General features: G+C 42.7%; 5 protein-coding genes and 1 long non-coding RNA gene across 7 annotated transcripts; 4 read left to right on the forward strand and 2 right to left on the reverse strand.

The window, feature by feature from the left end:
* Window positions 1–2,658: 2,658 nt before the first annotated feature.
* On the forward strand, window positions 2,659–147,868 carry ITPK1 (inositol-tetrakisphosphate 1-kinase). Its single transcript, XM_032113283.1, has 11 exons — window positions 2,659–2,773; window positions 3,035–3,208; window positions 34,050–34,074; window positions 75,025–75,150; window positions 82,868–82,985; window positions 125,649–125,747; window positions 127,623–127,663; window positions 131,718–131,883; window positions 134,080–134,147; window positions 135,629–135,791; window positions 141,327–147,868. Exons 2-11 carry the CDS (start codon window positions 3,114–3,116, stop codon window positions 141,647–141,649), a joined length of 1,224 nt encoding a protein of 407 aa, XP_031969174.1. The 5' UTR covers window positions 2,659–2,773; window positions 3,035–3,113; the 3' UTR covers window positions 141,650–147,868.
* A 2,034-nt stretch (window positions 147,869–149,902) lies between these two features.
* CHGA (chromogranin A) lies at window positions 149,903–163,732 on the reverse strand. Its single transcript, XM_032113281.1, has 8 exons — window positions 163,553–163,732; window positions 163,050–163,096; window positions 159,201–159,294; window positions 158,709–158,777; window positions 156,428–156,526; window positions 154,301–154,804; window positions 153,053–153,522; window positions 149,903–150,449 (listed from the first exon to the last, which is right to left on the reverse strand). Exons 1-8 carry the CDS (start codon window positions 163,596–163,598, stop codon window positions 150,366–150,368), a joined length of 1,413 nt encoding a protein of 470 aa, XP_031969172.1. The 5' UTR covers window positions 163,599–163,732; the 3' UTR covers window positions 149,903–150,365.
* A 63-nt stretch (window positions 163,733–163,795) lies between these two features.
* LOC116446065 lies at window positions 163,796–166,470 on the forward strand. Its single transcript, XR_004241022.1, has 2 exons — window positions 163,796–165,717; window positions 166,175–166,470. It is a non-coding gene; the product is annotated as an uncharacterized LOC116446065 (long non-coding RNA).
* Window positions 166,471–203,963: 37,493 nt separating this feature from the next.
* On the reverse strand, window positions 203,964–221,753 carry GOLGA5 (golgin A5). 2 transcript variants are annotated; one of them, XM_032112601.1, is made up of 13 exons: window positions 221,610–221,753; window positions 220,381–220,996; window positions 217,734–217,955; window positions 216,509–216,728; window positions 215,818–215,941; window positions 214,802–215,005; window positions 213,467–213,637; window positions 212,802–212,930; window positions 210,773–210,871; window positions 208,890–209,115; window positions 207,650–207,755; window positions 206,671–206,734; window positions 203,964–205,342 (listed from the first exon to the last, which is right to left on the reverse strand). In XM_032112601.1, exons 2-13 carry the CDS (start codon window positions 220,943–220,945, stop codon window positions 205,262–205,264), a joined length of 2,211 nt encoding a protein of 736 aa, XP_031968492.1. In that variant the 5' UTR covers window positions 220,946–220,996; window positions 221,610–221,753; the 3' UTR covers window positions 203,964–205,261. The 2 variants fall into 2 exon arrangements, with proteins under 2 accessions (XP_031968492.1, XP_031968493.1); XM_032112602.1 differs by lacking the exon at window positions 221,610–221,753 and adding an exon at window positions 221,382–221,492.
* On the forward strand, window positions 221,047–223,984 carry LOC116445256 (extensin-like). The gene is made up of 2 exons (XM_032111693.1): window positions 221,047–221,069; window positions 221,299–223,984. Exons 1-2 carry the CDS (start codon window positions 221,047–221,049, stop codon window positions 223,982–223,984), a joined length of 2,709 nt encoding a protein of 902 aa, XP_031967584.1.
* Window positions 223,985–235,468: 11,484 nt separating this feature from the next.
* On the forward strand, window positions 235,469–262,392 carry LGMN (legumain). The gene is made up of 14 exons (XM_032112470.1): window positions 235,469–235,556; window positions 241,558–241,735; window positions 249,483–249,580; window positions 250,388–250,469; window positions 251,432–251,517; window positions 254,187–254,262; window positions 254,737–254,799; window positions 255,615–255,681; window positions 257,292–257,410; window positions 258,131–258,220; window positions 258,911–259,108; window positions 259,727–259,897; window positions 260,754–260,821; window positions 261,622–262,392. The coding sequence occupies exons 2-14, from the start codon at window positions 241,598–241,600 to the stop codon at window positions 261,659–261,661; spliced, it is 1,296 nt and encodes a 431-aa protein (XP_031968361.1). The 5' UTR covers window positions 235,469–235,556; window positions 241,558–241,597; the 3' UTR covers window positions 261,662–262,392.
* The last annotated feature ends 5,476 nt before the right edge of the window (window positions 262,393–267,868 follow it).

Below are 267,868 nucleotides of genomic sequence, written 5' to 3' on the forward strand. Positions count from 1 at the left end.
TTTGACTGACTGGAGAAAGGGACCTGTTCTGATACAGAAGGCTCAGCCCACCCTCCTGCCCATCTGCAGCAGAGTAACAACTATCCTGTAATAATAAAAAATGCAAATAAAAGCAAAAACCCTAAACTGCAGGCAATGTAAATCACTTTACCACCTTCTTTTCACTCATTGCAAAAGATTCTATCATGACTTCTTCCAGCTGCTGAAAAAATAATTCAAAAAATACTGAGAAAATATACTTCGATAACTAAGTAAGTGGGGATGCCTCATATTAATCTAAAATTAATTTCCATGGAACTTTACTAACTTATGCCACATTGCAAGTATCCAGCCTTGTCAGTGCCCCTGTATTTGTTGAAAGGGTTAGAAGCCAAGGTGTGAGAGGTTCCAGCTAAACAAGGGAAACATGCTTTGGCCTGTAGCTGAAGCTAAGATGAAGAGGAAGATAGTTCTGATTGCCGGAGGGCTCAAGATCCTAATCAACCCTCACCCCTTTAATTAGCATGAAGCAGCTCATGAGCTGCAGCTTACAGAGTTGGGCCACAGAAAGTCACAGGAATAGTCAGCTTGCTCCTGATCAGGAATGGCATAAACATTACCCTGGGGCTTCCTGTGGTTGCAGGTTTGGCATTGCCTGAACAAGCTCTGCAGTGTAAACAGAGGATTGTAATTTATTTAGCAACATTGTACAGCAAGATGCAGTACAGTGGCACACCAGGTGAAATATGTTTCCCACATCTGCAGTTGTTCAAGGGTTAAGATTCAAAAACTGTAGTTTAAAATGAAGGCATTTACCAGCCTCCTCCTTCCTAAGATTGAATCTGGTCTTTGATATATTTAATCCAAGTTTTTCTATATCGGAGCAAAGCAAATTCCTCCTTTTTAGTGCCTGTGCTTCATTTCCACAGGAGCTAGGAATGCTCAACACCTCTAAAAACCTGCTCTGCTGCATCCGGAAAAACGTACATAAATATTTCTGTCTCTGCAGACTGTGTTTTAGATTGGTCTGAAACGGTGACATTTCTTAAAGAAGAAAACTTTCAGAAAGAAATATTTTAGGAAGTTGGCTTCAAGATTTTCATATTTCAATACATTCATATTCTATTCTGATACAAATATAAATTTTGAGCTTAATATACTGACTCAAATTTTAATAAAGTCTAAAAAAAGTCCAGTGAAATGATAGCTGAAATAAAGCACTGATATTGGCAAAATGAAACACTTCATAACAAGAACTGCAAGTCAATTTGTTTCAGGATTTGTATATAAATTTGATACTGTTTGATAAAGTCTTGTATTTTTGAGTTACAAATTTTTCCAAAATTACCTTACTCCCATAAAATATTTAAGTATCAGTGAAATACTCTGCAGCAGGAATCATACTATCAAAATACATTTACTAATTCTAATTACATTAATTAATTTACTGTGAAAAAATGTGTGAATATGATTAAGATAAAAAGTGTTCTGTAAAATAAAGGTTAGAACGTATGAGTGGCAAGTAAGATGAAGGAGACAAATAAAGATATTTATTCCTCAGAGCAATCACAAATAGAGAAAAAATGCTATGATACAAATTCTCAAAAACCATTGGTATGAGCTGTTTGCAGGTGTTTCCATTCCTTGCCTACTTTCCAATAAACCCTTGGGTCAGGATGACTGCACTGTTCATGTGAATAATGACAGGAATGTAAAATGTTTCCTACAAACTCCCTAAGTCAATTACCCCTTTCATATTTCTTAAGGCTTTCACCCTTCCTTCCTTCACATGGGTACTTCTACCACTGTTCCAATACTCTGCTGAAGTTATAAACCACATTTATTGTGGCACTGTGAGTCAGCAGAACTCGCTGAGCAGTTCCCACTGCACAGGGCTCCAGGGCTGGTTCACAGAGAGCACCTTCATAGAAGCATCATCTGCACCTCTGTTCAGGATTGCAGGTACGCCAACCCCTCTGTGAGGGACATCGTTATTGTCAAGGCCATGCTTTCCATTCCTGGAGAGACAGAGAAAAATGTTCAGGATGAAATGGTGATCCTTTCAGATGAAGGGGAAAAACAAAAACGGGGAAATGATACTTGTCCTTTGAGACACAGTAAATCAGACTGAAAGATTCTTCCTCTGAAATGAAGCACAGAACAGCTGCCTCAGTATTTAGGGATGCACAATCCAAAAATTAGAATGTCAGCTCATGCTTGCATTGCCTGCCTTTTGCCTCCTGCCAAAGAAAGTTAAATAAGAAATAGCTGTTATTGAAAACATTGTTTAATCCCTCCAGATACTTGCAAATGCTGGAAGAAGGAACATACTTGGTTTTGCAGTGAAGATTCATGTTTGCTTAGAATCTTTTTTCTGTGAAAGATGTACTGACCAACCGCTTTCAGTAGCTGTGTAAAACTGTTCCTCCCTAGGACCCCAAAGTCCCATGGCGCATCCACGGGCCACGCCCAGAAAGGGGCGCTGTCTCTTTAAGGCGGCGGCGCGGGCGCCCCCTGGCGGCGGCGGCGCGGAGCCCGCGGGGCGGGCGCGGCCCCTCGGTGCTGCGACGGGGCGGGAGCATCCCGGTGCCCGCCCCGCGAGGTGGGTGGGAGCGGAGCGCAGGGGACGGCCTGGAGGAGGAGGAGGAAGTGGAGGCGGCTGCGAATAGCGGGCAAATGGGGAGCTGAGCGGCTGCAGCAGCACCACCACCACCACCACCGCGGCCGCGCAGCAGCAGCAGCGGCAGCGGCAGCGACGACGGCGAGTGGGCACGGAGGCGAGCTCGGCGGCGGGGTCCGTGCGTGCGGGCGCTGCGGGCGTGCCGCGGGGCGGGCGGCGGCGGTGTGCCTGCTCGGCTGGGCGCTCCGGGGCTGGTGCGGGGAGCGGCTTCTCTCTGCCTCGGCGAGCTGCCCGCCGGTGCGGGGAAGGGCCTGTCTGGGCTGCCCGCCCGCCGGGGGCTGCGCCTGGCGCGGCTCGGCGGTTCAGCGGAGCGGGCGGGGGGCAGCGCCCGCCGCGGGGAACCGGCTGATCCTCCTTTCTCTGCTTCTCTTCCAGCCGTCGCTTGGCAGGCGCCGAGTGCGAGCGTCAGCCGCGCTGCCCCGCCGCCCTGGTCGCCTGCTCGCGGGGCGGCACCATGCAGACCTTCCTGAAGGGGAAGCGGGTGGGATACTGGCTGAGCGAGAAGAAGATCAGGAAACTGAATTTCCAGGCCTTCGCCGAGCTGTGCCGGTAAGGAGGCGGCCCTCGCCGCGGAGAGCGCCGGGGCGGACGCCGGGGCAGGCGGCGGCCCCGGGATGGGGCTGGGGCCGCTCCGTGCTCGGCCGTGGCCCGCGCCGCCCTCGGGCGTACCGCACTCGGTGCAGGGATCCGCGGAGCCGGCTCTGCCCGCCGGGACCGGGGCCGCAGGGCTCGCAGTGCCCCGGGCACCCCGCCCCGCTGCCTCCGGGCCGGGCTAAGCGCTCCTGCCTTCCGCTCACCTGGGCGCTGCCGGTCTCTCCAGGGAAGCACTATCCGGGATGGTGCAGCGTCCCCGTGGGTGTGCGAGGGCCCGGCACAGCCCCACGTTACTGCCCGCCTGGGTGCATTTCTGTCCCCTGCTTCCCGAGAGGTCTCTGGTATTCCCGCTGAAATAGTGTAATTTGGGATCTCTGCGGACCTTCTTACGAAGCCGAGTTATTATTAGAAAGAGTCAAACGTCTGGGAATAACTTTCCTTCAAGTTGTGTGAAAACATGTAAAATTAGGGTCTACAAACCCCTGAGTAAGCTTGTATTCATTTGAGATGTGAATAAGACACCTGAAGGTGGTATAACCACGTCTATTTTGTGCTGTCCCAGAGGTAAAGGTTAGTTTGATAAGCTGTAATTAGACTTTATCTGTACAGCTTAGAGGATAATTTATGCAGTATATTACACAATTTTATTATTTAATTGGGAGTTTAAACTCCTTATCGGTCCAAGGTCTTGTGACATATACATCACAGTTTCTGATACTGAATAACAGCTTTTTCTTACTTCATTCTAATAGTAAGTTTATAACAAGGATACTAAATCAATTTTGATAATTGAAAATATGCTGCAAACTTTACAGAATATATTGTATAGGATGTCAAATACACTTTATTTAAAGCATGTCATTCTAAAAACACTAGTCCCTGTGAAATTTCTGTTGACAGCCCTTGCTTCTTTCTGTAAAGATGAAGGAGGCAAAACAGAGAGCTATTTCAAGAAAGTGACAGAAGCTTTTACATCAGCTTTTGTACTTGACATTTTGTATCCCCTCCATCAAACTTCAGCAAAATTTACTAGACTTTTTTGGAAGTATAGAAAGGGCCACAAGTTCTGGTTTAATGTCTAATTTCACGTGGTTCTCTAAGCAAAATTCTTGTCGATGAATAATGCTAAGTTTTGCCCTTGTGTGAGATTTTAGGTTAGTTTTTGTGATGCTCAAAAATACACTTTTTACCTCTATTAGGCATATGAAAAATGTAATTTTTAGGGCTTTGAGGTTTGGTATAGCTGTTTTTCATGCCTGGAAACTACAGTGAATCTCAGAAAATCCATTAAAAACTTTTTCGTATTATGTACTGTACATTGTTGTATTTAGGAATCTCCAAAACTGACTTTTTGTCCTCCATTGTCCTTGTTTCTCTTTTTGACTAAGTGCTTTGCTTCATTTTTCTCTACCTCAGAAATTCCTTACACTTGTGTTACATAGCATGGATCCACAATTTCTTTTTGTACTGTATAAACCTATTAATAGTTTTGGGTCCTCATGGTGCTGTGAAAATTGACCCCAAAGAGTCTCTCTTGCTACACTTTACTAATTTCTTGGTGAAAATTAGGCTACCTCATCCTGTACAGGCTAAGCTCAATTTGAATACCAGTTACAGACACTGGATAGAGGTGGCTGTTCATACATGCTTTGGTACTTTTAAAAGCATTATTAGCATTTCTGTACAAGCAGAGTTAAATGTTTGGTTTAAGTATCAGTACAGTCATTGGAGCACATTCTGCTGATATCTTGGATGCTCTGTTTTCATTCCCAGTAACTTCAATTGACACCAAAGGGAGGCTGCATTCATTTAGGCAAAGATTTCAAGTGTTTATGGATAATATCTACTTGATAACTTGTGTGTTTGTAAACTTTTTTTTCCATAGACAAAGTTGTGCCAAACTCAACATGCATCTTACTAGAAGTCTTGTGTATGGTAAAAAACAAGACAAGCATACTCATTCCTGTACAGTGATTCATGTGTTAGAGTGGACTATGTGTCTGTCTGTCTACTCTATGTGCTTTATGGTGACTGCTACTTGGAATTTATTTGCCTGTTGCCTAGGGATATACTTTCCGGATGACTACAAAGTTCAGATTTGTTTGTATGAGTTTGTGATGGAGCAGTTATATAGTCCAGGAAAGTAAGAGGAGCCTCCTAATGAACTCCTGAAGCATGCTGGCTTTAAATCAGGGGTATTGTTAGGATAAGGAGAATCTTCATTTCTTTACAGTTTGCCAGGGCAGCCACTTCTTGTGCAAAGCACTGACATCTGAAAGAGGTCATGGACAGACATTTCAAAATCTGTTCAAAGCATTCTCTGAGAGATGGGCTCTAAGTGCTGGACTGCTTTCTTAAGCATGGCTCCAGGTTTTAGGTTAGATTGTCTGAACTGAAAGGATACATGAGCCAGTGTGAGTGGACCAGCAGTTAAGGTGCAGGTTTGGGGCATAGGCAGCCCTGCCTTGAGCTTTCTGCTCCACAGACACTGGGCAGGAACCTTAAATACTTTCCTCATGTTTGTATCCAACTTGAAACTTCCGTATGACTGACATGGGAGCTGTCCTGCCTGAACATAGTGTCTTGGGACTTTTGCCTAATCTTTTTATCCACAAGGGAATCTTCCTTTTATCAAAGGCCTTAGAGTTCACCTGCACGTTTGGTCCTCACTGAGACAGACTAGATATATCCCACCTGAGCCATATTCTTAGTAGAGCATAACTTTGTAGAGGTAAAGGTAGTGCCAGTGTTTGTATCTACCTTCACATTTATAGCCCAGACCAGTGATCCCAAATTGTGAGTTGCAGCCCAGTGCAGACCTTAGTGCTTCTACATCTCCTTGGGGTTTCTGAGCAGAGTGGTGAGAAAAAGGGCAGTGTGTTTTCACAGGTCTGTTGCAGAGAATCAGTGATCCCTGAATACTGCCTTAAGAGCTGTTGACCTGGAGGATAAAGCAGTTGGCCTGTCACCTGGGAAGCCTGGTTTCAAGCCTGCAGCTGATATCTCCCAAGGGAGACCAAACCTGAAGATAGGCCAAGTTCACTCTGATCCACTGGCTGAACCTGCCACTGTGTATAGAGAGGAATGTGACTTCCCTCCCCAGTGCCAGGTTAGTCATTCTCCCTGCTATGTCTGAAGCACCCTGGCAGGGGCATTCCTTTGGGATGAGGTGTGTCCTCTGTTCTGGTCTGTTTCCTGAGGTGGTTTTTGGTTTTGCCCAGCAGCTCTTTTCTATATAAGCTGCTTTGTAAGCTGGCATTGGAGCAAGACTTTTATGTTCTGTTCTGTGCATAGATACAGTTTCAGTGGTGAGAAAAGAGTTTCTGTCTCAGTCTTGCTGATAGGAAGGCATTCCTGTTTGAGTTGTGATACGGGGTTGAGCTCTTTTATGTGGAACAGGGCGCTTGGTACATGTTTCTTACACTGTCAGTGAATTTATTAGGCAACTTACTACTGTTGCCAAGTTGTCCTGTGCTTTTAGTAAAGCTGCTAGAACACCATGCTTTGTGTTGCACTTGGAATTATCTGCATTCCAGCATATATGCTGCAGCTGCAGTTCCCTGAGTGTAGGGTGCTTGTGGGACCGCAGCGTGCAAATGTCTGGTTTGTGCATCTCAAATAGACTTTCTTGTGAACCTTTATGTTTTGCTCCTCTGGTGCAGGTGGTACAGTCTCAGAGCTTTAGGTTGCTGTCTGTTGTCAAAACATAGAGTATCTATTGCCTACTGAAAAGTAAGCAAGGTTTCTAGGCACTCCTAACTGAGAATTTAGGAGCCTGTGATATAAGGGTGTAGTTTTGATGTTGTCATGTGTCCCTGCGGCTGCTGAAAGGAACAGTTCCTCCTTTCTCTAGCTGCTTGGTCTCATCCTCTGTCTCAAGCTGGGTTTAATGATTATGCAGTTGGCAAAGACGCTCAATCCAATCAGTTCCATGCTCATCACACTGACCTTGGAATGGCTGTCACTGTGCAGGTGCATGAGCACTAATACGAGGTTAGGGAAATGGAGGTGCCACATTCCATTATAGAGATGGGAGAGCTCTTGTGTGAATGTCAGATGGTGGTGAGGACTCTTGGATGCCCATGTTACCATTTTGTAAAATTTGTGTGCTGCTGGGCGTTGTGAATAACGTCTGTGGATGTTGTGAATAAAAAGACTCCTGTTCATGCCATATGAGGAGTGGCATATATGCATAAAACCGCCTATATATCTACTCAGTAAATGAGTTGTGTGTGTTTGGCACCAGTTAAGATTAGTGAGATGCAGCCATTTACAAATGTCTCTTTGCTCTGTAAAAGCCTCCATTTCCTTGGTAGTTGTTCTGCTTGTCAGCTGTTACTATGGTCTCTTTTGGGAGCTCTGGAGATATGAGGCAGTAAGGTCACGGCAATATGAATAAGTTATAGTGATGTGAAGTGAAGTATGCTTCATCCAAGGGGAGATAATTTAAAGTCACCTAATTCTAAAGGATAAGCTACTTCTCAGTTATTTTGGACAAAAGCATTCACATGTGCAGCTTGTAAGTTTGCATGGTAATGTGGTAGCTTTTCTGTGTAGCTATATACATAAAAAGTCAGAATTTCCTCTAAATGGCATGTAGAAAATGAATAGAAAAGCAGTTGAAGAGTTGCCTGAAGATGTAATTCATGTCATAATAAATCCCACAATTTGACTGATAGAAGAACAGTGCTTGTCCACCCTAATGGCCAGATTATTTATGGTAAGAATTTACTCTGCTGTGGGTTTTTTTGTTTTTTTATTCTGTTTTGGTTTTGGCTTTCTTTTTGTTTTGTTTTTGTTTTGGGTTTTTTGTTTTGTTTTTCATAAAATAGGGTGAGCATCTGGGAGGAAGAAGTTCTCAGGAAATGATAGAAATGCTGAGAAACTCAAATTCTGCCCACAAAAGACAATGGAAGGGGGTGACTGTGTTATGCCTTTTAGTAAAGCTCAGTTGTCTTGATTTTTAGTGACCAAGCCAAATTGACATCTTCCCTCCTTGAGAGATCATCCATGTCAAACTGATAGCATCCCCTGACATGCAGGAAGCTGAGTTATCTTGGTCCAGTTTGGATTCCTAGGTGCTATGCACTGGTGAAGACTGTTCGGAAACTCGAGGCTGTGTTCTTGAATTGCGACCTGCATCAGTTCAATAGGCCTGGGATTTAGTACAGAACTTTGGGTATGTAGCTCCAACAGAGCATCTGTCAACTGTGCTGAAGACCATTTTGTTATGACAGGTCACTGTCATAACAAAATGGTGTGTTGGTTTGTTGGTTTTTTTTCATTGAGTTATGATGAAGCTATTTTGAGGCTGATACCAGGTCGATCTGCTGAACATAGCAACCAATGATTTTTTTTTTTCCCTACCAAAATATTAGTATGCCTAATTTAAATTTCTGTAAATTTCTGAACTTGTTTGTCTTTTTTTCCTTTTCTTTAGGCTAAATTGATTCTTCAACTTCTGTCAATTTAATTTTTGTGATATAGTTAAGTATTATTTTAGCACATATGAGAAATCACACTACCTAGTAATCTACCATAAAATGGCAAGCACTGTTGTCAGTGCTGTAGATCTGTATGGTTCTCTTTTCCTGTTCTAAACTTTATTTGTGGTCCCTTGTGTGCCATGGCCTGTGCACAAGAACCTAACCATGAGTTTTAAGACAGATTTAAGAATAATGCTGGTTTGAGGGTATTAAATTAATCTGTTTCTTTATATAGCAGGCATGAAGTATATTACATATTTTTTCCAGGAAGAACTCAGGGGATTTTCTTTAACCCCAATTCCCCACAAAAAACCCTAAATACTACTTTTGTTAAGTATCTGGCTTGTGCTAGTCAGCTTTTACAGCCTTAAAAGCCATAAAAATAAAATACATGTGTGTTGATCAATAGCTCCTATTGTTGGTTGTGTTAGTCTGAAATACTATATCATGAGAAGTAACTGGGGGCCAGATGGGTGGGTAAGTTTCTTTGACATTAACTCTTAAAGACAACTGGCCTAATGGTAGAACTTATACTAAGCCATGAAAAAGTGTTGAAGGTAGTAGCAAAGAAGGATGTATTTCTTGGAGAAGAAGCTCACTCTGTTTCTGGATTCCTGCTCCTTCTTCTGGTCATGTGTAGAGACTTTACATCCCAGAAGAGCTGGATATGTGTGCATTTTCTTCATCTCTGAGAGCACCTACTGACAGGCATTCTTCTCACAAAGAAAGAGCTTGTGGTGTTATGCTTGCAGAACCATTTCATGGGAACACAGCACAGCTGCTGGACAACAGAAGTGACTGTAACAATCACCCTTTCATAGTGACTCTGTTTTGTGGTCTAGCAATCATTTACCTCAGCTTCAGGAAGTTTGTGTCTTCCTTATGGCACATCCCTTTACCACAACCTGTTGGAACTGATATGCAGCAAAGGAACAATAAGCCTGGTCATGTGGCAACTTTTCTGAGAAAGATGTGCATTCTTTTGCAGATCACAGGCAGAATACAAGTTGACAGTGTTGCCAAAAAAAAGCCCCAAAAAACCCCAAGCAAATGTCATCTTGGGGTGTGTGAGTTGGAGCAGAGCCTGCAAGGCGTGTGAAGTAGTGCCTCCATTCTGCACAGCACTGATAACACTGCTGCAGTAGCCTCACCTACTGCCTTTGGTCTGGGGCACAGCATTTCAAGGAAAAGGCATTTCAGCTGGGAAGTGCCCAGAGCAGTGAGAAGAATCGGAGATTTTGTAAATACAGTGTATTGTACTGTGCTATTCAACATAAAGAAGAGGCTGGAGATGGATCTTGTCTGTAAAAAGCTGTTGTAGGAAAGACAAAAATCCAACATGTGTTCCCCCTCCTCTGCAAAGCATATTCCCCAGTTCTGTTGTAGGTAGAAGAAAAAGTAGTGGTCTTCAACTGTGCCAAGAAGGGATGATAGGTAAGTGAAAAAGATACTGTAATTGTCTAGGCAGGCAGTGGAATTTTTTGCTTGAGAGCTGTACAACCACCTTGGACAAATATGCTGGGAATGATAAAGGCCTGTGGTGCTGTTTCAGGGCAGAGATGTTGACCTCTCCTGAGGTCAGTGCTGTTCCTGGCTTGGTTCAGTCTGTAATAGCGCAGAAGGTACCTGAGAAACCATTCTTGGTGTACATTAAGTAGCTTGAAGTCCATTTACTAATTTGGGAGTCATGACTTGGGAAGTCTAAGCACACAGTCTTAATGTGTGTAGATCTCTTGAACGTAGAGGCTCAGTGTGAGTGGGGTGTCAGAGATGACAGAAAATGTTTCCTCTGTCTTAATGTGCTGCGTCTGGGAATTGATAATATCTCCTGATATTGGCCAGATAATGTGCTATTCATCTCAGCAGTTGACACTTTTTGGTGGATGACATTCCTGAACATGTTCCAAAGAAAGAAGGAAGCAGTGCACGTGAAACACGCTAAAATAAGTGTGATAATAGATAAAATGAGCACCTGGGCTGGTCACATCTGTGCCACAGTGTTGTGCAACAAACCCTCTCTTGTCTGGTTATCTTCCGTTTTCTCATTTTTGAGTTCAGTGTTCAGTCCTTGAAACAATGGCTTGTTTTGTACTAATGGAATTTAACTCTGCTCAGAAGGAGTTATGTGGTTAATATAATCGAGGAGGAAGCTGCTGCTACTGCCATACTGTCCAAATACTACAAAAATACTAGTTAGTATTCAGAGAGGAATCCTATTTGGGACAACCACGCTCTTTTGGAATGGCTTTCAAAATAACTGAGTTTCACTGAAGGAGGTGTCCTTTATTTCCAAGCAGAATGTCCTTACTTGTAGTTCCTTCCTCCCAGCTGCAGTGCTTGGGCTAATTTGACTGGAGTGTGATTGCCACTCATGTAAAATAATTCCTGTGAACTGGGAGCCAAATCAGAAGTCTGCTTTTTCCCACAGTCAGGGTACTACCTATGCAGGCAGTAGGGTATAGGCACATTGAGAGGTTGCTCTGAGGGCTGTCGAGGCTCAGATCTGTAGAGTGGAAAAAATCATGTTTCCAGATCTAATGGCACTTTTAGGAAAGTAATTGTCAGAGCCAGGCACAGGACTTGGAAGCAGGTTCAGTTCCCATCAAGCTGTTTAATCTTCTCCCCTCCGATGCCAGTTAGTGAAGATCTGTTACATGTCTTGTCTTGTAACGTATTGCTGAGTCAAGTTTGCTTGCTTGGAAGAATTCGAAGTTGGTCCTTCCTCCTCAGAAACAGCTTTATTTTTGCTCTTCATCAGACTCCTCACAAACTTTTCTTTCTCCTTGTCAACAAGGAGTTCTTTCCCTTTGTAACACGCTGGTTCTGCATGTGCGGTCTGGGTCCTGAGGCACTGCCTCGTGAAACTGAATTCTTCATGGTGCCACTGGCAAGAAGAAAAACAAGTAAATGAGACATGTTTGTAGCAAAATACTAAATCTTGAGTTGTGAAGCCATGATGCTCCTGGCTGTCATTCTGAAGCCCCATGGTTGTCTCATCAGACTACCCCACCAAAATTCATGGATATTGGGGGTGTTGTCCCCCCCCCAAGAGCATTAATGAGCTAAAAATCAGTGTTTTAAGAGACCTTGTTTGAGTTGAATGTTTTGGCCATAAGCAACATAGATGTCTTTTTCTGAAATCTGTGTTTTAACATGCTGGTGATTCTTTGTACTTTCTGTGATTTTCTTCCTGATGTTAGGTATGGATAAATACATGCAATACTGCAATGTGTTTTGTTACAGCAGGAAGAAGTAGTTCAGAGGATTCTCTGGAAACAAGGACCTTGGCACTGTGTGTTGTAGTGCTTAGTAATGGCTCTTGCTGCCTAACCTTGATAAAGTTATCTTCATGTTGGAGTTGGGGCAACTGGTTAATAGCTGATAGAACAAGTGATGTCTGGGGTGATTAATGGTGCTGGAAGGAAATGATATCATAAAGGTTCACTTACGAAATGCCACGCCTGACCCACTGGCAGCCACAGTGCCACAGTCCTTTCTCCCTGCTGTTCTGAAATGACTTCTGTGGTTTAAAACATTGGTGGGATGACTAGGCTTATTCCTAATGCTGTCACCCTGCTCTCCCTACAGGGATGAGAAGTGTCATCATTTGTATCGGTGGGCTGTGAAACACTGCCTGCTTCAGCAGTATGGTATGTTTTAGTGAGTCCAGCAGTGACCACTTAAACCTAATTGGGTATGTGTGTTTCAAGGAGTTATTTCCTTGTAGTTAAAAAACAAACCACAGAGATGAATGTAAATACAGAACACTCTTGTTCTTTAGCTTTATCTGCGTGTCATGCAGCTGTGTGTAGATGCTGCTTTGTTCAGGAACATGCTGTTCCTTTGATTACAAAATCTCATCTCACTTTTGGGGAATTTACAGGCTGAGGATCCAGCCCCCTCTGGCTGCTGTCACTGGAGTCTGGTACCAGTGCAGATGGAATGGGCTCTCCTTGCTGCTGTTTGAAGGGTGAGGGGCTGGTGGGGGTAATGGTGAGGTTACTCCCATACAAGTTCATCAGTATGTTTTGCTTTGTAGCAGAGAATGTAATTGCTTGGAGCTGTTTGGGGTGACAGACCAGCTGAAGAGTGTGAAGACAGCCAAACAGACCTGAACCCAGCCGGCCAGGACCTGAAGGGATGGCTGTAGCAGTTGCTTAGGGAAAGTATGAGGCACAGAGCAAATGTGCTCACCTTGCCCTTGGCAGACCCTCCTTGCATTCTGTCAGTCACTTCTAGAGACTTTGGTGGCAGCAGTTGTGTCCGTGGTACCACCTGTAATAGCCATGGATGGATCTGCTCCACATAAACCTATTAATGCATTTTTGAACTGGCTTTCATTTCTGCCATCAGGGGAACATAGGGAGGCTATTGGCGTTTGTTGGCAGTTCTCTAGTTTGGCCATGAGTAAAAACATAAGCAAATACAAAGTTGCATTTGCTGTGTTGGAGGGGGGGGTTGGGTTTTGGTTTTAGCATGGTTTTTTGTTTGTTTGTGGTTTTTTAAGCCTGTAAAGGAATAGGTATTACTTATTTTTAAGTGTGTGTCTAGGTGTTCATTTTACAAAAGCACCCTGTCTCTTGGCTAATAAAAAAAAAAAAATTTGGTCCAGATGTCTTGAAAAGTTCAGAAGTCAAAAGTTCTTCCCTAAAAGAAAACACTTTCCTGCTAAAAATAAAATAGCTTCTAGACGAAGGAGGAGGAACTAAGAGTTTGGTACAGTTTAGAAGCCATCTTCTAACTTAATCTAGTGCATGGTAATCTGTGACTTGAAACCAACAGTGGAGGGGTTTGTGGAACTTAAAAGCCCCTTGTAACTGAAGAGAGAAGAGTGTACAGATCTTCATTTGTTGCCTGATGAGGTTAAGTGCTAACATAGCGGAGGGGCACTCTGAGAAAGTGAAGCACTGAATTAGTACTGCAATAGTAACAGAACCCCTGTCTTTCTAGCATTTATGCCAAATGTGCAATTAATTTTTTAATAAAATCTGCACCTGACTTTTGTCTTATATTGAGAGCATTGAGTTTTTCTGGTCTTCCTATTGATTTTTTTAGTTAACATTGCCTTTCTCAGGTCTCAAGAATGACTTTAAGTTGCTTCAAGTCTGCATTCTTTCACCCCGGTGTCTTAAATGGATTTTCTTTGCCAGTAAGTCTTTAAGCACAGATGTGCATGCACTCAGCCAGCCTCATGGTTTTAGAGTTACTGTGCTGTCTGGAACAGGTATACGCCGACAATGTGTTGAGTCATGATGTTTCCAGCATTTGTGGCTTTAACGTGTCATCTGAGATAGTCTGGGTAAACTGTGTTATCAGAGACTCCTGTACAAGGCACCCTGGCATGATAGAGCTGTGTGTGAAGCTCAGCATTCAGATACACTTGCTAGTTGGAGGGGTGGGAAGAGAAGGATACAGGGAGCTTGTTCTGAGGTTGCCTGTGGTGCTGCTCTTGTTTTGTCGACAAAGAGGGAGCTTAATTCACTGGAGCTGTCAATCTGGTAGTTTTCAGGCATTGAAAGAAAACTCCTGTAAAACCGTGTGTAAGAGGGAGGAAAGGAAAAAGAAACTAAGCAAGACTACTATTTTGATGAAAGATTGATGATATAAAAATCCCCCCACAATTGTAGTTGCTGACCTGCACACTGTATCTAGTAGAAAAGGGGAAAGCGTAAGAGTAAAAGGGAAGTATTATTGCTGGCATATTGGGTTGGAGCACTGTGTGCTGGGGGAAAAGTACGTGATGGTAGAATTGAACAGCACCCTTTGTCCCTTGGTAGAAGTTTTCTTTTTCAAAACTGCCACCTTTTAAAGCTTGTTTAGTCTGTGGAGAAAAATAGTTTGTGCTACACTGTTAGTTGTTCCTGGTTGCATGAACCGCAAGTGGGAACTGGGGCAAAAGATCTATTTGCAAGTGAACAAGCACTGGATGGGGTTATATTTTTTTGACTTTGTGGCTTGATATTTTGGTGTAACCTTTCCTTCTGTCTCAAGAAATAGATCAAAGTCCAGGGTCTTTGTCCAGCTTGAAGTGAATTTTGAAAAGAGTAGGTCTTTTTTTGACCTTTTTCCTGAACAAAAATTTTAACATGCTTTGAATAGAAAGTACAGGCTTGCTGCTAGATAGGGGATTGAAACTCTATTTTGTTTTTCTTTCTCTTTCTAATGCTATTTTAGGCCCTCAATTCTCAGCATCTGGGAGGATGTGTGCTTCAAATTTTGGTTTCTGGTTTTTTGGGGTTTTTTCTGTGATTCAGTAGAGTGAAAAATCTTTGGTCATAGGCATCCACCAGTCTAAATTGCTTTTGTTTGGGGCTAACTTAGTTTCAAGAACTCTTAGCTAGTGTCCTTTCTGATTCCTTTGTTAGTGCAATGTAACTAGCTTTAGTCTTTATGTGTGCTATAGGGCATTGATCTTCATCACTTTTATTGCTTACTAGTGATGGATAGCCCATTTTCAACTAGCATTGCTCCTCAAGGTAGAGCATTCTTGTGGATCAGAACTTGCTTTTTTCTGTAAAAATAGTGGATCTTGCTGTTGTCTGGCCTAAATGTAATTTAAAGGCTCTGTTAGATATCTTTAAGTATCTGACAAGTTATCAGTGGTTCCAGATATTGTAATCAAACCTCATGGATCTTTAGCATATAGCTCATGTCTCCCTGAGAGGGCTCTGGAGAGTAGAGAAGACTTTGCTTGATTGATGCTGGTCAGCTGCTGTTTTAATTGTGAATGTTTCTAAGAGACTGATGGGATGTAAGTGCTCATTTGAGTCAAATAGGAGTGGAGCCCACAGTGACACTGTGAGGAGTGAGAAGTGATTGAATGAGAAAGGCATGGGGTCATTGGGGAGTTTTGTCTTTTTTCTCTGAGTAAAATAAGCTCAAGTGCATAGCAGAGAATTAAGGTTGCAGCAAACTATCACTTCCAGGTATGCTGTGCTGACCACCAGCTCTTGTAGTAAAAGTCTTTCCTCATTTTTGTGCTGCTGTGTTCAGTGGTTTCCTGATCAGTGAAGGGGCTGCATCTTGGCTCACAATAGGTATCGTTTGGGTGGGGGTTGGCACAATATTTTTGTGCTGTGATTTGATCCCTAGTTTGTCTTGAATAATCTATTAAAATGTAATGCTTAATCCCTTTCCTTTTTGGCAGGTTTTCCTGTAGTATTTTGCAGTAGTAATGAAACAGTGTAGCTCTGCTTGCAAGAGAATCACTGAAGAAAAACAGTATTTTGGGATGTTTCTTTTGTGCCTTTGGCTATAGAACAGAAAGAACAGCCAGAGGCAGAGTAGGTTGGACCTCCAGTCTGACACACTGTCTGTTCATATGTTAACAAATAACTTCCCTGATTTTCCCTACTTTCTCCTGTTTGCCATTGTGAAAAAGTTCTGTAGAAACAGATATTGGGAAATTTCTTCAAACAGGGAAATATGTTTCTGAAATCACAGAACATGGTTAGAACATTTACTACAGCTAATGTGTGTTTTCAAAGTCACTTTGGTACCGGCAGACTATGGAAAAGCATGTTTCTTCCCTGCCCCCTACCCCAAATTACACTAACAGCAATTAGGAGACCTTAATTAAAATGCTTAGTTCGTAGCTTGGGCAAGACTTTGGAAACAAAGTAATTTATTCTTAGACAGCTTTTCCGAAGATTTCTTCTGGTGCAAAGCTGTTTCCTGATGTGTAAGATCAAGACCTCTAAATCTTGTTTCTTAGACAAATTAGATGGGGAACAAGTTCTTTGTACAAGTGCTTATTCCTGAAAAAGTAATCCTTGCATATGAATTAGGTTAAGATTCAGAAAAGCTCTTACTTTTTAAGGTGTTGAGTTTCTTTGACCTTGGTGGGAACTGGTCATGTTCTCAGGTTTTGGCCTACCTCAGCTCACTCTGAAGGTATTAGGAATCACTGTAGCTGGATTCCTTGGGAACTGGATATTCTGAACTGGTGTTCAGATTTTTTTTCTTTTTAAATGGAAAGCGTGAGAGACTTGGAATGGAATGGAGATTGAATTTTTTAATGTTGGCACAAGTTTGATGGCAAACCTGGATCACCACATGGATTTCTTTCACTGGCTTGTTCTTGCCTCGTTGTACCATAGCTAATGACAGCAGGCACTTAAAAGATGGCATGGCTTGATAAGAACAGCTGATGGCCAAGAATCAAAAAGGTGGTAGGTAGTAATTAAAACATGCAACCATGATGCCATTGAAAGTACACTAAATGCCTACTTGGCCCAGGGAGGTATCCAGTAGTGTAATTTGAAATTTGTTTTTGTAGGACCAAGTACAGTATTTGAGTTTCCTTTTGCTTGTTAGTGCTGTTGTCACCTTTTCTTATGTTGACTGATACGTGGGTGTGAAAGCTCCCTGGCAGAATAGACTTTTAGCACACTTGCTGCTGGTAGTGAAACCTGAACCACAAAGGGTTTGTTTCTGGAAAATGTGCATGGTCCATGTGAAATCTCCTGGTTCCCTCTCCCTTTAAATTGAAGTAGATTGCCAGTTTAGGGCTGATCCAGGCAGATTGGAGCAGCCTAGCAGTGCTGTTAATATTAAAAGGCTTGTGCTGGAGAATGTTTTTGGTTTAATATTTTTCGGTCTTTGAAACAGGTAATGTCTGTGCGGGGCTGCTTTCGGTAGCTGCTTTGGCTTTGAGAGGATCATTGTTGGAGCCTTTTATAAGAGCAGTGATGAAGGTTCTCTTTCAGTAAAACTTGACTTCCTTTTGATGAAATAAAAACTCTTAAAAGGTTAACTTTTTCTCATTCTTTGTATGTCTTCAAAAGTGAAAATTTTTTCCCTGGCTTTTTTCCTTCTCTCCAACACTTCAGGAAATTAAATTATTTGTTTAAAATGCCTGTTGGTGGTGTTGGATGCCTACAGGAACTCAGAGGTATTTCTGCAAGGCCAATCCCCAAAAAACCTGAGAGATGGATCTTTCCTGCTGTACTGTAAGTGTATAGTTTGACTATGAGTTTTTGAAGCACTCTGCCCAGACAGTTTTGAAATATGAGTCTTAGGTGTATGTAGATGAGCTGGGAACAATTGAAATGTGTTTAAATCTTGATGTCTTCCATGTATTCACTAGGACAGGGGTTTTACAGGGAGTTTCCAAATCAAGGAATACTCCCCTCACCAAGAGAGACTAAAGACCCTTGAATCAGACACAGGCCTGGCAGGCAAAATAGGGTTGGCTTTTGGCTCAGTAGTAGGCTTAGCTGTAACTTAAATTCATTAGAAAATTCACTAATTTACTTTTCTGCATGTCTGAAGTAATACAAACCTGTCAGAATGCTGTTCAGTGGCTTATCATTGTATATGTTGCTCAAAGATCATTGGATCTTGAAGAAGAGCCAGTCTGTGTATTACTTCATCTTGTTATTTGTCAGCAGCTCTTAATTTACATTTAGCTATTCCAACACATGGTTCAAAATTAAAAATTAAAGTTGTTAAAATTTGTCTCCTTCTCATTGGTGATTTCTGTAGAGGATTATCATTGGACCTAGTTGTTGAGGATGCCAAGATGTTTTAACAATTTTAGTTCACTCAACTGTTGTTCTCTTTCAGACCTATTTAGCTTATGAATGTTTTCAGTTCATATACAGAGTAAGTTACTCAGTTTTTGCCAAGCTAAGATTTCATCCTGCATTGACTTTCCTAACTTGGTAACTTTAATTTGTGGTGAAAATAAAACCATGGTTTGAAAAGCAAGCAAAGGAGAGGAGGAGTCAGGAGGCTGTGTACCAATCCAGTGTAGAAGAGAGAGTGATAGTGGTAAGGATTGTTTTCTTACTTATATTTTTTCTGTACTTCTTGTGTGGCTGCCTGAGTTCCAGGAAGGCCCTCGTAACTCTGTAGAGCAAGTAGTGCCATTTTCCAAGTGCACATGAAACCTGCTCAGGAAAATGAAAACTCTGGAATCTACAAATAAATTTGAGGTTGAACATAAACCTGCTTAGGCTAATGGGAAGGTTTACCTAAATTGGAAATTTGGAAAAAAAATCCCGCAAAGTAGAAGTATTTTACTCTTCTTATAGCAGCTTATCTATGAAGGTACTATATAACTTACTCATCTAGCTGTGAACTTAAAAAAAAAAAAAAAAAAAGAGAAATAATCACTTCTCAAGTGATTAATTTTCTTTCACATCTGTATGTTGTTTACTGGGACCAGCTCTTCAGGAAGTCTGCACTCCTCTGTGTTTATTCTAGACAGTTTTACTTGTATTAAACATCTGAAAGGCTTAAATGATTGGCTAGTTGAGGATTGTATCAGCAGTGGTAACAGCTTGGTTTTGTCATGCTTATTTAAAAACTAAAAGATCAGGTATAGTCTGCAGCCTTTTTTCTAAAAGAAGTTGCTGTTCACCATTGTACCAAGAAACTATTTTTTCCCTTCTAAATGAGGCCTGGATCTCCTAGGAGATTTGAAGACTGCATAGTTATTTTCTGAAATATAGGATGATTTGATGCATCTTCTAAAATTACGTTTGAGAAATAGCACCATACCTCTTCCCAGTGGCCAGCAAGCAGCACACAGCAGTGTTTCAGTCTTCCCTTACAGGTGAGGATGTAGCTGTGTGAACCTCTGGCCTCAGATCCCATCCTAACAGTGAAAGTGGAGCAGTGTAATCTAAACACTCCCAAGTGAAAAAAAGGGGGCAGTTAATAAGGTGAGCTCTTGTCAGTTGTCTCAGTCACAGGACTGAAAACAGTGTGTCTGCAGAACACAGTGTGTTCAGTTAATCTCTGGGTATGTGAAGGTTTCAAGGAGTGCTCTCACAGGAGAGAATAAAATGCCTAATCAGAATGAAACCTTTCTAGACTACAAAGCCCTGTGCCTCCTCTCCTGGCTGCTTTTCAGATGGACAGCTGTGAGCCGTATGTAGGAAAGAAGATGGATGTGGCGATCAGAGCGGGCTGCCTGCTGTGATGCCCTGAGCTGGTCTAAGCACCCTTCCTGATCCAACACAAGGGTCATGCATGCACTTAAGTTGGGCTGCTGTTTCCGCTTCTTCTGAAGGAAGTTCATGTTGTTGAGTTGTCCTGGTGTGATACTGTGTTCTTTTTACCATGATTTTGTGGATGACTTGTAGACTAGTACTGGCTTCTGAAACTGCATGTTTGCATCAGGGAAAGGAGATCCTTACTCTGTGTTCTTATTTTATACTCAGATTGGCAGTGTGCCATAGCTTTCCCATGCTGTTGATCTGTTGGAGAGTGCATTTCTGGTCTCTCTCCCTTGCTCTCTAAGGTATGATTTTTTTTTTTTTTTTGTCATTCGTTTGTTGGATTTTTGTGGGGTTTTGTTTGGTTTTTTTTGTTGTTTTTTTCAAGGAGGAGATTTAAATGTGGTCCTTTTCCTCTTGGCTTTGTAAATCCTTTGGAAGAATTTCTGTATGGTCCCACTTGTGTTGAAGAAATTATGTTAAGCACCCTGTGACTGGGTGTCAGGGGAGGCTTAAGTTAGGCATTAGGCAGAAATTCTTCACAGAAAGGGTGATTAGATACTGCAGTGGACTGCTCAGGGACATGGTGGAGTCATCATCCCTGGAGGTCTTTAAGGAAATGCTGGACGTGGCACTTGCTGCCATGGTTTAGTTGACATGGTGGTCTTCAGTCATAGGTTGGACTTGAACTCAGAGGACTTCTCCAACCTAATTGATGCTGGGATTCTGTGTGTGATTTGTCCGTTCTGCAGCTGTGTGGTAAGTGGTAAAGGGCTGCTAGAGTAGTTTCCATTCTGAATGGAGTACTTGGTGATGGTACTGGCCCACTGTCCAGCTAATGCAGCTGGTGTCTTGAGCATATGCACAGAAGTGATTAAATTCAAGGTCGTTGTTGCTATGCAGGTACCAGTTTACGGCAATGTCCAAAATGCTCACTGATGTTCAAAAACTTCCTGCTGGTTGCTTTGGGTATGGAAGATATGATGGTCCCTAGCAGGTGCTTTTCTCTTTCCCTCCATACTACCATGCTGTGGAGGATAGAAAAGACAGCACGACAGCTGCCACCTTGTCTTGTATCACTGGCGTGAGAGAGCAGCAGGGATGGCTGCAGTACTGCAGTGCCCTCCCAGGCAAGGGCTGGGGGGCTGGGGATTCTTTAGCCCTCTGTCTTTGGGTCCCAGAATGCACAGGTGTCACATTCAGGGTTTCTAATAACAGCAAATGAAGGCAGTGGGTACTGCAGGATGAACATGGAAGGACTCAAGAGGAGTTCCTTGCTTTTGTGTGGAGTGTAGGATAGATGGGCCTTTGGAGTAAGATGCAGATGTGGCCAGGGTAACCGTTGAGCCTGTGGGATGCAGCTAGTGGAAGCCTCGGTGTTCCAAGTGAGAGCAGTGAGGCGGGTGAGAGAGTAAAGAGCACCAGCAGTAAAAGTGAGGGACAGCATGAGAGGCAGAGTTTGCAGTTCTAGCCTCCTGTCCCTGGAATGTGTTTTGATTGAGGCACTGATGGGACTCAGTACATCCTCCTCAGAGGCTGCAGTTTTAGAACCCATTTCATGTAAAACCTTTCCACTGAAAAACTGAATTCTAACTTTAGCTCTTTAAAAATGCTTTTTTATCTGGGTTTATAGAAGAAATACAAACTTCTGCTATGTACATGAAGTGTGTAGTGGTGAGCTTCACATCCACAGCTTCTGTTGCCTCTATTTTCTGAGCATGTTCATCATCAGTGGAGGTGTTTGGTACTCGACAGCATAAGCCTGCCCTGCCTACTTACGCTACTAGAAAGGTGCAAGACCAGTGATGTTTGGCTTGGTGCCATTAAATTACAGCACAAGAACTGTATGGCTGTAGGTGAATAGAGACATCAGATCTTGAGCAAGCCGAGCGCTGAGGCAGTGGTAAACTTTCAGGAAGAAATTAAAAGAAACTTACTCTTTGGTGTTACGTTCTCTCTAGTTCTCTCTTGTGTATTAGCAGAGGCAGAAATTTAATGTCAAGTTCAGCACACAGGTTATCTTTGGAATCACCTGTAAGCAGTTTACTGTAAGATAGGATGCAAGACTTTGTGGATTAGTGCCTTAATTATAGTGGCATATTTATAGAGAATTACTTGAAAAAGAGAAATATTCCTGCTTTTAACAATATTAAAATTTTCTTTTGTTTTCACATAAGGGCTTATTCATTCTTTCTCAGTTCATAGCCTTAAATGGCCAAAAATGCGGTTTTACATTTTTTTTCTTTCATTTCCTAATTGTTTGTCTGTTGGCTTTTTCTCTCTCTAGTGGTGTGAGCAGAGACGTTAATTTTCACCAGGGAAAGTTTCTGAAAAAAGTCTAGGTGTGACTTTACTAGGATTTTTCTAAGGAGAACACCACAATGTGAAAACAGTGGAATCATAATTAAGTGATCTTTTACCTTTCCAGTGTCACTTCTGACTGAATATGCTGAAGAGAGACAGGGACATGAATGAAGATGTAGTGTACCTCTGTAAGCAGGGTCTGTGGTTTAAAAGCGCCCTGGAGCACTTGGCTGCTGTTGTAAACTCCATTGGAAATTAGTAATTGGAACTGTAGGTACTATGTCTGACCAAGATGTAGGTCAATGCTTTTGTCGGTTCAAAAAATTTGCACTTTAGTACTCTACGCTGGAACTGGTCTGAAGCCAGGCTTTGAGAGAGGGTCCTGCTGCAAAATCAAGGCTGGCTATGGTGCTGTTGGACTGCCCTGGTGGGCTGTTGTCAGCTGTGCTGGCTGGTCTGCAGCCTTCCAGGTCTGAGTGCTGTCTGTGGGACTGGGGGGATGTTTGGCTGGTGTCTGCCTTGGGGCAGTGATGTGGAGACATGCAGGCCAGGCTGGAGGAAGATTTTTTTATGCAATGTGGATATGGATGCTAGAATTCAGAGGGAGGGAAAAAGGCAGGCGTTCTAATTATTCTTGCAAAAATATAAGTAACCTGGCAATTTTTTTATTTTTATCTGGAAACTAGAGAAAATAGTTAGGGGTGACAGTGTTTTATTGAGATGTGGGGGAGGAGTCCAAATAATATGACAGTTTACAGTCTCTTAAGTGCAACTTTTGCAAGGTTTTGATTCTCATTTTATAACCATCATGACATTTTTATGGTCAACTGGGATGATTTTGAAGAGGAATGTTTTTGCTAAATTGGATTAGCTTCTGCCCTTAAGGTGATGCCTGTGTATTTGGTACCTTAGACTGACCAAGCACAAAACCCTGCCAGTCCATAATACCCACCCAGTGCAGGAGTGAAGTCAGCAAGGCTGAGCAACCACGTGCAAGGGGGTGGTTACGTAAAGCTGGGCGTGGAGCAGCCTCCATTGCTATGAAACACAGCTGACTGCAGGATCTGATGTGCAAAGAGCTGTGAAAACATGCTGCCAGGGAAAAAGACTTCTTGGGATAAGAAATCCTGCTGTTGCAGATAGATGTGCTAGTGGAGTGTAAAAGCAGACACTTGTTCAAGGATTTTCTCTTGCCCTCACAAACAAGAATTCCTGAAAATATTTGGAGCAATTTTTTTATTTACTAAGAGATTGAGAGGTAAATGTGTACATTTGCAGATTAGTAGTATATTAGTAGTATAATATGGTTCAGTCATTTTAATTTACTGTTACTTGATAAGTTAAGCAACAGCAAATGGGATGAACAAAAGTCATGTTACTTATAGTTCAAAGATCTAAGACATTCAGGATTTTTGCCATTATTTGAAGTTGTAATTTAATGCAGATTTTTTCTTATGTATAGTGATTCTTCAAGTTCTTATATATATTTTGGAATTACAGCAATGTAAAAGTTGTAACAAGTCCTTTTCCTTTATGTTGATTGTATCTCCAATTAACCTGTGATGTAATTCTGGCAATATCTTTGAGCTGGTCCTGTGTATAACACTGTTGAATGTGAAAGCCCTGAAGAGAAAACATGGGGTGCAGCAGTGTGCATCCAATAATGAGCAATGTGGAAATCAGTCTGAAACAGCAGAGGAGTCGCCAGCTTCTCCTTGCCTTGTGTTGTGTAGTCACCTATAGGCTTGAAATCCCTGTGCATGGTATAACAGCATCTCCACAGTGCTTATCTCCTGTGTCTACAAACAAAAGAAGCGAGCAAGAGAAAATGACTATGCTTGTCCGAGGGAGATTTGTTCTGTGATCATGTGTAATCAAACATGTAATAAGCTACTTGTATTTTTCCTTCTAATTAGTTGCTGCCAATTATTGGGATTGAAGAGTGAGTTTCAGGAGATGAACAGATATACCCCAGAGGAAAACAACTAGCTGCTACTGTGCTTTTGTGTGACTGCCTCTCCAGATCCCACTCTAAAGCTGGATCAGCTGTTTATATGTCCACCTCCTTAGTAATAAGGACAATGGTAATTTGGTAGATTAGAATAGAAATGTAGCTTTTCCTTTTCCTGTAAGAGGAATTTAGGTTATCTTTTAAAGTTATCAGTGTGTTGTGATCACACCAGTGTTGTAATGGAGAGGGGCAGGTGCCAGATAATCTAGATAAGTCCATAAAGGGAAGCAAATGTAAAAGATGCAGCTGAACTGTTGGCCTAAGGCTTTTTTTTCTGAGAGGAAGAAGTAGGGTATGAGTAACAGAGCTCAGGTACAATGGTAGGATTTAGCTTGTTGAGGCAGCTTCTAGAAAATCTGAGGAGGCCCAAAAAATTCTGTGTGTCTCCCAGTTATGAAGTGTAGCAGACCTCCCAGCAGATCTGCAGCTGGGCTAGAGTGGAATCTGGTTAGAAAATGGAACAGCATTTTGGGGGTTATATATCAGCTCCTGCATGCCCTGGCCAAATTTGGGAAAGTTGTCATCTCAAAACACGTGTGTTCAGTCACTGATGGAAACGATGGGTGCAACAGTTGCTGTCTAGGCTAAGTCAAGAAAAAAAACCAAGGCCAGGATGAATTAGGGGGCCCTCTGTGTTCATGTGTACCCCAGTGTCAGTGTGAGAGAGAGGAGCAGCAACGTGTGCCATGGAGGGTCAGGGCTGTGGGAGACAGCAAGGCGCGTGCTGTGGGTATTGGCTCAAGGCAGAGCTGTGAAGGGACCTCTTGGGCAAAAGTCGCACCTGCAGAAGGACTGAAGCTAATCAGAAAAAGAAGGTTTGGTTCACAGAGATGGGATGCTCGAAATTTCTTGCAAGCAAACAGGATTTGTATTGAGCTTCTGTCTTTGTCATTCACTTCACCTTTCAGACGTAAGCTGTTTTTTTAACAGCTTGGCTAAAAACCAGGCAGTATTTGTGTTTTATGATTTATCTGCTACTGCTTAAAGCAAGAACCCTATGGACTGGAAGAAATGGGGAGAATTTTAATCTTTCTCTAACAGCAAACTTCAGTGTAATGTAGAGCAGATAAAATGCCTGATAAAATAGATGTATTTGTAGCACATACATAGATGTGCTTCTCTGAAGTGGTCTAATCACCATGACAGAATTTGCACCAGCTAGGGTGGAGATTTCTTGAAGATACTGTTTTGTGCTTTTCAGGTGCAGAAACTATGATAAACAAGGGACACTTCATCTCGCTGTCTAATCTCTGGTCCAGCTTCAAGTCTGTACTTTCTGACCTTGGCTGATCCTATGCCTATCCCTGCTCAAAGCTTTTGGTGTATTTCTGTGAATCTTCATGGTCTATATTGCCTTGGTATTAAGAGGTTGGCAGCAGTACCTTGTTCCCTATGTTGGATTTCCAGCTTCTCAAACTGCAGCCCTATCCAATGGGATCAGTGGAAAACTCTGTTCTCTTACCTGAACTTTTTTGCCCAGGGTGTGTGTGTTGGGTTTTTTTAGTTTATTCTTTTTGATCCCCACCCCAATTTTCACATCAGCTATTAAAATGATTCTGTATGCTTTATAATAAAGAACATTTCTTAACTTGCCATCTCTCCATTTAGATACTTTTTCTTTTAAGGACCATACTCAAATATTGCATGTTGCAGAAATTTTACTTCATTTCCAGGATTGTGTGTAGTTTCTGTAGACCATCAAGAATATTCACTGCAGCACTGTCAAATGCTCTATCCTATTGCTTCTCAGGGAAGTTGGCCACATGTCGATAAATGGAATATTTTCAAACAGTATGATCACTTGCTGGAAGCCAAGCTTTCATTTTATTATAAACCTGTCTACTGAGGCTTCCAAATAAAATCATTTTTATTTGATCTACGGTGAAGTAAACTCGAGCAGAAGAATCAGTTGCAGTGGAGGGAAGTTCCCATTATTAGTATTGGCATCTGCATCTGTTCAAATGGAGAAAAGCAATCCAATTCACATTTCTTTAATTTGTACTATGTATTTTCTGCTGAACATCTTTTTCCTCTCAAGTAGAGTACCAGACTGCAGAAGTGCACTGCTCGTATTCTAAGTGCTAGTCTGTTTTCCACTGATGTGGTTCATACAGTGTTTGGGGAAGCTGCATAATGAAATAAAGGTGAAATCCAATTTCATACAATACTGAACTGCTTTTAACCGGCTTTTTATTTGGGGCTTAACCAGCCAGTCCTCTTTAAAATAACAGCTGTATTCATAAGTGCCCCAAAATAAAGATTGAAGCTTGAAATGCCTCTCAAAGGAACAAACAAAACAGGAACTGATTGGATGAGTTATGTGAGCCTGAACTGATACAGAGTTTGAGGGGAAGAGCTTTCTAGGAATGTCTGGGAATGCTAAACCTTTGCATGGATGTCCTTTTAACCTGATTGTTACCTGTGCCAGTGCGTTCAGCTGGCTGCAGTAACTTCCCTGCATAGGCTCCTGTTATTGGTTATGTCTGTGAATCTATGGCTGACTGCAGTTCCATAGAGGAAAATTTGTTCTGTGCATATGCAAACAGTGGTCACTTGGTGAGTGTAAAAGACAAGAAATCACAAGGGTTCTCAAAGGTGATGAAACTTAAGGGAGGCTTGGTGACTGACTTGTACAGTGCCAACACACTATCCCTTACAGAGAGGAAAAATCAGGTTTCTTCACTGAGCAGACATGGTAACTTTCTCTTGTTTGTATAATGAAGTTTTGCACAAAGAAGAAAGCCCCAGACACCTATATATCTTACTTGAAGCCTGGCTGGAGATGAATAAACTCATTTTTGCATGGCAAGTTGCTGAACTTAAATACGTCTATAATTCCTGCCAAAAAAATGCCCAATCTCTTTTAGAGATCCAAGTAGTGAAAAAAAATTTTGTGTATTGCACATTGCTCATGCATGTCTCAGTGGGTGTCTGGCCTCTATAAAAACCCCCGAAAGGTTTATTCAAGGCTGTTTGCCAAAGTCTGGGAAAGTTGCAGAGGATGTACAGCCTTTGGTTTCAGAGTTAGTAGATTAAAAGCCCTTTCTAGATGAAAGCTGGCTTGGCAGACATGCCTTTCTCTCTGTACCCCTTGGCTTTAGCAGAGTGGAGATGTGCATTTGTTTTCCGTTGTGGTGTGCAGGAGACCTGTAGAACCTGCAGCACCAGCCTGGGGCCCAGAAGAGCCTCGTCTCACTGGCCATACTGAGCTGGTGGTCTTCGTGCAGTGAGGATGAGAGCAGCTGAAGCTCCTTCTCAGAACATCAAGGCACGTCTCCAGTTTAGAGACAAAGATGTCATGTGGGACAGCATCAAATGCTTTGCACAAGTCCAGGTTGATGGCATCAGTTGCTCTTCCTTTAGCTACCAAATTTGGCAGGCACAATTTGCTACCTGTCACCAATCACCTCTGTATTGTCCAAGTGTCTTAGAATAGTTTCTAGGAGGATCTGTTCCATGATCTTGCTGGGAAGTCTCCTGTGAGAATCGGGGGTTGTGAATGTGGGGCTGTTCCTATGTGTTTATATAGGGCCTCATCTGCTTGGTCTCCCTAGTCAGGTGATCTGTGCCAGACCATCACTACAGTGTCACCTGTCCTGCCGTCCCTTTAGGCCCGACCCATAAGCTCTCAGTGTGTTCCTCATTCGTTCCCAGGCAGAGCTCCTTGCACTCTAGCTGGTCATTGACCTAGAGGGTGACATCCTGTCCTTGTCTCCCTGGCCTGTCCTTCCTGAAGAGCTGGTATCCTTCCATTCCAACTCTCCAGTCATAGGAACCATCCCACCGTGTTCATATGTTTCTAGAAACCTCTAATAGCTTCTGCAGTGAGAGTTTTTTTACATATAAAGATGAATACCATGTCTCTCCCTGGAAGGGATATTGTCTTCTGCCTCGTGATTCTGCTGCCTCTTCTCAGGTCTCTGAGTCATCACTGGTGTCTCATGACCTTAGAAAGACTTTTGAAAGGGATGGGTCATATGTTTGCTTTCTGCGTATTAAGGGTCATATTAACATTGGGGTGACTGAGGTCATGGGGAGACAAAGGGAACTGGGAGCAGAGAGGACGTGTGTGCTCTTTGCAGCGCTTAAGGAAGCAAGCAGTTTATTGAAGCCAAAGGATGATGCTAGAGCAATTTAGCCTGCAAATCTGAAGGACTCTGACCTTTAGGAAATTAATGTCTTGTAATGGAAGATACAGTTCCAAAACAGCTTGGTTTGAAGCTGGTTTTTAATAAGGCTATAAAGAGATCATGTGGTGTGGCTGTTTGCCATAGCTGGGAACTGGAACTGATAATGTCGGGTGGGGTAAGCCTATGGCTAAAGGCTGAACCCTGCCCAACTGCTTATAATTGTCATCAGGTACTAAATCTGTCTCTGTATGCCTGGTAGGATGAATAACTCATAGCCTTTAATAATTTTTCTGTGCAGCTGTTAATCATTCCTTCTTCCCACTGGTGATTTTTCAGGTTTTTTTTTTCTTTCAAAAGACTGTGGTTAAAGGTTTTCTGTCCTTGCTGGGAAAGTAGTGAGTAGAGGCTCCCAGAACCTGGGGTCACTAGCTCCAAGAAAAGAGTCTGGCAGACCTCAGCAGCACTGATCCGTCTTAAATGCCTAGTTTAAAAAGAAAATAGATTCTTTTGAGTTTGTATTTACTGGCTTTATGGTTTTTATAACTTGGGATACACAGATTTTATTTCCACTCTAACTGGGTTTTTTTAGTGCTGAAATTAGTAGCCCTGTAACATTTCATTAAACAGACAGAAACTTTGTCTTAATATTTAGTGATTAAAGGCAGTTTATTTCCTTTAGTTACTGCTTGCAGTGCCTGTTTTCTTTCTTTGATGGCTTTTTCCTCCCTTCTGTTTGAATGAAGCATTGATGTTGGATGCTTCACTTTGTCATTGCTCTTGCAGGATAAGGGGTTAGTGGGTTTCCAGCCGGATCTTTGCTATGAAGTGCTGGTGAATGTTTGTGTGTGTTGTAGTGGGAATTCATGGCACTGCAGGTGAATACCAGAGTGACGCTGCTGCTGCTCTATCAAGATCCTCTCTTATCTTCTAGTCCCTTTCAGGGCACTTTGTTCTGATACAGCACTCTTAAGAAGCATTTTTATGGCTGTAAATGGGATGATATAATGCTTTGAAGATGTGGAAAACATAAGATGGTTCTACCAAATGTCATGTGTGAATGGGGTGGTGGTGTGAAAATCACTTATGGTGTTGTAGTGTCTGATGTATGAGGGCTCCTATTGCTTGGACCATTCCCTGCTTATACAAACAAGGAAGAAATGCAAAAATGTGGCAACCTTCTGTGGGGTTTTATCCTACTTGAAAGGTCTTCCACGACAGCCCAAAATCTTGGGGGTTTTTCAGCCCACCTAGAGAGCACTTCGAGTTTGAATTGAGATGTTTTCTCCCCTGTACTACATTATCTGTACCTGCCAGACTATAAAGATGCACTCTATTTCCATTCTCCTTTGGATCTATGATGCTTGACAGACTGAGGAAATAGAGAGCTCCCTTCCCCAAATGCCAACTTTAGATTAATTTCAGACATAAAACTTTCCAGAATAAAGATTAGTGGGGAAAAGCTTGCTAAAAGGTAAGTGTAGTTGGATATAAATTGGTAAAAATAACTGATTAATTGCCTGCTGGATAATCTGTGTGCAAAAAACCAAACCACAAAAGGTCCCCCTGTTACAGCAGGGTCTTGCCATGTTTCAGATGCCCCTGGGTAACTTCCACGTGCTCTGATGGCTGTGGCTGTGAGCTGGAGCCCCTGGACAGCAAGCACCCCAATATTGGAGTTGCTGCTTGGTTGCTTCCCTGATAGACAATGAGGTGGAGTCCATCAGTGATGAAAAATAATGAAAGTAAGGATTGTCATGGATATTTAATAACACAAATGCAGAGTATTCTGCTGATGGAAAAGCTAAGGCAGTTCAGCTGAGCTTGCCTTTATGCCAGGAGGGGAAATGGGCTGTCCACAAGGTTGCGGCTGGCCAGTATTGGCTGGTTTTCGGTGTGGTGGAAAGTCTTAGTGGCTGCAGGTTTTTGCTCTGAAGCATTAATATTTATAAGCTCCCTTTGATGCCAATGTATTGCTTTTCTGTGAAAATGCTTTTTTTTTTTAATATTAAAGCAATACATTATTATTATTATTTGCCACTTCTTTACATGGGAAATTTTCAAAGTGAAACATTCTCATATCTGAGAAAATTAACTTCACTGCATGTACTAATAACTTCTTAGGCTATTAAAACAGAAAGATTGCCTTTTACTTTTGAAATTGTAAATTCCATTTAGCATTTTTCAGTCTGTCACTCAGACCATACAGCAAAAACAAGTTGCTTAATTTAACCGTGACTATGATATACAACCTGATTGTCATTTTTTCTCTTTTAACTTTCATTCACTATAATGTTCAGGTCCTAGATGCTGTGGGGAATTAGTCCAAACTGTTTACTTTGAATGTTGAAAGAAAACCCAACCCCAAAAGCCAGCTATTCTACATAGTTTAAGGCTGTGGCAAAATATCAATTTCAAGACATCGATTAATGTGCTTTTAGTAACTTGATATTGAATTCTTCTTTAAATCCATACATCATTCCAACTTAAACATGAAGTCAACTAGCATGGTAATTATTTTAATTGCTATTGCATACAGGGAGGCTTGCATTATCCAGGTTTCTGCTATAGATCTAGTAAGTTAGAACAAGGTTTTGGGTTTTACTTGGTATTGCAGGCTATTGCAGCAGTTGCTTAAATGTTTCTGGTTTTCCTTAAGTGTTGCAGTGTGTAGATGGTCTTTGGAATTAAATGTATTTAAAAATTAGTGACCTTCTGGGAATGTAGTTTAGAACTGACCATCTTTCAAATAGCTATTCAGTGAAAGTCGACAGATGCAGTCTCTCTTTGACCCAGCTGAGTTGCCTCTTTGGAGGCAGAAGGGAAATACAGCTAATAATGATCTTTCTTTTCTCCTCAGAAAAAGAGATTTCTCAGGAGGCAGCTAGGCCAGCTGGGAATGGGAGCCCTTCCCTTGGTAGGCAGTGGCTCACTTTCAAACTGCATGGGAAGCAAGAGGGTCATGGACAACACCATGAGGGACACAAGAGTAGTCGTCAGTACACCAAGTGGAGCAGTCATCCCATCCTGTCCTGTCAGTCATGCACTGCCTGTCCTCTGCTAAAGAAACAGCCCAAAAGAACATAAACCAGGGTTGTAGGATGTATTTTTCTTACTGGCTTTTTAAAGCACAATAGGAAGAAGTGGTAGCTGGTCCATGTCTCTGTCAGACTCCCAGCACAGTTCATTCAGCAGCTGTCTTGTCTCCGTTGTGTGTCCTGCACAGGCAGCCCCTTGTTGGGGAATGGAGGCCCACGGTCTGCTTCGTTCTCTCTGTTTGCTCTTTTTTTCTAAGGTCCTAGAGTTTCTTGTGCGTAGGATCAGCTTTCTTTCCGTGCCTGACCCTAAGCCCTTTCCCAGGTGACGTAGGGCAGTTTGTGTGGTTAGATGGTATTGCATGCTTGGTTGCATAAGGGATGTTTTGCTGCCCTGAGCTTGCAGCTGTGACCTGCCTGGCTGAAAAGCCTGGAGCCACTGGCTTAGGAAATCTTCTGGGTAGAGAATCAGCTAATAACAAAACTGAGGTGTGTGGTTGCTTGACATCCTGGTTGTTTGGATACTTCTTGTTTTTAAAATAACCGATTTTCAAATAAGGATTATTTTGGTAGAGGATTTTTTCCCCAATTAATTAGTCCTCAAAATATGCATGCTTTTATGGTTTCTTGTCCCCTGGGTTTAAGTAGAAAAAGTTCTCATATTTCAGGTAACAAAAAGGACATCCTGCTTCCCTCTGAAAAGGGGAAGACCAGCCTACAAGCCAGCTTTGGTAATTGCTTCCTTCTTCCTGTACCTTTTAAGCATGTGTGGTATCATACCTAAGAGCAGGCACCCCTTCTCTCCCTGCCTGTGTGCTCTTCTGGCTTCTTCCCTTCTGCTGGGACAGTGCAGTCGGTTTCAGTAAGTCCCAAAGTTCATTTTGGGGGGGGGATTACAGAAACCATTTGGACTGACTCTTCCTCAAATGGGTTTGGCACCCAGCTCACAAATATTTATCTTTCTCAAAGTAGAATAAAGCTTATTCAGTGTGTACGCAGGCATGACAAGAAATGCAGCTTTTGCCATCAGCCACTGTTCTTCCAGGGACTCGAGAGCAGTTTTGCCTGAAGCCTAGTGTATTTCCGTGGTAGTTCCAAGTCGTTCTGTTTACTCCAGGGCAGACACAGCAAAAATGTTTGATTATTTTAAGTTTTAGCTTACAATACTTGGAATTCTTCTGATAGTCTGCTGCCCTAATTTACAAAACAGCATTCCCCATCTAATTTTTCCTATTTTTCTTGCTTAGCTCTGTGAAAATCTTGGTTTCAAAAATTTGGCTATTAACTCTTTCTCTACAAGTTTCATATTTTCTTCTCACCACAGAGTTGGAATGCATCTGGCCAGCCTCAGGTGATGATCTACAGTAGTGCTTCCCACACCATAATGGCATTATATTAATCACCCACCACTTACAGCTACTGCTGTCTGCAAGAGGGCTTTGAAATTCTTTGCAAGAGGTGCTTGGTTTCATTTTCTTTTTTATTTCCTTGCTGAGCTCTCACAACAAGCTCTCTCCTGTGTCTGTGCATTGAATGCTGCTTCTAGGCCAGAGAGACTTCAGACTGGTAAAGTGGAAGAGGGGGCAATTTGTGTCATAGATGCTGATTGATCGCCTGTCCCTTTGGGCATCTTTGTAATGGCCTCCCAAAAGAAAGACCTACTGTATTGGGAGGAAAACTGGAGGAGCCATTGTATATTCAGCAGTGTGCAGCATTTGTGACTATGGACAACACCACAGACGCTCTTAGATAGAAAAGCATTGAGAGCAGAGTTAGGCGGTCCTGTTCTATGACCTCCCCAGAAAAGGGGCTTTGATTTTCACATACAGGGCTAGCAGGAACAAGGAAGAGAGATTCCTGTCTTGTGCTTGCTGAGGCTTTTAATTTTTAAGTTAAATTCCCTATGTCTTCAAAGTGAGGAGAAGATTCTAACTTACTTAAATAGCCTGCATATATTGGGAGGAGGGCATGGAGCAGGAATGGCTGGCTTTGTGCCAGGGATTCAGTTCTGTTCTCAAGACTAGTGCAGAAATGGTTTGTTTTGCTTGATAAGTTGTCAAAGGCAGTGACTGAGCATTTCTGACTGCATGTACCTGAATCTTAATTCTCGTACCAGCAGAGTAGACAACTATCTCTCCAGATCTGCCTAAATTGGCTCTACCAATTGCAGTTCTTAACATTTTGGTGTTTAATTAGTAGGCCTCTCCAGTCTCTCATCCTTGGCGATCCAGGATCACTGGAATGATTCTCCGTATGGCCAAAGGCTTGGGCCTTTCTGATAGTATTTGAGTCCCCAGTATTTGAACTGTGCTCATGAAGGAGTTGGACTGACTGCAAGTCTTTGAACTGAAGTCCAGGGTAGCATCCTGTGTACCAAGATGATGAGGGTAGAACAAAGTTGTAAGTAAGAGAATAAATGGCTGCAAGGTGCTGTGTTCTTTCTCCCTGACATTTATACATGTATCCTTGGTTCAACATAAAAGATCTGTCAAGCATGCAGAATGTGCTGTGGTGCAATTTGCACACTCTGAGGGCAGATGAGAAATGAAAAGCAAACTAGATCTAATTAAAATTGAGATGCTCTCTCCCTAATATCAGCCACTTCCTACCTGTGCTCACCTGACAGCCCTATCACTCCCAGCACTGCAGCTGCTTAGTGTTCATCTTGGGTTACTTCTGGGGCCATGATTCACAATCTGCCAAAGTGCTTCCTAGACAGGGAGTGAAACTGAACAAGTGCTTTCCTGAATTTGAATCAGGTTATTAGTGCAGATTTTTATTGTTTGCATTCTAGTATGAAGCAGTGCTTTTCCATTAGTTTTTGTTTTTACGTTTTTCCCACATTTCCAACACTAACCTTTCCTTTTTTTTTCTTCCTTTTTTTCAGGAAAAGAGGCGTAGAAGTAGTACAGGTGAGTAAAAGCTCTATTTTCTTCTAAAGAAGGCTTACTGATTTTAAATGCTATCATTTGGATGCCAATATGACCTGGGCTTAATGATTTTTCTTTCCATTCGGTTCTCAATAACAGATACTGCTTTTGGAAAGACAGGATTCCCCTTTTATGAAGCATGTGTTGAGCTCACATGCAGTCCAGCTTAATAGATGCCCTAGGGAAAATGGGGATGCAGTTAGGCTTTTCTTGTGTCTGTCAATTAATAAGATCTGATAGTTGATTAGGTGATGTTACTCTTTTAATTGCATTCACAGGCAGTCAAGCTTAACAGAAACAGGATCTGCCCTTTGAAAAAAAAGCTATGGCAGAAGGAATGCTCTTGTAATCCAGTGAGCAGTGAAATGATACTAAAGTGCCTTTGAGTTGTGGTCCATCTACAGATGAGTTCAGGTGTTGGCTACATTTGTTCCTTTCCAGGTCTGAATGGTCATATTTCACACAAGATGTTACTTAAAGGATAGTGTCGGCTTGTGGAAGGAATTATGTTACGTGTCAGCTGTAACACAGAGCACTATAAGCCCTAAAAGATGAGGGGGAAGCATGCTCTTTCTTTCTGGCTTATTTTGTGTGCTTAGAAGAACTGTATGTCATAGGTTTCAGTCTTGCTGATACTTACCTGGTGCTCATTTTGAACTCTAACGTGGTCAGTGAGTTCCTCGCTTAGTAACAGAGATGAAACTGCCTCAATAGAGAGGACAGAGGAGAGAGGAGGAAAATGGTGTGTCAGCCACTGGTAATTGTGGTTGCTCTTAAATTCATGTGAAAGGTGCTTCTCAACACCAGCAGGGAACAGGAAAAAAGCACTTAACAAAAAATAAATTGAAAAATCAGGCCATCTTATTTTAAAGAATCCACTGTCAGAAAAGACTTAAAAAAATACTCATTGCTAGTTAAAATGGAGAGTATGTCTTTCAGTTATGAATGTCTGTCTGAGAACTGCATGGTGTTAGGACAAAGGGCATATACTTTACTGGCTGCATTTAACCTTTCACCACTACAGCATCCTCTTCCTTACCTGTACCTCCTATTGCTCAGAGCTAAGCAGCAGCTTCTTTCATCAGTTGTGATAATGGCATTACCAGACTGATAAAAACAAACCAGCATTTGCAAGGCACAGCTCGATCAGGAGCACAGGGAGAAAGTTAGCCCATATTTGTGTCATTGTCTAGGAGACATTATTATTTTAATAATACCCCAGTGTATTACAGCCTGTATTTGTTATACATATACATATATATATATATATATATATATATATGCACCTGCACTGTACATTTAAGCAGCAAGGGGCTCACATGAGATGAATTCAGTGATGCATCCATTAGTTGAGCAGAAGGCAAATTCCATGTTACTTCAGGGATTAAAGTTGCTGTCCTTCCGCAGGTTGCCTCTTAGTCTGACATTTGTGTAGCTTAATGGCTAGTCATCAGATAAACACAAAATTATTGGAAAGTATTTATTTATATTAAGAGCATTTTGGAAAACATTTGGACAGAACTAGACAGGACTTTTTCCCCATAAAAATGCTTTATGGTCTCATAATTTATTGGCTCTAATTCGACAGTGTGGTTGAGATGTCAGACTAATGTATACTGGGAACTTGTGCCCCAAAGGCATACCTTGATCACTGGTGCCTGCTGCTCTGCTGGAACAGGGTGGATGGAATTGTGAGATCACCCTTTGCATATCACTTGTGTGTTGCTTCGTACATCCCGATGTGTGTGCTTCAGCCAGTAGGGAATGTATCAGAAATGGGCTCTTTCTTCATCCCTTCTTCCTAGAAACCTTTGCTTGAGGCACCTTGCATGATCTGGCTTCTAGATGAAGGATTGTCTTGGTGTCCATCTGGTGCACAAGGTTTATTTGACAGGGGGAATATTGTCTTCCTGTGTCAAGCAGCAGCATTTTTTTGTTTCACTTCCCCTTCTCCTCCTTCAAAGAACCTGTCCTGTTAGAGAGAAACCAGCTCTTAGACCTGACAGTAAGCAAGTATCTCAAAACCCAAGATACACAGGGTGTTTACCTAATTTATTCTTTACATAAATTCAGATTTTTTCTGAATGTAGACTTGCTTTCCAGTAATAAGTAATGAGTTGGAAGGTAAGGTTTAGTTACTGGCTTCTAGAGAGCAAAGCATGATGGACTGGTATGTGCTGACTTCTGTGAACAGACATCAGATTATTCTTTTCCAAAGATGTTTCACAGGAGCAGGAAAGGATTTTCTACAACTAAAGGGAAGCTTGGAAGTCCTCAGATAAGCACCTGTGTAACTTCTATTTCCTTCCTACAGGGAGGATTTAGAATAGTCCTCACTTCTTCAGCTAGACAGATTAAATTCTTCTATTTTGCTTTCTTAGAGCTAATTGTGCTGTACAGATTCAGTGAGCTGCTGCTAGACAGCAGTTAACATTTTGTGACTTGTGTTCATGTTTTGTGTTTTGTCTTCTCTCAGACTTCCACTTTCAGCAGAAAGAGTGTTTCCAGCTTTCTATTTTTATTGAATGGGGAAACATGCACATTCTCCAAAGAGAACTGAAGCAAGAATAGGACTGGCAGTGGGATGCTAAGCAGGCATTCTCCTTAGCTAGCAGTAAGACCTTAATTAAAGCGTCACATTGAAAACAAACAGAAAACCTCTCAACTTGTGTGATGATAAATAATAGGGGTTTTTTAGAAATACTGATTAAATTTTAACATAAGAATTCACTATGAACTCAAGGTACTAGAGCTGAAATGTGCAACGTTATATAGTACAACTGAGTAACATCCATCAAGCTAGCTGGCTTAGAAGATGGTACAGTAGATTAATTAAATAAAAAGCTTTCGAGGTTATGAACTTTCCAAAGACAGTTTGAGTCTGAGCCTGCACCCAAACATTTGGAAGCCTGAATAGGATTAGCTCATTAATGTTTTTCCGGTGGGCATGGCAGAACTACGAGTAGCAGCATCCTTAAAATCTGGCAGTGTTTTGGATCTAGATTTGCTTTCTTCAACTGATTTACTGGCTTTTAAAGATGGGCTCTTAACAGAATACTGTGCTGCATCTTTTACCTTGTAACAGGGCATTTGCTTTTTTTTTTCTTAAGCAGGGATCACTCCCGTATCAGGGTGCTTTTTGAATTAGGGTGCTTACTTGTTTGTACTCCATAAGGTAAGGAAGTACTCTTGTTCCAGTTTTGCAGGAGGAGGGACTGAAGGATGTGTTCCATTTCCCTCAGGGAACCTGTTGCAGTACCAACCCCAGTGCTGTTGGGATCTGTGCTGCAGGAATTACAGCTGCAGCTGTCTCGGCAGGGCTGTGGGGCCATTAGTTCATGCTGTTGTATGGGCAGGAAGGGAAGAGCAATTAAAGGTGGTCAGCAGGGCTGGGGTTGCTGGCTCTCTTCCAGTGAAAGGCAGCACCAATCAGCTGTGTTTAATCTTCAGGCTGCATTTAAAGTGCTCTGAATGTAATGCTTGTGGTTCCTGTGGCAGTTGCGTACCTTCTCCTTTCTTACCAGCTCTTCCCACCCTTCACAGCTGCCTGCTCAGCTGGCCTGGCTTGAGCTGGTGGCCAGAGAGGGGTAGAGATGCCCTGAACAGGTGACAGACATGACCAAAGCCCATCTGCCATGGCCTGCAGGCAGTTGCTAGGCAGGCAGCAGCTGGCAAGGCTGAGGCAGAGCAGCTCTTGGGCTGGCACTGGGAAGACTTGCCAGAAAATGCTTAAACTGAAGCATTTCTTAATAAATTCTTTCATCACTGTTTCAAGGGGAAAACTGCCTACAAAGCTATGCAGTGGATGGCTGATGAGGTGCTTACTATTAAAAAAAGCTATTTTCTATAATGGAATCCAGCAAATAAGGGTATTGCGTAGTGTCTTAAAAGTAAAGCTGTTCCTGATCTTGTTCAGTTTCCAGCCCTCCATCACCCAAATTAGCAGAGGGCCAAATTTAGGATTGAAAATTGTCAGTTCTTCTTTAGCTAATGAAGTAGTCAGTTTCTTATGACTTTGTAAGCTGGCAAGGGAGAGAAAGAACATCTTCATCTACCTTGTTTTTCAGGAAATATCTGTTGGCTTAGTTTGAAGAATTTAAGAGTGAAAACATGTGCAGCGAAGTGGAAATCATCACAAGTACCTCTGATAGAGACATGCATTTATTTTTGTTTCACGAGCTATGCAAAACCAGAATAATTAGCTGCAGCCCTTTGGCTTCTGACAAATTGCCAGTTTGGTTTTTGTGTGACAAAGTTTGGAGCCTTCATATTTCTCGTGACTTCAAAGTTGTTTCAAGCACTTCCACACCCAAACTTTCCTAGAGCTCTTGCTTGCATTTTTTAGTTCTAAAATAGTGGAGGTTTCTTATTTTTGCTGGGTGTTTTTGGTTCAAATGAACACTAATGCTCTTTTATCTTAGAAAGATGTTCTAGTCAGTTGGCTATAAAAGTGGGGTTAGTCATTGTATTTCAAACTGCACATGTTTTAATAGCAGTGAGATATGAAGGAGAACATGTTTTCCGATGTGGACCAGCTGATTGTAGTAGTTACAATGGTCTTGACTGCTGTCTTGTTTTTCTTTTTCCCCCCAGCTCTCTGGGAATCAAGATATTTGAAATCTTTTACTTTGGAAAAGAAAACTGTCCTTTGAGACATGGGTTTTCTTGAAGCCTGCAAAGGAGAGTTCAGGGTGCCCTTCGCGCTTTTTAATTCTTCAATCAAAGTGAAATTCTAATGACAACAGTTTCTACTATTTGTTGCCAGGGGACTGTTGTTTTCTAGAAATGAGGAGAGGTTTATTTTCACATGAAGTATTAATGGAATAAGCTTGAAATGGCAGTGTTCTAACCAAGAAAAGGAGCTTGTAAAATATATATTTGATAGCATATACAGAAAGATGTGACTGGAAAGCTTCCAAAGCAAGCAAGGTTGTTGAGATGTTGGAGAGTTGGCTCTCTAGTACTGGGAGAAGAAAGTTTATTTTTACATGCATGCCAGGCCCTCAGTAAAGTGCATGTTTTCTGGAGAATGGCAGCCTGTTTTGCCTTCAGTGCATTTTTGGAAATGATGCTACAGAGGCACTCCAACCCTTCCCAGTCTGGACTGTGTTAGGTACTTTGTGTTTGAAGGTGGGGGGCCACTGGTTAAAATCTTGGAAAGATCCCGATACTTCTTAGTGTCAGTGCTACAAAGGATGTGCTAAGATCACAAAGTAGGGTCTTCCAAAAAAGTGTATTAATCTCAGTTTCAAACACTGAAACAGCAAGAATGTGGAAGAACAAATCCCAAGCAGAATCCTCCCTCTGGTCCTTCTCAGTAGGGGTGATCCTTCTATGTGAGACCTTCATGGTAGCTGAGAAGCAGCACTGCCCAGCAGGAATGAAGCACAGGTTCCAGTGCAGGGAGAGATGATTTTGGCACGATGCTTTATATTGCATCAGCACGCTGGTCAGTTAGGTACAGCATGGGCCTTTCTGGTCCGCTGGGAAAGAAGAATAAATGCACATCTGTTGGGGCAGGGAAAGAAGACAAAACCATGGAACATTTTCACTGTGTGGTTTAAGCAGATTAAATAAACGACAAACACTTATTCTTAAAAATTAAACAGAGTAAGCCAAACAAATCAAATTGCATTTAGATTTATTTTCACTTTTGGTGAGAGAGAGAGAGAGAGAACCATGAAGAAATTTTTGTGTCTAAGAGAGTCTCTTACTGACTGGTTTGACTGCTTTCTTTTGATGGTGAATCCCAGTAGCCTCGGAGAGGTGTGGGTTCTGCAGTCAGTTGCAGACAGGACCTGTGTGAGTGAAAACTTTACTAAGATTTAGAAATCTGTAACTAATGTATAATGGATGGCTGTCAGGTTGGAGCTTGTACTGTTCTGGCCTACGGAGCCAGCTCTGCCCAGCCCCTTTGTCCTCTCCCCACTCCTTGGTATGTAGTGATGAGGCAGTGATTCCTAACAGTGCTAAAGGCTGGGAGCTGGGAAGTCCTGAGTGAAAATCCAGTCCCTGTGGGACCTCTGCCAAAGATTTTGGTGGCTGTAATGGGACTGAAATTGCAGTGGGGAGTTGCCTTGCTTTGTCACTTAACTGCAGGCACTTTGGGCAAATCCCTTAAAATTCTGCCTCTTTTTCCTAATGAAGGTAATATTCCACATAGTAGAATGCCATTTAAGTTACTTTCAGATATCTAAGTGTATAGATTTAGAGAAAAATGAGTGTGTGAAGGAAAACGGGGCTGTTAATTTCTGAAGATTGCTGTGTATAATAATGTTTTTTCTGTCATTAGCATGTATCTTCCCAGATACTTCTGTGAACCGCAAAGCATCATAAATCCCTCATTAAGAAACAGTATGGATAAAAATAAGACACTCACAGAAATGCTTGGTTGTAAAATTCTTTATTTGTCTCTTTTTGGAGCATACAGTCCCAGTCTTTGCACAAAATGACAGTTAGACTGTGCTTTTAGGAATCATGAATATTGCACTGTGCCTATTGGCCAGCAAAGACTTGGCTTTGAGTCTGCATTTAACAATAGGATTATTTGTCTCACTGGATGCAGGTGTTGTGATATGATATCAAAATAGGCGCATGGAGTGTGTTCAGAGACATGTGACTCGGGAAATGCCTTATTTTAAAACCAGCCTGTCTTATTTGCAGTTTTGCTGAAACTGCAGAGTCAGCGTTGAAGTACAAATATGCATTTAGCTCTTTTGACCTTTTCTGAAGTTTTTTCTTGGAGTAGGAAGGATGGTGAGTTAATATGATACCTTGACAAGGGTGACTGTATCTCTGACCCTGTCCTCTCCTAGATGAATGCCCCATCCCTTGTGTGTTTTGTGGGTGAAATCATGCAGTTCTCTGCTCTGTCAGAGTTGCAAGCTCATTCCTGTGACAGCAGTTGTAACCTTGTCTTCAGTCCAGGGGTTTAGTTCCACGGAGATATTTTTTAGGAGCAGTGACTCATGTATCCACCGTAGCTCAGACTTGGTTGTTTTCAACAGAAGCTTTATAGAGAGAATATCATCAGAACAGTGAAGGAGGCTATTTGTATGCCTGTCTTCCTCAGTGAGGGTGCTGGTAAGTCTGAACTGCAGATCAGTGGAGCTTAAGGAACTCTTTTCAGTGTATGTTCACTCTTCTTTCTTCAGCTTCTGCAAGACTTACTTACTCCTTTGATCTGTGACCTGCGATAATTGTATCTGGAAATATTGCATGCTTGTTTGCTCTTCTGGCACTTCACAATTAAAGGAGATAAACATATTCATGTTGCAAGATTGAATGGTTCCAATAAAACCTGGTGCTTAAAGACATTAAGCCCTAAAGTTTCTTAGGTCTTCCTGTATTTGGTCTTCAGCGTTAAGCTAGAGAAACTCCTAGTGCATGTACTTAAGCTGCCTCTATATAAAACAGAGCACAGTCAAATACAGCAAAAAACTGGAAATGTTTTCCTGAACCTCATTGCCTTCATGGAAATATAGCAGAAGACAGAAGAGGGGCTTCAACTTAATTAGAACAGCTGAACTTCTGCCTGCATCCTACCCCCATTTTTTCTCTCCAAGGGGCACTGTGTTTTAAGGATGATGTCTTTTTCTAGAATGAATATCTATTTTTCACTTTAACTCTGCATTTCTGGTGAAAGCAATACACCTGCTTTTTCTTTTAATTTCTTTTTGCAAAAGTGCAAACCTCTTTGCTGTATGTCTAAATGTAGACAGATTAGACAAAAAGGGTTTCTGCACATGTTGTAGGAGTTTTCTGTGCCTTTGGTTGTTACTTTGCAATATCTCTAGTATTGACCTTTTGATGGAAAACACTTCTGGACTTTTTGACAGTTTGTTTTTAATCACTGTCGGTTTTTTGGTAATATTTACTGCTAAGGGTAATTTTGCACTGGTACCAAAAGCAGTGCAATTAATAGTGTAGGGTGAAAATTGTTGAATCGAGGATTTCACTTTGAGGAAGACAGGAGATTACCAGGAGAATTTAGATGACTATAAGCACAGTTCCTCCAAAGCGAGGTAGAAGTGGTTTATCCAAAATGTGTTTCTTTAGCATAAGATCACAGAGTTGTAGTATGTTAATTTTTTTATTTATGTTTTTCAACCCTCTTCCCTCATATGCCTTGTCATGAAGGGGGCTGCTGGTGCACGTTTCTAGATGAGATTAGTGTGGTTCTCTATTGGCTATGCCAGGAGCAAGGGTGGGTAACCACACACAATAAATGGATTGAAATAGTCACCGGATACCTAAGGGCATTGATCTGCCCTCAGCAGTCCCTTAGCAAGTGATGGAAGTAGACCCTCCTTTTGGAAAGCTCTTTTCAAAGAGAAGGTTGAGGGCAAGAGTTAACTTTGTTCCCATAGACTGGGGGGAGCCTGGAGAGAAGCTTTCTCCAGTAGGTTCCTGTGACTCTTCCTGTTGCTCAGGTTTATACCAGGAAGAAACTTAGTTTAAAGATAGTGTGCTACTGACATAGTAATGAATTGGTATAAATCCCAAAGCCAGAGGAACCACAAAAGCCACCAGCTTTGTGCAGTTCTGTGAGGCAGCTTTATTCATGGCAGTCACAGTTTGTGCTCTGCTGCTTCTCCTCCAGCTCACCTGCCCTTAGAGCAGGGTGATTTTGTTCCCAGGAGGCTCCGTATCCAGGTGGCTTTCTGTGACTCAACTGTGATTAAAAACAAAGCAAACCCAAGCCTGACTTCAATGTGCAGATCTGTCACTGAAATGGTGATGCCGTAGTACATTTTACTTTAATGGTTCTTTTCTTATGTTAAGGTTATTTTTGTCAAAAGGAATCAAAAGAATTACTTGTTGCCCATATTATAGGTGAATAAAAGCCTATCAAGAGAACTTGTCCACTATGCTTTTAGATAAAGTTTGCTCATCAGCCTGTAGGATCCTAAGGCAATGCTGTCAGCTAACCAGTCAGTAAGGTATCTCACATTTCAGTCATGATTTAAAGAAAAAAAATCAAATTGAGAGTGGTGCTGCTTTGAAAACGGGCACAACAGAGCTTACACAGGTGGGAGAGCAGAAACTACACCTGTATACAAGCTGCAGACTGCTTCTGTCATTGCTGAGCAATGGACTTACCTTACACTGTTTTTTGGTTGCTATTTTAGGATCCATGATAGTTCAGTGTCTTACTAGAATTCACTGATCAATTTTTCAACCTGAGCTTCCTTCAGTAAATTATAGTTGCCTCATTTGATTTCCCAGTTGGTGTGCTTCCCTGAATAAATTCGTGCCTAATTTGAAGTTGTTACACATGTTAACTTATACATAGTGTCCTTGTTTGAGTGTGTGTTTTAAGGTCAGCATTGAGTAGTTAGTGAGGGCCTTTTTTACAAAAAAAGTAATCCTCATGGTACCTTGCCAAAGTGCAAGGAAGTTATTTACAGTGTTTTGACAGAATCATCCCAGGACGGGATGGAAAAGATGCCATTGGGACTGAGCTAATACTGTAAAAGACTGAAATGTAAGGAAAACAACTCTTGTAGAGGAATTTTTGGCTGACTTTGCGATCTGAGAAGCTTTTTAGCTTTGTTTTTGTCATAAATTGTTGATTGGAGCCAAGAGCTTCCTTTACTCAAAGGTCTAAGTGCATCTGAAATTGTTTTCTTGTACAAGAAGCTTCGTTGCACAGCTGCAGTGTCCTGTAACCTCAGCAGCATAACCAGTGTTAAATTGTTCATCGCCTTACTGATGGCAAGATTAGAGAACAAGCTAACTGCTTTCTGTAGAGAATTTATGTTGATTGCAGAGAGGTCATTTGTACTTCAGGTTAGCTTGGAAAATGTTCTTTCCTGTGACCTAGATGAGCTTATTTTGTAATACCCTTTCCTTTATGATAACAACCTTTAAGTGGCTGAAAAAAGAACGGTAGCTATAAAGAGGGAAACAGAATTTTTTAAGTACAAAGCAGCTTGAAACTGAGTCAAAGCAGATTACATGTTCATGAGCCTGTTGTGATGACTTACATACCATGCAAGACTTAATAGCTGGTTATCAGTGAACTAAGTGACTAAAAAGGAGGTAGAGATAGCACTTGTTCCCTGCTGGTGACAGATCCCTTCACTGGTCCCTGCTCCTCATAGTTTTTCCACTTCTGAGCCAAAAAGGGCAGGTTAGAGCTCATGATCCTCCATTGGGCAGAGGACCTTTCTCCTGCCAGTAAAGGTCCATGTCCTCACACTGCTTTCAGTTCCTATCGGGTGAGGAAACTACACCCTGGTGGTTGGTCTTGTCTCGCAGGTGTGTGGAGTGCTCCAGTTCTCTGCTGTCTTTTGATAAATGCTGTGATTGCTTTTCTTCGAGGTAGCTGCCTGCTGGGTCTCTTCTTAGCTTCTTCAGCCTGCTTGTACAATTAAATCAAGGCATTTCTGTCGTAATGCTAGATTTAGTTTAGCAAGCTGCAGCTTTCCCTGGGAGCTCAGCAGAGCTGCTTAGGGCAGTGCGACCATTTTCACCCTCCCGTAGTCGATTTCGGACGGCTCCGCACTCTTGCTCCGGTAGCTCTCAGCTCTACAGCCCAGTGACGGCGAAGGAGGCAAGAAGGGTCTCCCCATGAGAGTTTCAGAGGACTTTTAATGGTTACATCTTGTACCAGCAACCCCCAGAGGCAGAGAGACCTCGTGGTCAGGGAGCAGGGGGGTTTGCTCAGGGGCGGCACACGGGCAGAGTTGGGGTACGGGAACCGATAGGGAGAGCCCGAGGGAGTGGCCAGGGCTAGGGGCAGGGGAAAGCGGGGGGGGGGGGGGGGGGGGGGGGGGGTGGAACAAGATGGGATCAGAAAAGCAGTGGGTAAACACATCACCACACATTTCTACTTTTTCTGTGCTTCAAAAAATCCGAGTCTTTCCAAGTGAGCCTGTAGAAGTGGATGCACACAAAAGCGTGTTGGATCTCTGAGCACTGTGTGCCACATAGGTGTGATTATGCTGTGCCTTAGCAGGTACGGCACTCTAAGGGACCAGGACAGTGCTGCTGCTTGTGCTGTAGGATGTTCAGTCTATATAGTACGGTCCAGGCCTTGCAGTGCCTTTTAAAGGTCTGTTGGTGTAATGTCTTTTTACTAGTTTAGTGCAGTCAGCCCTTTGTACAGCAGCTCAGTGGATTATATTTACTTCTGTATTAGTACAGAGTAGGTTTGACTTCAAAATAGCACAAGGAAGGAAAGAGGCTAGTGAGGTACCCTGATGGTCAGTGGTAGTTGGTGTAGTGGAAGCTTAGAAGGCAAGTGAAATTGCATTTATCCAGCAGTCTCTTTAACATCTCCCATGTCAAGGTCCTTTCTTCTGAAGTGGCAAAGTGCTGACTTAGACATTAGAAAGGTTTAAATATTGCTTTCAGCAAGTCTGCTTTCACCACACTCCTGGCTTTGCTTACTGTGTCTCTGCACTGCCAAGCAGCTCATACCCTTGGGTGCAAGGAGGACCTCTCCGGGCAGGAGTGGAACAGGGAGTGCCTTACGCAGTTCTAGCCCCAGAGGAACACCAGCTGGAAGCATTAGTGTTGCAGGTGGAGAGTATCTTGCTCAGTTTGGAGGGACTGAGTTCAAACCAAAGGCAGGCATGAACAGCGCACTGTCCTTGAACCACATGGGACTTGAAAGTTGTTCTTATGTGGTTGCTAAGCCATGGTCACAACCCAGGAACTGTGGCAGTCCCGAGTCAGTGGAGATCATTGTCAGGTGTCCTGTACTTTCTTAGCAGCTGGCAAAGCGGTCTGTTGGTGTTTTCATAGCTCATGCCTCTGTGACACTTTTGATGTGTTCTTTTCAAGTCAATGAATCTGACTACTTTTGCCTTTTCCATAAATCTGAATATACCTAGTTTGGGAGGATTGTTTTTTATAACTACTGTCCAAGACTCTCCTGGAGTGGGTACAGCCTAACTCTGCTTACAGCAAAAGTGATTTTGAATTAATGTTATGCTGTCTTTTTGTTTAAGGAATCACAATGCAAATGCAGCATAATCATGCATGAAAAATAATCTGTCCATAGTAATGCTGTCTTGATGGTCTCCTTTCTTACTGCCCAGATATGTCAGTCTGTAGCCAAGTTTTGGGGCAGTAATACCATCAAGCTAATGTTTAAAAGAAGAGCTGACAGAGTTTACTTCATCTTCAGTAGAGAGAAGTACTAAGCATAGTTGTTGATGATTGGGAATTTTAATTCCTTACAAATTTTCTTAAGATTGATGTGCTGCAACTCTATTTATTGAATCCCTCAGGATTGTTTATGATTTTGTCTCAAGAACTTGGTGTGTTTGCAGAGGATCACTTAGCAACAGTCTATGGCACAGTGACACGCTCGTGCTAGTACGATGAAGCATAAAACAATGAGGAAACACCCAGAAACAGCAAGTAAATAGAAATTTAAAGCAAAACAAAGCAGCTCATTTACTGAACAGTTCCACATTGCTGTGGAGGGGCACTGCTTGTAAAATACTTTACTTACATGTTTGTAACCTTGATCTAATGATACTCTCTGCTTATGTAGATGTTCATATTCATGGGACATCTCCAGCTGTTATAATGGAGCATCTCCTGAGTATTTAAAATAGAAGCAACTATTTGATATTGAAACAACTCATACTTTAATCTGTTAAGTCTTCTTAATTAGTGCTCCACCAAATAATAGCTAAGGAATAAAAGTTCTCTGGAAGGGTCTGGAATCTAGACTGGTATTCCAACTTTACAGCTTTGTGCACACTTTGTACAGCTTGAAGACTCTTCTGCTTCTAATAATCAATATTTCTATTCCTGTGGTGGGGTTTTTTTCTTGTTTAGGTTTGTGGTTCTCTTTGGTCAAGAGGAATTACAAGTTCAAGTCTGAATGTCTGCGTATTTCAGGCCTTTGGTTATTGTATATTGATACCAGTAATGGGCTTGACTTAAATGACTTCCAAGCAGTGCCATAGAAAGGGACCTGGGGGTTGATGGCAAGTTGAGCATGAGTCAGCAGTGCCCTGGCAGCCAGGAGGGCCAAGCGTGTCCTGGGGGCATCAGGCACAGCATCGCCAGCCAGGCAAGGGAGGGGATTATCCTGCTCTGCTGTGCTCTGGCACGGCCTCACCTCGAGTGCTGAGGGCAGCTTTGCATGACACGGTATAAAAAGCCATCAGGCTGTTTGAGAGCATTCAAAGGAGGGCCATGAAGATGTGAAGGGCCTTGAGGGGAAGCCGTATATGAGGAGTAGCTGAGGTCGTTTGGTCAGTTCAGCCTGGACAAGAGGAGACTGAGTGGAGACCTCAGTGCAGTTACAACTTCCTGTGAGGGGAAGAGGAGGGGCAGGCACTGATCTCTTCAGTCTCAAGACCAGTGCCAGGACTTGAGCAAAGGTATGAAACTGAGTCAGAGGAGGTTTAGGTTGGAGCTCAGGGAAAGGTTTTTCACCCAGAGGGTGGCTGGGCACTGGAACAGGGTCCCCAGGGAGGTGGTCACAGCTCCAAGCCTGCCTGAGTTCAAGAGGTGTTTGGACAACGCTTTCAGGCACATGTTGTGACTCTTGGAGTGTCCTGCACAGGGCCAGGAGTTGGACTCAATGATTGTGATGGGTCCCTTCTGTGATTATATGATTCTGTCACTTAGCTTGCACTGGAGGTGAAAGCTGAACATGATCAGAAAAGACGTTTTTTAAAAATTGCCCTCAGGGTCTGGTGTATAGACAATAAGTAAGTGGGAAATGCCCCACATCTGTGTTTGGTACAACAGTAAATTGACAGGAACATAGATTGCACTGTGTTTATGGATCTTAGTGGCTCAAGGGGTCCATAGTAGGTGGGGGAAAAGTTAAGTATTGTAAGGAAATGCTTTACTGTAAGTATTCTTTCTGATTCTGGGATGTGCATGGAACAAATTCTACTATTTTTTTTAACTTTTCAAGAAGGAGCCGAAATGCAGTATTTGCATTTAGTGTTAACTGAGTTTTAAAGGAATTTGGATATGAATCCAAGTTTTAATGAAAAAAGGAAAAGCTGAGATTTTGGTGGAATTCAATTTGTTGTTGCTGGTATTCCTGCAGTCACTGAAAATTCTTAGTTCCCTGACCTTGGAATCTGGAGTCTCCAAGAAGGAAAAAACAGGGAATGTTATTATTTTCTTTGTAAAATATCCCACGTAAAATACATTCTTATAGTAAGGAAGGTATGAAAATACAGTGTTAAGCATGACTGGTGGTATTTTCTACTAAAATGGGGAGGCTGTCATACTTAAAGACCTCAGGTCTTAACTCAGTTGCTATCTTACTCTGCCATACAACAAACCTGTAAGCTGGAACAGCTCAACAACAAAATAGTGCTGAATTCTCTCTCTCAGTTTGCAGAACCAAAGCTGTGTCTATAATATATTTTAACACCGAGGGATGAGATCTTCTGGTGTAGCATGTTGCACTGACCTGCAGGTTGTCATGCTGTATGCTTACTTCATTCAGAACACTACAGATGTTGAAAATCGTACGTCACTGTTCACCCAGGCTGTGTTTCTCTGAGATGAGGCAGCTCGAGGAGGTAGGGCAAGGCAATTCCACACGAAGTCTGTTTTGGGCAAGGTTATCACAGTTTGTTTAAGCTGACGAGGTAGGCCAAACCAAACCCATCTTGGTTGTCTTGTTCTGTGGGCAACATAAAGAGATTATTTAAGGTTGTGCTGTCATTTCTGCAGATGCTTGCAGCAGCCAGGGATTTGAAGGACTTACATTTTATCAGAACAAGAAACCATTAATTGTGCCTGGAGCTTTGAATTAAGTGCTCCCATTGCAATTGTTTGCATGTAGACCCCATACAGTGCTTCCTAACATTTCAGTCTGGTGTTGGGAACTTTATAGCAGACTTTTCTCTCCTGTCTGTTTTCCATGCATTTCCCACTATCTGTGCATTTCCTGCTATCTATTGGAATATCCATTGCTTCATGCATTTGTCATTTCTCCTTTTTCAAAAGCACTTGGCCAAGAATAAATGGGTAAAAGAAAAAGGTCTCTACTAGCTAATTGTAAAACTGAAGACAATCAAAATAGTATTTGTAGATGTGTTTTCTTAAGGCTAGCAGTAAAACCATTAGATGCTGCTTTTCTATGTGTTGTAGTTTGGGGTTTAGATGCTCAAAAGTGAGCAATGGCATGTCTACCAAAAAGTTCAAGTCACTTAATCTCCATGTTGAAAGCATGTATTTATGTTAAGGATACATACAACTTGCTGGTCAGTGGTTTGCATTTTGTCCCTTGTTTTAGAGGCTTTTACTGACTGGCCCATTTTGTTGAGCTCTGCATCTGGAACTTCCTTTTGAGCTGGATGTTTCTGCAGTTAACATAAGCAGGTTAAACCTGAAGTACAGAGCTTTTGAAGAGCAAATTTCAGACTTCAGACCACTCTTTGCACCAGCTCTGCATCCTTCTTTGTTCCCCTTCACAAACATCTGCGCTGTGGTGTTCAGAACAGGTTGTACTGAAGGACCTGTGTTTGGAGCCCGTCCTGTGCTTGTACTTGAAGTTGTCTGGAAGCAAACCAACTCCTCATTTTAAGGTTGCAAAATTGTGCTAGCGTGGCAGATGACTGGCTTTGTTGTCCATGGGTCTTACTAGCCTCCTGAGCCCTGTGCCACATCAGTGAGTCCAGGCAGCATCCCCAGCAGAGCCAGGGTCCGTCTGCTCTGGCTGTGGAAAGAAGAGGCAAATTGTGCATGTTTCTGCCTGTATGTGACCACAGACCTACCCAAAATGTGTTAATCTGTCCAAGTACAGCATTGGAATGACTGTTTCTGTAGAGAGAGCACTGGTGATGAGAAGCCTCCTGCTTTGTGATGAGCTGTTAGGACAGTTCCTTCTAAACTGCTCGTCTGCCTTCTGCTCCTTGCTAGCTGTGTACCAGCTTACACTGCTGTGTTTGTCACACCTTGTTCCCTGCACTGGGACAGGCAGAAGCGTGCCTTGCCACCAGGGTGTGGCTGCAGCACATCCTGGGCTGTAAGCTATGGTGCTAGCTCTTAGCTGGAGGTGGCATCCTCAGTGTTTGAGCTCTTGCCGTTGTGTCCTGCTGTCAACCTCAGTGAGGAGTCCTGCCTTCTGGACCACTGCTGAATGCTGAATTACAGCTTGACTCCAGTTGTAATCTTCTGATAAACAAGTGTGGCAGAACTAAAGCTGCAAACACAAAATTTTTCATATGTTCCTTTAGATTTTGAAAGGTGATTTTTTTTTTTAATGGCATAGATGGTGTAGTGGGAACATGAAATTTGCAGTACTACAGTGGAAATGAGGTGCTCTAGTCAAGGGGAAGTAATCATTAAAATATATACTAGGTATCAAATTAGTTTCACAATTAGGAAAAATTGTTTAAAGTCATGATTTTATTATTTGCACAAAGGTAAGTATTCAGTCGGGTTGTCAGTTATGATGGAGGCCATGGTGAGGGGAAGTTCTGTGGCTTGGGCCATAGGACAAGGCAGATGAGTGACCATACTGGTCCTTCTTGTATCTGAAGTCTGAGGTAAGTTGCTAAGTAATGACCCTGCTTTTTAAAGGTGCTAAGCAGCTGTTGTTGAGGTTCATGGAAAAAACCAAATGCTCTAGCATTTCATATTTACCATGGGGTGTAAATATGAATGCAGCAGCCCACTCTGCACAGACATGTGTCTGTGAATCTTACCCCATCTGTCCACCCGTCCTCCAGAGAATCTTAGCTGAAAAATTTTTTTCTGAATGAATTCCATTATTGAATGCTGGCAGATTTTCTGACCATCTTTACTGTTAAACTGCTTGTATTTGTGTTGTTCTAGACCTCTTCTATTACTTAGTGATGCAAATGTGCATGAATGACTTGTACTTTTGGGGCACAGGAAGGCAGAGCCTCTCAGTCTGTGTACTGAACCTAATCCATTGGTGTCCTTCCCTCTGCGAACATTCATAGAAATTGCTATACTTTTTTTGCCATTTTTGAGGGATTTTTCTAAATTCAGAGCAAAATATAATACAATGCAGTAGCCTGTGTTATGCTTTACAAAACAGCCTGATTTTGCTATTTGTGTTTCTCATGGCTCTATTTAAAAATAATACTACATTGTGAATCTGCTGTAAGAATTCAACTATGATCCTTGTGTGTCCCTTCTGTTTCAGGATAGTCTGTGATATCATGATACCTACTGGCAGTGCAGTAGAAGAAAACTAAAATTACAGGCTTTCAATTTTTTATTTCCTAGAAAATAAGCTTTACAGAATGAGGAATTTCTGTTAATGTTTCAGTGATTATACTGTAATTCCTTTGCAGTTAAGGAGATACCACCGTATGCAAAGGAACATGCCTACTCCATAGGCATGCTAGGTATGTGGTAGAGAAAGAAGGCTTGTAATACTAATTTCAGGATGAAAACTTTTTTTTTTTAAATGAGAGAATTTCAGTATTCAGTGAGAGATTTTGGTTCTGTGGGAACCAGTCAAATATAGCAGACATAAATATAGAAGGCAAGTAGCACGGCAACTTGGAGAGCCTCTGCCCCTATGGAATAAAAAAAACAAACACACCAGCAGCTTATTGCTGCATTTATAGTATGCTTTTTTGAAAGAGTCTGAAGGGGTAAGAGTGTGAGAGACTGCTCTCTTCAATAGTGTAGAGTGACTTCATAAAAACCTTTTCTGTAGTCTGGTACATCATGTGGTCCAAGGAGGTGGCTCTGGGCAGGAGCTGTGGGAATGCTGCTGTGGTACAGCTGGGAAAGTGGGGTTGCAGGCGCAGCCTTTGTAGGTAGCACCTTTTCCACCTGGACTGGGTGATCTGCTAAAGAGCATGAAATATGTAGATATGTTGCTAATCTGGACCAAAGTCAATCCCAGTGTGTCCTCCTTTCCTAATTTTCCTAGGAAGATTCGTGCTAACACAAGTGTGGGCCTGTGACTCAGCCATGCCTCCCATTGCATTTTAAAATACCATATATTTTAGATAGAGCAGTCCCAGACCTGTTTTTGAGGATACCACCCATTTTCTCCAGAACTCAGGACATCCTTCGGATTCTGAAATAGCAGACTAATGTAATGAGCTTGAAATGTCTATAAAAAGGAAAAACTGCGAAAGAAAAGTTTTATTGCTGAGAAAATGAAGGTCAACCCTCCTGCAAGCACAGGATGAAGAGGAGAAACTTTATACTCCTGGTAAAAATAATACCGTTGCTGTTGCTTCCTAAAGTAAAATCCAACCAAATTAAAAAAAAAAGAATAAGTGAAATAAATTGTTGCTCTATTGCTGTCACCCTTATAGTGGGTAGTTAGCTTATGTCTAACTGCCTTGTGTCAGTCTGAGATATAAATATAAGTGATAAAATGCACTTTATTGGATGGGCTGGAAATTAATTGCTGTTAGGTCTTAGTTGTTTCTCATCATGTTTCCCATAGAAGGAGACAGCTTGAAAGGCACCCATTTTTCATGAGCTATTTTTATTACTCAAAAGTTACTTGAAGCACTTATTTGAGGCATTTATTTTCAGCAGAGAAGAAAACAGCTGAATTCTCCTGTGCATACTCTTAGTTTCTGCTGCAAGGTGAATTCTGCTGCAAAGCCCACTGCCATGGTGGTAGTACAGCTGGATTGCAGTGCCTTGCTTTCACCAGTGCCAGCTGTGTGAACCTATGTTTTGTTGGTTTTAACCATAAAACTAGTTCCTGCTGTATATTTCCAGGATATATTCAGTGGTATTTATCATGTTTCAGCTACTTTTCCATTTTATTTTCTTCTACAGGCAACAAAATACTTAAAGCTGAAATTGCCACTGTTAGCCAGAAAACCAACGTTGAGACTGCCCCCAGCATAGTACTCATTGCCAGTGCACCCTGGAGATGAGCTGGCTAGTTTTTGTGCTTTCTGGGGTCATCCTGGGTTGTAGGGTGCATAAAGGGAGGAAAGGGAAGAAAGATAGATTGCAGTGAGAAATGATGACAAGCCTTGAAGTCTTATTGTCAGTTACTCATGGCAGTAATAAATATGACATGGCATGCTTTCTGTGACTTACCTTTTTCTCTTAGAGCATCTTTACCAGATGTAGATACTCACTTGAAACACCTGACTCAGGATGTGCTATGGAAGTGCATGTTCTGTAATCCTTGCTGCCTGGCTTCTGCTGAGCCCAGGTTGCCTCTGAAAGCTCTTATCAGGCAGTAAATAAAACCAGTTTTGTTTGCAAAGGGAGTTTCCTAATTGCACTGGTAGCTTGTTTGGTGTTGAAGTGCACGTAGTGGAGAGACTATGAACTTGCCAAATACTGAAAACTGTCACTTCTTTTTCTTGGTGAAAAGAGAGGCTGTTGTCCCTTTGTCAAATGAGGTGGACTTTAAAAAATGCTGGTTGTCGATAGTCAATGCAAGGAAGTGCCTGGAACCGCAGAGCACATTGCAGCACATAGCACTTCCCAAAATACACTTACATTGGTATGTCTCTGCAAATAGCTGCAGGTCACAGCTATTAAACCTGCGGTTACTCAGCCCCGTGCTGCTCCAGGATTGTTAATGGGCTGAACTCTAGCTATGGTAGGTCTTTTTGTATTATTAGTGGTATTCAGATGTACTGCTGTCTACTGCGTTGTGAATGCCACAGAGCTGAGCTGTGTAAGAGCTTCTTAAACCTCAGAATAGATTTATTTGGAAAGCTCTAGTTAAAGCTTGAATGACACATGTCTGTAGTAAGCAATATATGAATACTCAGAACACTAACCCTGCAAGCCTCCCTTGGTTAACGACATGGCAAATGTCTGCAGTCTCTACAGAGTGGAGGAGGCCGGTCCTTTTCAAATGCAGGAGATCATTTTCTTGGCCTTAGTTTCACATTTTGCAGGCTGGCAGGATCCCAAGCTGAGAGGCAGTGCAGGGATCGAAGCTGGGCAGGCTTCTGTGGTCACAGAACTGGTGCTGCCTTACGGAAAGGGACAGGTCCAATCCCCCTGCATGGTGATGGTGTTGTGCTTTGCTGGAAGCAAAAGTGCTGTGACAAAGAAAGGATCCTGTTTAAAAAGTTCTGTGTAAAGCTTTTCTGGTTGGCTGAATTGAGGGAGGGGGGCGGGGGGCTTTGTATATGTGGAAATACCTCTGCTGTTTCCCTGAAGTGCAGGATTTCTGCTTATGTTCTGCCTGTTGTTTGGCTTAAGTTCTTTCATGAAGCTTCAATCGACTGGACTTTCACCAGTTCCCATGGGAGATTGCTCCATGGTCTAACTACGTTTGTGTGCCAGCAAGTCTTTCTGGTGATCAGCCCCTACATTTCCTTCTTGTCACCCTATCAGTCCTAGTTATCCCTTTTTGTATTGTGCTCATCTTAAGCATTCTCTCTCTTCTAGGGCAAAGTACTTTTCGGATGCTGATACTCTTTTACCTTACTACCTGTTTGTCATGGCTGAAAGTAGGGTTGCTCCGCAGCTACCTGGCTTCAGCAGTTGATGAGCTGTAAATCCACACCCTTTATCTTGTGGTAACTTGTTTGCTTGGATGTAACCTAAGAATTTCAAACTAACTGCCTAGGAAATTTAGGTACCTAAAGGTCACAGCTGTGACCTGGAAACCTGAATCCTTATGTTCTCTTGGATATCTTACCTGTGTTTTGCCTTCTTAGTGGAAATCAAGCCCTTTTGCCTGGTTTTTTTGCTGGTCACAATGTTTCTTCCAGCAGTGTGGTGCTCTTTTTCCTGTCAGCTTTGAAAGGTGCAGAAAAGAAATTGCTTCCATTCCATATATTTTACAAGGATATCATAGATTGACTTAGTGGTGTTTTGGGAAGGACTATGATTTACTTTATGTAAAGCTTGATTTCATACAGTTGGAGTTTGTTCTCGTTTTTCTCCCTCCCTCCCGTTTGCACTTGAGAAAACTCTCCCAGTTTAGCTCCCACACCCTGCAGCAGAAAGGTTTCCTGTACTGCTAGTCTGGTCCTTTCTGCATGTTTGATTATGTTACCACAAAGGTGTATTTCTGAGGCACCTACCCTTCTGCTTTCACTCAGTATATTTATATTGAGGCAGCCATGTGGGGAGTGAACTTGGGTAAGAAATGCAGTGGTGTTTGTTATGTTACAGACCATGTAGCATTGTGAAGAATCTTCTGTTTTGATTCCAGTCTTATACCTTTCCCCAAAAGGTGATTTTGATGTGGAACAGGTTTGCAGGCAGTATTATAACTTTAATTTTAAAGCATGTTTTGCCAGTAAACAAATAAATAAATAAGTACATAAATACCAACTGCTTGCTGAATTTCTGCTTACTTCCCCAGCTATTTTATGAGACTCTCAAGACATTTTCTGCCGCTCAGAAGTTTCCACTGGGCTGTGTATAACAATTCCCCAAAATCTGAGGAGTGCTTTAAAGGGTTCCCATTCACTCTTAGGAAAGTGTTCCATTTCTGCAAAATTTCCCTTGGTTCAAGATCTATCTATGCCAGGGTTTCCTGGCAGTATTTCAGGCTGATTCAGGTGAAGCCTTTTGCATGTTGATTCATTTTTATTCTCAAGTGAATTTGGCAAAACTATGTTGGCCTTTTTTTGCATAACTTCAATTTTCCTACTTCTTCTAAAGAACAGTTAGACCTTTCTGAAAAAGTTCTTGAAGAGCATTCATCTAACTTGTCATCTTTTGTTCTTATGTATTGCACTGCTCCTGGGAGCAATCCTCCAGTTGTAGCGTGGTGCTATTTATCCCCCCCCAGTGGCATCTCCAGCTGCTGCTTGCCTCTGGCAAAGAAGACAAATGTTTATTGTGTTCTGGAGCCATGCCAGGTCTTCTGTGTCTCACTTGGTCAGTATTGTTGTGTTTTATTTAGGAACTAGCAGTGTTTGAATAACACTGGTTTATTTTGAGCCTTTCCTTCTCCATCTCCCCACACTTCCCTCCCCCTCATTAATTTTTTGTTTAGACACCTGGGCTTAGTAAAGGGAGACAGCCCAGCCTGATGAGCTCCTTAGTAACCTGAGAAAATACACTTTGAGCTTGAGGTTTTATAATAATGATGAATAGAATATTTAGTTTTTTGTGCAAATTTTTGAGATGATTGTGTGTTTTTAAATTGTCTGGCTCAGAAGAGAAATGTTACCAATTTTGAGTAAATTGTTACACTCAAATTTCACTGTGAACAATGTGAACAAGCAACTCAGCCAGACTTTTATGTATGCCTTCAATATTTGTTTCAGAGTAAACACACCCTCATCAAAATCAAATGCCTTCTCTGTTTTTGTCTACCCTTAACTTGTGTCTGCAATGCTCATTTTCTTTGATGATTCAAACAAAATTTCAGCCATGATCCCTCTGTTACTGCTCTGAATAGCAGGTGACTTTACAAGACTGCTCCCCTTGCTGCTGACGATTAGTTATCCCACACACATACTTGTATAACCTCCTTCCTTGGAAAGTCTGAAGGGCTTCATAGTCATAGAGTGGTTTGGTTGGAAGGGACCTTGAAGATCATCTTGTTCCAACCCCCCTGCCACAGGCAGGGACACCTTCTACTAGACCAGGCTGCTCAAAGCTCCATCCGGTCTGGCCTTGAACACTTCCAGGGATGAGGCATCCATAACCTCACTGGGCAACCTCATCCAGTGCCTCACCACCCTCACAGTGAAAAATTTCTTCCTAACATCTAATCTAAACCTGCCCTCTTTCAGTTTGAAGCCATTCCCCTTTGTCCTGTCACTCCATGCCCATGTAAGAAATCCCTGCCCATCTCTCTTGTAGCCCCCCTTTATGTTCTGGAAGGCTTCATGAGTAGCTCTCACTTAAGGTGAGCATGTTCCTATCTTCTCTTCAGCCAGGCCTTATTTAGCAGTCATAGCCATAAGTTAATGACATGGCCTAGCTAAGTGTGATTAGCAGATAGTCCACTAATTTTCTCAGGGAATTGGGAATGTATTTTGGTCATCTTCTTAGCTGTACATTAGGGAAATTGTTTCTGTGCCAGTGTTGAAAAGGGCATGTTCTGTCAGCGTATTTTAAATAATTCTTGAAGGATGTGAAAAGCTTGGAACAGCTGAAATAAATAAAGGGAAAAAAATGGAACGAGGGGAAAAATGTAATGTCAAAACCCAAGATCCACTGATAGTGAAATGACTTTCCTTCTTTTAAATTGCACAACTGAAAAGGTCACATTGCATTAATATGTTAAATGTAACTACAACTTTTCTCTCTCCATGTCTTCATCTTACAAGGATATCTGCTTATGTGTGTGTAGAGATGGGAAAGGGATTTTTAAAAAGACCTTGGACATTCACCTGAACAACAGAAATGCCTGGTCTATGCCTGCCAGATGTTATAAAATGTATTATTCACTTCTAATTTTAACCCTATCACATGATTTTAAATCTGAGTTTAGCAACAGCTTGAGCTCAGATTTCGAAGATACTTTGTAAACCAGTGTGGTGGGTTGATCCCAGCTGGCAGCTAAGATCCCAGCCAGTTCCTGGTCACTCAGATGGGCTCAGGTCTCCCAGCTGTGTCCCCTCCCAGCCTCTTGCCCACCTCTGTCTGTGGGCTGCAGGGGCAGCTTCAGAGGCAGAGGTGGCCTGAGCAGTGTGCAAGCCCTGTTCAACAATAACTGCAGCATGGGTGTGTTATCAACACTGGTTTTGTCACCAGTTGAAAACACAGTGCCGTACAGGCTGCTGCTGTGAAGAAAATTAACTCTCTCCCTGCCAAACCCAGTACAACCAGTGACTGTCCTAAAGAGCCTCGTTCAGAGACTGGTTCTTGCTCTCTTGCGGAAGAAGGAATATTAGGTAGCTCTAGGAACTTTGGCGAACTTTGTCACAGAGAAGCAGCTCCAGAGCCTTCAGCATACCTTGGGAGCTGGTCAAAGCTTACAGTATTGCCCTGAAGTTGGGAAGTAGTAACAGACTCTGCTCCTGGCTAGTTGCAAAAGTGGAATAAAGCAGCTGAGTGAAAGACACCACTGTGTCAAGCTGCAGGATCCTCAACTTTGGCTGATGTTCCAGAGACCTGAAAAGCTCAATGAATTAAAATATAATAGAAGAATGTGGGAGTCAGTTCTGTTCTTGTAAGGCTCACAGCTGCTGTAGCTTCATAAGCATGTCTCTGATGTCCTGATCCAGATTTTAAAGACAGAGTAAAATGGGCTAATGGTAAAAATGCACGGTGGAGGAAATAACTTGAAAGGGCTTAAATGACCTCCTGGATGGTGAACTTCCAGGTGTGAGAGCGCAGTAGGCGCTCCAGCTTAGAGGAAGTCAGTCTGCTAAAGCTTTTTAAGGTAATGCTGGTAGTAAAGGGACAGAAACTAGGCCTTCTCAAGACAAGTCTGATGCCTTGGAGGATAGTGTATTGTGTTTTAGTTAAAACATTGCAGTTCCAGCTATAATCCTTGTATTTTTCTTCTGAAAAACTGCTGTGAAGAATTAAAAATCCTTGAAGGTCAGTGCTGATGGGCACTCCCCAGGGCCTACATCCAGCACCAAACCAGCCCTACAGATGTGGGTCAGTAGGAAGCTGGTATGGAAGATGCCTCTGTTGGTTTTCAATCTCAGTGTTTTTCTGAGGTCTTGGCTTAGAGTTCAGCACTTCAGGGCATGCATGCAGGCCTTGCAATGACTCCTGTTTGCCAGCAGTTATGCTTTCAGTGTGTAACTTTCTTGTATGTATTAGACATTGCATATGGCTGCAGTTGTGACAAGGCACCAGGAAGGTTTATCTCTGGTTTTACATAAAGCTCTCTGCCTTTTCCTACATCACCTCCTCTACACCCTGCCTCTTGTTTCCATGAATAGGAAGAAAGAGGGAGAAATAATGGTAAGGTGCCATTTACTACACAGTTCTAGATAAGATGTCCTTTTTAATGCAACCTATGACAGAAGTTTCCTGACACAAGCGGCTTTCTGATTCATAGTTCTCCAATATCCTGTGCTCCAGCTCGGACAAGTTGATTATTTCCTCCTACCAGCAGATGTAAATAGAACAGTTGGAGGTGTAATAACTTTGTCTTTTGTAGGGGCCAGCTGGGTCACACACCTTTTCTTTCCTGTCTGTAAACAGCAGTGAGAGATGGCCCTGTGGGCTGCTGGCCCGGAGTGGTGGCCTCACTGAGCTGACAGGAACTGACTGGAGAGGAGGGAGATGCCGGTTTGGCAGTCATCCTCAGCTGCCAGTGATGGAGGGAAATAAGGGAGGCTTATAGAGAGATGCAAAGTGGAGAGGGAAGTCATGGTCAGAAACACTTTTTAATGTCTCTAGTAAGGTGACAACTGGGAATTGGACAGCTCTGGATCACCTGCCTTCTGTTGGGGGTCCACTGATATGGACCCCAACAGGCATCTGTACTCACATTGCAATGCAGCTTAAAGGAACCAGCCTTTGGAAATTGCCTTACCAGCTCCTGCTGGGAAATAATTTTTTCACTCTGCTGTGATGTGCAGGGTGAACTTAATCTGCAGGAACTCTTTTTGCCAGTTGTCTGAGGTTTTAAAGTCAGCTTTTCAGTTCCAGTGGGTTGAGCAAGTACAATAAGTCAAGTGATACAAAGGGGGAAAAATCTGCTCTATTTTTCAGCATGGTCTATTAAAATCCTCGTTAACTAGAAGTTTTCCTGGAAGTTACATGAAGATGATTCTTATGTGACTGATGCCATAAATTAAAATGGAAAGTTTGTTCACATCTTTTGTTTTCAATAAGGAAAGGGGATTTCATTTGGAAATACAGATTTATCCTGAAAGTTTCAAGTGTGCTTGTGCCCAAAAGGTTTAAAGCTATTTTGCTTAGCCTAGCAGTGAAGACCAAATGGTCAGGAAGCATGTGGAAGGGGTTTTGTCAGCAAAAAGGCCCATTTTGCCAATTGTATGTTAAAACTTCTGGGTATAAAAGCCGTGCCAGCAATGATATGTGATTTCAGTTTTTCCTGCTCAGAGAGCTTGAAGCTGACTGGTTATGGTGAGGTGCTTGGCTCCCAAGTGGAACAGGCAAGGGAAAGAGTTTGTGTTCATGTCATAGTTTTAAGGGCTAATGTCAGAGAGTACTTCTAATTATCAAGTGATGTCGCTGAAATGCAATGTAGTAGTTTCAAGCCCCCTTTTCTCCCTGAAATGTAGGCTTTTAAATACTCCAGTGGTGACAAATGACTACAGGGAAATGTGCAGAAGCTCAGCATAAGTTCTTGGTTTCAGAAGATGGCTCAGAGTGGCAATGTGGTGGTTTCTTCTCTGCCATGTCCTAAGTGAAAGTTAACTAGTTAGAAGCAAAGGGGAGGAAGAACGTGTATTTATATCTTCTCCAACAAGGGCTCTTGGAAAGGTAGGAATATATACGTAAAAGAAAATATATAAATGTGTTTGCCATATATAAATGTGTATGTTATACTTACCTTTTTTTTTGGGAACAACTTTCTTAGTGGTCAAGGCTGTAAGTTCAGCTGAGATGCCTCTGTGCTCTGCTGGTCTCTGTGCTTGTTATTCTGCCCTTAGTAGTTCAGTGTGTCCTTGCTAAAAGCTGTGTAGCCATATTTAGGTGAAGTGTCACACCCATACTCTTGCTTCTCTAAATCTAGGTGTGGTCAAGCTGGTGGATGGAGTCAAATAGACCTTCGGAGAAAAGGCAGGAGATTTCTGAGCATTTGGCTGTTTTAGAAGTGACTCTATGTCACTCCAGCAGAGCAGGAATTGGAAAAAGGGATGCGAAGTCCAGCAGTGACAGAGCTGTGTATATGTTTATGGCAAGCTTTTCTGAAGTGGAAGCAGCAGGATGCAAGAAAATGCTAAGGTGCTGGTTGTATCTTTGAAGTGGGCTGTGGAAGTTGGCTTTGCGGGTGGATGAGAGGTGGGAGAGAATAAGCTCAAGAATTTTGAAGATGAACAGGGGAGGGCTTCCCTCTGATCCAAAAGAAGGGTGATGTGGTGAGATACAAGGAATCTGAAAGGTCTGGATTTCAAGAAGGAGAGAGTTTGAGAGAATTGATGATGACTTCTAAATAGCAGGCCCAGTAGTTTGGTGTTCGTGTTCACTGAGACTGACGTAAGAGGGGAGCTCAAAGAGCTTGCTGGGGCAGGAGCAAGAGCAGAGGTTGAGGTAAGAGCTAGAGGTAGAAAAGTAGAAACCAGAATTATTAACTGGAGGTCCGGTTACAATGAAAAACAGCTGAGGGGAGGAAGACCAAAGTGTCAGACTGAGGCTGCTGGGAATTTCTGCTGGAGCAGGGGCCTGGGGGCATATGGGAGCTGGGACCAGCCTTCCCTGGCAGTTGACAGAGTGGGTCTTGACCGGGTGAAAGCAGTGAGGAAGTGATGCCATGGAGAAATTTGGAAAGAGTTTGGAACTACCCCCATGCAAAAGATTGGAGAAGAAAAGAGAGAGCAAATGAAGCATCATCTGTGCTGACGGATGAGGAGCAACGGAGGGCGTCTTCACAGATAGCTGAGTGACAGTCAAGACAAATGCCTTGAAATCAGAGCTCAGGGAGAGAATGTGTGCAAACACAGTTTGAAAACTAGGTTATAGCATAAGACCTTCTAGGAGTGTGTCTGGCACTCTCTGTCCTGTGGTTATAAGCTACACAGACAGGCTTTTCACACTCTAGCTGTGTCCTTGTGTTTTAACTATTTTACCACCTTCTCATCTTTGTCTGTTAAAATGAGTATGAATACTGAAGATGGGATTTGGTGTCTGTGGAAGGCATACCAACAATTTATAGACTCCATTTTCTTAGGATGTTTTACCTGCTGCTGTGACAGGAAAGCTTGAGATTCCTGTAAACAAGAGTTGAGTGAGGAACAAGAACAGCAATTTTAGCTGTTCTTTTTCTAGCTCATTTAATTACCCCAGCATTCACCATCTTCCCTGAATAGGAAGTCATTTTTCTGTTCAAACAGTAAAAAGGAAAAGAAAATGAGTAGTAAGGGGTGGGTTATGTCATTTTAAAGTCCCAACAGTCAGATGGCAGGCTTGTGAGACAAAACCTGAAACTATTATTAACCAATTAAAATGAAGTTTTGACCTACTTTGTGTCACTGATATTCCTGTAAACCAGCACAGCCATCTCAGTGAGACAAGGTATCTGCAGGATCCATGCAGAAGTCCAGCATGGCCTGGCTGCTTTGCCGAGGACAGAGCTACAGGTTCCTTCTCCGTCTGGTGAGGGTGGCTTGTCAGTCAAGTGCCTGAGGGAAGACACCAGAACTAGGGAGTGTGCCAGACTTGATTTACAGGTCAATGACAAAGTGCTGCTTTGCCTGCTTCTTCCTGAGTGATGTTTCTGAAGGTCTTTTTTTCATCTTGCCTCTGTTCAGCTGACTTAGCTCTCTGTTTATGAAGTGGAATGCAAATTTGAATAATCTGAAACCTGGGATTCTTCCCTTGACCTCCTAGTTCTTTTGTTCCTCTGAGAATATTTAGGGAACTCCAGGAACATATGTGTTCCTGGGTAGCAGATTTCAGTTTGTGCTGCACACCCCAGAATGCCCATTTATAGCATCAAATCAGTCAATATTCCAGTGCAGCAACAGTATGATTAAGGTAAGCTATTTCTTGCCAGAAAGTGGTTAACACTCTAAGAATCTGCATTAGGCCAAATGTTCCTATTCATAGTTTATAAGGATCCGTGACCATGGAATGTGTGGAAAGGATTTTCTAGGTTCTTGAGCCTATAACTTAAAAAGTTTAGTTGAATTCTTAAGCCTTTTTTTTAAATTTTGGTTTTCTGTTTCTAGTCATGGATGCCCTAACTGGGTGAAGCTGTCCCACAGGGCTCTCAGTAGTGCCTTTTTCACTAGTTTAACTCTTAAAAACCTCAGGCAAAATACCCTGATCCTGGTGAAACTGAGTTTATTTTTGTCATAGCTGTACTTCAGCTACCATACCAGCATACTTCTCTGAACATAGAGAAGTATGCATAATTTTCATTTTGTATTTAGTCAATGTTGTTCTATTTCTGATTCTCCCTCGTGCATGATACTTCTAAGTGGTGGAGCCAGTTAGACTGTGTAGATACTAAGGTCTATCAGTAATCTACTTACTGTGCTAAGACTACTAATGAAGTTATTAAATAAAATGGGCACAAAACCAGTGCCTGAGGAATGACACTAGCACAGCCTCTCTGGTTTGCCACTGCTGCTTTCAGCATGCAAGCCATTGTCAGCTTCTCTTTTATTTAACTCTTCATTCACCTTCTGTGCTTCTGTGGGTCCTTGTATTTCTCCAGTTCCACCTGCCTGCATGCTTTACTGAGAAAGAAAAAAAAAGAAAGAAAAAAAAAAGAAAATAGCTTTGCTGCATTTTCTCTGTCTAGAGAATCAGTGGTCATACAGCCAATTAGATAGGTTTGGTCTGTCTTTTTGAGAGTTGCGTCATGTTTTACTACATTTTTTACTTATGTCTGAATATCTGATTATTTTTTGGCATCTTCAGATGTACTGAAATGCTTTTATACTGCTAGGTCAGGTGAACAGTAAGTAGCTGTCATCTTTCCCTCATATAGTTGCCCTTTTTTTTAATTCTTTGGAAGCACTGTATAAAGGATACAGTTATTCAGAACCCTTGTATCACCATCCTCCAATCTCCTATGTAATGTTTTGTTTAATTGAATTTTGTTTTCTAGAGATGGGGGGGAGGGGTGCTTTTTGGGATTTTTTAAAAAATTATCCAGTTACGGGAGAGAGACTGTTTCCCTTCACCTCAGCACTGTAAACTCTGAAGAGTCATCTGACATCTGTGTATCTATACTCATCTCTGTTCACCAGCTTGCCTTGCCCCTATGACTGGCCTCTTTATTCTTGTTGAAAGCTGAAGCCAAACATTTGTGTAGAATTTGTGGCTATTCCTATATTATCTTTAATATTAAGCCTACGCTTGCTACACAGAGATCCCAATTTTTCTTCTTTTTTTAAGTGTTTCCAAAATACGTTTCACTGTTTGGCATGCTGGCAAAAAATGCTGAGCGTCCTTTATTATCAAATCCTGGAGCTTTTCACAACTCAGCAGTCTTTACTAATTACTTCCTTTATACATTTGTCATCCTGAAGTCATAAATCTGCTTGAATTGTACACCATTCTATCCTGTAATTTAAACTAACACAGCTTGATGTAGTATTCTTTGTATTATTAAATTTTATGTTAGTTTTCCTGCTTCAGAATAGCTTGGCTATAACCTCCGAAGGATTGTCAGATGATCTCAGCACAGCAAAAGCAAGACGTTTTACATTCTCGTTTAAAAGGAATTTTGCTTAAAACGTTCTGCCTGGGCCACTGGTCTCCATATATGTCGGGTAGGTGCTGCATTGGAAGACTGTTCACCTGGGTGGGAAAAAATGTCTGATGTGTGGCTGAGCCATGGACCACTTGTGAAGACTTTATCAGACATGGCAGAAAGTAAAAAGCAAATCTGTTTTGCAGTTGTTGCAAAACAAACTGTTGGCCATTAACTATTGATCACTACCTCTGTGCCAGGATACTTGCTGATGCAGTGAGTCAGACCCACTGAGACTCCAGTTAGAGCCTTGCCTGTGTCCCAGCCACTTTCTCCTGACTTCACTTTCTGCTCCTTTCTCCGATACCTTCTAGCCATGCAGCACCAGTGAGGGATGATTGTAATCTCTGCCTGTGCCCTTCTTCCTCTGTTTGAGAAATGATGAGCTGTTTCACCTTTGCAGCTGTGTTCATTTCAGACTATTTCAAATGCCTTTACATTCACCCTTGGAAGGGACGGTTTAATCATTTTGTCTTACTGGGAGCAGTGGCTTCAAGCTGAAGTAATGCTTTCTAATTGAAAGGCAACTTCATTCTTCCATAAATAATACTTGCTGGAACAGAATGGAAGGGAATGCCACAGTCTCTTCAATCTCTTCATGATCTCTCTTCTGATTTCTGCTCATGCAGCATAGGGATATGATAGAGATCAGCCTAAGCATGGCCTTCTCTATGTTTAAGAGCAACCTTATCCTTTTTTATTTTCCCTTTAGGCAAAGTCTTCGAAAGCTTTTGTGTTTCTTCCCTGTCTTATTCCAGTGCACTTCTCCCTCCTCCTCCTCCTCTATCCTTTGCAGTTGCACAAGCATTACTAGCTATCCAGTGTTCATGAGCAGCACCGTAAAAATGCATTTGGATGAAGGAGGTTTGGTTTTTTTTTGAGAGAAGTATGTTTCAGTTTTGGTTTGTTTTTCAGAAGGGCAGGGGGTGAATAAAGAGCATAAAACTTTCTACTCGGACAGCTATTGCTCCCTCCACATGTATTTAAATTTCCTAGTATGCAATAAAGAGTACATAAATTCAGCAAAGTGATGAGCAGACTGGTTTTGGGTGCTACCTACATTTGCTTACAACTTGGTGTCATCCAGAGTCTCTTGAGTAAGGGAAGTGCACCTAGAAATACAGCTCTCTGGGGGCTTGTAGCTAACAGAAGCAAAGAGGGTTCTGGCAGCCTGGCTGTGCCAGATGGGAAGCTTTGTTGAAGGGAGAATTACAGCAGACACATTGGCAATTTCATGAGAAGTACAGCTGCACACGCAGGAGCTCTGACTCCTCTTGATGTTTGACAGGTGCTGCTGAAGAATTATCCAAAAGCTGAGCCTGAGCTGTGTGGTATAAGTCCAGAGCTGAGCTTTGTCAGCCCTTAGGATAAGGGGTAGTAGCCAGGCTTTCTGGGGCATGTTTCTTATGTATCAGCTTTTCTACTTATCTAATCCCATGATCAAAAGGAAGGAAGTTAGGCAGTCTATGTTTGTGTTTCTTCAAGAGAAACTTTCAGGATATGCTTCCTTCATCTTAACTTTCTCTGTATCCAGTAGATATTAAAAAACCAAAAGTATTTGTAGCACTGTAAGGTCTTGATATTTTGATTCCATATACGGTGATATAATTAAGTGTTGAAAACTTAGCGAGTGAAGTTCACCACTCTTGTGCCCCTCCCTCTGCTTACCTGGGCTGTACTGGCTGTAGTGCTGCAATATTTCTGTATTCTGGATTAGCTAGAGTGTTCTCCATGGATGGTTTCTCCATTCCACTCCTCCTCTGCTGTCTGCTCTCCTACAGGGTTGATTGAGCTGTCAGTTCAATAACTAGGCTACAGCTGACCCAGCTCGCTCAAAAAACATTAAAATTCTGCCGTGTAAAGTCTAAAAAAATATAAGGCTTTCTGGGTCCGATTTGTCCATTCCAGAAATGAGACAGAGGTTTTGTGAACCACTTAGTAGTTTTCCCATACCTTCCACTACTGAGATTTCCTCTATAGGCTTTTAATCTGGTGCACTGAACATTGCCTTTTTGACAGTTCCAGGAAGTAAAGCAAGGCAGGTTATGCTGAATGCTCATTCTCCTGTGTTCTTGTTTTTCTATAACTTGCTTTCATTCTTTGGGGCACTAATCCTCCCATGTCACACAATTTCTGTTCAACTTTTCTCCTCTGCTAATCTCTGGATTTGTTCTGCTGCCCTTCTTAATCCACAGGAGCCTTGGTGACCTCAGGAGACACCCTTGGCAAGAGGCTTTTCTGGATTTGGATAACATTGATTATTTCTCCTGCATTGCTGAAAATCAGCAATTGCCTTTCAAATCATCCCTGAATAAGACTGAGCTGCTTAACCATTTGCCTACCAAAACCTGCTCATTGCAGTCCACTCAATGGGACATGACCTCTCAGTTTAATATCATGCTCAGAAATAGCCATTCTTCAACATCTTGGCAGGTTCTGGAAAGAACTTTCTGCAACTGCCAAAGTATTGTACAGGAGATAAACCAAGCTGTTAAACTTTAATTGCTAGAATTTATTTGTGTGTGTGTGTTGGGCTGTAAGTCTAAAACAAAGTTCCAGTAACAGTGTTCCAGTAAAGAAAATTGTTTCTGTGAAGAACTTCAGCCATAGCCCAAACATGGGATTGCTTGTCTTGCTTTTACAGAAGTGAAGGGGCAAAACTTAGTGCTAGCAGGAGGATGGTGCTCAGTGGAAATATGTATACCGGGGTCAGAGGAGTAAGGAGGGAAGTGAGGGGAGCAGCGGGAGAGGTTTGAGTAACTGGGATGCAGTAACTTATGCCAGTGTTACCGCACAGGCGAGAGCAGTGCTGGCTCACTCTTTGCTTTTGTGGGAGGGGGCAGAGCAGGCTGTGGGGAGGTGATGCTCACCAAGGCCCTGGGGGATTGCGTTACTTGGGGACAAGCCTCGAGTGTACAAGGACTAGTCAGTTTGTGTAGTGGTTGGGGAAGTGATCCATAAATGGTGTCTGTGTATGTTAGCATATGTAGTGTAAAAAAGCCCTGTGAGATCCCTTTTCCTTAATTTTATCTAGAATACAGCTAGAAATGAGAATTTCCCAGATGTTTCAGACATTATACCAAGCTTCCAGGGGAACGGATGTGTGCAACTCCTGAAAATGTGAAAAGTGTTCACACATACTCTCTGGCAACTTGTGCCCAGCAGAATGCAAAGTAAACACAAGAATGCAAGAAAACACAAAGAAACCATCTGTTAAACCCAGAATCTTTCCTCTGGTGTTAAAGTTTCATTATCTGGGAAAATGGGAACCCAGCACAGCTTCATCGGCTGTGTTGTGCTGCTCCTCACCTTTAGGCATGTCGTGATGCCTGGGATGTCACTGATACTTGCCTGAGATTCTGCATGACATATCACAGTGTGGGACTTGCTTTCCTTCTCTTTTGGTGGTTCTGTTAAACTAAGCTGGGCAGAACAACAGCAGATAACCTCTAGTGTAGAAAGGTAAGCTCTTTGGTCGGTCTTTAACTTCCGTGATTTCAAAAAGCCCATGAAGAAGGCAGGGTATTGTCCAGGTGTTTCCTTCCTGCTTGGGAAGGAGTTCCCATGTGAGGTGGCGGCTGTGAGCGATGCCGCTGCGATGCCCTCTCCTCTCGTCAGCGGTGGGGGGGGAGCTCCTCACCACAGCGCGTTTCCTTTCTCAGATTGCCGATGCTGCGACAGGATGTGCAGGTTAATGCAGTGCTGGGGAAGGGGGCGTGGAGAGACAAACCAGCACCTCTTGGTGTACTTTTTGCTCTTTCTTTACACCCTTTGATGGTCAGGTCCCTGTTTGCCCTTTGCAATGTGTTTGTTGCCTAGGGAAGTTCATGTTATCCTTTGGTATCCTTTGGCCCCGTTAGCAGCAGCAAATGCTGAACACTTGCACTATCTGGGTGTGATGAAAACCCAGATAACTTTCTCAGACAGAGAGATGAGAAATTGAAATATCTTAAATAGCTTAAATATCTTAAATCACTTAAATTTCTAAAGTTTTTCTTAGTTACAATACATGGGTATTTTAGGAGCTATGGAGAGCCTGTATACAACTGAAAATGCCAGGTAGCATAATGTCTTTCCTCATGAGGAAATATTTAGTAATACATACTTTATTACCTTCCATTGGGTTTGGCAGGGAATCATTTGTGTCAGTTTTGTACTTGCACAGACCTGACAGCTGCTTTTGTGAGTGTATAGTCCTAGTGGAGAGACGAGACAGGAGTGGACTGCTCCTCAAGGATTTAATTTGTGAAAGAAGCATGTGCTGGTCTTACTTGGTCATATGGATTTCCCTTGGTTTGTCCCAAGAGCAGTCAGGCTTCTGTGCCATTCTGTTCTGTCACTGCCACTGTGCACAGGTAGGTCTTACATGAATGGATGGATATGCACAACTGTTTCCCTGATTTCTTTCAGGAAATTTCCCCACTTTCTTTCAAAAGCTAGCACATTCTCTCCTGTAATTAGAATGTTACCTGTATTTTTGTTTATTTTTTACAGTAAGGTAAGCTTTTTAGAGTGAACTTGACAGTATTGATTTTTGTTGCTTCCCTTCCCTCTCCGAAGTGCTTAAGATATTTTTAGATGCTTTCTTTGAGCTTTTTGGGAGAGAACAGTGTCCACCAATAGATCAGTTGCAGGGTTCAGCTTTCTGAAGACTTGGCTTTCTGATCTAGAGCTTGTGACTTGTGACTTTTGACTTTTTTTATTATGAATTCCTCAGCATTGATGCACAGCACATGTAAACACTGGGGATGGGGTTGGGAGAAGAATTTGAGAAGCTTTATTTTACAAGTCTTTTGGTATAAATGTATGTGATGAAAATATAGGGTAGAAAATAGCCCCAGGAGTGGAAGATGAGGGCTAAAATCCTGAAGGTTTCGTGCCGTGGAGTTTAAGAAGCTGAATTAAGATTGAAATAAACACCAGATGTCTTGGGATCAATACAGCTTTAACTGAGTGTCTGAATAGCAGGATACAATAGATTTGTGTAGAAAATTCTGTATACAGTCTCAGGAGTCAAGGAGAAGAGAAGTCAGGTCAGGCTGAAGTTGTATGTCCAGTTCACAGGGAGGAGAGTGGTTAAATTACCACAGAGGGATTTTTGGACCGTGATTCTGTGAAATGTGTAGCAGAGCATTGACAGGTCCCTACTGGAAAGCTGAATGGATTCTTTCCCTTTGGTGGCATTTTATTAAATTTTCTAGCACTTGAGCTAATGTCTGATGATTTGATGCTATCTTCCTGGTGAGAAGGCTTAGAATTCTGATTTGCCTTCTGCCTTCATTTACCTCCTTTGGCTGAAAGTTTCATGAACATTTTCCACCTGCAGCATGACAGACTGCTGTGAAGGGACATGCACTCCTGTTCTGCTGTTCAGACGTGCACTCCTGTTCTGCAGCAAATCAAATGAAAACATAGCAAGAGACATAGCAAAAACTTAGAGCAGCATCCTGGTGAGTGGAGTTTGTTAGCAGACTGGAGAATGGGAGCAAAATGTTTGAAGAATAGCTGTATGAGTCTTTTTGTTTTTAATGAAAATATAATAAGAGAAAAGTGAGGATAAATAGAAATGTAGAGATCGACTCTACATTCCTCAGGGATAAAGCAGTGGACATAGCTCTCTTTGGTTCAGATAAAATAACAGGTTGGTATTAAAACTTCATTTCATGTGAATGATAATCCAAAAACTATTTCGGAAGAAGAGCTTTACAAAAAAAATCAGAATCATAAATCCTGATCAGGCAGATTCTGAAATATAGCTGATTATACCATGGACTGGAAACACTGAATAAAACAAAAAATACATAACTATTTTTAATCATTATTATAAATGATATTTCTTTTTCCTAAATCCAGCATTTGTAATTGTTTGGCTTGGTTTTTTTTTCCCTGAGTGAACAAATCCAGATTTTCTCCACTTGGACATAGCTTTATTTTTAAACACGGCTTCCAGAAATGCATTTGTGTGGGCTTGCAGTTGGGACCAGTGGAGAGCCATGGCATTCTGGCAGGCACTCGCCCTGTCCCTGCAATACAGATGGATTGCCAGGGTTCTGGAGAAAAACAACCCCAAAACTTTAAACAAATTATACTTAATGGAAATAAACATTTTTTGCCCTTCTCTGTAATGATTTGGATAATGTGCTGGCTGTGTGTTTCTGGAGGACAGAGGAAGGGGGAAGGGGAGAGGAGGGCAGAGACAGAGCTCTGCGTGCCTGTAACTTGCTCTCCAGCGGATTCTCTGGAAAGCCTGTGGGAGAGACTGTCGTTTCTAAGCTTGGAGCGTTTTGTAACTTTCAGCCCATCCTTCTATTAAAAGGTGGGCAGGCTGGCTGCAGCCAGCTATGATAAGAGCATTTATCTACTGGTTGGTTTCTTCCATATATGGATTTGAAAGACCAGGAAAGGCATGAAAACCATATAGTCATTTAGTTTGGAAAAGACCCTTAAAATTAAGTCCAGCTGTTAACCTAGCACTGCCAAGGCCATCAATAAACCACGTGCCCAAGTGCCACATCTACACATCTTTTAAATACCTCCAGGGATGGTGACTCCACCACTTCCCTGGGCTACCTATTCTAATGATTGACTTCTTTCAGTGAAGAAATTTTTCTTAATATGCAATCTAAATCTCCCCTGTTGCAATTTTAGGACATTACTCTTGTCTTATCACTTGTTACTTGGGAGAAGAGACCAACTCCCACCTGGCTACAGCCTCCTTTCAGGTGGTTGTAGAGAGCGATATGATCCCCTCAGCCTCCTTTTCTCCAGGCTAAACACCCCCAGCTCCCTCAGCCACTCCTCATCAGAACCATATTCCAGACCCTTCCCCAGCTCCGTTGCCCTTCTCTGGAAATGTTCCAAAGCCTCAATGTCTTTCTTGTCATGAGGGGCCCAGAACTGAACACAGGATTTGAGGTGTGGCAACACCAGTGCCAAGTACAGGGGGACAGTTCCTGCCGTGGTCCTGCTGGCCACACTATTGCTGGCCCAGGCCAGGATGGCACTGGCCTTCTTGGCCACCTGGGCACAGCTGGCTCATGTTCAGCTGCTGTCAAATGGCACCCCCAGGTCCTTTTCTATCAGGCAACTTTTCAGCCACTCTGCCCCCATCCTGTCGTGTTCTGCAGGGTTGTTGTGACCCCAGTGCAGGACCTGGCCCTTGGCTTTGTTGACCTCATACAGTTGGTCTCAGCCCATGGATGCAGCCTGTCCAGATCACCCTGCAGAGCCTTCCTGCCCTTCAGGAGATCAACACTCCTGCCCAGCTTGGTTTGAACTGCAAACTGACTGAGGGTTCACTCGATGCCCTTGTCCAGATCTTTGATAAAGACATTGAACAGCACTGGCCCCAGTATTGAGCCGTGGTAAACACCAGGTATGAGCAGTTGCCCACTGGATTTAACTCCATTCACCACCACTCTGTGGTCCTGGCCATCCCGACAGCTTTTACGCAGAGACAGTGCACCCGTCCATGTCACATCCACGCTGTGTACATTTACTGTGTACGGCTTTGACGCTCTCTTGCGTGTCATGCACCTGACTTTTGCTGGGTTTTGGTGGTAAGTGACAATGCCATGAAACCAATACCATGAAACCATGAAAACAATTGATCATGTCAAATGCAGAGATCATTTGGAGAGAGAGATGCTGAAAGGGAAGGGAAGTAGGAGGGCTCAAATTCCAGCTGTTGACAAACAGTGAATCAGTGTTTGTCTCAGCAGAGGGCCATCAGAAATTTTGTACTTTGCTTTCACCGACTTCTTTTTGGGTCTGATACTCCACTTGAAAAGGCTTCTTTTTACCTTCTCAAATCTTTTTTTTCCTCCTGCTTTTACTTTTTTTTTTTTTTTTTTTCTGAGTGCATAAAAGGAAGGTGAATCTCTTCCAAATTCCACATAGCCCCGGAATATTTGCTTTCTGCAGCATGGCTCTAAACATAGAGAACGTATTTTTTTGCAAATTGTTTGATCCTCCAATCCACGGAATACTGGATGAAATTTTGAAGGTTTTTGTGGCTGAAATGTACCTACTGTCCTTGTTGAGGCAATTGAAGTGGTCACTGAACTTCCTTCCAGACAAGCTGCTTTATCATGCTGTCGTTTCTCACATTGCTTTACCGGTGAAGGGGAAGGAAAACACTGTTAATGGGGAGCCTTTTTAATGCTTTCCAGTGTGCAAAGTAGGTGCATTTGGTTTCATTCTCAAAATATGCCCGTTGTGTTTAGCTTGTATAACTGTTGTGAAGAAGTTATCTTGCCCAGATATGTTATGCTTCTGGAAAACACTGTGCTGGAAATGCCTGGATATGCCTTGAAAGCTTACTTCTATTCTTGGGTCAAGGCTGAAAGGGAGGACTGTTTTCTTGTTTTCTGAATGTTTCTGTGCAGATTGAGCTGAAAGTTTGGGAAGAATGTAGAGGGGTAACCAATTTCAAGTACTTATTTGCTTCTTACCATTTTTCAAACTGCAAGTCCTGAAAATGGATTAATTCAGAATTTTGTACCTTGGCAACTGGGAACTTTCTGACCTAGTTAAATGGACCCTTTGTTTTGCTATTTCTTTCCAGATGTGATAGGCAGATGGAAAAAAATCAGAAGAAGCAGTGTGGTCATCTGAGATTTCTTTTAAGGATATTAACTGATTTTTCTGGAACTTGGTTACAGAAGTTAATTATCTCCTTCCGTGTCCTTTACCCAAGCTGCAGTTCAATTCATTTTGCAGACCCTTAGGCTGTCCCTTAGCTTTTGTGCTGCACTACTTGTGAGAGTGAAAACATGTCAGTACAGCCAAACCTTCTGTGGACTGCCTCACCTGGCCACAGCTTACCTGTCCCTGAGCATCCATGCCAAGTCTGTCCTGTTGGCCTCTACCACGGCTTGTCAGGAGTGGCTGCCCACCTGTGAGCGGTGCCTCTGTTCGTCTCCTCTGAAGAGAGACACAAAAACTGTGTTTTCCAGTTGTATTGGAATCTGCATGAGGACGTCAAAGGGCCCCAACCCATAACTGTTAGTAGGAGCATATAGTAATGGGCAAGCAAAGGTGGTCTCTGAGGGAGGAAATGGCAGGCTTTCAATTTGCTTTTGTGGCATAGGTAACTTCAGTTATTCTGCTCGGGGAAGCCTGGCCCAGATAAGAGAGCCTACACAAGAAAAGCAATTCAGCTCTGTGGATCGGTTACATTAGCAACTAGCAAATTAGTATAAGGCTGATAGATCTCTGCTGGTTTCATTTTATTGGTTTTATCTTGTCTTATCTTTACCTTCTTTAAGGCACTCACTCCTTAATTCAAAACAGGGTCATTGCTGTAGGGTGGGAGATTTTAGTAGGACAAAACTCAAGCTAACAAGACAGAAAACAGCATCATCAGCAGCCTCTTCTGCCCAGCCTCTTCCTCTCCCTCCTGTGCCTCCCATACCCTTCTTTACCAGAGTTGAATAAAAAAGAAAGCAGCAATAGAAAGGCTCATGCAGGTAAAATCAGATGCTAATTTTAGTTTAGTAAGCACACATCCATCTTTCCTCTCAGAGATGTTCCTGGTTTGACGTTTACAAGGTTAAGTTGTCATTAATGCAGCAGGTCTGACAATTGGTTGAATTGAATCTCACAGCTTCTGTGCTGTGAGCAGCCCGGTGTGTTGTCTAGAACATGAGCCAGTTCTGGCACTTACACTGAACTAATGTTAAATCTGGTAAATAGCTTCATGGGATCATTAGGTTTCATGAGCATCTTAGGGGTCTGAAATGCATCATCTTCATCAAAGCAGATTTGGCATTAAATTTAGACTAAGTTGCTTAGGGCTTTGCCCAGTCAGGTGTTGAAAACCTTGAAGAATGGAGATCCCACTACCTCTGTGGGACTCTGCTGTAACCAGACTGCCCTTCCTGATTTAGTTGGAATATCCATAGTTTTGATTTATATCCTGATAAATCCAAGCCCTCACACTGGCCAGCTCTCTTAGGATTCTTCGCATGCATCCCATCAGGTCCAGTAGGCTTCTTTGCATTAATATTTCATCAAGAGAAAATTCCTCAATCCTTTTCCAGTGCAGGTCATTCCTCTGCTCTTGAACCCTGTTTTGGTACTAGAACCAAGCCCTCTAACACATTGCCACCATTTTCATGCCTTCCTGTGCTGTCTGGAGCAGGCTTTCTGCACACCCCACCCCAAATCTTTGCCTCCAGCCAAAGTCTGCTGTTGGGAGTGTCTGGGAGCTGCACCCCTCCTTACCAGCTAAATAGCTGTTTCAGTAGCAGGTGAATTTCCACAGATCCTGAGTCACTTGCTTTTGTGTTACCTTTTTTCCTTTCCTGGGCGCTGTTTTGTGCAATCCCAGTGGGCAAAGGGCATAGCAGACTTTCCTTTTATTAGTGGTGTTAATCTTTGTTGGCTCATTCCTTTTGTATGTATGTGAGTGTACCGGGAAACTGAGCTGAGGAGGCGTATGTTGGCTTAGGGTGGAGAGGAACAGGAAGGTGTTTGGATGGAGGGTACTTGCTGGTGACTTCACTGCTTTTTCATGGAATTAGAGCTATGCTGCTGAGACATAAGTGTCTGAGTAAAGTTTTCTAACATTAAGTGAAGTGTAAATGCTCAGGGATTTGGATAACATACCAAAACAAAGGCACTGCGTAAAGTAAATGCCTTCTGTGTTGCAGCAACACCTTGGATGGTGGCAGGGACAAGAGTTTGGATCCCCCATATATTAATAAAATGTTTCTCTCTGGTTTCTTCAGCTTGACCTCACCAAACCCATTGAAGATCAGGGCCCTTTGGATGTGATCATACATAAACTGACAGATGTAATCCTTGAAGCAGACCAGAATGACAGCCAGTCATTGGAGTTGGTTCAGAGGTTCCAGGTAAGTGGTTCTTTCTGCATTTCAAGCAAGAGGATGAATTTAGTGCAGCAAATTCAGTCTGATTACTTTGCAGTTTGTAGGAGTTTGATGAGAAAAGCTGTCTGGCATGCTGCTGCCTTGCTACTGATAGCCCAGCAAAAATAGTTTTGTCAGTTTAAAATGGACTTGCACCCTGGGAAGGTTTTGTGTTGTATCAGTAAGGTTAGTTAGAACTGGTTTCCCACCAAATGTTCTTATGTCATTTCAAGAGTCTTAGTGCTGCTCACGAAGAGGAACAGGTGTTTGCCGAGCACTTTATGTGTATCTCTCCATGACAGAAGCCACTGAATTTGGCCCAGTTCTGTTTAGTCTTCCCAGTTCCTGGAATGCTAATTTCTGTAACATCAAGATTACTGTGAGAGACTCTGTCCTCTAGTGCTGAAAATCGTGTTGTATTAATTTTTTTTTCCCTCAGGTTTACATTGAAGGTCAGAAATATGCAAGGTGTAGTGGTACAGAGAACTGTTTTCCCAAAGAAAAAGTGTCTTCAAAACTCATTCATTAGAAAAAGATTCTCTCCTGGTACCTTCCAACCTTTTCTGTTTTGGAAGATAGAGGATAAGATAGAGGGTAGGGCCCCTGTGAGCAGGCATCTGAATGGTATCCTCTCTCCAATAAAGTAAGGCCTTAAGCTTTTTCTTCTGCAGGAGGCCAAGTTGTGCCACATCACTGGCATGCAGGAAACTTCCACAGTAGTAAAACATATAACTAGGAACCAGTGGGGCAGAGCACAGGCCTTTCTGTGTTGAATTACCCACCAAAATGCATTTTTAGATTATACTCTCATGTAATTTCGAGTCCAGGACAGAAACTATCTGGAAGTTGCTGCCTGTCTGCATCTGTCCTGTATTATTTTTATGATATTGAAAATCATTAGAAATTAAGAGAAGCATATTCCCTAAGAAAAAGAAATTGTAAGAATACTTTTGTATAAAGTGTGTGGGATAGGGTTGTTGTTTTGAGTTTTTAAAACTAAAATCAATGACCAACCTGGAAAATGTAAAATGACCCCTTGCAAGAAAGCTATTTGCATGAGCGAGGTGTTATATAAGCACTGTGGTATTTCTGGCACCTACACACAAGTGGAAATAGTGTGGTTCCCTTATTGTTGATTAAGTTGACTGAAAAAGTTCTGATGATCTTAACCAGACCAAACAGTGCAAAATTCATTATGCTTTTTTCCTGCTATTGAATATAAATGTGACAGCAAGATGATTCCTGGCAGCAGCCTTACTGTTGGCTCCATAAAGCAGTCTTCCAGGAAGCAGAGAGCAAGGGATCCTTGACCACAGGAGGAGGAATGATCTGCCAGACTATATTTATGACCTTTTTAAGAATGACTTTTTTTTAGATCTATGTTATAGAGGCCTTGACCATCTAATCTGCAAAGAGCTAAGGAGGAAACTGGCTTCATATTTACATGACTCTGTGTCCCTGCTCTCTGGAGTCTGTGATGAGCCCTTGTAGGGTCTGGCAGAGAGTGCTAATAGAACAGGAAGCCTCTTGGCATGCCAGTTTATGGCTGTTTTCAATTGCCTTGGAAAAAAAACATTACAGGAAAACAAAAATGGTACGGAGGAGTTGCCTGTTGACGGGGATTTTTAGCTCCAGAAGACCTTTAGGGCTGAGCTTTCTGAGGTCTTTGTGCTAGTGGGATGTGGTATGGACTGCAGTTTCTCAGGAGAATATTGGTAGGTGCAAACTGTTCCCCACTGCACTGAAAATCAGTGATGAGTGCCTAGTGATCTCATCCAAAGCCAAAACAAAGACTGCATGCAGCACCTAGTGTAGTGCATGAGATGAAAAGTGGAGAACTATTTCTATTTGCTTTCTAGGACACTTAAATCCTTATTTTGGGGATGATGATTGTTTTTAGAGATGATGATCAGTTTCCCTTCCTACCCACTGTAACACAGGGCTGGACTGATTGAACACAGGTAATTGGTTAACTGTAAAAATTGGTTATAGTGCTCAGTGGTTCCTTCTTGACCAGAAGTACATGGAGGGAAGTCAGGTGAAGAGGCAGAGTCCCCAGGGTGCTTTTAACTTACTGATGCTACAGTTCCTGCCTTCTTGGTAAGAAAGAAAACCAACTACCCCAGTTCCTGCCTTCTAGACAAAGTATATGGCTTTGAAAACTGAGTATGTTTTGGCTCATGTAAGGCATTGGGGAATCTTTGTTATGCTTTCATTAGAGCAAAATCCTGCCTGTCATAGCTGTACTGGGCCTTGAGTAGCTTCATTCATTGCCACTTCATATTGCATTCAAAATGATGGCTTGAATGATGGAAAATCAATAGGGTTATTAATTTGTCTCTCAGAGCTTTCTCTGAACAGGTTCTCTTTGCATTAGTCTACATAAAAAGATCAGATGCAGATTTTATGCCTAGACTTCTGCTATCAGGTTGATGAAAATTTAAAATGTCTCCTTCCCTGCTGCACTTCAGCTCTTGACTCTCTTACTCTGGAGTTGTCCAGGATGGCCTCTTCTAATCTTGATTGAGAAGCTTTCTTAGAAGGGTTTGGGACTCAGAGGAAGGAAAATTAGGGAGATGTTTTTGAAGGGAAGGAGGTAGGGGACTTCTCAGCTGGGAAAATGCAAGCAAAAAAACCAAAGGAAACTATTATGTCTTAGTAATTATTTTCTAACTGGGGGGACACGTTAATACAAAATTGAAATGGTTTATTTGCACCTGAATTCACAGGCTGTGCTTTACCCATTTAAAAAATAATGTCTTAAATTTGTTGGAAGAGCCTCATAAACAGCAAACTTAACTGAAAATTTGTCATTTGAGTGCTAGGTGTCAGGATAGCTTCCCGTGGGTAGGTATTTGCAAGATGAAGCAGCAGTGGACTTCTGAAGGCTAAACAGTGCAGCTGAGTTAGAACTCAGCTTAGTCAGAACTAAGTCTGAATCTGATGCAAACTCTTTAGACAGGCTTGTCTTTACATCTGTTTCTCCCTTGGAAAATGTTGTCCTGTTTTTACAAGCGGTCATTGCCATGTTTCTGTATGTGGGAAAACACAAATCCAAATGGCGTTATTGTTTCTTTTGCTTACTTGTTTTCTTTTGGAATATTTTTTTATGGAACTTTGTTTAATATTAAACAAAAGATTTATATAAGTTTTATTACTTAGTAATAAAAGCAAGTCAATGAATCAGTGAATCTCTCTTATCATCTAATGACTTATTATTTGCAGTAGATACTATATCAACTTTCTGTTAAAATATTTTTTAAAAAATCATTAGCTACCTTTCTTGGGTAAAATGACAAGCAACTCCATTCTCATCTATACACAGGCTTTTCAAGGAAAGTATTTTTTTTTAAATTGCTGGGTTATATCCAGAGGTATTTAATAGGAAACATGAAATATTAGGTCTCTTTTTGATTTCAAGTTTCATTGCTGGCCTTCTGCCAGGAATGGGGCTGGTACAAAGCATGATTTAACATCAGGCCTGGAATACAAACAAAGGAAGATCTCCTAAAAGTCCTTGTTTCTTCTTGTTTGCTTTTATTATGTCAAAGATTAGAAAGAGGAAAACATAGATGTTGTCTGGGTCAAGCTGAACTGCAGCCCAAGGACAGAGCCCTTTCAATCTATTGTTGGAAAGCCTAAATATCTTCCACATTGTTGCCTGGGTGGTTGGAGTCTGCTGTTGGATATCAGTCTTCAGTAAATCCACTGAAGTGGAGAGCAGAGTTGTTTTGCTAGAAGGATGAGAGAAGATTTGAACGTTCAAAGTTGAAAGGTTGTGCTGTACTGAAAGCTCTCTCCTGGCTTCAGTGTTTCTCTTTTCCTCCTTCAACTGCTTCATTTTCAAGTTCATTTCTATAGTACCTCACCTGCTTTCAAAATAATTAGGCAGAAACCCTTCATGTTTATCCAGATCTGTATTTCTGGTAGTGGAGTCCTTCTGTGCCACTGGAGCGCTGTTACTTAGGCTGCACCAAGGGTTTTCCAGTCTGTTAAGTGATCTTCACAGGTCACTTACTGGTGCTACAGTTCTGCCTTCTTGGTAAGAAAGAAAACCAAACTATCCCAGTTCCTGCCTTCTAGACAAAGTATATGGCTTTGAAAACTGAGTATGTTTGTAATACATGATGTCTGAGTGTGGAGCAGTTTCTAGTAAAGAATCAAAGTTTATGAAAGGTCTCACATCAGCTACCATAATGCTCCTGTGAAACTAACAAAATTGACTTTTCTTATTGTAATTTCCTCTTGTAGGGAATTGGTGTAAGGTTCAGATTTTTTAATTAGTTATTTAAAGTAGTTTTCCATGCATGGGTATTGAAACTTTCTTTTGCGTGTGCTGCTGATGTACTGGTGAGACATGTGGGAGACTGGGAAAGTGCGGGCAGCCTACAGGCCCAAGGGGAAGCTGGATGATTTGCTTTGGGGATCCTGGTGCAACTGGATGGGTTTGTTTTTGAGTGCAGAGTTAATGCTTTGTGATGGAAATCCAAGCAACGAACAGCATTGAGAAGAGATGCAGAGTTCTGAGGACTTGAGTGCATTTTGATGCTCCTGTCCCCTGCACAGCTTCTGCAGTTCATCTCTAGCTGTGTTCAAACAGAAAGGACACATACAAGTACGCTGACCTTGTTCTGCATTTAGAGTCCTGTGCTTCAAAGGGGAAGCTGGTTCTGGATTCAGTTAAAAGGAGAGATGTGTGGCCTGTCCCCAGATTAGCTCTAGGAGACACTTAAGTTTCTAGCCCTTTCCTTTCCTTAGATGACACAGATCTTCACTGCCCTGCTCTGAGTTTTGCCATTCCTGTGCTCTCTGGCTGTCCGAGTGCCTAGGCCTGCGAATGGAGAAGAGTTGGAGAATAGCACCTGACACAGATTTAATGCTGAGAAATGTCTTTGTTTTGTAAAGAAAGCTCATTTGCTCAAAGCTCAAAAGCCTTTGTGTGTTTGAAGGGGCTGTTGCCTTTTACTCAGTGCAGTTCTTCTTGACATTAGAGTAGTTTCTTAAAGTCCTTCAGAGTCTAAATGGCTTTTGGAAAACCACTCCCACCTCCTTCATCTTCATCAGTTATTTCATGTTTGCCTTACAGAGCTTTTTGGAGGCTCCTTAAGGCAACAGGATGAGAAATCAGGCACTGGAAAGTCATCTTAGATGCTCCTTTCTCTTGACATGTTGACTGGTGTAGAATGGCCTTGAGATTGTGCCTTTATTCCTGTTAAACTTTGTTATGCTATAGCAAGCTTACTGCTTGGATGATCTTTTAATACGGTTTAGTGCTATTATCATTAGAAATAAAGCACTCTTCCCTTACAGAAAGCATAAAAAAGCCAGACTCCATCTGGAAATACTTAGAGTAATGTGAGCCAAATTAACAAGTAGAATACATGAATCCCAGAGAAGCAAGGATAGTTCTCAATGCTGAGGTGAGCATCAGGAAAATTCGGGAAGGTATACAAGGAGCTAAGAGATGGAAAAATCATTCCCTCTTTGGAGGGCGGTAAAGGCAATGGAGTCCACAGACTGGAGGAATGTATGTGTGAGGGGAAGGATTAGTATGTGCAGAGTAGGGGCTGGGCCGGGATGGAAGTCTGGGGATCTTGAAGTCAAAGTGGAACCAGAGGCGGACGGGTGGTCGCCACAGTGCAAAAGGAAGAGCTTGTACACACAACAGAAGTGCTGCAGGACACTTGCTGCCAGAGCTCTGCTGAGGCCACATTTCAGAGCTGTGAGATGTTCAGTCTGGGTGCTGTGCTTCCCTGCTGCCCTGTCAGGAGCTCATCCTCAGTGTGCTGGGGAAGACACAGTGTTCACACAGAAGAGTGTGGTAACTCCCTGTCTTTTAAATGGAGGCACAGAGGGACTAAAAGAGCTGTCTTGTTACACTCTGGAGATGTTGAGATACTCAAGTACAGTTTCACTACCAGCAAGTTCAAGCTAATATCATAATCACTGGATCATGCTAGCTCCACAGGGTGTCTTTTAGGTGCTGCATACAGGGCACGTATGCATAAACATGTGTGGGTGTCTAAGAGGCATTCGGTAATATGATACTATTTGAAAGCTGATTGCTCTGCTTAAGACTCTGGAAGTACTAGGGGCAGCAGACTCATGAAAAGTGTATGTTCTGGGCTTTAGTGACTGGAAATGAACCCAGCTTCTGCTCCACTGAGCTGATGAGGCGTTTTATCCAGGCTGTACTGCAGGGTGAGACCTGGGTCTGACAGTCTTGATGACCAGCTGTGCAAAAGGCTGTCCCTTACTTTTCCCATGAGGCAGCAAGGTTGAACGTATCTTTGGGGAATTCATTTTTTGTGTTCTGCAGGGATTACTAAATACGTCAGACACAGAGTATTGCCACTGAGGGGTGCCTAATGCACTGTGAAAGAAAGCTGCTTGTGTCTTGTGGGTGATGCAGTAGGTTCTTTAAACCTCAGTGCTGGATCCTCTTAACCTCAAATGAATAATCTCCTTTTACCCGCCATCAGCTCAGACTATGTAGTCACCAGAAGGCAACAGTTTGCCAGTGCTAGGGTGGAGAAGTCTGCATCCCCAGTTAGTATCTGGAGCAAAATCACTTTCTGGAAATAGATTATGCCATTCTTTTCTCTCCAGCAAAGTGCATCTCCTGAGGCCACCTTGTCATACTCTGAAGTATCTTTTGTAATATGTTTTCTTCTTTGAAATAGTCAATTTAAATGAAGTAGAACTTTGTGGAAGTCCATTAATTGCAGCAGCATTTGTATGAATGGGTATTTAAAGAAGTAAGTGGAAACATTAGGATGGCTTTGGGAAGTTGGGTAAAACAAAGAGAGATGCTAACTTTGGGTATATTTGTCTGATTTTGAATAGAGTAAGATGGATGCATGTTTCCATTGACTTTATAGAGCCAGGTTGGGGTAATGATGAAGAAACTCAGCTCCTGTTCTAAGAAACAGAAGGAAGTTTTGTTGGGTTTGCAAGGCCAATACCTGGCAGCTGTGTCTGTGTTCATGGCCAAGATGCAGTAGTGCGGTTATGACCTCAGTAAATGGGGAATTGAGTTCCCAAGATGAAGATCCATGAGGTCATTAACTTTGCTTTGTTCTTGTAGTCAGAAAAGGAGAGTATGAACATAGAGAAGTAGCAAGCAATGAAGACACAGTGAAGCAACAATCTCTTCAGCTCTGCCAAAAAAAATTTCAGCCCTTATCATCCAGCCCTTAACACTGTCTTCAGCCCAGCTAGAGGACAGTAATAATAACAACATAAAAGAACCCAGATGTATTTCTGAGCCTAGTTCAGATAGTTGTGAGGTTCACATGTAGAAATTGAATGCAAGGCTGACCCCAAGATAGCTGTGTGCCATCTTTCTTCCCCTAATGGCTTTTCTCAGCCCTGCTCACAGCTCTTACTATGGCACTTTGCCACTGGCTCCCTTGTGAGGTAATGTGGTTGCAGCATGGGTTTTGGTACCGATAGTGTCTACAGGAGGAATTTGCCATCTAAACCAGTTAGCTGTCACATTTGCGTTTAGTTCAAGTGTCAGTGTTTTGACTGTCTGGTCACTTTCTGCGTTGCCAAAGTCCATTTGGCTCCCCTTGAAGAGAAGCTGGACTTCGAGGTTTTTAACATTATCTATTCTCTTCCCCATTATTTTCTCTTCTCATATTTTTCTACACTCTTCAGCCAACCTAATGCCATTTTTTTTCTATATATTGTTTTGCAGGAGTATATTGATGCTCATCCAGAAACCATTATCCTAGACCCTCTCCCGGCTATTCGTACACTTCTGGACCGATCCAAGTCTTATGAGCTAATTCGGCAAATAGAGGCATACATGCAAGGTAGGCCAATATCTGCTCTCCCTGGAGGCTTTCATTATGACTAGAGAAGGAAGCAGCTTCCTTCTGGAGGTTGGATGTGAACTTTGAAGTAGTGGTTTTGGGCCCCTTGCCTTGTCTCTCCATGGGAGCAAAAACACTGAAGCATTCCTGTGTCACAGGATTGCCCTCTGGAATTCTGTGCTCTTCTTTTTCCATATACACAAAGAAGGTTTGTATCTGATTAAAAATACGATGTGGATTTAATGGGGAGCATATTTACCACAGTGAGCACTCTCAGAAATCTTCTGGAAAACACTGTCTTCTTGTGTGAGCTGGTAAACTGAAATGACTGTACAAACTCAGCAGTAGTAAGAGTCCTGAGGTCTGAATTGGAGGGAGAAGAAGAAAAATGGTTTTTGGAAAGGACCGAAAGGAATTAAAGTGTAAATAGAGCTAAGGTCTTTGAGAGGTATTGGAAGCCTATTGCACAAGCTAATTGCTAGGAGGAACATAAATGCAGTTCTGGTGCTGGCTTGTTACCTGACATAAACTATTGCCTTTAATTCGTATCATTTGAGTTGTATTCCCATGTTTAGAAGTCATGCCTTTTCAACCTGAATAATTCTATTACCTTCTCATTTTAACATTGTAACTGTTGGGTTGAGTTAGTCTTTCATTCCCTTTCTACTTGTGCTGTTGTCATGTTCTTGAAACATTTATTGGCTTTTGAATTTAAATCTAGAATAGCTCTGAAGTAACTGTTTCATATGTTAGATGACTGTAATGGGGGGAAATTGCATTTCTGAACTATGTTCTAATGGGGTGTTATTGGAAATACCATTGAGATTGTGTTATCACTGTCTTGATGGGCAGGTAAGAAGCTCAGCAATTTGTATTTTTATAGTTGTAGATTTATGGACATATTATTTGCATACAACCTGCCTGGCCCCACTGGCACCGTCTTTATGTAAAAATAAGACTAACAATTCACAGCACTCTCACTTGTCTTTTGGAATCTCTTAGGGAGAAAATACTTGATTAGTTTAGAAGGATTTTGTTTTGGAGTAGTTATTGCTGTTTGTGAGTAAGAGAAAGGTGCTGAGGGAAACCTGTGCTCTGAGGGAGTGGTTGGGATTTTGTTCTAAAAGCAGAGGGATTCAGTAGGGTTTGGTTTTGTTCTTTTTTTCTTAAATTGCTATCAGTGCTATTGTTATCCTTATGAGAACAATATGTTTGGGAGAGCATCCAGTTTTTGCAAGTAGTTTGTCTTCCACATGTTTCAGCCTCCTTTGGTCAAACTGATGAGAAAAAGAAATAAATACTTAAGTAGGAAAAGGAAAAAGGAAATTTGTATTCAGGTAAAACTGAATTTAAAAGAAGCTATTAATAAAGTTGAGGAATTAAGTAAGGAATGGCATTAGCTGTTGTCACTGGCTGCTGCAGTGTTTGGTGACCATATTTCCCCTGACCCTGTGTCTCCCTCCCCCTGGCGCTTTCCTCCCTAGTCTCATCTTATTTCTGTCTCATAATCAGAAATATCATGACCAAGACCTTGAACCAACTCCATATTTAGCAGCGGAAATCTCAGGAGAGATGAATAATTGTCTTCTTGTTCTGGCCTAAGTAGATCAGCCTCTCTATTCCTGCACATGATGATGTGCAGTAAGAGAAAAGTTACACCACTCTAGACAGTGCTGTGGGTTTTCCCCCCACTTCCTTATTTTCACCTGCTAAGTTATGTTTTCTCTGTTGTGGCTGCCATCTCATATCCCAAGGCCATGAGCACTTGGAAAACTCAAACAAGAAGTAATACATCTGTGAATAGCATGAACTCTTAGGAGCCACATCTTTATTGTTCTGGAATTTCATTATGGATGTAACTACTAAGAAAATAATATCCTAGTCTTTAGCTGTAACTAGAGAGCTCTTTTTATCACAGGATACAAAATTAATGTGATGGGTTAAGTTCAGTGCAAGGGATTATCTCTTCCAAAGGAGTGTTGTAAACTCAGGAGGGTTGAGTATGTATGTAAGGAGAAGCCTTCTGCTGTTCAAAGTCTTTCAAAAGAAAATTCAGTTTTTATTTACAGACCAGTTTTGGATTTCAGTGATTATTGCCTCTATTTGAATTATGTTTGAAAGTAACTATAAATGAAGTATAATCTTTATTTATGATTCTCAGTTTACACTTTATTTCAATGCTGTAGACTTTACAACAACTGGAAAACTGAAGATTTGCACCAGTTGGCTTAAAGAGGGGGTGACCACATGCTCTGCTGAGGTGACTGTATTCTGCAGCAGTAGGGCCCCATGGTCTATAAACAGCTTGATTTTAACTCACATTATTTTTCAGATGTCCAAGTCACTGTCCTTTTGACACAGAATTCTCCATGCTTCCTGAAAAAGGGAATCCCTATTTGAAGTGTCTAAACTGGGTACGTGGACATTGTTAGGCTTTCTGAAAGTCCCATATCTTGCTCTTTCTGGAGTCAAGTGTCTGAGTGATAAGTACTTTGATCCAGCCTCCTGAGAATGGGTGGCTGAGACACTCCTTTTCTCTGCTACCACTCTGTGGCCACTAAAGGAACCGAGGTGGAGGAAGACTAGTAACTAGGCCAGAATTGTACCAGTAGTCTGAGGGAAAGCACGGGGTTGAACCTGGGCTTTCTATGTCCTAGTCTGACCTAGTAACCCCTCAGTCCTTGTGGAAATAGAAGGTTCACAGACTTGCCTAATCACTGAAGTTGGAAAAGGCCTCTTGGGAATATACAGTCCAACTCCCTGCTCAAAGCAGAATCTCTAGAGCAGTTCCTCAGGTCCATGTCCAGTGGTTTTTGTGTTTCTCCACAGATGGAGACTGCATAACCTCTCTGAGAGATGTGCTCCAGGATTCACCTTGAACCCGCTGTGCTAGCGTGCTACTAGCAGTGCTGAGGTGGTTTGCAGATTGTTGCTTTATTCAGTATAGGTAGTGATATCTCCCTTGGAAGGAAGTAGCACTCTCTTCTGGGGGAAAAAAAAAAAAAAAGCTTTAAGAGATATTTTAACTTTGATTTTAATGGATTCTATTTTGGAATCAATAGTCTGACTGGGGCTATGGCTTACTCTTTTTCCAGGTCTCTGTTATTTTGAGTGCAAGCTCTAAAAGAGCTAGTTATTCTGCAACCTGTGCTTCTGAATCTTTAAAAAAAAAGATTTGAAAAAATAAAGGTTGCATTCCCAGCTAGTGTCCTATATAGCTGTCAGATCTATGTTGAAATAAATCACTGAATTGATTTTTTTTGGTGTCACAGTTGTTCTCTCAGCAGTTGTATTGCTTTATTTACTTATCTGTGAAGAATTGCTTCTTATATAAAAGTGTTCTTGATCAGTTTTGATGATGTTTGGTGAAAGATTAGGAGCAAATTTCTTTTTTAACAGGTTATTGTATGGTTGGGACTGTGTCAGCCTTTTTAAAGCTCTAACCTAATGAAAATAACTAAATTTTCTGATGCTGTGTTAAAAACTTGTGATCCTTCAGGTTTGAAGTTCAAAATCTGGCACTTAAAATCATGCTTAAGATGGTAATGGATGAGCACTGTGACTGGGCACTAACTAAGCTTTTCATATTACATTTTTTGTTTAAAGATTAAAAGCTTTTGAAATTCACTACCTATCTTAAAAGTAATAATCCAAGTTGAAGGAACTTAAACCAAAACTGAAGTAAACATGCTACTCACTCAGTGTGCTATCTAGTTAGTGTTCCCATCTGCTGCTCAGCTTCCTCTGCTGTCTCAAGTGACTTGCTGGTTTCTCTGATAACATTTGAACTTGCAGACCCTGAAGTTCATTTCTTTAACCACTTGCTCCTGGCTTTTTCTTCCATAGTTTAAAAATTTTGTTGTTCTCAAATTTAGCTCCAAATCTAAAATTTGTGCAGACAATAGTCTTTGTGGAGCTCTCCTAAGAGAGAGAACTCCTGCATGAGCCGAGCTGCAACTACTTAATTTCTCTCTTCATAGCAGTTGTCTTTGAAGTATGGGAGCTATTTCCTCAGGACACTCTAAACAGTATACACCCCTTTAGCTTTAATATTTTCATCCTGGCATGTAATCAAAATCATTTATGATTGATTGGTTACTAATATAAGAGATGCAGTTGCTGCTGTATGTGCTCCTTTCTCATTTTGGGGGATATTACAGAACAGATCACAATATCCTTCTCTAGTCTGTGGATTTCTTTTTATCAGATTGTCTGCCTTAGAAATACTCCTCGCACAGCTGCATCTATCTTTTGCTGCTGGGAGGGAAGCTCAGTATGATGTAATAGGTAAGGCATTTGATTTGGGGCTCAGGGTTTTCTGCTTGGTGCTGGTTCTGCCTTGCTGCATGACTTTGGACATTGCGTGTCACCCCTGTGCATCTCTTTCTTTTCGTGACCCTCACCTGCCTGTCAAGATGCTACATTGTTTTGGGCAGGAGCTCTTTTCCAGGTGTACATACACATACTCTGATACAGCAAGTGTCTGTGCCAAGAAAGCTGTGTAGGTATTGTTTGAACAGAAAGCGTGGACCTCTTGTGGAGTAGAAAACTGCGTCTACAATTCAACACCAGAGCAGATAGTCAGGGGCGGGTTTTTTGGGCATTATGGAGCATGTACATTGCTGGAGCAGTGCATACTTAGAACTTCTCAAAATCAGGCCACCCAGTTAAAAAGTGCATGAAAATATCTGTATATACGTAGCTTCAGGCATTCAACTTTTGAAACTGTAGCATCTTCTCTCTGTGGCCTACTTTTCAGGGCAGTTTTGGTCAGAGGGGAGAGAAAAATAGTCACACAGGTCAACTTTGGACACCTCTGATTTTTATTTGAAGCTCCTATTAAAGTGAAAAGAAAAATCTAGCTTCAATTTAAAACCTCTTAATCACTCACCTGGGACTCACTTCTTCATGCAGGGACATATCAATAAAGTATCTTTAGTTAGAGGGCTGATGTCAGCTACTGTAAATAACCACGCCAGCTTTTTGGGTGCAAAAGTCTCCCTTGTTGACTGTATGTTCTCTTTCCAGCAAGAACACATGCAGACAGATGTCTTAGTACTTCACTCAAAATGTGTGGTGCATGTTCACTGACTGGATTTTAATTTCTGTATGAAAACTAGTACACCTGTGTGGAAGGAAGGAGTTGGAATGGGACTGATAGTCTCTGTGACTGTAAGCAGCTTGTCCAAAGTGCCTCAGCTCCCAGCAGTGTTGCACATGGCAGTCCTCTATACCCAGCTGCCAGCACTTTGTGGGTCTCAGTCGTGCTCTGTGGAACTGGAAACACACTGGGACATTTGCCCCAGGGAAGTGTCACCTGACAACTTTCTCATAAAAGCTCATTCATCCATCTAGGAGGAGGATAACAAAGGGACATCAGCATGTTGGTGTTACAATAACAAGCCCTGGCTTTGAAATTTAAAGTAGATAGCTGCTTCCAAAGGACCAATGCTGTCCTGAAAGAGGCAGCAGGACAAGAAAGTGGGAAGCCCCTAAAGGAGCCTGGAATCTTCTGTCTTGTATCATATCTTGCTCTTGTTAAAGTAGTATACAAAAGGATTTTCCAAGGTAAGACTGTGGAAAGTTAGCCATTTCATAATCAGAACAGGCTCTCCATTCCCTTCCTGCCTCTCCTCTCCCCTTTCAGATTTTCATTATTTTGAGCTGTGATCTCTGTCCCAGCATAGGTAGGAGGGAGCTGGGGGCCTCTGTGGATATGGTGGGCACAGTCCTTGTTCTCCCAGCCAGGAGTGGCAGTCTGCTGGCCCGCTGCCACTGGCCTCCTGAGGTCCATCAGTTTGGGACTGTTCAAGTGACTCTGCAGGCCAACAGGCACAAAGCCCAGAGAATAATACAGAAAACATTTTTATTGTTTTGTCTCACAGTGTGCCAGTCAGAACTCCTTGAACCAACAAACAATCGTCATCTTGAATCCTAGTAGTCTTAATGGCCACTGAGCTTTCAAAATAAGCCTGCCTGTGAAGTTCAGATGTTATTTTTGGGTGCACTTAGGTTTAATCTTTAACTCTCATGTGCTTTTTTGACCAGATACGGGGAATCTGCACCCCATTTTCACTCTCTTTTGCTTATCTGAATCTGAAAAGAAACAAGGCTGGACCTTTTATCCATTTATTGAATACCAGTGTTGAAAACTTTTGTTTTACATCTACATGCATGATTTCAAAGCATTTTTCTACTTGATAAAGCTGAAAGAGTGGAAAAGTTTATATCCATTTAAGTGAGAGCTGCCATGAATTTGGTGTTAGGGGCTTGGGTGGATCTGAAGAATGACTGAATCTGCATTTTATGGGGTAAAGGTATAAGCCATGATTGCACTCCGTGGTCATGGGGCATTCCTAAGACATCTCCAGTTTGAGTTTTATGAACAGAACATGGATTAATTCTTGAGGATTTTGGTCTCTCTAGAAGGAGGAAAAGAGGAGCAGGGATTCTTCTTGTCATGATGAAGTCTTCACTGAATAAACTAGATGTTTTAAATTCTAGCATGGTTGTGTTTCAACGTATTCTGATCCTCTTGAGCAGAAATTTCCTTGGCTGACATCCAAATTTCTCAAGTATCTGGGTGCTGCAGTAGAAAAAGTAATGAAGGAGCATTGAAAGATAAATTGCTCAAAGTATCAATGTAAAATTTAACTGGGAATACTTTTTGCAGGAAGTGGCTTTTCCCAGTGTTTCTACTGGTATTGTCACAAGATCAAAGGTCAAGAAATAAATCTTGAAAACTAGGACCTTTCATCTGAGTTGGACACCAGGACTTGGCTGATGAAATATTACTCCAGTTTTGGTGTAATGTGTTTATGTCACTTTTGCTGCTGAAGAAGCAGTTTATTCTGGTGTGGACAAGAAAAGTAGCATCCCTTACATTTTCTGAGATAAGTATCTAGCCAACATGTGGTACGCCTGGTTAGCTTCTAATCTCTCCTCACGTAGAGTCCAGCAGGACCTTAAGGCTCTATCAGGGTTGTGTGGAATCAGCTGATGGCAGCACTGCCTGGGACATGCACAGAGGATGCTTTCCTTTACCACTAGGGCCCTAACATCCCCTCTAAAATCACTGTTGGCTCCCATTTCACTTATCTGCTGGCTTTGTGCAACTGTTCCTGCTGAGTGTATCAGTAAAGAAAATCATGAAAGCCTGAGTGCATTTCTTGTTCTTGACATCAGTAATTGGGTCTGTCTCATGAAATTTCTAAATGGCTTTCAGAAATTAGAGTGGATGAGGCTGAAAGTGTAAAGATTGATGAGAGGGACTTGAAATGGTACGGATTTCTTGTATAGTTTATGACTGAGTGGAACCAAACCTCTATGGTCAGTTGCTTGATAGTCTTCCTGGACAAGGTTATTTACTTGTCATTGTCATTTGATACACTATACCACTAACATCTTGCTTTTCTCTTTGTTTGGGGTACCCTTTTTCCAGTAGTGCTTGGAAAGTACTAATATTTTGGTTTTCTGATATATAAATGCTGCATATGGGGTGGAAATAGAGATCCCAATGCATTCATGGGCTGGTATGGCTGTATGGAGACAGTCAGCACCTCTAGAGTGTCAGTAATTGTGGTTCAGGTCACTGCATTTGTGTAAAGGAAACAAAACTGATTCAGCAGGATACAGCTTTGCTCCATGGAAACAAAAACATGCTCTGCTGAGAAGAAAAAGCAGCACTGTCACAGCCATGTGTTGCATCCCTTCATACCCTGTTTGGTGGGCAAGGTGTACATGGAGCATGTTTCAGAACTCCTGGCATTTGTAGAGAAATATACAATCTGTTTAGTTCTGTACACTGAGAGTGAACCACTGCTTGTTAAATTGGGTTAAAATAGTCTGAATAATAAAAATTGTGTATCCTTCAAATGGCACTGTCCATGTTGCTCTAGTTGCCTTCAGGCCTTCTGGCCTATTAGAGTTCTTGGAAACAGTCAGCTAGAAATTGGATAGCTGAACACAAGTCAGCACATTGAAATAACTTTCAAAAAAAAAAAAAGTCACTCCTCAGAGGGCAGATCTTAAGTAAACTGAAGCATCAGAAAGTGCTTGAGAGAGACCAAAGACATGGAGAAGATAAATAAACTCCATTCAATGCGGCAAATCAAGCATCCCATACTACCCCTTCTAGTGGCATTTCAGAACTTTTATTATTAACACTGGAAAAGGTGGATGAACACAGGATACCAAATTTCTTAGACAAGTCCAAATTGTTTAGTTTTTTCCAGACAAAGGGAGGCAGCAATATCAGACAGGTTTACCAAAAGACAGTGAAGAGTTAGCATAATGATAGATCCACTTTATTGTTGTCTCTTGAATCTATAAAATATAATATGGACGTGCATTGTTAACTTCTACATTGACTCACTACTCAGGAAAGACCTCAGCATCACACTGGGTAGCTCACTGGAAACTTCTGCCCCCTCAGCCTCAGTAGTCGAAAGAGAACATGCCAAAAGAATCAAACAAAAAGATTATGGTGGCCAAAAATAGCATTGAAGACACAGAGCATACAGTTGTGTAAATAAAGCGCTTTCTTTTTCCGAAGACTGTTTTCAGTTCTGCTTTCCTGAATTTAAAAATATGCATTAGAAGTGAAAGAAGTCCTGGAAAAAAGGGACATGGTCAATGCCAAGAGACAGCCACACAAGTGAAGAGTAAAATCAATCTCAGGCTAGCAAAGGTGGAACAAAACCTGAGCAAACAAAACATGAATAAATGGAGAAATGTTCCCTTTTTTTCTACCATGTCAGAGTTGGAGTTCCATTGAATAGCTGCTCAATTGCCATAAAATATCAACTGAGATCATAGCTGGACTGAAAGAGGTAGGACGCATTCACAACTAGGTTTGAAAGGTTTACAAACCATTGTGATTGGTGGTATATAGTACTGGCTGGTGGGTGTTAAAAAGACACTCCATGATGAACTCTGAACTCCATAAGCTGGGATATGTTGGGGGACAATATGTATTCCCTTTTCTTTCATTTGAAACCCAGTGCCAAGTTGAAAAGATGGAGATGACATGGTATCAGCTGAACTGTGTTCTCATTTGGCTTGATAATTCCAGTGTTCATTTCTCATCTCCAGGGAAGCAAGACTGCCTGAAAGTGCAGTGAGGATTTAAAGCACTTTCTCTACTCCATAACTTTTAAACCTCATGCGAGTAGTAATGCTTTAGTGTTTTTACTGTCCTGTGAATAAAGTCTTGGTATTTAATATAAATCGTTATGAGCACTCAGCATGTTAAATGGGAACTCGGATAGAGCCACATGTGTTAAAACTGTTATTCTTTCAGAAATGTGGCTGGATGATATGATTAGGACTTTTTTCTTTGATAGCTCTCTCTTCTGCTGTATTAAGACCCTGTAGAGCTAGACAAAGGAGTCTGTTCATGAGGGGACAGAACGGAGGCATTGTGGGACAGGCCCTTGTAATACATGGCAGGGAGGGAATGGTACTGAATACCCTTGAAGAAGTTTTTCTATCAGGTTTTATTTTACTAGAGGATCAAGGAGGTCACCCTCCAGACGACACTGGTGCATTTTCTGGGACAGAGCATTACTTAACATGATGGGACTTTTCAACTTTTAAAATACTTTGTTTCATTTCCTCTCTTGGTGCCTGGCAAAATCATGGGGAAGACTGACCAGTTGCAAAATTTATCTTGTATGTAATTATGAAAATGACTGAACAGATAATGTTTCACAGTCTCACCCACCTGCCCACCCTAACAAGCCTACTCCATGATCAGAATAACTGCAGCTTTTTCCTTGCTACAGTGCAGCTGCCAGCTTCTGTAGTGTCTGCCGGGGCAAGGAGGGAAGGGATCTCTCAGCTGTTACTGTTAACTTTAGATGTGGCATCAGGTTTCCTACACAAGGGAGTGTTCATATCCCAGCTCCTTCTTAATCAGCTTGAGGATGCCATGTGGGTGTTCGCTCTGTCTCTGATTGAGTGCCAGCGAGCAGCCAGCAGTGAAATCTCTCCTGCGGAGATGCAAAGTGTCAGTCTTGCACACATATACCCACCACCCATCTGCTGACAAATGAATATTCTGAATGAGGTCCTTTTTTTGACAAATGACGCTAAACATACTATGAAGGCGATGGAAGATGTTAACATTCAGGAAGAGCTTTATCTTTTCTCATCTGTATTTTTTTAGTGTTTGAGGGTCCACTGAGATCCTGGTTGTGTGGGACAGTTGAGCTTCACTGAGGCAATTTCCTCACTTAAAACTTGAGAGTTTATTCTATCTCATCACCCTACTACGGCACAGGTGTGTTGACAAGACACCCATCCAGGTAAGTAGGAGGGACACAGAACATGAGCCCCATCCTGTGCTAAGTTCTGGTTTGCATGTGATACAATCAATCTACATGCAGCATTGTGGGCAAGGCATAGTCTCTGAGATGCAAAGGATCTGTAATCACAGAATCATTGAATGATTTGGGTTATAAGGGACCATCATCTAGTTCTACCCCTCTGCCATGGGATGGGCAAGAACATGGGGTGCCTGCAGGGGCACCTTCCACTAGACCAGGTTACTCAAAGCCCTGGCCAACCTGACCCTGAACATTTCCAAGGATAGGGCATCCACCACTTCTCTGTGCAACCTGTTCCAGTGTCTCACCACCCTCACAGTGAATAATTTCTAGTATCTTCTTAATTGTTGAGATTCAGGGCTTTGACAACAGCCCTGCTTACTCTCTTGATCTCTAAAATGCCAGCCAAACCTCCCTGCTCCCTCAGAGGAACCTTTTGAGGATTAGTCAGCACTTGGGAAGCCTCTGAATGTGCTGTTTAAACACTGGTAGAAGGGGTAAGTATGGGTAAGATTTTTGCTTGCAAGGCAGCTGTAGTGCTGGGGCAAACTAGTGGGGTAGTTGAATCTCCTGTACTGGAGGCTTTGGGAACAGACTGGATAGGGGAACATCTGCCAGTGTTGGTGTTACAAGCATTTCATCTTCTCAGAATGCAGTGGGACTGGGGTAGGTAACCTGGCAGCCTTCCCAGACCAGCACTTCCTGATGTTGATTGTCCTTCAGAATGAAAAACATCAACTACTGATAGTTTGAGCCAGTGATCTAAGAGTTAAGCAGTTTGAGAAGTCTTGGGCTTCTATTGAGGCAAAGTTTTTGTGGGTCAGTGCAGCCAGGCCTGGATATGATAGGCTGTGCTCCCATATAAAACCCGACATGTTTCACCTGGACATAGTCCTGCTACTCTGGCTGCTTGACTTTCAGGCCAAAGTTGGCTTCATTCTGCTTTTTAGGGATGCCAAGAGAAGAGCAGTGGGCTGGCTGCACCTGTTCATATGGATGTGGTGCAGCAAGTATTTCCTCCTCTGTGGAGAAATCTGTGGAATGAGTTTGTCACTTGCTTCACAAGGGTGAGGCAGTTGAGCTATGCATTCCTGAATCAGCAGGCTCCTCTTGCCTTGGGCGTTCTTTGGCAACCACACATTAAATCTAAAGCTATAAATTGTATAATTTGCATAAGATATTAGACAGACAAGCGCAATGGGACAGACGCTAATTGCTGATTTGGGAAGCATCACAAGCATTTGCTAGGAGATAAACTGCAGTTACCTCAGTATTGGGCAATTAGTGTTGGTTTTCTAAAAGGAGAGAAGTGTATCACACCAACTGATTTCTTGTACTGTGTAATTTGCTGATTTCATTGTTGCTCATGGGGACAGTTTTTTAGTTCCTTTTTAAGACAATGTTTTTTAAAAACTTGCTATTTTTGACAAGGAGGTAAATGCAGTTTGGGAAGGATATTCCCACCAAGAAAGTTCAATAGCACACTCCTATTCTGCTGAAGGAAAATGAATTCTGCCGTAAATTCTTTGGCACTTCATAGTTCTATCCTAAGTTGCCATACAGGTGCACCAGATTGCAGATTAGGGGGTATTGGTTGATTTTTGCTGCCTTTGGAACCCAGAGTTTGGTATGATTTTTGGGGGTAAAATTTATGCTGGCATTTTATTGTGGTTATCATTAATTTCTAATCAGCTGTTAGGCTGCCACTTAGTTAAACTGCTAAATCTTAAAATGTGTTCACCTAGATAGCAGAAGTGCTTAGGGGGGTGTAGAGCTCTACATTTCCCAGGTTTTTCAACACTCTGATTGTTGTGTCTTCCAACACTGCCCCACAATGTTTGTATGCCGTCTGTTTTATGAGCTGTTAACAAAATACAGGCAGTTCTCTAAGTGTGATGTTTCCCCTCAAGGTCCTGCACAGGGGGGGAGGGGGAGAAGTGAATGTCCTAGATGATAGAGCTGATTGTAATTGCTTTTGGTTTTCGGTATTTTGAAAGAAAATAATGTTAGAAGAGATCTGAAAATATCCATTTTATTTCACTGAAGAAATGATCATTTATAATGAGCCTAAAAGGGGCAGTGGAGAGAGTTAGTATTTTTGAGATTTCAGAATTTGGAGAAGAGAAGAAAATAGCTCTTTTCTTCCCCTTCCTCTCTCCCACTCTTACTCCACAGCTCACTGGCCCAAAAGTCCCAGGAAGAAAGGTGACTTGTTCTTTTGGACACTTTATTTGAAGTGAAAGTAAACAAGCTTTGCTTTATGTTTCACTGAAAAGCATCTTACTTGATGGAAGTGCAACTGCTTGCCAGCAGTTTGGCCGGTCCTATTGTTTTGAACTTAACGTTAAGGACTAGTATAGCTGTAACCTAGTTGTATATAAAAGTAAAACACAAGCTGCTCACACCAGTGGGAGTCTGGATTTACAAGAGAGTCCCATCTAGGAGATTCGGTGGGCTTGTCTTCATTAGGTGTGTTGCTTTTCATTCCTTCCAGTGAATGACAGCTCTGATGTGGATGCTCTTACACAACTTCCTGCGTGGGAGGAGGGATGAACAGTCCCAGAAGAAAGCACCTTTATAGTCTGTATAACTACATCCGTGCAGGTGTTGGGGCAGGGTTACCATTCCAGATGGTAATTGCACCTTTGGCAGTAACTGCTCCATGGATGCAGCTCTTTGCAAGTGCACACCTGTCCAAGATCATGTGATGTTTTGCCTCTTCCCTCTTGCCTTACTCCTTTAGAGTGATTATTTTCAAAGTGACTGTTGTGAATTAGGAGAAATTCTTTGAGAAACAGGCTGAAGGTGTATAGCATGGTATAATTGTATAACTGCCATCATTTAACTGGTTAGAAAAGCTTTTAAAATTTTGTAACCAAATAGCTGAAACTGTAGTGGAACCTGTGCCAAACACAGGTATATGTTGGTCTCTGGAGGCAGGTATGGGTGGAGGACCTTACGCAGTTGGTTTGTGAAGGTCTGCCTGGGATTGGATTCATGCACTGGATGCAGAAGTAGTAGCTGCCTAAGGTATTGCAGAGGTGAGGATAAAAAAAAAGGAATAGCTGAGAAAGCTTCGACAGGTGGTACATTTGTGCCTGTGAAGCTGTCTCTCTCCCCCAGAAAAGAAAAAAGAGAGAGTGAGACAGACAAACTGGTTGTGCACACCAAACCTGCCTTTTTTTTTTGTTCTTCCTGCAAGGAAACGGTACTTTCTGTGTTAGTTCAGTATCCAGGCTTATCAACAACATAAGCAACACAGCCAGGATTATCGAGTCCTGGCCCACCTGTTCTAAGCATTTTATCATCCAGCCCATTCCAGAAACCCAGGGTGAGCCAGAGAAAAGATTAGCCAAGTTTTCTCCTTCTCCACACCTTGTTAGAAACATGGAAAGAACCCTTACAATTGAATCCATTAACCCAGCACTACGAGGCCCAACACTAAACCATGACTCTAAGTGCCACATCTGTATGTCTGTTAAATAACTCAAGGGTTGGTGACTCCACCACTTCCCTGGGCAGGCTGTTCCAATGTTTGGCAAGCCTTTCATTGATGAAATTTTTCCTGATATTCAATGTAAGTCTCCCCTGGAGCAATTTGAGGCCTCTTGACCTATGAGTTGTTACTTAGGATAAGAGACCAACCCCCACCTGGCTACAGCCTCCTTTCAGGTGGTTGTAGAGAGTGATAAGGTTCCCCTTGAGCCTTCTTTTCTCCAGGCTAATCACCCCCAGCTCCCTCAGCCACTCCTCATCAGATTTATGCTCCAGACCCTTCCCCAGCTCCGTTGCCCTTCTCTGGACACGCTCCAGCCCTTCAGTGTCCTTCCTGTCATGAGGGGTCCAGACCTGAACACAGGATTTGAGGTGTGGCCTCACCAGTGCCAAGTACAGGGGGACAATTCCTGCCGTGGTCCTGCTGGCCACACTATTGCTGACACAGAATGCCAGGATGGCACTGGCCTTCTTGGCCACCTGGGCACAGCTGGCTCATGTTCAGCTGCTGTCAAATGGCATCCCCAGGTCCTTTTCCATCAGGCAACTTTCCAGCCACTCTGCCCCCAGCCTGTCGTGCTCTGGAGGGTTGTTGTGACCCCAGTGCAGGACCTGGCCCTTGGCTTTCTTGACCTCATACAGTTGGTCTCAGCCCATGGATGCAGCCTGTCCAGATCACCCTGCAGAGCCTTCCTGCCCTTCAGGAGATCAGCACTCCCACCCAATTTGGTATTGGCCATGAATTTACTAAGAGTACACTCAACCCCTGTGTCCAGGTCATCAATAAATGTATTGGATAGGACTTCATCTAGTACTGATCCCTGGGGAACACCACTAGTGACCAGGTGCCAACTGGATGCAGCACCATTCACCACCAGTCTCTGGATCTGGCTGTCCAGCCAGTTTCTTATCCAGCAAAGAGTGCACCTTTCCAAAATTATCAGCTCTGTGATTTTTTCCCCAGCATCCAGGTCAGGCTGACAAACTTGTAGTTCCCTGGATCTTCCTTCTGGCCCTTTCTGTAGATGGGCAGAACATTTGCCAGCCTCCTTTTGTCTATGACCTCCCTGGTGATACTGCTGATAAATGACTGAAAGTGGCTTGGTGAGCTCTTCCACCAGCTCCCGCTGTGCCCTCGGGTGGATTCCATCCAGCCCCATAGACTTGTGTGTGTTTTAAGTGGTGCAGCAGGTTGACGACCATTTCCCCTTGGCTTTATTCTTCTCCCTGTCCCCGTCTTTCAGCTGGCAGGTGGCTCAAGAGCCTGGATACTTAAACAGCTGAGAATCCCTTCTAATTTCAAGTCCAGGTTTACAGGTTTACCCACAAAAAGAAGTAACATCTTGTAACAACGCAAATTTCTGTCTATATTGGCTGTTTTACAATTCATTGCAGCCTGAACATGTGCACAAAGAAAACCGGCTCGTATTGAGACAGAGCTGGGTTCAAAGCCTGATAGACATTCACTGCATGAGAATCACATCTAGATGTGCACAAACTTCTCTGAGGCTAGCAGTGCTTGTCTTATCTTCCCTACCTATATATCAGATTTACCACAAGAATTTTATCTCAAGGGGAAAAAAAGTGTCATAATTCTCTGTCTAATCCTATGATCAGGGTGGGTTTTTTTCCCTTCTGATTTAGGAATTGAAAGGAATCCTTAAACAAAATTTATCTCCTAAATAAAACTATGCCAAATTTTAGGTGCATTGTTGACCTTTTACATTAGTGAATTGCATTGGTTCATTCGTTTGTTTATTTGCAATGAAAGTCAAAGCCTGCCTGGAGCTGAAGAGTAAAGCAAATGCATTTCATATTGAATGTAATGTGTATCATGACATGCAGATGGTTTTGATCCATTTCCCTTTTGCGCTCTTATTAAGTCTTTGTTTTTTATATTACTTTGTCCAAAAGAATTTCTTTTAATAACTTTCCATACTTGGTTAGCCTTTATAGGAAAATTAATTTTTCCTTTTGTAAAGGTAGATCTATATGAACTGAATGTTTGTTCAGGATCTTTTTTCTTTGAAACCTAAATGTAGGGAGGCTTCCTGTTCTTTTTTGACTTGAGAAAAAACAACTGATCTTTTCAAAACATTGTCTGTTTTGTGCTCTGGTTGTGTCATTTTCTTCTGCTGTATACACCACGTACTGCAACTTCTAAAGACTAACATGTTGAGGTGTGGTTTTAGTGGCTGTAGGGCACATAGTATTAATCTAGGAACAGCACTATCATTATCTTAATTAAAGCAAGGGTATTGTGTCAGCCAGAAGGTACAGAGGGACACTGAAGTTGTTAAATCTTGTTGAAGAACTGCATTGTGCTGGGAGTTGGAAGGCTTGATCCTGTTTCAAGACTTAGTGATGGTGCCTGAGTAGGTATTAATCTCTCCATCTCCTTGTTTCTTCATTTCACACCCCTCTCCTTCATCAGTCCTGTTTGGTTTGAAACTTCTCTGAGGGGGACACCACCTATTATTTTGTGTTTTGCACAGTACTCAAAATACTGGTCTTGCAATGCCACTGTAATACAAAAGATCCTACAATGTTAGGGGAAGATGGTAAGGCTTCCATGGTGTCCACACAGCTTTTAATTGTGACTGTATACAGAGGAAACCCTTTGAAACCGCATTTAGTAGAAGCTAAATTCTGAGCTATGACCTGGTTTCTTTAAACATTCAGGTTTTGTCATTATTTTGAAGCCTTCAGTATCTGATGCTAAAAATACACTGTGCTGAGCTTCCCACGTGTAGGTAGTTATATAAATCTTGCCATAAATAATACTTATTCACTTGATCATTATAGAAATGTCTCGACATGCAGTTCATAAGGGATTTGCTCAGAGCAAACCAAAATTGAGTAGAAAAACACAGATTAGAATGAGAGTTCCTAGACTTATTTAGATCCCGCTTTTATAGCATAATTTCATAGCCTAGTTTGTCATTTTTCCAATATCTAGACAAAGCTGAAGAGCACTAAGGAGAATCCTCCTTAATTCTTCACAGTGAACTGTGAAATGTGAAGGGCTGGTACTGCACCTTTAAAGTTGCACATCTTGAAAAGGTTTAAGTTAAATATCTTAATAGTCTGACATTGTTATATGAGTAGAAGCATAGGGTGGAATGCTGGATTTCACAGCCATTTTGTAGAAATGTTTGAGACTATAAAACTAAAACACTGAGTAGTATGAAAGTCCTGGTTGTTGATAGTTATTGGAAGAAAGTGTATTTTATAAATAGGAGGGGAAAAAGCATAGATGAACTGATGGTATACAAGGCAGCATTCTTCAGCCTGGCAGGCAAAGTCCAAATGGATTTGAACTTAAAAAAAAAGAAAGACCTTACAGGAGCCTTTCAGTACGTAAAGGGAGCTTCCAAGGAGGCTAGAGATGGACTTTTCACAAGGGCATGTAGTGATAGGATAAGAATGGCCTTAAGCCATGAGGGAGGGCAAGTTTAGATTAGATAATAGGAAGAAACTTTTCACTGTGAGGGTGGTGAGGCACTGGAACAGTCCAGAGAGGTTGTGGGCTCCTTATCCTTGGAAGTATTCAAGACCAGGCTGGATGGGGCTCTGAGTAATCTGGTGTAGTGGAAGGCATCGCTGTCCATAACAGGGGCATTGGAACCAGATGATGGTCCCCTCCAACCTAGAGCATTCTGTGATTCCATGAAAAAAGGTTGGTGCTGGAGGGGGGTTGTTTGGACAGGTGGCAGTTATGAAAAGCACCTCCTAGGATATCACATATAACTTGCAGGTATTAGTATAGCAAAGCAGAGATCAAAACATTAGTGAAGGTGCAAGCTTGTACTAAGCAAACTGAAGTGAAATCTGAGATGGGAAAGAGTGGTGCAGTTGAGCTCTGAAAGAGTGTAAGTAGCAAGCATATGTCAGAAATTCTTGCTGGAATCTCAGGATTGATTTAATTAGGAAGAAAATGTTTTGACTTAATTCTCAGGAATGAGCAATCCCTACTCACATGAATCCCAGTTTTGCCTTAGGTTCTTCTGTCAAGTGATGGATGTCATCGATGCCCAGCCTACCAGTCCCTCAGCCTGATCCATCGCCTTCATGTCTTCTACTTTATTCCTGCACATCCTGCTTCAAGTTGAAAAATAAGATTATAAAATCATTGTGCTAGGAACTGCTGTGAAATTTGTTCCTTCAAAGTAACAAAATTGCAGTTTGTTAGACCTATTAGGAACAGCCAAACTCTGTAGAACCTAATTCAGACCTCAAAATAAACCTTGAAAGTGAAGAAAATTACAGTGTACAGAACAGCAAGGCAGAATGCTCAGACAGCTCTGGGGGAGAGAGACCTGTCTCCCATGAAGAGTGGATGGTTTTTGGCGCCCAGCTCCTTCTGTCCATGGAAAGGCCAGCCTGCCTGCTCCCCAGGACCCCTGCAAGGCCTTGGTTATGCTAGAACCCTGGAGTGGGAAGGAACATGGAGAGATTTTAAGCAGAAGATGGACTGTAGTGTTCACTTTAAAGGTGCGTCATTTTTTTTGTGGATCCCAGATCTCATTTCTCTACATGAGGTGAGAATTGTGCTTAGCTCTGCTTTGAGTTACCCCTGTTCTGGATGCAGTAGGGGTAATTTGTTGTGTTGCAAGTGGAAGATGAATGGAATTACTCAGGTCATCCTGGTTTACCTCTAGCAGTTCTCATCCAGCTGCTTTGATTCTAACTAACATTTGTGGGTCAGATCTGTGAGTTCAGTGCCTTTTGATGTAGAATGTTGTTTCGAAAGAATTTCAGTTTTCTGACCTTTTGTTGTTCTCTCTCTGCCTCCCTTTTTTCATTCTGGCTACATAGTTTATGCATGTAAGGTAGAGCAGGGATCTTTTCCAGGAGGATACTCATCTGTTTCCCTTAAAAAGACAGACAGGGAACATGAGTGAGAGAAGATAGATTGAGAAGAATAGGAAATTGAAGCAGTGTGGTGGGGTTGCATTAATAACCATGAGAATAAATTACAGTGTTTTTGAATAGGATATTGCAAAAGAAGTCAGTAATTAATATTTAGGGAGTTTGGGTTTGGGTTTTTTTTTTTTTTTTTGTGGGGCTATTTAAAACTTATTCTACAGAGTATTTGCTATAACTTAATGCAAGTTATTACAAAGTAGTGAGAGAATAGATAATTAAACATGAGAATTTTTCTGCCAGGACATGACAGGAAGCAGTAAGACCTTTAGGAGAATAAACAGTGAAAAAGATTTTTAAAAAAAAACCTGCTTTCTCTATCCATATCAAATAACATGCTAAAAGAGGATACCAAGAGCAGATGAAGCAGTTTGTGATTGTTTATCTTCAGTTCCAGGTGACATCAGTGCTGGAAGCAGCTCTTCTCATACTGCAGCTCTCTTCTCACCTAGTGAGAAGAAAAACATGGTTAGAGAACATCTGCTCTAGTTCAATGGGTGCAAGCATCAAACAAGGTTATTTGCAAGAGAACCTAAGGCCACTTAACTCTAGGTCTTACACATGTACAAGACTAGAGCATGAATTCCACTGGAGAGTGCTTATTCTTAGGAAAAACACCCAACAAAATGTTCCAATATGTGAATGCAGTTGCCTTATCCACATGCTAAATCTGGGTGTGGAGCTTTACAGGTACTCTTTGTCTTATAAGCATCTGGAAATGTGTGCTCATTTTTCCCTTCCCATTTTATTAACTCTTAGTGATGCCAGGGCCCCCATGGGGGAGGATTTCTGACCTGCTCAGTATTTGCCAGCTTTAAAAGCACTGTGAGCATTACAGCACAAGCTTTGATGGACTGATAGTGTTTAATAAAATTTTGGGGGCTAGTTTTAATCTGTGTCTTAACAGAAAGTAGCTGGAATGTACCTGAGTTGAAGTATCTAACCACAGATTTCTGTGTTCAGGTTGTCTGGGGTAAGACTGTTATCAGAGTAAATACACAACATGTGTGTGGCCTTCCATACCAGCAGGAGATCTGCACTTACTCAATACCACTGTATTATGCCCGGTCTAATGCCCAGGCTTTTGATTTTTAGTAATTCAGACAGGGATGTTTTTCTCACCATTGCAGAATACTTCTGACAGGCAAGAACAATGAAAAGAGGTAATATTTAGGCTTCAGATCCCAATGTCGCCAAAAGTAGCCAGAACCTAAAGGAGTAGTTTTTTTCCCTCTCCTCATCTGTCAGCATTGCAAAAATTGCAGTGTCCTATTCTTTTCTCCCTAGAGCCCTTCATTATTCAATTTGCCTCAGGTGAAGCAAAAATCTCAAGTGTTTTATATGATGTAAATTGTCCAAGAGATCTGGTGGGACCCCTGGCTACCTATTTTCCTCCATCTTCTGTTTTCTTAGTCTTAAATTAAGGCCGGTGTCAGTGCTGGGCTCTTGTTGACTGAAGAGGGGTTATGGAAATTTGGTACAGGTAGTCATTCAAGTAATATAAAACACATTTAATAAGAAGAGCCACAGGGATTGAGTGTGAAGAAATTTGTACAGTGAAACACTTTTATTACACTCACTGTCCACCTTAACTCACTACTCTTTTCTGCTTCACCAGCTAATGTCCAAAAGTAGTTGTGGGCTTTCAAGTTTGATCAGATTGTAAGGAGCAGCCTCTTGGAAGAAGGGATCAGAGAAAGATTAACACTGCTGGGAGCTTGGTGTTTACTATTTCAGTGGTGCGATTTAACTTTCTCCTCTATACTAATTGTCATAAGGGTTAAATAAATGTCATGGCTTTTAAACACAGTACAGAAGAGTGACACTGCTTTGTAGTTTGAAACAAAACATGTGTTTAGGGCTGGGCAGCATATCCAGAGTTGAGATATCATGGTAATTAAAACTAATGATAATTTAATGTAGTGATCCTTATCCTGTAGGAAGACTTGTTTGCTCAAAATGAAGTATTACATATGCTAAAGTCAGAGTTTGATGTAGGGGAGTAAAAGTCCATGGGCTGGCAGTATGACACCGAATGGAGCTCAAATAAACCAGACTGTATATCTGTGTTTTAATTAACTTAATAGATGTGTCTGTGAAGGGCTGCAGCTAAACTTTGGTAGACTGAGTTGACCAGAGAACTGCTGTTCTTAACACAGGATTTATTTGTTACTTTTTCTATTGCATTTACCATTTGAGACATCTCCAGCTGATGGCTGGATAAAATTAATATGGGGACAAGTCTGCCATTTGTCACAGGGCTTCCTGAAGTGTCTTTTGCCAGTACTGACCTTTATGGTACATAACGATGATGTCCTTACTGAAGGTTTTTTCTTAATGGGAAAATGCCTATCAACCAAATTCTCACCATCATCCTGTGAACGACTCTCCTGAGAACCTCTGATATAATTACTGGTTCAAGTGCTATTACAGAGATTAGAGACATTTGTTTGCTCTGATTTTCAGTCTCCCAGTGCCCTGAAATACAGTGCTCGGTTGCAGGCAGCAAGGCCTAAAGCAGCAGTAGTTGCCTCTGCTCACTGTGCAGAGCATGCTGTGTTGCTTGGCAGGGAACAGGTTATTTCTGCGTCACACTTGTACCTAGCCATGGGCATTGCATCCTGCAGGAGAAACATACTTTTCTTCCAGGCTGTATCTTTTCCCAATAATGAGGTAGCCCTCTTCGGCAAGTATGTTCTAGCTCAGAATCTAGCTCTGAATTTACTCCTTTTCAGGATAAAAGGAAGAAGATGGGCTATGGAAGGGTGCTACTCAGATCTGATTCCTTTCATGCTGCAGGGACTAGGGATGCCTGTGTAATCAGCTGAACACATCTCTTCTGGGAGGGGGGAGAGTGAATGCTGTATAGAGTTTTCTGGATTCAAAACCAGCATCTGAGCATCTTTCTTAATGCTTCGAGCTGAGCCCCACACCAGACACATCTACTACTACAAAGCAAGTATAAAGACCCCAACCTAATCCAGCTACAAAATCTGATTCTTGATTTAAAGTTAACCTAAAGTTAAAGCTTATTTCCAGCTATATGTTATTGTCTATATTCTCAATCTGAGAATGAACAGAACATATATAATATGGCATTTGAAATTTTAAATTAGGTGGGTGTTTTTGGTGGGGGCAAGGGTGTATGTGGTGTATTTGGGTGGGGATGGCGTTAAGCAAGCTGATTCCCTGCAGGCATCTCACTTGAATATTGTGTCCTACCTGCCTGCATGCTAGTCTTTGCAAACTCATATCTAGATGCAATTGTGGATGAAAGTCAGAGTCTGACCAGCACTACCAAATTCTGAGTTGGGCCTGCAGTGGTTTTGTTGGAGCAAGACTCTTCTCCCTCCTTCTGAACACAAGGGTGGGAGGATTTACAAACCTGACTTAGCTGCATAGATATTACGTAATATCTCTTTGATGATGGCCTCTGATTACTTTTCTAAATCACACAAAAAGAATGTGGTCTGTTCAATGCTCTGTAACTGCATAAGCGCATTTTACCAGCTTCATTATAACTGCTGAAATGCATTCCCTTCTGATCTAAGGCAATCTAAATTAAGAGCTATTTTAAAATTATTTCATATTCTTTTTAGAGAAGTTTCTAGTTCTTAATAACTAGATTTTTTGTTTTAGGACACTTTCATAGGAGAGGTAGGGACTTTGTGTAAGAGACTGTGTTCAAAATCTGACCTGCATCTGCAAGCATAGTATTCTCTTGCATTTCACCAACCTCTTCCAACCAAGTATCTCATTTTGTTTCAGGAAGTGGCTGTTTTAACCTCACAAAGACTGTATAATAACCTGGTACATTGAAATACAACCTAAATAGTCTGAAGTCCCAAAACAAGCTTACAGAAGTAGGGTTTTTGGTTTTTTCTCCAAATTTTCCATATTGAATACAAAATCGTTTGATTGCCTGTGCTGTAAAGAATCTCTACTCTAGACTCAGCATAAGTCTTTGCAGGCAAAAGTCTTAAGATTTTTTGACAGAAACTTGCACTGTGTTACTGAAATGCTTCATTATAGCGGCCAGACCCTTTCTTTTCCATCCCCAGTACGGCAGCTTCACTGGCAAAGGATTTAATCAAACTGAAATGCAGAGTTCAAAACTTCTTGAAGCAGCTGAGAGGGGAGGGAGCACAATGGAGGCCTGTGTGAATCGGGAGCAGCATGCTGATGATGAATGGGAACAGCAATGTGTTGTTTCTTCTGGTAAATATGAAAGTAGTAGGTGGTAAGCTTGAAAAAAAAACCCCAACATTTTCACTGTCCTACACTGCATAGCTAAACAAGGAAATTCAGTGCCACGGGGTGCTGTGAATGCTGATTTGTGTGCATTCAAAAAACCAACTAGATTCATGTCAGAAAAACCTGTTGAGAACAGAAAAACCCTTTACTTTCCTGAAGAAGTCCCTAAAGGGCTATGACAGGGACAACGTCCTTGTAAGCTTTTGTGGTTTTATATTCTTTGCTGGACACCTGCCACCAGCCTTTCTGCTGATTTGTGCCATTATGATCTGGCATTGTCCTGATACTGGAAAAAAGTCTCCTTCAGTAAAGGATGCTGAAGATCTCCTTGGCAAAGACCAAAAGAAAAGGGAGGGGAGGAACCTAAAGGAAAAATAAAATACAGAGAAATAAAGTGAATACTAGGAACAGTTTTCATGGGAGAGTATGAACATGTACCCCATCACTACAAATACACATCTGAGTTTCCAATTTTTGGAAACACCACAGGGCTCCACAAACCTGGTAATGCAAAGGATTAGGCTTATCCTGGGGAACAAAAACACCTTCCTGATCCTGGTTGGATGAATCTTTTTGGTTTCTTAAAAAGACTAGCAAACCTAAAGCTGGTTTGTTTGATACAGTGTTTTAAGTCCTGTCCCCTGTTGTTCCCTCTGTTGGTCATATTGCAGTCAGACGAGTGTTCAAGTAAAAAGACAGCTGACATTTTTCCAGGCTTCTCTGATGAGAAACTGCAATGAAATACATGTGAAATTACTTCAAAAATGTTGGTACTGCTGCCTGCAGGTTATACCTGCTGGATGAGGTGGGATGCTGCTTGTGGGGATCCCACCTTGTGCTGAGGAGCAACTTTTGAGACAGTCCTGGGCTGTGTTCTCCTGAAAAAGTGGTCTGAACTTTGGCTGACTGCAGCTTAACCCTGGATTTTGGCAGCTCTGTGTAAGGCAGAACATAATGATTAGGCTCATGCTGCAGAATATAAGTGCTTTTGAAAAGGGATGCAAAGGTTAAAAATGAAATGAAATTAAAATTCTTGGGTATTTTTTGAGAGAAGCTGAAGTAAAATGAGTAGAGGAACTTGCAGAAGTGATCATGAACTGTAATAAATGAAAATCCTTTAGAAATCTAAAGTCACTTCTTAGAAAGATACATTATTAAATGTGATCTCTTGGATTTCCTGCTTAGTAGGATAAACAGAAAGGGGAGAGGAATGTTTGGTAATTTCATTCATACCTAACTCAAATTCTTGCTAATGAAGAACTGATAATTTCCCAGTTGGCAACTATGTGTTTGAAATGCTTCATTTTTCACTGTGCTACATGAACATCTGTCCTGCTATTCGCCTTTCAAGCAGAAAATTAATTTCTTCTTGTCTGAGATATGCTTGCAAAATATTTATGGGGAAAAGCTATGAAAGTATATCAGTATTAGGGAAAAAAACATGAATGTATTGGTTCGTTGGCAGGGATATGTTTATAGAATATTCTCTTACTCGAGCAGACTTAAGAAACAGGCATTGAAGACAGGGTATTTATTTCAATCACTAGTAACTATTGCCAAAATGAACATAATTACTGTTTCATGGTATACAGGGCAGGGGTCGTCCTGCAGATTCAAAAGCAAATTCAAATAAGCATCTAGCTCAGCCTCATAGTGAAGAATATGAGCTGAATGAAGTACATAGTGTAGAAGAGTTACAGTTTCAAAAGATGCTGAGATATCAGCTCTGTGCCCTGAGCATGCCTGGCTCAGACATGTCTTCTGCTTTGTTTCAGCCAGCAGAGGCTGTGGCAGTGGCATCCTCCTTGGCTTCTCAGTATGTTTGCCTTCCATGGCCAGGAGGTTAAATGCACCTAGGAAGAAGGCTTTCCTTTACAGTAGGATTCAGTCCTGATGCCACAGGAAGATTAAGCTTCCAGCTCATCCAGCAAGGTGGTTGCATTGGTTTCCCACTGGTTGTTCAGTAGCACATCCACATGCTAATTGCTGTACTGTCATGGCTTGCTAATGACTGAGTAAGTGTGAATGTCACAAGCATTCTGTTGGGCCCTGAACTGTGGGAGGGTGCTTTCCTTCTTCACCAGCCTCCCCCTAGAAAAATGCAGGCGAATGATGAAGGTTTGTTGGGAAAGAAGGGGCGTTTCTGGTTTTGTGGTTTCCTCATTGGTCAGTCTTGGAATGGTACCTCCCATGAGTCTGCTGGAGTGTAAAGCCTGTGTCCTTGTGCCCCGAACAGGGCTATCAGAAGGAAGTGGAGGAGTTTGGTTCCACAAGGGTGCATTTAGTTAGAGCAGCCCCTAAAGTCCGTAATGATAATATTAAGTGCTGTGAACCAAAGTCATGTCCTCAATATCTCGTTTAGAAGGAGCAGCAAGCTATGAGTTCAGCGGGATATGAGTTCTATTAGACTTTGTTTCCTCTCTGTTCACAACTGCCTGTTCCTGCCTGGAAGCCTGAACTGTTGCTCTCAGGTGAACAGAGTAGACAGGATGCCTCCGTCTTCTGTGTATTTGTATGAAAGTGGTCTGCAAAATCCAGCAGCGGTAGTGACATATTTTTGCATGAGTGAGGTAGGCTTACTGCCACGTGCTCTTTGCTGCTATGTTGCTATGCATGTTGGATGTGGCTCCCTGGCACTTTCAAAAAGCTGTGATAGCCTAACCACTGTCAAGGTCACAGCCATCCCTTCACAGCATTACGCAAGGCACAATCATCTTTTTTCACAAGAAACTTGGCGTGTTCTCTGCTTCCCCTTTTAGTAAAGCACCAAATCTCCCAATGGTTTCCTGCTTTTGTACTCTGCTGTATGCTGTGCAGACAATTCCTAAGGAACCTAAGGAGACCATAATTAAACACTTGATGGAGAAGCTTGAAATGTTGATATTACATGCCTGAAGACTGGAAAATATTGACACCTGCTGTGATTTTCTAGTTCTGAACACACTTAGGTTTTTCCCCATTTTTTCAGTTACACAGTATAACTGATACTTGCAATGTCTCTTCCTGTGGAGACGTTGCAAGGAGCCCTGAGGACATTTCCTCCTCTTGTTGTGCTAAAACTAAGGGTTTTCAAGGACAAGCATGTTGTAAGACTGAGCTGTGGTACATTCCTTACTGTTTTCAGGTCCTATGTAGCCTCTGACTCGTGGTACAATTTTGGAGACAAAATGTCACCCCTGCTCTTGGAGTGAGAATCCCCTTTTTTAACTGACAGCATATTGTATTTTGGCACAGGATGAATGTGTTTCTGGAATTGCCTGTACAAGTCTCCTCTGTCTCACTACAGCATTTGGCTGCTGCAGACAGTACATAGATGTGACTAATAGTCAGACTTACTGGAACAAAACAAATGCTGGTACTGCCTGGGTTGGTGTCCTGGTAGGGTGCTAACATGTCCTTGTTTGGCAAAACAGAGCATTCCTTCCTGAGTGCTTTCCCCTTCTTGCTAAGCTGAACTCAGCAACACTTGAGAAATAACAGCATCCTCCTCCACAGTCATCTCAGAGAGAAGGTGCTGAGGTCAGGTTTTGAAGGCTGTTCCCAAGAGACCAAGGGACATCATTCCTGCATTTTAACACAAGTGTTGAATTTTACAGCACCTTGTCTGCAGTGGTCTATTGTCTTCTGTTGCCCTTTTCTCTGGTAATGTGAATAAATTATCCAGAAAAGATGTATGTGCACTGCTTTGCTGCCTAATATGTGGTACTCAGGTTTTTTTCTAACAAATGGTGCCAGTGCTGGCCTCAGGGAAGAGGAAGGCAAGCTGAAATGTTCTTGTCAGGGCACATGCATCGTCTCAGAAGTCCTCTGGTTGCATAATTTCATGTTGTCCAAATGTGAGTTCAAGTCAGGAAGAACAGCCTCCCCACCTCAGAGAACTGATGTGTTTGTACAGCTTGTGTCTTGCTTGTTTCTGAGGTGCTTTGAGCCCTGACGTGCAGATCCTTGTGTTTGAGAGGCCCTATGGAAATGAGCACATTTGGACACCTGCATGGTGCTGGTGGCACAGCTTACACTTACATAAAATCATCCATGGGCACAAGGACTAAAATAAGCAATCACTAATCATCACAGCAATGCAAGAGCATGAAGTTGAAACCCAGCAAATGGTCAGGGATATGAGCTTCCAGACACATGAGGAAATCTCATATAAAGCTTCAGCTATGTGTCTGTGTTACATATCTTTGCAAATCCTAATGCTATTCAGGATCACATTCTACATTCTTGGAATAAGCTAAAATGCTTATACTCTATGTGTTGTTCATAGCTTTTATAAACTTTTCCACTGCACTTTTTTACTTCAATATTTTTGCATCTTTGTTACCTTTCTCTATATTTAAATGCTTTAACAAAGATTGTTCAGCTGTTGCATTGCAAGTGGCTGGTGATTCATAGCAGACCCAGAACTTGGTTCAGATGGAGTACTAACCAGGAACTTAACTTGGTTAAGTTCTTGGTTCAGATGGAGTCAGGCACAGAAGATGAGGTTTTCCACCCCTGCCCACAGGCTGTCTCTTGATGAGCCCTTCTAGGGTTTTGTCTCTTTCTTTTGCTGCTGTAAAATGGATCAGCGATGAGTGCTGCCTTTGTAAAAAGGGAAAGATCTCCAAACAAGGAGTGCTGTATGAGAGCATGAGGCAACTGCAGGTATGTCCTGAGCGAGCCTACCACCAAAACCCACTGTTTCTTTGGTCAGTTCACTGAGGGTCTGCTTCAGCTTCCCTGGCAGTAAAATGAAACTGCTATTGGATAGTGCAGGAATGAAGGAAGAGTCTTTGATGCATATGGAACTTCGTGTATTTCAAGAGGTTTATATAAATAAAATGTACGTCAGTGATAGTAGCATGGGGTTTTAATGAGCATTCTTTCATCTGCATTTAGCTACTTGAAAAGTCTAATCTTAGCATGTATTCTGTGTTTTACTTTTTTTTTTAATCTTTGCAAATACAAGCTAATTATTTTCATCTAGTAAGAAGCAGATTAGTAAAGTTTTGACTGAAAGACATGACCACGTCTCAGAAATCTACTAATTGCCCTTGAAGTATTTAGCTTTCCCAGACCTACAGGTATGTTCCTCATTTTGAAAGTGCTCTGTCTCTCAATGTCTTCTGTTGCCCTGACTTTGTTACAGCATTTTCAGTCTGTCAAAAAGAAAATGAGTACCCAGATTCCCAAAGCCTGGAAAAAGGTCATTAAATAGATCAGACAAAAGGAAATAGCATGTCTACTAAATCAGAGATGTTTTATACAAACCATGATGGGTCATGCTGAGAGCTGTCTAACTTGTTGAGCTTAGCAATGTTTCTCTTCTTGAAAATTAGCCAAGAATTTAGCTCTTTCCATAACTTTCTAATCCACCTACAGAGCAGAGTTCAGATACTACAACTGGTATGGTATGAATCTGGCATTTTTCTGACTGGGTAGTCTGTAAAACTTCTTTGATTACAACATGATTAAGAATAGAGTTTAGCCTGTGATTTTACTTACCCTGTTAGTTACTGTTAAATTCTTTTGTGCAGGACATAAGAACAGACCATCATATTGTAGAGCATAGGATTTTGATATATCTTTGCAGCATTGGCAACCACCAAAAAGTGGGCTGGAAGACAGCAGGTACAAATCAAGTTTTTGCAACTATTTACTTCTCAAAGAAATGCATTTTCTGAAGACACAGGACGTTCCTTCTCCTTTGAGAAAGGATCTGTCGAATACTGGGAATTGACACTGAATACATGGGGAACTTTCCTCTTCACTGATCTCACACATATGCTGAGCCACAAATTATGGTGTAGTTTTTTACATGTGTCTGTGTGGCTCAAGGCATCTTCTATCTCTGAGTTCCTGTCATGTGTCCTGTCACTGGCTGTTGTGAAAGGGAAAATCCTTGTTTTACCAACTTACAGGGCTCACAGCTGTTGGATAGCTAAGGCGTGGATTCGATACAGTCTGACCTTCTAGGAGTCGGCATCCCCTGTATTTCTTGGTGTAGGTGCACCACATCTAGGGAATTGGGGACAGTTGACCAGAATTTTGAAGAGGTTCCTTCACAGCTGCTTGCACTCACACAGCTCCTATTTTCTAAATGATCCAGTCTGCAGCTCTGCTATACCTCAGTTTTCTTCAATCCATCCATGATATTTGAGGCTTCTTCCTCTTGAGGTATTACTTGGCTTTTTCATATATACTTCACTGAGAAAACTAATAAATGTGGCACATTTCTTTACAACTTTCATTCGTTAGATCGGTTAATGAGGAGAGATGTAAAATGGATCCAGCCACCAGGGGAAAGGAAAAAAACTGTATAAGCTTGAGTTTTGGCAAAGGGGATTTGAGGAAGGGCCTGGTTTTAGAAATGTCACAAAAGGAGTTTATCCATGAGAAAGCTTGTGATGAGATGGCAGTGTGTAGGTGTAAATGGGAAGGTCAGGGATGGTGGCACGGTTGAGACAGAAGAAGAGTTGGGACTCAGTGGTGGACAAATGGCAACAAGCAGTGTGCTAGAAGTCTTGTGGGCTGTCCTCTAACTGAAGGATCCCCCAGGGTGAGAGGGCCTAGACAGTGAATGTTTTGCTGTATTCATCAAAGTGGGGAGATAAAGAAGAGAGAAGTGGAGACATGATCATTATATGTAGAAAGCACATAAAATTTTAGAATGCTTTAACTTTTAGGGAGAGCACCTCCCACACGCCTTAAATCCTGACTAATTGGGGATAGCTGTTATATCAAGTCTTAAACAGATAAACCGGTGGGGAAAAAAAGTACACCTCAGTACAACTGGTCCTTATGTCAGCAGATGGGAACTACTTGCAGAGGCAGGTACAAGTCCTCCAGCCCAGTGCAGTACAAAGAGATAAACTGAAAAAATATTTCCCTCACTGCATGAGGGAAACTCCATACTCAGTAGTTAAGGGAGAGCAGGAGGTGTAATCCAGGGCTCATAAGTTGTTACAAGCATAAGATCCAGGGAGCAGCAGCAAGCCTGTGCTGAGGAGCCCAAGACAAAACTAGAAACACACCTACAGTCAGGTGGCCCAGGGCAATATTTGCACTCCATTTTAAACAAGTAAAATTACACTAGAAAGTTTATTTGGGAGCTACTGTTTGCCAAAGTGGAGAATATGATTCAGAATTTGTCCTGGCCAGTTTTGTTACATATAAACTAAGGAAACTTTTTAAAGGGCATGTAGTGATAGGACAAGGGGGAATGGCTTCGAACTGAAAGAAAGTAAGTTTAGATTAGATATTACAAAGAAATTCTTCACTGTGAGGGTGGTGAAGCACTGGAATGGGTTGCTCAGAAAAGTTATGGAATGCCCCATCTCTGGAAGTGTTCAAGGCCAGGTTGGATGGGGCTTTGAGCAGCCTGGTCTAGTGAAAGGTGTCCCTGTCCATGGCAGGGGGATTGAAACAAGATGATCTTTAAGACCCCTTCCAACCCAAGTCATTCTGTGATTCTATGAAATCAGCCACAAGTTCTCTGTCTTTCCTGGACTTTCTTGCTGGGTGTTTCTGCATGTGGACATCTCCTCCACCCTTGCTGGTATACTTGACAGGACAGTAGCAAGTCAGGAGTCAGTGTAATAACTGAAGCCAGAAAATGATAGGTATTTCTTTGTGTATTCAGACTATACAGGTCAGCATTGTTCCCTCCAAGACAGGAATGCACATTTCAGAAAAACAGGAAGATTATTTTGCAGCAACAGTTCTTGTGAAGGTAATTGTCTCGCAGCAAAGGGCAGGTCATTGCACCTCACACTATCTGGCTAAAATTTACATGTGTATGCAGTACTAGGAGTTTACAAACAGTGGGTAGAGATAGATATGTCCAGAAGTTACTAGTTCTAAACTGCTGAATGTATAAGGTAAAACCACTGGTCAAATGTGCCTGTGTCCATTGGCTTTGCTGGTACACAGTCAGCTTCCAGAAACAAATTGGCTAGAGCCATGTGAGATGAATTCCCTTTTCTGTCACGATTATTCACTGGCACACAGCTTTTGGGAGCTCTTAGCCAGACTCAGGAGCCTCCTTGTTGCTGCCATGTGTTCTGGCACATCAGTCAAGGACTCCATTCTGGTGTTGTCTTTCCTTCTTCTGCCTTTTCATTGCCATCTCTCTCCTGCCCAGGTGTTATTGAAGGAGACCAAGTGCTGGACTTGCAGCTTTGAAGCACTGAGGTTTTTGTGGAATAAGTGGCTTCTGGCTGCTGCTAGCTGCTTGGCATGCCCAGGGGATGGACAAACCAGGGACATGGCATTGATTGCGCCAAAGATGTGGCCAAAGACCTAGTCTTACAGTGCCAGAGAAAATAGAAATAGAAACCACTTTGTCCTGGATTCTGCTGGAAGTCTGGCATCTTAGCAGATGACATCCGCTGAAATACCAAGCTTGGGCACATGCCCCTTTCAGAATTCAGCGGCCACTACCTCTTCTCCATGATGCCAGAGAGAATCATGCAACACAGGATTTTCTCCTGGCAGCCTGTCAGCAGGGTGGCAGTAGTGTCAGCTTCCTACACCAACACTGCTTTCAGGGTAGTAGGTAAGGACTGCGAGTCCTTGCCTCCCAATAGTTTCTCACAGGTATTGCAAAGTGTTTTGATGAGTGTTGGGATCTGGTGTGGGAAAGCTCTTCCATGGGATATCTACACAGAGTGCTTTTTCAGTTGTTTATGAAAAGAGATGACAGAATATGCCAAGTTGGAAGGGACCCATAAGGATCATTGAATCCAACTCAATGGCACAGCACAATCCCCAAGAGTCACACTATGTGCTTGAGAGCATTGTCCAAACACTTGAATTCTCTCAGGCTTGGTGCTGTGACCACTTCCCTGGGGAGCCTGTTCCAGTGCTCAGCCACACTGGGTGAAAACCTTTTTCTAATATCCAGCCTAAACCTGCCCTGACACAGCCTCAGGCCTTTCCCTCAATCCTGTCACTGGTCACCACAGAGAAGAGAGCAGTGCCTGCCCCTCCTCTTCCCCTCACAAGGAAGTTGTAGACTGCAATTATGTCTCCCCTCAGTCTCCTACAGGCTGAACAGACCAAGTGCCCTCAGCCACTCCTCATACGGCTTCCCCTCAAGGCCCTTCACAATCCTCATTGCCCTCCTTTGGACACTCTCTAATAGTTTAATATTTAGAGGGCTGTCTGAAAACTTTTTAGCAAGAGAAACTAATCCAATGTAAACAATACTGTGTGTGTGCATTCCTTTGCTGTAGTTATACTAACATAATTAGAACAGAAAAATATACACTAACAAAGCTTTCCCATGTAGATAGGTCTTTTTCTTTCTGATGTTTAAAATACTCATAGCTTGTTTGTCTCAAGAGTTATTTTTTCTCATTGATTTGGAGTGGGCCCAATCCACCTCACTTGGGAAAAATCATCAAGTTGTAGCAGTCTGTGTAGCAGGCAGCAGCCTTGGCTGGTGTGCCCTGCTCCAGTTAAAGCATTGCACACAAGTGCAGAGCAGGATCTTACAAGGCTAGAACCAGTGTTTCAGTTACATTTTTCCTAAGTGCTTCAGGATTGTCTATATGATCTTCAATTGAAAATACAAAATGCTTCTGAATAAAAAAAACCCTGTTCATTTGAGTTTGCTCCTTCCATGACACAAAGTGCAAGCTCTGAAGGGTGAGCAGTGTAGCAGGTGAAAGTCCCACATGCATTAGAGAAGTTTGCTAACCTGTGCAAGAACAGTGTTAGGGCAGGGCAGTAGCTTCTTGTTTCCCATGTTACATACAAACTTGGGACCATGATCATTGGCTTGTGTTGTTGAGTTGATAGTTAAGTCTCTGCTTAGGTATCTGCAAACAGTTCTTTCCACTGTTGTTACTGAAATGCCACATGCTTGCATTTCACCCATGGCACAGGAAGAAGTGCATTGCAGTTGTATAGTTGTGCTCTGAGTGGCTGTTTTACATAAAGGAACTCAAATTAAATCAGTGATCACCAAATCTCTGGCAAATCTGTCCTCACAGCACAGAGATGGCCTCCCAACACAGGTGACAGGAGGTGCCCAGTCACAGGGCTGGCTGTCAGCCTTGCTCAGCTGTGCAGTGGCAGTGATGTGCCTTTCCTGTTATTCAGCGTTATTCTAAGATCTTGCTGTGTTTTCTAGATCTGTATGTAAACTCTTGCACTAACTTTGTGTTCACATACGTGTGAGTTGGTAAAGTAATAAAGGACAGGTATTTATTCGCATTTCCTCTGTCATCTCTGGTATGATTTGGAACAGGAGCCAAAGGCCATGTTCCTCTCTGGCTCGAGCTGCAGCACAGGTGCTGCAGGAGTCCTGCTAAACTATGGGGGCTTGATCTAAGCAGTGAATGGTACTGTCAGAGCCCCTTCCAGTGTGTCCCTGGGATACCTCTCTACTTCGGAGGGAGTTTTGTCACTGTTTTGTGCTCTTTGTGGGCTGCTGCTTTGCCTCTGACACAGCATGTGTAGATTGGAAGTGGTGTTTGCTGAAAGCCTGGGACATGCGTTGTATAGTATCTCCCAGGATTTATCTTCCAAAAGCTCATTAAACTGATCTTGTTAAGGGCCATCAACCCTCTTAGATTAGAGATATAAAGAGCTTCAGTGGACTCTACTCATCTGGGTACTCTAACATCTTCAAATGGACTCCATCACACACAAGAAAAAGCTGCCTACATCATGTCTGTCATCATGCCCCCTGCATGAATGCATTTTCTATTTTATTAGACAACGTACTCTGTATAATACAAGGAAAGACTGATTCTTCAACTGAGAGGAACTAATTGGTTTAAGTGAGTAGAGTTATATACAAATAAATTCAGTAAGGAGTTCAGCATTGGGTCTTCACAGCTTACCTTAGATTCCTGGGAATGATGAGCATTTCATTATATGGAGCAAACTGGTGCTCTCTCTGCCGTCAACTTCTCAGTGAATTGGGTGGTCATGAAGAACCGTGGAGCTATGTGTCTGTTTAATTATGAGGGCCCTGGTGTTCACATCTTTCACTCAATCTCCAACACATAGTGTATAACAGTATATTTGCTCCAAATCTGGTGGTCCCTGGCCATTTTCAAGCTCCATGGGTGTGTACAGGGAAGTGCACAGCACTATCTGTTCCTATCCACCATCTAGGCCAGGGGGATGCAAATTGACATCCCACTGACTCCTGTCCTGGAGCTGTGTACTTTGCAAGTAGAAGCTTAGCTTGGAAATTGTTTTGCACTAGTCTAAGTAATGTCTTAGCTCAGTATTTGGGAGAGGAAGCATAAAAAATCCTGCATTTGGGCCATTATATACCTTCTGTATTTCATGGTAAAGAGTCATATTTGACACTGGCTCTTGGTTCTGAGACTTCTTTATCATCAACACGGGGTTGTCCATGTTGGTAAGAGTACTAAAACTGGGGACTTCTGTCACTTGAAAATGGCAACGCTAAATATAATTCTTGTATTCAACATACATAGGTAAGCATATGAAACAGCAGATCCAAATTACTGTTTAGGGACAGTTGATTTGTTTTTAATTGGGGTTTAGGTATTCACACTGAATCTGACATTTGCATTTTAATGTAGAGCAGACATGCAGAGTATATTTTGCATAGTCCATCTTCTTGAAAAGCCTTTGGGGTTCTGCAGATACCAATACTTTCAATGCCAGTGTTCTGAGCGGAACATTATTGGGATAAAAATACAGAAAAGACTCCTTTAAGTTTGTCGAACAATCCCTTTCATTTTTTTCCTTGATGAGGAAAATTGCTTTCATTCTTCCTGTAACGTTGGAAACACTCCTGCCTGTAAAATGAGTCCCCAAGTTTTGGTACAGCTTCAGTGCTCTAAGGAATAAATGTTACTATTTCAACAAAAGCTATTCTAGCAGGTTTTCTCCACCCATTCTTCATTACTTACAAGACAGTTTTGCCTAACATTCTTATCTACAAAGAGTCGAAGAAGCACCAGAAGGTTTATTTCTTTCTCCTGGACAGCTAGTTCATTTGCCTCCTTTTTCTGTGGTGAGGTGTGCTTGGTTTTTAAAATTTAACTGCAAAGCTTCCTGTCCCTTGCATTTGCAAGGTGGCGGGTAACCACTTTCACCTGCTGAAAAATGAGGCTACTTGATGCTGAACACCCGTCTCCCAGTCTGTACTCTGTCTCCTGAATGAGGTAATTTTTCACCACTTAAACTGTTACATGGTTGTGAGCTCACTTTATCAGGTTATGTGTTTCACCACAGGTCTATTTTAACTGAAGGCATGTCTGTAGCTGTGCTTCTCTACTATCGGGTGCCTGTGAGGCTCCATCACGAGTGAGCAGAATGCTTGTCTGCAAAACCTGCCTTGTTCAGCCTGAGCACCCAAAGGATGACGTGAATTCCTTTCTCAGGAATCAGAAAGATTCTGCTCACTAAGGAGAGTGGGCATAAGATGAAAGTCTAGATCTAAAAAGTAAAGGAGGAACTAATATGGACCATAGCTTTGTGAAATGGTTGTCTCTGAAGAGTTCATCTGGGAGAAAAAATGCCATCAGGCTGACTTTACTATGACCTTTGCCTTTATTTCTTCTTTATGGTTTATACTTTCTCTTCAGTCTAAGCTGATTTCATCGTGTTCAAAACCCATCATTAGCACTCCTAAATTGCATGGAAATGACAAGTTATTGTGAATTTTTTTGAATAGGTTCGTATTGATATTTAGTGGTGAGATTTCTTCACTCACTGCCCAAATGCTTCAAAATCACTACTTTTTTTAAAAAAAAGACTGTTGCTCGGCAGATGTTCCATTTAACACAGATCTTCGGTGTGCAGTTCCTTGTATGCCAAGCTAGGGTAAGCTTGAAATTGTGCCCTCAAAACTGAGTCTGCTCTGCCCTCTTGTGTCTTTGGAATGTGTTGCCAAATGGTCCTCAGATACAGCTGCTTTATCCTGAGAGCTGGAATTTTCCCTTCACAGACTTAAAGAATAAGATGCAAACGCATGGATATTCATATATGCGCTGATTTTTCAGTGATGAGTATAGATCAACATATGTTTGAACTAAATCTGTTCTGCCAATATTCCTCATGCACATGCATTTCTGAGGGGAAGGGAAAACAACTTGAGAGTATTTTTAATACAGCTCAAAAGTGCTGAAATAAACCTGTTAAAGTTGTGGGGTTTATGAGTAAAGTTTTTAGGTTTATGAAGCTTCAACTGAAAAATTATCTACTAGAGGGAGTGAAGAAGGGGTTCTTTCAGTTCATAGGGACTGAGCTGCTGTGAAGGTGGTGTTGGCTTAGCTGGACTGACTCCTTGATGTAGCAACTTTTGACCTTAGCAAAAGTTACAGTCCAAAGCTGTAAGTGTACAGTCATTAAAGGGATTCAAAGGGCAAAAGGCTCTGTCATGTAGTGGTTTACTATACCTTTGAGTAAGATTTAGCTGCATGCTTAAAAAATAAACCTTGCCAGCTTCTCTGTGTGGTTGGTTTTTTGGTTGAAAATGAACTCCGTAGGCAGGGGTGAGCTGGAAGTTCATATTTCCTCCCCTTATTGTATTAGGAGAAAAAGACATTGCCCTGGCTGTGTATCCTCTCTATTCCCACAGGAGCGGAGTGCCACAAGCTGGTGGAAGCTACAGTGAAGCACAGTTTACTGAAAATATGTTTATTTTTAAGGAGTCTTAAATGTTTTCAAATCATAGTGCAAACTGTTCTATTGAAGAGTGGCTTTTTTCAACAAAGTAGGCAGTTTAGAGTTTGTTACCATCTGCTGTAAATCTTTCTGATAGTTTAAGGCTTAACATTTGCTCCATGAGTGTTGGATGAGGAACGGCCTGAGCCAGTCAGTTTTGATTTTGATATGGATGGTTTTGTGCTTATCTTAAGGGTGTTTACACCAGAGACCAGCACTTTTCAAAGCAGCTTTGTAATTTTTCTGCATAATGCATTGTGTGATGTGGAGGTTGCATACCCAGTCTTTTTAAGAATAATCCTGACAACCTTTCCAGGCACAGAGAGCAACTTGGGCACAGCTGTGCTCCATTTGGAATTGCTAAGCAGAATTAGGGGATCTAGGTGTGCCAGGTAGGTTGCGCACCTGGGGGCCTCCAGGCCTCCTCTTGTGCTCCTTTGACAAACTGCGTCTTCCTTCCACCTGTTTCACAAATTCACTGTACCAACTTCTTTCACCTTTCCCTTGTCCTCAGCACACCCCTTATTTGGTGCTTCTTTTACCTTCTGTGTCTAAATAAAGAAGGTACTGCTAATGATGAGTACTGAGCCTGGGCAAAAGATATGACATTCTTCTGTAAACACCTTCTGGTTTATGTTTTTCCAGTGACACACTCAGGATTTTGGTTGATGGTGCTCAGACTGAAGCTTCAAACAGGTAGTTTGTTCAGCTACTGCAATGACCCCCGTAGCATCAAAAAGTCTTTTTCCTGGAACTCCTTAAACTAGAGCCAAAAAGCCCTGCCTGGCCAAAGGGAGGTGAAGCCTTCTCCCCACTTCATAAACAGAAGCTCAGAGTTAGACTGTGTTTGGTGACTGCATCGTGGTCTTGTGGCAAGAGGTTGGTGGTGCTGAGAATAAATACTCTTTTTTCCACCTTTCTGCTGCACTTCCTAATCCCTAGGCTAGGTAGTGAAAGATGGTGAACTATGAGGTAGGAAAACATCTTTAAACAATAACTCTGAAGTTTAATAGGCAGTTGTCTTATCACTGTTTGTATTTCTTTTCTAGACACAGTTTTTAAGCTATTCTCACAAGACCAAAATTCTCTTTAAACTCCTTTTCTGAAGGCAAGGAAATACAATTGGTTGATCTGTGAATGCAGAGCATTGGATCTGCAATCTATTATTTGTTTTCTTACCTGTCCAAAATCATAAGGACCAAAGAAATCCAAATAGGTTCTTCTTCTCTTACGGTTTATTTTTTCCCCAGAGTTATCCATAGCTGCCCACTCTGTTGGTACTTCTCAAACTTTTATAGTACAAGGACTTTCTACCCTCATCAGAAACCATCCCAGGACTGTCTTGTACAACCCTGTCGCAGTGGTTTCCATTTATTACTAAGATTTGGTTCAAATAGGAACAGCCATTACTCTTATTTTTTTCTGTGTCTGTTTTGCCTGGCTGCTGAGTGGAAGTGTGTTGAGTGTTTGGCCTCTTGTGCCTTCTTCTTGAGGTTTGGGTGTCCTGTGACTGTTTGGCAGGCTGTCTGCAGGCCACCAGGGTCCCCTGAGTAGAGAAGCATTACTCAGCATCTCTTACTAAAGCAAGTCCTGAACACAAAGAATTCCACCAATTCTCACTGCCAGAAAATTCTTTTCCCCAGCCAGTTTTTAATCTGCATCTTCCTCATCTTCACATCCCATTGCTCCTGTCACTATTGTTGAACTTCATCTGGAATAATCCCCTCCTGGCACTGACACCCTGGTTTGAGTGCTCTTTCACCTCTCTGTTGTTGGTGAGCTGTGTTACTCATCCTGTAAACTGGCCTTCATCAGTCAAGCCCTCATAATAATGTTGTTGCTCCCTGGGAATGGAACAATGCTCTGACAAAGCTCAGCCCGCAGCAGGGTGTGCCAGGCTGACTGCCCTGGTGCTGTGATTGCTGCCTGTCACCCGTGACCTCTTAGTGCCAGCTTCCTTGCTGTCCTCAGGAGTCCCACTGCAAACGCTCCCTCTGTGCTTGCAATGAACATGATCCCTCCAGCCATGAGCTCCGTTCAGAGGTGATGGAGGGATAAAGTGTAGGTAGCACTGAAAGAACAGAAATAACAGTAGAAAAAATGAACAGCATAGATGAGAGATGGGGATGGGAGTGAGAAAAAATACAGAAAAGTGAGAAAGAGGAGAGAGAGAGAGAGAGAGAACTCCCTCTGAGATCAAATAATCTTGAAGAAAAGGGAGAATATTTAAAGGAAAATACGGAAAACAGATACCACAAAGTTTGTGCTAAAAATAAGGACAAAGATGGGAGAGGAACAGAGTAACAGAATTTTGACTTTTAAATTTAATTATAACGTGTTGTTTTTAACAACAAAAGTGTTGCAAATACTTTGGGTAGCTGTCTGAAGTGAAAGCTGAACACTGTGATCTGAACAATCTTTCCATGTTGCTGTTAAGTTGGCAGTTCTGGACCTGACATGGTTCACCTGAAGTCCTGGCCATATTTCAAAGGCAGGACCCTCAGACACTACCAGGTGCTTAGAACATAAAGAAATACCATTCTCTAAGTGTGCAGTACAGCAATGTACAGAATCTGAATTGACAGCAGTCTGTAGACTTACGGACAGATTTATCCTGCTGATATCTTCAGTTCAATGCAGGCTGCATGAAGGAAGATAGGGTTAATAATTGTGGTCATCTGCTTATTGTGCAATGCAGTGTATGCACCCAAAGGGAGGGAGGAAGTGCCTGAGTTTTAGTTTCAGATCCAATGTGGAAAGATTAGAAATTGCATATGTAATAATCTCTTGGGATTTAAGGTCACTTGTACATAGCCAAGGATGGAAGATGAGGTGGAGTCTTTTCCAAACTTGATGTTTTAGAAGAAGACTCTTCCACTCAGCAGCATCTCAATGCACAGCAGAGCTGAGTACTGATGGTAGAAAAGCAACAGCATCAGCTCCTTGCACAGGGTCTGGGTTTTATCAGGTCTGTGTCCTGACAGAGTCACTTCTGCTAGCGGTGTATGGCCAGTGCAGCTGCACAGGAGGGGTGACATGGCTGTGGCCTCATGCTGTAGTTGTTCTCAGACTTCTTTCATTAAAGTGCTTTGTCCACACTGGGCTCTCAGCTGCTAATGAGAATATTCCTTGGTTTTAAACTGGAGGGTTAGGCTGCAGCTTCAATACAAAGGGTCAGCAGTGGAGCCAGAATCTTGAAGCCCTTCTCATCTCTAGACTGTTATGTTCACTTGTTTGTGTATATTTACTGTTGTTCTTTTTGGCAATGGTTTCCCGTGGTGTCTTGTCACTGCTGGTTTGCAAAGAAGCAGTGACAGTGCCAAGGGTCTGGCACCTGACCCCAGCTCAGTAAGTTCACGCTAAAGCAGCTTACTCAGGAGGAGGGGAGGGGAGGGTTCAGTGTACCACTGGGGGTTTGCACCATGTGAGTTGCATGGTGTAGTTCCAAGCTGATGTAAATCAGTATTGAATTGACTCTCAGCCACTGAGTGAGGTCTATCCTGGACCTCAGTGCAGAGAAGGTGTGCAGAGACTGCTGTCACTCTGATAGTGGGAGCCTGGTGATGAGAGAAAGCTTTAGCATGTGTTTGCCACCCTGGGAAGGAGGAGAGGATGATTGCTGGCAGCTGGAGGACTTTTTTTTTAACCTACAGCTATATTTAGGATTTCAGCATGTGCAATTAAACTCGGAGCAGCAGTTTTCTAGCTGTAGGCTCTATGGAAATCTTGTGTTGAATGAGGATTTGTTTGTCCTCAGGTTTGGCTGTGAATTAATGATTTGTTTTAGAGGTTTCAGTGGGCTATCTTCTTGGTAGAGAAAATGCCAGTGCTGTGCAAACTCAGCGGGAGCACTTTGAGATGCTAAGAGTCTTCTTTGCTACTTTTGTTGATCCAGGTGGTCTTTTCTAAGTACAAAGTCAAAGAAATTACTGTTTGCTCCTTCCTTCATCTCCCCATGCAAGTGTCATGTAGTCAGCAGGAACACTGAATCCTCCCTGTCTCCCATTCCTGTTTGCATGAGAGAGAAACAGAGGGAAGTGAGATGGAACCATCTCTGCATCTGCACTATGAAGGCAAAGTTATTTGTGAACCTTAAGCATGTGGATGGGAGAGCTGCCAAGCCAAAGTTTTTCCCAAGTATCTGTAAACTAAATCTTATTCCCTAAATTCATCCAACTAAGGAACTTTTGCTCTGGCAAAGGCTTGTAAATATTACAGTACCTGTCACTTTTGGATGCTGCTTTCTGTTTTCATAGCAGCAAATTGAAAGCTTTGAAATCTGGGATGTTTTGTTTAGTTTTATAGAGGTTGACCTCAAAGCATCAATCTTTCTGCTCCTTTTAGAATGTATGAAAATAGCCTTTTCTCAGAAAACTTCTTGTAGTGACAGCACTGCTAATGAACAGAGTTCTTGGATATTCTAAAAACTTGGGGATGTATTGAGATATGTGTACCAAAATATAGAGAGTTTTGCATCTCTGTTATTTTCAGTGATTCAGTTTTATTTATATATATATATATATATATATATATATATACACTTACAATGAAGTGAAAAGTATGAATCTAAACAATGTTTATAAAGTGATTTCTGAATGCGTGGCTGTCTCAGAGTTATGGTTAGCTTTGCTGGGGTTTTAGTTCACATGTACTTTTCCATTTCTGCACCATCTGCACAGCATGGTCTCCACCTGTTTGGATTCAGCCATGTTTTGCTTATTTTCAAGAGAAGTTTCTGGTTGATATAAACCTGTGACTTGAGTTTGCCAGATACAGTTGCTCCCACCATTTGTGCTTGTCTCCAGTTGCTTCTTGGAGGAAGGTGTCATGCTGTTTCTCTTGAAATAAGTCTGAAAAGCTAGTCTTGGCAGACGTGTTCTGAATTGTGTTCAGTACTGTGCAGCTAAATCGAGTTATAACTCATTTGTGGCTCCAAAGTTAACCTGGCCACAGCTTAAACTCCATGAAAGTAGTAAGTTTTTAAGACTGTGCTCACTGAGGAGGTAATTTGAATAGGTGTTCATACTTGGGTGATGTCCTTGATTTGACTTTGTCAATATTGTCAACATGCACACAGCTTTTGTCTGAAAACCTGTGGGCCTGCTGACCTGTCTCAGAGCTATGGCTGAAGCCAAGGTTCTCTGTACACTTGAAATCGCAACCCAGCCCTCTTAAGTGACGAGTTATGCTCAAGCCCTATGAGTCCTACAGTGGTTTCTGCCTTTTCTGCTGCATTCCCAAGGGAATCTCAGTTCTCCTACAGTGAACAGGAAGTGAATCCTAGAGAAGTCAACTTACCAAGTCACTAAGAGGGCTGGTTTTTGACTCCAGCCTTCCTGCAACGCTGTGTGAACAAGCACAACATCAGCAGAAACACTCTGGAGCAGACCTGCTCCATTAAATTTTACCATGGTTCCCCTGATTTTTCTCTTTAACCGGAGCTTGCTGAGCAGTCTTGACATGGTGATGTCTCAGCTGTGCTCTGGTTGGTTTTGCCAGACTAAATGAACACTGCTTTCATGGCAGAGCAGTACCAGCGAACAGCAGAAAGTTCTGGCACCTTGTCTGAAGTAAATACACACTGGAATCTGCCATCTGAGGAGCCCTACAGGAGAGATGGCTTTGTGAGACTGCCTGCTCTAGTCATATTTGCAGACCATTCTGTTTTTTGTAAAATGCTTTAGAAAATTATGCTTGAAGGCATGAAGTTAAGAGCTAAGATCCCAATTGCTTTTCACCTCACTGGCTAAGTTATGTGACTACGTGTTCCTAACCAAGTGATCATTCTTGCCTCCTGTGAAAATACTGGCTTTATATTTCCATTTAGATTATCTTAAAATTTGGCCTTTCATCTTCTGAAATGTTTCCAGAGCCCCAAATTCAGGCCTGGCTTACAATCCTTCTGGGTGCTTTCATATAAGCTATCAAGAAGCAGTTAGTACGGAGAGAGCTGGTAATGGTGCAGCTGAGGAGCTAATCCCCTCATCTTCATTTGAGCCTTTTTATTTTCTTGCAGATGAGAGGATCTGTTCACCACCCTTTATGGAGCTGACAAGTGCCTGTGGAGAAGATACCTTGCAGCTTATAGAGAAGAATGGACTGGCATTCCCATTCAGTATGTACATGGGCATTTCTTTGGTGCTTCTAGTAGGTTCTAAATACTGCACATGCACCCCCCAAAACATTGTAGGAGTGTGGGTTTCGCTGCCAAAGGTGTCAAGGATATTAAAACTTTCCTGAAACAAATGCTCTGAGGCAGTCTGCTTGGAATGTGGAACAAACCCCCTCCCTATCAGCTTTTACTTTGCCTTTTATTGCTGTTCCTTACTTTAAACACCTCGCTACAGTAAACATGCATTCCTGGGAAATGCTAATAGTTCTAACAAAGTTAGCCTCTTGCCCTGAACTTGTGCAAGATGTTTCTCCTGCCAACTGCATTCATTATTTTTCTTGAGAAAATCACTGCCTTGCTGACTGGCCTCTTTTTTCACCCACGTCTCCCTTTTGCTGGTCCAGGGTACAAATAAAATCTTAAAGGGTAACAGAAAGAGGCTTACCAAAGATAGCAAGGGCCCACAGCTCAAACAGCTGCTATGAACTGTTCGTGCTTTGTAGCAAGTTTCATTGTGGGGCTTGTGCTTTAATTCGTTCCTTTATTTGATTCCTTGCAGTATAAAGTGAGCAGGATCATTAGTCGGTGTTTGTTCCCTTGGTGTTTGCCTCATTTGTAAGGTTCAGAGGTAAAGTTGCGTGGAAAAAGCATGTTTTGCCCTCCCTGCCATCGCTCTCCCAAATGAGGCAGGTCTCCTGAAGCTGCACTGTGAAGCAGTACTTCAAATCCCACTGAATGGCTTTGCCCTTCTCTTCACATTGTGTCTCAGTACAGACTGACTAGTCCTCAGTAGTCAGCAGCATATATTCAGGAGGTCTGAATCAACCCCACTAAATGATAATGAAATTACAAAATAGCACTGAAAATTAATATACCTTGGTATTCTGGTAGTGTTTTTTCTTTTTCCTGTCTCTATTTTTATTTTTTTCTTAAAAATCCTCCATCTCTCCAGAGCATATGTCCGTGAGACATCATAAACCACTTTCCAAAACTTCAAGTTACCAACTTATATTGGATTCTAGTGCAGGTTATCTGCCTTTCGTAGCTGCCTGTCCTCTTGCCTGCCAATTTGATTCTTCCAACAAACTGCAAAGAAGTCTTGTCCTATCCACCCCCTCACTACTTGCAAGTTTTCATCTCCTCTGCGTAACACATAAGTAACATCAGCTCTAGTCATCATGTGGTTCCTAGGGTCTTCAGTTCTTCTCTGGCCTCATAGTAGAAGGAGCATGTTGTTTCTTTCCTCTTACTGGTTTTACTCCTCCTCTTAATCAGGATGGAGGTGAGAACCAGGATATACAGAGCAGATAAGAAATGTGAAGGAGAAAGAAAAACTGCTAGGCTCTCTGCCTTTTTTGTCCCCCTCTATGGTTGCCTGTGAAAAGTAAGTTACATCTTAGTTTGGTTCAGCCCATTACATTTCCTGCTCTTCCCTGAAAACAGGGAGGTAGGAAAAAAAGTTGGTTTCCACCGTGTCCCAGTTCCTTTGTTTTAAGGACAGTGGTGTTTTGTGGTACCTGTAAAGTAGCTCTAGCCTCAGAAAAAATATTACATAGTTGTGAAAATGCTCTCTGAGTAAACAGGATGGCAGTCCCAGTACTAGTACTAACTTCTTAGCTGATGCTTGGCAACTCTGTCTAGTCCTAATAATGATCTGTGCTTGCACCTTAGTTGCAGGGAGGAATTGAGAGAGTAGAGCTTGAAGCAAGCCGAGTTTTGCAGTGATTGAGGACACTGTTCAAGCAAAGATTGTCACTGGTGTCTGTTACAGTCAATGCCTTGGTCTGGTGGACTCCAGTGTTTGCATGTGTGGGTGGGAACAGGATTATAAAGAGTTTGTTTCAGTGGTGAATTGTTTTTTCTTTTTTATTTACCCAGTTTGTAAAACCAGAGTGGCCCATGGAACCAACTCTCATGAGGTGAGTTAAAAAACTTTGCAGTATTATCCCTCTACTTCTAGTTGTGTCCTGTCCCCCACTCCCCCTGTGATGGTTTGGCTGGTGATTTCCAGTCCTGGAGTGGGTAGAATGAGGGCTGTGCCCAAACAACTTTTCTTCCCCACCTGTCCTTCATGTTTAATTGCACAATTATTTTTTCAAAAATCTGAAATGAAGTCAAATATTACTTGAACCTCTTGACATGGAAGTTATTTTTAGCAGTTTCTAGCTTCTATCATATTGTTGCTTCTAGCAGTTTGTAGTCTCCAGTCAGCTTTGTCTGCAAGAAATCTCCTTCAGTCTCTCCTCTGGTAAGAGGTCATTAAAAAAAGTTTCCAACCCAGAAAGTTACTTTTCCAGTATGTATGTGGTACAGATGAGAAGTGGGTTTGTGCTTCAGATGGAGCAGCTGGCTGCTTTCCTTGAGAGGAAGGGAGTAACAAATAGAGATGTTTTCCAGACATGTTCAGTTGTAGTAACACAGTGAGATCTGTGGGGAGAACAGGACTGGTAGAACTTATCTGCCTTCCTGTAAGGCAATTGCAGCTAAAATGGTTGTATATTCCTGGAAGGAGAGCATTACCTATGAGACTAGCTTCCTCTAAACTTAGTGAGTTGAGTCCCGTTTTAATTCTTTTCCATTTGTGCTTCCTGCCTTCCTGCTTACTGCAGATCAGTTTTGAGAATCCAGCCCTTGATGCTGGCTGCATTAACTCCTGGCTTCCTTTGTTAACCACATGGTCATCAGTCCAGGTTTCCCAGCTGCTCTTGAAACGTGCACTATGAGACATTGCTGCCATGTCTCTGAAAGCTGAAGGCCCTGAAGTAAATTGTAAATCTAGATGAGCAGAATGGCTGTGGCTGAAATCTTGACTGACCAGCACTTCCTTTTAAAAATGCAGTGAGATTTTTCAGGCAGGCCTTACCTCGGCTGATTTCACAAGCCAGCAGACAGTCCTGTTAGTTTGCCGGAGCAGCTGTTATAATTTTTAGCTGTCATTTCTGAGAACACTTGGGGACTGGATTGTTAATGAATTTAAGACTCCAATTTTCCTGCTGATTTTTCTGTCAAGAGTTCCTCTGCAACTGCAAACTGAAATGCATGAATCTCTCAGTACTTGTCCAGTTAGGCTTGGACTTTATTTCCCTGGTGAATCTTTCTTTGATCTTCTTTCATGCAGTGCAGACACATCTAAGCCTCCTGCCAGAGCAAAAATTAGACTAAAATACAGCCACAGTCTGCACTTTATCACAGGAACTTATGACTAGAGCTTAGGAGGACCCCTGGAAAAAAGCCTGAAGTCTTGCACAGTACTTTACAAAGTAGTAGTAGCTGTCACTTTTGCAGTTTCTGAGTTCTCAGGAGTGATCCAAAATTATATTTATAATCAGAGTGGAACTGTTTTGTAACTGCTTATGGTCAATAATTACAAAGGAAGCATAGGATAAATACCTACTAACAGTACAGTCTTTCTAAAAGATGGAGCATAGGTCTAGAAGCAAGAAATTCTTGTCTGTTTTATTAATGACTCCTTGTCTGGCTTTTGGTAAATCACTTCATTGTTTGTGGATATATTTCCAGTGCAGAGCTGACACTGAAACTAGAGCACTGACCAGAAACCTGCTTTTCTTCATAAGATGGCTGTTAAGAAAGTTCAAGTACTGTCTAACAAGGACGGCTGAAGGTGCAGGCTTGAGTTTAAGTTTGGTGTGTGAGTTTGGGTTTGGTGTGTGTGTTCGCCGTGTGGGGCTGGCAGACTCCACTTTTCTCATATGAGCACATGCTGTTGTTAAGGTGAGGTGTTGTCAGCCTTCCTGTGATGTCCCCAGTTCTACATGGCCTCTGCACTAGCAGAGGCCTCAGCAGTTCGGCACTTGACCCCCAGTTTGCCTGCACCATTTGTTAAACTGGAACAGAGATGATGGCTGAAAGTTGTGCTTCTGACCTGCCATCAGGTCAGAACATAACTAACCGCTGTTAAAGCTGCCATGAGAGACCCAAAGCCTGAAGAAATGTATCCAGAATTCTTTTTTCTGAGCATTTGAGCAGACAGGAAGGAAAAGGCAAAAAATCACTGGTTTTTTGAGATTGAATTCCTTATGGACATTGTCAGTAAAAATTCTTGGTGCAAATGTTTTGTTTTGCCTTCAAGAGAGCTCTGCATTTATAATGAGAAATGTTATTTGGAAATTATGATATCAGGTATTGTAGCCACGTTACTGCCAGACACAGCAGGTCTGTGCTAGATGACAAAGAACAAGTGCACCCTGCAAGCAAATTCTTGGAGCTCTATTCATGCATGTTAAAAACCATGAGACATGGCAGTGAACCAGCACAACACAACACCACAGGAGTTATATGGGTTGTGTGCTAGTCCATGGGGCTGCCAGCACAGAGCTGAGAAGAGAGGCTTCACGTAGCTTCCAGCGGTCTATGTCAGTGCTGTGCTGAGAAGATAAGTTCTGGCTTTCCACACTTCTAAAATAGGCTGATAAATACCTGTTCATCTTATGTTTGTTTGTGGGAATCAATTAACTAATAGTGGAAGAGAACACTATAGAAACAGCATAGTTCTTGGCAGTGTGATGTTGTAGACACTATAATGCCAACAGTCCACACAGGAGGAGGAAGAGAGCAATGTTTCTTGCCACCAGTAAGAGACAAATGAGTTATGATGTTGTTGCCGTGAATCATCTTGATGGATGATTCTGTGTGTTAGAGAAATTCCTTGCACAGGTTGTTACCACTCACAAATTCACTCTGTGCTGTGTAATAGAGATGGCAAGAATATCAGCTGCTAGTAGGTATTGAATGTACACATTGACTTGAACTCAGAAAATGTTAATCTGCTGAGTTATTGTACATGTGTGCAGACAGTTATTTGATCTAATGTCATCTACCAGATAAGGAGGAATAAGGACAAAAATGTGCTCAGACTTTTAATTATGAGTATGTAATCACCACATCATTTACCACAGCCATGCTTTTGAAGAAGAAAACCTATTATATATTTGGTATTTTTTACAGAAACAAAGGTGTTAGCAAAAGTTCAGTCAATATTCAGATAATTAGAGCAGAGCTTGTTCAGGGCTCTGAGGATAGAGACCAAACCTGAATGTATCCTCAGTGCTGTGTAGAGGCACACAGATACATAATTTCATCACTTGTGCAAGAATGGTGCTTGCTGCTGGTTCTGTAGGAGCCATGGCACAACCCATACTTCAACAAAAAACCTGCAAAATGGGGCACTATAATATTAATAATTATATATGCATGTAAGCATGGTAATGGAGAGCTCAATGGAAAGACCAGTGTAACGTGCTGAAGATAAGCTGTCTCATCAAAGTATTTCAGGGCACCTACCAATGTTGCTTCCATGCTGTTAAAGACAGCTGCTGGTCATCATTCATTAAGGCCCAATAAATGCCTTCCTTTTTGGCATATTTATTCCAGTGCCTTCAAGAGGACTATCTGTTTGGAGTAATGGAGTGAAACCATGCCAGGAAAATTGATATGCCAGCATTTGTTAGCAGTAAGAACTACTAGAGTCTGAGAAATATTCTCTGATGGTGTGGGTGAAGCCCTGGTGCTTAGGCTGTTGCAACTGGGCTGAACCAAATCAGGGGAATAGAGCTGTGGGGAAGAACTCATGTAGTTAGTGCACAGAGCTGTTCCTTCTGTTTTTCTCATGATACAGGCTTGTCTTCAACACAAACTTTGTCATCTATGTTGGTCAGATGGTTTAGCCTTTTGTTGTACCTGCAGTTGCAGTAGCTTCCCAGCTAAAGGCAACAAATGAAATTGCAAAGAGCTGTGAAGAAAATGTTGATTGAAAATGAAAGCTTCACTGCTAATAGTGTTTGCAGAGCTGTGTGTCAGTTAAATGAAACGTAATGAAGTAGAACAAGAAGCTGAGGAGATCACATGTGGTCAATATATATCCACGAGTGGATGTTCCACGTTGTTGCTTGTCAGGTCTGGGTAAGCATGAAATTATTGCCAGCCTTGTGCACAACTGTGTGTGTGTGTTTCCAGATGGCGATCATCTTCAACCAGGAGGGCCTCAAAGCTGTTCGCCCCCCTTGCGTCATTCAGAGCTTCATCAATCATAATGCTGTGCTCTATAAAGTTTTCGTGGTCGGGGAATCCTACACCGTGGTGAAAAGACCATCTTTAAAGAACTTCTCTGCAGGCATCTCAGGTACATTGTACTGATGTAAAAAAAAATGTCCATTCTCGCAACATCAGCAGGAAACATCTCCAAAGAAAATATCTGTGAAAAGACTGCTGAAGTGAAGTCAGCTGGTTCTGACAAACCATGTTTCCTCTTCTGTATTATTTCAATAGGAAGAGAGATAACTCACCTGCTCTGGAATAACTACCAATGACATTAATATAGTAAATATTTATGTAGTAGTAACCTGAGTCTTACCTGTTAGACACAGTGTTTTATGTCATGTGGAAAGGGGGAGAGGGAGAGAAGTTCCCTCCTTTCACAGTAAGTTCATGTGTCATTTGTTCCGGAGTTTGTTTAAAAATCTGCTTTGGAGAGAATTTCCTGGATTCCATCATTTCAGAACTTCCTTTCCCTGTTTTTACCTGAATATGTATGTGTGTTTAAATTAAAGATCACTTGTGCTCTACCCTAAACGAGCCTCCCTCTTCATGAGAGGCCCAGTGTTGTAAATCTTGGTGGGAAGTGCCCTTTGGTTTGTAGATATCAGCTGTGTTGCGGAGGAGGAATGGATTTCTCAGTGAGGAGAGTGATTCTTCTGTATGTCACTAGAAAGCAACACTTGAAAGGGTTTTCATTAGAGATTACTTAGATTTCCGTTATGGAAAAAAGCTCCTTTCCAGAGAACTGCATTCTGTGACCCACCAAAAGCATAAAAAATTTAGCAGCACATGGATGGGAGCATGATCTGCTAGAGCAACTGGAAAAATCCAGGAGGTGAGGATGGCATCAAACTAAAGGAGATGAATGAACAAATGCTGCTTTTTGTCACTTTGCTTAGTGTTTTCTGCTGATCCTAATATGTCCATATATGCTCACCACACCATTACACACACAAATATGTGTTTTGGTAGTATAGGTGTAGTAGGATGCTGATAGAAGTTCTTGTCTGTAGCTATGTGTGCCTGTGAACAGACATTTAGGTCTGCTCTATGTCCTGATCAAATTAAGTAGGCCAGAATCTGTGTTTATATAAACCGTTAGGACAGTTGGTCTATACTTTTGCTGGAAGGGAACATTTTAAGGCATCTTTCTAAAAATGCCTTAGTTAACGTCTTATCTGTTAGTATAAGACTTGGAAGTTGTCTGGAAGTCCCCATAAAAATAAGTTTTGTCGGCAGATTAGGGTAAGCGTCTGTCTCTCTTACCCACATCAGGAGAGTTTGCAGAGGCCGTGCCACAGGAACCTGAGCTGGCAGATCTGATGGATAAGCAGATCTGGTGGCTGTGAGACACTGAAAGAGCTGAGTGTCTGAAAGTACAAGATCTTTCTAAACAAGAGGAAAGACGCGAAGAGTATTTGGTGGTCAGACTGCAGAGTGGACTTGGCTTTGCTTTCCTGTCTTTATTTTATGTGGCCCTGAGGCTGCTCTTGAATGTCCAGTCAGAGACCAGCATAGCAGAAATACTCCTGCTGGTGCCACCTGTGTGCTGAGACTTTGGGGTCTGGGTGTTCCTGGGCAGGTTGTCTCTATGATGCCATCAGTCTACTGTGGTGGGAATCCTAAAGGGAGACATGGTGGAGGATTTCTTTCAGCCATAAGACCTCCAGCACAGAGGAAGCAGGGTGGGAGGTGCTGGTGCAATTCTCCCCACGGTTTCCACTGTGGTTCGTTAGTGACTTCTGTCACCTCAGTGTGTCTCCTGCATTCCTACAGTGCCTCCAAAAGAAGGACAGGTCCTGGCCACAAAATGTATTGCTTTCTGCCATGGTGACAATGTCCTGCCCAGGTTCACAGGGATCTCAGTGTGCCCTGGGTTCTGCTGGCCTACCACCTGCAGTGAGTGCAGCTTCTCCCTTCTGTCACACACCTTCCCCTTGGAACTGTCACTTTGAGTATAGCACATTAATAAAAATTAACTTCATTATCTGACTGAACTTAGTTAATTTGTTCTGGTGAAGGAATGGAAACTGATTTCTGTTTACCACCCAGTGCGTGGTTCTATTTATCTGTGGTCTGAGAACCGTGGCTGATCTGTCCGTGGGTTCCAGCCTGTGCAGGCAGCCAAGTGCCAGCAGGCAGGAGAGCACTGTGGGTGGGGTGGATGGTGGAGACCAGGACGAGAATCCTGGGGCTGCACTGCCACCTACTGTTCCTTGCACTGTTCCTTTGGAAATTACAATCTGGTATAAAGTTGTTTACAACCTGTTTTTAATTGCAGACAGAGAATCAATATTTTTCAACAGCCACAATGTTTCCAAACCAGAGTCCTCATCTGTCTTAACAGCGGTAAGTACACTTGGTCTTTTTCCTTCTAGTGCAGCTGGAAACCTATCTAATCCTTTCTTATGGAAGTGTTAGTAGCTAGTGACTTTCTTTCACAAGCTATCTGCTTCTGTGTTGCAGGCTGAGGTCTGTTTGGTACCACGAACCAGCATGACTGTGTCCCCCTCTGGTTTTCCTTACCGAGCTCCGGTGAGGAAGAACTTGTAGCAGGGCTGTGCTGCTTCCCAAACTACCCAGGGCTAATCTAGGCAAAGGGAAGAAGGAGGTTCTGGATGCAAACACCTGGCTTTTTCCTGTCCAGAGAGATTAATAAACATAAATCATCCTTCTAGGACTCAGTTCTGTGAGGACAGACAAACTGAAAATTCAAGCATAGAAATTGAGTTGGCACAAGGTCACAGAGAGCCAGTAGTTGTCTCCCATATGAGCATGCCCAAGCTGTGACCATGGGACCATTTCTGGGTGTCCTTCAAGACCAGCAGTGCCAGCACACTGCACAGTTTCATGCTAGCATTACGAGTCCTTTTAATAAGATTTGCACATTTGAATCCTAACAAGTTCTTGGGCACTCAGCTACTGAGAAAGTCACTTTACAGCACTGGGTCCTTTCAATCTCTTGAGTCTTGAGATTCTTTTCTGTTTCACAAGCTCTATTGGGGACTAGTTTCGTATTTGATTTTGAATTTTATGTGCAATATTTAGCCATGCTAAATATTAAAACTGTAATTGTGCTAGTCATAAATCCCTTTGTGGTTATGTTGAAGGAGAAGCCATTACTAAAAATTTACATTCAGACTTAGAGAGTGTGCTCCTGTGGTTTACCTGGATCTCCCTCATACACATACATATTCCAGTCATGCTTCTGCAGGCATAACAGCAAACTTCTGCTGTGTAATACGTTGTTTAAAAAGCGAAGAAGAGTGCATCCTCCAGTCATAAGTAACCTGAGTCACTCATTTTAATAAATACTTACAAAATAATTTACGCATGAAAACCCACATAAAAGGTATGCTCTGCGCTTAAGAAACCAGCTGGGTTGTATTGTAGGACTCAGATTAAACTAACAGGAGGAGTCTGTCCTGTCAGCCCTTTAACACGGACCTTGATCTACACTGAAATAACAATGATAGCCAGAACTTTTGCAGCACAGGATTAAACATGCCACCTATATATGTTTTTTAAGGTGTAGATCTGGTACTTAAAATAGTTAGTCTGGTTCTCCATTCATTCCTACACTGCTTTGCTTCTCTAGCTGCACCAATATGAAGAGGAAGAACTAGATGCTTTAGAGCAGATGAACTTCCAATTTAGGAAGGATTCTGAATTATGAAAGCAGTTTCTCTTTGGTGTCTTTCTCGGTTTCATGTCACTGGTTCTCTGCAATTAAATTTGGTAGATATGCACCTGGAAACTTCTGAAAATCAATCTTTCCAATAAAAAGGCTGCTTCAGAGTCCCTTAGTAATGTGTCTTTTTCCATTATAGCTGGATAAAATTGAAGGCGTATTTGAGCGGCCAAATGATGACGTTATCCGGGAAATCTCTAAAGCACTGCGGCAAGCTCTGGGAGTTTCTCTCTTTGGAATTGATATCATCATTAACAATCAGACTGGGCAGCATGCAGTCATTGATATAAATGCATTCCCAGGTAAGAAAGGCCTTTCCACTCCTGCTTTAGGGGAACAAGTTTTACTGCTGTTGTCTCATGTCATCTCTTCTTAGGCTGGGGATGGGACAGCAGCAGCTGGATGGTTCTGAGATCAAATACAGGTCAATCTGGGAAGGGAACAACCCTAATCTAGATATGGAATTTGCAACTGAAGTATCAGCTCTTAGGAGATACAGTCAAATTTTAGTGGCAGTTGTAACATAGCTGTCGTGCCCTCCTCTGCAAAGGGAAGCTCAGGAACTGCAGTGTGGGACTGTGTGCTTAGGACCTAGCCTTTCTGGGCCTAGCCCTCATTCTGAAGTGAAAAGACTAGTAAATTCTATTTTAGGAGAGCCTTTAAAGTTTACTTCTTTTTCAGACTCTGTGCCATTAAAAAAGTTGAGGGGGTAGAAGCAACAAATTGTTCCCTTGAAAATCTCTTCCTGTGCAAATTGATTCCCCACAAAAAGACATTTGTCCACAAAAACAATACCAGGAATCTGAAGATGATAAAATTGTAGATGCACAGAAGTTGCTGTAGAGAGTTGGTATCCCTGCAGGTTCTCGTAAGTGCATCCTGGAATAAAAGGATGGATTAGAGCATGTAAAAGTGGGTAAATTTGTCCTCCACTTTTTTTAGTGCAACTTATGTTTTGGAAACAACTAAACAAGCTCCTTGATCACTGGAATTGTTGAAAGGAGTTGTAAGTGTGAATAAGGGTGAGGCAGTAATGTTCTGTCACCTGTGCTAAATTCAGTAGTCTAACCCAGGAAAAGAATACATCATCTCATTTGATGCTGTTTTGCCAGGGGGGTTTTCTTTCTGAGAATTTAATCTCATTACCTGAATGGGGATGTTTGTTTCCAGAGACATACACAGGCTGTTGCATAGTTTCTTTAACCTGTCATTGAAGACTTTAATGTGACTGTGGTGTTTTTACATCTAGAGAGCTTGTCCTGAGCTCCCAGTCTCCTCAGTTTTACAAATCAGGTCCTCAGTCCTACTGCTGTGTAGTGCCTTGTCTGTCTATCTGCACAGTGACTGGCTTCTTCTTAAAACTCAGCTGTGCTATTCTCAGGTCACTTTCCAGCATGGTTCTACCACATGGTGTTATGCAATTTGCAGACCTATGAAAACACTCTTCTGCCCAGGACAGTGAAACAACCTCAGTTGGGTGTTAGATGGAGCCATATCAGTTTCATGAATAGAATTGTATTTCAGACATTGGATCTTGAAGTCAGTGATACAGGACATTCTTTTGCAATCCTGTATCCTGCATTTTGGTTTGGTGCTTCATGTTTTCGGCTTCAGGTTCGCTTTTTTTTCAAGTATTATTTTGGATTTGGTACTTGGCACAGACTGAAATTCTCCTTTTCTTGAAACGTTGAGAAGTTCACATTGGGGAACAGCAATGTGGCAAACATATATTTAGAGAGGACCAATGTCTTCTTCTAGTCACTTATGTTTGCAGAATGCTCTGCTGTGCTTCCACCCTAAGGCAATAGTTTTCAATATTCAGCCCAAGTCCTGTGTTTCAGTCTGCACAGTAATTGATCTTTGAAGGGAGTTTGAATTTATAGTGTTTTAGTCCTTGCAGGAGGCTTGAGAGCACAGGTAAGTTTCTTATGCACTGATCTACATTGTGTCTCACACAGCAGTTTTTTTGGTGGTGAACATGTGGGTCATGAAGGTAACTACTGACTTTATCACCATGGGATAGGTGGATGTCCAGGAGGAAATCTAGAGGATAGCAGCAAGGCCCAGACATATGGAAGAGAAAGCTGGGGAGAGAAAAAACTGCCTTCAAATTTGTAAAACATGGCAGAACTGAGAGAGAGGAGCCCTTGTTCTTGAGGGCTGCTGAGGTCAGAGAAGAAACAATGGGGTAAAATGCAACAGAAGCAAAGTTACATCTCAGCACAGAATACTCTGTTGCTCAAAAGCATGTTCAGCACAGGCAACTGCATTTCCCTCCAATGGCCAGTATGATTAAAGGCTGAAGAGTTACAATGACTGACTTTGTTGACAGAGCCATCACCTTGCTAGTGAGAAGTTCGAGCTCAGCCCACCTCAAAAGAGCCACTGGTGGCCTTTATCAACAGTGGACTGGGCCTGGCTCAGTGCAGTCCCAGGAAGGGCCCTCCCTTGCTCCTCTTCCTCAAATCATCATAGCCTTCAAGAGTTGCAGTAGAGCCAAACTGCAGTCAGCCCTCCTGGGCATTTTCTCTGCACCACTGCTTGGAAAAAGGGAGGGGAAGAAGTGCCCTTTAAAGAGTAATCACAGCCTCTTTCATGGAACTCAAGCCATGGCCTGGGGCCAAGCCTGACCAAAGCCTTGTCCAGCTGCCCAGAGGTTTGCTGCCTTTCTTGTGTGCTGTTTTTTGTGTTCACCAGGCTTGAAGCTCATTTGAACCTCCATGGCTGTCATCTTGAGATGAGTTTAACGACAGAATTGAGAGCGGGTGTACTTGTAGGAGGATTTGTCTGTTATCTGCTCCATTAGCACCAGCAACTCTTCAAAAAGATTTTAAAGATAAATGTCTGAAAGGCCTATTGTGCCTTCTGTTCTGTGGGAAACTACTGGTACTATATTTAGCAGTGGTTACCAGCTGAGATATCGAACTGTAGGCACAGTCACGTAGCGTGTGGGAGTTACATTTGTCTGACCTCAGATAAGTGAGAGAAAAGGTTCCATGCAGCTTGCTGGGTGCTGCTCACCCAGCCCCAGCAGCTGCAGGCTGTCACCATGCAGGTGAACTGCTGGCTCTGGTCAATCGTATGGTAGCTGGAAGCATCAAATCTGAATATGCACTTTGTGTGTGTAAAGACATTGCTGTAAATGCAGGATTTGGGCTGTCCATTTCTCTTTGACCAGGGGAAGATGGAGAAAAGCTGAGTGTGCCAGATCAGGGAGAATCTCTGAAAAATCAGGCAGGTAGCATTTGTAAAGCTAGCTTTAAAAAGCTCATAGCTGTTTCTTGCCTCCACCGAAGCTTACAGAGATGGGCACTTGTTTTCAGATGCATTGCTGGGTGGACATCTTTCCTATCCATGCTCAGCCAGAGGACTCGGGAGACTGTTTTCAGTATAACAAAATTCAGGCACCTTGTAGACAGGCATTTCCAAAATGGTTTCAAGTGGGCTAGGATAGCACCTGCTGGAGCGTGATTCATGCAAGTTATGTTTCAGGCATGCCAAACTTATATCCTCCCACTGATTGCCTGTGTGACACAAATCCCAAATTCACTGCCAGTAGTTTCTGAAGGTATTATTCAATCTGCACTTCCTTGATTTCTTTATGATTGCAGCACAGTGATGTCCCACAACTGATTTGTTTGAGAGGCCTACAGGAGCCCTAGGTGAACCAAGTACGGCAATACCCACAGTTTTCAGCCTTCCCCAGGTGTCCTGTGAACCAAGAGTTGAGACACCTAATTCTCTTCCTCCCTTCCTTGTATTTTTTACAAGTTTGTGAAGTTTCTTCTGAGTGACCAGGTAGAATCCCTTGGGCATTTCTACCCAGTGTGCAGAGGGCTTGCACAGGCAGAGCCTGCCTGTTATGTACAGCTTCCTTTCACTAACATCTGCTGATTTCAGGACCGAATAACTGGCCATCTTGTTCCTATTAAATATTTAAAGCAACTTCTTTGTGAGTTTGCCAGGTGCCCTCCTACAAGGCTAGTTTATTTTCAATGAGTGGACACAGAACACTCTGGGGTACTATGGATCTCCTCTATTAAAGCTGTTACTATGGAGATGGCTTATTCCCAGGGTGTTCGAAGCACTCTGAGTAGATTTGAAGGCTAATCCCATGGCTTTTACATAAGCAAGAAAGCGTAACAAGCACTTCTGTCCAACGGGTGGAGACCCTGTTCTGACTCCCATGGCCAGCCCTAGGAGTCCTAGTTGCCCCCTGCTGACCAGTGAATTATCATGTGAGACACTGGGAAACTCGGTGTTTTGAAATGAGCCATTTGTTTGGTGAATCCCTTCAAGGGCCTTTGAGAAAGGAAAACTATGAGCTGTTGTCTCACATTACTGATGTTTTGTGTGGCTTGTATCCAGGAGAATTGGGACCAAGTGCAATAAAATCCAAAGTAATGTAGCAGCCTAAATAAGCGTTAATTGGTTGACATATGGCTTACAAATACACCATAAAATCCTCACATCTATTATGAGTGAAATTATAGTCTTACTTAATGTTTTCCAGGAAGTTGGTTTTTTTATTGCCTAAGGAAGTTGGTCTTTACATGAGAATGGAAATTAAAATTGAATTATTTATGGATCTGAGGAACTCTTCTGCCCAGTGATCACATCACTAAAAGTGTTTTAAAATGTGCATTTACTTTGTGGTCTCTGGTTCTGCTCATGTGCTGCTGTGTGAATGTGTGCTATTCACATGGGTCTTTTATTTATTGCTTCAGTCTCCTGTATTAATGCCAGGTCACTTCCAGAATACTTTCATAGGCATTTTAAAACAATCAGCCTATCCCATTAAATAACACTGAATGTCATATGTCACCTCTAAATACTAAGGCAAACTGATAACAATTTTAGGTAATGCAGTAGCAGTTAAGATCCATTTCAAGATATTGTACCCATATGTCGCATATCTGTTTCAATTTTAAAATGAAATGCAATGATAAAACTGTGCCTGTACCACAGTGTTTAAAATAGAGCCAGAAGCTCTGTACACCTACTGCCACCCTTTGTGTCACCAAAAATGTCTTGTCTACTGGTATTTGAGCAACTGTTTTAACCAGGGAACTTGTTATTAAACTGCATTGTAAGTTGTCTGGAATCACTTAAGAGAACGTGCAGAAAGGTGGTTTCAGTACTGAAATAAATGACTGCTGTTTCTATCAAATACTGTGTCATTGATAGACATTTCCTGTCCCTCAGGTGTTTTTCAGACATAGCAGCAAACAGGTTTTAAGTGTCAGGTTAGGTTAGGTTAGACGAGCATCACATCGCTTCTTACACAGTGGGGAGCTGCCTTTTCTGTAATGTATAAAGCCAGCCCTGCTAAAACCTCTGAGGTTTCCCTAACTGAGGGTATTGCTGGGCGTATTCTGGAGAGGGTCCAGACCCTCAAGGAAGCTCTGCATTAGAGCTACTTGCCATAGTAAACCTGGAAGTGGTATGGAAAAGATCAGTGTTATACCAGAGAGTTCGTAAGTTATGGAAAAACCTGGACTTGGCAATAAATGATAGAATATACCTAAAATCATATATACGTATATATACTTGGGAGGAAAAAGAAGCAGCAACTCTGCAAGACAATAGTTTTTCTTGCTGGAAAAATACTTTTATTGCAAGAGTCTCTGTTCCTCTTTATGCTGCTCTGCTTCTGCTGTCACTTAAAATGATGTCATGGAGAAAGAGCCTTTTTATTATCAGTTTTATTATCAGCCTTTTTATGATCAGTGGGCAAGGAGACACCAAGAAATAAACTGTTAAAATAAGCCTTTCAAAGGACCTAAGGAAGTTACTTAATTGCCTTTTTTTCTCTCCTCCATTTTTTCTCTTTTCAGGTTACGAGGGTGTTTCTGAATTTTTCACAGATCTGCTGAACCACATAGCTGCTGTCCTGCAGGGTCAGGTACCTGAGGTGACCCAGCTAAACCACAGCAAGCTCCTGGCAGAGCAGAGCGGTGGGATCATGGACGAGCGGATATGCTGTGCCAGCACAGGCTGTCTCAGCGTCATGGGAAAAGACTCCTCCTGGATTGTGGAAAGCGAGACCAATAGCTCAGTAAAGCTGCAACACCAGAGACTAGGCTGCAACTCAGCAGTGTCCCCCAGCTTCCAGCAGCACTGCGTCGCTACATTGGCAACAAAAGCTTCTTCTCAATAACTTGCCAATGCCATGGACTGAGAAAAAGCCCCAGGGATTCAAATTGTGGTCCCAGAACCAGATCAGGCTTTAACAATTGAGAAAAAAATGGAAAAAAAACCCCAACATAAAACACAACACAAAAAAAACCAAAATAAAAAAACCTTTCATTTGATTTAACCTAATTTGCTGATGAAATGGACTGAAAGGGGAAGAGCGAGAAAGTGATCCAGATCCATTTCATCAGATTCCAGTTGCAAATCTGTAGTGAGTTTACACACACGTGTTTTAACACTAGTCCTTTCGTTGTGGGAGGGTTGCTCTTTCATTTCTATTGTTCTTTGTAATCACTGGTGACCAGCATTTTAAAATCAGACCTCATTGTATCAAGAAGATAATAATGTTGAAACAGTGTCTGAATGTAACAGTGCTAGAGATTTTTGCCTAAAAAAACTCCCCATTCCTCTTTTTTCCAGGTAGGCCATTGCAAAAGAAAGCTAAGACAACTTCAGTATCACTAAACCAAATCTCTTGAAACGTTGACCAGTCAAGATGTTGGCAGGTAGCTTGCTGTGAAGCCTCTGCACTTTGAGTAGGACAGAGCAGCCTGCTTATTCAGGGCACAGAACCAAGGTGACCAGCCCTGTTCCAGCTTTGCCGTTCTCTCCCCAGGCCTCATTGCTTCACTCAAATCAGCTTCTAACCACGCTTGCCAACAGCAACATGTTTCACCCAGAGAGGGTGCCAGTATTTAGGTTGAGTCATTGAGTAGATTAAATAACATGCTTTCAATTGTCTGCTAGTGCTGAAATCCTAGAAGAGTTAATGGAAGCAGCTCATCTCTTAGTAGAGAGTTTAATTCTCCTTCCATTGCACTTGTGAGGACTGTGGGACAGCTCTGGGAAAAGGCTGGCAGAGCTGTGCATTTTCCTTGGAGCAGCACACCTGATCTCGGTATTCTGAGGGGTAACACAGTTGCTGCCTTCCACAGATCCATGCCTGTTGTGCATTTTTTTCTGTAAATTAAATATAAACAAAATTGTGTAGCTTCATATGAGGTAGAAGTACAGGACAGCTCTAGTTTGGAGACCCCATTTACTTTGTTGCAAGCTGCCAGGCGAGGCCATATAGTAATTCACAACAGTGGTTTATACTATTTGTAAACTACAGCACAGCCAATTTGTATCTCTTGAGATATCTTCTAGTGTGGCAGCATCTTCTGATGTTGAGAATTCCTGCAGCTTTTGCCAATTCTGAACACTATACTGGAAACAGCCAAGTGCTGAGAACAGAGACACTATTTTGGTAGAAGAAGTGGCCTTCTCTTCCCCTTATTAGCCCTAAAATACATTTAAGAAGGGTGGTGTTAAGAAAATTTCCTTAGTTAAGCTCCTAGCTTGCAAATGCAGGATTTTCTGTCTTTCTGTAGCACGTGTTCTTAAAGCATCCGTCACTGCAGCATTTGATACCAGCTTGGTTAGTATCATGTGTTATATGGCTACTCAGAAGGAAAGGATCTAGAGCTTAAAGCCCAGGTAGATCATGGGGAGAGGATTAAACTGTGTAAAAGATGTAATCACCCTACCTGATGGTACCAGTTGTGGAGGGGAAGAAATTTTGAGGAGTGTTATGTAGCAGTTCTTTTGTGTAAACAATGCTTTTTCCTTAGGAGAGATTGGTCTTCTTCCAAAATGCCATTCTTGGGAATTTACTGTATCCAGGATTGAATTTTCCAGGATGATTTTACACAATAGCAGATGATTCCACCTCTAGAGGGATTACTAACTTTAAATTATTTCTATAGAGACTGGAAGGACCTTATGAGGTATCAGTCAGATCCCAGGGTGCACATAAGCACAGCCAACTTCCTCAAGTGTTGCAGATCAGTTCTGAGCTGGGCACGCTTCACAACCCTTGTGTGCTTTGAGGCTGCTGGATCCGCTGTTGTCTGCAGCTCGCAGGTCTCGGGTGGCTGTGGTGTGAGTGAGTCAGATGTACATAGGTAAGGGTTTATAAAAGTATTCATGATAGACCAAACTTTTCGTAAAGCCATGACTAAAATAAAATGGACATCTACAGTTTGGGGTTTGTTTTTGTTTGTTTAAAATAAAAAGTGTTTTTATGTTACATGTGTAACAAAAGATACCCTCAGGAAGGAACTTGCCAGTACATATTTTTGTATGGTACTTTCTTGTAACCAGCTGGTGGAGTGTTTGTAGACTTGCCTATTTCTCCCTTTATTACAATGGCTTGGGCTTTTTTTGATTTTTTGGTTTTTGTTTCTTTACTGGGTGGTGGGGATGAAGCAATGATGTTAGAACTGAGTTACTAACTCAAGACCTTTCAAACTAAGTATGTTTACATTAATCTGAGTGTTGGATCCAGTGGAAATGTCTGTATGCTGTTTCCTAGTTAGAACATCAAATAAGAATTTTATTTTCCTGGCTGCCTTCTGAGTTTTGGTTGGCCTATTTTGCACTGCTTTTTTTCTCCAAAATAAACTACTGAAACATAATTGTTCATTTTAAACTTGTTTACAAATGATTGTTAGAAGTTTATTTTGTAATTCTCGGAATGCTTGCAGAAATACTATATTTAAATATTACTCCAGACCTTGGCAGTAACTAGAAAACAAGTTTAGGTCATTGGTGAGATCAGTGACATTTTTCCCATAGTCTGTAACTTATTTTTTATTTATCGAATGTATTCAGTATCACTTTAATTTACCAGGTGCAGTTATGCAGGTACCTGTTGTGATGTGGCATTACAATAGAGTTTTGACATAAATTACCATGCATTTGCTGTACTACTATATTTCCTTGCAGAAATTAAGGTAATGACTAGTATGCTAGAATGTTGCTAAATCACAGGGGCAAATTGGTAGACCAATTTGTAAAAGCCAAAACTGTAAATTACCAAGTATCCAGACATAGAATTATGTTATTGCAAAACTTTCGAGCATGAGTATGTTATTAAGCTTGTGCTACAGTGCTTTTCTGAATTGCCGCCTCATTTGGTAAGTTCAGGATAGTTTTGATTTAAAATCAGCTTCACAGTAAGTTAGTTAATATTCTGTAGTCTTGTCTTTCTTTATAAAAGTAGAGGAGTGTAGTAACATTAGACCATACCAGAATGCCCTTGCTCTTAAAATTGCAGACAATCTGAGGAGATTTTCCATAATGTCTGTTTGAATTCTTTTTATTGTGGGTTAGAAAAAGGTTCTTCTGTGTTTTCAGAGGCATAGCTCTTATTGCTGTTGTTGATGGGAGCAACATGGTCACCAGTTAGCTTTTTAGGGATTTATTACTGTTCTGCTTCACTGTTTGAAATCCACAAGAATACCATTAGCTTGACTGGAATTTCTCCAGGTTTTGTGTCCGCATGGTGGAGATGAGACCCTGGTTTCCACTGTAATTATGTAATTAACTTCAACAGGTGAAGATTTTTCCCTGTTGAAGAGAACTTGAGTGGTATTACTGCTGCCTGTGATGTAAAGTCACCCTCTTCCCCCTCTAGCTGACTTGGCCGCATTGTGCCTGACTTTGTAGCCTGTGCCAGAACATCCTGATCATTATGTGGAAGCCAAGTGCAGCAATGCAACCAGACTATCAGTATCAGTGCCTAGCACTTGTGGTTTGTGTAATGCACAACCACTGGGCTGATGATGTTTTGCCTTTGGTTGAGGTGTCTGGCTGTGCAGCCTTTGTGCTGAGGCACTGATGGACTGTGCTGGTTGGTAGATAGGATAGGTTCATTATTGCTATTCAGACTGTTGGAATGATAAAGCTGTTTGAAGATCTCCATCGTCAATGTGGGAATGTTTCTGCAGAGGAGGTCTGCAGCAGGTTGCACAGATGGAAATCTACCAGTTTAATTTGTTTTCATTGTAGATGATTACAAATTAAGAACCTGACCTGGAGGTAACGAGGATTGCTCAAGATAAAGTCTGAAGTTTTCTAGATTCACTGTGGGCAGTATCCAGCCAGGGAACAACCAGGTGGAGTAGTGGTTTTATAATGGAGGCAGAATACACTCCAAAGGCAACAGAATAAATGGGGCCAGAGGTGTTTGAATTGTTGGGAAAAAAATGAGCAAAACAAAGGAAAAATGCTCCTGTTCTTTCCATCCAATTAAAAAAATCCAGACTTATCAGTTCTTAGACTAATGCTGGTTTCTTGAAGTCTTTGCATGGCAGCAGCGACAAGTGAGTCCGGCTTTTCCACACTAGCTTGTAGCCTTGCCTTCCACAGCTGTGCAGAAAATCTTGGATTTTGGATTTTTAGTGAATAGAGTTTATGTTGAGTTTGTAGCAGTCTCCCCATGTGCACACTTGCAGGAGTTCACTTGCATTACCCTGCTAATTTTTTTCCCCTCTCTCCTTTTTAGTAAGAGATGTATTGATTTCTGTATTCAGTATACAATTACTTTATGGTGTGTGTTTTGTAATTAGGAATATGTGAAAATGCTTTTTGTAGATGAAACTATTTCCTCTAATATAATCTCCTCTCACTTTCTAGATAAATGAACATGCCATTGCAGATCACATTGCTGATTTTATTTGTAATATTGCTTTAATATCTATTTCAGAGGAATGTAACTTCCAGAAAAGTACTTTCCACATCTTTAGTACCTTTCCTTTCACTGTTCACCCTATGTGGATCCAGGCCATCAACACTTGAGCTTTTGACTGGATGGGTTTCAGATCCTCCATGAATTCTGTCACATTTACATGGCCACAGAAGTTACTAAAGATGATTGAAGTTTGGGAGGATCCAGGTAGAAATGGAGATGTTGGAGCGATTCCTCAGCAACACAAGCACAGTAGCATTTGTAGCAAGCAAAGAGAATAGTTTTCACTCTCTATGTGCAGGTGGCTCTTGGGGTCTGGTCCACCCTGCTCTTGGGGCAGCCCTCCTGTGGAAATAAAAAAATCCATTGAGAGAAAAACATCCTGTATCTGTGATGCAGAAGGAGAGTAGGGCTTGGGAGTAAAATCCTGGCCGGTGGACATCATGATACCAGTTGTCCAGAATTTCACTCTGTGGGTTTCAGTAGCAATCTTGGGAGATGTTTTCTTCCTCTCCATCGTTCTTACCCTGAATCCACTGGGGCTGATGATAGCAGTTGCCTGTGGCCCACATGAACTCATTAGCAGATGACCCTACCCAGCATGTCATGAGTTTGCAGAGGGCTCCCGATGTGTTGGGAAGTTTTTGCTGATGGCCAGGGAATCTCTTGAAACTCCCGAAATAGCTGCAACAGCAAGTGGAGTTCATGAAAATCAGGTCTTCCTCTTCCAGCATTTTTAAAGAAAACCGCATTTTATTTCCTCCTTCATTCTTTACACAGTAGTTTTTAGATATAAATTATTTTAACTACTTTTTTTTGTGTGAAAAGTCATATATACATATATAAAGTTATTAAAAGGTTGAGAATATGTTGAGTATAAAATAGTGACTTCTTTGTTTCAGATGTTAGCAGCCCCTAAAAATGAGTTGTCTATCCTCTTGTAAAGTCAGTGCTGTAAAAAAATATTAAAAAATAAAAGATGTGTTAGAAGTATCTTTTATTATTTATTTCTGATTCAGTATTTGATACAGCTTGTGTGTACCCTTGTGACAACCACATACTGAAAACACTGTCGTTCTTAAAATGGAGTAACAGCAATTCCTTGGCATCCCAACAATTTTGAGCAAATTAGCCCTCTGGGTGTGAATAGTGTTGGATATTGTCCTTCAGTGTCCAGCACTGCTCCCCACCCAAGCACGGCTGAATCTCGGGGACCATTGTGTGCGTGTGCTCAGTTTCGGAAGTTCATTGGTATCTGTGTTCAAATCCAGCTGTACAGTGTTAACAAGTGTGTCTTGTGATTCGCTTCAGCCTGGTTCACTATGATTTCTGAAATATAATTCCCATTTTGTACTTCAATTTGTATAGAATTATATAAACCCTTAAAAGATCATGGCTTACTGTAAAACTCAATATACTTGCTATTTGGCGTCTTCAGTTGCATGACTGATCAGATCTGACAGTGGAGATGGTGCTTTCATCTAACAGCATTGATTTCAATGGTAATATATTAATTTTCTTTTTGTTTGCCAAGCACCTGTTTTGGACAATGTTTTGGTTTCAACAGTAAAGCAATATGCAGTAGGTATCGTGGCATTATCTCTGTAATTGTTTTGAAGAGAGAATTGTCCCTTTCCAACACATAATGAAAATAAATGCCTTATAACAAGTTCTAGTTTGCTTCCTCTTTGAGTAGCTAGGGCAGCAAGGTGAGCAGCTCATCAGGGGAGGCCTGTTTTCATGGGAATTTGATGTTCACATCCTTTCCGAGTGCAGATGTTTGCAGCCCTACACTTGGGCCTTGAACACCATCTTCCCCTCTGAAGAAAATCCTTGGGTCCCAAATATTTGTGATTACTTGACTATCCAATTAAGACAGTATTTATAGCAGCTCCATCAAGTAACATTATTTTTCCTCTTGTTGATTTTGTGTCAGGTATGGACAATTTCTGTCTGCTGCTGCCATCCTTTGTGAAAAAATCTTGTCTAACGCCTTTGGACGTGGTTGCGTTTCTGTGGGGGTTGCTTGGTTTCTTGAGTTTGTGGGTTTAGTGGGGAGTTTTTGTTTGTTTTGGTGGAGGTGTGGTGGGGGTCTGAGGGTTTCTGTGAATTTATTGCTACATGTAGTCCTGAGTTTGCAAGGAGTTGTATGGGTGCTGCTACTGGCAGAGACTCTGTCACAAAAAAAAGGGAGAAACTAAATCATAGAATATGTCCAGTTGGAGGGGACCTATCAGGATCATCAAGTCCAACCCCTGGCCCTGCACAAGACACCCCAAGAATCACACCATGTGCCTGAGAGCATTGTCCAAATGCTTCTTGAACTCTGTGAAGCTGGTGCTGTGACCACTTCCCTGGGGAACCTGTTCCAGCTGTAAATACAATATATTCACAATATAAAATATTCAGATTAAAAATACAGTATTCAAATTTAAATTTAGGTGAAGATCAATATGTAAAATGAGATTTCTCCAGGTGGAGTAACTCCCTAATTGACATTTTAGTACTGTTTCTGTGCAACACCTTTGGTTTCACTTTGGTTCCTACGTGTTTCCCTGAGGTTAAAGATAGTATGATCTCCTCAGGACAGAGTTGAAAGACTCACAGCTTGCTCCAGTGCACTTTCCGCAGCCAGGCTCTTGCCCAGTGCCTTGTCCTGGATTGTGCCCTGTGCCAGGGCAGCTTTTGGGCCTTGGCCTCAACAGCACCTCTTCCCATTGAGTGGCAGCTGCCCAGGGCTGGGGGTGAGGGCAGTGCCCACTCCTGGCCCTCCCTGGGGAAGCTCATCCTGTGGGTGGGGTACAGGCACCACATGCCTCCTGCACCAGGGGACCCCCCACACCCACCCCCCATGCAATGCACTCCACAGGCCAACAGCAATGAGGTTTTTTGCAGAATAAAGGAGTGAGTCAAGTTCAAAGCCTGGCAGCTGTTCCCCGAGCATCTCAGCTGTTCTGTGGGCTCCAGGTGATGGGAGAGAACTGAGCTTCAGACTGGGGGGTCTGGAATACAGCCCTGGCAGTGGGTGGATTTTTCCCTCTCCTGCCAATGCACATAGAACATCTAAAATGTGATCAGTACTCAGAGATTTTGGAGCTGCCTTCCCCAGCCCAGGCACCACCCGGTCCTCCAGCTGCCCTGTGGTCTGAAGCCCAAGGGATGGAAAGGTTCTGCCTGTAAGCGCAGTGCCAGCTGGCCACCATGGCTCCTGTGAGCCAGTGCACAGGAGGAGCATCTCCTCGGGATGGGCCTTCACCTCTGGGGGGAACACAGATCGGTAGTTCTCCTCCTGCCTGGCCTATTTGTTGCTTGTCTTTTTTCTAATCTACTCCTGTGTTGTCCACATGGCTTGACTTGGTCAAGTATTGCCCCAGTGTTTAAACTTTTAACTGTTTTCTCTCTGTGTTCATTGATGAGCCTCAGATGTGACCCAGGTCTCACTGAAGCACCCAGGACACCCAGTGCCGGGGCCGAGCTGTACAGCACCAGCGGCCCCCGGCTGGGCAGGGAGAGCCCTGCAGTGCTTGGGACCACAGGGAAGTGTCCTCGATGCCAGGCCCCAGAGGGCAGCAGCGCTGGAGCCTGGGTAAGGAGGGGAGCACCATCATGGTGTGCTTGTGGTGAGGAGAGTCCTCCATTCCCCTCCTCTTTGCAGGACCATACAGGCCCTGCAGCATGCTGACAAGCGACACTGCCAAAACAAAGGAAGGAACTCGCTGCAGTTTTATTTTTCCTTAGATAAATTTTTTATATAGAATATATTACAGTCAGAGTTCTCAGCTTTTAATCAAAAGATAACAAGTTATTGCAGTTTTTTACCCAGTGAAACTACCGGTGAAAGAACTTTCTAGAAAGCTGTCCTGTCTTTTAAAAAAAAGAGGGAAAAAAACCCCACCCAGACAGAAAATACAGATGTAGGTTGCACTTCACACCCACGGGCGCCCTGCCAGGCGTGTGGGCATCCGTGTGGAGAGGGGAGCATGAGGTGAGGCAGCGGCGATGGGCACAACACTATGGCGAGGGAGGCAGGCCTGGGTGCTAGCGAGGTCGGTTCCTAGGCACGGCGCTTCTGCTCGGCTTAATTGCTCTTAGATCAGGAAATGAACACGCGGTGGGAGGGAGGAGGGCGGCGGCGCTGCTTTCGCCGGCACAGGGAGGGCTGGGGCCCTCAGCCTCTCCTCAGCTCGTGCAGCTTGTGGGCGACACGCTCCAGCTCGGCCTCGATGGCAGCCAGGCTCTCCAGCTCCTGGTCCTGCAACAAAAGCCCAGGAAATGTGTCAGTGGCCACAGGTGAGCAGCCCTCGCCCCCCAGAGCTACAGAGAGCCTTGCCTGGGGCACGAGTACAGCCTTGTCCTGCCCCATCCCTGCAGCCGGCATTTGCCCCTCCGGACAGACGACGGTGCACAACACTGATTACTCCTGCCCTAATGTTTAATTACTGCAACTAGTGATGGGGACAAGACGTGCAGCTGCCATCCTTCCCCAGTCCCCTGCCGGGGAGGGCAGCCCCCAATGGGTCTGTGCCTCCAGAACATGGGGTTGGAGGGAGAAGGCTGCTGCGGAGCTGGAGCAGGCTCTGCCGAACAGCGCTGGGTGCTGGCGCTGAGTCAGTGGCCTCAAACCAGGATGGGCACAGGTGCCTGCCTCCTGCGGGGGAAGTGCAGCGTGTGCCCTGCTCATGCAGGGGACAGCGGTGTCCCCTCTCTCCACCCTGCCTCTGGGTCTTTGCTTGCACTTTCACTAGCAGAAGATACTTTTCCTGGGAAAATAGTGACTGAGGAAGCCATCAGTTCAAAGGCTCAAGCTGCCCATCCATTGGTGGTCTTTCTATACTGGATCTTGTGTATCTGTGCTGCTTTATTTAGTGCAGGTACTCAGACACCTGACTGCATGGCTTTGCCTGAACTCGGGTCATATCCAGCTGGCCCTGCCTCGCTGCCAGCCCCAGCTCTGCCTGTCCCTCACAGCTGTGGTCACCTGAGCTCTCTGCAGACCATGCACTCGGCACAGCAGCAGCAGGCTCTGTGTGAGCAAACTTAGTGCTGTACCATTTCGCATCGGCAGAGCCGAGGTGACAGTCCCCGCCTGTGTGGAGGGAGCAAAGCCTTGCTGCTGCCTTCAGCAGCTGCCAACCACAAGTTGACACTAAGTTGCTGCACTGCATGTGGCTGGTGTGAGAGGAGTAAAGGAAGTATGTAAAAATAAGTAATTTTTTTCTCTTCCTGAGCTATTTTCCTGAACAGGGGAACAAGTCACCCTGCCCTTCCACTGGGCCCTTGGCCCAACCCCTGGGAAAGCTCTGGCTACAGTAGGGTGCCAACAGCTCAGGGTGCCTGCAAGCACCCAGGGTGCCCAAGCAGCTGTTACATTCTGTTTGAAGTGGGTCAGGGAGCAGCTCGCTGAGGCTCACCTTACTGGAGGAGAACTTGGGCTGCTACTGGAGCCCCCAGAAAGGGAGAAAAATCGGTTCTGAAATCCTCTATAGCACCCAAAGAGAGCTTGGTCAGACCCAAACCACTGCCTGTGTACTCTGGTTTGCTTCTGCCTGGCCCCACATGCTGAGCCCTGGAAAGTGCAGGGGGCAGCACATTCAGCCCATATCTGAGCCCACGCTCATCACTGGCCAAGCCACACAGCCCCATGGCCCAAAAATTAAGAGAGGGGACAGGACAGCAGCCAGAGTCTGTGCCTTCCCTCACTGCTGCGTGACTGGTCTTGATACTTTCTCACTGACTCCCAGAGGCCCTGATCTAGTTTAAAAAAACAACCAAACAAACAGAAAAGTCTTGTTGCAGCTGTAAACACAGCAGTTTTGCAGCCTCAGCAACCTCTTTTCCAATCCCCCTTTAGAGATTGAGTCTGACACCTTGCAGACAAGGTGCACCCCAGAGCCACTGGCAGGGGCAGGTGGGCAGCAACCTCCCTGGGGCAGAGATGTGGGATGTGAGCAGACAGGAGTGAGGAGGCAGATGGGGCAGCCCACCCCACTGCATCCCTGCTCTGAGCAGAGATGTTTGGCTTTGCTTTGAACCAACACAACTGGAGATGCTCTCATGGGAGGGTTGCTGATGGGCAATCTTTGGCCAATGGTTTGGTGCGTAACTGAGGCAAGAGGGGTGTTTTGGAGGCAAGAGAGCCAACTGGCTTCACTCGCTGCCTCAGCCTATTTCCAGGCACCTGATCATGGCCTGTCCCAGGTCCACAAAGCTCAAGCTCAGCCCCACTGCCCAGCCCCCTGCACTATCCGAAATCAATTCCTGTGCTGGAGCTGGGCCTCAGCACAAAGGTGAACCCACGAGCAGTTCCTGGCTGCTGGGGATGTGCTGAGCTACTACCTAGCATCACACAAGGTAGCAGGGAAGGAGATCTCTGACTTTGGAAGCCTGGCTCAGCTGTATTCCTGTATCCATCAACCATTTCCACTCCAGTGCCCCTGGTCTCTCACCACCTCTGTAGGAGGTCTGGCATTACTCCATCTCTGAGACAGGGAAAGCATTCCTTTTGACTTGGAAGGGCTTTAGGAGACAAGGAGACAAGGACTACCCCTAGGTTCAGTTATAGCTCTGGTCACTATGTCCAGCAGAGGCCAGTGCAGAAGTCCTGTCACTGGAGACATGACTCTGGGGGGCAGGGAATGCTTTTGCACTAGTCACTAAAACAAGGATAAAAACCAAGGCACAGCCAGGTGCAAATTTCAGTAATACCTGAGGCTGAATGACTAGAAGTTCATTAAGCATCAACTTAATGTCACAGAGAACCACTGCTGGTAACGTTAATGCCAATAAACCATCCACATCTCCAAGCACAGTTTGGATAACTGGGTGGGATTGATTTTTAAGCCTACATACACCAACCTCCGTTCTCCTGTTAGCGCTGCCTTCCTCATCCTTCTTTTCTTCAGGCATGGGAGCAAGTGGAAAGCCTCCTTCACTGCTGTCCTCCTTTGAGTGACGCTTCCATGACCTTCTCACATCCTCCTCTGGACTACTGAAGGCATACTTGCGGGATCTAAATGTCTTTTTCATGGACCTGTCTGGGTCTTCCTCACTATCATTTTCCTCCATGCGCTTCTTTGATGTCAGCTGCTTGGCCAGCTCATCCATTTTATTCCACCTCTTGGTGTCTTCCCACTCCCTGGAGAACTCCTCCTCTATCTCATCACTTTTGGCATCCCTGGACTGAAAGGTGTCCTCTTCTCCCTGCGTCTCCTCATCCTCCAGGCGATGCCTTCCTCCTCTCAGTGCCCGGGGTTGCTCTTCCTCCTCCTCTTCCTCCTCTTCAGAGCTCCGCACATCTTTTCCAAATCCCAGCTCATCATCGTTATCTGAAAGAGCATTAAACAAAGCAGTGAACACAACTGTTAACCTGAGCCTTCAGTGGCGATGCCAGATGTATTTCCTGACTTAGGCCCACTTTCCCAATATTCTGGAAATACCCACTCTAATGTTGCCATGTCAGTAATGGGGCTTGAAGGCAGCAGTCAAAAACCCTGTAGGAAGTTCAGGGAAAATGAATTAGTTGTCCCCAGGAGCTATGAGAGCTGAGCAGTGAGGCAGCTGCAAGGCCTGTGTTACCTGCTGTACATGGGACTGTGCGTCAGGTGTTTGTGGTGGGGTCTGGGTGGCTGTGGATACAATATTGCTGCTAGCAAGAATTTCCTTGCTTCTTTCTAAACCCGTGGGATACTTTTTTCTCTCACGAAGAGATTAGCAGAAGTTCTATAAACTATGAACACCTGCGACCTTGCAGAGCTTTGTTTATGGTACAGTAGAAAAATATTTTGACAATGGATGTTTAGGATTTCTAGCCAATCCACCCAGGGGGTGGCCGATCCTTTGTCCAATTAGACTGTGAAGAAAAAAGTCTATAAAAGAGTTTGTAAAATAATTAAATAAATCAATCTTGCTGCACAATTCCTGCCTGCTGGATCTTCTCTCTTCTCTACGGCTGCAGGATACAGTAATAGGTGGCTGCTGGCAGAGGTGTTTCTGTAAACCCACTAAGCACCTGCTGCAACTTTTTAGCTTTGATGCCTCTAACCCATCTGTCTCAGTGCTCTCAGCTCACCCCAGGAAGGTATCAGTGCAGTCTGGGATACATACTGTCATCTCCCTGCATCTCCTCAGCCTCCTCGTCCTCCTCAGCCAAATCAAGTGACCTCTCTGCTTCAGTAGGGTCCTCCTCTGCAGCTTCATCTCTGTCATCCTCCCGCTCCACACGCTCCCCTACTACCTCCTTGCTGTGTTCCTGGCCCTGCCTGGATGGCTCTTCTCCCTCATCCTCAAGCTCCAGGCTGTCCCTGGAGCCTCTGGGCTCCTCCTCTTCATCCCCTTGCTGCTGCTGCTCATCCTCACTGAAATTTTTGCCAATGTGGTTGTCCAAAACTTTGTTTCGATGGGTATCGTCTGTATCCCTGATGTCATTGCCCTCAGCTTCCTCCTGATCCTCTTTCTCAACAGGGTTGGTATCCCGTGGCCTGGGCTCCCTCTCCTCCAGGCTGTTTTTTCCCTCCTCTCTTGAGTCTTCATTTTGCTGGGGCTTCTGTGCTGCCAGCTCAGCCAGGGACCCTGTGGGCTGCTCCTCTTCAGGGTGTTCCCCTCCTTCATCTAGAGGGAGAAACAAGAAGAAACACCTCTGCTGAGAGCTCATTTCACAACCAGCAAAGCCCAAGCATTTCTTAAGGAGCTTCAGCCCTGCTCAGCAATCTGCTTAACCAGCCCGTGGATCCTCTTGCAAGTCATCTCAGCATATGTTTGCATTCAAGCAAGGCAGTGCTCTCTCTGGTGCCTGTGCTCCTGGAGAGACTTGCAAGGCTGAAGTTAAACATATGCTGAAGTGTTTTGCTGCAGCACAGTCCTCATTGCCATCTCTTGAGATGCCAGCCACGAACTCACCCTGCATGAAACCAGACTGCATGTAAAATGAAATTATTGAGGAGTGTAATACGGCACTCACACAGCTCTCCCTGCTCTGAGTGCTGCACTCACATCACATCCTTATTTCTCCCAGCAGGCTGAAGAGGCAGACAGCCCTGTTCACAGGGTGCTGGAGGGAGGAGGGGTGTCTCTGCTTCTGCAAAGGAGCTACTCAGCAGGAGCTTAATATGGGTTGAGTATTTGCTCCTGATCAAGGGAGACTGGCCTCTTTTAACATAATTAGCCAGAGAAAACACTTAGCAAAAGAAAAGACGGGGGTTTAAAAGTCAGAATTACAGAAAGGCAAATGCAACCCCAAGGAGGGCTGAGGAGTATGCTGGGATGAGAGGATGCAGAGAGCTGGTCACACAGGGCTGGTGGCCACCAGTGACACCGTGCTGGTGTCACCAGATTGTCAGTGGGCCTGAATGGCCCATGTGCCACATTTCATCTTCACTTCAACTTCCTCCATCTCCACACTGCCAGAGCAAGAGTTTCAGGTCTGTCTTGGCAGGAGGGAGATGCAGTGCCACCATCCTACCCGTTGGATTTTGGCCATGCTGGCTGCAGCAGCTGTCCCTGGGGTATCACTCCTCATTGCTCTAAGCAGCTTTGGACTGGTGTCACAGCAGTGCTGTGCTGCTGTGGTCCAACCACGTGCCCCAGACCTGCTTGAGACCCTCTATAGGGATTCAGCTGCTGCTGGACGAGAAGTCACATCACACCCCACATTGGCATTGTGTCTTCCTGACAAGGAAAAGGGAAGGGGCCAATTCCTCCTTTCTGCTAAACTGCCTGTCTGCAGTAAGGCCAGAGAAACCGTGACAAGGTAAATCCCAGCTGAAGGTGATCTTTCCAAGAAGCAGGTGTTTTGTGTGGGTGTGTGCACTGTGTGTGTATCAAGTTCGATTTTTCCTTCAGAGACTCATTACTTAATATCTTAGATGTCTGGAAACAAGGGTGGCAGGCACAAACCCAGATCACCCTTGCCTGTATCACTGAGTCTTTCAGTGTGGAATTTCCCTGGCTGTGACTCATTTTAAGTGTTGTAAGTGAGTGCAAGTGCCAGCAGCAGGGTTGAAAAGTCAGTATCAGTTTGGTAACTTGACCATCACCCGTTACTATAGCTCAGAAACTACATGTTGTTTGAGCTGGTAAATAAGAACAAAGCAAACACCAGGTTGCTTGTGTGTCAGCAGCAGCATCAAAGAAGATGCCTAAAAGAGAAGCAGATGGACATATCAAGGCTGTTAGAAAGAAGATCCTTGTTTACAGCCTGACCTGGATTTCCCGGGGGTGGAGGCTGACACTGACCTCTCTGCTTGTTCTTGTCGTTCTGACTTTCAAGGACTTCGGAAAGTTCATCTTCAAAGCCACTGTTTTTCTTCTGCTGCTGAGTTCTCTCACTGGCACCTGTGTCAAGTAACAAAAAGTAGGGAAAGGCAACAGTCCCTCCTGTGTTTCAGAAAGTAGAGGTAGGAAATTTGTTCTGTGCCCTTTATATTTCCTACAGTGGAAAAATCTACCTGGGAGCTGAGAGGAGTGAGACTGGAGGATATGTGAATCAACTGCAGTAACAAAACCACAATCAAAAACATCATCTGCAGGAAAGAAAATGGTTTCTAAATAGAGAAGCAGGGTTACCAGGAAAACTAATACTGATGGAGATCTAGAGAATAAGAGGTGCTGAACTGCAGCACACTGAGGCCAACAAAAGACTTCATCACCAGAGTACTGAAGGATGGAAATTGCATCCTGCCAGATTCTGCCTACGCACCTCTGTTGAGGGGAGCTCAGAGAGCTCTTGTGTCCTCCAGCCTGGTTGTGGGGGCCCCTCTCCCCTGAGTGCTGGCAGGAAGAAGCAGCATTCATTCCCACTGCAGGGGTAGTCTGGGGCTCCAAGGGCCCACACCTTAGCTCTGGGATTATGGAGCCTGCTTGAAAAATGTAACACCCTGGTGTTACAGACACCTGGAGAGAGGTGTCTGAAGGCAGCACATGCTGGAGGTCAGACTGCAGCTGTCCTGGCAACCCGCACTTGCCAGGCAGCCCCATTCTAATGGAATCTGCAAGCCAAAAAAGCCCTGTCTAACCCAGCTCATGCCCTGCTTCTATGCCTTAATGCAAGGGCAAGAGCCAGTGCTGCCAGAGCAGTCCTCTCTAGCCCAGAACTAAATGGTGTGGGCTCTGCAGCCTGAGCAGAACCAGCTGCAGCCAGCACAGAGGACACCAGGATAAACACCTTTGCTTTTCCCTTGGTCTACAAGACTGTTCCACCCCCAATCTCTGTGATTTGTAGATTAGATATCATTTACCCTGAGACTAAGTGGTGTGATGGGCTCAGGCCAAGGAAAGAGTGGAGCAAGGTGCATGTCCATGAAACAAGCCCCTTCTCATGGACTCCATGCTGAGTGCCACAGCCTGTCTGATACCTGAGTGCTCCTCCTCAAATCCCTGGTGTTCCTGGGCAGCTACATCCCAGCATACTGAAGAGCCCAAGGCTTCTTTCTCCTGAATCACCAGAGCATCCGTGGAGTCCATCTGAGGTCACTGACGAGCTGGCCCCTCCACCATATGGGTAGTGACTAAAATATGGCTTTGGGAGCTGCATGAGACTCTTCCACAATTCTGACTTCCTGAATTTTTCTTCTCCCTTCTCCCTGTTGCCTCTGTGGCTTCCTTGCTCTGAAAGCATTCTGGTGGCACTGCCTTCCAGCCATCTCTGGCAGACTTGCCACACAAGAGCAGAGCACAGGGATGCCCTAGTCATTGTCTCTCTGGTGGTGCCCAGCTGCCCTGGTTACCCCAGGGAGAAGGAGACGAGAAGGCCAGGAGGTGCTCCCCCTGCAGCCTGGGGAGAGCCCTGTTGCAGCCTCACCTGGACAGAGGGATCTGGACTAGCTCTGAAGTAGCCTTGCCTGGGATCTGCATGTTAGTTCTGGGCAACAGGGCACCTGAGAATAACCCTTTTTCCCCTCAACATCCCTTGGCACAGCTCCACAGTGCTGCTGCTGTTCCCACATTGACCAGTGGTGAGCAGCCTACATCTCTCCAAACCAAAAAAACTTGCATTCGAATTAAGGAAGCCATCAAAAAATACTCATTAGCTCAAGAACATTTTCACTGGGGTCTTTTAGGTGCAAGTCTTACTCACTGCTCAGTGGGACTTCCCTGCTGCCACACCTGGGTTTAGTGCTAGACTCCAGCTGCACAGACAGTGGAGGTTTTCTTGCCTTTCATTCTAGTTTGGGAGCTGGTGATCATTTGTTGAATTAAATTACAGTACTTCCTTTTAGAGTTCTCCCACCTCAAAATGTCCAGACTACATCACCACCAAGTTACATTGATAACTATTGAAATCATCAGAAACATATTGGAGTTGTTATAAACAAAATTCCTGTCCCCACTCACATAATCTCTGCTGAAAATCTTGGATCTACATTTCCTAGGGCATATTTATATGATCTTAAATAAATATAAAATAACAAAAACAAACCCAAAACCAAACAAGCAATAAAACTCTGTAAGGGACTACAACAGAAGAAAACAATCTTCCCTATAGTTACATTCCCAAAAACATACACTGGCACTGTACCTTGAGCAGCAATTTCCTGAAGTTCCTTCAATAAGTTTTGGTGGCGAAGGATAGAAATAATTCGTTCATCTGCAATAGGGGAGACTTAGTACAGAAAGTAGTCAAAGAAAACCTCCCCACAACCCCAGGAAATGAAAAAGAACCCCAAATGCCACTCCTTCTTCATTTGCTCTTTTCTTTCCCTTGGTCTGATTTGCTCTCACATCTTTTAACCATATGACTAAGATGACAGGAAGGTCCTATGAAAACCAGGCAGTTTGATGTCTTCCAGCACCCCTGTGGCCACAGTGCCAGCACAAGGCATGGCCTGGGACAAGCAGTGGCACCATCCCTGCTCCTGTGGCCCTGCAGCCCAGTGGAAGAGGGAGGTGAGCATGTCAAGGACCCCTTGATAGGGGTCTTGGGGCCAGGGCTCCGCTGGTCAGGGCAGGACCAGCCCCCACTTGCCAAACTTGCTTTTGCTGATACCCAGCATTAAGTCTGAGGCAGTACCTCCTCGGAGAGTTTCTAGGCATTCCTCACTGATCGGCAGGGGGTTTGGCTTAGATAAAGTATCAGAGATGACCTCTACAATGCACTTCATCACCTAGAAAAAGAAAAAATACAAATTAAAGAACTGGGGTTTTGTCTTTTGTTCCTCCTTGTTACCCAGGCTAAAATACAGCAGATGATGGCACAGATCTTCTTGCTTTTCTGGTCAAGACAGAACTGAATGTTCAGTTCCTGTTTTCCCTAATGCAGGAACAGAAGGTACCTCCTGCAACTGAGAAGTGAGCAAATTACACGTGACAATGGAAAGACCTTCTTCCACATGACACACAATTCAGCTGAGGATTGCATGGCTTCAGACCATCCCAGAGTCTGGGCACATCTGGAGAGTAAAGGGTATCTGGATATATACATAGAAAATCCAAAATCATCCTCTTTCAAGTCAATATATCTCAACCTGCATCTCATAAAAGGACTCAGTGGGAGGTTGTAGAGAGCACAAATGGTCACAGCTGTTCAATAGATGACCTTGAAATCTTAAAAGCTCTTCAAACCCTGGGAAAGACACCATAGTTAGGTTGAAGCCAGGCATGGAGGGTGAGGTGAGGCAAACTATTTTCAAACACAGATGAGAAATACTGCTCTCAAACCCTAGAAAAGGACAAAATCTGGAGAAGTGTTTGACCTTGTGCTTTGAGTGTTCAAGCCATCTGTTATAGACTGCAAGAGCTCTACATGATAGTGGGTCATCTGAAAGCAAAGAAGTTCTGACACTTCTCAGACAGGGTGAACTTTGGGCCCATCCTTTCCAGCAGCCCTTTTCTTTGGTGTAAAACCAGGAGTGTTTTTTATCTAAGTTATCATCTGTACTGAGATTGCAGGCATCCTTGCAATGCCAAGACACACTGCTGGGAGCCCTTGTGTGAGGTCATGGTAGAACCCAATGGTCACACAGGACAGAAACATTTACTACAGTCTGGTGCTGATTAGTAGTGTAGAAATCAGGCTGCTTAGCTCAAAAGGATGACTATTTACAAAGCAATCTTAGGAAGAATGCAGGGCTTGCAATTGCCTGTGGAAAAAAAGAGGCTAAATTGAAAAAAGAATACAAGTAAGCCTTGGAGGCAAAAAATTCACTCAATAACTTCTTTCTCCTGATGATTTCAGCAGGCAGCCCTGAGAGCCCTGACCTCCCTCACAATGTACCATTCTCAGGAGAGCGGAGCACTGTGGCTGCAGTAGAAATTAAACACAAGTCAGCAGTTCCCAGTCATCCACAATGCTGTTCATTCAAGCAGTTGGCTATATTCACTGGACAGCTGGAATGGGCAAATTTTCACCCTGTCTAAGGAGAGAATTCTGCTTTTGCAGATCACAGCCATAAAGTGCTGAACTGCTCTATTCCTTACACAGTTTGAGGGAATTGTCTGATGGATTAAAAATGTTACAGAAAAGATCTAAAAAAAAAGAAAGCAGGGGAATTTCCCTGGTATTGTTCTCCTATATCACAAGCAATCGATTAATACTGATTTTAGATTACTTTGAATCACTCTATCTTTAAATAGAGTAAAAACCAGATTCTGATGTTGCCCTCTTGTGTTTCCCAACTTCTGGACCCACTTATTGCAGCAGTATTTGATGCAGCTTCAGAAGTAAAGACTTTCTCAGCATGAGATGTAAGAATCTGATTCAATGAAATATTCTATTCAAGCTTTTTCAAGACTTCTAAGCTGAACTAAAGTCTTTGTCTGAGCACAAGGAAACACATCAGTTGCCACAGAAATACATTCACCTCTGTGGAGGAACTCTGTAAGGTAATGAAATGAAGAGTGCAGTCATCCCACAACACTTTCCTTGTCTTTTTATTAGAGGAGGTCTTGCAGAGTGAGACTTCACAAGGTCATGAAATAACAGCCTGCATCAGGAAATGGAGGAGATCCTTTCCAAATGAATGTAATTAACCCAGTGCAGAAACTCAGACTGGAATTTTGCCATAGCTATCATCTAACCATGAGCATGTAACTAGATCCTTAAGAGCAGCTCACAATGCCCCTACACAGAAATCTCCAAAGAATTCTGCCCTTACAAGGACAGACTTCTCCATATTTGAGCTCGGCTATGCTCAGGCCCTCCTAAAATGTATGGTTGTAAGTGGGAAATAGTGTCCTTCAAGCACAAGGGTGGGCAAACACCAGAGACATTGTAAATGCTTTGGTCTTGTTCAGCTGCCTATAGAAAGCCCTTGGTGTAAGGAAAGTCTGATGAGCTGTCCAGGAAAGGCCTGCATGTGCTGACTACCCATTACACAGCCCTGAGCCACCCACAAATGCTGGTGGCAGAGAGCAGGGTGTGTAGGAAGAGCTGCAGTGCTTGCTGCTGCATTCATGTGATGATATCCCTGCTCTGATCTGTTCCATAAGACCAGGACTTCCTTCCCTGAAATGTTGTTTCTCAGAGGATGGTGAAGGCAGGAAAGCCCTAATGGCTTCTTCCAATTGCAGCAAATTCAAAAGAAAGCTGATTTTGCTCTCAGCTAGAGCCCATGTCAGTATAATACCCAGGGGAAGGGGGAAAGTCTTGGGAAAGTCCTTCCTTGGTGGAAGCATTTCCATAGAGTTGCACCAACCGCCACAAAAGTGACATTCTTTACACATAGAATATACTGGGGAACAGAACTCACAAGGAAAATTGTATGATTAATGGATTGTCCCACCAGATGCCCACTTTGGCATGGACAGTTGAAAGGGTAAGTGCCTCTTCCTCAGCAGCACACAGCCCAAGGAAGACACCCAGTGTCTCACAGCTCATGGCTCAGCCCCAGGAAGGGCTAAGCAGGCTAAAACTCTTAACAAAGCAACTGCTCTCCAGGCCCAGGCATGTCTCACAGGAAGTAGGGAGGCGTTGCTCATGGCACACGTCCTAGATGTAACCTGCAATGGAGCTGAGACTGGCATCAGTGTCCCCTCCCCTGCTGCTGCCTGCAGAAAAACGTGGCTAGAAGATTTCATAACATGAAATGGTTCAAGAAGTAAAAAGGAAAAAGGCTGAAGTTTCCTTTATGGACATGAATTTCTAAAGAAATTTTAATTTGGGCAGCCAATCAGCACATCTGAAAGATGGGGCAGTGGGGCGGGGGGGGGGGGGGGCGGGGAGGGGGGCAGGGAATCGTGTCTGATGTAGATAAACACAGGCAAACCCCCCTATCCAAGCATTTAGGTGCCAAAAGGCCGATAGGAATGCACGTTTGTGAAGTGCAGCTATAAATGTTGGAGGGTGTGACACAGATATGTGCACAGAAGCCTGTAAAAGAGGGCTGGAGAGGTCAGCCAAGTCCTGCACTGCTTGTAGCCATCCAGACAGGCTGAGCAGGAGCTGAGGATGGATTAGCAAGCTGAGAGTACCAGTTGCCTATTTTTCTGGAGCATGCATGTTTAAGTAGCACACCACACACGTACAAAGTCACATGTATACACCCCCAAACACACACAGTTCCTGAATCACATCTCCCCCCACTCTCCCTTGAGTCACCTCCTGTTGGGAGCTTTGAAAAGCTGAAAGTAGGAGGACTAGGGAGAGTTATACCCAGCCTCCATCTCCTCTCTAAACAAGCTTGTCTGATCCCTGTGTTGCATCCTGAGACACTTCCTTGGCTGCCCAGAAGTGGATGCACAAAGGGTAAATTCTGTTAGGAAGGGAGCAGAGATGGATTCCACTCTAGAGATCTCATGCAAATTCCTGGCACTTTCTACACGGTAGTTCAGTGGGAGTGGCCCAAAACCAACCACCTAGTTGGAGGTGAAATATCACATCCTTTCTCTTCATTTGACCATTCCACTACAGGCTCATCCTTACCTTAGTGTCACCTTTATTCATGTCATTTGTCACGGGAAGGGAGACGGCTGTAAGGTAAGGGGAGGGGGAAAAAAAGAGAACATGTTACTCATCTCATCTGGAAGACAAGCAGAGAAACACTATTCTTCTAGAATGGGAGTGGAGAAGAGGGGCATCTCTCTCTGATGGAACTGGTCCCTGTGTGCAGCAGCTGGACGTGTGCACCATGCCCGTCTTGGGAAGGGAAGGGAAGGGAAGGGAAGGGAAGGGAAGGGAAGGGAAGGGAAGGGAAGGGAAGGGAAGGGAAGGGAAGGGAAGGGAAGGGAAGGTGCCTAGGCTGGCAGGGCCCGTGCGGCGCTCGGCAGTGACCTTGCGGCGGCCGCTGTCCGCGGTGCTGGAGGCGCCGGGCCGTCCCTGTCCGCGGTGCTGGAGGCGCGGGGGAGCGGGGCCGGCGGGCTCAGCGCTGCCGCGGGCCGGGGCTCCCAGGAGCTCGGCGCACACGGACCCATCCCAGCCCCACTTACCCGGCACGGCCAGGAGCAGGACGGCGAGCAGTTCTGGCCGGCTCATGGTGCTGGCGGGATGGAGGCAGGGAGAAAGGGGCAGAGGGCGAGAGTGTCGTGGCGTGGGGGCTCCAGGCGAGGTGCCGGGGGGAAACCAGCACGCAGCGTGTGTATCTACGCCAGTGCTCTGGCTGAAGATCCCAGATGAGGCACTGCAGCAACCGCCTCATTTATATATCTCAGCCCTCGGAAATGGCGTCAGGAGGAAGCCACCTCCTTCTCTGCCCCCTCCCCTCGCACACAGGCTTCCCATCAGCCTCCATCACTCGTCGGGTGTCGGAGGAGCGGTCACACGGCAGCATCCCCCGACCTCCCCGGCTGCCCACGCAAAGGTGACAGGCTCTAATCGCTCCATCTTCTCACACTCTGCAGGCACAGGAAGGCTGTGAGGTGTGTTTCCAGGATACCACTTTCCCAGCACCTCAGCCGACACTGGCAATCTGCAGCGCCTCTGCACGTGTGCCCTCTCTGTAGGTACCTGTAGCCAGACGTGAGGCACCTCATGTGTCCCAGGCTGCATTGCCATCTGTAGATGGTTTTGCCCTCTCAGAGCCCCCTTGTCTTTCACTGACCACGGAAGTTTAAAACAGGTGCTGAAAGTTTTAGATGCCTTTTAAAGACCTCCACAGAGGATAGGGGTGCCTGAAAGACTGGTTGAGAGACAGGGAACTGCTCACCATGAAAAGGGCTTGCCAATGGACATGGTAGGTCCAAGCTGTTCTATGAAAGGTTGGTTAGTAGGATATTATTTGGGGTAAAGGTCAAAGGCTGGTGCATCTGCTGTCCATCTATGGCTCTACAAGCAAAATTTTAATAGGTTGCTACCCTTTGTTCAATGTTTTTTAACACTCTGTAGCAATACCCTACACTCCAAAGTTGAAATAACCAAGATTACCTGACTGCCAGTTTGCATTGGCAAGGGAGAGAGAGGAAACAAAAAATTCTCTTAGTCACAAGCATTTCCATGCTTTTGAAAAAAATGACTGTCTGTTCTTTGGATGGAGTATCTGCCAGGTCAGCCAGCTGGATTCTTTTTTTAAAGTGACTCCAATTCTTCTTTAGGACAATGCTTCTTTAGGAATAGCAGCTCTGCTACTCCGTTCTATTCCTCAAGCAGTTTCAGAGGTCATGGAATGCAGGGACTTAGACTAGAAAACAAAATTCAGAAAAATGCACCATCTTTCTTCCCCACCCTGCCTTGCTCTGCTCGCTGGGGAGTCCTGCACCCAAGGAATTAAGGAGAACCTAAGAGGTCATCACTTGTCATCTTGTCTAAGATGACAAGAACTTTTCTATGAGATTAGGCAGTACGGACTGCACCATCATTTTCCCTTTCTCTTTCCAGGTGCACATGGAAATGTGCTCTCAAATGTCCTCTAATATCTACCTGATTTAAACACATGCTTCAAAAGGCGCATTTGGATTGTAAAAGGCATTCATACAAAATTAAAGCTTCTCTTGTCAATTGCATTTTCCAGTTAAATGCAGAGAAAAGATGGAAATAAATTGATCTTCTGAACAGTGCTTTGTGGATGGCAGTGATGGATGGTTAAATGTTCGTAAGTCTATGAAATGAACAACCACGACAGTTCTTGTTCCATGGGGAACCTCCAGGAACAAGAGATACTCTTTCTTTTTGGTTGTTGTGTTGTTTAGTTTTGGGGGTTTTTTCTTTTTTTCTTTTTTCTTCTTTTTTCAGGGGGTATGTGTGTTTATTGTTGAATTATTTACTGGGGGGTAGGGATCGGACCATATAGAATGGCCTTTCCCTCATTCAGAATACACCACAGCATTTAAGTCTCTGAGCCTGAAATACTGAGCATTATTAAGCTTGTTAATTCCTATGTATTCCTGAGTGAGAAACAGATTGATCTGCTTAACAGGCTGTGTTTTCCTAGTCAATATTTACTTGTCCTTACATATAAATGCTGATCTTATTAGGGCAATAAATTATCTCAGTTCTAATCCAGTTTCGTACATGAAGCCCTTTTCTTCCTTGGGGCCTCTTTTTGAGAAATTTTACAGGATATGTAGTGCCCATAACTACTTTGTCTTTCTTCTCTTTCTCAAGGTGTGGTCTTGCAGCCATTAAGTTCATTGCAGAGGAGAAACTAAATGCTTTCCAGGTATGGCATGCATCTCCCACTGTAATACCATATGATGGATGGTGAATTTTTCTATTTCTTACCCCAGAAAAATGGATATGAAACTGTTAATCCAGCAATCAGTACTTCTGCTATTGGAATTTGTCTCATTACTTTGCTATTGGAATTAGGCACAGCTATATTAGGAACTGTCACAGTAAAGCATGTCAGGGAAAGATTTATGTCAAAAGAGCAAAAGTGATCAAATAAAAAAGTGGAAGGTATTCTGCCACTCAGAGAAAGGCAATACCTGAAGCAGACTCCAAGGGAAGAGTAGGTCTGTGAGTCTCTAAAGTAGTTTGTGTTTTAGTATAGGGAAAACAGGAGTAGATCTTCAGGGAGTGGCAAAGTAATGAAGATGGACATTTCTGACCACTTGCAGCCTATAGACATCAGCCCTCTTGATGTCTATAGAGAACAATTCCATTTTTCCTTATAGCTGCACAATTTCTCATGTATGAAGTGTGGTGGGACTGTGGAAAGCCATATACTATTACCTGCCTACAGTCACTAATGTAACATGCGCAGATGGACAAAGAGATGTTTGCCTTCCCAGCCTGAAAGTGATTTGAAAAGATGTCAGCATCTGGATGGATGGAAGTGAACACCCAGCACTGTTGCATTATCCATGCTCTGAGCTGAGGGAAAAAGAGGGTCAGCCTAAAAGCCATATTGATATATGATGTTTCTATGCATAAGGTCATCTGATTAAGAGATTATGTGGCTTAAGTGCTATTCTCAAGAGTAAAATATTTTTTTACTTTATTTTAGAATTCAGGAAATAAAACCAAAGGATCTTGTGTTTGTCTGTGAGTTACTTTGAGAACTTTGTTCTCTAATTTTTTGGCTGAAACCAGGTTAAGAATTCACTCCTCTTCTGTTGTTTGAAACACTGACACTGCATTTCAGACTGCTGTGATTTTACAGATCTGGGTGCTGAGGCACATAAAGAGGAAAAGTGTCATTTTCATGAAGGTATCAAAAAGTTTTGAAGCCAGGGCACAGCTAATACCACACCCTAACCAAAAAGACACTAAGTGAAAAATAGGCATAGTGACAGTGACATACACTTCTTGTATATGAAATCAATTGATAACTGTTTGACTGAAAAACTTGAATGTAAGCTCATTGCTAAATTACTAGCAAAGCCTGTTACAACCCCCACATCACACCTTTTCTTCTTTCCCATCTTAGTCAGTCACACTCGCTTCTCAGTTCCCTCATACAAGCCTTGCTTGTCTGCCTGTAAACAGAAATAAGCTTCAAAGCTTAGATTGCTGCTGTGAATACTCATCTGTGCTGCTCAAAGGCAGTCCTCTCTTCTTTTTCAGGTCAGAGGCAAAATGATGTTGACTTGCTTTGATTTTCTGAGTCTAGACTGTCCTTGCACCAACCTGAAATTAATGGATTTTCCTGCTGAAAGGTTTACTTACACCCCATAAAAAAGCCCATCTTCGTGCCAAACCTGACAGTAGCTAGCTCTGCCTATCCATTTTCGTCCTTGCCTGGCATGCACAGCTCTCACTGGGGCAGATGGAGTATGTCCCCTGTTGGAAGAAGAGACTTCTCTGTAGTGATCACAGAATACCATCTGGACACCCTTACACATAGCTCGGATCTCAACATAATTGTTCTAAATGTTATTGAAACACCAATCTGGAAAATGTCATACCCTTCCAATGCCATGGGCAGTTTACCTGGTACTTACAGAAAACCCTCATTGACTCCCATGAACCCCCTGAATCTGCAACAAGAGATGTGGAGACAGAGGTTCTTCCTGAACAGTGATCTCAAACAACCTCCTCTGGAAACTACTGATTGTTCCTATGGCTATGGTTTTATTTGACTTGTGACAGCAAAGTTTATATGATGCTGATGTACATACTCAGCAAGATAAAACAATCCTGTTAAGTTCTAGACTGGTCTTAAACAAGTTCATGAGAACATAATTGATATTGTTTACTTAGCTCTGAAGCTAGAGACAGGCAGTCCTATTTACTGGCCTGCAGGCACTAACAGGGTTCATGAGAGTTAAGGGAAAAAAATAGTGACAAGAGCGACTAAGGTCTATGGACCAGCAGTCCTGTCCTGGGGGGTCCATAAACCCACCAGATGGCCTCTACTCTGCCAGCAGCTCACAGCCAACATGTGAATTCTCAGTCAGCATCAGCATCAGCCCAGATTCTGAACATTAAGTGACCGCCTGGTGTATTTTGTATTTTATTCCTCTTCCTTTATATACCCAATCTGTCTGCCCATTCCAGGCCAGTTGCTCAGTGAAAAGCAAGTGAGCCACAGGAGTACCTGGGTCTCCTGGGCTGCCCATAAGGACAGAGTTCAAATGTTGTGAGCATGGTAAGGGGTTTTTTTGAGATATAAGTTAGATTCACTTGTGATAACTTTTCCAATTCATGGAGATGAAATGACAGAATCCCTAATTAAAAAGCAATTGTAATTAGAACCTTTTTTCTTTCCCCCTAACAGCAAGGTTTAGAATCATGAAACATAAACAATTTCCATTCTGGAAGCTTTCTTTGATCTCCCTTTGCTTACATTTGAAACAATGCACTTAAAGAGATGAAAAGACAACTGAGCACAGAGCCTGCTTCCCTGCCACTCTTGCAGAAGGATGAAGGAAAGGTGTGAGGATTCATGTATGTACTCCTGACACATCTCTGTACCCAAAAGTCAGACTTAAGGACTTTCAGGGCACTGCTGTCCCCGCAAGATTATTATTCTTCCAACAGTGGCAATAGCACATCCCTGGAAGCATCTGGCTGGAGATATGGAGCACAGGGACACAGAAGTTGCTATTTTGGGTTGGAGCAGGGAGCTGGAGACCCTGGGCTATCCCCCAGAGGTAGGGACAAGGTCTGGGGTCAGACTACGGCCTCTTCCTGCCTGTGTGCCAGGCTGAATCCCTTCCAAGCCTCCCAAAAACTGGGCACTGGCCCTGATACTTATGTTACAGTACTCCAGAATGTTTTAGTGTTAATTAGAAGTAGCTAGTTTGATTGTCCCTCTGAGAGTGTCTCCCCAAATTTGGTACCTTCCTCAGCCGTATGGCATTAAATGTCACAGCTTGCTTAAACACAGCAAAAATATCTCATCTGTTTTTTTTTTTTAAATGACCTCTTATTCTATTCTAAAAGCTGGGAAAGACAAAAACCTTTTCTCTTCCCTAGTCCAGTGAGGCTTTAATGATATTTACATTTCTCTCTTACTCATGTCCTTTCCAAGAGAAACAATCTCAGTCATATGGTTCTCATGAGGCTCCTTTAAACTTGGCTACTAGCCAGCAAGTCCCACATGTTAATTACCTATAGAATATAATTACCTATAACATAATGCAAAGAGATCCTGGGGTATCCTGCTCTCACTAGAGCACTCTCACTAGAATATTTTTAGTCTTCACTTAGTGACCCAGAAACTTTCTGGGGATACCTAAAAAAAACTTGTTTTCATTTTAGGAATGGCCATACATAGTTATCTTAGGAGCCAGTATCCTTGAAGATCTATTATTCCCTCACATAAAAGACATTATGGGGAGGAGAGGGAGGATCTCTGGAGGGTTTAGACATGCTCCAGCAGTAAGTCAGTAGTAAAGAGTTGTCCCAGCCTGTATCAGGGAAATGACTCAGTCTGGATAAGGCAAAGAAAAAAAATCCCACTCTGTTGGTCTCAGCTGGCACCTTGGTCCCCTCCCTCCATCCACTCACCCTGGTTTGGGTCAGGCTGTTCTCTGCACAGCCTGAGCAGAACTTTGAGCAGCCTGTGCAGTGCAGATGGCTCCTACCTCAGATGTTCTGTTGATAAGGCAGTTTTCGACATCAAATTGCATGTTAATGCTAGTTAATGAATGTTCTCTTTACAGGCACAGCAGCCTTTTCCTTCTATACTAAGCAAGGAACAGGAGGAGGTAGCCTTTCAGGTATTAAATTGCTTGAGAGCATCAGCACAGAGTAGCTTGAGGAACAGCCACAGAATCTTAAATTACTGTTACTGGGCTTTTTTTCAGCCTGCAGAAGCTCAGGTTTCTTACCTGACCAATGCTTTTTCTTCACAGGAGAGTAGGGTTTGCAGTGCCTGTCCTTCGGGAGCAGCCATTACCTTCCGCAGGGCAAGGGGACAGCAGCACGAGGCACCTTCAGATGCAGCAAAGTCTCTGCTGAGCCTGCCTCATCCATAGGCTCTGCAGACAAAATAGTCCAGACAGATTCCTCTACATTGCAGGATGAGTCCAAAGAAATTTGGGGGATCCTGAAGAAATCCTGCAGTTCCCAGTTTACTCAGTTTGGAGGAAAGGGTTTGGGCCACTGACCTTGCAGAGATCTCCTGTCCATTTGTACTCAGCTGAGTTCAGACTCAGTCTCTGCTACTATGTGCTTGGGAGAGGTTTCAGGACAAACGACATTTTCTACTTTGCTGGGTATTAAAAAAACCCAAACCAACAGGAAAAAATCCAGACCATGCTTCTCTTTCTGGATTTTTTTAGAGTTTTTACTGAAACATTATCTGCTGACTCTCAACAGCTCTTTGATGGAGGCAGCTAGATAACCAGAAACATGGTGAAATCCTTGTGAAATCCATGTGTTCTGTGCCATGTAGGAGGAAACTGTTGTTGTGTGTAGTCCCAAAGGAGCAGAAATGGAAGGGTTTCTCCCAGACAGAGAAGATAAATGGTACAATGTTCACTTTGTGTTTAAAGCTGCAGTGAGTATGTGACTTTCTGTACTGAGGGGAATGTTGCAGCTGCTTGACAGATTCACATAGTGAGAAACTGAAAGTATAAGGAGAAAATGTGCTATTTGCATTTCTAAGCAAATTGTTCATTGAGAGCCTGAACCCAAACATAGATCAATGGAAAGACTTTTACCCTTTCCAGTGGGTTTTGGGTTCAATTCTACACCTGGCTTCCTTCCCTGAGGTTGGGATGCATTTCCCGGAGGAAAGGATGTAATTTAAGTGTATTTAGGCAAGGAGTAAAGGTAATAGTGAGGATAGCAGCTATAAGAGGGAAGAACAGCTGCTCAGAGAAAGTCTTTAAAAAAAAAAAATCAATCAATGTTGTTCATCAACAAAAATGAGGACAGGAAATCAATTTGAATTCTGCAAGTACAGGGGGATGATCATGGTCCTGGTCCTGCTGGCCACACTGTTGCTGATACAGGCCAGGATGGCATTGGCCTTCTTGGCCACCTGGGCACAGCTGGCTCCTGTTGAGCTGCAGTCAAAAGGCATCCCCAGGTCCTTTTCCATCAGGCAGCTTTCTAGCCACTCTGCCCCAGCCTGTAATGCTGTGGGGTTGTTGGGACCCACATGCAGGAATGACTCTCCTGTTTCCTAAACTGGCTTTGCATCACCTCTGTCATAGCAGCTGAAGTGCAGCCTTAACTTCTGACTTGTGCAAGGACAGGGAGAGCCATGTATCGGTGCTCTTCTCAGCTCCTGCAAGAGCTGACCTCTTAAGGTAAGTACTTCTGCCCCTCCCTGCAAGGATGTGTGAGTTCCTTGGCTTTCAGAAATCACCTGCTCCTTTTCAACTTGATTTACTTGGTGCCAAGTCATACAGATGTTCCTTGTGTTTTTAGAGGTCCAGTAAAGCAGTTCTTACTTGCTTTGAATTTCTTGTGAAATGTGGAGAAACAGGTGCAAGCCTAACAACGAAATAAGTGTCCTAAATCATGTTGTTGAAACTCCCTGCAGGATCAGTACCTCAGAGAGCAATGCAGCTCCCTCCTTGGAAGTTGACTAGCAGCATATTTTCCATGGGTTTTGATGATTATATGAATTGTCATCTATTTTGACTGTGTTTTTAATAAATGAAAGCAGAAATTAAATGGGATATTTTTTGTCTAACTTTTTTTAAATATAAGGATGAATTTTTCAGGCCCTTTGAACTGAAACAACTCTGGTTCATTGAAATATTTTTCAGAAACACTTTTCCATATTTTGATCAGCCCTATTTATTACTGTGCTGAAGCCCATCTCTACCACCATCAACTGGTATGTTTATAGCCATCTGGATCACAGGCTACTCATGTTTTTAAAATGATTCTTGCATCTATTGATGTTTTATTAACCCTTTATAAACAGCAGGTGCACACTGTACAATAGCCACAATGAGAATCGGAAATTCAGTCCTGACCTTTTGTTCACACACTCCTGGGTATCACAACCACTCCTATTTTATTTTATTTTATTTTATTTTAATATCTTACATGCAATTGCCTCAAAACATCAACCATCTGGGGTTTATTCCTTGACTTAGGCAAAGGAATGAATTTTTCATATTCTGAGAGCAGTTTCATTAATTGGAAGAGGTGGGTAAGCAGAAGGGCCTACTGGAAATCCACACTGTGATAGGGGATCCAAGCACAGAACTCCCTCCTGTGCTGCACCAAAGATGCTCTCAGGAAAAGCAGCAGCCCTGGTTGCCCCTGCAGAGGGCCTCAAGAACAGCACGATTACAGCAGCTGCTTATGTTCTGTGGTTAAAGAAAGCCCCCCCAGAGACAAGGTATTGCTGTTTGATTGGAAGAGTACTCAATTGTCTAATGAAGCTGTTATCCTCTATTTATCCAGAGATGAGAAAAGGAAATCTTTATGTATCGCTCCTATGTAAAAAACAAAAGCTAACTAAAGAAGTCAGACCCTCGGGGTAAAACAAAACCACCACAAAACCAGGAAATGATGGCAGTAAGTAAAAGTGAGCTGGAGACTTGGCTCAGCTATTCCAGCTGCTCTGTTTACTCAGCCCAGAGGCGGACACCCACCCTGTGCCTCGCTTTGCCCCATAGACCAAGAGAAGGTGCTTCCCCACTTTTGAGGGGTAGTGATAGTTTCATTTTCATCTTTCATATTAGAAGTATCCCTTTAGCACCAGAAATGACCTTGGGATATGCTGTCTAGTATTGCAGAGATCAACAGGTGAATAATGAGAAGCTTATTGTCATATTTAATCTCCTTTTTTGCTAAACCATAACCCTCACATACACTCCTGATTTCAGTAGGATTCACATGGACTTTGGAATGACCCAGGAACAGGCTCTTTGCTCCATCAGGAGCAATGGACTTCAGTTTGAAATCCTGAGATACATAATTGGTGCTTCTGCAAGAAAACACGGAGCTCCTCCGTATTACTGGGGTGACCTTGCATGGTGTTTCTATTCCTGTCATCATCCTGGATGACACCACTGTTTTTCTTGTATGGATTAATTTGAAACATTTCTTTGGATCATTAGAGCTGAATGATGAGTTTGTACTCATGGGAAAGTTTGTTTTGCAGTCTGAATGCTTGTAGCCAATGGTCCCTGCTGCAATGATAAATGGATGCTTTAAATAAAGAACTTCCCAAGACAGGCATTCATCCAGCAGCAAAGCCTCCATTTCACTGGCAGACTAAGTCTTATGAAGTATTTTTTACCCTCCCCAGTATCAATCATGCTGCCATTGTCTTAATTTGACTCCTCCAATATAGAGTAATATTTTACTTTTGAACAAGAAATGAGAGGGCACAGAGTTTTATAGGAGAGGTCTATTGAAGTGTAATAGGAAGGACAGGCTGGTGGTTATCCTCAGTGCTGTGGGATGTTGTGTGATACCCAGGGATCAGGCTGGTCAAGGACTGTCATACACACACACTGAGATGCTGGACAAGACCATTCAAACCTCTCTGTTTCTTTCAACAATGCTTATTATCTATGTTTTCTTTTCTCCTCTCCAGAATATCCTGCCTGATATTTTATTTGCCTTCTCCCTCCTATCCATCCAATTTTCTTTAAAACCCCTAGCCCTGTTTTTTGATTTTAATTCCAAAGAACTCAATTGCATCCTGCACTTTCTCTGAGCACTATGTCCTCACATCATCCTAACCAACCAGACCATTCTGATCTGCTTTAATGTGCAGCTCGGGATGCTGTGCTTCGCAGGCCTGCCTGCCATAGGTGTCATCTCTAACCTACAGAACGCTGGGTGCCAAGACCAAGTATAGCTCATCCAAGCCTTCATTGGAGGTTTGCAGAGCTGCAGATTTATCACCCTCTCTGGGAGATTCCACTGCCAGTCTGCCATCCCTTCTGCTGAATATCCACATGCTTTTCTGTTGTGCTCTGGCTAAAAAAGAGATGTTTCAATAACAGTCTCAGCATAGATCTTCATTTTCTGCTTAGAATTTCCTTCCCTCTTGTCTTCCTGCTAGGCTGCACCAAGGCCAGATTTTCTTCTACAAGCACAGAACAGAGCTTCCTAGTGCCAGCCCTTATCTTCATGAGGATTTCACACTGGAAATTTTGCTCACAAGATTCCAGACATTCTCCATCTCCAGCACTGTGCATGAGACATAACTTATTTTATGGAATGAGATCTGCATTTGCCTCTGGTTACATTGCTTGAGCTGCAGATGGTAAAGATACCTAGAGGTCAGTCTGTTAACCTAGTTATATGGTCTTTGAAACAGCTGCCAGAAACACCTGAGCAGCAGTGTTCCTCAAGACAAATATTCTCCCTTCCTAGTGATAGTCCAGGGAAAGACCTGCTTGACTCATCTCCCTGCTTTCAGAAAATTGCCTCCTATTTTCTAGCGAATCATACAGCTCATTTTTCCTTTCCAGCAGTCACCCAGACGTTGCCACTCTTCACCTGCCAGCCAGCAGCTCCCACAATTACTGCTAGCAGCCAGCCCAGGTGGTCGCAGCACCCGGCAGTAAATAGGTGCAGAGGAGTCAGGCAACTCATTGCATAGTTTGGCTCAAAGCAGCACTAACAAAGGTAGCAATGAGTTAGGTAATGGGCCTGAGGAACTAGGGGAAATGTTTCAGCCCATCATAAAAGCTTGGGGACCTGGTTTCTATGCTCAGCTTTGCTATTCCCTTCCCACATGACCACCGCAATGCATTTATCTGTCCAGTGCCTCAGTTTACTCTTCGGACAAAATCCTCTTTATAGAAGGACCTAGGAAGGAAGGACCCAAGAAAGCACTGATCACTCATTTTCTAAATTTTTTCCATTTTAAATGTCATTCTTATCCTGTCTTTTTGATCAAGAGATAAAGTGAACACATAAAGAATTTTAGAGGCAATTTTCATATACCAAATGTTTCAGCGAGATGTCACTTCAGTCCTGCAGGGTTGGCTCAACAGCTTTTTGAACTACGAGGAGCTTTTCCCACTTGTAGTCAGCAGGATCCCACTCCCATGGAGGAGAAAGAACACCTAAACTTTTAACTAGCTGTACATTATCTCTTGCTGCTTCTTGTGCAGCCTGATTAATCTAACTACGGGCTCTGCATTCCAGCAAGCACCTCCATCACATTTCCACAGGACTCATGAAGCAGAAAACCTGCACATCCCTGGCAGGACTCCACGGCTGCAATGAGTAAGCACAGCACCCCTGAGGTGGTGGGAACTTTGCCAGCGGGCTGCAGGTGAGGATTCACCTCTCTGGATTTTGAGGCTTGAGGACAGAGTTGTCTGGGAGGGGAGTGCAGAGCACTTAGATACATATTATCTCTGACACCGCAGTCAGCCATCTGTTCCGAGTTTATTAAAAGTGATGTACTCTGCTGGGAGGATCAGGAAGCATCTGCTGGTGCATTTACATTCAAATCCTCACAGCAATCCCATTTGTCCTCCATTTTTAATTAATCAAACCCACTTTTTGGTAAAGGCACACAGATAAACGCTTTCTCTGTAAATGGGAGCACATATTATGCTAATACCATTAAATAGCTAATACGCAGAAAAACAATTAAGTGCAAGTAGCAGCATCTCTCTCAGGATTTAAGAAAGCTGTTCTGACAGAGATCATTCCTGTTTAAAGGATCACCATCTAAACCTGGCTTATGCAGCAGCGCAGTTTTGCTGCTGCAGAATTGCTAATCAGCTGCTTGGGACAAGAGTGAACCCTGAGGTGATGAACTGAAGCACACACTCCTTGTGACCCCATGTGCAAGGGCTGGAGTGTTCTGAGGGACACAAGACCACCCCCAGCAGAGTAGTGACCCAGGGAGTTTGGAGGCAGATGCCACAGGGCAGGTGTAAATCCTGTCTGGGTGAAGGGATAGTAATGGGATGCTCTACCCACCTGGTAGCACTGCTTTGCATTAGCACAGCTTCTTTGAAAAGGTGAAGAGTTGCAGGTGTTTCTCATCATGACCAGATTCTCTGAAGGGTGAGGAGGAAAAAGGTGGTGGCAAGGCTGCTGGTCTCTCTGTTAACTCTGCTTGGCATTGGGAGCCTGTGGCACCATTTCTGCTGGTGCTGCTGCCTGCACTGGTTACCCCTATGGTATTGTTAAGCGCACAGTGCTGCATGGAGCTGGCTCTCTGGGTTTCCCCATGGGTTCAAAGCTGGGCTGCAGTGGCAGGCTTGGCCTCCCAGGGTGCCACTGGCCAGGGTACAACAGGATTTATTTAAAGGCTTGGAATTCCTGCAGCAGATCACGTTTAGCTCTTGGTACAAAAACCTCTGCTAGAAGTGTCAGGATCTTGGCATCCTTCCATTGAGAGGGGCAGCTCCTGTGTGTGGGGAAAGGTGTCTGAATGAAAGGCAGTTGGGAGCTGTTGGCAGAGGTTGCCATGAGACAAGACCATATTTGTCTCCAAACCAGGGTGATTGGTCTCTAAGGATTGTCATCATCCTCTTCCAACCAGACAGAAGGAATAAAAGGAACGTTTGTCCATTGTAAATCCCGGTTTATGCCCAAGGATCATACCTGACTTACACATAGAGTGGTGGAAAGGTTCTTCCAAAGCAGGTCTGGGGGCACATAATGCCCCTGTAACCAGGCCCTCCAAGTGAGTGAGGAGGTTTTGCTGTGCAGAGGGAGGGATCAACCTTCCCTACTACCCTACAAAAGGGATCAATAATGTCAATGGTAGCAACAAAGGCATTGAAAAAGTGGGGACACTCGATGGTGAGAAGCCTTGGGGCTGTGGGTTTGAATTAGTGCTCATGATATATCTCATTTATCACTTATATGGAGAATAAGGGACAGAGGGGATTTCTGTGTGCTTGGAAATTATGTCCGTGTCTCTCTGTGCAGCTATTATTAATAGACAACTGATACACGAGTTAAATAGAAATCTTCTACTTCTCGGCATGCTGTTCCTCATCTTCTTACTTTGGATATATCTTCAAGGCCTTTTTTAAGCACAATTAGTTATTTTACAAATCCTCTCTTACAAACAATAACGTTGGCTGAAACAGCTAGAAAATGGAAAGTGCAGTTGATCCTACCCTTCCCCAAATACATGGCTTCTGGCAGGCCCAGATTTTGTCATGAAACACCTGGTCCTGTGGCAAAGCCCTTCTCCCAGGTCAGAGGCAGAAAGTTTACAACCCTGGCCCTCATCTTCCATTAGCAAACAAGGGAGTTGCAGATGCTGAGAGACCTTTTAGAGGCCTATAGGAAGGCATATCTTGCTTTTTACCTTTTGTTATTGATGTTAAGTGGTTTTTAACTTATATTCTTTAATTGCAAGCACTGTTGTTGAATTTGCAAGGCTGCAGCTCAGCTACTGGGCAAACTGCATTTGAGGTAGTTGGCCTCATAGTAACTGTGGAGCAAATAAATATGTGCATGAAGGGATATTTAGCAATTGCAGGGCTGGAAATTGAGTTAGTGACAAGACAGAGTGATTTAAAGAGCATTGGGTCTCATTAGGCTCAGATCAGATAGCAAGAGATGTGCTGATAAGGACAACTGTCATGTGCTTGCCTTGGTGCCTCTCCAGAAGGGACTTGCTCCCAGCAGCACATTTTGAGTGAACAAATTGTTCTGTAAGCAGCAGAGTTAACAAAACCTGGGTTCTTCTAGTCCCCTCAGACAGCCCCAGCACACGGTCTCGACTGCAGAGTCTCTGTCACTGACTATGTGAGTGGTCCAAGTGCTGCTACAGCATCTACCACTGCTCAGGCCTGTGCAGCATCGGTGCACTGTGAGAGTCAGCCCTCCACGGGCACTGGCTGCTGGCTTGTGTCACTAAAGGAGCTGAGAAACACACTGGGTGACACCTGCTGCTGGGGTTCTTTTCAAAAGTTGTTTTTGTGGGAGTTGTGTTTTCAGTCCTGAACTGAAGCCTCTGATGGAGTAACACTTGCTGGTTTTCACCTGAGCCTTGCCTCATAGGTGAAGCAAGGCACAGAGCTTTTCTCTGCATGACCCTACTGCAAACTGAATTCCAGGCAGTGCTTTCAACTGGAGCTGTCAGAGTCAGTCAAGCACTCCCCAGGCTCCAAGGAACTCCCTCTTGGCATGTCTAAACAGTATTTCCTTGATAAGACAGCTCATAGCATCAGAAAGCGCACTGTGTCTGCTGTAGTCCTACATTTATTACCAAGAGTCCTTGCCTCTTCTGTAATTCATTTCTTGTAACCAACTACTTCTTCCTTTATTAAATAAACACAGGTTTAGTCAGGATTATGTATTTGAGTTTATCCAGCAATACATATTTGAAGTCATTTATGTATCAAAATAAGGGAGAAAGGATGAACTGCTTTTAAACCAAAGGGATTTAGCTTTTGAATTTCTTTGTAAATTCGGCAAAGGATGTAATTACACAGTAGTTGTATTAAGCAAAAGAATTACAGGGTTAAATCCTTTGTTTGGAAGAGACTTCATTCCCTCCATGCAGTCATCAGGACGTCTCCCTGAGGACTCTCCGCGTGTTGATCCCATCATAAGCAGGCTCGTGTGTGCTGAGGGGGGCACTCACATAAGACTGTTGCAGCTACTTCAGCTGGGCTTTCCACAGGATGCTGTACCCAAGGACCAAAAATTTAACAATTCCCTGAAAGAAGGGAGTTTAATAGTTCGAACAGAATTCCCTAAGAAATGTCCTACCACTTGAGTCTTGAGGAATGTGATTTTCCTCTCACGGGTCTCAGCCCTGGTGCTTGGGTCTTGCTGACCCAGTTGTGAAGGTCTTGACTGCAGAGATTGTGATGGAGAATGGCTAAGCTCATGCTCTCCTGGTAATTTAAAAGCAACTGCATAACACAGCAGCATTAGACATTATTAGGAGAAACAGCTGCTTTCTGCAGCCCCTTTATTCTCCCCCAGCATGTATCTTCAGCTGATGGGTTAGGGATGGCAGGTGACACATTCCTAGTATTACCTTCTCTTTTTGCTGTATCAATATCTGTATCCTGCTGTCCCTGGATTTACTCACTACCTCTTTGTCTCTTCTGGTCCTGTCTGCCTCTGCCAGCTCCCATGGCAGCAAGCTCAGGAGCTCACCCCTGCTGCAGAGAACCCCCTTACTGGCTTTAATGCAGTATCCCAGTGGTTACCTAGAGATCCTGACATCTCGTAACACAAGATTTGGGGAGTATCGGCTCTGCTTTCACACTAGCCTTCACCTTCATGATTTTGTGAATACCACTCATATCCCCCCATAACCTTGTTTTGTCTAAACTGAGGAATCCCAGCCCTTGTGTTTTCTCCTCTCAGATGCTCTCTCCCACTGATGGTTTCAGGTGCTTGTCATGGTTCAGGTTATTTTTCCCCCTAGCTGCATCTCCTGCTTTATCTCCACTGAAACTCATCTGCCATCCTCTTCTCCACTCAGTGAGATCCCTCTGAAGTCCCCTGCCATTGGTGTGACATTTGACCAGCTACTCAAAACAGCACAGTTATCACCTGCAAACCTGGCTGTTTCACCTTCTGTCACATCTACATGCCCCTCCTTTGGGGTATTGTTTCAGCCTTTCCTCACCATGTCTTTAACAAAGCTTTGCAGCTGTGTGTGATGCAGCTCTGAAGATGTGGGCAAAACAAAAAGCAGTAAAGGAAGCAAAGCAGCTCCAGATGAGTCCTGCTCTGCAGGGACTTTGCCCACTTCTCCATGAAGTAGTGAGCAATGGCTGAGAGTTGATGATCCCTTCTAAAACCCTTTACCTCACCAACAGGTGACTTCTAGCCTGTCTCCGTTTCCACAGACTCCTGAGGTAAAGAGAGAAGAAGAAAAATCCCTGTTTTTCAGGCAAACCCTACCTGTATTTGAGGGGGTAGTTGAAGTGTCTGCCTGTGGATGATGTTGATCCCTGTTTGGTATTTTCTGGGCAGCTGGTTTTGGTTTTTCCCCCTCATGACACAAACTGTTGTGGAAAAAGGTAGGAGAAATGTCTTCAGCATGCAGTGAGTATTGAACATGTATCTTAGATTTTAAAGGAGAAAAATTCCATTTCTTACAAACAAACCACATCTGCTGGAGCTGAAACCTTCCTTCAAAGGCTGCAAAAAGGTTAAGTGGTGCAGAATTAAAAAATATGGATTTTTATGTAAGAAAATCATTCTTGTATTATTGGGGAGCTCAAAGCTGGCAGCTGATGACTGCTTCACCTTTCATTTAATGATCTGAATAATTAGCAGAATAATCTTTTTAGAAATGCTCCAGTAGCAGTGCCCTGGTTGTTGGATAAACAACCTCCTGGAGAGGGAAAAAGCTGGCAGTAAAAAAAACTAGTTGAAGGAGCAGCAAGGGCAGTCATTAAGCTGGGAGAACATTCATCAGCACATTCAAGGAATCCAACAAGTGAGAGCTGTTTCACAGAGCAGGCTAAATGAGGAAAATTATTTATTAGGACAGTGAACAGAGATTATTACACTCTGAAGCCTGGTGTTAACATCCACTGTGGTTTCAGTCTTGCAAACAATAAAATAATTGTTTTCTCTTGACAGTCATTTACTATTAAATTCTGGGTACCTTGTTCTCCTTCCAGGCATTAGCCTCCATTTGGGAATCTGTCGAGGACAATGGCAGAGCACTCTGGCCATGGGCACACCTGCTGTGCCCTCTTCCTCACACCCATCACCTTTTTTCCCTCTCATTTCAGTGCCAATTATTACCTTTCCAAAAGAATTTGTTTCAGGACTGAAAATTCAAAAGACACCCTGGGGTACTGGGCAGGACTAAGGTTAATATGTCTCTGAAAATTATTTCTAATATAATAATTCTTCAAACTCTGTCTGAAAGAAAATGGTGAAAGCAGTACCATGTTATTGCCACCAGAGACCAAGAGCATATTGGATTTTTTACTGCCTGTGCACCTCTGGTGTGTGAACAAATTTTGAGAAAATACCACCTGATACAGCTGTGAGGATCACAGGAAGGTGGAAGATTCACTCTAAGTTCACTGAGATCTCTTGTGTTGACACTGTCATGATTTCAGGTGCATATCACCCAGCTTCTCTCTGATTTTAACATGACTGACTCCCAGAAGCCTCAGACTGAAGGGATCGTTTACAGACCATTTAACCGTGCAGGCCTTCAGGGTGGATTAGTTAATGTGGGACCTTCCAGCCTTGGTAGCCATGTGGCTGATGGACACATGAAGTCTTACACTTAAAGGAACTGTCTAAATATTTGGTTATCCTTGTATTTTGAAAATTGAACTCTCCAATTTTCTCCTAATTTCTATGCACTTTTCTTCAGATGAGGTTGTCCAGCATGGGATATGGAGATACCACAGTCTGTGACCCTTCTGTGTAATATTGCTACCACACTTCCCCAGCCTGCTCCCCAGCATTCTCCATTCTAAATTAACCAAGCCTCTCCTCCCACCCAGGTATTTTCCAAACTTTTCATTCATGGTTCTGTGTCTTGGGTATTTTCCATCTCCTCTCTCTTCCACAAAGTGGGGTTCCCAAGGCTGAAGACAGCAGCTCCAGCTGAAGCCTTGCAAGAGCAGCATCACCCCACTATGTCTTACAGAGAAGCAAATGAAAGACATTGGCAAGGAAGCTCCTGGTTTGCCCAGACTGGGCCTATGTTCCTGCAACCACCTCTGATAACTCCCTGCCAAAAATTGCTCTTTTCCATCTTGAACCTAGTAAGGATTCTTGACCTTTCCACATCTATTGGAAAGCTGTTTCAGACTTTCATCCTCTAGTACAGACACCCTTCTAATTTCAAAATCAAGGGTTTTCACAAGTAGTTTAAACCCATTTCTTGACTTTTTTTTTTTAATCTGGTTTGTTGCTTTGGGGATTTTTTTGCAATTTCTGCACAGCATCCCTTCATCCCCAGGTTTTTGCTACTATTTCCCTTGAATTTTCTTTGTGGACCTCGTTGTAGCTGTGCATTGATGTCCCTTTTCTGCTGGCAGACCTTTGCTTTTCTACTTGCCCAATTTCATCTTGAGGATTTCAGAGCACTTTTTCTAGTCATCACAGTAATTTTGAACCATAAGCCTGCCTTCCAGTGTCTTTCAAGCTCTAGCAGCTTGGCTTTATTCAGACATCTTTTAGCTGCATTCCCTTCCCCATCATTCATTCTTCCACACAGTGGTCAGACATAGACTGAACACACATCCCCTTGGTCTTGCAATGCTTTGAGCCACCTTTTACTCTTCCAGTTTATAATGTAGGTGGATTCAGTTCTCCCAGTCAAGCCTATACTGTGTTTCCCTGGTGCACACCTGAACATATCCACCAGGAAAGTGTCCAAACTCCTAGAATTAAATCTGTTTCCCTTAGCCACTAGACCAAAGAGGAAAAAATGAAAAAAATTGGCACAGTTTATTCTTGACAAATCCCTGCAATGTGTTTCATATCAACTGACTAATCTGTACCGGATTATAAACTGAGGGTTTCATAACAGGTTCTAGCAATCTTTCCAAGAATTAAAGTGAGGTATATTTAAATTCCTTGATTTTCCCTGCAATGCAGGTACTACATGTTTCCTTGTTATTCCTCTCTTATTCCCCAGCTACTCAAAAGCAATTGTTAATAGCTTGGAAATGGCTTTGGATGGTCCTTAAACTCTTACAGATGGATTTTGTCTGGTTACGCAAGCTGGAACACATCTCACTAATCTAAATGTTATTTAAGCTCTTCTTTCCTTATTTCATTCCATGGCTCCAATTCTCTTGTATGTTTCACTTGTCTTTAACATCTGGTTATGATAAAGGTTTTTAGGAAGTTTGAAGCAGAAAATGACAGTGGATGTTTCAGTTTCTGCTGGGCGTCACCTCTCCAGAATACAGTTTTGTAGACTGTGGTGCCTTTAACCCTTTCCCTATGACTTACACAGATTCCCTCTCAGGACTTGAGAAAGGTGTGATGATAAAGTCATGCAATAGGTATCCCATTATTTTATTAGCACAAATGACTCAGGAAAACCCAAAACAGTCTAAGGATCTACTCCTACTCATGCACCTCATCTCGCTGTCTGTAGGCTCAGAGCTGTATGCAAACATGTTCTAGGCGAGGTACATAACTTGGTGTTCTGTGTTCCACACTGGCCCCAGAACGAAACCCAGAAGATAAAGGTGGGCTCCTGATGTAAAGTGTGGGGTGGGGTTTAGGTGTCTAAGAGGGGCATGTGAAGCTTTATGGAGAGACTCATCCCTGAGTCAGCTTGGATACCTGACCCAAGACGAGGAGAAGCCTCCACCTGCCTGAGCCTTAGACCCTGCAGCCTCTCCTCAAGGAAGGTGCCTTGTGGAAGGGAATGAGCAAGAATCACAATTTCATGTTATAAACAGGAGCCAGTGAGGTAGTTGTAGTGCAGTGCGTCTCTCCTACCATGACAATATTTAGAGCATATCCTCATCTTCCCCTGCCAAAAATAGAAAGCAGTATTTTAAGGTTTAATGCTCCTCTCAGTTTGATAGATTTCAAACATGTAACTCCCATCGTCTTGAAAGTCTCCTGGCCATGGGGACCATGGGTACCCAGCCTCACTTTGCCTGAGCTGTCCCCAGTGCAACTGGAGCATGAATGAATGAGTGCAAGAGAGCATGTAGTCTTTGTCTGCTTTTTAGGGCACCTGGATGGGAGAAGTGAGCTTGGCCTTTCTCATCTTGTGAACTGTGACTGTGGGTGCTTCAAACTATGACACAGAGACCGGGCACGATCTTCTGAACCAGGTTCCTGAGAGTGCTGGGTTTGGATTTTACCACTTCAGAAGAAGGTGTCAGTCTCTGTGGCCTAAATCAGGAGGAGGAACTCAAGCACTTTGGAGTCAAACAGAAGCCACCTCCAGGACTCAAAAAAAAAGCTTTTCCCCATGCATATAGTGCTGGTATAGCACCAGATGGTTTGATGATGAGTTACATTTCTTGACAGGAATACTATCACAGAGGTTATTTGACACAGGCTAAGTTGATTTCACACTTTTATTTGTTTTGCTCTACTGCATGGTAGAATTAAAGGGGTGCAAAAGCAAATATATGAATGTGTGTACATATGGGTAAAATGTGGAAGATCAAAACCATGAGACAATCTGAGTCCAAAAATCTCTTGAGGCACCGTGAGAACTGACGGCATGGAAGTGGTGGGCAGGGTGGAGAGGAAGGAGACAAGAAGAGGTGGCTTGAGCTGTCTTTGTGCCAAGTGTGGCATTTATAGTACTGGTTTGTCATAAATGGGCTCTGTAGAGCACCACCAACAACCTGGAACCTGGGAGGTGGAGTGGATATGAATAGGAATGGGGCTGCTGCATAAATTTTAAGAAGCTCCTGTAGGGAGAGAAAGACTCCATGTATGACATTTGTATTGGGAAGGGAGCAGGAGCTGGATTTAAGATTAAAGGAGACGAGATAGAGGGGTCTGCTGCTTTTTAACACACAGTGGCAGGTATAGGTGAACAGATGTCCAGGGAATATCACTGTGGGAAGAAGCACTGGTTACACAAGTCATTCCACCAGGTCCTAAGATGCCTCAGAGTCACCAGATGACTGGCAAATAGGAAACTTATTTTATCTGATCATATGACCAGGAACCCCAGACCTGAGCCTGATCTCGAGCTGCAGACTGCTGGTTCACACCACCCTCTGGGAACTTTGTTTCTGATCATGAGGAGGCTCTCACCTTCCTGTATGGCTCCTGACACTTCTTCAGGCTTCAGCTGCCTTACTGTGGAAGGGAGGCATGTTTGTGGAGGTAGCAAGAACAGTTTAAGCAGGTGAATACAACAAACCTGCCCTCCCCTGGGCCCCACAGCCTGGCTCCTGAGCACATCCACGTCACAGGGTCCCTGTGAGATCTGCTGTGGTTTCTGGGCAGAGGCACACCAGCAGTTCCCCTGGGCGAGAAGCAGGTGTGGACAGGCAGCTGTCAGCTCTGGGCACACACTGTCTCCAGGCTTTTGTCACCAGGATTTTAAAGCCATTTGGTAGAGAATTCACAGAATTCACATTTGACTGGGGTTTCTAACTTTCCTTAGCATTCATAACTAAAGATCTGACAAAAGTCTCTCTGGTTTAAAACACTCCAGCTAAAACTAACAATGCTTCTCATTAGAAAACCTGCATGAATTCTCTTATCAAGAGCCTGTGCCTCTGGTCACAAATTGGGATGCACTTCTTGGGGGAAAAGCAGAGAGCTGGTCAGGTCTGTCAGCAACCTTTCTGAAGCAGACATGTAAGAACTGCACCAAAAGCTTTTTTTCATACAAAATCATCCAAATAAATGCAGAAACAGCTTCTGAAACATGCATCCCAACCATTCCCTTTGTAGCAAAGTTTAAACATTAAGAGCTTTTAGGCTCCATGGCTAAGGTGCACAGTTTTTATAGACTCATTTATTTATTAAAACAGTAATAAATACAGCCTAGTACCTTCACTTTTGCTTTGCTTATAATAAAGTACTCAGGGCAGGATCTTTTCAATACATCCACCCCCATTATTTTTTCATTGCATATACAGAAAATATCAACTAATATAAAGGACTGTCTAACTAAATCTTTTGCTTTTTGAGTACCTGTGAAATTAACTGGGGAGAGCAAAGAACTTTACTGGTTTGCAAAAGCAGAGTAACAATTTAATCCACCTCTTGCATTTTTTACAGACTCTATTAGGGCATATTTGCTCAACAAGCCTTTCAAATTCAGTAGTCACCATACACATAAGAGTCAAGCAAACACACAAAATGATTTGGAGAAACTAGGGCAAAAATCCCCTTGATGAGTACTAGTTTGATGCACTTATCCCAACCCATGTCTGATCAAACATTATGCAGCCCAACCAAAGCCTATCACAACAGCGGTTTTGCAGAGTGTTGCTGTGCAGCTCCTTCCCACGTGACAAGAGAGCAGAGAGCAAACATCTGCTGGTGTTTCACACAAGCTGGTGCCTGGCAGTACTTGTGTCTCCTGGCTAACATGCAGGTTATAGGTGGCATGGTTAGAGGTGGTCCAGTACTAGAATCATACCCTGGGAGACAAACTGTGTTTCTCCATGTGCCTTTCAGAGGAAGAGTTAAAATAGGGCTACCTACAATTAAACTTGTTTGACCCTGAGAAGTTTGAATGACCAGAGCTCCCCTGGGCTCCCGTGAAAGACTGCATTGACCTCCATGCTCTTATGCAAGATGTGCTGCATGTGAGGATATAGCCAGGGCTACTGCCTTTGCCTCACACCTCCCTCTGGTGCAGTGCAACTGCTCTGAGTAGGACTCTCACACTTTGTTCTTCAGCAGATGTTCTGTATCTATATCTGGCTACAGCCTTTCCTGGACCATGCTGTGTGTTGCAGGTGATACACCAGCAACACTAAAGAATAATGTGTATAAAAAAGTATATCCTAATTAACTTTTTAATACTCATTTTCCCTAGCACCAGCCTCATTAGATCTGTGTGTGTGAAGTATTTGTTCAGCCAGTTATTATATTGCTAATCATGAAGACTGGCCTGTTGCCTGGATGCTTCACCCAAGACACAATATCACAATTACAAATACAGAACTATAAAACAAATCACTCCTTAGTCTTCAAGATTATGTGGCTGTGCTGATCCCTGCACTGCAGGTAATTATATTTTTTGAGCAACACAAAATGAGCTCTTGCTACACATGGTGTGCAATGAGAGATTCAGGTCATATTTTAAATTTATTATTCTGAATTTATCCTTTCTAATTTCTCTAAAGCCTCCGTGTCTCTGGAGCATTTTCTTAAAAGGAACAACTTCTTGTACATCAGTGGTGTAATACAACAGTACTTAGGCCCTTGCACTTTTACACAACAGGGCAATCTGCACAAGCTCCCAAAAAGGAAGAGTTTGTACCCCAGTCCTTGCCTCATGGCTGAGGGAACAGGAAGTTTCCATCCATACCAGGCCTACATTCAGATGCACCAATCTGTAGCCACTCTGTTGGCAAAATATGAGCGGCATTAAAAAAAGTGGGCTAAACAAGGGGAACCTCAAAATTCTGGGATGCAGCTCCATCTTCCTCTCTTAGAGGTGCCTTTGGAGGACAAAACCCCATATCATCCTGCTTCTGCTCCCCCAGGGACAGGACATTAAATTGCCAATTTTGAGACTGCATTGCAGGATCCTTTACACACTTTCTATTTTGTTACTAGCTTCAGTGTTTCTGGATAAAGTTTTTTCAGCAAAGTGTTTTCCCTGAATGATATTGTCCAGCTTCCACAGGTGGAATGACTGGGACACCCCAGGGGCCAAAGAGATGCTGTCAGTGCGCTGCTTAACAGCTTTTAAACATACACAGTACTTGGTCCTTCAGAGGCTGATCCAGGCCTGATCTTAATGAAGAGAAGACTACACTGTCAGTCCAGCTCATGTTTTTCCATAAAGTCCGTGTTATCCCTGCCATTCCCCTCACAGATGTGTGAAATGTTGTTGAAGCCATTAGCCCCATCTGTAATGGACTTGTTTACCACCCTTATAGCAGTCACTCCATAATTAAGTAAGTGGACAGTGATGACCTTCATCTACCCCCTGGGTATTTTCCACAAATACCCACTTCAGTGTTCAAGTAAGATAAAATCCTGCCAGAGATGCTGTTTAGGAAGAGCTGGCTAAGGGATAATGCAGCCACTAATGGCTAGCAATCTTCAAATCAGAGCATGTTGCTCTAGAAAACAGCTTTTTTAGACCAACACTGAGGGCAAATTTCCTAGCATGACTTTGGATGGAATCAGAGATGGAGGAGCTTTATGGCACAAATGAAAACAAGTCACACTCTGGATAGGGAAGGGCAGTGGCCAGTCTTTGGAATATAGGAAGGTAAATTTTCAAGTAGTGTTGTCTGTTTGACTCCTTGATGGTTCGGAAGAGCAGACAACACCTTGTTAACCCACGCTGAGAGTATGAGTCAGATGCACACAAAACACACACAGGGTTTCTCTGGGCAGTCCAGCACATCTGAACTTTGACAGGGCTTGAGAGGTGAAGTGTCCCAGGTGCACCTCATGCTGGGGGGAGCAGCTCTGACTTGGCTCCTGCTCCTTGCAGAGAGAGGTGAGGGGAGAAGGTGCCCAGAGGGTCCAGACTCTGCACCCCTGGATGTCCTTCCAGCTGTGCTCTTAATGTAACAGAGGCTGGGTGCCCACTTGAGCAGGACCAAGCTCAGTTAGGAAAAATCAGTGAGGCTCACATGCCAAGAACAGTACAAGCTGTTTGATAAATTTAAAATAGAACTGTGTGGAAGAATAGAAAAGAAGCCATAATAGTTTTTCCTCAGCAGCTGACAATGGAGTTCTCAAAGTGTTAAACAAATGACACCTCAGGAAAGACAGTTATAATTTGCAAATATAAACTGACTCTTGGACAGAGGGTCTAAGCTTCCCCATGTAACCAACAGCAAATAATAACCTCTCCTAAGCACTCCTCCTGACTCAGCTACCAATTTACTGTATGAGACTGGATAAGTAACTTGATTTCCCTTTATTCTTGCATATATCTAAGACCCTATTGAGCCTATGAATAAATGGATATCTTGATATACAGACATATATCCCCTACATGTCCATTTAATACAGTTTAATATCTGAATTTTTAATGTAATAGGTTTCAGTCCTTCATAATGAATAAAACATGGAGCTGTGCCCTAATGCTTATTCATGTTTACAGAATAAACTGAAGGCCAAGGCTGACAGATGCCAAATGCTGAAGACTTTGTTGAAGGTTTTGTGTGAAGGGGCTTTGTGGTGACCCAGCACCCCTTGCATGGCTTCGCCCTGCCTGGAGGAGGGGAGGGGTCTCTGCTTCTGAGCCTCTGTGAGAGCTGAGAGCCCTAGAGCAGAACGGTCAGTAGCTGAGAATTTGGAGAAAGGCGGAAAGTGGATGATCCACAGCCTCCAGAGTTCCCTCCTGCACAAGCACACTTGTGGCTAGCCCCACCAGTGGCTGATGGAAACAAGGCAAACAAGGCAAAACCCCTCCTGGTGAAGTTTGGCTGCACATTGAATTAGCTGTGGCCCTGGAGTGATGTTTAGAAGGAAACAGCAAATGGGAGTGTGCCTAATTAAAGTTGACAGTCATAATGACACTGCCTGTAATAGTATCAGGAGATTATCAGTTACGGGCCAGTGATACAGACTGGGTGACGACCCTGCCAAGGTGTGACCCTTATACCAGCCCTGTCTGGCCAGATCTCAGTATCTGCTCCTTAATGCTGAACATCTCACGTTGATAGGAAAGAGAAAACAGCTTTTTCCTTCCTCATCTCCATCTCCAGCTCCTTGCTGTACCATGCAAACACTGATTATTGAGAAATCCAGCTTAGGGTTTATCTAATGGATCGTTAATACAATATCAAGTAAATGAACAAAGGTTATAGGACAGAACTTAGGAGGAAGAAGATGCAAAGTGCCTTTTCCTCTTCTGACTAATGAGTTGAGTATTTCAATATTTACTTACTTAACCTATATCCAGGCTAAAAACTGGGGCAGTTTGGGACACCAGGAAGAAACTCAGATAAGCCAGGTGGTGTGGGATCGTGAGGGATTTCAGTGAGAGGATACTGGGCATTAATTATCAATTTTATCTCTGCCAATTTCTGCTGGTTCAGATGTACTTCCCACATTTAATGCCTACTGCAGACTGGAAGACCATGCTGGAGGCATGCAATTCAGCTTGCATCTGCAGTCTCCCTACTTTAACTACAAAGCTTCTGCAATATGGACTGGTTTTTAAATTGGTCTGCACACTCACTTGTCACCGACCTTCCTTCGCTTTGCACACTCTGCACTGGTAAATGGATGTTCCCAATGCCTGCCCAGAGATTCTTTCCCTAATGTAAGTGAATCCTTTCCCCATATTCACTGTGCATCAGAACATAACACACTGGAGGCAAAGCAGCTTTAGAAAATGAAAGAAATCCCAGTGCTCAAGAAAGCCTGTCTTTGAGACATCGCTTCAAGGCCTCAGCTGTTGCATGCTGTAGCTTCCTCCTGAATAGTTGGCACTTACTCATGGGTCTGGATCCATAACTTGCTTCCAAGCAACCAGTGACATGTGTCAAACACCAATCTTCTGGCTTGGCAGAAAATTCAAATGCAACTGCTGCTTTTACAGAAGGTGAGAGCAGCTCTCCTTTAATTTATTTTGTCTCCACTCCTTTTTCTCAAAAAGCTTCAGGATCTTAATTACAGCAACACTCCCCAGTGGAATGAGAGCACTCTGACTGAGTAAGGTAATGAGGTGCATGAATTAACAGTGACATAGACTCATACCTCCAGTCAATACTTTGATGTCTCATCTATTGAAGTAAGTACATTTTAACATTAATCCCACCAGAATTTGGCATATGTACGTGTGCTGCAGTCAGATGATCCAGACAGATGGGTTCAAACCCAGTCCAAGGAACGTGGGAATTCAAGTGAGAAAGGAATTCAAGAGATTCTCAAAAAAAGAGGTTCATAGCTTTCAAGATGGGCTTAGCACTTCCTTGGAAATGAGACATAGTTCCTGTAAATGCAGAAGTTTTGGGGGGTTTTGTGACATTCAGGACTCCCAAATCAAATTTCTAACATGGTAGAAAAAACCATCAGAATAAACTTCTTCCTGGCACAGCAGATAAATGAAGTATTTGGACATGAAATCATATATACAAGAAAGGCAGAAAACCAGTCCATACTGGTGGAAGTATTAGCTGGATGTATGTATATATGGACAATAATGTTATAAAATAATCTAAAGAGTTGTAGCAGGTCTATGGGATTCAAGAGATCCTTAAAGCTCACATCCCTCTTTTACATCGTCATCCAGATATAAGAAATGCAGCAGCCTCTGACTTTGCTTAAGGGTTCAGAAGGACAGGCTGTGCATACTGCACACTGCTGGGTAGTTTCAACAGTGCAGTAGCTGCTGACAACACCTAAAATGCTGTAACTGAGACCATGCCTCAGCCCTCATCTCTGGGATCATGTGCTAACCCATTCCACCTCACCCTCCAGAAGCATTAAAGAGGCAAACCCCAGAGCTCGAGCCAGAAAGGAGCTTTGGTTCTTGCGGAAGGAAAGAAAGGTCAAGCAGGAAACCTTTAGAGGATCAAATGGAAAGGGAGCTCCTGGGCAGAGAACTTGTTAGAAAGGGATTGGGAGCAGTCAGTGAGAATCCTCTGTCCTTTAGTTTGGACTCACTGGTGCTGTGGGAAGAAGGGCACTGGGTATACTGGCAAAGCAGTGGGATATGCCAGAGAAATGCCAAATTCCATTCTCAGTTCCTCCCCCAAGAGAAACAACCCAAAATTTAAAAAGTAATTTTTCTGAACTTTCTGAATCATTGTATTATTCAAATGCAAGAGCACCACATCATCAACATGTTGGTACCACACTCCTTTTCAACAGGTAAGGAACCTGGTGCACAGAGGTTAATATAGCTTAAACCACATCTTTTAAAAATCAGCATAAATTCTGGATGCCTCCATTTGAGGACACTGTGGCCAGGACTTGTGATGCTTGATGTTAAGTGGAGACAGTCAGCCACCAGTCCAGAGAAGATGAGTAGGAACCTCCATGCTGCAGTAATGCTGATAGTTGTTCATTTTAGTTGGACTCCATGAATTAGAAAATTATCTCTTTTCCCTAAAACATGGGCAGTGAGCCTCCCAGCATTTATCTTAGACACATTCCTGCAGAGTTGGAATTATGTTAGAGTGCTTTTCCATGAGAGCTCCAGCAGCTAAGAAGTGAAAAGTTTTTTAAAATAGCTTAAAATACTCTGGGAAGAGTTAAGTCACAGTCACAACTGCTCATTCACATTCAGACCTCTGACCTTCTAGGGGTAATGCTGGCACATTAGCCAGAGTGTGATTCCCAAGGCCTGACTGAACTCTTGTGCAATGCAGGCATGTCGAGGTCCATGTTTTTATCCACCCCTGCAGTTGTGTTAATTTGGTGAGGTGACTTTGCTGGGTGAGGGTGGGACCTGATGCATGGCAGACTTGGAGTATTGGTTAATACGGGAAATTGGAGTGTTTCAGACAAGCTGCCAATCACTCAGGTCTCTTCAAAGCCATGTCAGGGTAACTGCCCTCTGCTCTGGATGTGGCTGAGCAACTCTCAGTAAGTTACTAATGAGCTCATGCTTAAGGCGGTAAGTTTTATTCTTTGCTTTAGCATTCCAAGTCCGACTTCTTAAGGTCAGAAGTGGGTCACCAGCTATACAGTGCAATGCATTATTTTATGGTCCCCTGAGACCTCAGCTTGGTGACTGTACCCTTCACCCACACCCTTCTGCTTCCTCCAATCTGGCACGGTGGAACATTTCCCTGAGGTCTGCCACAAGCAAGTACTTAATGGGATATGTGCTGTGGGGGATGGGACAGCATGGTGATTCCTGACACCAGGGCATGGCAAACAGGGGCAGGAGCAGAGCACTGACCACTCCTTCTAGTGGTGATGTGCTGCACCCCTTCCAGGGAGGCCACAGGGCAGCTAGTCCCAATAGCTGTGCCCAAAGCAGGCAGCCCGCTCCTGCTGGATGGTGAATGATGCAGCCCTGTGCGAGCCTGCCAAGAGGCTCCATGGCTGCATCTGCCTTGCAGGCAGCGTGGGAGGCAGGAGCCTGGCAGGGAGCAGTGAGTGGCAGGCAGCCTGGGGCTCTCCAACTCTGCACATCCACATGCCCTGGATGTGCCACCTCTGGCGGGGCCAGCTGTCCTCCTGGTCTGACTTGCACAGGGACAATGGTGCAAGCATGGGAATGCAGAGCAAGGGCACAGACTCCTGCTCTGAGGTTGGGAGTTCTTTCTTTGGTTTTTCTGTCTGTTGGCTTTGGGGTGGAGGAAAAAGAAGACTGTCAGCCTGAATGGATGCCTTGGCCCTGGAGCCCACAATTTTTCCAGAGCTGGTGCAATGGTAAAGTGGCAAACTGCTGGTGCCAGGCCACAGCTCTGAGCTGCCATGTGGACAGGTGACCATGTGACTTAAGCCACTACACCCACAGATCACCACAGACTGCTCCACCTTTTCAACAAACCAGTAGGCTGGATGACAACAAGGCAGAAATCGCTCTAGTTTGGACTTAAAGACTTGGCCTTCTCCCAGCTTTAGGCCAGACATGAAAGAGAGGAGTAGCTCACAGAGGGAAGCTGCCCTCACAACTGGTTCCAAAACATTCCCAGACTGGCAAGCATCCATGTTATGTAGATTTTCAATCCAGACACAGGCAGCTTTGTAAAAGACAGTGTCCTCTTGAGATTTCCATGTACCCATGTCAGTCCTACAGTGCTCCCTCATGTCCTTGCAAAACCAGAAGGCCCCTGAGAAATGTGGACTTCTTCCTGCAAGACCTGGGTGTTGGACACCGTGCTGCAGCTCCATCCCAAGGCACGGCTGCTTCACTGCCTGCTCTGGGGGCTTGTGTGGGTACAATGCTGAAGCTATCGGCACAGGGAGCTGTGGATGCTCAGAGCCCCACAGAAGGCAGGGACACTCCCCTTGGTGAGTGGGAGTTTGGCTCCCTGCTTTCCCATGTTTTCAGGGCTGCCAGGAGGGGAAAGGCCATGAGTCATCCAGCCAGTATGAGCACATGGGTGGCAAATTCTGCAGCAGATCATGGGCATGTGGCAACATATATGTGACTGTCAGAGCCACTGCTGGGAAGCCCATGCAATCCTCCTCTCACAGATGTGCCCCTCTCCTTACCTGTTGCTGCAACTGGTGACCATCTTAAGATCACCTATCAAAGAGGGTGAGTGTCTGGTATCAGCTGATTAACTCTCTTCCTTTTCATTTATGTGGATAAAAAGAGGAGTGTCTAGATGCTTATGCCACCACTGGTTTGGAGAGGCAGGATTCAGGCTAAGGAATATGATGGTTGGGGCTAAAGGATTCAAGGTTCAGGATTAGGTGGGACAATTAAATGTGTCTTGGAGCAGTAACTTTCAAAAAAAAAAGTATGTTCTCCAAACTGGCTTGGGTAAGCCATGCCTATTCAGGACAAACCACCTGCCAGCATTAAATGGAGCACTTTTGACTTAATTTGAAACCAGAATAGAAAGTAGCAATCAGCAATAACATGTGCTTGACAGTCCTTCAGAAGGACAGTAGAAGTCAGCTTCTATGGAAAGTAATGCTCCAGAATACCAGCTGTCTCATTCCTCAAAGAGAGCACACAAGAAAGCCTGATCTCTTTGGAAGTGTAAAATAATTTCTTGCTAATCTAGAGGTCAGGCAAAAATGTCTTTTACTGGGAAATTCTGCATGAAGGTGACTATTAAAAACATAAAGTCATCTCCACTCTCTGCCTCATTTGTACTGTTAAATCTCAGGTTCTGCAATACAGATGACACTTAATTTTTAAGGAAAGGGACATGATTAAAATCATGACTGGTAGGAGATGTTCGCTGTTTGCTTTCAGTATCATGAAGGAATAAATTTGGAATAAAGTCTTGTGAACAGATTTAAGAGACAGTCCATATCCTTAAATGCTTACAGTGTGCTGATAAAAAGGTGAGAGATAGGTAAACCAGGGATGAACTCAGCCTTCCCAGGTCCAGAGCATGTGGCTGAGCCTTGGCCTCGAGATTATTCTTCCTCCTCAGAGCCTATTGCTCAGGCCTGCTTGCTCCAACAGCGCTGACCTGTCTCTTCCTCAAGCAGAGGAACAGGTCTCACTACAATTGCAACCAGGCACGCCACACTTCGTGTGTAATGTAGATCAGACAGACACACCCCACTGAATCACAGAATCACAAAATCATAGAATAGTTTGGGTTGGAAGGGACCTTTAAAGGCCATTTAGTTCAACTTAGTTGCAACAAGCACAGACATCTTCAGCCCTATTGCGTTGCCCAGAGTTCCATCTAACCTGACCTTGAATATTCCAAGGTTGGAGCATCTACCAGCTCCCTGGGCAACATATGCAGTGCTTCACTACCCTCATTGTAAAAAAAAATTCTTCCTTTTATCTAAATCTTAAATCTGACTTCTTTTAGTTTAAACACATTCCCCTTTGTCCTGTTGCAACAGGCCCTACAAAAAGGCTAACCCCATTTTTCTTATAAGCCCCCTTCAATTACTGAAAGGCTGCAACAGGGTCTCTCTGGAGCCTTTTCTTCCCCAGGCTGAACAACTCTAACTCTCTCAATCTTTCTGCACGGGAAAGGTGTTCCACCTTTCTGATCATCTCTGTGTCCTCCTCTGGACTTGCTGCAGCAGGTCCATGCCTTTCCTGTGCTGGGGACATAGTGGTCCAGGTGGGCTCTCACCAGAGAAAAGTAGAGGGGCAGCATTCTCTCCCTCAACCTGCTGGCCCTGCTGCTTTGGATGCAGCCCAAGATACAGCTGGTTTTCCGGCCTGATTCTTCTAAACTTCTTTCTTCCACTATTCTGGACTGAAAAATACAGGATGTGAAAAACCTTCAACACATTCTATGATTCTCTCCTGTGCACTAACTAATCCCTTAACTTATTTAATTCACTATTGCTGTTATTTTTTCAGAGATGATTTGACTTCTGAGTTTGTCTGTCTTGCTCAACCCTGTGTCAACAATGACCAGAGGCTGGATGAACAGAGAAATTAATTTCTGACAGTCACACTTTCTCCTGTAATGTGATTTCACCATATTGGTGTTTTCAGCCCTTCAGGGGAATAGTTTTAATAAAAAAACCATTGACATTTCAGAAAGGAGTTATTCTTTCTTTGCATTTGACATAAAAACATAATTTCCTCTTAAGAGGACAGCAGACATCCATGCAAGATATCTGTAGTATGCACAGTAAGAATAAAATATGAACAGCTATGTTCATCTCCTGCCGTGTTTTAATGCAGCACTGGTAAATAAAAGTTTTGATTAGCTTTATAAAATGACTGTAACATGGAACCATCTTTGGGATGGTGAAAGAGAATAACACTCCTTTTGTTGAGGTTGCTCTTGTTCAAATCAGTATATATCTGTATAAGGTGTTCATATGTGAAAGAGAAGATCAAAAGGAGACCCTGTAAAAGCTGTGATTTACAAGATTATTATATGCTATTATTTTATTTTCTTGCATTTTATTATTTTTAAAAGCTGCAGCCCTCATGAGAAGCAAAGATGACCAGCCAGCTCTCCAGTTCATGCTAGGCCAGGTCACTTTGCTCACCCTGGGCAAGCATCCAGCTCTGTCCTATACCATCATTTTCTTTCTCTCCGTCAGAAATTAAAATATAGAATTAATTTACTTTACCATGCAATTGAAAACCTTTGAGCAGCCAGAGTGGTCATTTCCAAAACATCTCAAGTTCTACGCTAAACAGTAATTTCAGTTGTTACTTAAACCTGTGTGGAAAATCAAAAAATGTGCTGAGCAAGCCCTAAAGCCTTTGAAATTTGAAAGAAAACAGTTTTTCCAGTCTCTCTGCTGGATTGCAGTGCTTGCTGCAGCGGTGCAGATGGCTCTTGGCCACAAGGCACCCGGTATCTGTGCCTGGGCTTCAGCCTTTGGAAAACACACACTGAAACCCATAAAATGCCAAGGAGAAGACCACTATAAAAACCCCATGAGACTGGATTATGTGAGTGGCCAGGCCCCAGTACTGCAGCTGCACCAGAGGTCAGGCAGTTTGCAAGTGAAAAGCAGGGTGCAGGTAGGGTCCAGGTGGGCTGCCCCTACCCTGGGTCCCCGCATCTGACCGCTGCGTTGTCCATCAACAGGACCAAAGAGTGACCCAGCGACCCATTTCAGGTTATACCTTGGCCTGTTCTGACTGAAGGGGACATGGGAGGGTCTTGTTGCATGGTCATTGGAGACATGAAATACAGAAAAAATGGTACCTATGGATGGGTACCTATGGATGACTTTTGCTAGAGCTGCAGGTGAGACACTCTCCTACTTCTTTTCTTCAGGCCTCCAGCAACATACAGCATTTTCCTCACAGTGCCCTCCCAAAGAGGCTCTAATGGCAAGATAACTTTGACCATCTTACTAGTCACTATTTTCAAAGCAGCAGCCTGTGGTAAGGCACCAAACTATCAAAATCTATGGAGGAAAGATTTATCAAACAGTAGCAGGTGGTAATGCAAGCACCTAAATTTCCTGCCTGTGTCTTGACAAAGTTGCAGATTGAGTCATTCTTCCTGACACATTAATAAACAGGTTCAGTGCGTGGGAAAAGGGGAACGGGTGGTGTTTGTTCCTGCAGAGGAAAACCAGAGAAGCACCTTGGAGTCCACAGAATTTTCCAAGCCTGTTCCTCTTTGCTTATTTAAGAGCTTTATTTTTTTTTAAATAAAAGCAAGTTTACAGAGATAGGAAGACAATAAAAGGCAGTGTCATTTCCTAGCTTGTTAGTGCTAGATAAAGGTGGCAGTCTGAACAAAATCATCCTTGTCCTTATAATTTTCCTTGTTTGATTGCTTACAAATAAACCAGTTTAATAAAGGCTCTGAGATACAAATGCCACATGGCCATATTGACAGGAGCAAGGGAAAAGAAAACACAATAATCATGTTAGCTCTATCCCTCAGATTAATTACCTAGATAAAATACACATTTACCTCATTCTAGAGAGAAAAATGTAATTTACCAGCCAGTGATTTAGGCAGGCACCCTGCTGTTAATAGCCAGACCCAGATGATCCTAACTAGGAGGAAAAGATGAGCTCCAAGCCTTGTGAAGGACAGGCCTCTCCTCCCCTCTTCAACAGCAGCCCCTGTGGCAAGGCTTACGTCTGCTCCTCCTTCAGCTCCAGGCAGGAGCGGCTTTAGGACACAGTGGATCCATTTTAACCCCTCTTCCATATATTTCCTTAGGACTCAGCACACCTGTACTTAAGAAAGTCCACCACTGGGGAGGTTTTATCCCTGTGGTTTCACTGTAACCCAGGACACTTAAGCTGCAGTGGAGGTTGCAGCTGGAGGATGCAGCCTGGACTGCACCAGCATCCTGCCTGCTGCTGCCTCAGCTGCCCCTCAGGACACCTCAGCCTAAACACAAACTTGGGTCTTATCTTGCCAGAATCTGTCACAGGTTAAAACAGACAAGAACTGTCTATTCTCTGACAAACTGTAGTTTCCAGGCCATAAAAAAATCATTGAACTAGTATTATACCAGCTCAGTGGGGGAAAACCAACAGACCAACCCCTAACCTAAGCTCAGCTGAAATTGCATTACAGCAGATTTCTCTCCTAATAGCACTGTATTAGCCACTGAAATCAAGGCAATGCTTGCCAGAACTTTTTCATGGTCAAGCATTGAAAAATAATTTTTCCTAAACATAAGCTCTTAATGCAGGGAATACCCCAACTTGGACTTAAGCCAGTAAGGCCAAAATCTTGAAAGAATTCCTATTTAGGCACTCAGAAGGCGCCTTGAAATATCTGAAGCACTAAGTAAAGTGCAGCCATCTGAGGGATGACGTGCAGAGGAAGCTGTTGCTTAGAAGCACCTTGGTTTTCAACAGCTCTCATACTTGAGGTCACTGGATCTCAAGGTCAGACCAGGTCCTTGGTGTTGGTTTGGCTTGGTATGATGGCTGAGGGGTTTCCTCTTTCCAGAGCCAAGGTAGATGGAAACTCAACTTCCACAGGTCAACAAGGACACTGCAAATAGTGTCCTCCTTGCTTTTCTTCACAGAGTCAAGGGGGGGAAATGTACCATACTGCTGCTGACCTGAACCCATCATCAAGACAAAATGCAGCATTGCGTCTTCCTGCCATAAGGGAGGAGGTTGGAGTATTGTGGGGCCTTGCAGCTAAAGGCAAGGTAACTTATGAGTAAAATGAGAGGAAAATGGTAAGACTTAAAGACATGTATTTTATCTAAATTCAAGAGGTCAGAGAAAGCACCAGTTTCTTGAAACGACCTGATTCATCCAAGTGGAAATCGAGGCAAAGAAACTTAGAACTGCTGTAACACAGTGCTGTTGAGAGCTGGTTCTGACCTCTCAGAAACTTCTTCTGTGTCACAGCCAAGCTTCTTTCAGCCTCCTCCCCACCCATGATCAAGTACTCAGCTCTGGGTGTAACTTTTATTCTAGGAAAATAATTCATAGAGCTGTATTTCAACATCTCATGCTAAGCTCTTTTGGAAACAACCTGAGCAGGTATTTGGTTCAACATCTCCCCCTAAAACACAAGGTGTTCCAGGTAAAATAATAGTAAATAGTAAATAAATACAGTATCAGCTATAAGAATTGATGAGGTGAAAGTTTCTGGGTGGGTGCACCATCTCATCCCACTGCCTCCACCCCACTGGAGGTGGGCAGAGCCAGGGCAGGGCTACACTTGCCTGGAGGTGGCTGTGATGGGCCCCATGGCTGGCTGGATACATGGCCCAGGGCCTCATGGCTGGCTGGATACACAGCCCCCCCCAAAGCAGCAGCTGTACTGCTTTCTTTTATTAAAGTCTTTCGTTGCATAGTTGATGTCTGTGTGAACCCTTGGGAAGCAGCAGGTGCAGGTAGTTCAAACCAATGCTTTCAATAGCCTTGGATTAATGATAAATAGTCATATATAGCCGATACAGGTGATCACACAGCTCTGCTCTATGCCTCTGAAAAGGTCTGTTCTGGCTGCAAAGCCAGGCCCCCAGTCCTTGGATGACCTTTTCTCCTTCCCTGATCCCCACAGGCAGACTCAGGGTTTTTGGCCTATAAGCAGTCCCCAGCTGTGTCTGGCTTTGTGGCAGAGGCAGCATCACTCCCACCTTCTCTTCAGGCAACCCTGCTTCTGTGTTGGCTTGGAAGCAGAATTTTGGACAACTTTCCCTATCGCTCTCCTGCAAAAATGCCATATGCAGTGAGAAAACCCTATCAAGGTGAGGTGTTATGGCCACACATGTCACGGATGAACCAGGTGTGTCCTGGTCCTTGATATCCTATTGCCTGGCACGAGGCAGATGTTCCCTCTCCGTGACTGCAGATGGGGTCACTTGCAGGGTACTGGCAGCAGCCTGGGAAAACCAGGCTCCATGGGGCCAGGGCAATGGAGCTGCAGCCCACGGTGCCTCCCATCACCCCTGAAGAAGGGGGTACTTGTGGCTCTGCAAAGGCAAAGCTTGTGCTGCTTTTGGGAAACAAGGGCTACGAAAGTTTGTGCATGAACAGTTTGTGGCCAGCTGAGTGTCCCATAGAGGTCAAAGTCATGGTTCACTTGGATAATAAGGTCCAGCAGAATCAAGGCTTTCCAAAACAAAAACTCCTTTCAGGTACATAAATACATTTTTAGGAGATCCCACTTGGGAAGGTCTTGATCTGCATATCCAGTTGGCAGACACTGACAGGCAATTCAAGCCAGCTTTATTGTACAGGGAAGCTTTGAACATCAGCATGAACAGCTGGAGAAATACTGATTTCTGCTTTTTGTTTCATCTGCTGCAGCTATGTAGCCTCCCAAATTGTTGCAGCAGGAGGGAAACTGGAAGGCTGCAGTGGAGATGGGACATTCATGGGCAGGGATCTTGTTGAGCAACTAACCAGCTGTTCAGGCAGAAAACTGGCATTCCCATCTCTCATTCAGCAGAATGTGTTTTCTAATTGCAAATTAAACACTAATTGTGAATCGTGTGTTCTTGTCACTAAAGATATCAACACAAATGCTTTCAACAAGCGTCCTAATTTTTTAAATAGAGCCATTTAGGACAATTATTGCTTGAATTTGCACATGCAGACTACATCTATTCCAGGTTGCTGCAAGACACTGGTGTTAAGGTGGTATTTTTTATAAGCTATTGAGAAAACACATCAAGTATATTAGCACTAAACTGTAGAAAGTGCTGCTGTTGATAATGTTTCTCTTTACTACGAATGCCAAAACAGACTCATTTTCTGTGGGAAAAAATAAACATTCACTCTATCCCATTCCACTAAGCCCAGATCTTCCCTGTACCCTATCAGTTATTTTGCTGCAGTTGGTTAGTTTCAGCTTTGGTAACTTCAGCAAATGAGAACATCCATTTCTTATCACAGACCTTTACCAAACACACATGCTTAATTTTGCAGAACATCTGGAGCCCATCCATCTGCTGCTACAGAGCTCAGACTCTTGCTTATTTGTGTCCTCCTCCAGTTTCTCCTCAAAGAATGTGAACTCAAAGCACTTTTTTTTGTAATTTGCCTGATTTGAACAGAACATGCAAACATGAAAAGCTGCCATGCAATATCTGTCTGAAAAAAGGCTAAAATTCAGCAGGAAAGGTCAATTCTAGACAAGACACTCATCCATGCTTCTGATTCTTGACTAGAAAAGCCTAAGTAATGGCACAAAAAGGCCATTGCTTCTCTTTTATCATCTTTTACTCTCTCCCAAGAAGTCTCTGTCAGACTTTTAACCACATTACTAGCAAAGGTTTGTAATCATAACTTTTGTTTTTTCCCCTCCAACTTGAAAAACTGTCTCTGTGTTCCCAGCCCAACCTTTTTGCACACCTTGATTCACTTATGCCTCGGATCTAGTCTATGGTTCATGATCCCTCCAGTCCCCTGAGCTGCCTGGAGTATCAGATACTTTCTCCAAACAGGTTGCATAACTCCTTGATGAACAGCATTTAATTCAGGCAGTATTGCCAGGAAGCAACATGAGGTAGGGAGAACTCAAAAGCTCATTCCACTAGCTGTGGAATGCAGTGGTGGGATCCAGTTTTTCCACTAGCCCAATATCGGCTACCCTAAAATAGAGATTAAATTAGTGAGTGCATTTCTGAAAGGAAACTTTGTATCTAAGAGGATTATTTATGTGAGTGCATGCACATGGATGCCTGTTAGAATAATGCAGATAATTTTGGGAGCTGCTATTCATCTGTCACAATTTTTGGTTTGCTGACATCTGTCTGCCTGTTTCCAAGTCAAGGCTTTCAAGCTGTAGGGCAAGAATATAACATACAGATGAAAACACATGAAATTCTGATGAATTCTTTCATAGTTTCATAGCTAAATATCTAGCAACACATGAATGTCAAATCTTATAATCAGGCTGCAGTTGGTCAGCAGAGAAACCCATTCTCTCTGGTAAAGAAATATGTCTTGTCTCTCATCTATATTGGTGAGAAACTAGCAGATTAATTACCAGGCAAGTCTGATTTCCCCCTTGTTAATGTTATCTGCAATCAAGCAATAAAGTCACTTCCTTTGCACAGGGTCTTAGTATACATATGGCTGACCTAGCACAGCAAATAAAGCACAGATCAGGTATCAGCAAACCAAGGTGGCAAAGAAGAGTTTGATGTCACATGAGTGCTTGTGAGTATGCACACAAAGCCCTCTTTTGCAGAAACCCAAATCTGTCTCCAAGTACATCTGCCTAACAGAATGTGTACCAAGATGAGCAGAGTCTGAAAGAAACAGGCCTTCTCTGGGCTGCAAAATATCGGGGAAAGAGTAGTTTTGCTCTTGCTACCCATCCCCACCTCCCTTTGCAGCCTTCTCCACCTGAGCAGCTCCCACCCTCCCTTCAGTGTTTCCCAGCTGCTCTCCCTGCCCCACTGCCAGCCAGCCCAGAAGGGACAGCTTCTCTCCCCTCCTTCCAGAAGGGTGGCATAATGCACTCTCTCCTTCTGACCACAGCAGGGAAACTGGGCACAAATGGGGGGGGCAAACAAACATAAACAAATAATGTGGGGCTCCCTATCAACCCTGTTCCTCATCTTCCATCATATTCACTCTGTCAAGCTGTATGCTTGGTACCTGGAGCAGTTTCAGTCCTGGAAGGAAGGAAGGAACTAAAAATGGACTTTTCAATCACAAAATAGCCCATTGTGCTCTCAAGGCAGTGAGATAAAGCAGCTGGGAAACGAGATTCCTGTTTTCTGTGAGTTATGGCAACCATTTATTTCTGGTGCTAGGCTACAGAGCATGGGAAGATAGGGTCAGCATTTGCAAAGTATTCTCAAAACCCCTAAAGTGATATTCTGGTCTCTGAAGTGGGAGTAGTTTAACTGCCCAGTACTTTGATAGTCCCTCAAGAAGAAACTTGGCACTTGAAATATCTTCCCACCACTCAGGAGAGAGGCTACCACAGAAGTGTTTTGTTCACTCCAAAGCCATTTGTTCAACAAGGACAACCTCCCAACAGAAAGGCACCACCATGAGGAGCTGCTTGTCAGAATGGTGTCCTTGTGTCATCTTTGACCTGTAGCTATGGCTCACTTCACAAATCTATACAGATGACCTTGGGGACCAACACCACTGATTGGAGGCAGGAAGTACATCAGCCTTCAACTCAAAATGTGACATTTATCTTCAGAGAGACTCCAGCACATGGTCTTGTGTGTTCTTGCACTGAATCTGTGCAGGCAATGAACTGTGGGGCAAAAAATCCAGTGTGTTTGAACAAAAGCTTTATGGAGTAGTTATTTCTTGTCTAGCTCTGAAACGGTTTAGCGCTGTCCAGAACACAAGGCTGATGCTATTCAAGTGCCCTGCACCAAACACTTTATCCTCATCACAAGACATCACACTACATAAGCCCAAACTGATACTGGAATGCAAGAGCTTAGTTCAATAGGCAAAAGGTAGCTGAAATCTTTTAGTGGTTACCCCTGTGAAATTTCTACCAGAAAGTCTGAAATACTGAAGAAAAGAATACCAATCTATGATGAAGGGTTTTTGTAACAGCTTCAGTAAGTTTCACCAAAAAAGAAAGTATCTGTGTATTCCAAAGTTGTTGCCTAATAAAAACAAACCAACCCCAAACAAACAAAAAACTGCCACCAACCCCCCCAAAAAACCACAAAAACTCAAAACAAACAAACCAACCAAAACCACAAACAAAAAAGAAAAAAAAGAAAACAAGAAAAGGGAAACCAAAAAAGGAAGTAAGAACAGACATGCAGTGACTGTGATGTCAGAAAAGCTGTAAGGAGTTTATACCACTAAGAATGTTCCCCCCAAAATGTCACAATATACTGAAATATCCAAAGATTCGGTGTTTTAGATGTGTTTAAATGCAGAAACTGGATGTGAGGAGAAAACGAGAGTGCGAAGGTCCTTTACTTCATCTCCTTCCATACCAATGAGCTCCCCCTGGCGTTCAAAAGTGGCTTTAGCACCAGCATTGAGAAGAAAACAGGCAACAGGAATTGGGCAAAATCAACAATGTGATGAAGGGCAGACACAACTTACAATAAATGCTCTCTTTTATTACTCAGTTCATCAAAACATTTCAGTTTTCTCTGCAAGATCTGAATCAGAGCAGCAATACAGTCATTTGTCTACTGTAACATTTCCACAGGAGCCAGCGTGACAGACTTCATGCACAGGACCTAGTGCTGTGTGTTCAAGCCCCATGAAAACTGAACCATATCTTTAAGAGCAAGAGTGACAAATTGCTTGTAGTCATCTTTTCATTACCCAGCTGTGAGCACCACACAAAAAAACAGGAAATTTCTTAAGGAAAGAAAGTGACCTTGTATGATTGCCTATTGATAATTTGTAGTTACAGAATGCCACAGTCCAACAACAGAATTACTTGAGTAGGTTTGGTATTTTGGGTTTTACTATAAATATTTGATGAGGTTTGTTTATTAGTATATTTGGTGAATGTTTAGACATGAGAAAATTTTAATGTTTTGATAGATTTCATATAGAAATAGTTTTAATTAAGTACCCAAAGCTTTAGAAAATAAATGTTTCAGTAAGATCTGATTAAGACACATACTAATGAGAGAGGTATAAGAAAATGCAGTGAAAATATACAAATTTCAAGTGCAAAAAGAAACACCATTATTTCTCAACAGTTTAAACCTGCTTTCTCAAAAACCATCTCTCTTTCTCTAATAAAGCTAAAATACCAGCCTTTAAATAGGCAGCCCCACTATTCAGTTGGTAGGAAAGATACATCTATTGCACTAGAAGTACAAAGCTAAGAAGAATGCATAATATTTTATTCTTAAACTTATTTACAAAAATATATTGCACCAATCCATTGTCCTGTATCCAGTAAATGTTAAGGAAAAGCCTATTATGTACAAAGTCAAAAACAGAAGTGCAAAAGCGGACTGAAAGAAAACAGAAAGAAGTTTATTTAAAATGCTAAGTACAGGTTATTACCTGACCAAAGCCTACATCCAGTACAACCTAAAATAATTTGTTGCAGCCATATCTGCAATTTCAGAAATCCTTGCATTTCTCTGCAGAACAAGCCTTATCTTTCACTCTAACCACCAGAGGGTCTACATAAAATGTAAAGGCTAATCAGAGCTTAACAGCTTCATTTCTCCAGGTAAGTGATGCTCTTTTAGGCAAATTGAAAAAGCTACATTATACACGTATTTGAAACGTAGTGATAAATCAGGCATGATGGTTTTCATCCTTCCAAAACACCATGAGGAAAAATTTGCTGATTTTTCAGGACTGATTATTCCAAAGGCATTGCCAGTCCAAATTACATTAGCACAGCATATGGTCCTGTCTCAGTCTACCTGCCACTGGGACTGTCATGATGCATTTCTGGGGTGTAGGTAAGGAGAACAATCATAACCCAGAGATGAAGCAATGCCTGGGGAAAGAAAAGAAATAAACTTAGCACTGAATCATCATCCACAGCAGCAGTAAATAGGAGAGCTCTCAACGAGAGCTAATAAAACTCGTTTTGTAGAAATATTTTGATTAAAATATTTTTTCTATTAATCAGATACTTCTAAAAAAATAATTGGCATTTGAACAATGAAATGCTGAATCAGATTCTGAAGAAGCTATTTACAGAAAACGAAAGACTTTACGCAAGCAGCAAAAATAAAGCAGCCTGTTTTCCTACAGATTTGTGTTAATCTGGTTTCTCTTTTCCTCCAGTGACTTCAGCTCTTCCCTCTGGCACCCAGTCCCCAGCCAGCACATTATGTGATGTGCCTCGAGTGACTGGTAAGCCACTACTCACTCTTGTGCCAACTGGCTGACACCAGACTGTAAAACAGCCAAGTTCTGCTTTCCTTCTCCTTACTACAGGCACTGATTGGAGGCATTTTTATGAATTCTGCAGGAATGTTAATTCTCATTCAAATTTGGCTGAAATTATCCAATTAGAATCGAAGCTGCCTGGAGTGCAAAAAGGAATACATAATCCACATTTATTTTTAAAAATATTTTTAAAAATTCAAGTTATAGTAGTCATGGTCAAGGTTTGAGCTGCAAAGGGGTAACTGCCACTGACTGCTCAGCTCATATACAGCCACCATTAAGCCTCCCTTCAGATTGCATCTTAGGCAGCAGAAGCCTTCAGTGGTTTTTATAAAGCCTGCCTTTCCACAGGTCCCTGTAGCTGACAGGCACCTGCCCTCCAGTGGACAAGGGAGGCATTTCACTTCTAGCAGTTGCCAGCCTGACAATTTTGCCCAACGTGGGCGAGCAATTTTCTACTGTTTGTGTAAGTCCACCAAGAAAAACTTCTCTTGCTACTTTTTCAGCTGCTAGAGAGGAGTGATCATTAGTCACTGAAAAAAACCAAAGTGAAGAGTCAAATATTTAAAAAAGCTCTAAAAAACGTCATTTTCCTAAATGCAGTGCACGCAGGCATGCCAGGATAACCTTAGCAACTGGTCACTACTATTCCATATTTTACCACTAGCCATCTACTTTCACAGGGCTTTCAATGGTAGTTACATAAGTGTCTTTAAGACCGCTATACTAAGAATTTCTGGGAAAAACTGAAAACTGCCAAGCAACATGACTCTAAAATGCTGTTGTGTAAGTATTATTTGGTCCACTTTCCAAAAACCCACATTGAGTTGTTAATTATAGCCTTTCGAACATCAATCTTGCCATTTAAGACATACATTTAAGGCATATAAATTGGCTACAGAAATCTTGCATCCAAGAAAGCTGACTCACCATGTAAATGATTACAAAGACTCTTGCTATGGGGTATCGCCTCAGAAAGATTCCCAGCCGAATGCTACACAGGCAACAAGAGAAAACAAAACACACAATTCAACACTGAGCAATAAATTCCTGTTCCTCTCATCCCACTCACCACAAACTCAAACATCATGGCTTTGTTTCTGTCTTGAATTGGCTGAAATATACACAAGGCTTTGTTGTTTTCTTGAATTTTACTTCATGGACTCAAAACATTAAGTAGGGTGAGAAAATTCACCAATAAAACATATTCTCCTAATTTAATCCAAATCATAGAAATCCTTTCACAATGAAATTCAAGTACCAAGGAAGCACAAAGAACTTTCTATCAAGTTATCTTGCGTTCAAAGAAGTATCACCAGATTTTGTTTTCTGTTGGTATTTGGTTCAAGTTTTGTAGCAGACCTTTGCTACAAATACTGTCAATTCACCTAACTTCTCAGAAAGGGATCAAAGCAAGTCTATTGCTGGATCCAGAATGATTTGCATTTACTAATTCCTCAAACAGATTATCTTTCAAGGTAAACAGCTGCATTGGCTTAGAAGGCAGAATCTTGTCTTCATCAGGACTAAAAGAGCACAGATGATACTCCCCCACTAATACACTCTTACTGTGTTTATCACAGACACAGCCAAAACCTCTGAAAGTAAAAAATGTAGAAGATGGTAATGAATTAGGTTAGATTTTTTTTCATAGTTTAGAGAACCTCCTGCATCAAAATCTGTAAGAGCTTTGTTTAAATAATTGACTATAATTTGCAAAAGCTCAAGAATATTAATATCATAGGAAAGCACAAGTGAAATGGGGCAATATTTAGTAATTTATACCATACTTTAGCTGCATTATTTTTAACTTTTACCTTCGTAAAAGCGATACAAACCAAAGTGTGTCACTTGGAAACTGTAAAAGGATGACAGCAGCTGCAAATGCGTTGCCCAGGGGCACTCTTACCTAAACTGATCTATAGTACTGGCAGCTTTGCGGACTCTCCCATACACCCCTGCCACGCTGGTATCCACGTCACTGAACAGGACAGGAACACTGCGCATACGAGCACCTGTTTGAAGGGGAAAAAGGCAAAAAATTAGCCAAGCTGTTGTTTAACTAAAACAAATTGATAGTATATAACAAAGATATATAAAAATAATATAAAAATAGTGATCAATGTGATTGAAGTGTCATCAATTCTTGATAAACTTACAATCAAGCCAAACATTTCTTCAACTTGGTATATTTTTTTAATTTATTAGCTTACTAAATGGATATCTTGATATTCAACTCCATGATGTCACAGTAACTATTATGAGGTGTATAAAATGATGGGCTTGATACTTGCCACAGTTTCTCAATTTTTTTTTACTCTTATACAGTGAAACTTTCATTAGCATTTCTGACACTAACTTGTATATTCAACAATTTTTTACTTTATTTACATTTTTACTATGTATTGATTTTATTAAAAAAAAAGAAAAAAGATTCTCAGATAATGTTACTTTTGTGCAACTAAACTTCAGCTTCCTTAAGTTACTTATAGACAACTCCTGCTTTGATAAGCAGAGAAACAAAAGACTGGACTGTTATTTCAAACCTCTTGGTGATTGTCCCTTGCTTTTAAAGCTACTTAAGAGATACACAAAATGACAAACTTTGACTCGGCAAAGTAACATCTCAACACCGTGGATCAACTGCTGAGGTTGTCCCAGAGATACACAATTGACAAACCAACCTCATCAGAACCATTACATTTTAAGCTGCTTTTCAAGAAAAACAGAAAGGAATAAATTAATTTCAACCAGATCAATTCTCAAAAGGAAGTATTCCATTCTTGTCCTTCTCCTAAGCCCTTTTTGCAAGAGAATACTTAGATCCTGCTTCTAATATTCAGTTTAAACCCCAAAATACAGGTTTATTTGCACCTGTGACAGGATTGTTCCAATAGTGCCATATTATTTAGAATTGAAGATTAATTTGGCTTTGTTAAATTTACTGAGGTCATTTGCACCCAAAAAGGAGCTTCTAATTAACTATTTTTATGATACTGGCTGATGTAGAGAAGGTCTCTAGCATAAGTGGCCTATTTTCAGCACTTATTTTTCCTTACAAACTCAGACTTTCGGGGAAAGGCATTAGGAAACAGAAAAGTCTGAACTGCAGAAAAGACGAGTTTAAAGTATTGCATTTCCTTATTTACCTTCAGCACCATCAATGCCTGCCATGTTAATGGAAGGTCCATTAGCACTCGTGCCTTGGAGAGCCTTCAGCTGTTGCTCGAGCCGTTCCAGTTGGTATACAAGTGAGTTTTTCTCTGTGCTCAGGCTCTCTAACATGGTTTGCTTCTGAATTAGTGTTTCTGTCAGCTGATGAAGCCGATTTTCTAATTCTGTCTGACTACTACTGCTTAGAGTCTTGTTTGTGAGCTAAAAGAAAAGCAAAGAAAAAATATCATTCTAAATTCCAGCTCTGACCAACTGACATATTACAAAACTGTAAAATAATCTAAGCTTTCAAGAACCAAATTACTCCACTGCAGAATTTTTACAGGACAATGCCATCAAAACTATCACCAGTGAGTGCAATAGAGGAAAGTTAATTTCAACGGTTGTTAACTGTTTACATTACACAAGGAGCTCAATGTAAAAATGTATCTGTTTTCCACCTATAATCCTACAAAAGTTCCTGTATAACCCTAAATTTGATCACACAATCACTGCTATGCCTCAAAGACAAGTTCAGACAGCAATCATAAGCAAGCTAATCCAGCCTGACTACCATACTTTCAACTTAGTGAGTACATAAAAATGTTTTCAAGCAAGGAAAACAAAACTCAGCACAAGGAAAGCAAAACTCAGTACAAGGAAAGCAAAACTCAGTACAAATGGGGAGAATCTGATGCCATTTTACAGGAAAACTTGAATGAAATGGTGAAAATGCAGGAAATGTTGCAGAAGAACTGAGGAGCACTGAGGCAGAAAATATGGTTGTACTAGCAAACAGAAACTGCATGGCCAGCAAAGGGATCATGCATTTGACATGGATCATGTAATTCAATTTGCAGAAAATATTTAAAGCAAATAGGAATCACCAGATTTGCCATATGTGCCATAGCTCATCTATTCACTACAGTCTTGGACCTCAGCCACTTTGTGGCATCATATTCCACAAAAATGTAGCTTCACTGATGAAAAAAACAGAATTATCAGGGATTACAGAGATCCAAAATACAAATTAAGTGCCTGCAACAAGGCAGGTACAGGTAGTCCTGAAGTTCAGCACTAGCAGAAAATTCATCTGGCAACATGCCCAAGTAACCCATCACAACACAACCATTTCCAAATCCTCTGACATGGTAACTGCACAGCTGACCACACCTGACTCCAGACTACCAATTTCTCCACAAACAGACTACTTTTCACTATGCTAAGGTAATTTAACAAAATGAGGCCTATGCCTTCATGCTGCCCAAGGAGACTGTGGGGGCTGACAAGTATGAGGAGGTTCCAAAAGGGATTAGATTGATACAAGGAAAACAGGTCCATCAACACACCAGTGGAACTTGGTAGAGACTTAAACACTAACAACCCTAATTCAACTGCTGATGCTGAGCAGGTACACGGAGTGAAGAAGTGGCCAGGCTCACATGCTGGCCCCTACTGCCACTGGCCAAGATAGAACAGTGGGCCAGAAGGATCACTGAGTCTGCAGGACATAACCGAGGTTCTGTGCCCAGCTACAAGGATCTTGGCAGAATTCATAATGACCTAATCAAACTCCAATGAGGTTTTTTAGTTTGCAAAGAGAAGAATGTTGATCCAACACCCCCCACCAGGTCTAGTTGGGACAGAGGCTGATTTTCCCCTCCCTTTATATAAAAGCACATACAGCTATAAAATCAGCTATTTACATGGATCCCTTCTTGTATTCCCTACTCTCAAAACTCTACTCTTTATTGAAAACAAGTACACTGTGCCTCGCATGTAGAATGCTTATGGGATTTTTCAGGATAGGTTAGTCAAATGAGTAGTTCCTATCACTGTTTTCAGAACTGAAGGGGATAAAATTATTTTCTATACACACCTGATTTCTGAGCTTCTGAATTTCTTCCTCTCTGTCTTTTATTCTGCTTTGCAAAGTATTCTTTGTTCGATACAATTCTTCTTCAGTATAACGGAGTTCCTATAAAATTTATCACAATTACAAATAGAAGATTTTACACATATATGTATTTTAAAAGACACACTCTAGTTATCTAGAGTTTCACAACAGAACACAAGAAAACAATATTCTGCAATCAAATACAAACTGAAATACTGTCTTAGTTACATGTCTGGCTAGGATGGAGGGTATGGGGAAAGAGAGAGCTGAGCATCAAGACACAACCTACAAGGCCAATTAAATTCTTTTGCGGAGACTACCCTAATATAAATATTAATCCCGACTAGTTTACTAAGAGCCACACAGTTTCATTGGGACCATAACTCATCTTCCTTACACTTTCACCATTTGTTGTAGTCCTATCTTGAAACTATGTCAATAATGTAACGATTACAAAATACTCAGGGGGTATCTGTATTCCTAAAAAACCTCATTAATTCAAAATACCATTCTTTAAACATATTTGAAAACCCTTGGCATATCTATCTGTAACTCTGTACGACATACATCTTCCCCTAAATTTTAGGATAAATTAACATAGCAGATGTGAAAGGAGAAGGAATATTAATAAAAAACAAATTACTGAAGAGTAAATCTAACCATAAGTTCTGTTACTCCCATGATATAGTGGCAATTTTAGCTCCCACTTACAGACATGTCAAGCTTATTTTTTAAATTAAGACCATCTTCAAATCACTATCACTTCAGCTGTCAGTTGCTACAGAAAACACATAATCCTGTTCTCCCTTTGAACCATCAGATGTACAAAAAATAACGCCTCTACTTATTTTCCATCTTCAGTTTCAGAAACCTTTTGACAATAGTTAAAGCAACTCCCAGACAGAACTGACCATAACTATATTAAGTATCAACACAAGCAATTATGTTAAAAGCACATGTTAATGGGTGTCATCCAAAAGAAGATTTCAGTTTCTGCAATAACCAATAATGCTTTTTTTAATTCACCTCACTCTTTCTATTGACTTAAAACATATTCCTCAGAAGGGCAGGAGTAACAAAATACAATCTACCATCTGCTTTGACATAATAAACATCAGCTACCCATCAAGAGCAGACCTCGACTTCTGCCTTTTAATTAGTTCAAGCTGCAAGAATCCCATTAAAATGTAATTTCTGGAAGGATAGATAATCCTATAAGATAAATTGTTCCTAGCAGATACAGAGTACTCGTGCTTTCCTCGTTATTAATTCTCTTTACATGAGCTTTTTCTTACAAGGAAAATTTTTCACAGAGTGCAAAGTATTTGTCCAATTCCTAATGAATAATAAGTTCATTCACATGAAATAAGAGTTTGCCTTTTTTTCCTGCTCTATTTTTTGTACAAAACTGATTATATCAAGGCAGAGTTTGCGCAAAAAGATGACACAATCTGACAGAATTCACTAACATAATTTTATCAGCAATTTGCCTAATAGAGTAGCTTACAAGTAACAACAATTAATTCAGAACTGAGTAACAAATGGATTAAATAAAGTACCTCTAAATTGGTACTACAATGACATTGTCTTACAAGCTGAAACTTATGTATTAATTGAGCACAGGAAGTTTCACAGTAGCCAATTTCAGTATTACTGTTTCTTGATACAAAAAATGTTACAAATTTTACTCTATCCTTGTTGTTTGATTGTTTCCCTGCTGAATAAAATTCAAGATCCTGATCAATTCTGTGCACTCCTTAAGGTCCTGTTTATTCAGCGAGATCTCTGTTCATCAGGAGTATCCAGAAGGCCCTGACCATTGCTTAGTTCTGGCTGCACCTTCCTTGACCTAATGACATTCCCCAAGCTTTTGGGGATTTCTTTGGAATACTAGACAAAAAATTAATTGAACACTGCCCAAGTATCCAATTATTCTCTTATTAAGCCAAATGCTTTGCTGATGGCACTACACGGGGCCTAAAAAGAGATCCAGCTTTCAAGAATTCCTTACCTGTTTTTGCCGTTCTAGCTCAGCTTCTGCCTCTTGCTTGGCCATTTTATGTGCTGATATCTGCTCCTGTAGGTCTTGAAGCTGCTCTCTCACTGATTCAGCTTCACTTACCTGCTGTGTCTCCATATCCTGAAAGAAACAGAAATGTAACCATTTCACTAACATTCAAACATTACTGCAAATCTGTCGTAAGTAACAGCAAAAAAAAAGTAGTATATGCAATATTTCTTCAAAGGAAAAGGAAGGTGTGGGTGTATTGGATAAATGACATTTGGTCATTTTATACAGAATATTTTTACTAATACGGTAAAAAAATAAACACATTTTGTGAACATGAAAAGCCTCCATTTCTTCCTTTCTACTCTCTACAGGCTAAAACTGTAAAACAGGCTTGCATGCAAGCTGCTGTGTTGAGCCCATTATGCCAGCAGATGACTTGGATTACACTGCTTCAAGAATTAGTAGCTCTTGCAGAAAAGGATATAGGTGATGGCTAGAAAAATCACTATGCTTGTTAGGAAAGATACTTCCCTCGAAAGGAGTACACAGTAGGGAGAGAAGAGAGAAGTCAGGTAATTAATACTAGAAACAACAATCTCACAGTATACAAGAAAGCAGTCCTTTGTTGTAGGTAAGTACAAATGCAGGTGTACATAGGCACATACCTGCATCTCTGTTCTCATCTGCTGTATTTGCCCCATTAGTTTTTGTATTTCTTCTCTCTGAGTGTCTCGCTCATGTCTCAGTTCCTCCAGTTCCACCGTGCTTGCTGTGTTGCTATCCAGGCCTTCAATACCAGAGCCTTCTTTTAAGCTGTTTATCAACTTTTCTTTAGACTGAAAAAATAAGTCAATATATTATTCATAGCAGCATTGAACAAGTACTCAACTAGAATATGCTATAACAACTTTGCTCTAAAATTCACACATAGACATAAAGCACTGGTTTATCTGTTCTTTTATCCAATAATGACCCCACACATTTGGAAATGAAAATGCTTCCGTATTGTTAATTTTTCTGATTTCCTGTATGCCTTAAGACTAGGTTTACTGAAAGCCTGTGTTACCTATGGAAGAGTACAGCTTTGTTCTTTACAAGTGCCTGGAACGTTAAACTTGTCATGGATAACAATTTTGGCCCTCTAGGTACCATAACAGAGAAGCTGCACACTAACAGACACTAAAAAAAGACACTCATGACAAAACTGACCTCCTTTTTTTCCTGCCAGCAAAATCAATAACCAAATACAGCAATAACTCTTCCAGGAAAGAGGATAGACCATTTTATTCCGAGTCAGCCTAGTGTTACCTCAACACTGACTTGTGATTTCAGGCTTTTCGTATTTACCAAGATGATTTAAAACCTGTCCTCAAACATTCGACTAAATTAACTATTCTAAACAGAGATCTCTATCTTTAACATCTTGCTAAAGTTTATAAACAAGACTCAAACTGACCACATTTGGACATGGTATCTTTGACAAATTAAATAGTACAGAACTCTGCACAAAATACCTGATTTTGCCATTGTTTATATAATGTTGATCACAAGCAACCTTTCAGGACATGGAAAAATATTTTCTGGTTACATGTTAAGTATACATTCTATGCTATGCTTCAGCCTCAAGCAGAACAAAAGAACATTATTGAATCAAGAATACTGGATATGGAACAAACTGTAGATTGCATCTACTTAACTATCTGGACCCTTGGACATGGAACACACTGAGAGATGATGCACAATAAGTGCAAAGGTGCACCTGGATTTTTTTTAAGGTTCAGGACCTGAACTACCACTTCAATTCCATAACTTCATCTCTAAACTGAAGTTTACAAAATGCAGACTGGTAGCTGTTCTATGTATGCATCATTATAGACATGCCCCAGAAGACATACAGGACACATGAAAAAAAATCCCCCAAGTTAGATTCTTTGACACATGACACCTTAAAAAAGTTAAAGCATACAAATCAAACCGCATTTCTTCACAACAATGCTTACTTGGAGAATGCGAGTAGCTTTCTGTTTATAGTCTGTCAGTTCCTGTTTTGCAGACTCTAGGTGGCTTTTAGTTACTTTGACTTGCTGCTGAAGCTCATCAGCTCGCCTCTTTTCATCTAAATACTTTCTCTCTGCTACAGTTATCCCTTCTGCCAAGTTCTGACGTTCTGCTTCCACTTTACTTAGACGAGCTGCAAACTCATTCTAAGAGCAATAAAGAAACAATACTTTGTGTTTAAACACAGTCTCAACTTTAACCTAGAAAGGAAAAAAGACAGTTTAAAAGCAACTACACAGGGCACACCACCTCCTACTTAAAGACACATTACTGCTATGTGGAAAAAAATTCTGCTTGCTTAAGCAAGTGGTAAATAATCTGAGTAAGAATATGGTTTTCTTTCCCTCACCACAAATAGTGAGGGAATAACAATCTTCCTATTATTCATATTTATTTAGCAAACAAAAAGCAAGATTGCCTCTCAAAAAATATTATCAATTGTAGTATGACATATTTTGAAGTACTTTAAAAAAAACCAAAACAGACACTAATAAAGATTTTCAGAGATGTTATTATACATAACAAAGGCCAAATTAAGTGTGAAAACATTCTCTATCAATAATGTACTTGCATCTTTACCACAGAAGTGATCATCCATCTTAAGATCTCACAGTAAAATTGTGTAACAATAAGGTGTGTAACAACACACCATGGAAAACTAAACTGAATACTGATTTACTTTTAAAATATGTATTAACACTAAAGTTAGCATGAAAAAAAACCCCAATAAAAATTGTCAACATTAATCCTCAAAAAACTTTACTCACAAAGCTTTCAAAATAACATATAAAAAGTAAATTAGCATCTCAAAGATACTTAGTGCAGCAGACAGCACATCCTTCCAAGCAATTAGTGCCCTGAATAGGAACTGAAGTCAAAGGGAGAAGAGAGCACTTGGAACCTCACAGATCTGATCTCAAAAACAGTCTCAAAGGCTTCCTTACTCTTCATGTCTAACCTGCATTTGTTTATAACTTTCTTGTTCTCGCTTGAGTGCAGAGTCTGCATCACGCAGCCTCTCCTGAAGAGTTTGAAGAGCTTGATTTTGTAAACTGCTTCCTTCACTGTGGTCTTGTATTATCCTGAAATAGAGACACACATTAATTGGAAAAGAAGCAAGCTAGTGTGATTTTTTGTGTAGAAATATAACCTCCTTGCTTCCAGACCAGCTTTGAAGATTTGCCCAGTAGATTACTGCATATGGCTCACTACAGGTGTAAAGCCTGGAGTTAATGACACACACTTCTTCTCCCTGGCCTATATTCTGAAGTGTCCACTTGCTGATTTACATCCCAGCACTGAGACAAGTTTAGGAAAGACTTTATATTTGTGGATAAGCAGGACTATTTTTCAAGAAAAAATAAAATTCTTGGGACCTCAACTTCAGGCCTCTGAAACAAACATAAATACTTTATACAAAATGTATTTCAATAATCAGATGGCAACTGATGCCCTATTTAATACTCATTTGCCCTGTTCCCACTGCCAACTATGATATAGCAGTCTCAGAACAAACTTTAATTCTTGTATTTCGAATCTTTCCTCATTAGTTTATTATTTTTCATTCTTGAAGAGACTAAATTATCTACCTTGATTTTTTCAAACCTATTACTATTTGCAGAATTCCAAAGTATGAAATTATGAAGTACCGTGATTTTTCATTCTGCAGTGCTTCCAAAGCTTCTGTCCGAGCACTTAAGAGCTGATCAGCTTCTTGCAACCGTACTTTCAGCACAGCTAGCTGTGAATCTTTGGCACCAACAGCTTCTGTCAGATCATCAACTCGAGCCTGAAGTTCTCTAACCATCCTGTCACTCTTTGAGTGGTCAGCATTCCACTTCTCCATCTTCTCCCGGGATTTGTTCAGTTCTACGTAATAAGAAGGTTCTTTGAAGTTTACAAAAGTAGATATTGCAAGGTCTTGTAAGCAGTCAGGATGCACATATCTCATTTCTTGAAGAAAAAAATTAAATACAACCAAGCTGAAGTAAAACTGAAAATCTATGAGCTACCGGGAAGTAACAAATGCCAGATTGGCTGTCAAAGCACAACCCATAAAATTTTGGAGGTGATCTCAAAGCAGACATTTCCTTCTGGGTCACACTGCAGATGACAGATTTCACCTGCCCCACTCCTTGCAGTGGCCTTCTGTCAATTATCTCTGTGGGAACAGAAACCTCTGCATAAAGCATCTCTAGTTTAACTCTAGTTTGAGTTTGTTGTCACATAAATAACAGTAGAAAAATACACCAGTGGTGAATAATGCCTGAATACTTAGAAGCTTGTGTTTTTAATCTAACATCACACATTAAACTTCACCGGAAATTAAAATCATCTGTTTTATGCAGTTACTGTGAAAAAAATGTGGTACCTCAATTTTATGCCTAGCAGCAGGAGTTTGCTGTATGTTTTATTGTTTAATTTGTATTCACATTCTCTACATCTGTCATTTAATCTGGCTTTGAAAAAGCCAGTGATGTCATATTAAAACTACTAATTTTATATTTTTACTGTCAGTTTCTAGGCATCAGAGACTGTAGTCTACTACGGCCAGAAAGAAGTCAGTTTAAAGTATTTAAAGGAATTTATTCATTTAAAAGTATATTGAAATAGCAATTAAAATGGAAGAAAAGTATTTTAAACACGGTATTTGCTACCAGTGTTTTAATAACACGTAAGCTTTGTAACTTACTTGAACACATCATTTTAATCAACACTTGTTTTATCTTTGTAGTTGAACAAGCCTTCTAATTTCTCCCATCTCATTACATGGCAAGTCATACAAGCAAATGTACCTGGAGAGCTTTTATTATAAATACACAGAGCATTGTTTCCTAGTTCACTAGCATTTTACTCATGTTATAGCTGAAGTACCTTCTTGTGTTTCTTTGGACCTCTGTATCAATGAAGCCACTTCTTGATTTAATGACTGAACTTCATTTCGCAGCAGCTGGTTCTCCAGGCGAAGATTGGACAGCTCATGTGATTTGGTATCATCATTAGCTGAAAGGCTGGGGTTGGTTACTGCATTTAGTGATGAATCCTTCACGCTGCTCCCTTGTGCTCCCAGGCCAGAGTCTGAACTGTCTGGAGATTCTGTACAGAGAGATGCAAGTTAGAACTCATGTATGTATCTAATAAGCTGCCTTTATACAAACAGTAGTTCCATGTTCTGCATCAATGGTTAAGTAACAACAATGATAATAAATCAAAATAGTTTATACTGAAATGGAATATGGAGCTGTTTCTCACAAGGAACTGCACAAAATAGAACTATTTACATTTATGCATATTTATGCATCATGCAGTGTTTTTGTTAATACTGCATGACAAGACATAGAAGCTATAAAATTTCTCATTACATAAATGGAAACTTTATGATTTCAAAACATTAATGCTCTATTTACGACACTGCTGCTCAGAGAAGTCCTCAGAAGCTGAAGAGTAACAGAAAACATTAAATATACATAGCAACTAACTGAAGAAATTTTTAGTACAAGCTCATTCTGGGTTTCCATTCAGAATTTGTCAATGTCAATTTTATTTTAAAAGAGAGAGAACTATAAAGGAACTCCTAGCAGTATTCTGAACAACAGTCCCCTGCAGGGAAGGAGGAACCAACAGCCTTTTCCCATCATGCACAAGCATCCTTGATTAGTGCTGTGAAAATTCACTGTAAGAATCTTGATTCCAGCATGCAGATAGTTGGCAGCTTTGCAGCAATGTTAAGATAAAAAATGACATAGTAAGCAATGAACAAACAAGCAGGCAATCCAAAAATATTACTGCTGAATTTAGTATGTCCCAGGGGAGTAACTGCTGAAAATCCAGGGAGGGGGCCAGACCACAACTAATTCCAAGCAAGACTGCAGTGAAATCGTTAAAACTTTATTTACTTCCCCCTGTGATCACTAATCAAGCTGCTTCACCTTTCTTCTTACCACTGCAACAGTCCCTAATACCCCAAGCCCAGGGAACTGGGGCACACTATTAATTCTGAGCACCACCACACCCACAAGTAGCAGCAGTGACAGGAAGATTTCTTCCACATTTTCTCAAGCCCTTCTGATTTAGGGGATTCTAAGGAGTGTCATTATCTTTCCTTTGATTTAGTTACACAGTTTCCAACTTATGAAACAATTTAGGCTGATTTATTTTTCTGGAAAACTCAACAGATTAATGAAACTAATGAAGCAAGAAATGAGCCATTTATAGCACAGACTAGATTCTAACCATGGCAATATACAAAGTATGATGTTAATTGGTTTTGTCCGTAGCTAATACATCATAAGATACTTTGACAGATTCTATGCTGAATATTTAAATGACAAAGATATATCTGTACAATCAACTTTGGAAAACAGCATGTTCAAATCCTATATTGTAACTACATCCCTTCTTATTTAGCAGCTCCACAATGCAAACTCTGCTCAAAAATCCTCTGAATAAAATTCAACAGGCCACACTGAGCAAACCAGATGTTTCTTAAGCACCAATCAGCAAGGTCACAGAGCCAGGTCTAATATATTTGAATTATTATTAGTAATAAACCTTACTAAAAAGTCATTAACTCAGAAACAGAAAAATACTCACATCTTTGGAAATTATCCCTTTTTATGTCTAAAGCTTTTCAGCATCCTTAATTTAGTAAGTAAAAAAAAAGGCATTTACAATGCTTTACATGCTCAAAGTACTGAGCAAATACTAAAGTATTTTAACTACATTATTAATAACAGAACTACTTGCTTCAATTTTCTAAAATAAATAACAGCAAAGTAGCACAGCAACAAGGATGGAGTACAGACTGGACAGTTTGATAGAGAACACAAGTTCTTGACACTTGCCAGCCACATTCTCCTTGTTGACTTGAGCACAGCCCCATCTTACGACTGGCTGGCCTGGAGGCTCATTTGGCCCTCTGGATTTAGACTGCAGTCATGAACTACTTCTGGCAAACCCAGATGCTTTACCTCTCTAGCTCTCTCATGCCTGTAGCTCTGCAACACCCTATCCACGTCCAGCTTCCTGCAGGACAAGCAAGTTTGCCAGCTTACCCCTCCTGCATGGTGGAACAGGGAATACCGCACCCCACCTCACGTGCTGCACTGGGCAGCAGCCAACACCATCTATCTGTGGGGGGAAGTCACTCACCCTCCTACGTGGCAACAGCAGCTAAGGGCCTCAATGACCGAACAAATGCAGCAGCACCTGCGCTTCTACGTGGGGACATATGGGGCTGATGCAAGGTTAGATCACAGTTCAGAGAGGTCAGGGTGAGCAGTAGCAACAAGGTAGATCCAGAGCACAAAAGATTTACGTATTAGCTATGTGCTTGTCAAATTAGCATGGTACCGAGTATGACCTCAGTGATGAAAAAATGTGAAAAGCCCTGCTGTACCTCACCCATTTGACATACTACCACTATGAAATGTTCCATGAAGTGACAACAAACGTGTTACCTAGCCTTACCCTAGACATACTTGGGTTTTAAATATCTCTAGGTTCAATACTATTTAACTACCATTGCCTTGGCTCCTCACGGCATTATCTTCAGTAGTTTTTGCACTCTGTGTACTGGTAGACACAGAACTAATGCTTGAAGTCCGAGAGTGATTTTGAAGAACAGGTGCCTTGCTCTTCTCTTTTTTAGAATCTATCCTTCCATTAGGTTCTTTCTCTGAACTGTTGAGAAAATCAAATAGCAATTCATCATCAGGTTCTGACTTTTTTCTTCTCACAAAATGTGAGGCAGCTCTGGGTGTGGAAGCATTTTCTACTGGAGAAGCTGCCTCTGAGGATGTCCTACGTGCTGTTTTAACATTTGCTGTTCCTGCCAGGATTGTGGCCTTTTGGTGTTTAATATTATCGGCTGCTGAGGAGATGTAGGCTGCTTTGGATGATGCCTGGTATTTCAGTTCTCCAGTATGCTGGCGCACTTCAGAATATTCACTGGCAGAGTCCAAGTTCTTATTATCATAAACTGCACTGCTTGATGTGTCTTTTTTGCTCAGAGCCGATGCAGCTCCTTGATCAACTCTGTTGAGTAGATCCTCTGCCTTTCCAGCAAGATCAGCAAGCCAAGACATGATGAGCGTCTGTTGATGAACTCTGTACAATTAAAATTTCAGGACCATATACTGCAAAAGACAAAAGGATTACAAATCAGATTGTATGTTCTACCTAAACAATGGCTGTCAATCTATTAGTGCTGTAGTTATTTTAATACTTTCCTTCTACTCGTTGGTATATTGCTGTTTTGGTAACTAATGGAAATAAAACAAATCAGTTTCTGAGGAATACAGACAAGACCTAGGTTTTTAATCAAGGGTATTAAAATCAGACCACTGTATCAGTTTCTGGTGTCATCACCTGCTACAGAGTATCACAGAAAACAACTATGCCTTAGACGTTTGGCCTGCAAATTCCCAACCTGGCTCAGGCAGGGGATCTTCTTCCCCACAAACTCTGCAGCCCGCTGCCCCTCCCGTGACACCAACACGGCGCACAGGTGCGTGCCTTCACCTGCACCACGGGCCTGCGACACCACACCGGCGGCGTGTGCCTGTACCCCAGCTCCTGGGAATGGCTCCTTCACCCCGGGACCGGACTGTGGAAGGAAGCGCAGAGCCGAACGGAAGGGCGACGTTCAGGGTGGCCGCTGCCCCCCACCCCCAGCACTGCCTGTCCGCGGCCCTCCCCAGGCCCGGCCCCACTCAGGAGCGCCGGGGGCTCAGCACGGCCCGGCCTCACCTCCTGCAAGCGCAGGGGACGCTCCCGAGGGGAGCCGTGAGGGGCCGACGGCCAGCGCCGGTCAGCACAGAGCTGCGGGCCGCGCCGGGCAGCTCAGCTCCATCTTTTCCGGCAGACGTGGCCGCCTTTCCGGGGGCGCCAAGCGCAGGCGCAGGGAGCAGGACCCCGCCCCGGCACCCTCAGGCACCGCCCCGGCACTCTCAGGCCCCGCCCCGGCACCCTCAGACACCGCCCCGGCACCCTCAGACACCGCCCCGGCACCCTCAGACACCGCCCCGGCACTCTCAGACACCGCCCCGGCACCCTCAGACACCGCCCCGGCACTCTCAGACACCGCCCCGGCACCCTCAGACACCGCCCCGGCACCCTCAGACACCGCCCCGGCACTCTCAGACACCGCCCCGGCACTCTCAGACACCGCCCCGGCACTCTCAGACACCGCCCCGGCACTCTCAGGCACCGCCCCGGCACCCTCAGGCCCCGCCCCGGCACCCTCAGACACCGCCCCGGCACTCTCAGACACCGCCCCGGCACTCTCAGACCCCGCCCCGGCACTCTCAGACACCGCCCCGGCACTCTCAGACACCGCCCCGGCACCCTCAGACACCGCCTCCGGCACCCTCAGGCACCGCCCCGGCACTCTCAGACACCGCCCCGGCACTCTCAGACACCGCCCCGGCACTCTCAGACACCGCCCCGGCACTCTCAGGCCCCGCCCCGGCACCCTCAGGCCCCGCCCCGGCACTCTCAGGCCCCGCCCCGGCACCCTCAGACACCGCCCCGGCACTCTCAGACACCGCCCCCGGCACTCTCAGACACCGCCCCGGCACCCTCAGACACCGCCCCCGGCACCCTCAGGCACCGCCCCGACACTCTCAGACACCGCCCCGGCACTCTCAGGCACCGCCCCCGGCACTCTCAGACACCGCCCCGGCACTCTCAGGCACCGCCCCGGCACCCTCAGACACCGCCCCGGCACTCTCAGACACCGCCCCGGCACTCTCAGACACCGCCCCGGCACTCTCAGACACCGCCCCGGCACTCTCAGGCACCGCCCCCGGCACTCTCAGACACCGCCCCGGCACTCTCAGGCACCGCCCCCGGCACTCTCAGACACCGCCCCGGCACTCTCAGACACCGCCCCCGGCACTCTCAGACACCGCCCCCGGCACTCTCAGACACCGCCCCGGCACTCTCAGACACCGCCCCGGCACTCTCAGGCCCCGCCCCGGCACTCTCAGACACCGCCCCGGCACCCTCAGACACCGCCCCCGGCACCCTCAGGCACCGCCCCGACACTCTACCGCCCCGGCACTCTCAGGCACCGCCCCCGGCACTCTCAGACACCGCCCCGACACCCTCAGACACCGCCCCGGCACCCTCAGACACCGCCCCCGGCACTCTCAGACACCGCCCCGGCACTCTCAGGCACCGCCCCCGGCACTCTCAGGCACCGCCCCGGCACCCTCAGGCCCCGCCCCGGCACCCTCAGGCCCCGCCCCGGCACTCTCAGACACCGCCCCGGCACCCTCAGACACCGCCCCCGGCACTCTCAGACACCGCCCCGGCACTCTCAGGCACCGCCCCCGGCACTCTCAGACACCGCCCCGACACTCTCAGGCACCGCCCCGGCACCCTCAGGCACCGCCCCGGCACTCTCAGGCCCCGCCCCGGCACCCTCAGACACCGCCCCGGCACTCTCAGACACCGCCCCGGCACCCTCAGACACCGCCCCCGGCACTCTCAGACACCGCCCCGGCACTCTCAGACACCGCCCCCGGCACCCTCAGGCACCGCCCCGGCACTCTCAGACACCGCCCCGGCACCCTCAGGCCCCGCCCCGGCACTCTCAGGCCCCGCCCCGGCACTCTCAGGCCCCGCCCCGGCACCCTCAGGCCCCGCCCCGGCACCCTCAGGCCCCGCCCCGGCACTCTCAGACACCGCCCCGGCACTCTCAGACACCGCCCCGGCACTCTCAGGCCCCGCCCCGGCACCCTCAGGCCCCGCCCCGGCACCCTCAGACACCGCCCCGGCACCCTCAGACACCGCCCCGGCACTCTCAGACACCGCCCCCGGCACCCTCAGGCACCGCCCCGGCACTCTCAGACACCGCCCCGGCACCCTCAGGCCCCGCCCCGGCACTCTCAGGCCCCGCCCCGGCACTCTCAGACACCGCCCCGGCACTCTCAGACACCGCCCCGGCACCCTCAGGCCCCGCCCCTCCACCGGACGTGGGCGGTGCTTGCCGCTCGCGCCACCTGGCGGCGTTTTCAGTAATTTTTGAGGTAAGACTTGCCAGGAATTGCGAATGCCACAGAATCAAAGAATTATCTGTGTTAGATAGGATCTCAAAGATCATTGGGCCCAGCTGTTAGTTCAGCACTACCAAGTCCACCAGTGGAACCACGTTCCTAGATGGAACCTGGGACTTCTGACTCTAACATCCTTCCCTCTCATCTGTGACTCGGTGTCTCCAACCTGCTGTACTTGAAACTTTATGGCTGTTCTCTCTCTCTTTAAATGCTTATTCTTAGTAAGGATAGCAGTTCAAGTGTACATAAAGTAAACTTAAGGTACATTTAAGGAACTACTGTTTTCTCAGCCTTCTATACCAACATATCACAACTAACCACCATACTCACTTCATGGAGAGTTTCTACTCATGACTGAAATACCAGCAAGAATGTGAATGAAGACAACTCTTACACCTCCTGCCACTTCAGATCCTCCTCTGTTGAGGACCTATTGTCCTCCTGGTTTTAATGCTGAATGCATGGCTGGTAACTTAGATCCATGTTTCCCCAGAGCTCTAGTTTTCATCTTGTCAGATCACACCTTAACAAGTATTCTCTGGTTAAATTCACAGGTAGGCTGTTACCAAGTTATCTGAATGTTGTTATCTGGCTTACAGAAGTTTCCTTACATCTTATCATGGTAATCCTCTTCCAATGGGGAACATACAATGTTTGGAAAGATTATGAAGAGTTCCTGTGTAGGTCAAGGGCTTCAAAATGTTTGCCTACAGATATGAATTATCAATTATCATTGGGCATCCTTAGGACTTAAGCCCAAGCAGGAGACATCCTGCTGCCTATTCAGACGATCCTCATGGCACTAGTACTGGCACAAGTTAATAGAAAATCCATCCTGCCTCACTGCAGATTAAGCAACACATTGGAAATAATAATAATAATAATAATAAGCAAAATGAATTTACAACCTTCAACTTTCACATCATGTGATTCAGCTGCACATAATCATCATTTCAATTAATGTGACTGTATCACCTTCTCAGGCACTAAAAGAAGAAGAGAGATTTTTAAGAGACTGTATTAATTACAAGTTTACACTTGTTTTATTCCACTTGTTTGTTCTTCAAAACATGTTACAAATCCCCTCTGTGGAAAATTCACATATGATTGTGAATGTTCAAAGTATTTGATCATTGCAGACCAAAGTGACATGAAAAATGTTCAAAAGAAACATGAAGGGCCAAACCCAATGCCCTAGATTATCTGTCTTTTACAGAGGGGATACAAACAAAGCATATTTCAATCCAGAAAATATCCAATTGCATCACTGCATCTAACAAGGCCTTCTCTGCATTAGAGTCTGAAAACCTGTTTAGGAAATATACCCACAGCAGAGATGCATAACCAACAAGAGGAATTCAATACACATTTTAACATGTCCTATTCCACTCTAGAGCCATTGCATGATCCATGTTTGACTGAATCGTCTTACAGATGTAAACTAGTTTAGGTAAGTAAATGGTTGGATAGAAGTGCCTTTTATTCAAAATTACTTAGGCAGACTCCTAGGATCACACCTGAACTGTCCACAGCCTGAGAATTTCCAGTTCTTGCAGAGGATGTCATTATTTACCTTGAAGTAAATTCCATGGCAACCCCTTCCCTTATTCATACAAAATCTTTAAAACAGGGATCCTGTATTGATAAAGGGATTGTCTAAGACTGAGGAAAACCAATCCTTTAAGTCCTGTATAGATTTTATATTGATTGTTGAGTTATAGAATCATTCCATAAAAGACATTATGCTTTATGTGTAACCTGGAAAACAGTCATTCCCTCTGAATGCTCTGATAAAATGTAGTAATTCCACCACATTTTCCCCCCTATTTAGTGTCTCCCATGTGGTGTGTAATCTTTGCAGTTGCCTGATCTTCTAGAAGACATAAAGGTTACAGCAACACTATTAAAATTTGTTCCATTTACATTTTCGCAATCACTTACGGTCTCCAAAAAATAATGCTTCCATTTATAAAATTAGAAAAAAGAATAGCAGAAAGTTTGCTGGCTGAGACCCTGAATAAGTAGTGATATCTCTTTCCTTGGTGTTTCTTTAAGATCTGCATTTTTATTCCCATAACTGATGTACTCAGGTTTTCAGGGTGGTGAGGAAGACAGAGGAAGGAAAGAAAACTTGCTGTTTGTTTGACTGACTTATTTATAAAGTGCCTTATGTCTGCTGTATCAACAGTTACTTCTAAGAATCTTGTGACTGCCAGGCTGAGTGGTGAGAATATTTAATTCTGTCACAAGTGGCATACAGCTTCATTAACTACCACTGAAAACTTTACAGGTGTCTTTTCAGTTCACAGGTGCCCTTCCCAGAGTCCAGGCCCTGATCTGATATGTTACACGTGTTGCTGCATAGTTTGACAGGTTCTGGCTGCAATTCTCTGTCTGCGAGCACGAAAAGGGAGAGATTTATATCTAGCTGTAGTCAAAAAATTAGACTCTCTGTACAAAGCCTTCCAATCTCCGTTCATACTCAAATTAGAAGTAATTTTAAGCTATAATTTACAGACATTATTTTTTCCTATTATAGCTCTCATTGTAAGGAAATTTAAATAACAAAGCTAGAAAATATCTGTCCCAATAACTATATCACAGCAAGATTAACTCACTTCCTCATAACTCATTGCAAGAAAACAATTGGGGCTTTGAGTTTGATTTTTTTTTTTTTTTAATTAAAAAAAGAGGCAGGCTCTGCAGCTGACAAAATTATTTTTTTTAAATTACCATTTCCCACTTTGAGCTGAATCACAGGTTCTTCACTGTTCATTGAGGGAAATTTTTAGGTAGAAGAGGCAAAACAGATACATAGTCACATGACTTGTACTAAGTTAATTAATCTCTTCTGTAAGTATACTGAAATAGGGCTTTGGCAGATTCTGTAAAAAACTGTGCTGAAAACCACAGAAATTGCAAAAATTATAGAAACAAAAAATAAAGATGGGTCATGTCATCCTCATCCAGCCTTCTTTTTCATGTGTCATATATTAATATACAACTACATATCTGGTCTAAGGTCTTTGATTCATGCAGTATATTGGAAATGTGCCAAGTATCAAGGATTGCAAAATAAGGTGATGGTCACTGAATGAGTTGCTACTTAAACTTTTATTTCATTCTCAGCATTCAGTATGTGGTCTCATGCCATTCGTCACTTCAATGCACCACTGAATCAACTGGTACGAACTTGCCCCATAAGTTCATACTATTGTCTATGACTTTGCCTGGCTGTGTGTGGGCAGAGAAACCAGGTCCTGCCCAAAAAGCTGCAGTGAAACAGCTCTGTGCTGCCTGCTCACAACCCCACATGGATGTCGCTGTTGTCCCCAGGGACGGTGAGAACCGACATGGATTCAGGTCAGAGAAGTATGGTCGAAGCCGACCTTTAATGCCAAAACCCCATCTTTTTATAGCATGGATGGCAAAAGAGAAATTACATGATTGGCCCATCGGTCAACCACCTACCAAGGTGAGAGGCTAAGAGGTATAAGCACCCATTTCAAAATATTATTCTCAGTAAACCAAAACATTCCAATATGTTCTCACAACAGCCCTGCAGGTGTGAGATAGAGAGTTAGTTTACAGAACTGTCTTCCACTGTTTCTCAGCTAAAGCATGAGAAAGGAAAACTTCACAAAATGCTTCAGCAGCTGGAAAATTCCTCTGCTCCTGCTTTTTAGCCTCCACACATGGACCCTGCGGTAAATGAGGGTACATAGCCTCTTCCTTTAGCTGCCTTGCATGGCCTCACCCACAGTGGCCAGGGGAGCCTACCTTCGAGCTGTCACACACCCACAGCCTCTGAGGCAACTGCTGTTACTATCTTCACATTCCAGCAGGGAATTGAGGTATAGCAAGGAGGAACTTAAGACGAAATCCTCCTCCATGCCTGAACAGAGCAAAGCAGGTTTGGTCTGGTCAAAATGTGCAAACATTGGGGATGGATCGTGTTCAGTGCTAATGAACGTGTAAGAGAATTTTAATCACCAGCCTTCAATACACGTCTGGGGTCTGAAGGTATGTAACTTGTCCAGATGAGACTGACCTCTCACAAACAAGGCAAAAAGTCACAGCTGTGATTTGAACACAATAATTTTCTTGGTTAGCAAAAAAAAAAGCACAAATCTCCCTCTGAAAGTGGCCAACTGCAAGTGGGGAGGGAAGTACAGTTACAGGACAGAAGGTATTTCTCAGCTACACTCTCCCTAGGATTTTGACTCAGGGACTTCCAAAGCCAAAGGTGGTATCTGTACTTAAAAGACCTTCAAAGACTTTTTTTTCTTTTTCTTTTTTTAATAATTATTAGAACTTTTCAAAGCATATAGGTGCAAAACCATCTCAGCTGGAGAATTTGTAAACAGAGGCACAATACAGTTTTCTTCTGCTGGACCCTCCTCCCCCCTCCCCCCCCCTTTTTTTGTTTTCCTTGGTATCACTGAATGATTTATAAACTGAAAATTATCAGAAAGCAGTTCTTCCATAAACATCTAGCATAGAAAAAATTTGGGGTAAACTGACAGGAGTTTGAGGGGGGCTTTTAGAAGAGCTCCGTTTTAACACTAAATGATGGAATTTTTTTACTCTGCCTAGTGGCTGTAACTGTGGGCACATGATTTTACACAAGGTGCAGGGGTGCAATGCAATGGACCCTGGCTAGAACATGCAGCTGAGTCATGGCTGGGGTATTTGAAGTTAGACCACTGCTCATTTATGCCCTGGAAAGGCTGCTCTGTCTCCACTGCTGCATTCTCACTTTTGTGTCAAAATGAAAGACACCAAGTTAGAACATACTTGTATTCCTTCTTCCTCAGTGTAACTCAACTGTATTAGGAACACACACACAGACAGACACATACATTCTGTCAGTTTTTTTGTTGTTATTGTTTGTGTTTTCTTTTGTGACTCCTATTTCCTTATTTTCCTGTAATAAATCACAATGACACTTTTTCTGCAATGTCCTCACTACCTTATTTCCTTCCTCTATATAAAAATGACAAAATTAGCATATTATTCTTCTAGCAGGAAACAAAGCCAGCCCTCCTAGACACTGCCAGAATTATCAAAGTTAGGACATCAAAAGTGTCTAGTGATGTTTAAAAAATAGCAGCTTAAGGAATACCAAGTCCGGAGAGTAAAATGCCATTTAAGGATTCAGGGGGTTATTTGTATTCTGTCATATGCCTTTCCTCATGCATTTTCATGACCTCAAGGCACTCAAAATAATTCTTTAAAAGGGTAGAGTGTAGGGTTTACCTCTAACAAGAAGATGCAATTTGATGCAAAGAATGGAAGACAAAATCATGATGTGAATGCTGTGTGAAAAATCTTCACTGGGCCAGTTTGGCAACTTCTGTCTTAATTGTGAATTACATGGATTGATCCTGTGGTTTCAAATGTATAGATTGCCTGAGCAAGCTTGACTATAAAATGGAGGGAAGTGTATTTTAACCAACAGAGAGAGAAAAGAGCATTCTTCCTGCCAGTGGCAATGGGTGTTTGGAATCTGAGTGCAGATATCCACAGTGATACTGCAAACATATCAAATATTTAGACATTAACTGTGTGCAGGAAAAAAATCATTATCAAGAGGATGCATGCAGTGAGGCTTAGGAAGTATGTCAGTCAGATATGAGGATTCCCACAACTGTCTGCAATGAACTAAACAGACAACAGAACTCATATTCAGAGAATCCTGTTCTGGCTATCCTGTTCATAATTGGCCTTTTTGCCCCCACAGTTTTCAGTGAATATTCTGTAGGTATGAAAATGCTGATGAACTAGATTTGCAACAAATAACACCATTAAGCCTACTGCTGGCCATTACCTTATTTCACAATTTTTAAAATACATTCCCCATTGCATAGTCACACAGGTTAGTTGGAAGCCTCTCCCAGTAAGGATATGTTTGTAGTATTTCAACCTTTAGATTCTTCCCCTTTTTCTCCTCCCTGCTTGTTTTCTCTAGTAGACATTGTCATTCTCTTGAATTTCCTGATCTTAAGGATATTTGAGGATATCACCTCACTCCTACTTTATCCTACACCAGACTTTTGGTTTTTTCCATACAACTCACTTGACTACACTTCTCTACAAAAGCAGGAAAGTGTCATCTGCAGAAGAAATGCACAAGGTTAGAAGTTACTTTCATGTTTTCTGTAGGATGAAAACAGAAACCTAACCTGAGTGCATTTAGCTTTTCTGATGAGCCTTTTCTCAGCTCTCCATGCGAGCTTGTGCTCAAGGAAGCATTTCTTCGTTTGCAATTGACACTGTTGTAGTGTCCACACAGTCTTGCACTTAAACTTTCTGGAATACTTTTTCAGACTTCCCCAGATACAAGTATAAAACTGTTACATGCAGACAGTTCCTAGATGAGGATGTCTCTAAGCTCTGTCTTCAGCATATGTGTCAGTATATGCTCCTATTCCCCTGCTCACAGAGTGAACCTCAGCTTCTCCTTCCCCAGTAGAGTTCTGCCTGGAGAAATGACCTGATAGAAATATTACATTTCCTGGGACATTGTTGTCTTTCCTCAAAAAGCCCATAGGAGAAAGGAACAACAAAAAATACCTAATGTCTTTTGGACTTGAAAGAAACTATGTTTTCTCTGGTGTTGTGTCATAGGTTAGCAAGCATAGTCCCGGAAGGGACGTCCTTGCTAAGGGGTGCTTACAGTTTCCTCTGGGAACTGATAGAACCTATCAGCTGGCCAGTTTGAATATGGACAATTCTCTAAGCCACTTAAAATTGTGATCACCTCTGTGATCCACATTTAAGAATAGGCAAACTCCCCCTCCAAGCTCTCTCTCGTTTCCGGCACTGGGACAGGTGGCTGCGGGCTCCGTGTGGGGGCCAGCGGGCCCGGCCAGGCCCTGCTTGGGCCAGGCCGGGCCGGGCCACGGCCATCCTGAAGCCATGGACCTGTTCCAGCCATGGAACCCCCCCCCACTGCCTTGCCGTGGGCAGCCGGAGCGGCTCGGCTCTCCCCCCTCTCCACTGCGATAAGAAAAATTCAACATTCCAGCTGCAAAGCTGCAAGGCCGAGGTGAGATTAACCCTTTTTACTGCTGTGAAGAGCTGAAAACCTGAGGGAAGAGAGAGAGGAGATGCTTAAAGCTGAAATTCTCTTGTGAAGCTATGATATATCAGAGTATCCTGTTGTAATTTCATGAAGATATGGGGGGTGGAGTGTTCAACTCGTGAGCAAAAGCACCTGCGTTGAGATAGGCAGATGCTGACGCAGCTGTAATTTCATGAGAAGTTTGGACAGGGAGAGATGAACCAGATGAGGACTTTTGCTCCAAACGGGAAAGGAGAAAACCTCAGTCCGTAGAGATGAACCAGATGAGGACTTTTGCTCCAAATGGGAAAGGAGAAAACCTCCGTCCCTAGAGATGCTCCCAGAGATAGTCCTAACGATGAAGATGATGAAGACCCTTTGCTCCCAGGGAAGGAGAAGGGCCTCTGTTTTTGTTTCTGAACGGCTCAACCTTAAAATTGTACCCCAAAAAACTTCAAGAGTGGACCCTCGAAAGCAGTTGTGGGAAAAGCTGCAAGTCGGGGGAAAGGACTCACACGCAGGCAGAGAGACTCCTCTTCCTAAATGGACTGAACAATATTTGGAAGTGGGCGGCTGTCTCGTTGTGATAATGTTTTCATAGCATGAGCAAGAAGAGACTTCTCTTTCTAAATGGACTGAACAAGGTTATTATGGAAGTGGTAAACAGACTGAACATCTTAAGGGTTGTCTTTTCACATTGTCAGTGGGAGAAGGGAGGAAGGTGGGGGGAGGAGGAGAGTTCTGAAGGTGGTATAATTTTTTTTCTTCTTTTAGGTCTGTTAATAAACTTCTTTATATTCTTTCAAGTTTAGTGCCTGTTTTGCATTTCTCCTAATTCTTATCTCACAGCAGATAAACAGTAATGAGTATTTTGGACCAAACCACTACACTAAATTGGTGTTTCCGCCCGGTTAAAACCGAACCCGCGACATGTTGTCTCAAGTCTTTCTTTCTACCGTCCACCTACTTTCAAGAGAAATATAGGAACCCACTATATTGAACAAGCTCAAGTGTACTTAAATCTGTCAGAATAATTGAAGAAGTCATATACAAAGCTGTAAAGATAAGATTGTCCCTCATTCACTTTCAAAATGCATGTGTATATATTCCCCAAGTCATGTAAGTGAACTAAACGTCTGGACCCCTCTTCTTACCAGACTTATTTAACCTCACTTTACATTCATGACGATATGCCTGACATTAACTTTCTTTCTTTCAGAATTAAGGTCACTTCACATACATCTCTTCTGATTTTCTTCCCAAAAGAAAGATGAATAGTGCTTTTTCCTTTAATCATTTGATAGCTAAGATCACCCCATTGCTAATCTATTAATTTTGCTAAAATGACAATCTTCCCTTGTTTCAGATAATTTAATACAGAATTATCATGTCTGATGTTTGCCTTTACAAGGCAGCTAGTCATGCATCAGTGCTAGACTGACTAATCTAATCTCATTGCTAGTGAAGATGTGGAAAGACCAGGCTCAGCATATTGTTTCATTTGTGATAAACCTGTCCCACTCTTTACCTCAAATATTAGCTTTTCCTTCCTAGAATTTCTTATTTTGTTTTGCTATTAGTTATCAAGTTAGTGCAACTACAAAGAACAAGCATGTTAAAATGTTTAAAATAGGCTAAGGAAGCTTAAAAGGTACACATCCTAAATACGCTCGATTCATGATTCCAGTCCATTTTTTTTCCCAGCTAAAAAATGTCCTTGACTCATTAAAAAAAATCTTGATCTATTCAGCTGCTCTTAAAGGAAAGTGTAGGTGCAGTCCAGAAAGGCCTCCTGTACATTTTCTGAAGTATCTGTTCTGCTAGATTAAAAGCAAAATCAACTTTGCAGCCTGAATTTTGTCAGCTGTTAAGTTAGTGGCAAGGAACTACAAATACCTGTGTTAAAACATCTCTAGAGTTGTGCCAAAAATCTGGAAAACCTCTTTTGGGGAAACCTGTGTGTTACACGAACTATTACTGCAATGCCAGCACTACCAGTCCAGCCTGGTGTCAGCAACGTTGGCTGTAGAAGTTACAATCCTCTCAGAGCACTCCTAGCAAAACAGAGTCAGAGCTAAACCACCCACCCTTACCATATGGCAGCCTTATGTTTTGTAGGAAGCTATTAAGAAAGAACCTACATTATCTGCAGTTTTGAAGCTTCACATTTGGGTCTTTTTTTGTTCTCATTTAGTAAACACTTTCAGAATTTGGTAGCATCTTAGATACCATTTGTAGCGTGTGGCTTTGGTGGGTTGGTGGAACTGCCTTCCACAGAGTTAAAGTTTTGTTATGAGACATATGGATGGTGGTTACTTTTGCTTTTTAGCACTGTCAGAGCCAGAGCAAATTGTTTCATAGCATCATAGAATGGTTCACACTGGAAGGGACCAAAGATCATCTTGTTCCAGTCCGCCTGCCATGCTAGACCAGGTTGTTCGAAGTCCCATCCAACCTGGTCTTGAACATTTCCAGGGATCCACAGCTTCTCTGGACAACCTGCTCCAGGGCCTCCCTACCCCTCACAGGAAAGCATCTCTTCCTAATACCTAATCTGAACCTGCCCTCTTTTCAGTTTAAAGCCTATCACTACATGTACTTGTAAAAATCTGTCTCCCTGCTCTCTTGTAGCCCCATTTAAGTACTGGAAGGCTGCTATAAGGTCTCCAAAGAGGCTTCTCTTCTGCAGGCTGAATAATATTTCATTTCATTTCATTTCATTTCATTTCATTTCATTTCATTTCATTTCATTTCAAAAATCCATCATGGTTTTACCTACTTATGTGCTCTTCTCTTTTAAAAAAGTTATGTACATTTGTTTACATTGTCATAGTCCATTTCTTCTCTTCCATGATAGCAGCAGCCACAAGGATCATGCTGGATTCCTGCTGCAGGTGATGTAGCTGCTTCTGTTTGAGCCCCACAGCTGTACCTTAGCAATCTCTGCTTACTTCAGCCCTTATACCCTGCAACACCATTCATATGTTTCCCTTAGATAAACTTCCCGCTCAATTCAGGAAGGCTTCCTAAATTTCTAACACAATCAAAGAAATAATCAAATTCAGTAGTAAAAATCTGTGTATTACTTGAGTGTCTTTAGTACCTGTCTGATACATTTCGACAGAGATGTAGCATTCTTGTAGCGGTCTTCCCCATCGATCTCACAAGAAGGAACATCCTGTTGATATTTATTAATGCAGAAGTTATAGATTTTGGCAATGATAGTATTAGACTTCTCAAAAGTGACAGCTGACACAAGGTGTACTTGCCTCATGTAGCCTGGCTATGAGAAACACCTTTGGACTTGGATGATGGGTCAGCAGTGCTTTTAAGCAATATTCGATATCTTTTAGGGCTGCAGGATAATAAAACACACGCATAACTCACTTGGCTACTAAACTGGAATTAAATGAGGCGAAAAGAAGATTCCCAGCTTGTTTTTCTTGCTGGATAATCAGCATGGTGATCTTTGTCAGTTCAAAAAGGTAATTCCTGAAGTGACCCGAATTCGAACAGCTTGACTGTGTCAGGAGGCATGGCAGGTCACTGGGCACGCCAGCTCCAGAAAAGTAATGATCATTAACCTGTAATGACCTTTTACATTTATAATCATAAGCAAAGCTGAGTCGGTGCAGACAATGCAAATGGCAGAGTCAGAACAAAACTATGACTTTCTGCAGACATTCAAAAACGGTCACAAAATGCAAAGTTAGTTGTTGGGGGTTTTGTACTGATATGCAAGTGTTTTTTATAGTATGCAATGAGGAAGCCGGTGTGCTTCTTTGTACGTGGTTTATTAGGTAAAGAAACAAGTGCCTCTACTTTTCAAAAAGGATCTTTGCTTCTCCTTCTCTCATTAAAAGCGGAGAAGACTTTGCAGAGGGGTCACTGCACAACCAAAGCCCCGGGCCCTCCGCCGCCGCGGGCGGTTCAGGACAGTGCGTGCCCCGCCCCGCGCCGCTGGCAGCACGCGATGGGCAGTGCCCAGCCCGCAGCGAGCCGCCAGCGCTCCGCCGGCCATCCTTGCAGAGACACACAAGGACTATGTGGGGCCGTTCGTCTTGTTCCGTCATTTCATGGATGCCCTTTGGCACATTCCTCTGCCTTCCCGTTCTGGGACTCTTGCCTCCATCCTGCCCCGAAGGTACAGGGCCATTCCGACGGGAAGGCGCAGTCGACGCTGCCCCGTTCGCGTTCCGTGGACAACCTGCGCAAACGCCATGGCCCCCGAGGCTCCCGGCGGCTCCCGACGCGTCCGCGCCGCGATCCCGGGCCACGCGAGAGGAGCTTCCCGGGACTCCTGGGACACCCGGGACCAGGCGACTCACCCCGCAGCCGCGCAACTACAACTCCCAAGAAGCTTGGCGCGCAAGGCCCGCGGCCGCCTGAGGGAGTGAGACGCCGGGCTTGCTGGGGCTCGTAGTGCGGCCGGATGGAAGTCCGGCCCCGCCTCCGCCCGGCCGCGATTGGCCGGGGCCCGGGTCCGCCCCGCGCGCCGCGGTCGCCTGGCTCCGCACGGCGCTCGCCGCAATCACAGCGGCCGCGGCGGCGACTCCTCGGCACGGAGCGGTGAGGCCGGCGGGGCCGCGCTGTCCGGGGGCTCCGGCCGGGGGGGAGGAAGCGGGGTGCGCCTGAGCGAAGGGAGCTGTGAGCGAGGGATGGCCCGCTCCGCTGCCCGGCGGCAGAGGCAGGGGCAAGGGGGAGCGACCCCGCCGCCTCCCAGGGGAGCGGCCGAGGGTGCCGGTTTACTTCCCCGGCTCCGAGCGCTGCCGAGCCCCCGCCGCTCCGCCCGGCGCCCCGTCTGGCCCTGGGGCTGTCACGCGTGGCTCGGAACTGCGTATCATCCCTCCGTGTTGGAAGGGAGACAGGAGTCAGAGCGGCTCCTTCCGAGGGGCTGGCAGAGGAGAGGAGGGAGATCTGGAGGGGCAAGCAGGGGCAACTGCTTAGATTTAGTCAACGGTAATACATTTTTAATGGGGGAAAAGGATGGAGTAACTATTTATGGGATTTCTGCAAAGAGCTGGTGATGACTGAAAGGTGCTGCGCTGTGGCTGGTTATTCAGAGCTGGTATACAGCTTTGCTGTAACATGAGGTTCTGCTTGGAGGTAGCACCACTAGCTCCCAATTAGGATGGACCAACACTGTGTTGAGTGTCTCTATTTGGGAGTTAAGATAAATATTGTAGCCAAGATCTGAAATGGGAAGATAAACCATAGTAAAAGACACGTGGAGTGCAGGAATCTTGTGTAATCTCACACAGGAATTTCTGCGTAATAACTTCTTCAGAATTTCATTCTCTCCGTGCTCCCAACATTTCCATGTTTGCTGAGTAGAAATTCTTACCCTTATCTGACTTACTCTTCTACCCTTATACCCCCCATGCCAAATCAAGGAATATAACGAAGTTACTCATGCAGTGTTGCAGTATCTGTTTTTTCTTACTATCAGAATGTGATGGCAGAGGCTTTGTATATCTGCAGACAGATAAGAAAGTAAATAGCAGAAGCAGTTTTACTGAAGCCTTAAGGTTTGCCAGATTTGAATCTGGGTTTTTTGAAGTGTGTAGAGAAAAAATCCCCTAAACCAGGTGTATTGGCTTATCACCATTTTAGGAATGATTTTTGTTTTTTTTACCCTCAGGTAAGTTTTACTATCTCTGCTGCTGAGAAAAGTAAATCTGCAAACAGGAGAATGAACTTTATTTATAACTACTTTTAAATGTATTTATTTAACATTAAGAATCGTTCTGAGTTAACTACAAATTAATGGGTTTTTACAGTAAAAGTGGCTTATACGTCTTCAGTTAGCTAAACAGAAGTATTTTACTACAAGTTCTAATCATAGTAATCCAGTTCATAGAATGGTTACTAGCAGACTTTGTAAAGAAATGTTTTGAAACAGACCATAATCTCCTTCAAAATGTACCTTATCAGAATTTATAATGATAAAGATTTTTTTCTTTCTCCCGCACAAGTGCAGAACGAAAATCAGAAAATCAGATTTTTTGTGCAGGGGCCTAATCACAGGTTTAGGTGCTTCTGTTTGTGTAACAGCCAGCACAGCACGTAGGCAGAACATTGCTGACAGAACTGTGGACATCAGTTTCCTGTGAGGAGGACTATCACATATTTTGTGGAAATCAGCATCTAAGTATTACAGTGGCAGGCAATATGCAAGCACTGTGTAGAGAAAGGAACTGTGGCTTGATTCTGGAATCTGAAAGCCTAGTGGTTATAAGAAGTGAGCTGTTCAGAAAGACTTCATAGAAAAGCTGTAATGATCATCTGATCAGCTTAAGGCTGTTACTTTTCAGCAAGGTTACTGTTAGTGTACTTCTCATGCAAATAAAATAGAGATATGGTTTCTGTTTATTATAGCTCTTGGAGACTGTGCTTAAGGTATTTGGAGTGCAAGCTACTGAAGTGTCAATATTGCTTTAAAAGCTAGTGGGAAATACTTTGGTCAACTCAAAGTCCTTTCTTTAGAGTGCTATCCTATTCTAAGAGTATTGATCTTAAAGGACTGTTTCCCAAAGGAAAGTTGTGAACTCAGGGAACAGGCAGCTGGCCAGAAAAATTGTTCTAGCAGCAGCTGGCTGTTTCCAGATGTGGTCTTCCTTAAGCATCTCTCTCTTATCAAGTCAGAGATGTATGCTAGCTACCTAGTGGGAAGTGGTCAAGGTACCTCTGTCAGGAAAGACTGGTTTTAAAAGTGAAATGTTCTGGCAGGAGCCACCCAATTCTGAACGGGCTTTCTCCACAGATTGTGCAAACTGTGCAGCAGCCTTACCTGCATGTGTACATGGTGGTCTGATGCTGAACCCACTGCGTCTGAGATGGGCCTTTGTCCTGGCATGGTCTCAAGGCAAAGTTAATTAACTCTTCTGTCAGAAAGACTAGACAGAGCTCGTAAAATCTTATATTTTGTGGATCCACCAAAGCTCTAAGATGATCTTGTAGTAACTTTTTAGTTTTTTTCCATGTAGTCTCAATCTGCATGTGATTCAGGACTGATTGCATGTGACAGATCTTCAGAGAAAGGCTTTTTCTGTACCTGTGGTATGCTGGTCAGCTGTGCTGCTTTCTCTTAATATGACTTGAAGGCAAAGCATGTGATGGGGAACTTTCTCTTTTTGGCTGTAGGTCAAGAACTCATACAACAGAACCCTGAACACAGGCTTTTAAATTGCCCACTTGCACTCAGAGGCTTTCTTTAAAACAAGTAGAAATACGTGTGTGCGTGAGTGTGGTTTTTTGTTTGATCATCATTTGCTTGTTTATATTTTTGTTGGTTTTGGTTTGGGTTTTTTTAAGTAGTAGTTAGAGACAATAAAGACCCATTCCCACTGCACATGTGTTTAAACCTATTTTAAGTGCTGCTTGGAGAACTTAGGGGAGCTGAGCCTTTATTAATTATGGTTTATTGGTCCGTTTTGGTATGTCTGGGGTTTTTTTTTGTTTCCTCTCTTCCTTCTGGTGTTAATCTGATTTAATTATAGTATAGGAAAAGACAGATAAGTGACATTATATGTCATTAATTAGTGCCAAAGAGGAGGTTCTTTTCTATTCTAAATAATCCATGACAAAATATATATGATTTGCTAGTACAGTGTAATGTTTCTTGGTGTTTATTTTTTTCTCCTGGGTGTTCTGCATCCATCACAACTTTTGTCTCAGCAGAGGTGAGAACTATTAGGACTTAGATACCCTCGTACTATCCGGAAGACTCTTTAATCCCTCATGGAGGGACTGCCTGAGGGGCTGGTAGCTTAAGTCTCTGTTCCTGATCTGGCCTGGGGTTTTTCTGTTGTGGGGCTGTTTGCAGGCAGAATGCAGTGCTGGTGTGTGGTACATCTGTGGTACGTCTGTGCCTGCACAGCACGGGCCCACTCAGAGGTACTGGCTGGGGTCCTGAGAACTGTAGATCCTTGTTAGTATAGTCAGGAGCATGAACTCACCAGGAAACACAATCCCATCAAACTGTTTCTGGTTGCCTGGTATATCAGTAACTGATAGTGGCAGTGACTCTTTCCGTGTGATAAATGTCTGTGTGCCAGGACCTCCCTTGAAATTAGCCATCATGTTATATGGCCCAGTGAACAGCTGGCACCAACACAGCTTCTGCTGATATGCCCTGGATTCTAATGAATGGTATCTCAAAGAACTAAGCTCTTTCATCATGTGAAAGGTTCTCCAGTAATTGTTTGAACCATTTCTTTCCTTTTTTTTTTTTTTCATGTGAATACATATTATAGTTGGAGAATGTTTTGAGACAGACACTGAGCTTTGAGGGATCTGTTTGCAGGAAATTCAGCTCAATATTCCAGTAAGTCGAACTCAGTTAAGATTTATAAACAGGTTGTCTAAAAGATACTGATTTTATTTTCTTGCCTAATATTTCAGGAGTTAGATATACCTGAAATTGAATATTGGAAATGAATAGGATCATTGGCCTGTGGCATACTGTGGTGCTTTACAAAAGTTCTAAACAGCTTGCTCTGAATCTTAGCCAGGCTGTAGGCAACAAAACAGGCAGTTTTATGCATATTGTACACACCGTGCATCTTCAGCACAGTATGTTATTTGTCTTATCATCTGAAGAAGTGACAAGGTAGATCAGGCAGAGTTATCATACAAAGCCCCCATCATTGTTTGGTGACAACAATGACACAACTTTACAATTCCAACTCAGTGTGAGAGAATATAATCATCTAATGAAAAATACGCTTATTCCTTCATATCTGCTTGACTGCTGAAGAAGCTAATAATTCAACAACCCCTAAATTGTTAAATTACTATGTATTAGTCTTGCAACAAGTGTCACAGGCAGTGACAGGAATGGCTTCTTCCTGAAAGATAAGTTTTTGGAAGAAGCAGTTTCATAACAGTTAATGTTGGTTCTGTCTTTTTTATTCTGGAGTTTTTATGTGTGGTAACAGTTCTTCCTATAGGAGCTCATATGATAACATGACTTCCTTTACTTTGGGCTAGCTCCACTAAAAAGGTTAAAAAAATCCAACTTGTAAATATATATATATATAGTATAATATATACATATATATATATATATATATATATGTATATTTTGATACTACTGCTTGGAAGACTAAATCTTAGTGACCAGTGAACCCGTGCTATGTGTCAGGTTAGTAGTCTTCACTGAACCCAGCTGCTTTGGAGGGGAGCTGGCTGCTTCTCTGTTTCAGCCTCATTTGAGTGGCTGCAGATGGGTGGTTTTCACTGGGGTACTGAGGCTGACTTAGATGCCGTTTACTTGGTTTAGTGGTAGTTTTGACATTTTGCCTTGGGGGTTTTAGGGGTTTCTAGCTTTTATTCCAGGGAAAGCCATGTTAAAGTAGACTAGTCTGCCTCTTACTACAACGCCTCTTCCATACCTAGCAGCAATTACTGACTTCCAGGATCTCTTTTTTGTGAGTAAATGGGTGTAAAATCCCATCTCTCAGTGCATGAGGAAATGTGTAATCTTTATGTGTGGGCCAGGAGCATGCAATTCTTCAGGGGAGTTTGCTTTTAGAGTTTCACATTGGATGCAGCAGACCTGAGACTGTGACCAGTAAATGGAATCTGCCTACCCCATGCAACCCCAATTCCAAAAGCAAACCTTAAACCTGTGATTAGATATGGCCAGATAGTTTACTTTTAGAGCAAATGCTTTATCAGACAGTTAAGGTGCTCAGGACATTCACTAGCAAGGACCCTACTTCTAGTCCTCTGAAGAAAGTAGAAGGAGCCATTTCTGCATGGGCTCAAACCTCCCTTCTGCTCAGCTTTTCTAAATTTGACATTCACAGGCTCAGATGCAATTTTCTCACTGTGCACCTTGTGCAAACACTTAACCATTGAGCAAAAGAGGCGAAAATGCTTCTCTTTCATGTGGTACTGGTTCACATTTGCTCTCCACTAGCGTGACAGGTTGCACAAATAGCATGAGTCTCTCACAGCCTGCACTTCCCCCCAGGCCCAGCAGTTAGGGCTGTATCTTGTGCAGAACAGTGGCGCGGCCTCTTTCCACCCTCTTTGGTGTTGTGGGCACAGAGAGCTTTTGTGACACTCTGATCTTCCAACTCCCCAGAAATTCTCTATGTCTGAGTATCCTACATCACCTGGGATTTGACTCAATAATAATGGGCTAATTACCAGTGAGTGGAAACCAGGGAATCACATAAGCAGAGACCAACAGAATAGTTTTAATCTGAAAAAGTTTTATCTGTGAAATAATTGATAGTGAGGCTTGTTTTGTATGTGAGATTTATTAATTGCCAGCTATTATAGAACAAAACAACTTGAGGGGGCTGAACAGCTTGGTTGTCCTATTCAGGATTGCTTTCAGTCAGATTTGAAAGCTGACAAAAAACTATTGTAACTAGTAGCAGCTTGGTGCTAAAGGAAGATATGACCAGAAATTGTACTGTGGGTTAGATGGTCTGTAAAACAAACAAAAAAACCCCACAAGCAAGAAGAGCTTCTAAATGTGGTACTACTGATGTTCGTTTTGCATTTGTTTTTGACTGATGTCCTCTCATTTACTTCTCTCAAAATTCTTCATTAGGAAAATTTTCTGCCATTTGTGGAGTAAATAAAGAAGAGAGATGATATTGAAAGCAGTTGTGCTTCTGGGCTGTGCTCTGGGCATCAGCACATTCCCCATGGAAGAACCTGAAGATGGAGGCAAGCACTGGGTGGTGATCGTTGCAGGTTCGAATGGCTGGTACAATTATCGCCACCAGGTAAGGACTGCTGGTTCCACATACTGATGCTGCCCATGCTCCAGAAAATGCCAGCTCCCCGACTTGCAGGAAGGTGATAGCTGCCTGTCATCTAGACTAGTTCAGACCTTCTGTCATTTGAGCAAGTGCTTCTACTTCTAGAATCCCAGGTGTGTGTGAAGTTTACAAAGCAAACAGCAGCAAGATTCACTCAGAACCTGCTCTTCGTTCTTGTTGTTACCACCCCAGGAATCCCCTTCCACTGATGCTTTTACTATGTGAATTTTTTTTTTTTTGCATACAACTTTTTCTAACCTCTTGAAAAAGCTGTCATTACAGGAGGAGAAGTATTCTTCCTCTAATCATACTTCTGCATCCTAGGAGACCTGTGCCTTTTAGGGTAAATCTCGGTTACTAACTGGGCTGGAGGATCTAACCCCAACTTGCAGTTGTACAAATGATATCTAGAGTTAAACCTCATTTTGAGACACATACATGTTTCTTTCCATTTGTTTTCCTCTTTTCATTATGCTATCAAAAGCTTCCTTTTTTTCTAGTTAAAAAATCTGGGAAGGCTGCAAATGCACTGTATGTTTTGAGGAGTGGAGAACGTGTGGAAGGGGGGTCTTTTTAATGTGAACCAGTCTGCATTGCCTCAGAATTATGTTGGCGCAACAAAGATATGGTGCGCCAGAGTGCAGGGAACAAAGTGAGTGGCAGAAACAGGAGGAAAGGGAACCGGGACTCCTGAGTCTAACACTGCTGGGAAAACCAGTGCGTTGTGAAATTGTGGGCTGAGTGTGGGTGTCACTATGGACAGAATTAAATCCAAGTGACATAACTCTGGTTAAGTTCAAGATTTATAACCAGCAGTCAGGAAACAACTTCAGCATTTTCCCCTTGGGGAATTGCTGGACAATGCCTTAAACAGATTAATCTATGCTCAAATGCTGTCTTTGCTCTAAACTTGCAACTTAGCTTTCCTGGAGAACATGGTTGATTTAATTCTGGTTTATGTATACATTTATATATTTCTAAATGTTAGAAAAATAGTTTACTATAGTATTGTTGGTTAAATACCAATGTACAACATCAGCATTTTTAAAACTGAATAGTATGAAATGTACAGGCTGATTTGCTGAACACTGGAACTTTCAAAGTATTTATTATTTTTAATGTAACTGCCTGTAAGATATAGAGAGTCTTCATCCTCTTGGTTGATGGAGGAACAAATGAGCGTTCTGTGTGTTGGGCACCCTGGGTTTTGTGCGTGCTCTCCTCCTTCTCAGCTCACAATCAGTTTATAACTTCAGCACAGTGATGAGCTTAAAACTAAATGAATCAGACTGACAATCTTGTCTCATCTGAAGGAGCAACCTGTTACTGGCGAGTGCTAGCTCAACACTTTGACAAACAGGTTTTAGGGATTTTGCCAGCTCCTTACAGAGCAAATATTACCTGATAATCATAGTTGGAATATTACAACCTTAATATAAACTATTCTTACTTCAAATTAAATCTTAGAGAGGAGTTTTAAAGTTGGAACTGGAAAACAGTGATGAAAATACTACTGCTGTACTTGATTACTGCCTGTCTTGGGGTGTCTAAATTTAATTACTGAGTTGTGCTCTTTTTGTTGCTATTGCTGTATAACCAGTCTAGCTGGCTTCTTTCCATTCTAGGAGGAGTTAATACCACAACATTAATTTTTTAAATAAAACTACCATTTTGAAGCTGTGGCTCATGAGAATTCCTTTTCTCAGTTGCCTGGGCACAGTTTGTAATCTCTCTGTCAGTGAGCCTTCAATGGCAAGTGTCTCTGCCAGGTATAATAAGGTTATGAAGAACAGAAGATCCACATTTACGTATTTGTGTCCAAGAGTCTTTGGAACATGCCAGTTTCACAGAAGTCTATTAACTTTTGAGTGTGGTCATGCTTTGCAGACAGTTATTAAGTAATTCCTTTTCCATGTTAGAAAAATGAGAGCAGAATTTCTTTAAATACCTTAATTGTGAAGATAATGTCAACTAACATTGCGAAATATCTGCCATGTCAGATTGTTCTGAATTTAAATATGAGAAATCTCTGTATTTTAAACTACCACTTGCCTCACGTACATTATTAACATTTGGAAATAAGAAAATTAGAACACCAATAAAAATGCTATTAAAGTTACAAAAGCAGCATCATAGAAGAGTCTGTATGAAGGATCCTTCAAAAGGAGGCTGGGTTCTTACTTGCCTGTCCTGAGCAAGATACTGTGCATCTTAACTTGTTACGAAAAAGATGAATTCCCACAAGATGGAGCACATCAGTAGCTTGTGCTGTTCTGCCTAGTGGCTTTTTTGTGGCCAATCTTAAGGGTCTGGTGGGAGTGAGCATGCATGGTAGGAGGGTGGCATAAGGTGAGACAGACCCAGCAGTTAGTCATGGAAAATCCTCTTGTGTGTGCCATGAAGCGTCATCCAGACAAGTGTGCCTTGGGTATCAAAAAATGGGAGAAATTCGTTCCCAGCAAAACAAGCAGAATGATAGACTTTTTAGGACAGTTATACAGAGGAGGAAAGATGCTGCAGGAATCTGAGGAGTTCTAACAGGTTTTTGGAAACGTTATGCAGACTGATGATCACCATGTCTTTGTGTGTTAGTGTTCCCTACCTTCCAGCAGTGGAAGCAAAAACATCTAAAGTAATTAAATTATTTGCTCAAGTCACTTGCAATGGAACTGGGAACAGGACTTGGTCTGTCACTTCTGTGCTTCAGAACACATAGTGAACACACATAGCAACACTTGGTATTGTTCAGTAGAATCATACCTGTACTATAAGAAATCAAAGCAGCACTCCAGGATTGCAGGTTTGTGTAATTTTTTTGCTTTCCAAGGGAGAAACTGCAGAGGAAAATACACTGTACTCTAATTCACTTTACTCCTGCCATCACCTTTCTTCCCCAGAACTTCTCTGACCTAGCCTGTGTACAAGTGGATTTGTAGATGTGTTCCAGTAAGTAGTTATTCAGTGTGGGGTTTTTTTATTACTGGATCCTTTGCTATTCCCTACATGCAGCTGCACTCATGTCACTTTGTAATTTGAGAACTGAGCAGACACATCTCTGGGTTTCAGTTTCTCAGTTCAGCTGTCCGGGGTACAGTTAGTACATGATGTTGCATGTTTGTATTACATTTTTATTTTGTGAGCTCCAGTTGTTTTGCATGCTGCCTGCTACAACACAGTCAAAACATACTGTATTGTCTGCCGCAGTAATTATCTGGTGGTAATATGTGTTCATCTGACTGAGCAACCACAAAAGCAGAAGAAACAGATTACATATTCAAAAATGTCTCATTTCATACATTAAATGCCGTACAGACCCCAGGAACAGTAAGTTTGTAAAGACTGCAGACCTTGGAAACACTTGAGTTTGCACCTGTAACCTCAAGGAATCTGAAACTCTGCCCAAGACTGGTTATTTAGCTGTCAGTGGTCAGGATCCATTGTCAGTGGTACAAACCAAGGATAGAAAAGATAAGGAAAAACCCCACTATTTGCACTTAATATGAGCGAGATTCACACCTTGCAGGCAGTTGCTTCCTCTGTGATGGCTGAACTGGGACTTCTCCGTAATCAGGATGATCTAAACTTGTCTTATGCATTTATCTTATCAAGTTCCTAAAATAAATTTTAAGTATTTTGTGTAGTATAGGGCCCAATGTAATAGGCTCACTGTCATTGCAAGGCTCGTTTGTATATTGCTTTATGCTTGTGGCTTCTCAGTTCTTTGGTGGTTTTATCCTTATTTTAGTGGTTTTGATTAGAGTTGCCTGGGCTGTGGAAGGGCTATCCGTGTGCTCCTCTCCACTCCTCAGCAGTTACACTGACTTCTCTGTAGCAGCTTTTCTGTTACCAGACTGGCTGCTGTTCAAGAGTCCTGCCCCTGTTCCTTGGCAAAGTGGCTCAGCTCTCTACTGCACAAAGAGCTAGATAAAATACTTCTGGTAAGCTTGGTGACATAAGTGAGCAAATACAATACTAAATGCTTCTGTCAGATTTAGAGAATGACTCAACAAACTGGTTCTCATTAGGAGAAATAGTCTGGCTCTTCTGTGAGATGGACATACCAGCTAATTCAAATCTAAATCAGGCTTCACATCAGATCAGAGAGACAGACTCTTGCTTTCTGGGTACTCAAAACCACATAGTCTGTGGAAAAGCCTGATGTGAAACAAGAGTCTTACGAAAGATTGAGTGCATACTTGAGAAAAATGCCAGACTGATAAAATCTGGCAAAATTAAAATTAAAAAACCATGAATTTGTGTACATGGGTCTGGTTTTGGTTGTTGTTTTTAGTCTTGTACATACTGAGCTTTGTGGGTCAGAGACTGTATTTATTCAGTGCGCTAGCCACTACCAGCCAGAACAGTATCCTATTCCAGGACAGTCTTAAATTCTCCTGTTTTGTATGTAACAGACACTAAGGATGTCTTGGCCACATGGCTTCAATTAACATTTCCTCTCTGTGCTTACAAAATTTAAACCAAACTTACAGGAAACCTTCCCTAAGTACTTGATAGAGTTACAGCTTTGGGCAGATTCACTGATGTATGTTTAAGCGAAGGAGTAAGACATGGCTAGCATTTCAGACATATTCTTCTACCTTGCTTATATATCAGAGTTCATTCTTGCTTAAGCTGTGACATTTCAGCACAGCTGTAGTGGGAATCTTGCTGCTTTATGGTGAAGCTGGCCCTTCCTTACACATGCCTTTCAGCCACGAACTTAGCAGTCATAAGACAAGAAGTAACCAATTTCACACAAGTCCAAGCTTTTCCCTTTAGGAACTATTTATGGAAGCTTGTGTCATAAACAACTTGTTTTTTCCAAAAATGCCCCCAAGTAGTCTACTTAAAAGCTGTGTCATTCAAATGTGTAGACAGCTGTGTGGCACAGGAAAATAGGGGTGTAGTGGGTTTTTTTGGTGGGTTTTTCTGGTTGGTTGGGTGGTGGGTTTTTTTGGTTTTTTTTTTTTTTAGACTTTCCCCCAAATGTACATTTTGGGAAACAAAACGTCCATCCCAGGAAAACAGGGTAATTCATGTTCTGATCCCCATGCTTTCAAAATGTAGGAGTAAATTATTTAAGGAGATCTTCCGTAGAAATTCGCTGATGTAGCAACAGGTTTAGACTAACCAAGGGGTGAAAGGTCTTAACAGCGTCCATTTTGGAGCTGCCCATAAGGTCAGTCGTGCAGCAGGAGCTGTACAGCTGCACCTTTTCCTGTGCTGTGTGGGGCAGCTGCTGCCCTTCCCCAAATCATAGTCACAAAAACATGGTTTAGTGACAATTTACCCAGTAAATGTTCATAGCATTCATTTCACATATTAAACCAACTAGAATAATACCAATAGGAGATGTGGAACAAGTCTCTTTTAGAGTGGTTTACAGGTACAGATATGCCAGAAATATTTCTGAGAGAAGCTGGCTCAAATAGCAGTATTTGAGAGGCAGTTGCACATCAACAGGAAATACTCTAGATTCACATACACCTCCCTACTCTAGCTGCAGACTTTTCTACTTTGGTTTTTTAGAGATTTGTGGGGTTTTTATGTGTACACAAGGACCAAGCAGGACCAATATCAAAGGTGACTAATTAGGTCAGCTAATTCTATGCAATAAATCCCAACTGTTTACTTAGAACTGTCCTACTTTAGTCAATGGAGTTTTAGCAGGAAAACATGTTTTTGCTGCTCTAGCCTTTGTTGATGATATCATTATGCTATCAGCAGGTACAGTTCCCTTATCAAAAGCTTTAAAAGGCTGGGACAACTCCCAAAGACACGTAAGTTAAGATTGAAGGGAATTGACTACATTGATCTGTCTTCCTTTACAGTAGGGATTTTACTAATGTTTATTAAGACGGGACATACTGAGCAAACAGTGAATGAACCAGAAGGAAGGAGAGGAAACAAAAAAAGGTGATAACATGCATTTATAAAGTTTAATTTTGGGTACTTGGCATCAGTTAAAAACACCTCTAAAATCCCTACTGGCCAGCCAGTCTGCGTCTGTGGGAGCACAGATACTTGCTGATTGAATATGGTGATACTGTATCACTGTATGCCTGAGCATTTCCGTGTGTTGCCAGTTCCTGTCAGCATCGCAGAGGTGTGTGATATCTTGAGAGTGAGAAGAGATCTATAATCTACTCATCAATAAGTGCAAAGAAGCCCTGATTAGTGTTTTCTTCTCCTTCTGCTTGGGTTGCTTGTGAAATTCGAATACATGCTTGGTCAAACCTGTGCTCTTCTGTTTCATATTATAAATAATACCTTCCTAACTCTGTTTAACCTCAATGTTTTGACTTGTTGAGGCAGCAGCTGGTATAATGACATGTAGGGAAATGGAAAACTAACTGGGAGGTTGTCTGGGATAGGTGGAAGAGAACATAGGTTGACCTGCAAAGTAGGAAATAGCACTGCTTTAGTAAGAGCAGTAAAAGGGGCGGGGTTAGTCACATGAAGAGATTTTACTGCAGAGAGTTCATTAGCATTGAACGTGCTTCACCCTTCCCAGAATCTTGTATAACTTTCTTCTCTTCAGTTTCAGCTGCACTTAGAAGACCACGGATAATAAAGTTACAGTATTTTACAATGTCCTTTCGGTTACACTAATCAAAATCAGTAGTACTCCTAAGTAATCTGAACAGACATTGGTCCACTTAAACCACTTCAGTTTGGCTTCCAAATTAGCAAATTAGATTAGTTCAACAGAAGTAAGCTTTAAAGCTTGCTTCTTGCTTGCATTTGGAGTGTGTATTTGTTAGATGAGATCTCTTCCATTAAACCTGCACAGCTTTTTCTAGCATGTGGTGGGTTGTAGTTCTCTAGTTTAGGAATGATCGTTAATCTCCCATTAGGGCATTCAGGGACTGTAAGTTTTAAAGAAGATAATAATTTGGGCTGGGGTTACAAAAAAGTTAGCATTCTGATAGAAGTCTGCATTTACTGTAATATCACTTTAATGGGTATTGTTATTTCTGCATCACAGGAAAATGGTTCTGTAAAGAAAATGTGCTTATTCATATCCTGTACAAATCAGGAAAAGAGCCTGAATAGAAATTCTGCAATTCTGTTTTCCAGTGAAATCTGTTGTGCCCTGAAGTTGTTGCTCTGCAGAGTAAGAAATACATAATTAAAAAGAAAATATTCCTTAACCCAAATTCTCATTTTATAGTAAAGCAAGATTTAATAAAATTTTTTAGAGATGAGATTGGTAAACAATACTTGCTTAAGTCCAGGACAGTCTTCAATGCCCAGTCATGCAGGCTTGGTGCAGAACTAAGTGAAATTGGTGGAAATCCATCTCTTTTCTTCTGCTTGGCACACTTCAGATTTATCTGTCATTGCAGAAGGTTTTTATTTTGATTTTCTCACACAATGCAGAATGTTGCTGAGAACTTCATGTTAAATTTTGTTATCTGTACCAAGTCTGAAGTAACTTCTGGTTTCTGTTTAAATAAGAAATCAAAACACGTAACGAGGGAGAGATATTAATCATAGTCTCTATTACTAATGCAACTGCTCCTAATTAGAGAAAGACAATGAGCTCTGGTTTAAGCATTTCAGCTCTGCAGCAGCCCTCAGTCTCTTATATTGGAATACAGTTTCTTTTGGGCAATAGCCTGCTCTGAGGTCTGAAAAGTTTTTTTTCTTCTGGTCTCAAAGGTAAAATTTCTGTTAAAGCTAGTAATGAAAATTTGCTTAATTTCAGGCAGATGTGTGCCATGCGTACCAGATTGTACACCAAAATGGAATTCCAGATGAGCAGATCATTGTCATGATGTACGATGACATTGCTGATAATGAGGAGTAAGTGATGAATCACAGTGCTTATGGTTACTGCAAACATACCATAGTCACCAGTGTGTTTTGAGTTTGTAGTCATTTTGAAAGAAAAGCCTTTAAAACCACCTGTGATATGCACAGAGATGTTTCATCCATCAGCACAGTAATGCTCCTTTGAAATGTGCTCATGAGCTTTCTAAGCCTTAGTCCACAGCTCAGCATCAGCTGTGGCACTGAGCACTGCAGAGCATCGTTGTTATGAGAGTAAGGGATGTTAGCTCCCAGGCATAACAGTGTGCAGCAGATAAATAACCTAAACTCATGAACACAGGGGAGCTCTGTGTATGACTTGCAGGGCTTTTTTGAAAGGATATTATCAGATTAATTCCCAGCATGTACATTCAACAAAGAGTCCCATTCTTGGTGACTGTCTAGAGCATATCATTGCTTTCTGTATGAAACAGTTTATTTATACAGCCTCTAATTCCGAAGCAACTTCCCCCCAAATCAGCAGACATTACAGGCACAGCAGCACTGGGAGCAAAGTGTTCAGGGCAATAAAGGCAAGACTGCAAGGAGATAGATGATGGAGACCATCCACCTACATCTTCAGATTAGTTGATGTGATCTGAGGTAGAATACTTGAATGTACTCTGGGGGTAAGGACACCTGAAACAAGCATGTAACTGACTGAAGTGCAATATTCTGAGATCACTTAATGACATATGGTGCAAGTTCCCATACTCTCAGGCAAGCTGGCTCCTAGTTGTTCTGTGGTCATTGTAGGGCATGTGGCTAATTATTCCTGTTTATGTTCTATTTACCTTTCAGAAATCCAACAAAAGGCATTGTCATCAACAGACCTAATGGCTCAGATGTGTATGCTGGGGTCCCTAAGGACTATACAAAGGAGGTAGGAACAAAACCCCTTTCCCTGGGCAAGGTTCAGCGTTATACAATATCTGAATAAATTCTTTCAGCCTGTAGCTTGCACTCCAAAATGCACATAGTATAAAGCATCAAGTTTATTCACCTGCATGGTTTGGCATGAAGTTTGGTGTTCATGAAATAAATATAAACAATAGATTCTTTGAGTGAAGCATTGGTCATAAAAGTGAGCCTTTACACTGTTTCAATGCTGACACATGAAATAAAAGGAAGAAAGGTCTTGGATTTGTAAATGTTGCAACTCAATCTGAAAAACAGCTATGTAAAACTAATTGTTTCATTAAATCAGTACTGTAATCCAGTCTGATTTCATGATTCAGCAGTGAGGAGATTGACAGCTGGACTGACAATCTCCCAGAATCAGACTTGAAACCAGTCAGAATTTACCTGTGAGAATATTACAGTGAAATTCTGTGACTTTAGTAAAACCTACAGAGAAGGCCAAGAAGATAGTTAATAAGAGAAGATGTTCTGGACACAAGGGGAGGATGTTGTTCTTGTGGGACACTGAGAGTGTACAAGGAAAAACTTGTGGATAATATGTAGCAACTATACTTTTGCCTGTATACTGATTGTTTACTGCCTGAATGGTCATTGTTTGTTAGGCAGCCTTGTCATTGTTTGCTAAGCAGCCAATCTTAAATTAGGCCACAGCCATTGTGAAGAGATACAAGAATAGCAGTAGAGAAAATAAAAAATCTTTCTACCTTTCTCGACTAAGGATTACAATTAGTGTGGCTTTTATGTCCGCCTCGACAACAGCCACACAGCAGCAAAGTGAGTCATTAGATAAAGACGGATTGAAAAGGATGGCCAGCTAAATTTGCCATCCATGCATGGATTCTGACTTTCAGCAGCCATCTTTCTAAATGAAAATTTTTGTTGTTTTTATGATCAGATCTAACTTTAATCTTCTCAAATCCTTAGGATGTTACTCCAAAGAATTTTCTTGCAGTTCTCAGAGGAGATGGGGAAGCAGTGAAGGGAGTGGGATCAGGAAAAGTATTGAAAAGGTAAGAGAAGTTTAATTTAGAAAATAATTGTATATGTACTTGTAAATTGACACTGATTTCAACAAAAGAATAGGGTAAATTAGAACAACTTGAGAATCCAGCAAAATTATTGATGGCAATTCCAGGTCCTTCACATTACAAATACAGTGGTTCTAGTTTCTTAAACTATGCATCACAAAGAATCAACTGCTGATATTTGACTCATACAGAGTCCAGTATAGATCAAGGTATAAAAGTTCTAGAGGACTCTATCAACTGTATTAAGGTATTTGTTATTTTGACTATTGTCTTTTGCAAGAAGGCTATTCAAAGAGAGTGTTGCTAAGCTTTGGAGACCTCTGGAAATGGTTTTCTAAGGCTTGTCTTAGTGTACATGAACAGTTTTATTCATCAGTTGAAGACTTAGGTTAGACTCAGGTCAGACTTAGCCATCAGTGGCAGAGGGACAGAGAGAGCTTAACCAGCTCATCAGTTGGAAGAATTGCATGTCTAATCCCAGCCTTGGTCTTTGTAGCACATACACAGTTATTGAGGCTGAATATAAACCATAATTCCATTCCTAATGAAATGGAATTATGGTTTATAATTAACGCAAAAAAAATTTGCGATTGAAAAAGTAATATGAGCAATTAAACTTGTAAGTGATGTATTATGCTTAAATTATTTGTAAACTAAGTTACACAAATGATTCTAAGTTTAGCAATATTCTAATATATGAAGAATAATAAATTATAGATTGGCTAAGTGGAATGTAAGATTTATAATTAACAGTAGATTATAAAGGGTTATATAATTTAGATGGTTCAAGAATGTAGTTAATATATTTGAGGGCCTAATAAAAACTCTTCTTGGAAGGATACTTGGTGTCAGTTATTCATCTTGCTTCTGCAGTTTGAGATGTGAAAGTATGATGCCTGCTTACTAAGATGTACTATATTTCTGATTCTTGGTAAAGAGCTATATCATATTATATATTTCTATGTACAGGAATTACTGTAAAACCTTTAAGAATTTAAATTCAACCATTTGGAAGGACTAACCTTGTTAAAGAAAAACCATGAAGTCTGTCTTCATCTGACAGTTGATTTTAGAGGCATAGCAATGAAACAGAGCAGAAGAATCCCACCCTGGCACTGAAGAGAACAATAAAAAAGAAGGAGCAGGACAATAGTCAATAAGTTATTGCTCTGAATTGTTTAAACTTCATCCTTAAAAGCTGAGGTTTAAAATTATATATGCAACACATATAGACAAGAAAGTTAATAAATTACTGCACATTACCAGATTGTGCTCTTCTACTATCTGGAATGAGGCAAGAGGTGACTATAAAGCAATTTTTGTTTAAAAAAATGTACTTCTGAACACACCTCACTGTGAGAGCTTGACGTTCCAATTCAAATAAGGGAGTAGCTATGCAGAGGGCCAAAGTCTCCAAATGTACTCAGGAAGACAACTTGAACCCACAAATAAAAGTCCTAGTTGTTTACATTCCACCTTGGTCAAATTTTTTGCACTTAGAATCAAGAGCAGGAACCTGAAAAGTAACACTCAGCACTTCTTTGTTAGGCTGTGTTTGAATTTTCAAGTGGCCTGACTTTTGCTATTGGGTGGGACGAGACTCAATTCTCCTTTCCCCAGGAGGCTTCCAGGTGGACTTCCAGGTGGTGCCCCTAACCAGTAGGTTATTGGCCAGACAGAAGGCTGGACAATGTTCCCTTGAGCTGCTGCAGTTGTACCTGTTTGCCGTGAGGGAAGAGCAAAAGCAAATAAAGATTTCTGGACTCTGGTACAGAGGAACAGAGGAGGGCTTGGACACTCCTGCTGATATTTTTACACGTTTTATATTTAATTGTCACTAAATATAGTTTAAAAGGAAAATTCCTTTGCAGATCTGCTGCTAGGGCAAGACCTTTCTATCACCCAAACACGATCTTGTTTGATTTCTATCACCCAAACATGATTTTGTTTGATTTAGAGTGGAATCAGACTGTACAGCAAACTGTACTACACAGATGTGAGGGTGTCAAAGTCTGCGAGCAGTCAATGCTCAACTGACTGCAGGGACACTGGTGCAAATGCCAGCCTGTCCTTACAGGTGTGTGTGTACATGCATCAGTTCCTCATGGAGTTGTAGGCTGACACTGCTTTGTGATCTGTATGGCTCATTATGGCCATGGTAGTACTTACACATACCTAAGGGTCTTAGCAAAGAGGGTTTTATGCTTTATCCCTGTGTTATTGGTGCCTTGGTATAACTTAGGTATAAAAGCATTCCTTTTTTACCAGACTTCTACAAAAGCCCACAGTATAACAAATTCTTCAGACAGCCATTAAAAAACAATTGTGTTTCCACCATACTGTACATAACAGCCCCTGTCTCACAATTAGTTTACAGTTTGGAACATGAAGTGTAATTGCCATATTCCCCATGCTTGAGGGACTAGCCTATATCCCTATTTTCATTCCTTTTGTGAGCACTCATCTCCTCTAATAAGGATCCAAAATAATGTGCTTGGGAGAAAAAAATAATACCAAGAGGAAGAGGTGCTTCAGCTGTATTATTTTCAGATAGTGGCATGTCTTGGCACTGAGAAGGAGATGAGTGTTGCTGTAATTAAGGTTAGGTTGGAGTAGTTAAAAAGACTGTGTTTGCAATTGTTTCATTACAGTGGTCCCAAGGATCATGTGTTTGTTTATTTCACTGACCATGGAGCTCCAGGACTTCTGGCTTTTCCTGATGATGACGTAAGCATTTTGGGAATAACATAAAACCCATCATTTTAGTGACATACTAAAATAATAACTAATAAATGTAAAACATGAGAATATGTAGTGCACTGCCATATTGAGGGGAGAGGCAGAAAAAGAGCAATATTCTTCTCATTATTGCGTTTTGGATTTTTTCCAGTTAGAACCTGTAACATTCAGTTGAAATTTAAGTTATGTCATTCCATATTTCACTGGACTTTGGTGGTCCAAGCAGACTGTTTCACACAGGTGTGACTTGGCTTTCTGGTGCACCATACATATCCTCTGGGACCATTACTCATCTTTTACAGAGTGGTAAAAACTAGAATGTTATACTTCAGAAGGGCAAAGGACTGGATAAATTTATTGGGGAAATAATGTACATATTCGCAGCAGTTAGTATTTATTCTTAAGTGAATTGTGTGTCTGTTGAACATAAGTGGTTTTAATACAAGCCTTCTTATTTTACAGCTTCACGTGAAGGACTTGAATAAGACTATTTGGTACATGTATCATCACAAGAAATACCGGAAGGTAAACAAGCATGCCAGAAATTCTGAAATTAGAAGATCAGCTGGCGTGGAAGAGAGAGATGTCTTCAATTTAAGAGTTGTTCAAAGCAGGAAGAATCTATTACATGCAGTTAAATTTGCATTAGGATTTTGCACTTAAAAGGATTGATCTGCTCCAAACTTTCCCCTTCCGTATTTAGTTTACTTGTTTTTGCAGTCAATGTTGAGGTGTAGTGTAACAGCTGTTTGCTAATGCTGCATATTCTGATTAGAGAAACAACATCAGTAACTGCTGTGGCCCCGTAATCTGTACCTGACTCTTTCTTCCTGTGCTTTGTTCACTTCAGACTGTGCTGTTACTACAGGAAGTTTGTATATACCTCATGTTTTTCTTACAGTTACTTATATAGTTTAAAAGACTCGACCTCTTGTCAAAAAATTCTGTGCATTTATTTTATCACATATACCTTTTAAGCAGAAAAATTAGTATTTTTAACATTTTACTAGTGCTTTTTTTAAGCAGCTCTTTGTGGCAATGTCTGCTATGGCTGGTTGTGTTTAGGAACATACAGCTGGCATCAGTTCCAGAGATACTACATTCAATACTGACACATTGCTGTGCCTACAGAGTGGCTGTATATTTGATCTGTGCTTTCTCCTTTCCACATAGTTTGATTCCTGAAAATGAAAAACTGTCTTTTGTTTTGGAGCATTTTGCATAGCTATTGTTTCAGGAATAGTAGTACAGGCCAACTAGCTACAGCTGAAAAACACCAAACAACTTTTCTCCATTTCCTCATTTAATTTCTTACGGTCTCTGATTTTTTTATTTTATAGATGGTGTTCTACATCGAAGCGTGTGAATCTGGATCTATGATGAATCATCTGGCTGATAATATCAATGGTGAGAAGTCAGTTAAATTACTGAACTTAAATATCACAACTTGTCACAGACCTAAACAAGTATTGACTGTGGCAAGAGTAGGCTCAAGGCACATTTATGTAGAATTTTAGCAGGGGAGCACAAGAAAGTAATACTTGCCGTTTGCAGGAAGTTCCTTTTAATAGAGTCTTACAAAAGACTGAAAAGGCGTTCAGTTTCTTGGAAATGAGAAGTTGAAAAAGTATTTCTTTTCAGGAACCAGGTGGTTGCCCTTGGCTGGTAGCAGTTAAGTCATACAGACATTTCTCAGCCTCAGCACTGCTAACAGCAGGTGTGAATTTCCTGCTGTCAGTTTCATTGAGTAGTAAAGCAGCTGTGAGACACCACTGCCAGGCAACTTTGCTGCACATTTGCACAATAGCCCAGGACGTGGAACTCAGATTTTTCAGGGTTTCCAAGCTCTCTGCTGCAGAGCTGGAAGCTCAGCCTTGATTAGGGTAAGGAATCACAGCCTTTTGAAGCACCTATTCTGTGGCTGGGGGACAAGTGCTCGCTGTTGTGGTTTTGAAGATGGGATTGCAGAGAAGACCAGCCATGTGCCTGTCCATGGCATCCTGGATGTTTGGCCCTGGGTGTGCTGCCTGACACCCACCAAGATTTCTTACAAACAGTTTTTCTTTGTTACAGAAAGTTTCATGTTGACGATGTTCAAGACAAATGCTCAGTATTTTTCAAAGTTTATGCTATCAGAAATTTTTACAACCAGCTCTGCCACAGACTTGCAAAGGCAGAAAATTGATAATTTATGTGTTAGAGTACAAAGCTGTCCTTGGCAGCTTTCACTGATGAGCTAAGAAGTTTAACTGGTTACTTAGTAAGCATTTTGAAGGGTGCTAAGAGGAGCATTTTACTGCGCAGACAAGATTCAAGACTTTTTTTTTAATTTTGAGCTTTAGGTACATTCTGAATAGAAACAACACAATAGCTCTATAAAATCATGTAGAACACTTTCAGTTTGAAATTTGGATTTTCCTTCAATTACACAAGTATGCTATGTATTGACTTTGGCAAAAAGCCAAAATAGCTTTTGTTTTTGTATCTGTAACAATGTGTTTACAGTATTTCTGCTGTGTTAGAGATTACTTACTGGGAACACTGTGCTCAGGGCAGATGTTGTAGGTTTATTGTTCTTTTCTCTCAGTGTAGAGCATTATCCAACGAAGTGTATTACTTAGAAGGTGGCATTATCTGGAAGAAAAGATGATTTTTAGGGGATTCGCTTCAAGTTTGGAGAAAAGCTCTCATTATTGTAATAAAGAAAATGAGTATACAGATAGTTGTTAGTGCACAGTGCTCTCAGGCAGTTCGTGAATAGTAGATTTTTCCCTCAGGCATTCTTTTTAAACACCCCAGACCACATTCGGCAGAAAAGAAGAAGCTCTTGGAACAGCACTGAGGGTGACTGAACAGAATGATTAACAGGCTTTTTTCATTCCTGCTATTTGGAAGTAAATGATTGAAAGGCAAAGTACTTAGACAGATATATCATGTGCAGCTAAGTATTAAATCATGGAGGGGGGAGGGGAGATTAAAAAAAAAGATAAAAAACACCCTTACTATTTGTATTACAGTTTATGCAACAACAGCTGCTAATCCCAAAGAGTCATCTTACGCATGTTACTATGATGAGGAAAGGCAGACTTATCTTGGGGACTGGTACAGTGTGAATTGGATGGAAGATTCAGATATGGTAAGTTACTTAAATGAATTTTCTTCATTTTCATGTATGAAAAAGATCACTAGGTTTTTTAAACATAGCTCTTTTACAGGATTTGTGAAAATATTTGGCTTTATGTGAACCAAAATCAATCAAGTTGGTAAAAGTATTTATCTACTACTCAGAACCATATATATAATCTTTATTTGTTTGGGCCACTGAATTTACTTCCAGTACCAACTTTCAGAAATATTGTTGTCTTTTGTTTTTTATAAGATAGAAAATATCTAATTTCTAGTTCCAAATTCACATAATCTTTATTTGCTAATCTGAGACGACATCTTCAAATCTGTTAAAAAAATTGGGCAGTTCAGTAAGTAGTATGTCTGCTTCAGGGGTGCTTAAATACAGAACTGTGGCTAACCCACTTGTTAGTATAATGGAGAATAGTGTTAATGAAATAAATCTGGGATTTGTATGCTACTCCACTCCCTTCTTGCCCGTTTGCTGGGAGATTAGGAGATTACTAAAAGCAGTATGACAATATGCTGTCAATATTGTCAGTTGTCATACTAAAAGCAGTATGTCAAATATGCTTTTCAGATTTTACTTTCATGTCTTTCAAAGGTTGTATAGCTCTCGCCCTATACTTCCTTCCACCCACTGGCAGCTAAGACCCTTTTCAGCTTCCCTTGCATTTTTAGAATAGCTGAGTTTAAGTATCTTTGACCTCATGGAAGTTTCTTCATGCAGGAGGATCTAAGAAAAGAAACACTCCACAAGCAGTTTCAGCTGGTGAAGAAACGCACCAACACCAGCCATGTGATGCAGTATGGAAACAGAGTATGTATTTGGGAGGGCTTCCTGCTCAAATATATCTTCAAGCCTTTCGAACCCTATACTTTCATGCCTTAAACCAAACAAACCCAAACAAAAAACAGCTGTAAACTGGCAGGGTTGATTTAGTCATTTTCAGTCATGAGCTATTTCTCTTAAAAGACCTCTTAGCATTTAAGAGATGATGATCCTGATGCTAGGGAAATCAGCCTTTGCATATGCTTCAGTCTAAGAAATCAGGGTACAAGTTGTCCTCCAAGCTCTGCTAGTGATTTGACACTTCAGTAAAGTATACGAGAGGTATTTACCACTTCCAGGCATATTATGAATGTTAGTGAAATGTTAAAAAGTACAATGATCCCTCAAATGGGAAGAGCTGAAAGGTGATACAACATTTATAATAGTCCCATTATGCAATAGGTTAAATACTTGTTAAAAATAATGTGCAATTAGATAACCTGGCAGCCTTTTTCCCTGCAGTGGGTTTTGGAAATAAAAGTTCCTGATTTTCAGCAGCCTTTACCTCATTGTATTAAAAACCCCAATATGTGCATATACACAGACACACACATCTACAATCCTGTGATCTCCTTTATTTTCTCTAACAAAACAAGTTTAGAGAGTCAGGTTTGCATGGCATACAAAGACAGAACCACCTGATTGACAGTTTCCATCTGCTTACTTTCTATCCTTCAGAGCATCTCCTCCATGAAAGTGATGCAGTTTCAGGGCATGGGGAAGAAAGCTATGCCCATTTCTCTGCCACCTGTAGAACACTATGACCTGACGCCTAGTCCTGATGTGCCCTTCGCAATCATGAAACGAAAGCTGATGGCTACCAATGACATTTCTGAGGCTAAGAAGATTGCTGCAGAGATGAAAGCATACCTGGAGGTAAAAATAGAAAAAATAATTGCTCATCAGGCCAGATTAATTTCCATCCTAACCAATGGCAGAAGTAAAATCTCTGAAAGTCAACAAAATTGCTCTTCAGATGGTAACCTCTAGCTGATGGTTTACTCTTCGTTTAAAATTGAGGAATCTGTTCCACAAGGCACATTCGGTAATGGTTATCTAGGCAAAGGTAAGCAAATGCAAAAGTCAGTCTCATAGCTTCTACTGACAGGAAGTTCCTCATCTGCATCCATAGGGATTCTTGTGGGGAAGACTTAATCTTTGGTGTTAGAGAATCTCTTGTCTCAGTAGAACTGAAACATTCCAAATCAAATAGCTCCTGCAAAATGGAAGTAAGTATTAGTGTTGGTGGTGCTTTCTTTCCCTGGCAGACACTAGGAGAGTAAGTGATTTTGAGTTCCGGGAATCTTGACTTTCTGTTGCTTTTCATTTGAGTGTTAAGAGACAAGTCCAAGAGACTATGCTAAAAATTATGGCAAAATTTGGTTCCCTAAAGAGCCCAAAAGCTAAAGGAGGTTTAAAGAAAGAGAAATTTCATTCAAAGTCTTTAAATTAGCTTTAGAAAAAGCGTATTTTAAGCTCTTGTTTTATGTGCAGGTGAAAGAATTTATCCAAGAATCCATGCGGAAGATAGTCACCGTAGTCACAGGTTCAACAGAACAGACCAAGCAGATTCTGTCAGACAGATTGACCATCAGCAATTATGACTGTTACCAGTCAGTGGTGAACCACTTCAAAGCTCACTGCTTCAACTGGCACTTACCTGTGGTAAGTCACTCATTAGATATAACCTGATAAACAGGCCAGAACAACTAGCACAGTCATAGGCACATCTGCAAAAACCAGCTTTTATTAAAAAGCTACCTTGGGGCAGTCATACAGATTAGTTTTGGAAGAAGGGTAAGTAATGCTTTTGGAAGCAGGAAACCACGTCTACTGCACTTTTAAGTAAGCAAGAAGTTTACTAAAGACAACCCCAAAAATCTGTATTTTTCACTAGTTAGTGCTGTTGCTTCCATCAGTTTCCTCCTCAGAAATCCCAATGTTTAAAAAGTAATTTTGTATTTCTTCTTGAAACATCTCTACTGACAAAACAAAAACACAAGCACCATCACTCTGAATTCATAATCTTGGTGCATTGAGATTTCTGTATTACGTTACAGTATTATGCATAATTCCTTGTGGTAGCCTCGCTGCCGTTTCCATAGTCTTGCTGAATTCTTGAGAACCACTTTTTAGTTTAGGGGCTTTATTACTGTTTGCTCTTCCTGGGATCCCAGTTGAGGATCAAATCCTGTTGTTAGACTGTTTAGATAAGAATAACACAGTCCTGATGTCAGGCAAGATAGCCTCTTCAGCGGATTTTTTGTTTTGTTTTGTGGGATTTTAAGAATGTAATGGGTTAGATGGTCTTGCCTACAAGGCCAGTGTGTGGCACAGCTGAATTTGCCTAAAATTCAAAGAGCAAAGTGAGCAGAACAAAGATCCATTTAGCCCAGTACTAGATTATCAGTTGAAGACCTTGAATATTAACAGCATCTCTAAATTATTTGCACCATTTAGTCTGGATAAACAATACCTGCTTTTCATCTCTGAAATGACTAACAGTGTTTGTTTATTTCAGTATGAGTATGCACTGAGACAGCTGTATGCCTTGGTCAACCTTTGTGAAGGAGGATACGCCATTGACAGGTAATGAGGTTCCCAGATACGCCCTATAGTTTTAACTATGGCTAAAAGAACAAAAGCTAATAGGCAGATAAAGCTTAATCATAAAAGCTTCTCACTTGTTCTGCTCTTGTTATCATTTTGTCAGTAAATCACTCTAGAGTTAGAAATGTTTATTTTGACAAACATCATTATTAGTTCCCTCCCACTCATAATGATCCGTGTCCCCATAACCCTTTAATTTCCATACTGAGCCTCAGGGGAAATGACAGCCAGTCAGAGGATCCCACTGCACCACACAGCATCGAACAAAGCAGCATGACTGGTGCAAGGGCGTTGCCCTGTAAATCCTGTATGAGCTTACACTGAAGCCAGGTTGGGAACTGCTGTGTCTTCTGTGCTACCCCCTCAGCTGCTAGCTCAGAACACCACAGCACTGCTGCGTTCTGGTGATGAAAGGGAATATGGTGCTGGGTCCTTCCTGTGTGTGGTAGGAAAGCAGGGAAGTAATGGTCCAGGCTGACCCTTGTGGTGGTGCAGTAGAGCTGAGGGCAGCATGGTGTTGGAATTCTGTCTTAGGAATTTGTGGTAGAGGCTGGGATCCCAGCTTGTGAGTCATGCAAGAGGAGGAAAATGGAGAGAAGAAAGCAGAAGGGGAGGGAATGTGAGGATGGACTGGTAGTTCAGACAGTGTGCACTTGCAACTCAGAAGGTGAAGAATTGCTGTCCCTACTCCTGGTGGCAGCCCACTGCAGTCAGTTTGGGAAATAGTTTGAGAGCAGAGTGCCTAAAACGTTACTCATCATTATTGTTCTCTGTTGCAGAATATGCCTGGCCATGAATCAAGTGTGCCTTGGGTATTGATGGAAACAACAGTCCTGAGTATAACCCTTACTACAAATGATAACTTTTCATAGCTGTCATAATCCAGACTTTACGTGCATGCAACCTGGAGAGAGTCAGCCATTGTACTGGAACTGTGCTGGGAGCTGAGGCACCAGACCATGAGCCATGCAGCACTTGCCAGTGCTCTCCCCTGCATCCCCACTTGCTGACAGCCTGCTGCTTTGGGAGAGGCATTTTGGCAGACCACCTGGAGCTTTCAAGATGGATAATTTTTTTCAAAGCACAATGCTCTTAAGAATCTCTGGATGAACACTACAGGCCACCTATGTGATTGCTAAATTCATTCTAAATCTAAACATTGAGTCATTAATTCTGGAATTTTTTTTAATACTCTTGATAACTCTTAACTTTAAAAAAAAAGTTAATGAATTCCATTACACTGACTAATTTGCAGTTTGGTTGAAGAGTTAAGAAACCAAAGCTTGTTCTTTAAGCTTTAACTCCTTAACAGTTTAAAGAAATGAGTTGCATTTGAGAGCTATTTGATGTGGACAGCGCAGTTAAATGTTGGAACAGTAAAAATCTTTGTGAGTAGAAAGCACTGTTTTCCAAAGAAAAACAGACATATCTAATGCTGTAAATTTAGCGCCAGTATGCTGTAATAAATTGTGTATACTCACAAACCTGTGGGAAGTCATAGAGTACAGGAATTGCCTGTGAATAATAATAAAGTTGATGGTTTCATCTACCCACAGTGCAATAGTGTTGGTCTATCTTGAAAATGAAGGAGAGCTAATTAATTCTGTGATATGCAATACAAGGTTCATCGGCCCCTGTAAGACTTTCATAAGGCACGTCATCTCAAAAAATCCCACTCTAGCTAACCAACAAAACCCAAAACAAACCCTAAAACTCTAGCCTAAAAGCAACAACAAATATGTGAAGCCCCAAATCACACTTGAAGGTGCCACTCCTTAGAGGTGACTCAGTAAAGGACAAGCACGGCAAAATTAGAGATTGTGAGGTGATCCACAAAAGTTTCAGGTTGTCCACACTTTTTTACATGAGGAGAAAGGATACAGAAATATTTCATAGTTATTTTCAAAAAGTGTGTTAAAATACGCAAAATTACCTCATCTCCATGTGAAAAGAATGGACTTTGACAAGAACTGAACCAACATCACCAGGATGGAGAGAGTTCTGGATAGCTCCACACAGAGGAGAGAGGTTGTGGAGGTCTAACTGCTTCTTTTATATAAAGAAGAGCTAGGTAAAGCCAGGTACATGAACAGCTTCATGAACACTGCTGCGAGAGAGAGATCGATCCCAGAGCACAGCTAGTGTCAGGATGAATGGAAAAGGTAAAACTCTGTGGAATTAGGCTTTACTGAATTAATAAATTAGTTTGCACCTTGGGGGTTATTGAAAGTTCAGATATATGCTGCTGTTGAGTTGCTGCTTGTTTCTTCTCAGCTGTGCAGCTGGGGTTTTTTTAGCAGAAATCTAAATATAAGAGTATGAAATTCATGACTGCCTGAACCTGTTGCAGTTGTTTCCCCAATGGCAGGAGGAAGGGATGGCCCCACAGACAGCTTTTAGTCAGTCTGGCTGCTATCATGAAAGAGCATACCAAGAGCTCCCAAACACTTGAAAAGAACAGGAGAAATTACTCTTTCAAAGCCCTGTTTGAATGCATGCATTCAGTCTGCTGTTTTACTCATCTCTGCTTTCAGAGTTGTTCTCTGCCCTAGAAATCCAGGCTGCTTCTCAAACACTTATCATTATCAATTCATAGGTTTAACATTTTTTTCACCCTTTATAAATGTCCATTTTCTCCTGAAGTATTCAGAAGAGGCTTTTTTCTTTTGGATTTTCATAGCTAGAATGCAGAGGTTAAAAAAGAGGCCTCCAGTTCCTCATAGATGGTGTCACTTTATGGCCAAGAGTCTCCAGCCATACTAAGTAGACCTCAAAAAGTAATTAGCAGATGAGAAATCAGCTGCTAGCACTCATTTTTATTTTCACAATTCCCTGACACCCAGGTGGCACTTGTTACCATGACATGCCCTGGCCCTCCTGCAGACCCTTGTAGCCCTGAGGATGCAAAGCCAAAACATGAGAGTGGGATTTTGTTCTGCTTTCCTCTTGCAAGTGATTGTCCAAAGCTTCACCCTCCTAAATGACATTGTTACCCCTTCTGTCAGGTATGTTGCAAACTGAAAGACAGGCACTGAAGATGTCACTGCACCCACAATGCTGTCTGAGATGGAGCAGGTTCTCACCCATGCCCTGAATTTTCAGTTCATATCCAGAGACCCATTTCCTTTCCAGTCATTCAGGGAACAGCCCCACAGAAGAAAAAACCAGTACCCTTCACGTGCAATGATCAGTAGATTTGTTTTAAGGCCTCCAAATAGCATCACACAGTGCCTGCATGGCAGGCTGTTTACTTTGTGATGGTAATAGAATCTAATGAGAAAATAATTTTAGGATTGTGCAAGGTCAGTCTTACGCCAGAGTACCTTGTGGTGTATTGGGCAAGTACAGACACCCTCGCTCCTCCTGCAGGCATGCAGTTGCTCAGCCTATCATTCCTAGAATGTTGGGATGCTGGAATGTAAACTATGGAAAACTGTCAGGTTTCCAGCAAATTGTCACCACCAGGCAAAACAGGGCAAAGTTGAGACTGTTATTTACAAAAATAGCAGAAGAGTTGCATATATCCACAGCCCCTGGGAAGAGTGTAATTCACCATAGCCAAGGTTTCCTGTCTTCCTCCTTCTCCTTGTTGCTAGGAAAGGAGTCCAAGGCCCTTTTCCCACCTGTGTGCCAAACCCGCTATGTGTTTCTACCCAACATCCTGCTGCACAGAGCAGTTCACCGCCTTTCCTTGGCGAGGACCTGGAGGGCAGGTCCATGATCAGCCTCCACAGTACACTGTGTGCTGGCTACTTCTGTATAATGCAAACTTAGATGGACACAACTTTGTCCAGAGCATGGGTAACCACCTTCCCTTCCCTACCAGCAATAAAGCAGAAAGCAGTTCACCTGAGTTGGAGAGAATGCACTTTTTTAGAGATTCTAGTAAAGAGTATTGTTTTAGCTCTCTTGGAAACAAGTTGCATCTTGTCTCTTCAGGACAGCTTAAGGTAAGTGCTGAGCAGCCGTGCCCATCTCAGGGCAGGAGACTGAAGGCCTCTCATTCTTGTGCTCAACTTCTGCCTGTGAGAACAGGGATGGAGGGGCAGCAGCAGGAAAGGAAGCTTAAGTGCTGACTTAAAGGGCTTGGGCAATTCTGAATCAGAGACTGTTTCCTTCCTAAGGGGCATGATACCCTAAAAGACGCAGAAGACAGCAGAAGTGCTACAGTTCTGTGAGCCTTGCACCACAGGCAGAGCTGGCCAGTATCCCACAGTAGCAGCCCCCATCCAAGGAGGGATGCTGATGGGACAGGCAGGGCCTGCACAGCAGCTGGATAGGAGGAAACTATTTTTCATAGTGCAAGGAGTTGAAATGCTGGACCAGGGCCCCAGCAAGGCTGCACAACCCTGGAGACTGCAGCACTGAAAGGATGAGGCTTCGAACAACCTTGGGAAGCAGCCCTGCTTGAGCAGGGATTGGACTGGTGACCCCCAAGGGTCCCTGCCAGCCTCAATCACTCTACAAGCCCATAGTAAAAAGCCAGTCTTGTGCCAGGTTTCAAAGGACAGTTGGTGACTGGAGTGTGAGGAGGCCCAAAATCTCTTGAATTCAGCATGGAAACTGCCTTTGATCTCAATGGCTTTTATTTTAGGATAAGCTTGACCTGCCAGTGTAATTATTTCAGTGAATTATTGACAGATTGTGTCACTGGGTGCAAACTGGCGTTAAATTATCTCTGTGCATGCAGTGGCCATGCAGGCTGGTTGTTTCTCTGCAGAAGTTGCTGGGTTCAGCAGGTCTCTCTGTTCCTCTCTTTCACACTGGGATCCTCTCCTTGTGAGTCAATGAGTGATCATTGCACAACATTTCCCTGCAAATGAGTGTTTGAAGAGCCCTTGGCTGGATTGCACAACCCTACTTGGTCAAAACCTTCTGAAACACTCCTGTCTGCTGAGGGCTCACATGAGGCCCAGCACGTGAGTCACACAGTGTGACCATCTTGACTAACCAGGGGAGGCCACGGATCACCAGGCTGGGCTGCTTCCTCCTCTCCTGGGCTGCAGCATGAGGGAACCACATAGCAAAGCCAATGAATAAAATCACATGGAGCATTTTAAAAAGCCCATTTCTTTCCCACATTTGACTGCTTTTCCTCACACCATCCGAAATGTCAGATACCTGCCCAAAGCAGTGCAGGATCCTGGACACCAAGGTCCAGAGGAAGGGACATGCTGAACTGCTCCAGCAATCTCCACGCTGGAGAATCAGTGCTTTGCCAGGGTCACCAAAACAACAGCCATGTTTGTTGCAGACAGTTTGTTTCTGCATGACCCTGGTGCAGGCAGAGCCTGAGTGCCACCACTGAGCTGTGAGCTTGGAGAGGCAGCATCCTTCTCTGTCCTGGGTCATCCAAAATACCATCATATGGGTCATCTCGCAGCTTATGTTCCCTGACAAGTGACAGCGGTGGCCACGTCACCCCCATACCTGAGATATGTGTGTTTAGTGAAATGTTGCTGGTGGTTTATATGATAGGACCAAACAGGCCAGTTGCTCCACAGCCTCTGAGCAAGCTCCGCTCTGCACTGAGCCCTAGCACAGGGATTTCCTTCCAGGCAGCTTGCAGCCAGGCACAGTAATTCACATTACTGTCAATAATCTCTGGGTTCGGGAGAGCCATGGCAACTCTTGCAAATCAAATCAGAGCTTTGCAGTCGTTATGCCAGAGGAAAATGTTGCATATGCAATTTGAGAACCTTTATAAAAGCCCACATAAATTCAAAGGTTCAAGGCACTCTTGCATTTCAAAAACTGGAATCTGCAGGTCTGATTTTGAGTCTAGACATTGGTAAATTTAGGTCTGAGCCCATTTGGATTGCAGTGATTTAGCACTGTTTCCACAGGCTCCACCAACCAGCTCCATATCCCATACTTCCCCATAGCTCCAAGGTCCAGCTGGTGACTCAGATGTCCCAGGACACTGTGAGGTGCTGGAGTACTTCGTTTCATCAATCAGTTGCTTGACCCTGCAGTTGCTCTGCAGAAATATCCAGCAGAATATCAGCCCTAGCTTCTTTCCTTCCATGTGTCTACTTTAACCTCTTACCCATCAGATTACTTTTGGGCTCATTGACTGTGAATGTTACAGTATGATGATAATCTGATCAGGCCAAGGATCAGGGGACCATCAGGGAAAGCCCCAGTCCTGGACATCAAGCACCTCCCTGGGAATGGGGACAGGCTGGGGGACAGGCTGAGGGCAGGCAGGGCAGGGGAGCTGGACACCAGTCGTGCTGCAGCATCACTGGGGCAGGGGCTGACAGCCCTGGGGGGCTGAAGTGGGGTCCTGGGCTATAGGCAGGGTGGGGAGGCACTGGGGAGGCACTGGAGACAGCCACATCTGTGAGTGCCCTCGGGGCCCTGAGACCAGCATCACCTCCCAGATCGGTACTGGAAACCTGTGCCTCAGGTTCAGTCCCAGCATCCCAGGTGCCACCCTGAGAGCAGCACAGGCTCCCAGCAGGAGCACACAGCCCCGCAGGAGGGTGATGGCAGCACGAGGGATAGGTTCAGCTCTGGCATCCTGCAGATGTGCTGCCCAGAGGCCAGGCAGAGGTGCCAACAGCTGCACATAGCAGAAATAACCATGACTTTGGAGTCAGCTGTGGTGTCACGCACTGCAAGCTCTGCACATGATATCCTTGAAACCAAGATTGCTGTTATTCACTGTTCCTCATTCCTGGTTGTTGTCCCTTCCCAACAAGATGTGCATGCAGCCCACTCTGGCAGATGCACAGCACTGGTTTGCTATCTGTATGCAGATTTGGCTACAGCTGGGGCACATAGACATGACATTTATTTCAAGCTCCAGAGACCGAGATAGTGACCTGCTACATGTAATACTTTTTTATCCTTGGAGCTTCAGGAATAAGGCAGACACCTTGGGCAACTTGGCCCAAGGTACCCTAAATCTCTTTTGAATGTTACTGGGAGGAAACAATAGCAAGTTTGAACAAAACCCAGAGTAAAATACCTTTTCTTTGTAATCAGAGCTTTGCTAGGCCTGATTCTGAGTTGGTGTAG

This window comes from Corvus moneduloides, chromosome 6, assembly GCF_009650955.1.
Source record: "Corvus moneduloides isolate bCorMon1 chromosome 6, bCorMon1.pri, whole genome shotgun sequence".
In the NCBI taxonomy this organism is placed as follows: Eukaryota; Metazoa; Chordata; class Aves; order Passeriformes; family Corvidae; genus Corvus; species Corvus moneduloides.

What these genes read in the sequence shown, in the direction of transcription:
- ITPK1 (XM_032113283.1), top strand. Translation starts at nt 3,114, where the DNA reads ATGCAGACCTTCCTGAAGGGGAAGCGGGTGGGATACTGGCTGAGCGAG. An exon ending in CTTCTCTGCAGGCATCTCAG is followed by an intron (nt 131,884 to 134,079) that starts GTACATTGTACT and finishes TTTTAATTGCAG; the next exon opens with ACAGAGAATCAATATTTTTC. An exon ending in TGATATAAATGCATTCCCAG is followed by an intron (nt 135,792 to 141,326) that starts GTAAGAAAGGCC and finishes TTCTCTTTTCAG; the next exon opens with GTTACGAGGGTGTTTCTGAA.
- CHGA (XM_032113281.1), bottom strand. Translation starts at nt 163,598, where the DNA reads ATGAGCCGGCCAGAACTGCTCGCCGTCCTGCTCCTGGCCGTGCCGG. An exon ending in CCTGCTCCTGGCCGTGCCGG is followed by an intron (nt 163,097 to 163,552) that starts GTAAGTGGGGCT and finishes CTTACCTTACAG; the next exon opens with CCGTCTCCCTTCCCGTGACA. An exon ending in GCGCTAACAGGAGAACGGAG is followed by an intron (nt 150,450 to 153,052) that starts GTTGGTGTATGT and finishes CTTTTGTTGCAG; the next exon opens with GACCAGGAGCTGGAGAGCCT.
- GOLGA5 (XM_032112601.1), bottom strand. Translation starts at nt 220,945, where the DNA reads ATGTCTTGGCTTGCTGATCTTGCTGGAAAGGCAGAGGATCTACTCAAC. An exon ending in GTCCAAAGAAACACAAGAAG is followed by an intron (nt 216,729 to 217,733) that starts GTACTTCAGCTA and finishes CTTATTACGTAG; the next exon opens with AACTGAACAAATCCCGGGAG. An exon ending in AGGCATTGATGGTGCTGAAG is followed by an intron (nt 207,756 to 208,889) that starts GTAAATAAGGAA and finishes CCCTTCAAACAG; the next exon opens with GTGCTCGTATGCGCAGTGTT.
- LOC116445256 (XM_032111693.1), top strand. Translation starts at nt 221,047, where the DNA reads ATGGCTGTCAATCTATTAGTGCT. An exon ending in GCTGTCAATCTATTAGTGCT is followed by an intron (nt 221,070 to 221,298) that starts GTAGTTATTTTA and finishes AACCTGGCTCAG; the next exon opens with GCAGGGGATCTTCTTCCCCA.
- LGMN (XM_032112470.1), top strand. Translation starts at nt 241,598, where the DNA reads ATGATATTGAAAGCAGTTGTGCTTCTGGGCTGTGCTCTGGGCATCAGC. An exon ending in GGTACAATTATCGCCACCAG is followed by an intron (nt 241,736 to 249,482) that starts GTAAGGACTGCT and finishes GCTTAATTTCAG; the next exon opens with GCAGATGTGTGCCATGCGTA. An exon ending in GACATTGCTGATAATGAGGA is followed by an intron (nt 249,581 to 250,387) that starts GTAAGTGATGAA and finishes TTTACCTTTCAG; the next exon opens with AAATCCAACAAAAGGCATTG.